The 258307-nt window shown below is 44.3% G+C and overlaps 1 protein-coding gene and 1 pseudogene across 1 annotated transcript; both read left to right on the top strand.

Moving 5' to 3' along the window:
* The first annotated feature begins 39023 nt into the window (after positions 1–39023).
* pde10a (phosphodiesterase 10A) lies at positions 39024–254120 on the top strand. Its single transcript, XM_033026353.1, has 21 exons — positions 39024–39051; positions 39982–40110; positions 96069–96097; positions 107162–107282; positions 110677–110726; positions 139616–139756; positions 151526–151681; positions 152283–152333; positions 161910–161968; positions 162832–162883; positions 179372–179514; positions 183396–183488; positions 189059–189245; positions 204591–204733; positions 209805–209888; positions 210171–210321; positions 213014–213169; positions 236464–236636; positions 238222–238333; positions 250123–250203; positions 254028–254120. Exons 1-21 carry the CDS (start codon positions 39024–39026, stop codon positions 254118–254120), a joined length of 2232 nt encoding a protein of 743 aa, XP_032882244.1.
* Positions 42994–53462, top strand: LOC116975804 (annotated as a pseudogene).
* Positions 254121–258307: the final 4187 nt, after the last annotated feature.

The raw sequence follows: 258307 nt of genomic DNA, 5'->3' as shown, positions 1-258307 counted from the left end.
TAAGTAGGGACTGGTGGAAGAGGGACAGAGGGGTAGGGGAAAGGGGGCGGGCGGGGAGAGAGGGAAGGGGGGGGTAGAGAGGGAAGGGGGGGGGGGGAGAGAGTGATGGGTGGGGGAGGGAGACGGTTGAGGAGAGGGAAAAATAGAAATTAAGTGCAGGAGTAGGCCTTCGGCCCTTCTAGCCTGCACCACCATTCAATATGATCATGGCTGATCATCCAACTCAGTATCCTGTACCTGCCTTCTCTCCATACCCCCTGATCCCTTTAGCCACAAGGGCCACATCTAACTCCCTCTTAAATATAGCCAAAGAACTGACCTCAACTACCTTCTGTGGCCGAGAATTCCAGAGATTCACCACTCTCTGTGTGAATTTTTTTTTCTCATCTCTGTCCTAAAGGATTTCCCCCTTATCCTTAAAGTGTGACCCCTTGTTCTGATCTTCCCCAACATCCGGAACAATCTTCCTGCATCTAGCCTGTCCAACCCCTTAAGAATGTTATACGTTTCTATAAGATATCCCCTCAATCTTCTAAAATCTAGCGAGTACAAGGCGAGTCTATCCAGTCTTTCTTCATATGAAAGTCCTGACATTCCAGAAATCAGTCTGGTGAACCTTCTCTGTACTCCCTCTATGGCAACAATGTATTTGAGCATTGGGCATTGTGACATCACACGATGGAACGTTCACCATGGGCTGGGGCTCCTGCAAAGGCATATGTAAATGGATCCATTCCGATTGGACATATGTGAACATTGGGCATTGTGACATCACACGTTGGAACGTTCATCAGGGGCTGGGGCTGGTGCTGCTTCTATGGGTGAGAAGCCAGTTTATTTTTGAAATATTGGGGGGGGGGGGGGGGGGAAGGATTTGATTAAAAACGTGTACTTAAACACGACGAAATGTAATGAGGAGTGGACACTTTGAAAGAAAAGTGAAATCTCTACCGAAATGGAAAAGATGTTTGCGATTCTGCGTCTGGTTTCGGAGTTGCAGGGAATCAAAGGAAGAAATGCAGCCGGAAGCCGTACATGTAAATGGATCCATTCCGATTGGACATCTGCGAGCATCGGGCATTGCGATTGGGCATCTGCGAGCATTGGGCATTGTGACATCACACGATGGGAACGAATCGAAAGGCAGACAGGCAGCCGGACGGACGGCAGGCGACAGGCACACAGTTTTAATATATAACTAGACCAAGTGCAGACCCGTTGGGTCTGTTTCCCCAACGGCGTTTGCGGGGGGGGTGAGAAGAGGGGAGGGAGGGGAGAGGAGGAGGAGGAAATGGGTTAGATTTGGGAGGGAAAGGAGAGCAGGGTAGGGGGTGAGAGATGGGGAGAGAGATGTGGGGGAGGGGGCATGGGGAGGGAGGGGAGGAGGGAGGGATGGGGAGAGAGGGGAAAGAGTGGGGAGGGAGAGTGGAGGGGAAGGGGGAGAGAAGTGGTAGAGTGGGGAGGGAGGAGGAGAGGGGTAGCGGGAGTGATGGAAGAGGGACAGAGGGATAGGGGGAAGGGGTGGGGGGAGAGAGGGAAGGGGGTGGGGTAGAGAGGGAAGGGGGGTGGGGGAGAGAGGGATTGGAGAGGGAGAGGGAGAGGGGAGGAGAGAAGGTGGAGAGAAGTGGAAGAGTGGGGAGGGAGGGAGGGGTAGCGGGAGTGGAGGAAGAGAGACAGGGGAGTGGTGGAAGAGGGACAGAGGGGAAGGGGTGGGGGAGAGGGGAAGGGAGGGAGGGTGGGTGAGGGAGAGGGGTGGGGTAAGGGAAGAGAAGTGGGAGAGGGGTAGGGGGAGTGGTGGAAGAGGGACAGAGAAGAAGGGGGCGGGGGAGAGGGAAGGGGGTGGGGTAGAGAGGGGAGGGGTGGGGGAGAGAGGGATGGAAGAGGTGTGAGAGGGAGAGGGGGAGGAGAGAAGGGGGAGAGAAGTGGAAGAGTGGGGAGGGAGGGAAGGGTAGCGGGAGTGGTGGAAGAGGGACGGGGGAGTGGTGGAAGAGGGACAGAGGGGTAGGGGAAGAGGTGGGACAGGGAGGGGAAGAGAGAGGGGTGAGGGAGGGAGAGGGGTGGGGTAAGGGGAGAGAAGTGGAAGAGTGGGGAGGGAGGGTAGAGGGACTGGTGGAAGAGGGACAGAGGGGTAGGGGAAGGGGGCGGGGGGGAGAGAGGGAAGGGGGTGGGGTAGAGAGGGAAGGGGGGTGGGGGAGAGAGTGATGGGTGGGAGAGGGAGAGGGGTGAGGAGAGGGAGACATAGAAACATAGAAATTAAGTGCAGGAGTAGGCCATTCGGCCCTTCGAGCCTGCACCACCATTCAATATGATCATGGCTGATCATCCAACTCAGTATCCTGTACCTGCCTTCTCTCCATACTCGCTGATCCCTTTAGCCACAAGGACCACATCTAACTCCCTCTTAAATATAGCCAATGAACTGACCTCAACTACCTTCTGTGGCAGAGAATTCCAGAGATTCACCACTCTCTGTGTGAAAAATGTTTTTCTGATCTCTGTCCTAAAGGATTACCCCCTTATCCTTAAAGTGTGACCCCTTGTTCTGGTCTTCCCCAACATCCGGACAATCTTCCTGCATCTAGCCTGTCCAACCCCTTAAGAATTTTATACGTTTCTATAAGATAATAATAATAATAATGGATGGGATTTATATAGCGCCTTTCTAATACTCAAGGCGCTTTACAGCGGGATTCGAACCGGCTACCTTCCGTTTGCCAGCCGAACACTTAGGCCATTGCGCCATCTGTCGTCCCAATGATACCCCCTCAATCTTCTAAAATCTAGCGAGTACAAGGCGAGTCTATCCAGTCTTTCTCCATATGAAAATCCTGACATTCCAGGAATCAGTCTGGTGAACCTTGTCTGTACTGTCACTATGGCAACGATGTATTTGAGCATTGGGCATTGTGACATCACACGATGGAACGTTCACCAGGGCTGGGGCTCCTGCAAAGGCATATGTAAATGTATCCATTCCGATTGGACATATGTGAACATCGGGCATTGTGACATCACACGATGGAACGTTCACCATGGGCTGGGGCTGGTGCTGCTTCTATGGGTGCGAAGCCAATTTATTTTTGAAATATTGGGGGGGGGGGGGGGGAAGAAGGATTTGATTAAAAACGTATACTTAAACACGACGAAATGTAATGAGGAGCGGATACTTAGAAAGAAAAGTGAAATCTCTACCGAAATGGAAAAGATGTCGGCGATTCTGCGTCTGGTTTCGGAGTTGCAGTGAATCAAAGGAAGAAATGCAGCCAGCAGCCGTCCATGTAAATGGATCCATTCCGATTGGACATCTGCGAGCATCGGGCATTGTGATTGGACATCTGCGAGCATTGGGCATTGTGACATCACACGATGGAAACGAATCAAAAGGCAGAAAGGCAGCCGGACGGACGGCAGGCGACAGGTACAGACTTTTATATAATAGATAGATAGATAGATAGATAGATAGATAGATAGATAGATAGATAGATAGATAGATAGATAGATAGATAGATGGACAGTGATCTCTATTATTCTGGGGGTTCTTTGAGTGTTCCATAGGCTCTTGGAGTATTATTTATTCATACGATAGGATATATTCTCCAAAGGCAGTTAGTGCCATAAGAGACTGCGTGGGGTCTAACAGACGTCAGCAAAACGTAAATTGCACATCTACAATAGTTATAGGCAGCATGGAGTAAATGAGGTGCTTGAGGAGTATAAAGAATGTAAAAAGAATCTTAAGAAAGAAATTAGAAAAGCTAAAAGAAGATATGAGGTTGCTTTGGCAAGTAAGGTAAAAGTAAATCCGAAGGGTTTCTACCGCTATATTAATAGCAAAAGGATAACGAGGGATAAAATTGGTCCATTAGAGAGTCAGAGTGGCCAACTATCTGCAGAGCCAAAAGAGATGGGGGAGATATTGAACAGTTTCTTTTCTTCGGTATTCACCAAGGAGAAGGATATTGAATTATGTGAGGTAAGGGAAACAAGTAGAGTAGCTATGGAAACTATGAGGATCAAAGAAGAGGAAGTACTGACACTTTTGAGAAATATAAAAGTGGATAAGTCTCCAGGTCCGGACAGGATATTCCCTAGGACATTGAGGGAAGTTAGTGTAGAAATAGCAGGGGCTATGGCAGAAATATTTCAAATGTCATTAGAAACGGGAATAGTGCCGGAGGATTGGCGTACTGCGCATGTTGTTCCATTGTTTAAAAAGGGGTCTAAGAGTAAACCTAGCAATTATAGACCTATTAGTTTGACGTCAGTGGTGGGCAAATTAATGGAAAGAATACTTAGAGATAATATATATAAGCATCTGGATAAACAGGGTCTGATTAGGAACAGTCAACATGGATTTGTGCCTGGAAGGTCATGTTTAACTAATCTTCTTGAATTTTTTGAAGATGTTACTCGGGAAATTGATGAGGGTAAAGCAGTGGATGTTGTGTATATGGACTTCAGTAAGGCCTTTGACAAGGTTCCTCATGGAAGGTTGGTTAAGAAGGTTCAATGGTTGGGTATTAATGGTGGAGTAGCAAGATGGATTCAACAGTGGCTGAATGGGAGATGCCAGAGAGTAATGGTGGATGGTTGTTTGTCAGGTTGGAGGCCAGTGACGAGTGGGGTGCCACAGGGATCTGTGTTGGGTCCACTGTTGTTTGTCATGTACATCAATGATCTAGACGATGGTGTGGTAAATTGGATTAGTAAGTATGCAGATGATACTAAGATAGGTGGGGTTGCGGGTAATGAAGAAGAGTTTCAAAGTCTACAGAGAGATTTATGCCAGTTGGAAGAGTGGGCTGAAAGATGGCAGATGGAGTTTAATGCTGATAAGTGTGAGGTGCTACATCTTGGCAGGACAAATCAAAATAGGACGTACATGGTAAATGGTAGGGAATTGAAGAATGTAGGTGAACAGAGGGATCTGGGAATAACTGTGCACAGTTCCATGAAAGTGGAATCTCATGTAGATAGGGTGGTAAAGAAAGCTTTTGGTGTGCTGGCCTTTATAAATCAGAGCATTGAGTATAGAAGTTGGGATGTAATGTTAAAATTGTACAAGGCATTGGTGAGGCCAATTCTGGAGTATGGTGTACAATTTTGGTCGCCTAATTATAGGAAGGATGTCAACAAAATAGAGAGAGTACAGAGGAGATTTACTAGAATGTTGCCTGGGTTTCAGCAACTAAGTTACAGAGAAAGGTTGAACAAGTTAGGGCTTTATTCTTTGGAGCGCAGAAGGTTAAGGGGGGACTTGATAGAGGTTTTTTAAATGATGAGAGGGATAGACAGAGTTGACGTGGAAAAGCTTTTCCCACTGAGAGTAGGGAAGATTCAAACAAGGGGACATGACTTGAGAATTAAGGGACTGAAGTTTAGGGGTAACATGAGGGGGAACTTCTTTACTCAGAGAGTGGTAGCTGTGTGGAATGAGCTTCCAGTGAAGGTGGTGGAGGCAGGTTCGTTTTTATCATTTAAAAATAAATTGGATAGTTATATGGATGGGAAAGGAATGGAGGGTTATGGTCTGAGCGCAGGTATATGGGACTAGGGGAGATTATGTGTTCGGCACGGACTAGAGGGGTCGAGATGGCCTGTTTCCGTGCTGTAATTGTTATATGTTATATGTTATATGTTATATACAGGAAATCCTTTAGACAGCCTCTCCCCACACAAAATTGAAATCTACGGTTTCTTTTGTCACAGTAAAAAGAATTACGCAGAAACAAGTTTTGAACTAAAACAGTATATCCTAAGCGTTAGTAATCCAGTATCCTACTGTAAAGTTATCTCCCCCCCTAAAACTGGGAGACAGGGTATTATGTGTAAATTATATCCTTTGGGATTTGTTTATCATGGAGATGAGGCAAAAACCTGGGATCAGGCAGGCAGGCAGCCGGACGGACGGCAGGCGACAGGCACACAGTTTTAATATATAACTAGACCAAGTGCAGACCCGTTGGGTCTGTTTCCCCGACGGCGTTTTGCGGGGGGGGGGGAGGGGGGAGGGGGGGCTGCGGCATCAAACTCACATTAACCACCCCCCAAACACACAGGTGGGGGGAGGGGGGATGTGAAGAGGGGAGGGAGGGGAGAGGATGTGGAGGAAACGGGACAGATTTGGGAGGGAAAGGAGAGCAGGGTAGGGGGTGAGAGAGGGGGATGGGGAGAGAGATGTGGGGGAGGGGGAGGATGGGGAGGAGGGAGGTAGGGGAGGAGGGAGGGAGGGGGAGAGGGGAAAGATGGGGAGGGAGAGTGGAGGGGGAAGGGGGAGAGGTGGAAGAGTGGGGAGGGAGGTGGAGATGGGTAGGGGGAGTGATGGAAGAGGGACAGAGGGGTAGGAGGAAGGGGGCGGGTGGAGAGAGGGAAGGGGTGGCATAGAGACGGAAGGGGGGTGGGGGAGAGAGGGATGGGTGAGAGAGGGAGAGGGAGACATAGAACCCTTGAAATTAAGTGCAGGAGTAGGCCATTCGGCCCTTCGAGCCTGCACCACCATTCAATATGATCGTGGCTGATCATCCAACTCAGTATCCTGTGCCTGCCTTCTCTCCATACCCCCTGATCCCTTTAGCCACAAGGGCCACATCTAACTCCCTCTTAAATACAGCCAATGAACAGGCCTCAACTACCTTCTGTGCCAGTGAATTCCAGAGATTCACCACTCTCTGTGTGAAAAATGTTTTTCTCATCTCGGTCCTAAAAGATTTACCCCTTATCCTTAAACTGTGACCCCTTGTTCTGGACTTCCCCAACATCTGGAACAATCTTCCTGCATCTAGCCCATCCAACCCCTTAAGAATTTTATACGTTTCTATAAGATACCCCCTTAATCTTCTAAAATCTAGCGAGTACAAGGCGAGTCTATCCAGTCTTTCTTCATATGAAAATCCTGACATCCCAGGAATCAGTCTGGTGAACCTTCTCTGTACTCCCTCTCTATGGCAACGATGTCTTTGAGCGTTGGGCATTGTGACATCACACGATGGAACGTTCACCATTGGCTGGGGCTCCTGCATAGGCATATGTAAATTAATCCATTCCGATTGGACATATGTGAACATTGGGCATTGTGACATCACACGATGGAACGTTCAGCAGGGGCTGGGGCTGGTGCTGGTGTTGATTCTATGGGTGAGAAGCCAGTTTAGTTTTGAAATATTGGGGGGGGGGGTGGGGTGGGGGAAGGATTTGTTTAAAAACGTGTACTTAAACACGACGAAATGTAATGAGGTGTGGATACTTAGAAAGAAAAGTGAAATATCTACCGAAATGGAAAAGATTTCGGCGATTCTGCGTCTGGTTTCGGAGTTGCAGGGAATCAAAGGAAGAAATGCGGCCGGAAGCCGTCCATGTAAATGGATCCATTCCGATTGGACGTCTGCGAGCGTCGGGCATTGCGATTGGACATCTGCGAGCATCGGGCATTGTGACATCGCACGGCGGGAACGAATCGAAAGGCAGGAAGGGATCCGGACGCCAGCCGGACGGATGGGGCGAGAGTTTTATATATTAACTAGACCAAGTGCAGACCCGTTGGGTCTGTTTCCCCAACGGCGTTTGCGGGGGGGGGGGGGGCTGCGGCATCACACTCACATTAACCACCCCCCAAACACACCGGTGGGGGGAGGGGGGGGGGGGGTGAGAAGAAGGGAGGGAGGGGGGAGGAGGAGGAGGAAACGGGACAGACTTAGGAGGGAAAGGAGAGCGGGGTAGGGGGTGAGAGAGGGGGATGGGGAGAGAGATATGGGGAGTGAGGGGAGGAGGGAGGGAGGGGCAGAGGGGTGGGGGAGAGAGGGGAAAGAGTGGGGAGGGAGAGTGGAGGGGGAAGGGGGAGAGGTGGAAAAGTGGGGAGGGAGGAGGAGAGGGGTAGGGGGAGTGATGGAAGAGGGACAGAGGGGTAGGAGGGGGAAACATAGAAATTAAGTGCAGTAGTAGGCCATTTGGCCCTTCGAGCCTGCACCACCATTCATTATGATCATTGCTGATCATCCAACTCAGTATCCTGTACCTGCCTTCTCTCCATACACCCTGATCCCTTTAGCCACAAGGGCCACATCTAACTCCTTCTTAAATATAGCCAATGAACTGGCCTCAACTACCTTCTGTTGCAGAGAATTCCAGAGATTCACCACTCTCTGTGTGAAAAATGTTTTTCTCATCTCTGTTCTAAAGGATTTCCCCTTATCTTTAAACTGTGACCCCTTGTTCTGGACTTCCCCAACATCGGTTTCTATAATCAATCAATCAATCAATCAATCAATCAATCAATCAATCAATCAATCAATCAATCAATCAATCAATCAATCAATCAATCAATCAATCAATCAATCAATCAATCAATCAATCAATCAATCAATCAATCAATCAATCAATCAATCAATCAATCAATCAATCAACCAACCAATCAATCAATCAACCTTTATTGTCATCTTGCAAGCAACAGTTGTACAGTGCAAAATGAAAAGACGTTTCCCAGGGAATAGCGGAGCATCGCACATGAAATTTAAAACGTTTCACACATAATAACACTAAAAACAATCCAGTCCCTGATGGAACAGTATAAATAAATAGTTAAAAGCAGGTAAAACACAACGTTAAAATACAATAAACCAATCATAAAAATGTCCGGGGCAGCTGATTTGAGTGGCCAGTACCAGTTATTAAAGTGGCCAGTGCCAGTTATTAAAGTGTCCGTGCCAGCCGCAGAATCAAGTGACTGTGAGTACAGAGTGACTGTTCAGCAGCCTCACAGCCTGTGGCAGGAAGCTGTTTAGCAGTCTTGTATTCGGGCATTGATGCTTCGATATCTCTTGCCTGATGGCAGGAGATCCAGGTGTATGTGGAGGGGGTGCAGTTTGTCCTTAGCAATTCTCTGAGCTTTTTTCAGACAGCGGCTCTGGAACAGTTCTTGTACCGAGGGTAGGGAGACGCCAATGATCCTCTCTGCTCCCCTCACTACCCTCTGCAGAGCCTTCCTGTCCGAGCAGTTGCAGGTGGAGTACCACGTATTTATGCAGTACGCGAGTACAGACTCCACCGTACCTCTGTAGAAAGTCCTGAGGATGTTGGTGGGGAGTGAGGCCTGTTTTAGTTTCCTCAGGAAGTGCAGTCGCTGATGGGCCCGTTTGACGGTCCCAGTGGTGTTCCTGGACCAGGTGAGGCTGTCTGTAATTTGCACAACGAGGAATTTTATGCTCCCCATCTCTCCACTGCAGTGCCACTGATGTTGAGGGGTGTATGCTTTGGCTGCGCCCTCCTGAAGTCGACAACCATCTCCTTCATTTTGTCGACATTTAATTCTAGATTATTTTTGCCGCACCAGTCCACTAGTTGTTCCACTTCCTCCCTGTACATTGACTCGTCATCTCCGCTGATGAGTCCCACCACTGTTGTGTCATCCGCAAATTTTATGATCTTATTGTCCCTGAATCTGGCAGCACAGTCATGTGTGAGCAATGTGAACAACAGCGGGCTGAGCACACAGCCTTGAGGGGAGCCGGTGCTCAGCGTGATCGAGCCTGAAGTGTTCTTGCCAACACGGACTGACTGCGGTCTCTCTGTCAGAAAGTCCAAGATCCAGTGACACAGGGTGGTGTTGAGGCCCAGCAGGGTTAGTTTCTCCACAAGTCTCTGTGGGATGATGGTGTTAAACGCTGAGCTGAAGTCAATGTACAGGATTCTGGCGTATGTGTTATTGTTTTCCAGATGCGTGAGTACTGTGTGCAGTGTGGTAGAGATGGCATCCTCTGTAGAACGGTTGGGGCGATAGGCAAACTGGAGGAGGTCTAACGATGAGGGGAGGCTGGCAGTAATGTGGGGTTTCACCAGGCGTTCAAAACACTTCATTATTATTGGGGTCAGGGCGACACGGCGGTAGTCATTTAGGCAGGCAACCACTGGTTTCTTCGCTATGGGGATTATCGTGGAAGTTTTGAGGCATGTGGGGACAATCGCTTGACTAAGGGAGATGTTAAAGATGTCTGTTAGCACATCTGCTAACTCCTCAGCACATTCCTTGAGCACACGTCCTGGGATGTTGTCGGGTCCGACTGCTTTCCACGGGTTGATCTTAGACAGGATTCTCCGTGTGTCCATTGAGTCTATGGTCAGGACTGGCTGGTCGGTTTGTAAGCAGGGGCTGGCTCTCCCCTTGGGTGTGGTGTTTGCTGCATCAAAACGTGCAAAGAAGTTGTTCAGTTCATCTGGGAGAGAAATGTCCGTGTCGGTTACCTGCTGCCTTGCCTTGTACCCCGTCAGTGTTTGGATTCCCTTCCACATCCTCCTGGTGTCTCCTGTGTCAGAGGTGTCCCTGGATTTTCCCCACGTAGGCACGTTTCGCTGCCCTGATTCCTTTTTCCAGTGCAGTCCTGGTAGATCGAAGAGCGGCTGTGTTACCGGCTCTGTAGGCTGCATCACGAGCCCTCAGCAGCGAGCGCACCTCTGTTGTCATCCATGGCTTTTCGTTTCCATGTGCAGTGAAGGTTTTCATGATAGTGACATAAGATCCCCCCTCAATCTTCTAAAATCTAGCGAGTACAAGCCGAGTCTATCCAGTCTTTCTTCATATGAAAGTCCTGACATCTCAGGAATCAGTCTGGTGAACCTTCTCTGTACTCCCTCTATGGCAAGAATGTCTTTGAGCATTGGGCATTGTGACATCACACAATGGAACGTTCACCATGGGCTGGGGCTGGGGCTGATTCTATGGGTGAGATGCCAGTATTTTTTGAAATGTTGGGGGGGGGGGGGGGGATCACACTCACATTAACCACCCCCCAAACACACAGGTGGGGGGAGGGGGGTGAGAAGAGGGGAGGGAGGGGAGAGGAGGAGGAAACGGGACAGATTTGGGAGAGAAAGGAGAGCGGGGTAGGGGGTGAGAAAGGGGGATGGGGAGAGAGATGTGGGGGAGGGGGGGATGGGGAGGGAGGGGGAGAGGGGTGGGGGAGAGAGGGGAGAGAGGGGAAAGAGTGGGGAGGGAGAGCGGAGGGGGTGGGGGGAGAGAAGTGGAAGAGGGAGAGGGGGAGAGAGGGAAGGGGGTGGGGTAGAGAGGGAAGGGAGAGGGAGAGGGGTGAGGAGAGAGAGGGGTGAGGAGAGGGAGGGGGAGGAGAGAAGGGGGAGGAGAGAAGGGGGAGAGAAGTGGAAGAGTGGGGAGGGAGGGAGGGAGGGGTAGAGGGAGTGGTGGAAGAGGGACGGGGGAGTGGTGGAAGAGGGACGGGGGAGTGGTGGAAGAGGAACAGAGGGGTAAGAGGAAGGGGTGGGGGAGAGAGGGAAAGAGAGAGGGGTGGGGGAGGGAGAGGGGTGGGGTAAGGGGAGAGGTGGAAGAGTGGGGAGGGAGGGGTAGGGGGAGTGGTGGAAGAGGGACAGAGGGGTAGGGGAAGGGGGCGGTGGGGAGAGAGGGAAGGGGGTGGGGTAGAGAGGGAAGGGGGTGGGGGAGAGAGGGATGGGTGGGAGAGGGGTGAGGAGAGGGGAACATAGAAACATAGAAATTAAGTGCAGGAGTAGGCCATTCGGTCCTTTGAGCCTGCACCACTATTCAATATGATCATGGCTGATCATCCAACTCAGTATCCTGTACCTGCCTTCTCTCCATACACCCTGATCCCTTTAGCCACAAGGGCCACATCTAACTCCCTCTTAAGTTCCGATTGGACATGTGTGAACATTGGGCATTGTGACATCACACAATGGAACGTTCACCATTGGCTGGGGCTCCTGCAAAGGCATATGTAAATGAATCCATTCCGATTGGACATATGTGAACATTGGGCATTGTGACATCACACGATGGAACGTTCACCATTGGCTGGGGCTCCTGCAAAGGCATATGTAAATGAATCCATTCCGATTGGACATCTGTGAGCATTGTGACATCACACGATGGAACGTTCATCAGGGGCTGGTGCTGGTGCTGCTTCTATGGGTGAGAAGCCAGTTTATTTTTGAAATATTTGGGGTGGGGGGAAGGATTTGATTTAAAAACGTATACTTAAACACGACGAAATGTAATGAGGAGCGGATACTTAGAAAGAAAAGTGAAATCTCTACCGAAATGGAAAAGATGTCGGCGATTCTGCATCTGGTTTCGGAGTTGCAGTGAATCAAAGGAAGAAATGCAGCCAGCAGCCGTCCATGTAAATGGATCCATTCCGATTGGACATCTGCGAGCATCGGGCATTTTGATTGGACATCTGCGAGCATTGGGCATTCTGACATCACACGATGGAAACGAATCAAAAGGCAGAAAGGCAGCCGGACGGACGGCAGGCACAGACTTTTAGATAGATAGATAGATAGACAGACAGACAGACAGTGATCTCTATTATTCTGGGGGTTCTTTGAGTGTTCCATAGGCTCTTGGAGTATTATTTATTCATACGATAGGATATATTCTCCAAAGGCAGTTAGTGCCATAAGAGACTGCGTGGGGTCTAACAGACGTCAGCAAAACGTAAATTGCACATCTACAGGAAATCCTTTAGACAGCCTCTCCCCACACAAAATTGAAATCTACTGTTTCTTTTGTCACAGCAAAAAGAATTACGCAGAAACAAGTTTTGAACTAAAACAGTATATCCTTAGCGTTAGTAATCCAGTATCCTACTGTAAAGTTATCTCCCCCCCCTAAAACTGGGAGACAGGGTATTATGTGTAAATTATATCCTTTGGGATTTGTTTATCATGGAGATGAGGCAAAAACCTGGGATCAGGAACACATATCAGTGCTGGGTTAAATGACTAAATCCTGAGCTGTAGCTACAACTTCTCGAAATAACTCGGTTTATTTAAAGCGAACACTTTATCTTACATCTGCTGGGCCGGCGCATTAAATAAACGACTTCATACTACAAACTTGTAAAGGATTGGAATTTATACAATTTTTAAAGAAAGAAAGGATTTTTTTCAGGAAAATTTGTAAGCACCCAATTTCAACTCGGTATAATGTTTGAGTGAACGCATTTAGCGACGTGCTTATCAAAGTCATGGTGTTTATCTGTAGACGGTCACTGCTATTTATTCTTCACCCTTTCCGTTCATAAAGGAGATGAGCATTTAAATAAACACATTTGTATTTACTGACTATCCAATGAGATGCCGCATTCGGTATATTAAATAATCTAATCACCGTTTCAGAAAAAGACATTCCTTTGCGAATGATTGAACGGACGTAACTAGAGCAGTCGTAAATAAAAAAAATCTCGTGCTTCTTTGGTTAAATGACACCGATTCATTCGTTGCAGCAACGGAGTCCTTATAATATGGTTTTGATATTGCCAGCAGGCATCACTCTTTCAATCTATAAATCGACGCTGAAATCGAAAACATAAACCGTCCAGTGTTTTCTCCCGCGTTAAGTAACTTTGTTGGAGCATTTTTTTTTTAAAGGGTAAAAAATAATGAACCATAGCCTTCCCACGCAATGACACATCTGGCTTTAGTTAACCCGTCGGTGGGAGACAGGGGGGACTTGATAGAGGTCTTTAAAATGATGAGAGGGATAGACAGAGTTGATGTGATCAAGCTTTTCCCTTTGAGAATAGGGAAGATTCAAACAAGAGGACATGACTTCAGAATTAAGGGACAGAAGTTTAGGGGTAACATGAGGGGGAACTTCTTTACTCAGAGAGTGGTAGCGGTGTGGAATGAGCTTCCAGTGGAAGTGGTGGAGGCAGGTTCGTTGGTATCATTTAAAAATAAATTGGATAGGCATATGGATGAGAAGGGAATGGAGGGTTATGGTATGAGTGCAGGCAGGTGGGACCGAGATGGCCTGTTTCCGTGCTGTAATTGTTATATGGTTAAACATGTTTTAAAGAGTTGAGGAAGGAAGACGAGGCAGTTAGAACTTAAATTTGGCGAAAGGTCGTCGACGATTCCTCTTTCCGTCGACGTTGCCTGAGCTGTGAAGTAATTCGAGCATTTCTGTTGTCACTTCACAGACTTGCATCAAATGTGAAACTCCCTCCAGGTTGGCGCGGGGCCGAGGCCGTTGCTGGGGAGGCTCCTCGGAGACTCGCCTCGTCCGTCAGCCGCTCCCGCCCATTCTCGTCCCTCCCTCCCTGCCGGGCGGCGGCGGCGCCCACACGGCCGGCGAGCACAAGTTGTCCGCCCCTCAGGTGCTCGGGCAGCAACCGCCCTTCCAGCACGTTCCTCCTCCTGCCGGCTTCCTTCCGAGGAGGGAGCGGCTTCAGGGCAACGGCACAAGGCGACGGCGGCGACGGTCGGGCATGGAAGGACACTCCGTTTCCAGGTTTCGGAGATTCGCCCGCTGGTTGTACACCTGCTGTACGTCCTCCGCCTGCTTTTACCTCAGCTTTTGCTCCTTAGTGTGGCCTAATGGCGGCGGGCGGACGGGAGCGTCGGGTGGACCTGGCCCGGCGGCGCTGGGTGGGCCGGGCCAGGCCGGGGGTTAGTAGTTGCGGCCGGGGAAGTGAATTGCCCAGCGTGTAGAGAGAAGGAGGGAGAGACTGGGCCTGGGTGGGAGTGAGGAGGGGCTGTGTGATGGACTGGGCCTCAGTGGCATAGAGGGATGGGGCAGGCTGAGGCCCGATGGTGGTGGTTGTTGTTTGGGGTTTCTTGTGGGAGAATGTATAGCTTGTGTTTTCTCCACAACTGGGGCTTAAGATGATTGTGGGACCCAGATCACGAAGAGCAAGGTGGAAGTGTGGCGAGGTTGTCGAAAAGGGTTGAGCTAGTGGGATGTGGAGGGGGTTCGACCGATCAAATAAGATCAAATTGAACAAGTTGTCCAACAACTTTACGCAAGAAGAAGAAGAAGGCCGATGAGATGTTTGAAGCCAGAAGGGGGTGGAATAGGAGTTATAGACCCATACATCATGGAAACAGGCCATTCGGCCCAACCTGTCCATGCCCACCAAGACGCCCCATCTACGCTAGTGCCATTTTACCCCATATCCCTCTAAAGTCATAGAGTCATTGAGCCCGGAAGGTGTTGGTGTGGAAAGATGGTGGGGAGCAGGGATTTGAGTGATTGGGTAAGTCGAAGTGGAGGGGGGACAAGGCTGGAAGGTGAGACAGAGATGAGGATAAAGCTGGAAGAATGTGGGAGATGGTAGTAGTTAGAAGTTTGAACCTGGAATAAAATGTCTGGGGAATTGGAGGGAGTGGGATCAGAAGGAAGGAAATGGGAGCATAGAACTAGAGGTAAGGGGATAGTGGTTGGTGGGTGTGGAGCCTGGAGAGGGAAAAGGTAGGAGTCAAGTTGAAAGAGTGTCTGAAAGAAACGGGGAGAGCGTAGCAAGTGCAGAAGGTGGGGTCAGTATTGCTATCAAGTGGGGGTTGGAGTCAAGTCTGGGGTGAATGAGGTACTGCCTAGAGGAAGGGTGGCTCAGGCGAGATATCAAACCCAGAGGCTGGCTAGATGTGGATGTGAACCTGGAGGGATAATGCTGTCAGATGAGACGGGATAGCGTGGATGATCTTGGGCAGGGTGGGATGCGTGTGCCTGTTTTTACGGCGGAGATGAATGTGGTGGGCTGGGATCATGGAGGTAAACCTGGAAGTGAATGAAGATTACAGTGTCAGAGAAAGTTGCGGGGAAGTTGTGGAATTTGCCTGGGTTGGATCTGACGCCCAGGGTAGTTTTGGTAGCAGAATGAGCGCCTGTGGTTGGAATGATGTGTTGCGCTGAGGTGGCTACTAAGGCGAAATAGTGGGAAGGTGTTGCGATGACCGTGGGTCTTGTCTTCGGGATGGGTAACGCGCCTGGGCTTGGAGCAGGGGGAAAGAGCCGAAGTTGGTAGTGGGGGAAGTAGTAAACGTCAGGGTGGGTGGTTTAGTACTGGTGTGGAGGTAGGGACTTTGTGTTGGTGGTTGGTGTGGAGGAAGCGGCAGCTTGATGAGATGACGAGATGGGCTTTGTGACAGTGATCTCCCTCAGCGGCACAGTTCCGGCACGGCTGCCCCCGAGTCTTTGTTCGTTGACTGGCTGGGGTTCTCGCTGCTCCCATTCTGCTTTTAATGGGCTCAAAACGGTGCCTCCCCTCGTCACTATCGCTTCATGGAAGATAACAAATCCACTTTGAAATTCTTGTATAAGCGTAAAGGTGTGTTCGTAAATTTATATTCTTACCAATGCTCACGGAGTAGCGCCCTTTTTTCATCATAACCGAGCAAGGAGAGCTATCCACGACTGTAGTCATCGCGCCTAGAACTGGGGTGTCTCAAAGTAGTACTTCCAGGTCCCGGGGCCCGTTGCATTGACCCGGCGATTCCAATTATAGTCAGTTATAACCGACGCTGAAGCTCCCCTAAACCAGTCGGTGGGCTGTAGGGCTACGGAGTCATGGGAGGGGCGTGTACTGTATTGTACATTCAGTCTTTATCACATGGTGATAGTGTAAGGTCGGAGATAAATTTCACACTTTATAAACTCGAATTTCAAATAGCGGGGTAGGGCCCCAGAGCTGTTCGCGTGGATGATTTTGCTGGTGTTTTTAAAGGACTCGCTTCAGTTCAATGTTTTTAAGAAGATGTAATTTACTGAGTTTGTAATCTGGGGGTGAAGGAGATTAGAAGTGAAAGCTTTGCCTTTTAAAAGAGGACATTGAAGTGTCCTAAGTGTAACGGTCAATTTTTTAGTTTATGAGTTTTCTTAAAATTACTTTCCATATTTCAGTGTTTCATGTTTTGATGGATGTCTTTTTGGCAGCTCTATAATCCAGAAATGTGGTTCATAGAATCATAGAATCATAGAAAGTAGGTGCGAGAGTAGACCATCAGGTCCGTCGAGCCCGCACCGCCATTCACTCATGGCTGAACACTAAACAGACACACTTACCCACAAACAGTAGACACAAGACACAGAACACAAGACACTACCCTCCCCTCTATACCGCTATCACCCCTCTCCACCCCAAGAACCGCGTGATCTCCTGGGGGAGGCAAAAAACCGGATAAAAACCCAGGTCCAATTCGGGAAAAAAATCCGGGAAATTCCTCTCCGACCCCAATCCAGGCGATCGACACTTGTCCAGGAGATCACTCAGGTCTACTATACTAACCATACCTAGGCCCATATCCCTGCCCTCTCCCCGTAGCCCCTTATCCCCTTGGCAGCTAAAAAACCATCTATTTTTGACTTAAATAAATTTAACGTTTCTGCTTCCACTGCTCCCTGGGGCAGTGAACTCCACAAACTAACCACCCTCTGGGTGAAGAAGTTCTTCCTCATCTCAGTTTTAAAAGAGCCCCCCCTCACTCTGCAACTATGTCCCCTAGTTCTAGCCTCCCCGATCATTGGGAACATCCTCGGTGCATCCACCCGATCAAGGCCCCTCACGATCTTATACGTTTCAATGAGATCGCCTCTCATTCTTCTAAACTCCAAAGAGTAGAGTCCCAGCTTACTTAACCTTTCCTCATATGTCAATCCCCTCATTGCAGGAATTAATCTTGTTGATATTGGCCCAGTTTTCCTCAGATGCTTTGTATTTACAGTGATTTAATTTGCAAGGAAAGTTTAATTAAACATAGATATCTTTGGATTAATAATTGCTTTACCTGTCGTTCTGGTTTTCATAAAGAGTACTTTTTTAATGCAAAAAAACCCGGAAGAACTCAGTGGGCCATGCAGTATATGTGGGGCAGAAGGTGTACATTGGCATTTTGGAGTAGAGGCCATGAATCAGGATTGAGAAGGAAGAGGGAAAATTGCCAATATACGGCTCTGTGAGCTGGGTGAGGCTGGCAGGAGATGGGGATAGGGGAAGTGAACAAGGGGAAAGAACACTAAGTGGACGGGTGAGTGAATGGGGCATGAGAACACTGAGGGTGTGGTTTACCTGAAAAATATTTTGTACGTTTTCTTTACATTTAATAATAATGGATGGGATTTATATAGCGCCTTTCTAGAATACTCAAGGCGCTTTACATCGCATTATTCATACACTCCTCAGTCACACTCGGTGGTGGTGAGCTACTTCTGTAGCCACAGCTGCCCTGGGGCAGACTGATGGAAGCGTGGCTGCTAATCTGCGCCTACGGCCCCTCCGACCACCACCAATCACTCACACACATTCAAACACAGGCAAAGGTGGGTGAAGTGTCTTGCCCAAGGAAACAACGACAGTATGCACTCCAAGCGGGATTCGAACCGGCTACCTTCCGGTCGCCAGCCGAACACTTAGCCCATTGTGCCATCTGTCGCACTACAACAAAAATATTATTTGAAGAAAAGTTACATTCTTAAAAGTTATCAGAAACATTAGAATTTTACTTCAGGAATGGAGAGTGAATGAAGTACCCAAGGCAGCAAAGATCATCTGGTTGATCTTAAAAGTTTTCTCCTCTTTTGAAAATTTGATCAAATTATAAAATTATTCGGTGCAAACATTAGCCACAAATTTATGTTATGGTTGGCTGATTTTCCTGTATTATTTTGATAGTTTAATAATAACTAGGTTCATTTTTCCATTTAAATATCCCATGATTTAATTGCATGTTATAGTTTGTCAAAGGACAAAAATACTTTTTTCTCAAGGTTATATAATGCGCATCATATCAGCAATACTTAATCTTAACAGAAATTTAAGTGGTGCACTAAAGATTTAAAAAAAAATCATGGTGGATGATAGCTCCCAATAGGCACAACATTTTAATTCAAGTGAGTGGAACAACAAATTTAAGATGTGATTGTGTTTTTTTTCGAGAAAACTCGGTGAAGACTTTGTCCTGAAAGGGAAATGGAATTTTGTTCACTGTAATGCTATAGTCTGAAATTTGTGACTTGATTGTGTATTTCAATATGTTTTTTGTCGAGGAAAATAATAGCTGTTAGTAAAGTATTTTACATATGGTGGAGTTTGATCATACATTTGTAATGAAAACCCCCTACATTTATGAAATAACGCATACCGCAATATAATTGTAACATTTTCTCTTTAAGGTAGTTTAACAAACCCTCATTAATTTTGTTCTGTACTTTTTCACTGCATGAGGAAGAATTGAATGATAACTTTTCATATGATTCTCAGCAACCTATGTAGGAATTTGTTTAGCTTGCAGATGCTTATGAATGTGTGGAAAGGAACTGCAGATGCTGGTTTATACCGAAGATGGACACAAAGTGCTGAGCGACTCAGCGGGTCTGGCAGCATCTCTGGAGAAAAAGTATGGGTGACATTTCGGGTTGGGATCTTTCTTCAGAAAGCTCATTTCAGTTTGAAGAAGGGTCCCGACCCGAAACGTCACCCATCTTTTTTTTCTCCAGAGATGCTGCCTGACCTGCTGAATTACTCCAGCACTTTGTGTCTATCTTGGGTGCTAATGAATACATTGCCTGAGTTAGTTGCTAGCCTACCCACAAAATGTACGCCTTTGGTTGAGATAACATTATTTAAATCATAAACTTTGGTATATTTGATATTTATTTGGGCGGACATCTGATTTAGTAGCATCATATTTAGCACCATGTTTAAGTTATAGAAACATAGAAAATAGGTGCAGGAGTAGGCCATTCGGCCCTTCGAGCTTGCACTGCCATTCAATATGATCATGGCTGATCATCCAACTCAGTATCCTGTACCTGCCTTCTCTCCATACCCCCTGATCCCTTTAGCCACAAGGGCCACATCTAACTCCCTCTTAAATATAGCCAATGAACTGGCCTCAACTACCTTCTGCGGGAGAGAATTCCACAGATTCACCACTCTCTGTGTGAAAAAAGTTTTCCTCATCTCGGTCCTAAAAGATTTCCCCTTTATCCTTAAACTGTGACCCCTTGTTCTGGAATTCCCCAACATCGGGAACAATCTTCCTGCATCTAGCCTGTCCAACCCCTTAAGAATTTTGTAAGTTTCTATAAGATCCCCCCTCAATCTTCTAAATTCTAGCGAGTACAAACCGAGTCTATCCAGTCTTTCTTCCTATGAAAGTCCTGACATCCCAGGAATCAGTCTGGGATTTTTATGAAGAATACAAATCGTTTTTTTTAAGAAGCCAGGTATGACACATTTTCTTTATGGCTGGCCATTGCTTTATTTTGGCTGTTCTTTGCCTTGTTATGTTGGTCAGTATTTTGATATGTAGTCATTTAGCATGGGGTGAAACTTCATCTTTATATTCAGTAAACAATGTACTTGATATATAAGTGGAGTCATATGATTGCAGTGGAGAAATATGCCTTCACTAGCACATACACAGTGCCATCCATAATGTTTGGGACAAAGACCCATCATTTTTATTTGCCTCTACTCCACTATTTGAGATTTGTAATAGAAAAAAATCACATGTGGTTAAAGTGCACATTGTTAGATTTTAATAAAGGCCATTTTTATACATTTTGGTTTCACCATGTAGAAATTACAGCAGTGCTTATACATAGTCCCCCCATTTCAAGGCACCATAATGTTTGGAACACAACAATGTCATGTAAATGAAAGTAGTCATGTTTAGTATTTTGTTGCATATCCTTTGCATGTAATGACTGCTTGAAGTCTGCGATTCATAGGCATCACCAGTTGCTGGGTGTCTTCTCTGGTGATGCTCTGCCAGGCCAGTATTGCAGCCATCTTTAGCTTATGCTTGTTTTGGGGGCTTAATCCCCTTCAGTTTTCTCTTCAGCATATAAAAGGCATGCTCAATAAGCGAGTTCGATATTCCCTAAAACACAAGGAATCATGGGATTTGTCAAAGGTCACTCGCTGGACACCCGCCGGAGCAGTGGCAGCCCAGGCTTACAGCAAGCGCGGAGAAGAAGCACTAACTCCACTTCACCGGGCTGGTGTCCCGTCAGTCCAGGGCTGGTGGTTAAACCGGCAAGACAGGCAGAGTTGAGCTGGAGTGAGCACTTCTTCTTCACGCTGACTGTAAGCCTGGGCCACCACCGCTCCGGGCCAGTGTCCTGTCAGTCCAGGGTCACCGCAGACATCTCCGGCCGCCCCCAGACAGGAGTGGGACACTCGGGAGGGGACAGGGGTACGGTGCAGTAGCAATTGAACAGCGCTTGCAGTGACAGAGACCCGGGTTCGATCCTGACTACAGATGAAACGCAAGTCTGTATACGTGCAGCAGCACAGTTGCCGAGAATGTTTATTGCAAGTGTCCTAGGAATACCGAACTCACTTATTGGGTTCAGATCGGGTGATTGACTTGGCCACTCAATAATTGATCATTTTTTGGCTTTGAAAAACTCCTTTGTTGCTTTAGCAGTATGTTTGGGATCATTGTCTTGCTGTAGAATGAACCACTGACCAATGAGTTTTGAGGTATTTGTTTGAAATTGAGCAGATGTGTTTATACACTTCAGAATTCATTATGTTACTCACATCAGCAGTTGTATCATCAATGACGATAAGTGAGCCAGTACCTTCAGCAGCCATACATGCCCAGGACATAACATCCCCACCACCGTGTTTCACAGATGATGTTGGCTGTTGGGCAGTTCCTTCTCCATACTTTGCTCTTGCCATCACTCTGATATAAGTTAACCTTCGTCCTATCTGTCCACAAGACCTTTTTCCAGAACTGTGGTTGCTCTTTTAAGTACTTCTTGGCCAACTGTAACCTGGACATCCTATTTTTGTTGCTAACCAGTGGTTTGCATCTTGCAGTGTAGCCTCTGTATTTCTGGAAGGGGTAGGATGGGGACCCACAATCCCGTTTACATCAACGGGACGATGGTGGAAAGGGTCAAGAACTGCAAATTCTTGGGCGTGCATATTTCCGAAGATCTTTCCTGGTCCCAGCACACTGATGCAATTATAAAGAAAGCACATCAGCGCCTCAACTTCCTGAGAAGACTATGGAGAGTCGGTATGTCAAAGAGGACTCTCTCGAACTTCTACAGGTGCACAGTAGAGAGAATGCTGACCGGTTGCATCGTGGCTTGTTTCGGCAACCTGAGGGTCCAGAGGCGGAAAAGGATGCAGAAAGTTGTAAACACTGCCCAGTCCGTCATCGGCTCTGACCTCCCCACCATTGAAGGGATCTATCACAGTCGCTGCCTCAAAAAGTCAGCCAACATCATCAAGGACCACACCATCCTTGCCACACACTCATCTCTCCGCTACCATCGGGCAGAAGGTACAGGAGCCTGAAATCTGTTACATCCAGGTTCAGGAACAGTTGCTTCCCCACAGACTTCCAGTGGCGCTGGTGCCAGCAGCCTCCACCTACAGCCCGGTATCTTTTTGTTTTTTTGTTTATTTAGTTATGTAAAAGTGTGTTTTTTTGTGGTTTTTTTTGTGTTTTGATGTGGGGGAAGAGGGTACGGTGCGGGGGATACTGTCCTTCAGTCGCTTCCTGGTGAAGACGCGACTATTATTCGATTCGCTTCCTGGCCCCCCCCCCCCCCCCAGCGGCCTACCTACTGGACTGGCGTGGCCGGGGATCGCCGTCTGGAGCCCGGAGTGCTGGACCTGAGGCACCGACATCATGGAGCTGCGGTTTGCGGAGCTCCCAACGCGGGCGGCGCTGATAGACAGCGCGGGGTCCTGCGACTCTGCCCGGCTCGGCCGATGCGGACACGAGAGCTGCGGGCACGGGAGCTGCGGGCACGGGAGCTGCGGGCACGGGAGCTGCGGGCACGGGAGCAGCGGACTCCGGCTGCGGGAGGTGGCTGATCAGGAGGTCCGGGCCGCTGAGGTGGAGGATGTTCACCGTCGGGGTTCGGCGTCGGTGTTCCACCAGCCCGGCGTGAGGGCCTGAACATCGGGCCACCCGGGTCGGCGACTGCGGGTGCTAGGAAGGCCTCGACCACGAGTGAACATCTTGGAAGAACGGAGGGGAGGCTGGCTGGACTATGGTGCCTTCCTCACCTTGGTGCCACTGTGTTATGTTGTGTCGTGGACTTTCAGTGTTTGTGCTTTTAAAAAAAATTCTATTTTACTTTTAATATGTTTTATTATTTATTTATTTTTATTTTTATTTTTATGATACTGCCTGTAAGGGAAATTCATTTCTTTGTCTCTAACTGAGACAATGACAATAAATTTGAATACAATACAATACAATACAATCAGGCTATTATAACCATATAACCATATAACAATTACAGCACGGAAACAGGCCATCTCGACCCCTCTAGTCCGTGCCGAACACATAATCTCCCCTAGTCCCATATACCTGCGCTCAGACCATAACCCTCCATTCCTTTCCCATCCATATAACTATCCAATTTATTTTTAAATGATAAAAACCTGCCTCCACCACCTTCACTGGAAGCTCATTCCACACAGCTACCACTCTCTGAGTAAAGAAGTTCCCCCTCATGTTACCCCTAAACTTCAGTCCCTTAATTCTCAAGTCTATTAAACTCACCAACAAACAGACTCTGAACTGTAACAGCCTATTGCACTTTATCTGCTTATTTATGTGTATAGTGAACTGAACTGTTTTGTATTTTAGCTTACAATATTCTGTTGTGCTGCAGCAAGCAAGAATTTCATTGTCTTATCTGGGGGACATGACAATAAACTCTCTTGACTTGACTTGTCATTGGAAAAAGGCTAGGAATGTCTGGGACAACATGGTACTGTGTTAATACTGATTGACAAAATATAGGAACTAGCTTTCCATATCTGCCAAAATATCCAAGATTTTGTATCATTCTAGTATTTCTTTCTGTTTCATAGATAGACCAATAAGTTAATATTGTTGTAAATTAGACCTGACATGAGTCTTCACCTTTCCCTTAAAGCTTTTACTTTCCATTCAAATGAAAGGACTGCTGTTCAAGCAGATTCCTCATGTGGGAAATTTACGCTTTGTTCATGCATGTTTGCCAGGAAGCCTGTCATGGAATTATCAACAAAAGTTCATGTCCAATACCAAGTTAAGGACTTTTTATTACTCAAGAATGTTCTCTTTGCAAAGGTATAAAATAAATGTGTATTGGCATTTCTAACAATGGATTAGAACTTCAAATCTGTAGACCTTGTAGCCCATTAGATCTATGCTGGCATCCATTACTTCTATCCCCCTCTGTTTATTTTCCTCAACCATATTCTCTCTCATGCCCATCAACTTCTCTTTTGATTGTTTTTGCCATTAACCTGTAGTAAGGGATAATTTATGGTTGTCTTTAACCTGCCATTGTGCCCTTTGAATGTGAGTGGATGCCACTGCATGGTTTGCCATAATGCTAATGTCCCAATAGAAAGAAACAAACTAGAGCTGTCTCACTCCATTCTTTTCTCCGCAGCTAGTGGTTTGAAATATTCTAGTATTTGAGATTAGTTTAACCTGGTATCACGTCTGCCACGGACATTGTGAGCTGAAGGGCCTGTTCCTGCGCTGTGTACTGTTCTATGATCCATATATCTGTAAAATCGCAGTTTAAATAGCTTATTGACTAAGAACAGTAAACATCTTTGGCATTTCTTGTTCAGGAGTTTGGTAGCAGTTATGTTGGATACATGATTATATAGTATAGGAGCTGGGAGGTTCTACTGCAGTTGTACAGGGTCTTGGTGAGACAACACCTGGAGTGTTGCGTACAGTTTTGGTCTCCTAATCTGAGGAAGGACATTCTTGCCATCGAGGGAGTACAGAGAAGGTTCACCAGACTGATTCCTGAGATGTCAGGAATTTCATATGAAGAAAGACTGGATAGACTCGGCTTGTACTCGCTAGAATTTAGAAGATTGAGGGGGGATCTTATAGAAACTTACAAAATTCTTAAGGGGTTGGACAGGCTAGACGCAGGAAGATTGTTCCCGATGTTGGGGAGTCCAGAACAAGGGGTCACAGTTTAAGGATAAAGGGGAAATCTTTTAGGACTGAGATGAGAAAAACATTTTTTACGCAGAGTGGTGAATCTGTGGAATTCTCTGCCACAGAATGTAGTTGAGGCCAGTTCATTGGCTATATTTAAGAGTGAGTTAGATATGGCCCTTGTGGCCAAAGGGATCAGGAGGTATGGAGAGAAGGCAGGTACAGGATACTGAGTTGGATGATCAGCCATGATCATATCGAATGGCGGTGCAGGCTCGAAGGGCCGAATGGCCTACTCCTGCACCTATTTTCTATGTTTCTATAGTGATAGAAGTAAAATTATCTATTTCAAGTGTGTAACATATAAAGGACATTTGTAGATAATTAGCGGTAATTAGCTGTATAGATAACCCCTGTGTATCAACATTTTGAGATACGGAATAAAATTTGGTTTCATGAAGTTTGTGTTGCAGGAAAAAATAAAATACAATTTTAAAAGTAAACGATAATAAAAAGTAAACTATTTTTTCAACTTTTGACGAACATGCAAGTGACTCGGCCTCAGATTATAAAAAATTGCGATTGGGACCTATTTCCAGAAAATTCCCTCCGTAATGAGAGTGACATTGATTCAGATTCAGATTCAACTTTAATTGTCATTGTCAGTGTATAGTACAGAGACAACGAAATGCAGTTAGCATCTCCCTGGAAGAGCGACATAGAATAATGATTTCAATAAATAAAACTATTTACATGCATACAGTCATAGTGTTTTTCCTGTGGGAGGAGTGTCCGGGGGGGGGGGGGGGTGTGATTGGCAGTCACCGAGGTACATTGTTGAGTAGTGTGACAGCCGCAGGGAAGAAGCTGTTCCTGGACCTGCTGGTCCGGCAATGGAGAGACCTGTAGCGCCTCCCGGATGGTAGGAGGGTAAACAGTCCATGGTAGGAGGGTAGACATTGAGCATGTTGCTTTGAGATTTGTAACAACTCATTAACCTCATTATCTCTTATTTGGTTTACAGAATATTTAACTCAAAAGAAAAGAGAATATACAAGAAAAGTTGGTTGATGGGAAAAGAAGTGATCAGTGGAAATATGTTAAAGTATGTAGATAGATCCAGTGCAAGAGCCAAAGGGACGGAGGAGGCAAGTCAGAAATGAGGGTTTTGTCAGGAAGAAAAGGGGTTATGAAGTCGAGCACAATTTGAGGTAGGCTGAGATAAATTTGTGGAAGGAAATACAATGATTTAATTTTTCATTATACGTAGGAGTGGATGAAATTCATTACAGCTTGCATTGGGAACTGAACATGGAGAGTTCACGATCCTTGATGAAGAGGTGAAGATTTTAAAAGGAAAATTGACATTAGACAACTGTAGAAGCACAGTGTTTAATCAAAGGGTCAAGAATGGTAGCAACAGTGATCTGAGTCAGTACTGCCCAGGTGGATAACATCAAAGGAAAACATACAGAAATTTGCCCATCGTTAAGGGGGAGGGGTGGGAGGAGGGAGGGAGAGGGGGGTGAAGAGAAATTAAGCATTTATTGGATATGACCTTAATGAAACATTAAGTTTGGAGAGCATTTGACGAAGTAGATATTCAAGGTAGATAAGTTTTACTTCATGGGGTAACCAATAGGCATTGTTTTAAAACAATGACACAACAATGGACAGAACTTTGATCTAAAGTGGAGTCAAGGGTTAAGGGTACAGGCTGAAAATTGGAATTGAGGCCAAGATCTGATCGATGATGATCTTGTTAAATATCAGAGTATGCTTCAGGCTCCGCATATCTCAGCGTTCTCTGACGATTTTCAGTTCATTTGGCAGTTACTGCAGAGGTTTAATTTCAAAAGTGAACAATGTACATGCATGATGCTTTATCATGCTTTACAAAAATATCTTCAGTGTTTACATCATTGTTTCATCATCTCTGCTGAGAGAAACTCATAGCTAATGAATATTATGAGGTGAGGGAAATTTTGGTAACCTGACCTGATGCTGACTATCAGTGATGTGTGGATTCTACTGGATGTTCAGAAACAGCGAGTATTATTAATCAGGAAAAAAAAGACTACAGCTTAATATTTAGTCTGTTTGCTCAAAATTAAGCTACACTTTTTGATTTTGTACATATCAAGTCACACAGAAAATGCTAAGACGATTGGGTGTTTTTAACTTATTAAATCCACTCTGGTTTTTAGGTAGGTCAGGGTTAGAATATTCAATGCATTTGCCAAATTTATTATAATGAGAAAGTTCTACACTTGCATTGTATTTATATTTTGTCTTGTGCAGAATCCATAATATTTTTGTTTTACTGAGTTAATATATCATTATGCTAGAAACAATAAATCAGATTGTTTTGAGAATATTCCTAAATGCATATCCCGTAGTAGCTTGATGAATGTTCTCCTTTAGACAGTGTTTTATGACAACGCCAAGAACGCAACACTAAAACAAAAGCTCTTTATTTATTTGATAAGCAGATTGGTTAGTTTCTTGGTTGAAAACCCTGTAAACTTGTGTTAATCTGAGTTTTATTTTCTCATTTTTTTCCAATCCTTTGAAATGTATTTTTATCCTTTCCATTAAAATTTTGTGGGCATTGAATTCTAGTTTAGTTTTATGGAACCTTGCCTCAGAACAGTGACATTTCATGTTCCCTTTTTGTGTTTTTGTTTATCAAGAGTCTAAAATTGTGCCTATTTTTGTCAATATCACTTTTAAGGAGTATTTCGCACATACCAAAGAAAGGTTTGTAAATAGGAACTCCTATCATGTTTCATTTTAATATCTTGGTTACATTGATAAAAAAAGGCGCAGAAAACATTATAATGTTTCATATTACTCCATCTAACATTTAACTGAGCTCATTCAGTATTTGCAGAGCACTTTTCCTCATTCCTCTCTTGCCTGAAACAACCACCTGCCTTCCCTCCATCCTCCTGCACACCAATCTAAAGAAAGCCTGTACATTCTATTGTGATTAAATGCTGGTAAATGAATTTTGCTTAAATTTACTGGCTGTTTTCTTTCACTGTTTGTCGCATTGCAATTATCTGCCATTTCGGGAATATTTCTGTGGAGAAGCAAGCGGCATTCTAGAATTGGTAGACACTTGTATGGCAAGGTGGTGAGCTATTTCAATCAAAGACGCTAAATTAAATCGAAGGGGAAACATATTTGAAATGCTTTTACATCATAAACTTTAAAGTTTATTTGCCACAATCTTTGTGTTGATACTTAATATAACTTGAATTTTTTTTAATTGGCTTTCTTGAAATATCCTCTCAGTGCAAATACCTTTAGTTGGCCTGGGTACTGTGACAAACAACCTGAGATGTTGAAGTGCCAGTTCTTCCTAGAAGTGACGTGAATAATTTGATAACATTCCTCTTGTATCTGCTGATTCACATTCATTGAAAGATGGACTTTTTTTTTGTTTGTAATCTTACCCAGTCTGTAATGAATGTGGATTATTAATGTTATTCCATTCCACAGGCTACAGAATGAGTGGTAGAATATGTAGTTTGATTGAAACATTTAGCTGAGAGTGTCCCGTACAAGTGTGTTGTAACTGTTTAGTTTTGAAGTTACAGGCAGGTTGTTTTAATTCTTGATTATGTCCAGGGGAAATGGTATGGCAATATTGATTGGTTGATAACCATGAAGGATAATATTAACAAGCTGAAGGACATTGCTCTGTAACTCATTGACCTGACCTGCAGAGCATTTCTAACATTTTGCATTTTAGAAACATAGATAGAAACATAGAAAATAGGTGCAGGAGGCCATTCGGCCCTTCGAGATAGCACCGCCATTCATTGTGATCATGGCTGATCGTCCCCTATCAATAACCCGTGCCTGCCTTCTCCCGATATCCCTTGACTCCACTGGCCCCTAGAGCTCTATTTAACTCACTCTTAAATCCATCCAGTGATTTGGCCTCCACTGCCCTCTGTGGCAGGGAATTCCATAAATTCTCTGGGTGAAAAGGTTTTTCTCACCTCAGTCTTAAATGACCTCCCCTTTATTCGAAGACTGTGGCCCCTGGTTCTGGACTCGCCCAACATTGGGAACATTTTTCCTGCATCCAGTCCTTTTATAATTTTATGTTTCTATAAGAACCCCCTCATCCTTCTAAATTCCAGTGAATACAAGCCTAGTCTTTTCAATCTTTCCTCATATGACAGTCCCGTCATCCCAGGGATCAATCTCGTGAACCTACGCTGCACTGCCTCAATCACAAGGATGTCCTTCCTCAAATTAAGAGACCAAAACTGTACACAATACTCCAGATGTGGTCTCACCAGAGCCCTATGCAACTGCAGAAGAAATTCTTTACTCCTATACTGAAATGCTCTTGTTATGAAGGTCAACATTCCATTAGCTTTCTTCACTGCCTGATGTACCTGTAAGCCAACTTTCAGTGACCGGAGTACAAGGACGCCCAGGTCTCGCTGCACCTCCCCCTTACCTAACCTAACCCCATTGAGATAATAATCTGCCCCCTTGTTTTTGCCGCCAAAGTGGATAACCTCACATTTATCTATATTATACTGCATCTGCCACACATCTGCCCACACACTCAACCTGTCCAGGTCACACTGCAACCTCCTAACATCCTCTTCACAGTTCACACTGCCACCCAGCTTTGTGTCATCCGCAAACTTGCTAGTGTTGCTCCTAATTCCCTCTTCCAAATCATTAATATATATGGTAAGCAGTTGCGGCCCCAACACCGAGCCTTGCGGCACTCCACTCGCCACTGCCTGCCATTCTGAAAATGACCCGTTCACTCCTACTCTTTGCTTCCGGTCTGCCAACCAATTTTCTATCCATGTCAACACCCTACCCCCAATACCATGTGCTCTAATTTTAGTCACCAGTCTCTCGTGCGGGACCTTATCAAAGGTTTTCTGAAAGTCTAGATACACTACACCCACTGGCACCCCTTCATCCATTTTACTTGTCACATCCTCAAAAAATTCCAGAAGATTAGTCAAGCATGATTTCCCTTTCATAAATCCATGTTGACTTGGACTAATCCTTTTACTGCTATCCAAATGCCCCATTATTACCTCTTTAATAATTGACTCCAGCATCTTTCCCACCACCGAAGTCAGGCTAACTGGTCTGTAATTCCCCATTTTCTCTCTCGCTCCTTTCTTGAAAAGTGGGATAACATTAGCTTTCCTCCAATCCACAGAAACTGATCCTGAATCTATTGAACATTGGAAAATGATCACCAATGCATCCACTATTTCTAGAGCCACCTACCTGAGGACCCTGGGATGCAGACCATCAGGCCCAGGGGATTTATCATCCTTCAGTCTCATTAGCCTACCCAATACTATTTCTCGCCTAATGAAAATTTCTTTCAGTTCCTCTACCCCCTTAGATCCTCTGTCCTCCAGTACATCTGGGAGATTGTTTATGTCTTCCTTAGTGAAGACGGATCCGAAGTACCTATTCAACTCTTTTGCCATTTCCTTGTTGCCAATAATAATTTCACCCGTGCCTGCCTTCAAGGGACCCACATTTGACTTTGCTACGCTTTTTCCCTTAACATGTCTAAAGAAGCTTTTACTGTCCTTCTTTATATTCCTGGCCAGCTTCCTCTCATACTTGTGTTCAAAAGGGAACTGCAGATGCTGGAATATCGAAGGTACACAAAATTGCTGGGGAAACTCAGCGGGTGCAGCAGCATCTATGGAGCGAAGGAAATAGGCGACGTTTCGGGTCGAAACACTTCTTCAGACTGATGGGGGGTGGGGAAAGAAAGAAGGAAAAGGGGAGGAGGAGGAGGAGCCCGAGGGCGGGCGGATGGGAGGGTGGGAGGAGACAGCTAGAGGGTTAAGGAAGGGGAGGAGACAGCACGGGCTAGCCAAATTGGGAGAATTCAATGTTAATGCCATAAGGACGCAAGGACCCCAGACGGAATATGAGGTGCTGTTCCTCCAATTTCCGCTGTTGCTCACTTTGGCAATGGAGGAGACCCAGGGCAGAGAGGTCGGATTGGGAATGGGAGGGGGAGTTTGAAGTGCTGAGCCACCGGGAGGTCAGGTAGGTTATTGCGGACTGAGCGGAGGTGTTCGGCGAAACGATCGCCCAACCTACGCTTGGTCTCACCGATGTAAATCAGCTGACATCTAGAGCAGCGGATGCAGTAGATGAGGTTGGAGGAGATACAGGTGAACCTTTGTCGCACCTGGAACGACTGCTTGGGACCTTGAATGGAGTCAAGGGGGGAGGTGAAGGGACAGGTGTTGCATTTCTTGCGGTTGCAACGGAAAGTGCCCGGGGAGGGGGTGGTGCGGGAGGGAAGGGAAGAATTGACGAGGGAGTTGCGGAGGGAGCGGCCTTTGTCTGCCTTCCGCAAAGACCGCTCCCTCCGCAACTCCCTCGTCAATTCTTCCCTTCCCTCCCGCACCACCCCCTCCCCGGGCACTTTCCGTTGCAGTTCTCTTATCATATCTCGTTCATTGGACAACACTAAATCCAGAATTGCCTTTTCTCTGGTCGGTTTTGTTTTATTATGGATAATAAACTTTGCTGTTAAAACAATGCTTGCTAATACTGATTCAAATCTGGCACTAACAAATAAATGGAATGCAAATGTGACTTGATACTTTGCATCAACTATAAAACCTTCAACATTCTTAAGGTGCTTTCCTTATTAGGGTCAAAGATAATTAACTTGAATTTGCATAAAGTATGTAATATCCATTAAAATTCCAAAATAGCAATGAGATACTTTTGATGTGAAGCTACTAATGTAACACTCAAAAAATGGAATACAGGTGCACAACCTTTTATCCGAAAGCCTTGGGACCAGACATTTTTCGTAATTCAGAATTTTTCGGCTTTCGGAATGGAAGATTTTTAGCGTAGATTTTAACGGCTGGCTCAGTGGTAGAGTGCTCGGCTCATATCCGCAAGGTCGCGAGTTTGCGCCTCGATCCCGGCAGTTACTCGATCGCGAGTTTGAGTCTTCAATGTAGTTTTTTCTTGCAGAATAGGAGAGAATAGGGAGGGTTAGGCTGGGATCATTCTCTGCGAGATGATCTTAGTGCGGGAGACAAGTGTAGGAGAGGTGTACTGACTGTGGGCAGAACCTTGGAAGTGATTGCCCACCATTCCAAAAGCCGCTGTGTCTCCCTGTCCCTGGGATAGCAGGGGGCGATCAAACAGCACAATACCCCCCTTCCCCTCCGACTCCAGAGGAATCCGCTCCCCGATGGGCCGCTACGGCGACAAGTGGCAGTTCGCCCACAGCCCGAGCTGCGCCCCCTCATCCGCCACCCCAAGAACAAGACGTACCTTGCACACCATCAGCTTCTGCCCCTACGGGGAGCGTGTTCCTCTGGAGTTGGAGCGGGGCTGGGCTGGAGTTGCTGATCTGGGATCTCCGTGCTTGCAGTGGGCCTGGGGGTCGGTGTCCCGATGAGGGGGCGCAGCTCGGGCTGTGGGCGAACTGCCACTTGTCGCCGTAGCGGCCCATCGGGGAGCGGCTTCTGGTGGTCCTGACGTCTCCGGCCACGCCCCTGTACAGGAGCTGAGACTGGGAACTGTACCGCCCTTGCAGGTGAGCAGGAGAGTCGGGTTGTTTGCAGTTGCAGAGGGAGGGGGCAAGGGCGGTACAGTTCCCAGTCTCAGCTCCTGTCCAGGGGGGTGGCTGGAGACGTCAGGACCAACAGGAACCCGCTCCTCGATGGGCCGCTACAGCGACAAGTGGCAGTTCGCCCACAGCCCGAGCTGCGCCCCCTCATCCGCAACCCGGGTTCCTCTGGAGTTGGAACGGGGCTGGGCTAGAGTTGCTGCTGGCTGTGAGTCTCTGGGATCTCCGTGCTTGCAGTCGGTGTCCCGTTGGTCCTGACGTCTCCGGCCACCCCCCTGGACAGGAGCTGAGACTGGGAACTGTACCGCCCTTGCACCCTCCATCTGCAACTACAAACAACCCCACTCTCCTGCTCACCTGCAAGGGCGGTACAGTTCCCAGTCACAGCCCGAGCTGCGCCCCCTCATCCGCAACCCCAAGAACAAGACGTACCTTGCACACCATCAGCTTCTGTCCCTACGGGGAGCATGTTCCTCTGGAGTTGGAACGGGGCTGGGCTGCTGCTGGCTGTGGGTCTCTGGGATCTCCGTGCTTGCAGTGGGCCTGGGGGTCGGTGTCCCGTTGGTCCTGACGTCTCCGGTGACTGGCAGTGACCTGCTGACATCGCTGACGTGAAGACAGTGCAAAGCCCCCATGCCGGTGCAATGGGCGGTGAGCAGGAGAGGGGAGGGAAGGGGTCACACACATGGCCGGGAAGCAGAGGGGTGTAGGTGGGGTGAAACTGAAGGTAGTGACAATCTGCTGCTGCCTGCCCGCTGAGTTAAAAAGTTCCCACGCAAGACTCACGATACATTGTGTATCGTGAGTCTACCGTGGGAACTTTTTAACTTGGCGGGCAGGCAGCAGCAGATTGTCAATTATTAACCCTCCCGTGCAATATACCCTCACCTTCTCTTTTATGAATGGGGATTTAGTTCCCCTTTCTTCGAGGACTGACTGGAGGTTCCGCTGTCACCTCTGAGGGCCGCCCTCGGTGAACGTCTTCAAGGACCTTTCTTCAAGGACTGAAAAAATGTCCACTATTCGGAGCTTTTCGTTATTTGGAATTTCGGATAAAAGGTTGTGCACCTGTATTGATAAATATGCCTGCAATGTAAAGAACTCAATGATATTGATTAATTGCATGCATGTTTTATTGATCTCGTAATGAGGCCATTTCCCACAGGTAACAGAAATGCATCCGAACAAAATTCACTAATGACTACCCAGAAATCTGAGATACCAAATAAAATTAATTCTTGTGGATTTTATTTTGGGGATAATAAAGTAAATGAACACACAATTCTTTTTTTTCTACTCCTGTTTTTCGATGGTTGCTGAGATGATGTGGCTTTGCGTTATGAAAATTTGCGTTGTGGACCCTTTTCTACCTTTTCTAGGATCACTTATAATTGTGAAAAATAAAGAACATTCTGCCTTTAGTTTTATCAAGCGGATAGAACCTAAAATTGAACATTAATGAATAAAAAATAAAACTGAAAGACCATGCATGGCTGTGCTATTTCAACACTGAAATAATTTTGCTAGCTGGTCCTTCTTAATATTAGAACAATATATTGTAGAGTATTAATCATAAATGTTGAAGATGAAGCCATAGATGTTGACAAATGATTTGACCGGGGATGCAATGTATTGGTTAATGATGGAGAGTAAGAAATTAAGAAAATTGAACTAACAGTAATCCTTAATCCTGAACAGTAATTCAGATTCTGCTGTCAGATCGATGTGGACCATGTTGCAATACAGTTGCAACACTTGTAATCAGAGAGTCATACAGCACAGAAACAGGTCCTTTGGCCAATCAAGCCCATACTGAGCATCAACTGAGCATTTAATCTAATTTTGCTTTAATCTGACATTCTCATCTCCAGCCCCACAGATTCTACCACTCACCTACATAGTAGGGACAATTTGCAATGGCCAGTTAACCTATTGACCTGCACATATTTGGACAGTAGGAAGAAACCAGAGCACTTGAAATAACCCCATATGGTCACAGAGAAACTGTGCAGACTTTACAAAGGCAGCACCTGAAGTCATGATTGAAGCCAGTTCTCTGGCATTGTGAGGCAGCAGCTGTACGAGCTGTTGAACAGTGAAGGATCAAAAGGACCTATTGGTCCATTTTAGTATTTTCTACCGAAATACAGCACCAAGTTTAAGTCCTGTTATCTTAAACAGGCAAACAAATAAATTTAGAAAGTTAGGCAGCATCTGGGGAGAAAATGGACAAGTGACATTTTGGATCCAGCATCTGCAGTTTCTGGTGTTTTCATATTTGGGGAGATTCTCTTTGACCTCCCAATAAAATTTGGATTAGACTTCAACTTTAATAGAATCAAACAACAGTTTATAGCATAGGAGGCAGTTTGAATCCATGCAGCTTCCAGTAGACCAGTCTCATTAATCCCATTCCTTGCTTTTTCCTCATGGCTTCATAAATGAGTCGCAAGTGCCTTAATAGATGTCATGTCCATTAAATGCTTAATTCCAGGAAGAACAGCCTCAGCTTTACCATCCCAATATTATAGCTAAAATCCCTCCTCTCAAAAATTGTTCGTAAATCTGCATATTTTCTTTCATCTCTTTGCTAAATTATGCAACCATATTGCTAAAACTTGGTGTCTTATTTTCTTTCATGCCAACATATTTACCACTGCTCTGGAATATGCTTTTTCTAAATTTAAATGGGGACTGTGATCGGGTGTGATGAAATCTGAACAGAGCTGATCATCAATCATCGTGGTAATTAAGTGATGCTTCATAATGCTGTTGTTGACGCCTTTGATCAATTTTTAATATTGAGAGTACACAAGTAATTAACAGAAGATAGACAAAAATGCTGGAGTAACAGTGAGACAGGCAGCATCTCTGGAGAAAAGGAATGGGTGAAGTTTCGGGCCGAGACCCTTCTTCAGACGGGTTGGATTCTTTCTTTGATGGATAGGAGGCAGTTGACAATCTTCCACATTGTCAGGTGGTGATCCCAGTGCTGTAACAATATTAGAAGAGGTTGATCAGAGGCACAGCTTATTCCGAGCACAGTTCTTCAGCATCAGGGGGGCGTTGACTGGTCCTATAGCATTTGCTGCTTTTTGGCTTATTATTTCTGTTACTACATCATAATAATCTGCTATATAGTGACATCTGCAATGGATAATCTAATTGGCACTTCCACCTGAAGATTGCTGCAAGTGTTTACATGATTGTTGTCTTTAGGTACATATTCTGAGTTCTGACATTATTTCATGAGGTGTTCAAGCAATTGCCTTCCTCAGTTGTTGTACAGTTGAAGTCCTCACTGCATTGCTGATCTGGCTGTTGAATGCAAACTGCTTTTTCGTATTTCGTGTTGTGTGTTGATAGTCTTGTGTTACAACGGCTTGTTTGGCACCTCATTTCTTGGTCTTGCTTGATGGTACGCCAGAAATCCTCCTCTGCACCAATTACAGCAGGCATGGTCCCCTGTCTTGATGGTAAAGGTAAATGCTAGATGATGCTTTATTCAAGTTAATTTTGAAATTTTGAGACACTGGATGAAATCCTGGCACTTATCAATGATGATCAATTTTGGGAGTCTGTCACTTGGCATATAACCATATAACTATATAACAATTACAGCACGGAAATGAATGAATGAATGAATGAATGAATACGTTTATTGTCATTGCACAATACTGTGCAACGAAATTCCATTACATCTCCTCCGGTTAAAAACAATACAAACACGACAAACATTGACACATATGTACACTTATTAGTAAAAATAAATAGGTGTTTTAAAAGAATTTAAAAGAATTTAAAAGAATTTGGCGGCATTTCTTAGAATTACATTTTGCTTCCCCAGCATTCTCTGTTGGAATTTAGCTCTTTTATCGCACATGGGTAGAAACTATTCTTTAGTCTACCGGTGCGAGCCTTCATAGTCCTGAATCGCCTCCCAGAGGGTAGCAGAGTAAAAAGGTGGTTGGCAGGGTGGGATGTGTCCTGCTTGATATTTGTGGCCCGGCGCAAGCATCGGGCCCTATATATGTCATCCAAGGAGGGCAGTTGGGCGTTTGTAATGTTCTGCGCAGTTTTTATAATTCCCTGCAACGCCCTCCTCTCAGCCACAGTACAGCTGGCAAACCACACCAGGATTCCATAGGAGAGGATACTCTCCACGGCGCATCGGTAGAAGGACAACAGCAGCGGCTGTGAGACGTTTGCTCTCCGCAGAGACCTCAGGAAATACAGCCGCTGATGTGACTTCTTCACGAGAGTGACGGTGTTCATTTGCCACTTAAGGTCCTGGGAGATGTTTATTCCCAGGAACTTAAAGCCAGTGACTCTCTCCACCATGTCTCCTTTGATGGAGGCCATCTCGACCTTTCTAGTCCGTGCCGAACACGTATTCTCCCCTAGTCCCATATACCTGCGCTCAGACCATAACCCTCCATTCCTTTCCCATCCATATAACTATCCAATTTATTTTTAAATGATAAAAACAAACCTGCCTCCACCACCTTCACTGGAAGCTCATTCCACACAGCCACCACTCTCTGAGTAAAGAAGTTCCCCCTCGTGTTACCCCTAAACTTCTGTCCCTTAATTCTCAAGTCATGTCCCCTTGTTTGAATCTTCCCTACTCTCAGTGGGAAAAGCTTATCCACGTCAACTCTGTCTATTCCTCTCATCATTTTAAAGACCTCTATCAAGTCCCCCCCTTAACCTTCTGCGCTCCAAAGAATAAAGCCCTAACTTGTTCAACCTTTCTCTGTAACTTAGTTGCTGAAACCCAGGCAACATTCTAGTAAATCTCCTCTGTACTCTCTCTATTTTGTTGACATCCTTCCTATAATTAGGCGACCAAAATGGTACCCCATACTCCAGAATTGGCCTCACCAATGCCTTGTACAATTTTAACATTACATCCCAACTTCTATACTCAATGCTCTGATTTATAAAGGCCAGCACACCAAAAGCTTTCTTTACCACCCTATCTACATGAGATTCCACTTTCAGGGAACTGTGCACAGTTATTCCCAGATCCCTCTGTTCACCTGCATTCTTCAATTCCCTACCATTTACCATGTACGTCCTATTTTGATTTGTCCTGCCAAGATGTAGCACCTCACACTTATCAACATTAAACTCCATCTGCCATCTTTCAGTCCACTCTTCCAACTGGCATAAATCTCTCTGTAGACTTTGAAAATCTACTTCATTATCCACAACCCCATCTATCTTAGTATCATCTGCATACTTACTAATCCAATTTACCACACCATCATCCAGATCATTGATGTACATGACAAACAACAGTGGACCCAACACAGATCCCTGTGGCATCCCACTAGTCACTGGCCTCCAACCTGACAAACAACCATCCACCATTACTCTCTGGCATCTCCCATTCAGCCACTGTTGAATCCATCTTGCTACTCCACCATTAATACCCAACCATTGAACCTTCTTAACCAACCTTCCATGAGGAACCTTGTCAAAGGCCTTACTGAAGTGCATATATACAACATCTACTGCTTTACCCTCATCAATTTCCCGAGTAACCTCTTCAAAAAATTCAAGAAGATTAGTCAAACATGACCTTCCAGGCACAAATCCATGTTGACTGTTCCTAATCAGACCCTGTTTATCCAGATGCTTATATATATTATCTCTAAGTATCCTTTCCATTAATTTGCCCACCACTGACGTCAAACTAACAGGTCTATAATTGCTAGGTTTACTCTTAGACCCCTTATTAAACAATGGAACAACATGCGCAGTACGCCAATCCTCCGGCACTATTCCCGTTTCTAATGACATTTGAAATATTTCTGTCATAGCCCCTGCTATTTCTACACTAACTTCCCTCAATGTCCTAGGGAATATCCTGTCCGGACCTGGAGACTTATCCACTTTTATATTTCTCAAAAGTGTCAGTACTTCCTCTTCTTTGAATCTCATAGTTTCCATAGCTACTCTACTTGTTTCCCTTACCTCACATAATTCAATATCATTCTCCTTGGTGAATACCGAAGAAAATAAATTGTTTAATATCTCCCCCATCTCTTTTGGCTCTGCAGATAGCTGTCCACTCTGACTCTCTAATGGACCAATTTTATCCCTCGTAATCCTTTTGCTATTAATATAGCTGTAGAAACCCTTTGGGTTTACTTTCACCTTACTTGCCAAAGCAACCTCATATCTTCTTTTAGCTTTTCTAATTTCTTTCTTAAGATTCTTTTTACATTCTTTATACTCCTCAAGCACCTCATTTACTCCATGCTGCCTATAATTATTGTAGATCTCCCTCTTTTTCCGAACCAAGTGTCCAATTTCCCTTGAAATCCATGGCTCTTTCCAATTTTTACTATTTCCTTTCAACCGAACAGGGATATAAAGATTCTGTACTCTTAAAATTTCACCTTTAAGTGTACTCCATTTCTCTTCCACATCTTTCCCATAAAACAAAATGTCCCAATTTACTCCTTTAAATCCTTTCGCATCTCCTCAAAGTTAGCCTTTCTCCAAACAAAAATCTCAACCCTAGGTCCAGTTCTGACCCTCTCCATAATTATATTGAAACTAATGGTATTGTGATCACTGGTCCCGAACTGTTCCGCAACGCATACCTCTGCCACCTGACCCGTCTCATTTCCTAACAGGAGGTCCAGCACCGCCCCTTCTCTAGTATGCCAAATAAAGCTCACTGAGTGTAGTTAGGGCCTCTACAATGGGGGAGGTTAGCCTGGCCGAGGACAGTGATGTTGGTTCACTTATCTTTTCAGGGAATTTGAAAGAGTTTGTGAATGCAGAATACGTTTTTTTTTGGTCCTGTGCTCAGAGAGACCTGCTGTAAGTTGTCCAGGAATCGAGACCCTGCAGGAGAGTAGAGTTCACTGTTATCCAGTAGCTCCTACATTTTGTGCCAGTCTGATGTCAAGTACCCCTTTCCTCAATGGATCAAAGACTGACATATTGATGGCAATAGTGAATTTCATGATTGCAAAATAGGAGCAGGTTGGTAGAGGAGACCTCTGCCTTGCAGATGTGTGTCTGACCCTTGTATTTACCTTGCACTAACGTTATTCCCTTGTCATGTATCTATGCATTTTAAATGGATTGATTGTAATCATGTATTGTCTTTCTGATGACTGGTTAGCACACAACAAAAAGCTTTTAACTGTACCTCGGTACATGTGACAATAAACTAAACTGAACCCATTCTCTGGTATGTTTTAGTGAACAAGCCAGCAAAGCCAGCATCATATTCCAGGCACGATCCTGTGAATCTGTTTGGGAAGCAGCAAGAATTCGAGACGCAACAAGATGGCTTGACTTAATATGTCTTTTACCCTTTTTTCCCTTAATTATGCCAAAACTTTGAACTCGTGATTTTCAAAATAATTCCAAACTTTTAGATTTCTTAATGATGCAAATCTAGAATTCGGTAGAGAACAACAAAATACAATACACATGTGTTTATCTGATAACTTTGGAGAATGATGCTGCTTCTTTTGATTGCCATTAAATTAAGGTTCCACTTTATGATTGCAACTGACCAATTACAAATCTTTGAAGTTGGTTTGCAGCAGCACAATAATGATCCTTAGGGCAACTAATTCAGATGTTAAGCAATAATTCATTCAATTCTTGCACACTTTCACTTTTTATATGTTGTATCTTTCCAGGTCTGACAGATGATAAAGTAAAGGCATACCTTTCCCATCATGCACATGTGCTGGAAGAATATGTGGCAGAAAGTGTTGATGTCGGAACAGTAGAAAAATGGCTAATGAAGAAACACAACAGAACAGAAGGTAAACTTTACTGCTCCATTAGTTATCAAAGAGCAATATTTGTGGACAACTTAAGTTCATATCACAGAATGTCTTCATATACACTAATCTTAACCAGATTACTTCTGCCAAATGTGCTCATATTTGCTAGCATCAGTTAAGGTAGCCTGACATAGGTTTGGGGGAAGGAGGGGGCGAGCTCATTTCATAATTGCAAGAAAAGGCAATACATTTTGTCATTTACGTTCTGGCACACCATAGTTCAGAATCAATATATTACAAATGCTCTCCACCATTCGGTTTAAATTGTCTATACAGGCAAACTTGCTTTATGGTGGCACCCATTCTTAGAAAACTGTAAGTATTGGAACTTTCCCTACTTCCTATTGAATCCCATGGTCAAGTCAAGTTTATTCGTCACATACACATATGAGATGTGCAGTGAAATGAAAAGTGGCAATGCTTGCGGATTGTGTATAAAAAAAAAACCACAAAACAGAATGGAACAGAATCACATATTCACATATTACATATTTGCGGGAGGAAAAAAACAGTAATTTAAAAAAGACACCACACAACAGTAAATGGTACAGTAAAGTTAGTCCCTGGTGAGATAGGAGTTTACAGTCCTAATGGCATCTGGGAAGAAACTCCTTCTCAACCACTCCGTTTTCACAGCATGGCAACGGAGGCGCTTGCCTAACCGTAGCAGCTGGAACAGTCCGTTGCTGGGGTGGAAGGGGTTTCCCATGATCTTGTTGGCTCTGGAGTTGCACCTTCTATAGTTCCTGCAGGGGGGCGAGTGTAGTTCCCATAGTGCGTTCGGCCAAACGCACTACTCTCTGCAGAGCCATCTTGTCCAGGGCAGAGCAGTTCCCAAACCAAATCGTGATATTTCCGGACAAGATGCTTTCCACAGCCGCTGAGTAGAAGCACTGTAGGATCCTCAGAGACACTGAATTTCCTCAATTGCCTGAGGTGGTAAAGGCACTGCCTTGCCTTACTCACCAGTGCTGCAGCGTGTGATGTCCTTGTCAGATCCTCTGAGACGTGGACTCCCAGGTATTTAAAGCAGCTCACCCTATCGACAGTATCCCCATTTATCTTCAATGGTGTGGGAGGCATTTTTAGGTACAGGTACAATGATGGATCTTTTGAAGCAGGCAGAGACCACGGACTTGGCCAGGGAGATGTTGAATATTGTAGTGAGCACCGGAGCTAGCTGTGTAGCACAAGACTTAAGTACCCGCCCCGAGATGCCATCTGGGCCTACAGCTTTCCTCGTGTTCACCCGTGTCAGAGCCCTCCTCACATCGTGCTCGGACAACGAGAATGTGTGTACATCCCTAGCGATGGACCTCCCTTCTGCTTCGATAGCCAGCATGCTGGCGGTGTTGTCGTTAGTCGGCAGACCTGGTGTGATGTTGCCCGTCTCGAAACAAGCGTAGAAGGAGTTCATGTCATCAGCTAGGGAGGTGCCGGCACTTCCGGTTCGGGGGGGGGGGTGGAGCTCCGGTAGTTGGTTGCAGTCCGTAGCCCCTGCCACAGGCGTCTGGTGTCCTGCTGCTCCATCTGTGACTCCATCTTGTCTCTGTACCTCCTTTTTGCGTCCTTCACCGCCCTTTGCAGTCGGTAGGACTCTACCTTGTAGACGTCCATATTTCCGGATGCCAGGCCCGAGTTGTAGGCAGCGGTGCGAGCATTCAAGGCAACACGAATGGGGACCTGTCCACCCAGAGTTTTTGATTCGGAACGGTGCTAACCCTTACCGTGGGGACGATGTTGTCGGCTATTGTTGCGATGAAGCCCGTGACTGCTTCCGCGAACTCACTGACGTCATTGGAACTTGCTTGGAACATATTCGAGTCAACATCTGTCAGTGCATCTTGCAGCATGGCCTCTGACTGTTCGGACCACCGCTTTACGTCCCTCATCACTGCGGCTTCCCGAACTATCCTTTGTTTATACTCCGGCAGCAGGAAAATGGCAGCGTAGTCAGATTTTCCTAAGGGAGGGAGTGAAACGGCCTTGTAGACCTTCGGGAACGGCGTATAGCAGTGGTCCAATGTTCTCTCCCCCCTGGTGGCACACGTGATGTGTTGGTAGAAGTTCGGCATGACCTTCTTGAGATTTGATTTATTAAAATCTCCAGCCACCACCATAGCCGCATCCGGGTTCTTGTTTTGATGTCGACATAGCACATCGTGTAAGGCCTATAGTGCCACGTCGGTGTCCGCATGCGGTAGAATGTAGACGGCTGTGACGATCACCGAGCCGAACTCCCGGGGAAGGGAGAATGGGCGGTATGAGATCGTCAGGTGCTCCAGGTCCGGTGAGCAGGAACGGGAAAGCATCTTGATATTTCCAGGATTGCACCAGTTGTTATTGGTTATGAAGCAGACTCCTATATGGAGACGCCTCCTATGGGATGTTTTTCTCTCAACAGTAATGATGACAACCACTGCTGCTGATTCATGGCAGGAAGCTACATAAGAGATTGCCTTGGCAATTTCCAAAGCAAATCTCAAGTGGCCAGCAGCTACGTTTGGAGATACAAGCAACAGTAAATGCTTATCACCTTCTAGCATTTGGTTTGAACGGCAACATCTATATAATTAAAACTCAAATCTTGACCACTTCCTGTTTGCTCTGCATATTGATTTTAGAAAAAACGCTACCACTTACGGCTGTGATTTTTGGCCATCTTACTCAGATTCCCACTCCGCTGCGCAGGACGAGGATTTTTCCCATTGATGAAAAATAAAAGACTTATTAATGTTTTAAAAATGTTGAGATTCTCTCTCCTGTCAATCACACCATGAAGGCCACGCCCCTTCCTGTGGGAGGGAAGAGGGACCATAAAACCCAGAAGTGTGGACTGCCTCAGTCTCTGCAAGATGAGGGAGCGAGAGGTCACGACTCTCAGTCTGAGCTGTGAATAACACTGAACACATGTCTACTAAACTGTGAGTGGTTTTACTGACCTGTGAGTTCCCTTAATGTGGTTTGAAAAAGCAAATGTGGTGGTGGTGGTTGGTTGGTTTGAAAAAGCAAAGCAAATGTAGTGGTTGGTTGGTTTGAAAAAGCAAAGCAAATGTGGTTGGTTTGAAAAACTAAGCAAATGCGGTGGTGGTTGTTTGGTTTGAAAAAGCTAAGCAAATGTGATGGTGGTGGTTGGTTTGAAAACGCTTATAAATAAAAGTCTAAACTTGACCACTTCCTGTTTGCACTGTATATTGATTTTAGAAAAACGCTACCACTTATGGCTGTGATTTTTGGCCATCTTACTCGGAGTCCCTCTCCGCTCACCAGGTGCAGAGGATTTTTCCCATCGATTAAAAATAAAATAATTATTAGTGTTTAAAAAATGTTGAGATTCTCGCTCCTGTTAATCAAGCCATGAAGGCCACGCCCCTTCTGGTGGGAGGGGGAGGGACTATAAAGCCCGGAAGTGTGGGCGTGGCTCAATCTCTGCAATATGGGGGAGAGAGAGGTCATGACTCTGAGCTGTGAACCAACTGAACACGCTGAATGTCTACTGAATTGAGTGTGGTTTTTATGTGGTGTTTTATAATAATAATAATATTTTTTATTGTCATTGCACGTCAGTGCTACGAGATTTAGTATGCAGCTCCAACAGATGAAAAAGAAAGTAAAATAAATAAATAAGCTGTGTGTCGTGACCATCCGAGGGAGACAGTCCAGAGGGGGTGGGGGGCACTCAGCAGGGCCGGTTCAGAGCCGCTATAGCTCTTGGAATAAAGCTGTTTCTGAGTCTGGAGGTTCGGGCGTAGAAGGCCTTGCAACGTCTGCCGGAGGGAAGTAGTTCAAACAGTCCGTTACAGGGATGTGATGAGTCTTTATGGATGCTGACGGCCTTCCTGAGGCACCGTGTGTGGTAGATGCCCTCCAAGGCTGGTAGCTCTGTCCCAATGATCCTCTGTGCTCTGTGGACGACGAGCTGAAGAGCTCTCCTCTCCGCCTCCGTGCAGCTGAGATACCACACAGAGATGCCATACGTTAATATGCTCTCTGTGGTGCAGCGGTAGAATTGTGTGGTTTTGTGGTGGTTTCACCCTGCTTGAAATGGTATGAAACACATTTGAATTTGGTAGCCTTGCACGCTGTTTGAAATGGTATGAAACTGCATTTGAATTTGGTGGCCTTTGTACCCTGCTTGAAATGGTATGAAACTGCATTTGAATTTGGTGGCCTTGCACCCTGCTTTAAATGGCATGAAACTGCATTTGAATTTGGTGGCCTTGCACCCTACTTGAAGTGGTATGAAACTCCACTTGAATTTGGTGGCCTTGCACCCTGCTTGAAATGGCATGAAACTGCATTTGAATTTGGTGGCCTTGCACCCTGCTTGAAATGGCATGAAACTGTATTTGAATTTGGTGGCCTTGCACCCTGCTTGAAATGGCATGAAACTGCATTTGAATTTGGTGGCCTTGCACCCTGCTTGAAATGGTAGGAAACTGCTTATTTGAATCTGGTGGCCTTGCTCCCTGCTTGAAATGGAATTTCAAGGAATAGCCGTGAGTCAACTACCAGCCCAACAGCCGTGAGTGAGTCAACTGCCAGCACGCCAGGCTTGAGTGACTGAGCTGCCAGCCCAAGTGCCCATTCAGCCCACAATGTCGACACTAGCCCTCTGGAAACCAGTCCCTTCAGTCCACAACACACATACTAGCGCTCCAGAAACCCCCCCGCCCCCCCCCCCCCCTTCCCCCTCCCACTTTTGGAATTGTTGGAGAGGTGGAATATTGTGTTGGGGGACCAGCCCTCCCGTGTGAACATTGGACCCAACGGGTCTCACCTTAGTCTGGTAGACTTTTAAATGCACATCAAACTTGGGCAAGACAGGGTCTAGACCCGATATGTCATCTGTCCATGTCGTCCACAGAGTCCCTCCAGCATTGTGTGTTTGGCTCAAGCATTTGCATTTTCTTGTGTCAACAAAAGTAACAGTAGTTATCTCGATTTATAAATTCCACTTAAACTTGCCCTTTAGGATATCTTGAGGTTAAATAATATGAAAAACATTTGAGTGGAAAGTTGCTAGGCAGTAAAATGATCTTACTGAGTTGACTTTAGTTTATTGTCACGTGTACGTGAAAAGTTTTTGTTGCGTGCTAGATAGTCTGCGGGAAGACAGTACATTATTACAAGCGAGCCGTCCACAGTGCACAGATACATGATAAAGGGAATAACCTGAATAACGTTTAGTGAAGCTAAAGTCCAGTAAAGTTCGATCAAAGATCGTGCAAGGGTCTCCAAAGAGGTAAATAGTAGCTCAGGACTGCTCTCTAGTTGTTGGTAGGAAGCTTAAGTTGCCTCGTAATGGCTGGGAAGAAACTGTCCCTGAATCCTCATCCCTGAAAGGCGTAGACTATTTTCTAAATGGGTAGATCCAGAGGTGAAAAGGAACTTGGGAATGCTGTTGCAGGATCCCAAAAAGTTCATTTGCAAGTCAAGTCGGTAGTAAGGAAGGCAAACATAATGACGGCATTTATTTCAAGAGGACTAGAATACAAAACTGGGGATGTAATGCTGAGGCTCTATAAGGCGCTGGTCAGGCTGCATTTGGATTATTGTGAGCAATTTTGGGCACCATGTCTGAGGAAGGATGTGCTGGCTCTGGAGAGGATCCCGAGGAGGTATACAAGAATTATCCCAGGAATGAGTGGGTTAACATATGATGAGCGTTTGACGGCACTGAGCCTGTACTTGCTGGAGTTTGGAAGAATGAGGGAGGACCTCATTGAAACTTACCGAATAGTGAAACACTTCGAGTGGATGTGGAGAGGATGTTTCCACTAGTGGGAGAGTCCAGACCAGTCATAGCCTCAGAATTAAAGGACGTTCCTTTAGGAAGGAGATGAGTAGGAATTTATTTTGTCAGAGGGTGGTGAATCTGTGGAATGCTTTGCCACAGAAGGCTATGGAGGCCTGGCCAATGGATATTTTTAAGGCAGAGATAGATAGTTTCTTGATTAGTACGGGTGTTGGGGGTTATGGGGAGAAGGCAGGAGAATGGGGTTAGTAGGGAGAGATAAATCAGCCATTCCGCCCATCAGAGTAGACTTGATGGGCGGAATAGCTTAATTTGGCTCCTATCACTTATGACCTTATGCCAATCTGTAGGTGTGAATTTTCATACATATTCCTTTTGCCCGAAGTGAGAGGGGAGACGAAGGAGTGGCTGAGGTGTGGCTCATCCTTGATTATGCTGGTCACCTTGCCGATGCAGCATGAGGTGTAAATGGAGTCAATGCAATTGACGTTGGTTTGCATGATGGTCTGGGCCGCATCCACAACACTCTGCAATTTCTTGTGGTCTTGGATGGAGCTGTTCCCAAACCAGGCTGTGATGCATCCTGGTAAAATGCTTTCTACGGCACATCCGTGTGAGTTGATGAGAATTGTTGGGTATATTCCAAACTTTCTAAGCATTCTAAGAAAATTGAAGCATTGGTGTACTTTTTTGGCCATTGCTGCAATATGGGTGGTCCAGGAAAAGTTGTTGGTGATATTTACTCCTAGGAATTTGAAGCTTTCAGCTATCTCGGCAAAGTCGATTATTATCTCCTTTGTCTTGCTGACATTGAGAGAATAGTTGTTGTCTCGACATCAGGTCACAAGGATTTCAATCTCCTTCCTGTACTCCATCTCATTATTTGATATCTGGCCCACAATGGTGGTGTCGGCTGCGAATTTGTGAATTTAATTAGATTTTGTGTTTATGTAATTTTTTTTCCTCCCCACATACTTTCCGTGAGGCCATAGGGCATTCAATAGTAAATTAGCAGTAGTTTAGTCATCTGAGAGATCCCCTGTGGATATCTGATTTGGAACTGAAATATCGAGTTCTGGAAGAAGTCATACATTTCATTGATTCCCTATTCCTCTCTCTCCATTTCTGCTTCCTCTCTCCAGGATATAATACAGATCTAGTCCTTAACTTCATATTATCACTTTTTCTTGGTGCTTACTTGTCTTTTTGTGTTAATGCGATTTCTCATTCCTTACCAATTCCGTGTATCTCTGCTTTTTTGGTAACGCACTTCACGCCTAAGATTTTTGTCAATTAGCTGCATTTCCATTATAACCTCAATGTGCATTTTAATACTTGATCTCACTGGAACTTGGCAACTCTTTGCGTAAAAGGATCCACTGTCACCCGATACAATTGCCCTACTCATTTAAATCTCTTTTCTACTTGTGAGTATAGCCCATTTGCTCTCTCTATTGTACGTGAGATTGACAATTGACGATGGATGGTATTATCTGATCTGTTGCAAAACACAGCTTTTCACTGTACATGAACCCTTGTTTCTCTATATGTATTATTCCATGTCATTTAGCATGGTTTGTAAATCCTACTATTCTAGACACATACAGCACACCTCTTCCGCAATGTCCATTCTAACACACTATACTAATCCATATATACAAGCATTTGGCCCATAATGCCTGGATGGTTCAAGTGCTCATTCAGATACTAAATAAATACGGAGAATAAATTAGTACAACTCGATCAGGTTCCCAACTCGGCCTCCTCTGTTACAAGAACAATAAACTCAGCATGACCAGTCTTCTCCATAACTGAAACATTCCATCCCAAGTCACATCCGGGTAAGTCAGCGACACGAGACATCAGATGGTGGAATCTTGAGCAAATAACAAAATCCTGGAAAAATCCAGTGAGCCAGGTAGCATCCGCGATGGGAAATGAACAGATGACATGTTGGGCTTTTTATTTGCTCTTGGTAAATCACCTCTGCGTTTTATCAAGTGCATTTATGATCCTCCGAATTTGTGCAAACAGAACTTTACACAATACTCCAGTTACTGCCCAATCCTACGACCTGTGCTGCAAGGGTTAGGAAGCCTTGGACTTGTACACTGAGGTCTTTTTTGTTCCTCAAATCCCCACGGGGGTTACCTTAGAGGACCTCTCTTTTCCATAGCGATTGTTTCTCCTTTGTGCCAGTTGCTTTGCTTTTCTTATTTGAGCTAACTAATTTCAACTGTTTTGCTTCCTTCTTGAGATGGTGGGAACAACAGAATGACTAAAACCACCAGAATTTATGTGTGATAATTTCCAAAGCTCAGAAATAGCATAAAAATGCTTGAAAACTTAGTTCACATAAAATCAATTTTTTAAAAAGCAATCTGCACATTGTGGCAGATCTTCCCGGCTGATACTTTCAATGGCTAACTCGATGGATATTTTTATGGCAGAGAGATAGATTCTTGATTAGTACGGGTGTCAGAGGCAGGAGAATGGGGTTAGAAGGGAGAGATGGATCAGCCATGATTGAATGACAAAGTTGACGATGGGCTGAATGGCCTAATTCTGCTCCTATCACTTATGACCTTATGATCTTTCATCATTTGTTCCTTTCTTATTTTCAAAACTTAACTTGGTATGAGGAATTTGCTGGAATCTGATTTTGGTTAGATTTAGGCTAGTATCAACATGCAAGTAAAACGTTGAAGACCTTGAAGGGATATTTTTAGTTTAGTTTGTCAAAATGTTTGAAATTCCAAGTAATTTGCAAGGAGCATGTCTGTATTTCAGGTTTGGTTCCAATGGGCCTGACGTTACCTGTTGCCTGTTTCATAACAGTAATGAAATTCTGGAGATCAATTTGCCTGTATCCACCCTCTGGCAATGGTGATGGCCAAAGACAAAAGGTCGGTATGGGAATGGGACTGGGATTTAAAATGATTACCAAGGGGAAATCCTGCATTTAGAGCGCAAGTGCCTTCTCCATTGCCAGAGTGGTCCATGCATGGACTGCAGGATAACCTTGTATTTCGCTTGGGTGGCTTGCAGCCCAGCGTAATGAGCATTGATTTTTTTGTTTTGTGTGTTCATCATGCTCCTTTCCCTTCTGTCATGCCCTTTTAGCCCTTGCTTTACATTTAACTCCTCCTTCTCTGGTGCCCTTTTGTCTATTTTTTGCTTTATGTTTAGTCACGTCTCCAGAACGCTGCCAGGATTAGAGGTTAATCGCTATAAAGAGAAGTTGGACAAATTTGGGATTATTTTCATCTGAGGTTCAGAGGCTGAGGGGAGATCTGCTAGAAGCTTCTAAAATTGTGAGAGACGTAGATAGAGTAGACAGTTAAAACCCTTCTCCCAAATATGTGAACATGCACAATATGAAGAAATATGGAGGCAGAATTTGTATAAGTAGGCATCATGTTCGGCACAGACATTGGAGGCTGGAACGGCCTGTCCCTCTGCTGTACTCTTCTATATTTTATTAAGTGAGTGAGTGAGCAAAGAATCTTTGTTTTGCTTGCTATACCATATTTGATATACCAGACATAGTTACAATCAGTTCAAAAACAAGTGCAACAGATAAAGCAAAAGGGAAGTTACAGACTGCAGAATGTTGTTCTCAGCATTAAGGGCCTGTCCCACTTAGGCTATTTTTAGGTGACTGCCGGTGACTGTCATCGTTGAAGCAGGTCGATGAAAAACCGGCAACTGGAGCCCCCTTCGACATAAAATTTAAAATAGAATCATTACTTTAACAACAGAAAAACAAAGTCAGCACCGGGGACAACCTACTTTAACCTGGCGACAACTACGACAGCATCTACGTCAGAAGAAGTCAAGCTACGCTCATTGGTGTCAAACCCATTGTCGCCGACTGTCTCCAAAAAATTTGATGAAAATCCAGTGGCGACCTGAAACTCTTTGGCCGACTGAGGAGACCACTCACGACCATAAAGGCGACACCCCGGCAACCATGTGGTGACAGCCTAACCGACTAAAAAAAACTGCCTAATGAGACAGGCCGTTCGATCTCTAATACCCTCAATGGGGTAGTTGTAAATCGAAGCGTATCCCATCTTGTGGAAGGAATGTTCAGAAGCCTGATAATGGAGGGGAAGAATGTTCCCGAGTCTGGTGGTGCATGCTTTCAAACTTCTGTACGTTCTGCTGGATGGAAACAGGCAGAAGTAGGAATGACCAAAGTGGGACAAGTCTTTAATTATCTTGAAGATAGGCACAAAATGCTGGGGTAACTAAGCGGGTCAGGCAGCATTTCTGGAGAAAATGGATAGGTGTCTTTTCGTTCTGGGATTCTTCTTCACACTGATTGCAGGGGGGAGCGAGAAAAAATAACCGGAAGCAAGAAAGGGCCGGATAAATCATGGCCAGTAACAGATGATCTTGGGTGAGCAGGTTCCCAGATAGGCAGATTGTTGGCCAAAGGTTAGATATAGAAGCAGGTGTGAACCCAAAAGGGATACATCATTGCGAACTGTGAAGGTAGTTAAAGGACATGGTTTGGCTGGGGAAACTGCCGCAAGGTCACAGTCATGGTTTGCGGGGAGGAGGAGGGAAGGGGGAGGTGTTTGTAGAAGTAACCTAAAATTGGAGAATTTGGTTTCACAACATTGGGTTGTATGCTGCCCAAGCAGACTATAAAGAGGTGTTCCTCCATTTTGTGTATGGCCTCGCTTTGGTAATGGAGGAGGTCCAAGATTGAAAGCTCAGTATGGGAAGGGGAGTTTAAATGGTTAGCAAACTGGGAGATCCAGTAGGCCTTTGCGGACCGAGCGCAAGTATTAGGCAAAGAGGTCACCAAGTCTATGTACAGGAGCTCGCATCGGAAACACGGGATGCAGTAGATGAGGTTAGAGGAGGCGCATGCAAACATCTGTCTTACCTGGAAGGAATACTGAGGTCTCCTGATGGAGTTGACGGAGGAGGTATGTGGACAGGTGTTACATTTCCTGAGGTTGCCAGGGAATATAGCAGGGAAGTGGTTGGTTTGGGTGGGAAGGGATGAATGTACCAAGGAGTTGCGGAGGGAGAGGTCTCCGCAGAAGGTGGGAAGAGGTGGAGATGGGAAGATGTGACTAGTGTGACTTTGATTTTGTTGGCTGGTTTTCCAAGGCAGCGTGAAATAGACATGGAATCAAATCCACAACTGCAATTTCTTGCGATCTTGGGCGGACCTGTTCCCATACCATGCTGTGATGCAACCCAACTATGCTTTCTATGGTGCAACAGTACTTTCTATGGTGCGTCTGCAGAAGTTTGTAAGAGACTGGAGACATGCCAAATTTCCTCGGTCTCCGCTGGAAGTAGAGGTGTTGGTGTGCCGCCTTGGCTGTCGCATCAGTGTGGTTGGTCCACGACAGATCATTGGCAATATTAACACTAAGAAACTTGAAGCTCTCACCCATTTTCACATCTGCACCATTGGTGCTGGCTGGGGCATATACTCCACCATGCTTCCTGAAGTCGATAACTAGCTGCTTTGTCTTGCTGACATTGAGAGAGAGGTTATTGTCACCATGTCACCAAGTTCTCTATCTTCTTCCAGTATTATATCTCGTCATTATTCATGATTTGGTCTGCCACAGTTGTGTCGTCTGCAAACTTGCAGATGGATTTAGAGCCAAATTTGCTGTACAGTCATGAATGTAAACAGAGTATAGTCAAGGACTGTGAACGTGACCTTGTGGGACACTGGTGCTGAGAGTTATTCTGGAGGCAGTGTTGTCACCTATCCTCACTGAGGTCAGTGGGTCAGAAAGTCGAGGATCCAGTGGCAGAGGGGGTAGCAGATTCCTAGGGCCAGGGAGATGACGTCTGCTGTGCATATATTACGAGGTAAGCAAATTGCAGTTGATCAAGCCTGGCTAAGTGGCTGGAGTTAATTACTAAGAGTAATTCACTTCGTGATGGTAGATGTCAGAGCCAATGGACAGCTATCTTACTTTTCTTCAGCACCAGGATAGCATTAAGGCATGCTGTCTTACTTTGGTACCAGGATGGTAGAAGTCTTCTTGAAGCAGGTGGGGATCCCAGAACGGAGTAGTGAGAGGTTAAATATATCTGTGAATAGCTGTGCCAGATAATCAGAACAGGTCCTGAGGACATGGCCAGGGACTCCATCTGGACCAGTTGCTTTCTGTGGATTCACTCTCAGGAAAGAATGGATAGAGGAAGCGTACAGTTATTTGGCAAGACACTAAACAGCATTGATGTGCAGAGGGATCAAGATCTCAGTCCAAGTTCTCAGCTCACTAAAGGTGGCAGCACGAGTAGATAGGGTGATAAAGATGGTGTGTGATATGCTTGCCTTCATTGCTAGGGGCATTGAGTGTAAGAGTCAGGAAGTCATGATACAGTTGTATAGGACTTTGTTGAGACTGCATTTGGAGTATTGCGTGCAGTTCTGGCCACCCCATTACAGGAAAGATGTGGAAGCTTTGGAGAGGGTGTGGAGGATGTTTACCAGAATGCTGCAGGATTAGAGGGTTTCAGTTCCAATGAGAGGTTCGATAGTCTTGGATTATTTTCTCTGGAGTGTTGGGGGTTGATATAAAATTATGTGGCATAGATGTAGACAGTAAGAAACTTTTTCTCATGGTAGAAATGCTCTACAATAGCGGCGGGAAGATGGTGGACCGCGGATACAGCTTCTCGCTCACCACCTTCAGTCCTTCAGGCAAACTTGTCCAGATTGAGTATGCTTTGGCAGCTGTAGCCGCAGGAGCTCCAGCGGTTGAAATTAAAGGTGTACAATGGTGTAGTTTTGGCAACGGAGAAGAAACAGAAATCTATTCTTTATGATGAACAGAGTGTGCACAAAGTGGAGCCAATCACAAAGCACATAGGAATGGTGTATAGTGGAATTGTGCCCTGACTACAGGGTATTGATTCATTGGGCTCGTATGTTGGCACAACAGTACTACCAATATATCAAGAGCCCATCCCCATGGCTCAGTTAGTACAGAGGGCGGCTTCTGTTATGCAGGAATACACACAGTCTGATGGAGTCCGTCCATTTGGAATGTCACTCTTAATTACTGGTTGGGATGAGAGAAGGCCATATTTGTTTCAGTCGGGTCCATCTGGTGCTTACATTGCATGGAAGGCGACAGCCATGGGAAGGAATTGCGTCAATGGAGAAACCTTCCTGGAAAAGAGATACAAGGAAGATCTCGAACTTGAAGATGCCATTCATACAGCAATCTTAACACTAAAGGAGAGCTTTGAAGGCCAGATGACGGAAGATAATATAGAAGTTGGAATTTGCGATGAGGCAGGATGTCGCAGGCTCGCTCCAGCAGAAGTCAAAGACTATTTAGCCACAATAGTTTAACATACAATACATTTTTTTAATTTGGAAAAAATTTGGTCAGCTACTAATTACAATTTAAGTTTTTATTCAACTCATCTGATTTGGCAATGGTCAAACAGTCGGTGCCGTGTAAAACTGTTGCACGGGCAACTGATAGATCTCATTTTAGAAATGAAAGCAGATTTGCCATGGTCTGTTCATTTTTTTCGTTATGTGTATAAACAAAGCAATTTATAAATTTTATTGTCTATATTTCCACAATTGAAATATTTTTCTTAGGAAGGAAAATATTTCAATCGGACACGTTCTGGTAACAGGGTTTCATTAACACCATTTTTTGTAGGACTTTTTTTTTAATATGTTAATGAACACACATTGTTGTGCAAGATCAAAGGGGTGTGTGGATTCATCACTTGACTGCATAGTATATTCTTGCACCGAAATAGCTTTAACTGTTTTGATCCAAGGGAATGTTTGGCAATGGTCAGTAATCACCTATATAATTTTTCATTCATGTTGAACAATGACCATGTAAATTTCCTCTTCATTATATATTGACATCTGAATTATATTTTAAAAAAAAGAGAGCATAGCTATGTGAGGGGAGGGGGGGTGGAGTTTAATGGAGAAGTGCGGGGCAATTTTCATTACACAGAGGGTGGTGGGAGCCTGTAATGCATTGCCTGGGATGGTGGGGGAGGCAGATATGATAGTGGCTTTTGAGAGGCTTTCAGATAGGCACATGGAACTGCAGGGAATATAGGGATATGGATCATGTGCAGGCAGGTGAGATCAGTTCGGCTAGGCATCACGTTCAGCACAAACATTGTCGGCCAAAGGGCCCGTTCTTGTGCTGTACTGTTGTGTGTTCTATTTTCTAAAGATCTTACGTCTGCTTCAGTGACCGTTGGTACAGACGCATCAGAGACTGGCGGGGCAGGTGGCATTCCATCACTGATCTTCTGTTCAAAGCGGACATAGAATGCATTGAGATCTTAATGGATCTGCCAAGGTTGTAGATGGATTTATTTTGCCGCTCAGGATCGGTGACTTGAATACTGCAGACTTGGATTTCACCTAGGAGTGGACCTCACAGTTCATCTGTACTTTCCAGTTGGGGAATGCATGTATTGTATCGTCTTCTTTGATACACTGTCCTCCACACATTTGCTGATAAAGTATGTGACAGCAGATATCTAATTTCTCTTATTAATAATAATAATAATACATTTTATTTATGGGCGCCTTTCAAGAGTCTCAAGGACACCTTACAAAAATTGAGCATGTATAGGAAAAACATGTAAGGGGAATGAAATAAATAGTAGAGACATGACTAGTACACAAAGTAAAGACAGAATTCAATACAAAACACAGCATGAGGCAATTAATGCACAGATGAAAAGGGACGGGGACGTGGGGCTAAGGATAGGCAGAGGTGAAGAGATGGGTCTTGAGGCGGGACTGGAAGATGGGGAGGGACACGGAATTGCGGATCAGTTGGGGGAGGGAGTTCCAGAGCCTGGGAGCTGCCCTGGAGAAGGCTCTGTCCCCAAAACTGCGGAGGTTGGACTTGTGGATGGAGAGGAGACCGGCTGATGTGGATCTGAGGGACCGTGAGGGTTGGTAGGGGGAGAGGAGGTCAATGAGATATGTGGGGGCCAGATGGTGGAGGGCTTTGTAGGTGAGGACCAGGATTTTGTAGGTGATCCGGTGGGAGATGGGAAGCCAGTGAAGTTTTTTGAGGACTGGAGTGATGTGATGCCAGGATTTGGTGTGGGTGATGAGTCGGGCGGCTGCGTTCTGGACCAGTTGGAGTCGGTTGATGTAGGTGGAGCTGATGCCAAGGAGAAGTGAGTTGCAATAGTCCAGTCGGGAGGAGATGAAGGCATGGATGAGTCTTTCAGCAGCAGGAGGTGTGAGAGAGGGTCTGAGTTTGGCGATGTTGCGGAGATGAAAGAAGGAGGTTTTAATGACATGGCGGATGTGAGGCTCAAGGGAGAGGGTGGAATCAAAGATCACGCCAAGGTTGCGGGCCTGGGGAGATGGGGAGACAGTGGTGCCGTCGATGGTGAGAGTGGGGTTATTGATTTTGCTGAGTGTGGCTTTGGAGCCTATGAGGAGGAATTCTGTCTTATCGCTGTTGAGTTTGAGGAAATTATGTTGCATCCAGGTTTTTATAGCTGACAAACTGGAGTTGATATGGGAGAGGGGGGGGTTGTGGGGGGATTTGGTGCCAAGGTAAATCTGGGTGTCATCAGCGTAACAGTGGATTAACCACAATTGTGCCACCTTCCTGTCTCATTTTGGTGCCAGACAGGAATTTATCCAAGCACTTAAACGTTTACCATGGTTGACGTACCATCAATCCCCTCAGATGACACTTCCCAGTCCATTTTAAAATGTTCACCTCCACCATTGCGGTTTCCTTTATTTAGAACCTGAACTCTGGTCTCAGATTCAGCTCTGTTATTCTCTATCTCAAGGAAGAATTCAACCACTAAATGGTCACTCCACCCAGAGGGTCTTCACTCAATAAGATAGCTAATTACAATAGAACTCCGATTGAGCTTTAGAACCAGCAGATTTTGCAGACAGGTAAATGTTACTATATTAATGCCCAAACATATGTTAGTTGTATAATACATTTTCCAGAGAACCCAGTGAGCTTGAAGAAAGTGGGAAATACACAAGTAGCTCCAGCTGCAACCCTGCCCACCTTCCTGACCTGTAGCGTTCCTGACTAAAATCCTTGATCTGACTGCACACTAATGCTGTTCTGTCTCCAATTCTGGCCACACAACCGTTTACACTCTGGATCTCATCAGGTTTTGCAAGAACCATCAGACGGCAAATTATCAGAGTTTTACCTTAAACTGTGCACAATACCCTGTCCTGTTCTCTAGCTGGTTCCTCAACATACTGGTCCAGAAAACTATGTGTACGCACTCATATTATATATTAAAAATATATCTGGTGAAACTATATGTAGCCGAGTCTATGCATACATTAGTTACCCGCGACTGCAGTTGTACCTTTATTGCACATATTTCTAATTTCCTTTTCAATGCTATCCCCAGCATTTCCATTACAATATTGCAGTCTGAATATCTCCCACTAATATTTCTTACCCCTAAGAATTTTTTTGCTCTACCTATACAGATTGTACATAATCCGAGCCAATTACATTGCATCCTTTCCGACCATTCCATTAATCTCCTCTTCAACCAGGAACAGTACCTGGGATGACTACCTCATCTTCCTTTTTATCTGTCCTTCCTGAATATTGAATATTTGGATGTAGTGATGTTAGATCAGTGAATCAAGTATATTATATTGAAAGTTGCTGTTGATACAGAGATGGGTGTCGGGGTAGGCTGTGAGGAGGATGTTGAATGGATGGCTACAAAGCGGATGTACATTGTTAAATGCTTGAGGACATTGTAGATGTAATGTAACATGGAAAAATGCAAGTTGATTTGCTTGGGTAGAAAAAAGGAATTGTTGGAATATTTTTTTAAATGGTGAGATATTGAAAGCTCTTGTTATACAAGTGTCCTTGCACGTGTCATTAAAAGTAAGTATGTTGGTACTGCAGACAGCATTGCTGGAGAACATGCATAAGTGACCATTTGGTTCGGATCCCTTCAGACTGAATCAGTCTGCACCATCAGGCCCTCCACCAGCTGCCGCACTGTCAGGCTGACGCGATGGTTGTTGCGGCTCACATTGTCGGCCCCGGCCAACGCATTTCGGGTCGCTGCCACCGACGGGATGTTCTCGGTCACCGCGGGGCACCCTCCCCTCTCACCAGCTTTTCATGTCAGCCGTTGCTTTGTCCGCTCCTCCCTCCACCGCCGCCACCTCCTCCTTCTCTCCCAGGGTCTGACTGTCGGGGACTCCAGGAGAAAAGTTGGAAGGGGTAGTGGCGTAGTGGACAAAGCGATGAGAGAAAGAAGAGGAGGGAGACCCATGGTGACTGACCACATCCTGCGGTAGCGACGGCCTAAAGAATGCGCTGCCGGCCAGGGGCTACACCGTGAGCCGCAACACCAGCCATATCAATCGACGGTGCGGCAGCTGGTGAAGAAGGGCTCACTGGTGCACCTTGTGGAAGATGTCGGCGACTCGGCCAGGAGATGCTCTCCACCTTGCTCTCACTTGCCATCCCAGTGTCTCACGGACTGGCGGAAACTGGAAGAGCAGAGAGCTCGGCCGACGCTTTTATATCTATGAAGCGGACGGGAAGCCTTCGCCATGCTCCCATTGCAATACCACAGGTCATTCCGGAAACGGGATCTCCTATTGTGAATTGTTTCCATAAGTGAGTTTACACAAGTCACCTACTACCACGCAAGTTGGGGACTGCCTGTATATCTATTTATTACACGTTTATTTGACTTGCTTCTTGCATTGCAATAAATTAGTTTTTACTTTGATCTTTTACAATTTTTCCCTGCTTAAACCCTTTCACTGAATTTAAGTCAGGACTCTGCTCCATACACTTTTATTTTTATTTTTAAAGTTTGCCAAATCATCAACTTCCCCACTTTCCCCTCTGCTCTCCTAATCACTTTTGAATCTTTTTTTCAACTGTTCTCATTGTTAAATTTTTCAGCACAGTACTTCCAGGCAGGTTTATTTGAAGTTTGTTCCAATTGGACAGTTTATGCTTTCCCTGATATTAGTGCCATTGCCTCAATAAGTGAAACAATGATTCCCTCATCACTCAGTCATGTATTCAATATTCTGGTCTTTTTATCCATATGCCAATTGCCTATGGTTATGGGTAAAATTACAAAGATTATTAGCGTTAACATTCTGCTTTTTATTTTGAACCCCACCTCCTCAAACACTCTATGCAGCAGCTCATTTTTGGTGCTGTATATATCTTTGGACCAAGGTGCTACATCCCCTCTCTCCCAAATCTTCTACCTGCAAAGAAATATACTTAACCATGGCATCATAGATACATAGAAAATAGGTGCAGGAGTAGGCCATTCTGCCCTTTGGGCCAGCACCACCATTCAATATGATCATGACTGATCATCCAAAATCGGTGTTCAAGAAGGAACTGCAGATGCTGGAAAATCGAAGGTACACAAAAATGCTGGAGAAACTCAGCAGCATCTATGGAGCGTAGTACAGAGACAACGACATGCAGTTAGCATCTCCCTGGAAGAGCGACATAGAGTATGATTTCAATAAATAAATCTATTTACATGCATACAGTCATAGTGTTTTTCCTGTGGGAGGAGTGTCCGGTGGGGGGTGGGGGGAGTGATTGGCAGTCACCGAGGTACATTGTTGAGTAGTGTGACAGCCGTAGGGAAGAAGCTGTTCCTGCACCTGCTGGTCTGGCAACGGAGAGACCAGTTGCTGGTGTCTTCTCTGGTGATGCTCTGCCAGGCCTGTATTGCAGCCATCTTTAGCTTATGCTTGTTTTGGGGGCAAGTCCCCTTCAATTTTCACTCAGCATATGAAAGGCATGCTCAATTGGGTTCAGATCGGGTGATTAACTTGGCCACTCAAGAATTGAGCATTTTTTAGCTCTGAAAAACCCCTTTGTTGCTTTACAGTATGTTTGGGATCATTGGCTTACTGTAGAATGAACCGCTGGCCAATGAGTTTTGATGCCTTTGTTTGAACTTGAGCAGATAGGATGTGTCTATACACTTCAGGATTTATTATGCTACTACCATCAGCAGTTGTATCATCAATGAAGATAAGTGAGCCAGTACCTTCAGCAGCCATACATGCCCAGGCCATAACACCCCCACCACCATGTTTCACAGATGAGGTGGTATGCTTTGGATCTTGAGTAGTTCCTTCTCTCGTCCATACTTTGCTCTTGCCATCACTCTGATATGGTAATCTTTGTCTCATCTGTCCACAAGACATTTTTCCAGAACTGGATGCTCTTTTAAGTACTTTTTGACAAACTGTAAACGGACCATCCTATTTTTGCGACTAACCAGTGGTTTGCATCTTGCAGTGTAGCCTCTGTATTTCTGTTCTTGAAATCTTCTGCGGACAGTGGTCATTGACAAATCCACACCTGACTCCTGAAGAGTGTTTCTGATCTGTCGGACAGGTGTTTGGGGATTTTTCTTTATTATAGAGAGAATTCTTCTGTCGTCAGCTGTGGAGGTCTTCCTTGGCCTGCCAGTCCCTTTGTGATAAGTAAGCTCACCAGTGCTCTCTTTCTTCTTAATGATGTTCCAAACAGTTGATTTTGGTAAGCCTGAGGTTTGGCTGATGTCTCTAACTGTTTTATTCTTGTTTCTCAGTCTCATAATGGTTTATTTGACTTTCATTGGCACAACTTTGGTCCTCGTGTTGATAAACAGCGTAAAGGTTTCCAAAGGTGATTGAAAGACTAAGTGTTGAGAGCTCTCTTATACCTGCACATAAGGTGGTATTTAAACACACCTGAGCAATTACAAACACCTGTGAAGCTATGTGTCCCAAACATTATGGTGTCCTAAAATCATCATCGCAGCTCACACTGCCACCCAGCTTTGTGTCATCTGCAAACTTGGAGATGTCACATTTAATTAGTTACTATACATTGTAAATAATGGGTCCCAGCACTGAGCCATGCGGCACGCCACTAGTCACTGCCTGCCATTCTGAAAATGACCTGTTTAGTCCTACTCTTTGCTTCCTGTCTGCCAACCAGTACTCTATCCATGTCAATACCCTACCCCCAATACCATGTGCTCTAATTTTGCACACCAATTTCTTGTGTGGGACCTTGTCAAAGGCTTTTTGAAAGTCTAGATTCACCACATCCACAGGCTCTTCCTTATCCATTCTACTTGTCACATCCTCAACAATTTCCAGAAGATTAGTCAAACATGATTTGCCCTTCGTAAATCCATGCTGACTTTGACCACTGCTTTCCAAATGCGCTGCTATAATATTATTAATAATCGACTGAAGCATCTTCCCCATTACCGATAAAGGGCTAACTGGTCTATAATTCCCCGTTTTCTCTCTCCCTCCTTCCTTTAAAAAGTGGTGTTACATTGGCTACCCTCCAGTCCACAGGAACTGATCCAGAGACGAGAGAACATTGGAAAATGATCACCAATGCATCCACGATTTTTAGGCCCACCTTCTTGAGTACTCTGGGATGCAGACCATCAAGCCCTGGAGATTTATCTGCCTTCAGTCCCAACTGTTTACCTAACACCATTTCCTGACTAATGTGGATTCCCTTCAGTTCCTCCCGCCCGCTAGATCCTCGGTACCCTCGTATCTCTGGTAGATTGTTTGTGTCTTCCTTGGTGGAGACAGAACCAAAATATTTGTTTATCTGTTCTGCCATTTATTTGTTTCCCATTATAAATTCACCTGTCTCTGATTGTAAGGGACCTACATTTGTCTTCACTAATCTTTTCCTTTTTATATATCTAAAAAAGCTTTCAGTCAGTTTTTATATTCCCCTAAAGCTTTCTTTCATGCTCTTTCTCCCCCCACCACCATCTTAATTAACCCCTTCGTCCTCCTCTGTTGAGTTTCTCCCAGTCCTCTGGTTTGCTGCTTCCTCTGGCCAATTTATATGCCTTTTCCTTGGATTTAACACTATCCTTGATTTTCCTCGTTAGCCACGGTTGAGCCGCCTTTCCCATTTTATTTTTCTGCCAGACAGGGATGAACAATTTTTGGAGTTCATCCATGCGGTCTTTAGATCTTTGCCATTCTATCCTAGCCAATTCCCGTCTCATACCTTCAAAGTCTCCTTTCTTTAAATTAAGGACCCTAGTTTTTGATTTAACCGTGTCGGTCTCCATCCTAATGCAGAATTCCACCTATTATGGTCCGTTGCCAAGGGGCTTTGCACAACAAGATCGCTAACTAATTCTTCCTCATTACACAATAACCAGTCTAGGATTACCTGCCCTCTAGTCGGTTCTTCTACATATTGGTTTAATAAACCGTCCCGTATACATTCCAGGAATTCCTCCTCAGCGCTGCTACCAATTTGGTTGGCCCAATCTATATGTAGATTAAAATCACGCACGATAACTGCTGTACCATGCTACACGCATCCCTAATTTCCTGCTTGATGCTATCCCCAACCTCCCTTCTGCTGCTTGGTGGTCTGTACACAACTCCAACAAACGTTTTCTGCCCTTGGCTATTTTGCAGTTCTACCCAAACTGATTCTACAGCATCCAAACTAATGTCTCTCCTTGCTATTGACTTAATCTCCTCTTTAACCAGCAATGCCACTCCACCTCCTCTTCCTTTCTGTCTATCCTTCCTGAATATCAAATACCCCTGCATGTTTATCTCCCAACCTTGGTCACCCTGGAGCCATGTCTCCGTAATTCCAACTATATCACATTCCTTAACTACTAACTGCACATTCAATTCATCCACCTTATTTCAAATGCTCCTTGCATGAAAGCACAAAGCTTTTTCAGGTTTGTTTTTCTTATCTCCCTTCAACCTTTTGCTTCTGTCCTCCTTTACATACCATCATTCTACTTCCCATCGTGGTCCAATGTTTGACTCCTTGATGGAGTCTCAGGACAGCACAAACTTGCGTACTCAGGAAAACTGCCCACTGAGCTGAAAAGGGCAAGGTCAACCATTAGTTGCTTTAAGTTCATAAATATCAGAATAACTGTTGAAATTTTATCTGTTATTGTTCTTGTTTTTTAATTCTAAATACATTTTGGATAATTTGAGAAATGGTAGTCAGATTTTCTGTGTACTTGTTGGTTAGGCCAGTTCTGTTTTCCTCTTCAATCACCACCACTACATCTCCACGTTCCCTGCTCCCCGTCTCACGAATCCCAGCATATTCAGGATACACAATTTTCTTTCGTGTCCATCTTCCACGTTTCAAATGTTGACATCGTTGTCATTGTCCATCCTGAAAAGGATGCAAGCTTCCGGCAACAATCAGTGGGAGACATCACTTGTTGCAATAGATGATGGTGGTAGCAGAATTAGCTCAGGATACTTTCAGTTTCCGGCCCCGCTACGTGGACGCTTCTGCAATGGGGCAAGAAAACACAATACCATTATGCCATTAGCTCAAACAAGGCCCTCCTTGCCATTGTGGAGGGCTTAGCTATTTAACTTTGGGACTGCTGTTAGCAAATTACACTTTTGCTGCTTAATAAAAAAATTGTTGGCACCATTGTGAATGTCATGATCTTCCCAAATATTGGAAGTACAAAACAGTAGCTGCTTCCCCTTTGCAATGAGTTCCTCCACTGACCAAATTCTCAATTACACCACTCCTTTAGACAGCCTTTAAAGTTCGACCTCTTTGAAGTAGAATATTCTTTGCAGATGAAGCAACTTATAAATGATAGTTTGAGCTTTTAGTGCATCAATGTCTATTTTCCAATCTCATTGGAACTCTTCCCTGTACGAGAAGAGTTTTGGAAAATTAAAGTCAATATAATCCAATAGAATCCAGAAGTCATTTATCAGTTTGTTCAGTACAATTTTCTTGCTAATTGTCAGTTTTTTAAGTCACTTCCTCCCTTCGTTACCAATTTACAGCTGTTTCTGGCTTGCTAAATGTATCTTATAATTGATGCAAAATACTTGATTATTTATATTATTAATTCCCCTACCACAATTACATGCAATGTACATTCATTTTATTAATATTATGTTGAAATTCTTGCATTTTTTATATTTCTGGCTAGCTTTACTTCGTTCTCTATTTTTTTAATTTACTTTATTAATTTTCTCTTGTCTTTTATATTCTGTACAGTCCTAAAACCTGCCATCCAAGTTTGTACAAATATATGCGTTTAACATTGGTGCTATCTTTAACTTTTTAAGTTCATCACTGATGGTGGGTCTTTCCTCCCTTTGGAAATGGTCCAAATGTTGACTGGTTAACTGGTCTAAAATTCACTGTTTTCTCTCTTCTGATCAGTGAGATTGTATTAGACTGTTGGAAAATATCCACCATTGCTCTATTACTTGTAAACTAATTTGGAGGAAGATTAGGAAAAATTCTCATTTAGTGAACAGAATCAATGATCATTCTTTGGATGATGTGGGATATTGAAAATATTCCTTAATTGGAGTTCACACTGTTGAAAATTGAAAACAAATTCATTTAAATTGACAAAACTTCATCTTGAATTTAATAATAATAATAATTCAAAGATCATTTTAACTGCAAGAAGTTGTACAGTATCGATGTCTAAAAATATGGCCATATAACTACTAACTCATTTTATTTATAAACTTCGAGCATACTGCAACCTCAACATTCAGAGAACCATTTCAATCAGACATTTATTTCTAACAGCTCTGAATTGCACACCGTGCAGAAGGATTTAAGGTTTCACATTTTGTAAAGGTGACATTTCATGTCTTCATTAGCTTCTACTAACTAATTTATAGTTTATAGCTGAGAATATAGTTGCCATGTATAACTGTTCCAGGTTTCTTAGTTTTTCTTTTAATCAACAAGCACGCAACAGTATGCAAATAATGAAAATGTGGGTATATTTTTTAAAGTATTTTAACAACTGAAATTAAATTATCTTTGTTAAACAGGACTTCTTGTATAATTTTAACAGTTCATGGAATTTTGTCCATGTAGGTGATATTTTGCTGAAGTTAGCGAGCCCCACTGCTGAAACACCAGGATCAGAATTAACTGGGGGTGAGTTCATTGAATAAGGAAGTTTTAAGTTGTAATCATTTAATTCAATAGTTTTAAGAAAAGGGGAATATGCATTTGTTGCACATGAATAACTAAATACATATGATTTGATCACATGTTCATATTTGATAGATTCAGAATAGAGCATTGGTAAATTACCTGAATTAATTGTTAATCAAACTGGAATGAAACTTTATTCTCATTTTATGCCTACCTTCCTTTACATATTCTATTTGCTGTATTCATTTGAGCCTCTTTCTCTATTCCTCATCTTGTGTTCTATACTTCTGCTCTCTTCCACTCTCTCTCGCACAACCACTCTCTTTCACAACTTCCCCTCTCCAGTGGTCCGGCTTAATCAAAGATCTCCCATGCTCCCCTCCCCACTAACTTGCCCACCCAATTAAATTTGGCATAAGCTAGCCTCTTTCAGAGGGCACTAATGCCCACTCCTCCCACAGCATTACAACCCCCTCAACCCCACTTACTTTGATGGAAACATGACTGTCTCCCTCCCTGCTCTATTTCATATTGCATTCCCTCGTTGCTTTTCAATTTACATTTAATTTAATTATTATCTCTTTATTTGCAGTATTTTATCTGTTGGGCCGCTTATTGCTGCCTTCCCATTTCTTCCTCAATATTTTTGCTCCTTTGATCTTTGTTTTATTGGTCTGTCTTTAGCAGTGATGATCAATCAATTGCATTGTAAAAAGTTAGAATCTGATGACTTTACAGGAGCACAGTAACCTGCTGTGCTTTTCTAGTTTTCATTTCTCCTATTTATTTGTTTGTAGCGTAATTGTTACAGTTGAATTCCAATGGTGATTTGCATATTACAAAAGTAAAATAGTGAAGAAATTGTCTAAATTTTAAATTTGATGTATAGTAGCCATCTGTCAGCATATGTGAATTGTTTAATTAAAATGTATATCTTTATTAATCTGTTTTGTGTATTTAAAAAAACATGGTACCCATTAAATTTGTGCAACAAAATAAAATGGTGCAGGTTAGACACCGATTCTCTCTGCACCCTTGGTTCAAGACCTTTTCTGGATTATCAGTTTTTCCAGACCAACTGACATCACGTGATAACGACAATACACCCCTGGCCCGCTAATGACACCCCTCCTGTGTCACTAAAGCACCATGGAGTGTCAAACACTTTAAAAAAAAAACAAATATGAAATATAACCTGAATGTGAATGGAATGACCTGCGGACACATCCCTGCTCACACAGTCTCCCCGGCCGTTTAAAGCTCCGGCTTCCGACCTCACTCCCGACTCACAAGGTGCACCAGCGAGCCCCTCCTACCCGCTGCTGTTTCTTGCTGTCGGCGGTGGCTTTATCCGCTCCTCACTCAATTAATCATCATCTGCAGTCATCGCCATTCCCTCTTTTATTCTTTATAACGAAGGTTGACTGTAAATGGACCAAAGCAGATGGGAGTGGTATCCATTATTGCCAATGACTGCAGATGATGGTTAATAGACAAAAGTGCTGGAGTGATTCGGGGGGGGGGGGGGGGGGGGGGGTGGTGCAGGCCATCAGTTGCCAGAAAATTGTTTTTTCAACTGTACTGTTGTGGGGACTAAAAACAATTTGTATTGTAACTTTCTATTAACATATAAAAATATGTGGAACTAAGAGACACTGGCTGAAGGCAAAGCCATATCTCCATAAGGAGAGAAAACACCGAATAACCACAACTGGTGACATTGTGCAACTTGGAGACCATTATTCTAAAGAGCACGTTACATGCTCTATTTAACTATGGCAGCCATTCCACAAATACTCATTGAAACACTTGCACTCGTGTTCTTCGCTCTCTGTTGCCCAAAATGTGTGTTCTTAATTGCTGGTTGCACTAGAATTTTGATGTGGCTAGTTGGAAGAGAGAGTGGTGGTAATTATGGGCCTTACTGCCACAGCTCATTCCTGCCAGTGAACAGAGGCAAAGTTATACAACAGGGAAACGGGCCCAATGGGCCCCACTCATCCATGCTAACTAAAATGTCTATCTAAGCTAGTGTCCCTTATGACACTTTGCCTATGTTTGGCTCATATCCCTTTAAATCTTTTCTATCCATCTATCTGTCTAAATGTCTTAAATGTTGTACCTGCCTCCACATCTTCTTCTGGAAGCCTATTTCATATATCCACCACCTTCTGTATGGAAATAAATGCCCTTCATGTCCCTTTTAAATGTTTCCTTTCTCAACTTAAATCTATGCCCTCTAGTGTTAAGTTACTATCCTGGTGAAATAAAACTGGCCATCCACCTTATCTGCACTCCTCATGATAAGCCCTCCACTGACTTAAGAAGGCATATGTGCCAATGGTTAAACAGTGCCCCTATTGTCATCTGTGCAAAGTGCCAACACAGTGAAATTCTCAATCTTCAAACAGTCCAGAGAATTGCCATACCCCTGATCTCCGATTAGCAAGGGTACATAAATAGTCTACTGAGCCTGCCAGCAAGAGGTGCCATTTTCAAAGTTCCTGTTCTTGTGAGCAGTGCCTGTTGCAGGCAAGTCATAGGCTGTTGCCTCCAGTCATCTCCTTCCTTGGATGCCACGTGCCCCTCCTTGCCCATCCATCTTTGTGCCCCGAGGGAGCCTCCCGCAGCCAACCACGAGGACGCAATAAGCAAGACCCAGGTTCCCTCTCCTGTCCTACTGGCCTTCTTGTCTGACGTCGCTGGCTCCATCCTCCTGGTCTCTGGTCTTCGAGGGACGAACAGGGACTGGCACGAAGGCCTCCACCTTCCTGCCTCGAAAAGGCAGCCGGCATCATCAGAGACCCATACCATCCTGGCCACTCATTTCACTCCTGGTTTAGGAATAACGACTTCCCTACAACCATCAGGCCATTAAACGCGACAAACTCCATATAAGCTCTGAACAACATAAACTTGGGAGCTTTGGTTTTGTCTCTTTGCACGATTATTGTTTGTTAGTTATTCAGTACACGCGCACACACACACACACACACACACACACACACTTTTTTTTTCATTTATTCTGTTATTTACAGTGTACTATGTTTACATATTCTGTTGTGCTGCTGCAAGTAAGAATGTAATTGTTCTGTCTGGGACATGTGACAATAAAACACTGTTCACTCTTCAGTATTTTTACCATTTATATCAACAAGCAGGTGACAATGTTGTTAAAATGAGTAGAAAGTTTGTGGATGACACCAAAATCAGTGGTGTCATGGACAGTGATGAAGGTTATCTAAGATTCCAACAGGATCTACTGGGAAGGTGGACCAAAAAATGGAAAATGGAATTTAATTGTAACAAATGCGAGGTATTTCATTTTGGAAAGGCAAACCAGGGCAGCACTTGCACGGTAAATGGTAATGCCCTGGAGTGTTGTAGGACAGAAAAACCAAGAGATTTGGGTACATCATTCCAGGTAAATAGGGTGGAGCAGGCGTTTGTGTGGCCACATCCTGGAAATGGAGAAGGTCCAGGACCGAAACAAGGCCGCGCGCGCCTGATGCTCCCAGGAAGCCGCGGCCCTTGCTCAGCCAAGTAGAAGACCCAGTAGATTGCAGCTTCGGGGGGAGGCGTCGAACGTGTCCCCTGCGGATTGCGGCCTGCAGGACGAAGTCGCCAAGCCGGCATGTTGTACCTGGTGGACTGCCAGTCTGGAAGGAGGCAGTGACTCCTGTAAATCCCTTCAATGGTGGGGAGGTCAGTACCTGTGATGTGTCCAGCATTGATCCCTGTGGCACACCACTGGTCGCAGGCCTCCAATCTGAATAACAAGCCTCCACTATCACCTTCTGATTCCTTCCACCAGGCTAACTTGGCATTCAGTTGGCCAGCTCTCTCTGGATCCCATGTGATTTAATCTTTCATAGTAGCCGATCTCAGGGAACTTTGTCAAAAGCTGTTCTAAAATCCATGTACACAAAGTCTATTGCCCAGCCCTCATCAATCCTCTTGGTCATGTCTTCAAAAAACTCAATCAAATTCATGAAATACAACTTCCCAAATCAGTCCTTACCTATTCGAATGCAGGCAGACTCTATTACTCAGACTCCCCTCCAATAACTTTCTACCACTGATATTAGGCTTACCTGTTTGTAGTTCCTTGCCTTGCTCATAAATAAAGGCATGTTAGCCACCCTTCATTCTTCCAGTACCACATCCATGGCTCAAGATAATGCAGATTTTACTGTTGGGGCTTCTGCAATTTCTTCCCCAGCATCCCAACATCCTAGGACACATTTGCTCTGGCCCTATGGATTAACTACCACCAGACTCAGTTTAGCTTATTCTCATGTATATAGGGCACCATGACATTCATTGTTCACTTGAAACTCATGGAGTATACATTGTAATATAACAATAAACACAACTGCAGAATGGTGCAAAGGTACAGTGCAATCTGAATTGAATGAAAAAAGGTACTCAAGTACAGAATGTAGAGTTAAGAGTTAGAGTGTATGGCAGCACCTCCGGAAAGGGGTGATTGGTTCTGGAGTCTGACAGCAGTGGGGAAGAAGCTGTTCTCGCCTGCACGTCCGTACTTTCAAGCTCCTGAACCTTCTGCCAGAAGGGAGAAAGCGAATGGCCAGGGTGGTGGACATTTCTGGAACTTGAAACTGATGACTATCCTTAGTCTTTCTCCTGCTGACTAACTCTTTGCCTTGCTGACAAAAAGAGATAGGTTGTTGTTCTGACAACATGACACACGGTTCTACATCTCTTTCCCTATACTGTGTGTGATTTATCGATGTTGTTGACTCAGCTGACAACTGCTGTATCGTCGGCAAACTTAAAGACCAATTTGGTGTTGTACTTAGCCACACATTCATGGGGGTACAGAGGTTATAGAGCAGGGAACTGAGCACCAGTGCTCAGGGTCTGGATGGAGAAAATGTAATGTTCAATTCCAACTGAGGTCTGCCAGTCAGGAAGTCCACAGTCTTGTTACAGATACAATATACAATATTTATTACATGTCATTTGAACCTCAGTGAGGCTCAAACGAAACTCCGTTTCCACAGCCATACAAAGACAATTTCCTACAGACATACACACAATTCAATTTACAGAAACATCCGTCACAGTGAACCCACTGTGATGGAAGGCAAAGTCTTTTCTCTCCCCTGTTCTCCATTTCTCTTCCGATGTCGAAGCCCCAGGCGGGCGATGATAAGTCCCACGTTCATTTTCGGCCGCGCCGGGCGATGTACGGCCCCGCTCCCGGTCTAAATGTCACAAAGTTGGGGCACCCGGCAGGCGCTGGAATGTCCCATGGCCATTAAGCCGCGCCGGGCAATGTACGGCCCCGTTCCGGGTCGTTCCAAACCCGCGACACGGGCTGGAGAAGTTGCGTTGCGGGAGCTCCGGAAAGCTGTCTCTCACCTGGACCAGCGAGCTCCCGATGTCCCAGTCCACTGAGCTACGTGGTTGGGCCGCAGCAGCGAGTCACCACCGCTCCCCACGCTCCGATGCCGGCCAGCCCCACGATGGTAAGTCCGCAGCTCCGCAGGCTCCGGGACTGGAGCCCTCAGGTCGTTCAGGCTGGAGGCCGCTCCACGGTGCTAGGCCCCAACGACAACGGAGACCCGACAGGGAAAAGGTCGTGTCTCCCGTACAGGGAAGATATTTTTTATAAGTTTCCCCCTCCCCCCCCCCGCCCCCCACATATACACAGTTAAAAACATTATTAAAAAACACAAACAACTACATTTAACTAGACAAAAAAAAAAAAAAAAAAAAAAGAGACGGGCTGCTGCAACACAGAGTCGCGCCGTCACCGCTTCAGATGGAGGCCCCCCAAACACACGGTCTAGAAGTCTATGATATTGAAGGCAGAGCTGCATTCAATGAGTAACATAGGTAGTGTTCGTAGTGGCAAAGTGATTGGTCACATGTTAAAAAAAAAAACATGGTGATCTAAAGCTGAATGTAGTGCAAGGAAGATGATGTCCTATATAGACCTATTTTTTTCCTGTATGTAAATCGATAGTGGTCTAGATTGACCATAAGACTGGTGCAGATTTGGGCCATATCCAGACTTTCAGAGCACTTCATTGTTGTTAGATTTACTGGATTTATTGAGACAGGTCACTTTACTTTTCTTTGTGTCTGGATTAATGTAGGTTTTCCTGAAGCAGATAGGGACGGTGGACTATTGAAGATAACAGCCAAGTCTGTGGCCAGTTGATTGATGCATGATTTCAGGCTAGCCATTTGCTGAGAGTTTACCCTTCTACCACTCAGCTGTGTGAGACAGAGCCAGTGGGGAATAGAGAGATGCCCCTTGGTGGAATTTTGTTTGCTTGTTCAAAACGAGCATAAAATGCATTAAGGTCATCTGGTAGAGGTGTTTTGTTGTCAGAGAGCACCTACGACTTTGGATTTGTAGCCCACGTCGCCTGTCATCAATTTAAGTCTTTAATTTGTGGTCCAGTCCTATAATTTGCAAATTATTTAAAAAAAACTAAAGCTGATGGTCAGTGATTCCAAAGTGTTCCCCCACAGATATTTCAGTCACTTGCCTTGTCTCATTTTCTAATAGGTCCAGCGTTGCCCATCTCTAGCAGGGCCATCTGCAGATTGTTTGACAAAGGTTTCTGAACACACATTTAACAAATTCCACCCCATCCAAGCCCTTAGCATTGTGGCAGTGCCAGCTGATATAAAGGAAATTGAAATCACCTTTTCTTACATCCCATCTCCCTACATATCTACACCTGTAATTTCTGCTGCCTAGTTAGAGATGGTGGGACGGGTATAAAATACAATCCCATCAATGTAACCATCCCCTTCTTATTTCTGAGTTCCACCCATACATCCTCACTGGATGATCCAGAAGAATGTCCTTCCTAAATACTAGCGTGATGTTCTCCCTAATCCAAAATGCTACTTCCTTCCATTCTTACCCCCACTTCTATCATATCTATTGTAACTGTACCCTGGAATATTGATTTGCCAGACCCACCCCTCCCTCAACTGTGTTACTGTTGTTGCCATTATATCCTAGTCCCATGTAATAGTCCACGCCTTTCTGTCAAGTTCTTACATACAATATATGTAGTTTAGTCTATCAGACATTCCTTGCTTCCTGTCTTTCCCTTGCCTGTCCTGTATACTGAACTTGCTCCCTTTAACATTTATATGTGCTTCAATCCCAACAACACAGTATTGCTTTGGGTCCTACTCCACTGCAAATCTTGTTTAAACCTCCAATGTACCACCAGCAAATCTGGCCACTGCATTATTCCTGAAGTGGCGGTGCTGCCTTGCAGCTGCGGCTTGTCTGCAGTCCGTTTGTCTTTTTTTTTGTTTTCTTTTGTCCCGTTGTTACAGTTTAGGTTTATTTTAGTTGTGTATGTGTGGGGGGGGGTGGGAGAAACATGTTTTTTTGACTTCCTACGGGGGGGATGCGACCTTTCTTGCCGTTTCCCCCGTCTCCGTCTGCGCTGAGGCCTATCGCGGAGCTGGCGACCTCCAACAGAGACCAACCTCGAGGCTCCGGAGGCAGAGCCAGGACTTACCAACGCGAGGCTAGCCGACTTCGGAGCTGTGGTGGCGTTGCGACCCGTCTTCGGAGCCTCGGAGGCTCGGCCGCGGGCCAGTGGACGACATCGTCGAGAGCTCGCAGGTCACAGGTTGATGACCTGTTTTTCCAGAGCTCCTGCAACAACAGCTTCGTCTGCTGGACTGGAGGGCGGCAACTTCGGCAGCTTCAACCGCCCCGGGCCGCGGAGTTTGAACCGGCCGTTTGCGGAGCTCGGATTCAGCCGCGGGAATTGCTTACCATCACTCGGCGGGGTCACAACATCGGAGGCCTGGATCGCCACAGCGCAGAGGGAGAGCAAGTAGGGAAGAGACAAGGACTTTGGGACTTTTTGCCTTCCATCACAGTGAGGAGGTGCCTGGTGGACTCACTGTGGTGGATGTTAAACTGTGTTGAGTGTGTGTTTTGTTATTTATTCTATGTAATGACTGACTGCAGGCTAAACCATTTTGTTGCACTGAAAAGTGCAATGACAATAAAATTGAATCTGAATCTGAATTGGATCCCCACAACTTAAACTGCTCCTAAACATGTCCCACATTTGATAACACTATTAACTGACGGTATTAACCCTTTAACAACTAGCAGACTTAGGGAGGAAAAAGGAAGAAACCCCTATTTTGCCCTTGCCTTGTTGCGACTTGCTCTGTTTAACAGAGTTTTGTGTTTACCACAGCCCAGACTTCAACCTGCCAGCAGTACCTTAACATCAAAGCAGCTCTTCTCAAAGTAGTTTCTTCAAAATGGCAGTTCCACTGGAGAGTGCCTCCCTTTTATTTGCTACCGGAGTTGCCATTAGTGAAACTAACAACTACTGAATGGGAAGAAGGGTCTCGACCCGAAACGTCGCCTATTCCTTCTCTCCATAGATGCTGCCTCACCCGCTGAGTGTCTCCACATTTTTTTATCTACTACTGAATCGGAGATCATTGAGCTGGTATATTCAAACCTCTCACTTATCTCCCAACCTTCTTTGTGTGATCACATACTGATGATTATGACAGGACCCTTTTGACTAACGTCATTATTAGAGCCAGGATTTTGCCATAGATGCCATGTGCTTTTTCATGCTTTTTAAAAATATTTCACCAAGATAATGCCTTTTTCACGATCGAGTGCCTAAATCAGCCTTTTTTTGCCATTTTGCTAAAAGGTAGTGCTATTTTCTCGAGTTGTACTGTGATTACAATGACGTTTTTTATGATAATGTTATTATTAACGTGTTAACATAGTATAAATAACAAGAAATTCTCCACCACCGGGGTGAAACCGGGGGCTCCATCGTCCATTCGTTCGTGCCGTTGCCCGCTGGTTCAGTCTTCTCTAAGATCTATTTAAGAACGAACTGCAGATGCTGGAAAAATCGAAGGTAGACAAAAAATGCGGGTGAGGCAGCATCTATTGATAGAAGGAATAGGCGACGTTTCAGGTTGAGACCCTTCTTCAGACTGATGTGGGGGGGGGGTGCTGGAAAAATAAAGGAAGAGACGGAGACAGTAGGACTAGAAGGAGAGCTGGGAAGGGAAGGGGGAGGAGAGAGAAGACGTGGGCTATCTAAAATTAGACAAGTCAATGTTGATACTGCTGGGGTGTGGACTACCCAAGCGAAATACCCAAGCTTGTCTCCTCACTACATTTACTGCTGGCTCCAGTCACAAATCTGAGTTTTCGAGTGATCTGTGCAAGGCATTCATTGAAGCGGGCATTCCACTGTGGAAATGAAAACAAATCTCTCAGAGGGTTTTTAAGTGAAATACACAGAGGACGGGACAAATACACCAAGCGAGTCATCATTACGGAAAAATTATGTTGACAGCAATTTCAACATTGTTATGCAGAAAATTAGAGATGACATTGCATGCAACAAAATATGGATCTCAATAAACGAGACAACCGATGCTGTGGGGAGATATGTTGCCAATTTGGTCATCGGTACACTGGGCAGTGCAATCATATTTGTTGACATCAGAAGTATTGGAGAAGTCAAACAGCTCAACTATTGCTCAGTTGTTTACATCTTCACTTGCCGTACTTTGGCCAGAAGGTATAAAACACGAGAATGTTCTTCTGTTTGTGACTGATATAGCTCCGTACATGAAAAAAAGCTGCTCGTGCTCTTAAAGTTTTTTTCCCAAAATTTCCCCAACACATATTTTCCAACATGGGAAAGATGGCAACTATTTGTCAACGCACATGGACGTAGGAATAAATCAATATCCTGTGGCAGAGAAAGTAACTCCCATTAAAGCGAATGTCACCAAACATTTGAAAGTTGCAGTTGGCACTGAGAAAGAACACTGTTAAAAATGTTGCCTTACCGTTAACCAAGCTGAGATTTAAGGCTGACTTGGCATGTGTGTAATCAAGACTCCAACAGATTAGTAGTCCAGATGATACCCTGCTCGAGGAGTTAGTTAATCTGCAGAGTATTAATTCTTCTCTCAAGATTACTGCAATTTTTGCAGCCAACAGGTCGTCTGATGGCCTACTAGCCAGTTAGCCCAGAATGCTGCTGCTGCTGCTTAATGCAAGATAATGCCAACAAACAGGACATGTATGTCTAGAGTCTGCAGACAAGAGAGACCTCCATTCCAAGGAAGCAGACAGAAATCAGGTTGGCTGCAGCTACAGCGAGAAAATCACATGAATATGTAGACACATGCAAAGCCACATGGAAAACGTGTTTATAGAATGCAAAGTAAGTGTAATTCGTCAGAAATAAAAACAGAAAATGCAAGAAATTCCAGGCGGGTTAAGCAGAAACGAAAGAGAGAAAATTGTTACAATTTGAGGTCAGTGGCAGTATTGCACGGGTCAGTGATAGTGACAGAATTTGTGTTACTTGCACTCTATGAACATTGATAATTTTAAGCTTAGTATTTTTAAAGAGACCTTCACCACCTCCTTCACCACCACCTCCTTCACCACCTCATTTTCGGTCCAGCTGGTATTACATTTTCCTTTTTATTTATCTTCAATCCTTTTCAAATGTTTAAACTGACAAATTTATTAATAACTCAATGTTAATCGAGCAAATCTAACGCAGCCCATCTCCTCAGTGATAATGGATGACAATAGCATGTATTATTGCCAAATCAGAACTAGCTGATGATATTTTCACCATCTCCTTTGTCTGCTAGCTAAAGGACATGAAAATAATTCAGACATTCACAATCCGGTTTCTTGTGAGATTTATTTGACAGTCCAAAATTCTACCAGACTTAGCCAAAAATTGAGGTCTTGCTCAATTTTGTAAAATTCTGTAGTAACTCTTGGATATTGTGTTTTACTGTAAAAACTTGCAATTCTCATGGTTTCATTTCTAAAATATTTTAATTTTCCAAAAACAATCCATATGTAATTTGTAAAATGTGGTCTGGGGGGAGGTGAGGGGGATTGTGTGACGAAGAGATTGTTTACTTGGAAACATTTTATCTTGATTGATTTATCCAAAAGTAATTGGAAGTCCGAGTATGTTCTTTGTCTATAATTAGTGAATTAGACAATAGACAATAGGTGCAGGAGTAGGCCATACGGCCCTTCAAGCCAGCACCGCCATTAAATGTGATCATGGCTGATCATCCATAATCAGTACCCCGTTCCTGCCTTCTCCCCATATCCCCTGACTCCACTATCTTCAAGAGTCCTATCCAGCTCTCTCTTGAAAGTTTCCAGAGAACCAGCCTCCACCTGAGGTAGAGAATTCCACACTCACAACTCTCTGTGTGAAAATGTGTTTCTTCATCTCCGTTCTAAACGACTTACCCCTTATTCCTAAGCTGTGGCCCCTGGTTCTTGACTGCCCCAACATCGGGAACATGTTTCCTGCCTCTAGCGTGTCCAAACCCTTAATAATCTTATATGTTTCAATAAGATAGCCTCTCATCCTTCTAAATTCCAGAGTATACAAGCCCAACCGTTCCATTCTCTCAGCATATGATAGTCCCGCCATCCTGGGAATTAACCTTGTGAACCTACGCTGCACTCCCTCAATAGCAAGAATGTCCTTCCTCAAATTTGGATGACCAAAACTACACACAATACTCCAGGTGTGGTCTCACTAGGGCCATGTACAACTGCAGAAGGACCTGTTTGCTCCTATACTCAACTCCTCTTATTATGAAGGCCAACATGCCATTTGCTTTCTGCACCGCCTGCTGTACCTGCATGCTTACTTTCATTGACTGATGAACAAGGACCCCCAGATCCCGTTGTACTTCCACTTTTCCCAACGACACCATTTAGATAATAATCTTCCTTCCTATTTTTGCTACCAAAGTGGATAACCTCACATTTATCCACATCAAACTGCATCTGCCATGCATTTGCCCACTCATCCAACCTGTCCAAGTCACCCTGCATTCTCATAGCATCCTCCTCACAGTTCACACTACCACCCAGCTTTGTGTCATCTGCAAATTTGCTAATGTTACTTGTAATCCCTTCATCTAAATCATTAATATATATTGTAAATAGTTGCGGTCCCAGCACCGAGCCTTGCGGTACCCGACTGTTCTGTGGTACATCTTTGGAGTTAATGTGCACTCATGAGTTAATATGTTTATAATGCAATAGCTGATTTGGAACAGTGGGACAAATATGTGCACGTGGATAAAAGATTTTTAATAAGGAAAGCCCTGGGCTATCAGATTATCATATGTAAAAATTAATGCACTATAATTTCATAATCTAATTTGGAATATGTGTTGAATTAATGTTTATGCATCTGCTCAAATTACACTTTTTTTCTTAACATGTGCATAATTTCTGTTCAGCTTGTCTCTGATTTCTGCATCTGCACAATAATTACCAGGGGCGCCACACGATTGGCAGCCTGCCAACAGTTTTTTTTGTCTTTTAATTTTTTTTAGTGTGTGTTAAAAGTTTGTGTAAATGTTCTCCGGTTTGTTTCATGTGGGTGGGGGTGGGGGGTGGGGGGGGGGGGGTGGGGGGGGATCGGGAGAAACATTTTTATAGTTTCTTACCTTGCCGGAGATGCGTTTATTTTATGGATTACATCTCCGGTCGCATCGATGCATACTATCGATGGAGCTGGAGGCCTCCTCGGACTGACTTTGAGCTCCACTGCCTGGGATCGCTTCAACCATGGCCTGCGGTCTTACCATCAAGAGCTCTCGGGAGAGACTAGCTGGGAGCTCCAACGATGCAGAGGTTTGACCAGCCTCGACACGGGGTTCGATCGCCCGGATGCGTAGGGCCCAAACGCCGCCGGCTACGGGAGTCAAGATCGTCCCGTCAACAGAGGGCTCGAGGACCCCGACCGCAGGAGAGCAAAGGGAAGAGATTTTAACTTTTTTTTGCCTTCTATCACAGTGAGGAACATGGAGCAGTCACTGTGGTGGATGTTTATGTTAAAATGTGTTTTGTGTGTTCCGTTGCTTTTTATTTGTATGACTGACTGGGCAAATGAAATTCCTCGTATGTTGCAAATTTTTTTTTCATGTTTCCATACAGCGTGTGCTATCTTTAAACAGTCTCCCACAGCACGTCGTTTCAACCCTTGACACCCACAGCACTGATTTACACACTGCGTCTTCGCCCTGCATCTGCACTGACCTGCATACCGTTCCATTCATGCATGCATCTAGTCTGGAAGCTGAGCGTTGAAACACTGATTCCTGAAAGCTTTTCAAAGCATTTTTGCTAATCATCATAGCATCCATTTGATCCACAAATCTTCACTTTCACCGCTGCCACTATGTTTTGATAAGTGTCTGCTTACGATATAGGTAAAACTAGCACATATTAGACGGAGAAAGATGGCTCCACACACACTCGTGTTGGGATCAAAAGTAAGAATGATTTATTTTCAAGTTAAAGGTCACTGACTGATTTACATGATTATATGCGCTGACCTGAGCATGTGTGAGAATGAGTACAGCTCGTATGCAGAAATTACATGGATATTGTCACACAAAGCCCGCCCGCTCATGTTGAAGATACCGGCTGCTCACTCCAGACACCTGAGGCCGAAAGTACGGAGCAGCAGCACCTTGAGGCCGTTATATTTATTGGCTGCCGGTGGATTCCGCACGTAAGGAATTACTCAACCGGCTGTTTCTTGGCTCCGACGTGCACCCTCCAGGGGTGGCCGGGAGCCCTGCAGCAAGCCGTGAAATCTTGACCCTTGAGCCACGGAGGATCACCTTGTAGTGCGTGGACCTGGTAATATGCGATGGGTAGCAGTGCCGAGGGAAGAGGGGGTGTTGTGCTTACCAAGAGAATGTGGGTGTGTTTTCCCCAGTACATGGCGACGAGTGACACGATATGCTGGAGGTCTGCGTGCTCATGAAGGAGTGTGACCCATATCAGGACATTATCATCCGCTCGGTATGATGCCTCCATTTCCAGATGAATGAACAGTCCGGCACCGAATACCAGTGAGACACACAGACCCAAGTACTTTATGACGGATATCAGGTCTATCACTATTGTCTCCAATGGTGTGGATGTCGGAAAGGGCATAGGTGAATTATTAAGTTTGTATACTGTGGTCTGCTTTGCTTGCCTGCTTGCAATGTTTGGAAGAAATGTGGGTATCTCAGCCTTTATTAACGTATCTCGTTTGAAACTCGTTCCTTGCACTCAGCTATATATTCGCCCAAAGGCTAAATGTGTATCCACATCCCATATCACAGTGGGATGATCCCACTGTTGGCAGTCCCTTTAAACGATACCGAACAGTTGTCCGCGTGGTCCTTTTCTAATGCGACCAAAGGTAGTGCGGCCAGGTACTGCCAATGTCACTATTTTAACGGGTGGTATATCCGGCCATTCTCCCAGAACAGGGAGGAAAGGAGGCCCCACTCCGTCTTAACCAGGGTTGAAGAGTCCAGTAGCAGTACCGGTCATTGTAACTTTGAGGGGTCTGGCCCTTTCTTGGGTAACAATACCTGTGCGTTATACACCATGGCAGATCCCCCATTCCCTGTTAATGGAACCTACTGGGTATGTGGCCTGCGGGTCTACCCCTGGCTCCCAGGACTGGCAGCAGGGGACTTTGAGGCTTGGCAAAGACCAATGTTATCGAGAGAATGCCTTTGCCGAATTATAAGCGGAGATAATGGACATTTGCGCTGTCGCCCTGCAGAACCGTATGTCTCTGGATTTCATCCTGTCTGAGAAAGGGGCCACTTGTGCTTTGATCGGACGGGAATGTTGTACTTGTATCCCCGATAATTCAGAAAATATCACCAACCTCGCCGACCACATCCCGGCAGCCATGAGGAAGATTCGAAGGGTCAGAGAGCAATATAACCATATAACAATTACAGCACGGAAACAGGCCATCTCGACCCTTCTAGTCCGTGCCGAACACGTATTCTCCCCTAGTCCCATATACCTGCGCTCAGACCATAACCCTCCATTCCTTTCACGTCCATATAACTATCCAATTTATTTTTAAATGATAAAAACGAACCTGCCTCCACCACCTTCCCTGGAAGCTCATTCCACACAGCCACCACTCTCTGAGTAAAGAAGTTCCCCCTCATGTTACCCCTAAACTTCTGTCCCTTAATTCTCAAGTCATGTCCCCTTGTTTGAATCTTCCCTACTCTCAGTGGGAAAAGCTTATCCACGTCAACTCTGTGTATCTTTCTCATCATTTTAAAGACCTCTATCAAGTCCCCCCTTAACCTTCTGCGCTCCAAAGAATAAAGCCCTAACTTGTTCAACCTTTTGTCAGAACTGAACGAGGAGGAGGACACAAATGCAGGCTCAGACACAGGGCAGATCAGTCTTCGGCGTTTAATCGGTCCAAGTCAGTACACAGGTAGGCAAAACAGAGGCAACAGTACCATATAGGAGCAGGCAAGAACCAGTGGTCGAAAATACAGGCAAAGGTCGAGATCACAAGGTCACAAGATTTCGAGAGCTGGAACGAGGTGATACCAAGTAGCATACACCACGAACTGGCAATGGGAACTAAAACACAAAAGGCTTAAATACAGACTAGCAGGGGATAACGAGACACAGGTGAAACACATCAGGGCGTGGCCAACAGACTAGCAGGGGATAACGAGACACAGGTAAAACACATCAGGGCGTGGCCAACAATCACATGAGGGTAAACGACCTGACAGGAAATGGGACCTGAAACAAGAGGAGATGCGAGACACCAAAATAAAACAAGAATGCAAACTCTAATACTAAAAACCAATAAGAAACAGAAACTAGATCAAACGCGAGACCTGACAGTACCCCCGTACCCCCCCCCCCCCCCCCCCCCCTCCACGGCCGGCTCCTGACGGCCCAGGATCTTCAGGATGTTGGCGCCGATAGTCCCTGATAAGTCCCGGGTCGCATATGTTGCGAGCTGGCACCCAAGACCGCTCCTCAGGTCCATACCCCTCCCAATCCACAAGATACTGACAACCACGACCACGCCGGCGCATCCCCAGCAACCGGCTGACCGTAAACACTGGACCCCCATCAAGGAACCGGGGGGGCGGAGGGGGTGTGGAGGCAGGGACCAGAGGACTCTCCTTAAATGGCTTCAGACGGGAGACATGGAAAGTAGGGTGGACCCTCATGGCACGGGGGAGTTTGAGACGAACCGCCACAGGATTGATGACCTTCGATATGGGGAAAGGACCAACAAAACGAGGAGCCAGCTTCCGGGATTCCACCCTCAGCGGTAAGTCTCGAGTGGAGAGCCACACCCTTTGACCAGGCGAGTATACTGGAGCCGGCGTTCTTCCACGGTCAGCCATCCTCTTGTAACGCGCCGAACTGCGCAACAGCATCTGACGAGCCCCATTCCAAACCTTGCGACAGCGACGGACGAGAGCCTGAGCGGAGGGCACACTGGACTCCTTCTCCACAGCAGGGAACAATGGCGGTTGATAACCATAGGCACACTGGAATGGAGAGAGACCAGAGGATGAGCAAGGAAGTGTGTTGTGTGCATACTCCACCCAAATAAGGTGTTTGCTCCAAGTTGAAGGGTTCTGTGCCACCAAGCACCGCAGTCCTGTCTCCAATTCCTGGTTAAGGCGTTCAGTCTGTCCCTTGGATTCCGGGTGATAACCAGATGTAAGGCTGACCGTGGCGTCCAACAGAGAACAAAACTCCTTCCAAAACCTGGACACGAACTGAGGCCCCCAGTCAGACACAATGTCTCTGGGAAATCCATGAATGCGAAAAACATGAGACAGCATGACCTCTGCCGTCTTCTTGGCGGAGGGAAGCTTGTGCAACGCAATGAAATGGACCATCTTAGAAAATCTGTCCACTACAGTCATGACTGAGGTGTTACCTTCAGAAGAGGGCAAGCCCGTGACAAAGTCCATGGAGATGTCTGACCAGGGGCGTGAGGGGACAGGCAGCGGATTCAGGAGGCCAAAGGCGGCCCGACGGGAGGTCTTGTTCTGAGCACAAATACTGCAGGCGGCGACGTACTCCTTAATCCCCCTCTCCATGGAAGGCCACCAAAACCGCTGTTTGGCCACAAACAGGGTTCGGCGGACACCGGGATGACAGGAGATCCGAGACGTATGAGCCCAGTGAATCACCTGTGAACGAAGAGACTCGGGAACAAACAGACGATTAGAAGGACACCCTAGCGGAGACTGAACACCAACAGTTGCCTCGGAAACTCTCTTCTCAATCTCCCAAGTAACCGCCCCAACAAAACAGGAAGCAGGCAGAATGGGAGTTGAAACCTTAGGGGATGGGTCAGGATCAAACTGTCTGGAGAGAGCATCAGGTTTGCCATTCTTGGCACCAGGGCGGTAAGACAGTACAAAATCAAATCGATTAAAGAAGAGAGCCCACCTTGCTTGGCGCGAGTTGAGGCGTTTGGCTGACTTGATGTATTCCAGGTTTTTGTGGTCTGTCCAAACTAGAAACGGCTGCTTGGTACCCTCCAACCAATGTCTCCATTCCTCCAAGGCTGTTTTAACCGCTAACAGTTCATGGTTACCCACATCGTAATTTCTCTCAGCAGGAGAAAGCTTCTTTGAGAGGAAAGCGCAGGGATGTAATCGACCATCTGTGGGGGATTTCTGTGAGAGTACGGCCCCGATGCCCACACCCGAGGCGTCCACCTCAACCACGAACTGGAGTGACGGGTCAGGGTGAACCAGGATGGGGGCTGAGGAGAAGATCCTCTTGAGTCTCATAAATGCAGTTTCTGCTTGAGAGGACCAAGAGAAAGGCACGTGGGGTGAGGTAAGAGCATGGAGTGGTGCAGCAGTGACACTAAAGTTCCGGATAAATTTCCTATAAAAATTAGCAAACCCAAGGAACCCCTGAAGTCGCTTACGACTGGAGGGTGTAGGCCAGGTGGCCACAGCACTGACCTTGCTCGGGTCCATCTGTATACCAGCAGGTGATACAACAAAACCAAGGAATTGAACAGTGTTAACATGAAATTCACATTTCTCAGCTTTCACAAACAGATCATTCAGGAGCAAACGTTCTAGCACCTGGTGTACATGCTGCACATGGGAAGTTTCGTCTGGAGAAAAAATCAAAATGTCATCAAGGTACACAAACACAAATCGGTTCAGCATGTCCCGTAATACATCATTAACCATGCCTTGAAAAACTGCTGGAGCATTAGTAAGACCAAACGGCATGACCAGATATTCATAATGACCACTGGGTGTGTTAAACGCAGTTTTCCATTCATCCCCGTCCCTTATCCTCACCAGATGATACGCATTTCTAAGATCTAACTTAGTGAATACTGCAGCGTCTTTTAACAGTTCAAATGCAGAGGAGATAAGAGGAAGAGGGTATCTGTTCTTAACAGTAATGTCATTGAGTCCTCTGTAGTCAATGCAGGGCCGAAGTGTTCCATCCTTCTTATCCACAAAGAAGAATCCAGCTCCTGCAGGTGAAGAAGAAGGTCTGATGATCCCAGCAGCAAGGGCATCGTCAATGTACTTTTCCATGGCGAGCCGCTCAGGTGAAGACAAGGAGTAGAGATGGCCCTTAGGAGGCGCTGTACCTGGCAGAAGGTCGATGCAGCAGTCGTACGGTCTATGCGGCGGAAGAGATGTGGCCTTGGCCTTGTTGAACACCTCCTTTAGGTCTAGATAATATGAGGGAACCTTGGTGAGATCTGGAAAATCCTCCTCCCTTGAACGGGGAGGCTGCTGGAGGGTGGTCCTGGAAGATCCCAGCAAACTGCTACTTGACGGATCCTTCATAGACTCAGGAGAAGAATCATGCAGATAGATGAGTTTACAGTTATTCCCCCAAGAAATTACTTCCCCAGTACCCCTGTTCATGTGAGGATTATGGTAAGACAGCCAAGGGAGCCCCAAAACCAGAGGATGAAGAGGACAGTCGAGGAGATGAAAACTGATGGTCTCAAGGTGATTACCTGCCACGATGAGTTGAACAGGTTGAGTTCGGTGAATTACCCTGTACAGTAGGCGCCCATCCAGTGCACTAGCCTCCATAGGATCTTGAAGCTGTTCACGTTCCAGCTTCAATTCATCAGCCAAGCGAATGTCCATGAAGTTCTCATCTGCCCCAGAATCAACCAAAGCCTGCAGGGAGTGCCACTGGGAATGCACCAACAATTGTACCGTCGACAATGGACGAGAGGAACGGCTCATAGGAGCGGTACAACTCACCAATGTCCTCTCTTTCATTGGTGAGCTTTGTCTTTTACTGAACAGCTGTTCAACAAATGTCCCAGTTCACCACAGTAAAAACACCTCCCCTCCCTTAGGCGGTGCTGCCGTTCCTCCGGACTGAGTTTGGCTCGTCCCACCTGCATGGGCTCCTCCGAAGATGCAGGTGGCGCTGTAGGCTGACTGGACCGGCCGAGAGGGAAGAAGTCCCGACTGGAAGGTGAAGGGCGACGCTGCCGCCACTGCTGGGAGGAGGAGCGAACTGCCGCCGATCTCCTCTCTCGCTCTCTTTCTCTGAGCCTAGCGTCAATTTGGATAGCCAGGGAAATCATAGACTCGACGTCGGAAGGCAGGGTTAGAGGAGCCAATTGATCTTTGATAGCTTCAGACAATCCATTGCGAAAAGCATCCAACAAAGCAGCCTCATTCCATCCACCCTTAGCAGCAACAGTTCGAAAGTCAATAGCAAAATCCATAACAGAGCGATTACCTTGTTTCATGGAGACCAGGTTCTGTGAAGCCTCTCGGCCAGGATTGGAGTGATCAAACGTGCGGGACAGAGCTTCCATGAACAGGACCGATGTCTGGCAAACAGGAGAATTCCGAGACCACTCCGCCGTGGCCCAAGCCTCCGCCCTACCCGACAGGTGCGTGATGATAAAGGCTACCCTTGAGCGTTCTGATGAAAAGGAAGCCGCTTGAAGTTCGAAATGCAGTCCACACTGAATCAAAAAAGGTCTACATTTCTCCGATTCCCCCGAAAAGTGTTCCGGTCTTGCCAGGTGGACGAATGGAGATGCTGCAGCAGCCGCGGCCATTGGAGCTCCTGGAGACACAGACAAGGAAACAGACTCGGCAGGCACGGGAGCCGCAGCAGGAAACAAAGAATTCAGCCGAGTAACCAGGTCTTCAAACCGAGAACTTAAAGTGTTCACCTGTGAACCGATGTCTGCCTGGAACCCCTGCTGACGCTCGCCGAGATCCCGGAACCCGGCGACGATCAAGGAGAGTTGACCCTCGTAATGCGAGATGCGCTCCTCTTGCTTCTGGAGCGCTGCACGAAAAGGATCAGAGCCCGCTGAGTCCATTGTTGGCCAGTTCGTAATGTCAGAACTGAACGAGGAGGAGGACACAAATGCAGGCTCAGACACAGGGCAGATCAGTCTTCGGCGTTTAATCGGTCCAAGTCAGTACACAGGTAGGCAAAACAGAGGCAACAGTCCCATATAGGAGCAGGCAAGAACCAGTGGTCGAAAATACAGGCAAAGGTCGAGATCACAAGGTCACAAGATTTCGAGAGCTGGAACGAGGTGATACCAAGTAGCATACACCACGAACTGGCAATGGGAACTAAAACACAAAAGGCTTAAATACAGACTAGCAGGGGATAACGAGACACAGGTGAAACACATCAGGGCGTGGCCAACAATCACATGAGGGTAAACGACCTGACAGGAAATGGGACCTGAAACAAGAGGAGATGTGAGACACCAAAATAAAACAAGAATGCAAACTCTAATACTAAAAACCAATAAGAAACAGAAACTAGATCAAACGCGAGACCTGACACCTTTCCCTGTAACTTAGTTGTTGAAACCCAGGTAACATTCTAGTAAATCTCCTCTGTACTCTCTCTATTTTGTTGACATCCTTCCTATAATTAGGCGACCAAAATTGTACCCCATACTCCAGAATTGGCCTCACCAATGCCTTGTACAATTTTAACATTACATCCCAGCTTCTATACTCAATGCTCTGATTTATAAAGGCCAGCACACCAAAAGCTTTCTTTACCACCCTATCTACATGATATTCCACTTTCAGGGAACTGTGCACAGTTATTCCCAGATCCCTCTGTTCACCTGCATTCTTCAATTCCCTACCATTTACCATGTACGTCCTATTTTGATTTGTCCTGCCAAGATGTAGCACCTCACACTTATCAGCATTAAACTCCATCTGCCATCTTTCAGTCCACTCTTCCAACTGGCATAAATCTCTCTGTAGACTTTGAAAATCTACTTCATTATCCACAACCCCACCTATCTTAGTATCATCTGCATACTTACTAATCCAATTTACCACACCATCATCCAGATCATTGATGTACATGACAAACAACAGTGGACCCAACACAGATCCCTGAGGCACCCCACTATTCACCTGCCTCCAACCCGACAAACAGCCATCCACCATTACCCTCTGGCGTCTCCCATTCAGCCACTGTTGAATCCATCTTGCTACTCCTGCATTTATACCCAACAGTTGAACCTTCTTAACCAACCTACCATGAGGAACCTTGTCAAAGGCCTTACTAAAGTCCATATATACAACATCCACTGCTTTACCCTCATCAATTTCCCGAGTAACCTCTTCAAAAAATTCAAGAAGATTAGTCAAACATGACCTTCCAGGTACAAATCCATGTTGACTGTTCCTAATCAGACCCTGTTTATCCATATCACAACTACCATCCCCTGGGAAGATGGTGGCTTTTCGAGACGTTTGGAGGTCTGTGGACAACAGTGGTAGACTGGGGACTGACCATTGGGGCGGTTCTGTTGGGACTAATATTACTGCGTTTTATGTGCGGTTTAGCAATTACTGCCTGCCTGCATTAAGCCTGCGGGCCGAAATGTGACGGGGATCAGACAATTGAAGGGTGGAATGTTGGGAGAGAGCCTAGCATGCGAATGGTCTGTTGTTGACAAATACAGTGGTTAATAGTGCATTGCCTGGTAACCAGTGTTACAGCGCTAATTTTTTAGGTGCCGGAGCTGTCAAACAGGGGCGTCATTTCAGGTTTAGCTTGGGGGAGGGGGAGCTGGTCTCCCAAGAAGGTCAAACAAGATTATAGCCTATCATTACATCCCAATTGATAACTGTTACAGTAAAACATATAATACTTAATTAAATAATATGACAAAATATTTCACGGTTGCACTCACTAATTATTACGAAATATAATTATCAAGCAAGTAAAGAAAAATACGGTAATCATTTATTTTTACAGAATTGCTGGCCCGGCAGCAACTCGCCCTGATTCCTGCGCAGCTCTGGGCCTTCACACACGTGCACCTACTCACTCACTCACTCACTCGCTCACTCACTCATGCAATGGACCAGAACTCTACTTCATTCGATGCCAGATCCATACCCTCAACAAATGCTTCCTCGCCTACCTGGACACAAGCTTGCCCGCCTCCAGACCGGTCCCACCATCGACACTCCTCAACTCGACCGCCCACCCGCACGCAGGCCCGGAGCTCCACAGCTGGACCGCAGCGCCACTGACCCGTATCTCCGCTCCAGCCCCCCCCACGGGCCTCCACCAGCGACTCGCCTCTCCACCACCCACCAGCGGGCCGGAGGCGTCACCTCACCAGAGTTCCAGGCTCAGCACCAGGCCCACAACCTCCACGATGCAGACAACATGTGGTCTGACTCTGCTGGGTCCTAGTGCTCTTCCCCGCCAACAAGGGAACCTCAGTAGTGATGGGTCTTCCCATTCCCACTCTTTCAACCAGGTTACTCCGACCACACACCCGCTAGGTTTTTTTTTACAGAGGTGCCGCAGCGGCGCTCCGGTGAGCTCCAGCAGCACTGCACCGTGGCTGGTAACAAGGGAAGGCAGAAAAGGCTGTGGGCCCCTGCTATTGGAGGCCTATTGACACCTGTTGCAACACTATTGTCTTGAAGATGTGCTATGGCGGCCTATTGCTTCAGTTGGTATAAATTTGTTCTCTAAAGGGCCTCACCGACGGGCTGAGTTCGCTACCGGTGCATCGGACTGGGCATAGAGAGACGGATGAGTGCAGCTGTAGAAGGGGACCTGCACAAACCTAGAAAAGTAGATGTTTACTCTCTATTGCTAATAAACTTGATTTATAACCCCGGTTCACCCCTCTACCGACCCGTGCTCTCCACGCCCGTTTTCCCCAGCGACTCTTTTCCGGTATTTCATCACCGACGAGCTTTCGAGAAGTTTTACGTCCATTGCCCCTGATGTATGATAGGTGGTAGGGGTTCCAAGTTCTTGTTGAGGTAGCTCAAAGCACTTCATAGCCGTGGATGTCAATGCTACCGGTCGATAGTCATTGAGGCATGTCACCTTACTCTTCTTGGGCACCACTATTATTGATGTCCTTTTAAACCAGATAGGAGCCTCAGACCTCAGAAATAAGGGGTTGAAAATGTCCGCAAAACCTCCAGCCAGTTGAGCCGCACAGGTTTTAAGAACCTGACAAGATATACTATCAGGTCCGGACACTTTTCGAGGATCTTCTGACATTGGCCTCTGTGGTAATTGTAATACCATCGGCGGTTATGAGGGAAGGCATATCAATGTTCTCCCAATCAAAGTGTGCATAGAATGCATTGAGTTTGTCTGGGAGTGATGCTACGCTGTTGCTGGAGCTGCGCCCCGGTTCACCTTGTAGGAAGTGATGGTGTCCAAGCTCTACCAAGGGTGGGCGGCGCGACTCACGTCGCAGTGGCCTCTGCAGTCCGTCTGTCTTTTTTTATTTTTTGTCTCGTTTTGAATGTAGTTATGAATGAAATCCTTTCCCTGTACGGAGAACCCGACCTTTTCTTTGTCGGGTCTCCGTTGTCCTTGGGGCCTAGCACCGTGGGCGGCCTCCAACCGGAACGACCTGGGGCTCCAGTAGCGGAGCTGCGGACTTACTTACCATCGCGGAACTGGCCGAGTTCGGAGCGGGAGGAGCTGTGGTGGCGAGCTGCTGCGGCCCGACCCCGGAGATTCGGAGGCTCCAACCGCAGGTCTGGTGGACAGTGATACCGGGAGCTCGCGGGTCCATGGTGGGAGACTGCTTTTCGGGGCTTCCGCAAAGGCGACTTCTCCCGCCCGAATTGCGGGGTTGAAAAGTACCTGGAGCAGGGCCTTACATCGCCCGACGCGGCTTTAATGGCCGCGGGACAATTACTATCGCCCACCGGGGGCTTTGACTCTGACATCGGGAGGAGAATGAGGAGTGCAGGGGAGAGATAAGACTTTACCTTCCATCACAGTGCGGAGGAGATTCACTGTGATGGATGTTTGTGTAAATTGTGTTGTGTCTTGGTTCTTTTTCTTGTGTGTATGACTGCAGAAACCAGATTTCGTTTGAACCTCAATGAGGTTCAAATGATAACAAATAAATAGTATCATTGTATCATTGTTGTATCTACCACAGACAAACGTCCATCCCATTCTCCAGTTTAGAGCAAAAGCCCCTTTTACCCTTTTTGATACCTTGACAAATGTCATATCTGGACTTGTATTATTCTGCATCGCTACTCTTGAATGCTCGAGATCTGGTTCTCAGTTGAAAGCGGACCTCCTGGTTCATCCCAAGGTTTCTGGTTGGGGAATACAAGGATGGTGTTTGTGGGAACACATTCCTTCTACATCTCCTTATGAAGTTGGTAATAACTTTTGTCGTGTTCATACTGGGCTGTTACTGAGTCCTTGAACATTGCCCAGTCTACTGACTCCAAGCAGTCCCAGAGTTGTTCCTCTGCCTCGCCTGATCAGATTTGTGCAGTCCACACCACTGGGGATGTGTTGTTCAGTCACCGCCTAAATGCAGGAAGGAGCACAGCCAAGTAGATCGATTTCCCAAAGTGAGGGGGTGGGATGGACCATCTCCGATGCAGGTATAGCAGTGGTCGAAGATGTTTGACCCTCTGATTCTGCAGGATATGTGTTGGTAGGGAATTATATTTTTCAGGCTGCCTCTGTGGAAGTCCACAGCATGATGGGAAAGAATTTGTGAGACGTCCTCTGGTGTTTGATGACCACATCTTTGCAGCTCCTCCAGTATTACATGAACGTCTGCCTGGAGTGGGATGTAGTCTGTGGTCATGATGTTGAAGGTGAATTCCCTCGGGAGGTAGAAGGAGTGGCACTTCACCGGTAGGTGCTTCAGGTGCAGAGAGCAGGAGGTAGACGGGACTGCTACATCTGAGCACCAAGAATGATTTTCCCGATGACTCCTTTCTATCCATGTGATGGGTGGAGAATGGATGGCAGAATCAGGGGAGCTGGGGGTGAGCCATGTCTCTGTGGAACTGAGCACACAGCATTCTCTCATCTCCCTTTGAAAAATTAGCCTAGCCCTTAATCCTGCACTTTATTTTCTAATAACCGAACATTGGCCAGTTTAATGGAAGTAATCTGGGTTGTAGTCCAATGTGATTTAGTCTAAAGGGCCTGTCCCACTTGGGCATCATTTGCGCATCACGCAGGTAGAGCACGAGGATTTTGAGAATCTACCGCGCGTCACTGCCTACGCCACCACGCCTCACCACGCGCCATGCGCACGTCGTGCGTTGTGACACGTAAATATTGTCACGCCCAATGACACACAAATATAATGACGCCCAAGTGGGACAGGCCCTTTACTTGCAAGCCCGCCCGTCAGTCACGTTTCCGGACACAGTGGAGGGCCCCCCCGATGTTTCTTTGGACGGTACTGATGGTGTTGCTATACAGGGCCCTCCATAAGGTTTGGGACAAAGACCCATCATTTATTTATTTGCCTCTGTACTCCACAATTTGGCCATTTTTATACATTTTGTTTTCAACATGTAGAAATTACAGTGGGGTTTGTACATAGTCCCCCCATTTCAGGGTATCATAATGTTCGGGACACATGGCTTCCCTGGTGTTTACAATTGCTCAGGTGTGTTTAAATGCCTCCTGCAAGTATAAGGGAGCTCTCAGCACCTAGTCTTCCCTCCAGTTTTCCATCACCTTTGGAAACTTGTATTGCTGTTTATCAACACGAGGACCAAAGTTGTGCCAATGAAAGTCAAAGAAGCCATTGTGATACTGAGAAACAAGAATAAAACTGTTAGAGACATCAGCCAGACCTTAGGCTTACCAAAATCAACTATTTGCAACATCATTAAGAAGAAAGAGAGCACTGGTGAGCTTACTAATCGCAAAGGGACTGGCAGGCCAAGGAAGACCTCCACAGCGGATGACAGAAGAATTCTCTCTATAATAAAGAAAAATCCCCAAACACCTGTCCGACAGATCAGAAACACTTTTGAGAAGTCAGGTGTGGATTTGTCAATGACCACTGTCTGCAGAAGCATTCATGAACAGAAATACAGAGGCTATGCTGCAAGATACAAACCACCGGTTAGCCACAAAAATAGGATGGCCGGCTTACAGTTTTTGCCAAGAAGTACTTAAAAGAGCAACCACAGTTCTGGAAAAAGGTCTTGTGGACAGATGAGACGAAGATTAACTTATATTAGCGTGATGGCAAGAGCAAAGTATGGGGGAGAGAAGGAACTGCCCAAGATCCAAAGCATACCACCTCATCCGTGAAACGTATCCGTGGGCATGTATGGCTGCTGAAGGTACTGATTCACTTATCTTCATTGAAGATACAAATGCTGATGGTAGTAGCATAATGAATTCTGAAGTGTATGGACACATCCTATCTGCTCAAGTTCAAATATATGCCTCAAAACTCATTGGCTGGCGGTTCATTCTACAGCAAGACAATGATTCCAAACATACTGCTAAAGCAACAAAGGAGTTTTTCAAAGCTATAAAATGGTCAATTCTTCAGCGGCCAAGTCAATCACCCGATCTGAACCCAAATGAGCATGCCTTTTATATGCTGAGGAGTAAACTGAAGGGGACTACCCACCAAAACAAGCATAAGCTAAAGATGGCTGCAATACAGGCCTGGCAGAGCATCACCAGAGAAGACACCCAGCAGCTGGTGATGTCCATGAAGCGCAGACTTCAAGCCATTCTTCTCCTCTCTCCTATCAGGCAAAAGGTATAGAAGTGTGAAAATGTACATCGCCAGATTCAAGGACAGTTTCTTCCCAGCTGTTATCAGGCAACTAAACCATTCTACTGTAACCAGAGAGCAGTCCTGAACCAATATCTACCTTATCGGGGACTCTTTAACTATCTTTGTTTGAACTTTCGAAGGTACACAAAAATGCTGGAGAAACTCAGCGGGTGCAGCAGCATCTATGGAGCGAAGGAAATAGGTAACGTTTCGGGCCGAAACCCTTCTTCAGACTTTGGACTTTGCTGGCTTTACCTTGCACTAAATGTTATTCCTTTTTCATGAATAGCTCGATTGTAATCATGTATTGTCTTTCCCCTGCACGCAGCAAAAACTTCACTGTACCTCAGTACACATGACAATAAACTGAATTGAACTGAAGCTGGAATAGCAGTAGCCGACAGAGTAAATGAAAGATATGATCTACACGAGTCTCTGACAGGCTGCACTGTGGAGAATGGTTCCATATATAATCGAGACGAAAGATGTAGGAATTAATAGTAAGAATGTATACATTTTAAATTGATGAAGACTAAAGAGAGGCCACTGTTTTAGAAGTGTGATTTTTATGACTACTTTCATTTGGTCGGCATTATAACATGGTCACCTTTGTCTTTTTCTTTAGCTTCCACCTGTTGAAAGTTCAGCTGGAGAAGAGAATAGAATAACTAGTACAGTTAGCATTCTTTTTTAAATTGCAATAACAATTCCTCACTCCCCCTACTTGTCTTGCACTGTGAATGGCTTTCCCTGCCCTGCTGCTTTATCCATCTTCACCTTGATTTTCATCACTGACTTTCTACATTACTAACAGGTACATTCCTGTGCATCCCAGCATTTTCACATGTACCATTGCTATTTATTCATGAACACTATGATATTGTGAAAAGATGATTAGAAGATTATTACTTGGACTTAATTTCTTTTATCGCTAATAACTTGACCACTTCCAATCGCCACCTACTTAAGAAAAAGTTCTGATTTTATTTTTTACAAGTAGCCAGAGTTCTTTTTTGAAGACGTTATCAACCGTATATTTATCTTCAATGAAGTGGCTTTAAAAATGAGCATATTGTGCATAGACCAATGAACAGTTGTAGTTGTTGATGGAACAGTGGAATACCAAATTTAGTGAAAATGCAGCAACAGTGGACAGTTGGTGGATTTGCCACAAGTTCTTCAACAATCAAGAAAAGCCAAATTTGGCAAATTTCATTATAACTGAGAAGAACAGCAAAGGGAACCAAAAGTTCAAGCTAAAAGATTCAAGCTCCAATTATTTCCTCTAAACTTTTTCAAAATAGCTCAATAATCCATGGATCGAAACAAGATTTAAATTCTGACTTCATAGATTACTGAAAAATATCAATGAGTTACAAAATACATTCCTATTTGATACACCCTGTGTATAACTTGGTGGTTTATTTAACAGGCATGCCAGTAATTCTGCTTTAGTGTTCTCTCTAGGAATCTCATCATCATCATTATCAGTGCCTTACAATGCTATGTACGACAGTGATTGCAACTTCTACTGAAGTGTGGATAGCCGTTTGCTCACTAGGAGCTCATCCGCCCTTTGACAGGTCTTGTTTTTGGTCCTGATGTGGGTCCACAGCCCCCCTCACCTGGCAAAGCAGGTCTGGGAGACTGTTTAGTCGCCGACTAGCCAACCATGGAGCAGGTAGCACGGGATTACATGGTACCTGTGGCGTGGGAACTCCCCCCGACCTGACCTTTTAGGAATCTACTAAAATATATACTCTGCCTTTTCGTTTTGTACAAAGCTGCTATCTTCCATATCGTTGTGAAGGTTGATAATTTTACATTTACAGGTTTTAAACAGTATTTTCCTTTGAGTGGTGGTCAGTATTGAGTTTGTTACACCGTTACAATGTTTCAATATCTGTGATAATCAAGTTTAGTAACGGTAGAAAAATCCACTTCCCTTGTGTGCAGTCCTCCATGATTGCACAACAGGTCAATTCTTCCTCATTCCATGTGAACGCTGCATTTTAGTTTAGTTTGGAGATACAGCAGAGAAAAAGGCCCTTCGGACTACCAACTCTATGCTGATCATTAATAACCCGTTCACACTAGCTTTCCCACTACCCACTTGCAGCAATTTACAGAGGCCAATTAACCGACTAACCCGCTTGTCTTTGGGATGTCGCAGGAAACCGGAGACCCAGAAGAAACCCACGTTGCCACAGGGCGAACGTGCAAACTGCACACAGACAGCACCCAAGGTCAGGATCGAACCCAAGTCTCAGGCGCTGTGAGGCAGCAGCTCTACCGTTGTGCCAATGTGCCACCCATTTAAGGAGGAAAATGCACACGTTTTTAATACCTTTCTTACTGCTGTTAACCCTGTAAATTCCCATTCAAGCTATGACCACTGTTCTTCTCTACAGAAACAAAAAGTAGTAGGCTTGAATCTGTTTACAATAAAACTAACAATTGGGCACCCTTGAAACTTTGTTTTACAGATGATTGGGTTTGACAAATTAATACCCTGAGACCCTATTCCATTTTTTAATGTTGCAATGTCCCTTAAATATGGTACATTTAAAGGGAGTTGGAAATAGGATCCAGGTGTGTTTAAAGGAAGTACAGGAACAGGGGGCTTGTTGTCTTTAAACAAAGCATGGTAAACAGAACCTGTATTTCTAAACAATGGGATACCAGATTATCAGAGTTTTTCCTGTACAATTTTTGTGTTCAACAAAGTTTTGGGGTAAAATCTAACCACTGCCTCATGGAATGAAAATATCCCCTTTTCATTTATATTGTGCCCAGTTATATTGGGTTTTTTTTTTGTGTGGAAAATCTGTGACTTTGATGTGGTGGAAAATAGCTAAATTAGACTAATGCACAGAGGTACTTTAAAAAAAAATGATTTCAAAAATGTATATTTTTATTAGAAGCAATTGTACATGGATAAGACGATCGGCATAACAATGATACAATTATTGTACAGCTTCATTTTTAACCTTATAACCTAAATTTAAAAAAAAGGAAAAAAAGGAAAATAATGAAAGAAGAAAGAAAAGAATGAAGAAAAAAGAAATAAAATATAAAAGAGCAGGAAAAAGACCCCTAAGCTACCAATGCAGTGCAGAAGAAAATAAAATAAATAAGAAAAGAAGAAATTTAGATATACCTCCCCCCCCCCCCTCCCCTAAAACCTAAAACCTAATGTTTTCCAAATGTAGTGTCTCGAACATATCTGTAATCCACATATTCACTGTGGGGACTGTTGTCTGTTTTCAAAATTTGAGCATTAATTTTTTCACCGTTATTAGGCCGTAATTGAGGAAATTGAGGTCTTTGAAATATTTTTTAGCTAACAGCAGGCCTCTGACATACCTAATATGATCAGTTTTATATCTGGGTCCAATTTAATTTTAACTATTTTGGAGAAGGAATCAAATATTCCCCTCCAGAAGTTTTGTAACTTTATACAGGAAGCGAAAGAATGGGTTGTTGTCGCTTCTTGGAGGAGACATTTATCACAAATAGGAGAGACATTTGGGAAGATCTTGTTCAATTTGGACTTTGAATAGTAGCGTGCAGTATTTTTAATTGTATCAGGGAGTGCCTAACATTAAGAGAGCAGTAATGTATGTATAAAAGGCTTTCCGCCCAACTATCCTTTGAGATTAATAAATCCAATTCATCTTACTCTGCTCGGCTAAGCATTTCTGAAGATGGGATGTGTGCAGTAATGTAGGATATTAACTTCCTGACTATTCATGAATTCATCTAATATATCTGGGCCCATAGTCTCGGATTTGAAAATATCTAAAAAAATTACTTGCTTTCAAATGATATTTCTCCTGTAATTCTTGAAACGATTCTTGAAATCCCCTTCTCGTAAAGATCTCCCAGCATTTTGATTCCTGAGTTTTTCCATTGTGCAAACGCCTATCTAAAGTAGACGGTTTAAACTAGGGATTGCTAGCGATTGGTAAAAGGGGAGAGAAATTTCTCAATTTGAGGCTTGATTTCAACTGTTTCCAAATTCGTAGGGTGCTATGTATTATCGAATTTTGCTCATACGTTGATTTATTCAGATGTAATGGAGAAAGAAGAATCGCATCTATATTAAAAGGCAAACAGTCTTCCCTCTCCAGTTTACCTGTTGACATGTATCATCCATCCAGTAGATTACATTTTTAATATTAATTGCCCAGTAATAGAAAAGAAAATTGGGGAGTGCTAATCCACCATTTTCTTTAGATTTACATAAATGTTGTTTGTGAATTCTATGGGTTTTATAATCCCAAATAAAATTTGTAATAACAGTCAAGTTTAAAAAAAAAAAATGTAGGGAGATAAATCGGTATTGATTGAAATAGTTATTGGAGTTGTGGAAGGAAAATCATCTTTATGGCATTTACTCTACCTATAAAGGAAATAGGGAGTGTTTTCCAAAATTGAACAAGGGCATTTAATTTAGTAATTAATGGTGGAAAATTTGCTTGGAATAGAGAGGTATATTTTCTAGTCACATAGACTTCAAGGTATTTAAAATGTTCAGTGACAATTCTAAAGGGAAATTTTTGGAGATGTGAAGGGTCTTGAGCTTTTATTGGTATAATTTCACTTTTATTCCAGTTTATTCTATACCCTGAGAAGGAAACAAATTGTTTTATAAGGTTTAGTATATTTGGATTACTGACTTGAGAGTTGGTAATATATAAAAGTACATAGTCTGCATATAACAAAATCTTGTTATTGGTATGTTTAGTATTATAGCCGTGAATGCGCGGATGTACTCATACTTTCTGCTAAGGTTTCTATGGCTAGGGCAAATAGCATTGGTGAAAGAGCACATCCTTGTCTATTACCCCTGGATAATTGAAATTTAGGTGACAGAATTTGATTAGTCAATATTCTGGCAATCGGATTGTTATATAACAACTTTATCCATGAGATAAAATTTTCTACTAGTTGGAATTTTTCCAACACTGTAAAGAGATAGGCACTCTATTTGATCAAATGCTTTTTCTGCATCTAAAGAAATAATTGTTAAGTCTTCATTTATCGTTCTGTGTGAGTACATTATATTAAACAGGCGTCTTTCTAAAAGAATGATTAACAAAATATTGGCAGTGTCTGATAAATTTTTTTCAGGAACAAATGCCGGCATTATTTGCACCATTTAAAAAAAATGCCTTTTGCTGCCTAATAATTTCTTCTGTTTCCCCACAGATGACAGTGTGGCTAAGGAAGCTAAAAGGGTAAGTGTGTGTAATGATATAGCCTGTAATTGTTTGATCACATCACGTTTTAGAGTATCTGAGCAAATTAAAATAGGAAGAACATTTGCTGAGGTTTTGTATTCCTCTGCACTGCAGAAAATTTAGCAGAAAAATACTGTTTTACCTGATAAAATTACTGGGGACATTTCTTACCAAATGCCTAGTTTAATAGATTGGTAGTATATTTTAATGAATGAAAGATTCTTTATGATCACGAGAAATGCCTTGTTTGCATACCCAGGTACTCAAAGAGTCGCCACTGACAAAGTTACAAAGTATCCCATTTAGTACCCAATGGTTCCCCTTTGTTCTTGGCGGTCCCCGGTCCCCCGTCCCCCCCCCCCGGGTCCCCCTTTGTTCTCCTGCACAGAATCTACTTTCTCAGATCAATTATTTTCTACTTACCCTACTGCGCAGTCTTCTCGTGTAATCCTCTGGCTCTCCTCTTAAAATAATTTAGTGACAGATTATTTGGGTCGGAGAGGCCCTCCGACTGCCTAGACGCTTCTGTGTCCCCAGTGGCTTCCCGTTTTCAACAGGTTATTAGTCCAAATGAAGCGGAAAACCGCCTATCTTTTTGCAGGTGACTACCCTTGTCCTGTTGTCTCTAGGAGCCACTCGGGCTGGGAAGCATCCTTGGCTGTTTGTCTTTTATTGAACTGGCCTCTTTCCGACCCTGCTCGTAGCGTTAATTTTGTTGTGGTTACTGGTACTCAAAATTAACTCAGGCGACGCGGAGAATTCTTCAAGAAGGTCAAACCTTTATTTGCAAATTAAGGCTGGAACACTCAAAGAGCAAATCACTTGAGAGTTCACTCCAAACCAAGAGCTGCCCCTCTTAATGGCATGTTTAACTCTGTATGTCCCATCCCCGGTGCATTTCCATACCCAATCACTTGCAGACATTCCCTTATCAATAACCAATCGCATTTATTTTTCTCCTCCTTCCCAGTTATTTTCCATTCTGTAATCCTCCCTTATTTAAACCACATGTCTTCCCCTTCTTGGGCCCCTTATTTCTCTTAGCTAGGGCTTGATCCAGAGTTACAAAGGTCATGTAACTGTCACAACTAATTTACGCTAAGTGTTGAGCTAGCTTCGAGGGGAGAACCCAAACACCTTCCCCCTCAATTTATATAAACGAATCACACAAAGGCGAATATCTCAACATAAACAAGCTAATACAAACATGCAGTGCAAAGCTAAATCCAAACATGCAGAGTAAAGACAAATCCAAACATGCAGAGCAAAGCTAATACAAAGGATAATAGATAAAGGATAATATTTAAGTGTCTCAATCTCAAGTATTACAAACACCAAGAATATAAAATATAAAGATAACTAGACTAAGTGGGACCCGTTGGGCCCCAGCTAGCGGGAGGGCTGGTCACCCAACGGTGGAGAGGTCATTCCACCTCTCCACCAATTCCAATTTGCTCGCCACTGGGGGGGGGGGGGGCTTTCTGTTGCCCTAGTATGGGTGTTGTGGGCCGAAGGTACTGGTTTCTAGAGGGCTAGTATAGACATAGTGTGTCGAATGCTTGGGCTGGCAGCTCAGTCACTGAGGCCTGGCAGTACAGTCACTCGGACCTGGCGGGCTGGCAGCTGAGAAACTGGCAGAAATTCTGACAGACTGTGAGAGAGAAGGGGGAGAGGGTGGACTCTGTATGCATTATTGTGGTGGAAGTTCAGTGACTTACAACTGGCGGGCTGGGAGTTAACGGACTCACGGCTTGTGGAACACAGACACAGACACAGACACACACACCTACCTGTAGAGGCTGCTGGTGCTGTAGAGGCTGAAGCAAAAACGGGGTTTCAACTACATCCAACAAACACATTCACCATAAGTGCACACGGCGCCATCTTTACGTCCCCCTCTGGGTGAGCCACCACACTTCCAGGTTTTATAGTCCCTCCCCCCTGCCGCCAGCAGAGGGAATGGCGAGATTTTTTAGAACATTAATATCTCTCTGATTTTTCATCGATGGGAAAAATCCTCCAGTCCAGTCCAGCGGAGGGGGACTCTGAGCGAGGTGGCCAAAAATGACGTCCGTAAGTGGCGGCGTTCTCTCGGAAATCACATCGCAGTCAAAAGCGGTCAAGATCTTACTTTTAGTAATATAGATATACTCCTATATTATCTCCCAATATCCCTTGATTCTGTTAGCCCTTAAAGGTACATTTAACTCTCTCTTGAAAATATCCAGTGAATTTGCCTCCACTACCTTCTGTGGCAGAGAATTCCACAGATTCACAGCTCTCTGGGTGAAAAGGTTTTTCCTCATCTCAATCATTAATGGCATTCCCCTTATTCTTGCACTGTGACCCCTGGTTCTGGACTCCACCAACATCGGGAACATTTTTCCTGCATCTAGCCTGTCCAATCCTTTAAGAATTTTAGATGTTTCTATAAGATATCCTCTCATCCTTCGAAGTTCCAGTGAATATAAACGCAATCGATTCTTTCATCATATGTCAGTCCCTCCATCCCGGGAATTAACCTGGTGAACTACGTTGCACTCCCTCAATAGCAAGAATGTCCTTCCTCAAATTAGGAGACCTAAACTGCACACAATACTCCAGGTGAGGGGTAATCATATTGTGTATAAAATCATGAGAGGAATAAATTGGGTAGATGCACAGTCTCTTCCCCAGAGTAGGTGAATCGAGGACCAAAGGACAAAGGTTTATGGTGAAGGGGAAAAGATTTAATAGGAATATGAGGGGGGTAGCTTTTTCACACAAAGGGTGGTGGGTGTATGGAACAAGCTGCCAGAGGAGGTAGACGAGGCAGGGACTATCCCAACATTTAAGAAACAGTTAGACAGGTACATGGGTAGGACAGGTTTGGAGGGATATGGACCAAACTTAGGCAGGTGGGATTTTAGTGTAGCTGGGACATATTGGTTGGTGTGGGCAAGTTTGGCCAAATGACCTGTTTCCATACTATCACTCAATAACTCTTATTTTAAAGCTAATAGAACGGTGGTCGCTAATACAAAAGGCGTGCACTTACATATCAGTCACTCACCCTTCCCAATTCCCTAAGAGTAGATCAAACTTTTGCTCTCTTCCATGTAGGGTATGTGCATATTGTCTGAGGAGACCTTCCTTAACTATTAACAAATTCCACCCTGCCCAAGGGTTTGGCACTATGTTAGTCCCAGTCTATATCAGGAATGTTTAAATCCCCTCTTATGACAACACTATCGATCTAGCAGCAGCCTGCAATTTCCTGGCATATGTTTTTCTAATTCCCGTTGATTATTTGGAGGTCAAAAGTAAACTCCTGACAAGGTGATCATCCCCTTTTTATTTCTCAGCTCCACCCATATAGCCTTACTGGATGTACCATCAGTAATATCATCTCAAACTACTGCCATGATGTTCTCCTTAGTTAATAAAGCAACACCCCCTCCTTTTTCTTTACTCATGCCTCTGTCTTGCCTGCAGCACCTGTACACTGGAATATTAAGCTGTCAGTTCTCTTCCCCTCTTAGCCATGTTTCCGTAATGGCTACAACGGCCCAGTTGCATGTAGCTATTCATGCCCCAAGTTCATCCGCGTTACTCGTCAGGCCTCTTGCATGAATATAAATGCAATTGATTACTTGGTTCCTGCCATGTTCCTGTCTATAATGTCCACTGAACTTGTTTTCATCAATTTTCATGCTGAATTGCAACCTCTCACTGACCTCAGTCCTGCATTAGAACTCGCTAATATAACCATATAACAATTACAGCACGGAAACAGGCCATCTCGACCCTTCTAGTCCGTGCCGAACACGTATTCTCCCCTAGTCCCATATACCTGCGCTCAGACCATAACCCTCCATTCCTTTCCTGTCCATATAACTATCCAATTTATTTTTAAATGATAAAAACGAACCTGCCTCCACCACCTTCACTGGAAGCTCATTCCACACAGCCACCACTCTCTGAGTAAAGAAGTTCCCCCTCATATTACCCCTAAACTTCTGTCCCTTAATTCTTAAGTCATGTCCCCTTGTTTGAATCTTCCCTACTCTCAGTGGGAAAAGCTTATCCACGTCAACTCTGTCTATCCCTCACATCATTTTAAAGACCTCTATCAAGTCCCCCCTTAACCTTCTGCGCTCCAAAGAATAAAGCCCTAACTTGTTCAACCTTTCTATGTAACTTAGTTGCTGAAACCCAGGCAACATTCTAGTAAATCTCCTCTGTACTCTCTGTGCTGTAATCTAATTTAAAACCAACCGAGTAGCACTTGCAAACCTGCCCGCCAGGATATTGGTTTCCGTCTGGTTCATGTACAACCCATCCCTCTTGTACAGGTCACATCTGCCTCAAGAGATCCTATTGGTCCAAAATCTGAATCCTAAACCTCTGCACCAACTTCTCAGCCACAAGTTATTCTGCCCCCTTCCTTTTCTTACCTGCATCAAAGTCAAAGTCAATTTTATTCGTCACATGCACCCAAAGGTGCAGTGAAATGAATTTGCCAGCAGCGATACACTTAAAAAGAACACACAATACACAATAAGATTTAAGCATTCTTCACTGTGGTGGAAGGCAACAAAGTTCAGCCAGCTCTTTTATTCACCCATGGTCGGGGCCATAAACCCTCCATGGTCGTCGCTACAGATGGCCCGATGTACAGGCCCTCTTGTCGGGATGATCAAAACTCCGACGTCGGGACGGTCAAACACACTCCGCGGCTTGGAGGTCCCGAATTGGCACTTTCCTACCGGAGACTGCTGCTTCAGGATGTTATAGGCCGCAGGCCGGCAGTCGGAGCTCATCTCTGGCGATCCCAGGCAAGGGATCTCAGACTCCGGTTGGTAAGTCCACACCCTGCCCGCTGCTAGAAGCTCCGCAGACCACAGCCCCATTATGCCAGTCACCAGGCCACCGATCGGAGCACTCCTCTCTGGCGACCCCTGGAAAGGGTTCGCCCACTCCCCAATGGAAAAGGCCAGGCTGCGCCCGCTGCTGATGCTCCGCGCCCGACTCCAGGAAGGGCCGGTCCAATCCATGCTGTTAAGCCGCGAGGGAGGCGACATAGAAAGTCACATCTCCGTCGAGGAGGCGACTGAAAGCGGTTCCCCCCTTTTCCCCCCCATCACCCCGCACACATATGTCCTTTGTGCCAACATGCACAATGACTACTGGCAATTCGTCCTCCCCCTGGAACTGTCGTGCAGCCACTTGGAGCCATCCTGGACCGTAACATCAAGGAGGCAACACATCCTGCAGTCTTGATTGGTGCCACAGAAACCACTGTATGTCCCAATAACTAAGGACTCTCCTATCACTATGGCTCTGCCTGACTTTACCCTTCCCCATTGTTCTTCAGAGGCAGGCTGGTGCCACTGACGTGAATGTTGCTGCTGCTCACCCCTATCAGGTCATCCTCCTCACCAGTGTCCAAAAGGCTCTACCTGTTTGAAGGAGAATGGCCACAGGAGTCACCAGTACTCTATGCCCACTCCATTTCCTCGTGGTCAACCATTTGGTCTCTGCCTGTCCCTTAATTATACAATGCCCTCCATAATGTTTGGGAGAAAGACCCATCATTTATTTATTTGGCTCTCTATTTCATAATTTGAGATTTGTAATAGATAAAAATCACATGTGGTTAAATTGCACATTGTCAGATTTTAATAAAGGCCATTTTTATACATTTGGGTTTCACCATGTAGAACTAACAGCAGTGTTTATACATAATCCCCCATTTCAGGGCTCCATAATGTTTGGGACACAGCAATGTCAGTTAAATGTCAGTATTCATGTTTAGTATTTTGATGCATATCCTTTGCATGCAATGACTGCTTGAGGTCTGCCATTCATGGACATCACCAGTTGCTGGGTGTCTTATCTGATGATGCTCTGCCAGGCCTATATTGCAGCCATCTTTAGCTTATGCTTGTTTTCAGAATCAGAATCAGGATCACACTTTATTCGCCAAGTATGTTTTGCAACATATGAGGAATTTCATTGGCCAGGTCAGTCATACAATTAAAAGCAACAGATCACTCAAAAAACACATTTTAACATGAACATCCACCACAGTGACTGCTACACATTCCTCACTGTGATGGAAGGCGAAATAAAGTTTGTCCTTCTTTAGTCCTTCCTCGGTAGTGGGCCTCGAGCCCCCGTTGACGTGATGATCTTAACTCCTGTAGCTGGCGGTGTTTGGGCCCTCCGCGTCGAGGCGCTTTGCTCCTGCATCGGGGCATGTCAGCTCCCTCGCGCTGGACAATCGAACCTCGCGTCGGGGTTGGTCGAACCTTCCGCGACGTAGGGGCTCTCGACTCGGCCTCACCGAGACTGCGAGCCCTTGGTGTTGGTTCCGCGGTGGGAGTGACCCAGGCAAGGGATCAGCTCCGAGGAGGCCTCCAGCTCCATTGATGGTAGGCCGCAGAACCCGGAGAATGTGATCCGAAAATTGATCACATCTCAGGGAAGGTAAGAATCTGAAAAAAAACTTTACCCCGATCCCCTCCCCCCTCCCCCCTCCCCCCACATAAAACAAACCGGAGAACATTAAAATAAACTTTTAACGCACTAAAAAATAAGAGAAAGAAAAAAAATACGGACAGACTGCCAGTAGGGCAGCCAACTCCCCGGCGCACCTGGTGGTCATTGTGGGGGCTAGTCCCCTTCAGTTTTCTCTTCAACATGTAAAAGGCATGCTCAGTTGGGTTGATTGACTTGGCCACTCAAGAATTGAACATTTTTTAGCTTTGAAAAACTCCTTTGTTGCTTTAGCAGTATGTTTGGGATCATTGTCTTGCTGTAGAATGAACCGCCGGCCAATGAGTTTTGAGGCATTTGTTTGAACTTGAGCAGATAGGATGTGTCTATACACTTCAGAATTAATTATGCTACTACAATCAGCAGTTGTATCATCAATGAAGATAAGTGAGCCAGTAACTTCAGCAGCCATACATGCCCAGGCCATAACACCCCCACCACCGTGTTTCACAGATGATGTGGTATGCTTTGGATCTTGGGCAGTTCCTTCTCTCCTCCATATTTTGCTCATGCCATCACTCTGATATAAGTTCATCTTCATCTCATCTGTCCACAAGATCTTTTTCCAGAACAGTGGTTGCTCTTTTAAGCACCTTGGCAAACCGTAAGCTGGCTACCCTATTTTTGCAGCTAACCAATGGTTTGCATCTTGCAGTGTAGCTTCTGTATTTCTGTTTATTAGGTCTTCTATGGACAGTGGTCACTGACAAATCCACACCAGACTCATGAAGAGTATTTCTGATCTGTCTGACATGTGTTTGGGGATTTTTCATTATTATAGAGAGAATTCTTCTGTCATCAGCTGTGGAGGTCTTTGTTGGCCTGCCAGTCCCTTTGCGATTAGTAAGCTTACCAGTGCTCTCTTTCTTCATAATGATGTTCCAAACAGTTGATTTTGGTGAGCCTAAGGTTTTGCTGATGTCTCTAACAGTTTTATTCTTGTTTCACTGTCTCACAATGGCTTCTTTGACTTTCATTGTCACAACTTTGTTGCTCATGTTGATAAACAGCAGTAAAAGTTTCCAAAGGTGATAGAAAGACTGGAGGAAGACTAGGTGCTGAGAGCTCTCTTATACCTGCATTAAGGAGGCAATTAAACACACCTGAGCAATTACAAACACCTGTGAAGCCATGTGTCCCAAACATTATGGTGCCCTGAAATGGGGGGACTATGTATAAACACAGCTGTAATTTCTACATGGTGCAACCAAAATGTATAACATTGGCCTTTAATAAAATCTGACAATGTGCACTTCAACCACATGTGATTTTTTTTTTCTGTTACAAATCTCAAATTGTGGAGGCAAATAAATAAATGATGGGAGGTACACAAAAATGCTGGAGAAACTCAGCGGGTGCAGCAGCATCTATGGAGCGAAGGAAATAGGCAACGTTTCGGGCCGAAACCCTTCTTCAGACTGAGATCAGTCTGAAGAAGGGTTTCGGCCCGAAATGTTGCCTATTACATCAGTCTGAAGAAGGATTTCGGCCCGAAACGTTGCCTATTTCCTTCGCTCCATAGATGCTGCTGCACCCGCAGAGTTTCTCCAGCATTTTTGTGTACCATCGATTTTCTAGCATCTGTAGTTCCTTCTTAAACAAATAAATGATGGGTCTTTCTCCCAAACATTATGGAGGGTACTGTAATGCGGTGGTCATACTTATCTATGAAACTCTAATTCCTGAGGACAATCCTGAGGCCGTCCAGCAACAGATCTAACACACTCTGTAAGGAGCTGCACCTGGGCACACATCCCAGAGGTGTAGTCATCAGTGACACCAACAGTTTCCATGATACTGCAGGAAGAGCATTCCACCATTGTACCTGCCATCACTAATGCACTTAAACCCTGAGGTAAAAAAGCACAACAATCACACACCAGAAACAGTAGATCATACCGTTACTTCCTGACACCCTCTACTCAGCCTTTTTTTGGGCCTCCTCACTGAAGTCTCTTAAGCCAAAGCTTCATATTTGTCCTCAACACAGCCACTCTCCCAACATAGACATTCCACTACACCTTGCCTTTTATTAGCTACTCAATAAGCTAATCAGTCCGCCTAAACCTACCTGTTATACCAGTTGCTAACACCCTCCCATTCCCACACTAACCTTTCTGTCCTGGGCCGCCTCCGTTGTTAGAGTGAGGCCCAGCGCAAATGGGAGGAACAGCACCCTATTTCGCTTGGGCAGCTTGCACCCCAGAGGTATGCACATTAACTTCAAGTAACCCTTGATTTCCCTCTCTCTCCATCCCTCCTCTTTCCCAGTTCTCCGACCAGTCTTACTGTCTCCGACTGCATTTTATCTGTTTGTTTTGTTGTTGACTTCTCCCAGCTAACAATGGTCTATTCTACATTTTCCTTGATTTCCATTCCCTTTGTCCGGTTTTCACAATTTACACTTCCTTATCTATGTATCTCCCTCTCCCCTGACATCAGTCTGAAGAAGGGTTTCGACCCGAAAGGTCACCCATTCCTTCTATACAGAGCTGCTGCTTGTCCCGCTGAGTTTCTCCGACATTTTGTGTATACCTTCTAGCTAATTAATCTGCAGCCTTTTGAAATCTGCTGCTGCTGCCCCAACACTGAAATACACTAACTTAACCAATCCAATGGCTTTTGAAATTTCCTGCTACTGCTCCAATACAGAAATACACTGACTCCGCCAATCCAATGGCTACCTATATCAGCTAAATCAAAATATAAAATCCATGTTACTTTGTTATGCAATTGCTCGCCCCTACCCCCCCCAAAAAAAAATTTGCCTCAGAAATATGAAACAAATTTTAAGGCCCGTGAAATTCTAAATGACACAATCAGCTTGTGCCCATAAGATGTCCAGAAAATTAATGTTTTTAAAAAAAGACAGTGCTAGAGTAACTCAGCAGGTCACTTTACTGAAAATTAGTGTGAACATATAACCAGATTTTACTTCACACTTCTCTAAAGTATTCTTTTTATTCTTTTGTATTGACTAAATCTTAGTCAATTCAAGCCTTAAAAATATATCACATAACCAATAAAGTTTAGAAGTGAATGCTAAAAAAAATCAAAATGAATTACAATAGATACTTCAAGTAAAATTCTCAATATAGTACACAATAGGATATAAAAGTTTGTGATCCAAATAGTGGACATTTACATTTTCGAAGCATTTTTTTTCACCATTTTCCAATTAACCCAAATCTTAAAATGATTTTCAGTTGATTAAAAATCTTGAATTATATATACTATATAATTACAATATCTATATATATATAATACTAAAAGTCTCATCTTGTTTGACTGTGAGAACAAGGAAACTACGCCAAAACGGTACACAATAGCGGGAAAATGTTTGCAGAATCTTACTCAGCTTTTTCCCGTGGTCGTTAGTATCGGGTTTCTTCACAGTTGATGTTATATTTCACGTTATTGATATTTAAAGTTTAAAAAAAGGCAACTTTGAAAATAATAATTGCCTGTGAGAGGGAGACTTTTCTAGCAGCTTCCAGTGATGTTGTCACAATGCCATCTCACAGTCATCTAATCACAATGGTATCTCATTTACACAAGCTGCCGTGAAGATCCTGTAAACCGAAAATGACATCACAATAGCATCTCAGGCACATGCTGCAGTGAACATTCCAAAAACCGAAAATGACATCACAATGTGATCTCTGATGCTGATCTCTGTTGTAAGGAGAGGGATGTAGTGGGGGAGAATTGAAAGTTTTAAAGTGACATTTAAAAGTTGGATTTCTTCAAATCTGCACTGGCAGTTAGGCAGTTGTGACATCACAATGCCCTACCGGCTACAATGTTTCTATCCCAAAACACTGAGTCCTGCCCAGCAAAGTTTAATGATTAGATTTGGATAACAAAAGATGACCTTGTTGGTGGCACCTACATCACATTAAATCTTAGTGCAATTGCATTTTTTTTAAAAAGTTTAAAATGAACTGCATAGTTGGTGGATATGGGTGAACGGTGCAATATTGCATTGGGGGAACGGCTTGCATTGGGGGAATGGGTGAGTGGTGGAATCTTACGTTGGGGAACGGGTTGCGTTGAGGGACCAGGCCTCCGTGTGACAGGGACCAACGGGTAAGTGGTGGAATCTTACGTTGGGGAACGGATTGCATTGGGGGACCAGGCCTCCTGTGGCGGCTATGGGTGAGTGGTGGATTATTGCATTGGGGAACGGGTGCGTGGTGGAAATGGGTTGCGTTGGGGGAACGTATGAGTGGTGGATTATTGCGTTGGGAGATGGGGCCCAACAAGTCCCACTTGGTCTAGTAATCTATAAAGCACTGACAAGTACTTGGCTTTGACATTCTTCATTACAAACTAATATTAGATTTTTAGGCATAACAATTAGTACTCTGCAAGACTTAATTGCTACTGCATATTTAAGTACAATTTTATCATCAATTAAATGTTTTGCATACTTAGCTATGGCTTTGATTTTTTTATGATTATAAGTATTGAAAAGACTAATTTTCAAAAGCAATGCATTATTTTCTCTAATTTACATAGTACTTGGACAGCAACATGCAGTCAGTGGTTCAAGAGTTAAATACCCACGTAGAAAAGTATGATGATCTTGCCGCTGATAATAAACTAGTTATCTATGAATTATCCAACATCATAAAAACAGGTAAGGAATTAAATCCTACATGTGGATAGTTATATGGGATTTCAATTAGTCTTTTTAAAAAAATCGAACAATAATGTCATTTATTTTTTCATTTCCCTTCCTATTCCTATGGACTACTTTTTTCTCTATCCTTGTTGTTTGAGAGGTCTATATTTATACACAGCAACAACCATGTTCAGAAATTAGTGACATTGCAAGGTGTGCAGAAAATGTGCAGTTTGTTCAGTCCACATTTATTTCAATTTTTTAAATTTCCGTCATACCACCATAAAACTATACAGTATGATTCTCTTCTATCAGATTTGCATAATGTATCTATCTTTATTTTAATAGAGGGTGTTTAATATGTCAGTAAAATATTTATTGGAATTTGAATTTATATTAGAACAGTTCAATTGAATGGTTGGAACTGCTTATCTGCTTGAATGGATCAATAGTGAAATAAAATTAACATTATGGAGAAAGAATTTGGGAAAATTGGATGGGGGAGGAGGACGGGGAGAAGGATTAGTGACGATAGTTGCGAAAAAACATAAGAAATCAATTACTCTAATAGGGATTCCAAGGGATGGAAAAACAAATATGTTGACAGTCATATAAAATATATGATAGAGATAGAATAATCATGAAATGTGTCAGTCAGCCATTCTACACCAGAATTCTGTCTCTTTCCTCCTCCTCCATTTAAGTAAACTGTCGTGAAGAGTTAATGAAAAGTTAAAGGAGGTGTAGTTTTGGCAGCATGTACAAAGTAGTATGCAAGAACTCCACTGGGAAAAATATATTGCTGAAACAGAGAAACAGAGAAACAAAGGAAATGCAGATGCTACATCTCTTTTAACTTTTCATTAAAAATAATGAAAAAAAGACAGTGCTGGAGTAACTCCATGGGTCAGGCAGCTTCTCTGGAGATTGATTACAGTAGGGGGAGGGAGTAAGCTGGAAGAGCGGGATGGGCAGGAGAAAGCCTGGCAAGTGATAGGGGGGTACAGGTGAGGGAGTTTTTTGATCGGCAGATGGTTGGGCAATTGCCAGAGATGAAAAGGTTAGATAAATTTCCCATTGTTTAAGAAGGAACTGCAGATGCGGGAAAATCGAAGGTACACAAAAATGCTGGAGAAACTCAGCGGATGCAGCAGCATCTATGGAGCGAAGGAAATAGGCAACATTTCGGGCCGAAACCCGTCAAATTTTCCAGACTGATCAGATATATCGAAGGACACTTTGGGAAGTTTGAGAAGAAATTGGAGGATTGGCTGAGATATATAATCATCGTGTTATGTGGGTGAGGTGGCGGAAGAATGGAAGGTGGCTAATGATGTGTCATTTAAGAAGGGCAGCAAAGAAAAACCTGAGAATAATAGATCAGTAAGCCAAATGGGCGACAGGAAAGTTACTGAAGAGGATTCCGAGGAATAAGATATATGTACAGATAGACACAAAGTGCTGGAGTAACTCAAATGGACAGGCAGCATCTCTTGAGAGAAGGAATGGGTGACGTTTCGGGTTGAGATATGGGTTTCGGCCCGAAATGTTACCCATTCCTTCTCTCCAGAGATGCTGCCTGTCCCTTTGAGTTACTCCAGCATTTTGTGTCCATCTTCGGTTTAAACCAGCATCTGCAGTTCCTTCCAACACAAGATATACATACATTTCTTTAAAGGCAGGAGTTGATTAGGGATAGTCGCATGTTTTGTGCCTGAAAGATCATATACATAGAGCATCATTCCAGGGCAAGACTTGCTTAGTAAACAATGGGACTGTGGGGAAACTGCTAGAATCAGTTATTAAAGATGGGATAGCAGCACATTTGGAAAGTGGTGAAATCATTGGACAAAGTCAGCATGGATTTATGAAAGGTAAATCATGTCTGACGAAACTGGTCTGTAATTCCCCGTTTTCTCTCTCCCTCCCTTTTTAAAAAGTGGGGTTACATTAGCTACCCTCCAATCCTCAGGAACTACTCCAGAATCTAAAGAGCATACTATTGAAGGGTCAATAATACCGTTCCATCAGAATAATCATTCTTGTTGTTTCTGGTTCCTGCCCGCAGCCTCACTTGGAAATGCACCAGAAATCTTCTCTTGCAGCACTATTGCTAATTCCTCCCACATCATAAAGGCACCCCCCCTCTCCCCCCCCCCTCCCCCCTGCCACCTCTCCTTTACCTCTACCCGTATTACTCCTGTAGCATCTGTACCCTAGGAGATTTATGTCCAGCCCCTCGCACAGTCATATTTTTGTTATGCCTATAATATCCCAGTCTCCTGAACCAATCATGCCCTCAGTCCCGCCGCCTCATCAAGCCTTTTGCATTGAAATAATTGAAATTAACCACTGGTCTCTGCTTTCTCTATGCTGTACTCCTGGCTGTCCAGTCTACTAAACCTGTTCTCTTTGAGTATAATATTGGCCCCAACTTCTCATCTGCCTTTTTTACCTTTTTTTATCTGCTTCTTTTCTGCTCTTGTGCCCATACCATCACCCAGGACAATGGTCCCCCTCTAGTTCACGTCAATCCATCTCTATGATCTGAAGAAGAGATCCCAATGATCCAAGATCTTCTTCAGCTATGTATTAATCTGGTTTATCTTTTATTTCTGCCTTCACTACCACATGGCATTGGCAGTGATACAGAGATTACCACCTTTATTCCTTATTTTTAACATCTTTCCTCACTCCCTACATTCATCTTGCAAGACCTTGTCCCTTTTTCTACCTATGTCCTAAGCACCACAACCTATGGCTGCTTACCCTTTCTCCTGAGAATGTGCTGCAAGCACTCGGAGACATCCCTGACCTTGGCACTCGGGAGGCGACACGCCATCGGGGCGTTTCATTTGCAGCCACAGGATATATTGAGTTTCTTATCGCTGTGGCTCTGTCTGACTCCACAATTCCATGCTGAGCCTCAGCCACTCATGGTGACACAGATCTTACTGCTGTTTTGAAATGTCATTCCCTCAACAGTTTCTAAAAATATATACCTGTTAGTGTAGGAAGGCAAAAGAGAGAACCCTGCACGGTGTCTCTACATCCTTTACCTTTCCTAGTGATGAGCCAACTATCAGCAACCTGTACCATAGGTATGGCCCTCACTAATATTCCCATATGGTTCTCTCGGTATCCTAAATGATCTTGAATATGTCCAGCTCCAATTCCTTAACCCTGTCAGTGAGGAGCTACAGCTGGGTACTCTTCCTACAGGTGTAGTCACTAAAGGCAGCTTCCTCCCACATTTCACATGTTTAGAAATTGTTCAATAACATTGAAATTCAAAAATAAAATTCAATCTTATCTACAAAACATTGTTAAAGTCAACGTGGCAACTATCTATCATAATTATTTACATGTTTCTGCAATGCAATAACAATATCTCTGTTGCTCTTCACAGCTACCAGTGCGGACTCATTTGCGCTTTATTTCATGGGAGAATGTACCAATGTGAGTACAACTCAACACATGACCATCTAAAAATGAGAACATAGAGGATACAGTAGTATTTTAAAGCCAATGGCTACATTCTCTTCCCATGGCAATATGACAGCAGCTAATTTTCTAATTGATGCTACCTTGCACGTTGGAGTTGAAGAATAGAAGTAAATGCAATCCTAAATCTCCTTTGGTCAGGAAGCATCTGAGGAGGGAATGGACAGGAATGGACAGATGACGTTTCAGGTCAGCACTCTTCAGACTAAAGGTGTCCCAACCTGAAACATTGTCTGTCTACTCCCTCTACAGATGCTACCTGACCCACTGAGTCCCTCCAGCACTTTCTGTTTAGTTCAGGATTCCAGCATCTGCAGTTTCTTGTGTCTCTTAAATCTTCTTGGATGTTTGTCATATGAATTGTTTACATGTTAGCCTGCATAAGTTAATGATCCTTATTATTCTGTAACCATTTTACAAAGTAATTGTACTAATATAACTTTCATCTTTATTGATTTTAAGAAGTGCTTTCAAATTTGGATAGCTATTTTTAGTTTGGATTTAACGGGGAGAAACCTTTCTAAAAAAAACCCTCCACAACAAGGCAGATGTGATAGAATTACTGCTGTTGTTCATGAATTGCAGATTTAAGCTATTACATAATTTTGACAGAAATTTAGCTGCATATGTATGCAAAATAGATATTGGTAATTTAAGGTACGTTTATATGAAACAACTTTGATGCCAAGTCATAGTCCACCGAGTCATAGTCCACCGATGCCACGTCTACCGAGACATGGAGATCAGGTATGACTAAGTGCATGGCGCATCACCTCGTCAACGTGGAGAGATCCTGTAAACATCTCTGTTCAGGGAGGAGTGGGTCTGCTATTGAGTCGGAGATCAAGGAGCGCACTACAGGGTGTCCACTCTGTCAGTCCTCGAGTCCTTATTGCTGAGTTTAGTGGTATCCCTGGCACCACTATCGTAATATGCTACTCCCCTCACAACAGCAGCCCTGAGGCCGAAGTGGACCAATTCTACTCTGTCCTCCAAGTTGCGATGGACGAGTACCTGCGCAGAATTTTCTGGCTGTGCTCGAGGAAGGGAAGGGGGGGGGGAGTGGGGGGCGAAGATGTGACTGGGAGAAAAGACTCATCTCCGTCCTGGTAAGTGACTGGGAAATGGTTTTCCCCTATTCTCCCCCACCACCCCACATAAAAAAGACTAAGAAACCTTTAGAACATACTTTTAGACACACTAAAAATAACAAAAAGGGTGAAAGGACCAACAGCTGCTGGCAAGGCTGTCACTACGATGGCGCCACCCGAGAGGAACATGGATAAATCGTTGCCGAAGAATCATTGATGAGGTGAAGAATAACAACCTGCTGGCCGTCCTAACCTTCATAACTTCAAGAAGGCGTTTGACTCGATTCATCGATGCGAAATGATGAGGATTTTGAACGTGTGCAGGTAGGACATCGAAGGACGACAAGCCGAAGCCAAGAAGCCGAATCTACATCACCCCGAAAGGACACGAACCCGAACGGACACAACGCCGAAAGGATCCGAAGCCAAACGGACACCACGCCGAAAGGACAATACGCAGAACGGACATGACGTCAAAAAGCCACCGAACGGACATGACCTCTCCGGGGACGAGATTTGTCCGAGACCTTGTCTGCTATTGGTCCAGACCCCTGCATCCATCACATCACTGGCCGGGGGAGACGGGAGGTGGGGCGGGGAGCTTGAGTTTGCGTTTGTAAAATGGTGGCAGTGACTCCAAGCTGCTGCTATTGCCACAGAGGCAGAGATGTGCATCACTGGCCAGGTGGAGACAGGAGGGTGGGGGAGAGGGGAGCTTGTGCTTGCATGGTGGGGGAGGGGGGAACTTGAGCTTGCATTTGTAAAATTGTGGCAGTGACTCCAAGCTGCTGCAATTACCACAGAGGCTTTTCAACGTAACGTTTGTTCCCCGTCAGAAGCCGAAAAACAATCTGACGGCGAACGGACATGACGTCAAAAAGCTGAAAAAAAATCTTATCGAAAAGAAAACAAATATAAATCTCTTCGATAATTGAAAAGCTGAAAAACAACTTTACATATCGAAAAGGAAACATATATAATTTTGTTTAATCCCTCAGGTAGAGGTAAATAGTAATCTTATTTAGACTTATTTACTTTTAGTCCCTCAGGTAGGGGGACAATAGTAATCGACTTTTACTTTCTGATAAACCTTTCAGTTTGACAATACATTTTGTTAAAGCAGCACTTGGTGGCAGAAAGCTCCTTCTCAGTGGTTACACGTACGTTGTGGACAAAAAGGTTAATGAAACCACATACTGGAGGTGTGAGAAATGTAAAGAGTGTAATGACAGAATTAAAACTATAAACGATACCGAGCAGGGTAATGCTTCTAATCATTCACACACTCCTGATGGTGCTCATAATTGTGTTTTGAAAGTTTTGGACAGTCTGAAAACTCGAGCTGAGCATACTGAAGAGGTTGTAATTAGCAGTGTAATTAATAATATCACAGAAGGATTACAACTTAGTGTTGCTGGAGCCCTGCCTAAGAGAGAAACACGAGGAAGAATGGTAAGACAAGCAAGAAATGTAGATGTAGTGGCCATTTGGCCTGTTTTGCATGTCATTGTGGATGGCATGTTCCTTTAAATTTTAGACTGCCCATTATAATGTGGGTGGGATTTATGACGTGTCTTTGGGCGTGTTTATGCAGCCTAACTGCTTGCGTGGTAGTTTAGTTGGTTTGATTCGTTTTGGAGTGAAGAGGGAGAAGGTTAATCCTTCGACCATGTCAAGCCACATGTCGAGCATGTCAAGCCACATGTCAAGACCATGTGAAGCATGGAGACACGAGGAGTTTTCTAGTATCTGAAGTAATGAGCTGGAGTTCGAAGAAGATTGCCTGAACAAGTCCGAAAAACCTTGGATGTATCTTACTGTTTTATATCTACAATAAAGAAAATATTCATTAAAAGACTGTGTGCTGAAGCTTTATGAAAGGAGAAGCTCTGAAGGTCTCTTGAGGCAGCTTGCATGCGTACCGAAGATATTCCCCTTATCCCGTCTCACCCAATTAGTGGCTAGGGAGTTAATTTCCTGAAAGATTTGAAAAATCTGCCGCTACATTAAGTCGAAGGCTACCTCCGGCAGGGGGGTAATTGCCAGTCCCAGAGAGTGGGACAGAAGAAGATAAGTAGAAGCGAACCTCCGGCGGGGGTAAATACCAGTCCCTGAGATAACGACAGAAGATCGAAGTGCGAAGGCTAAGACCTCGGAGAGGCGCAGCCAGAGCAGGACGACCAGGCTAAGACCTCGGAGAGGCGCAGCCAAAGAAGATTGGTTCCAGTCGTGGAACTGAAGAAGAAATACCAGTCCCAGAGAGTGGGACAGAAGATTTAATTGAAGACGGCAGGGCTAAGACCTCGGAGAGGAATAGCCAAAGAAAGAAGATTGGTTCCAGTTGTGGAACTGAAGAAGATCTCGGCCAGGAAGAGCCTTGAGGTCTATCATCAGCATCGGAACGTATCTGAAGACGTATCACTGGATTTGTGAGTACGAATCGATTATTACCTTTTGAATTAAAATCACGGTTTTAATTAAAAGAATTCTGTTACAGAGCTCAAGAAGCTGTTTTCTCCAGCGTGTCTGGGAAAGGCAGACCGACCTTGGATTGTTTTGAATCTCTTATGATAAAGCGCATTCCATTTGAATTAGCATCATTTATTTTGCACCTGGAATTAGAGAGAGGTTCTCTACATTATCGGTATGTTTTAGTTTTGGAAGAAATTGTTGATAATAACAAAGTCACTTAGAAGCAGAGACTTTTTCGACTAATTTAAAGACTTGGCAATTTGCCAAGACCTCTTTTAAATCATGAATAAAGATGAAGATGAGGGCAGAGCTATGCCAGAAGAGCCACTTGGTGGTGAAGAAAGACCCAGACAACTTGAAGAAACAGATATTTCACTTGCTGCCTGTCTGAGGGAAACCGAGAAATAGAGAAATGAATTATGGTTGCAGGTTACCAGAGTCATTGATACACAGAAAAAACTAATGGAATCAGAACAGAACGTGATCGAGGTGAAATCGTATATGAGCCAACTATGGAACCTCTACCAGGAGGTTGGCAAGAAACAGAATGTACTGCTGTGTTCAGTGCTGTCTTGGGAAGAACACAGAAGACATACTCAGTGGGATGAATACACGAAGAAGATATTTAATGGGTTCAAGAAAAATGCAGAGAAGTGGTTATCTGAAATTATGTCACAAGTGACGAGCTTAATAGCTGAAGATACTAAGCATGAAGAAGAAGGTGATGAAATAGAACCGGGAGATAGTATCTCAAATGTATCTTCACGAAGATCAGGCTGTAAATCTGGTAGCTCAGCCAGTTCGGTTTCGGGGGCTTCTGCTCGTTTGGGAGCCAAGGCTGAGTTAGCAGCGCTCTCAATAGAAGCGGATGCTATGAAGAAAAAACATGAGATGGCCCGACGGCAAGAAGAGATGGCGCGATGTCAGGAACAACTGGAATTAGATACAAAGTTGAAGGTGGCTAAGGCCAGAAAGGACATACTGGAAAGTGAAGGGTCTAGATGCAGCTCTAGATCGTCAAAGACGATGAGCTCTAGACAGAAAGCCAAAACTGCTCAGAGTGAATTGGCAGTTGGATCGATTCCACGGTCAAAGTCCACAGGATACCTTGGATTGGAAAATCTAAATAGGTTGAGTGAACCTTCAGCTCAGCAAATTGGTGCTAGACCGAAACTAGCTACTATGGGAACATCCGTACAAACTCGAGATGGACCAGTGGACCAAGGAGAAGGGAATCGGGTTGGTCTATTGGCACTGTTGAATAAGCAATCTGAATTCAACGAGATTATAGCTCGACAAAATACCTCTTTTATTCTGCCACCAGTTGAAATTCCTACGTATGGTGGAGATCCTTTGGTGTATGAAACTTTCGTATGAGCCATAGAAGAGGTATTAGAGACGAAAGTTAAGGATGAAAAGGAGCGCTTACGATTTCTGGTGAAGTACACAAAAGGAAGTGTGAAGGTGCTTGTGGAAAGTTGTCAGATGGAGCCAGGCAACCAGGGCTATAATAAGGCGAGAAGATTACTAAAGGAACGTTTTGGTGATGAATAGAGGATTGCGAATGCATACATTGAAAAGGCCCATGCTTGGAAAGAAATCAAGCCAGAAGATGTGGATAAATTGAGTGAATATGCAATATTTCTGAGAAGATGTTGCAGCTCGATGAAAAATAGTAAGATTAAACGAGAACTTACCAGTTTGAAGTTTGATCTGTATTTTATGAGGAGTTACGATGAGGGATTACGTGAAGAACCCCGCCAGGACGCATGCGTGTCATTCTTCAAAACAGCGGTGTGAAATCACAGATAACTGTAATGACTAAACATAGTAAGATTAGAGAAGAGATACCAGTTAAGTATATGATCAAGGGTGGGAGCGGAGGGCACATAATCCCTCATCGTAACTCCTCATAAAATACAGATCAAACTTCAAACTGGTAAGTTCTCGTTTAATCTTACTATTTTACTTCGGAGTCACGTGAGTGACCACGTGAAGATTTTAAAGCTCTGATTTCATGCCGTGGAAACGTGTCCATGCATCACGTCTGCCTTGACTGTAGGAGGAATAGTGTTAACATAATTTGGATATGAATTCAACATTGAAATCATAAAATTTATTGACACAAAATTATAACACTTTTATGGGTTTGAATTAATTTACAGAACTTAAATTTTTTTCTGCAAACGTTCCAGGTTTCATTACTGGTTTATTGTAAAATGATTGGAATGTTCTTTCCCCTGACCATCCTGCTGCTTCGAGGACTTGGTCCATGGGCACATCCAATTGTATTGCTGCCGATGTAGCTGCAGCCCTGGTGGAATGAGATTTAAAAATGTTAGTATCCACCCCAGCCTGTGTAAGCACCTGTTTCAGCCATCTCGAGATGGTCTGGACCGTCACTCTTTTGTGTGGTTGCTTGTGGCAGACCAGAAGTCCCTTCTCATTGTCTCTTAGGATTTTTATTTTCTCTATGTATAATGACAGGTGTCTAACTATACAGAGGCGGTCATCTGTAGGGTATGACCTAAATTGTATATTGAGGCCTGCTGATCCCTGTCTGTTCTGCTTTACTAGCTCGTAGATGTGGAACGTAATATTGTCAGGTGAGGAAGTCATGTTGTCCAGTCTAAGTTTATGCAGTGACTGCACCCTCTGTGCCGTGGCCAATGCCATTAGCATGACTGTTTTTAAAGTCAGTCTGTGTAGGGACAGAGCTGATGCTGGAGACCAGTTTCTGAGCGTCTTCAGGACAATGCTTACATCCCAAATTTGGAAGTACCTGGTTTTTGGGCGATTAGTATTAAAAATTCCCCTCATGAGCTTAGTTACCAGTGGGTGAGTCCCTACAGAGTAACGCTCTGTCCCTTGCCATAGGTAAGTCAACAGGGCACTTCTGGCGCTGTTGATGGCACTGTAACTGAGCCCCTCATCATAGTGGAGGCCTGCCAGATATTCCAGAACAGACGAGATGTTCATGTTTCTGTTGGTGATGTTGTTTTTATGGCAGTACATTTCCCACTTCCTGATATAGACCAGATATTGTTTTTTAGTCGATTGTCTTTGGGCTGCCGAGATCATGTTCGCTGTTCGGTCCGTTAGTCCCAATTGTTGTTGTGGTGTTTTTAAACTCTACAAATTAATAAGTTCAAATATTTATGTCATGGGTGGCTATCACCTGTTACGGGATGTAGCAATAAGTCTGGTCTATGTGGGATGGTAATACATGGTTCTAATACCATGTTTTGTACCACTGGGAACCATGGTTGAGTAGGCCATTCGGATACTACCAAAATACCAGACGCAGAGTCTTGTTGTATTTTCCTTAATACCCGACTGATGAGGCAGAAAGGAGGGAATGCGTGAATAAACAACTTCCCCCAATGCAGCGAAAATGCATCTGTCGCTGCTGCCCCAGGATCTGGTTCCCATGAAACATAGTTTGGTATCTGGTGGTTTAGTCTGGATGCGAATAGATCGATATCTGGTGTTCCATATTTTGCTGTAATATCAGCAAATACTTTTTTGTTCAACATCCATTCGGTGTTTTCATGAAATTTGCGTGACCTGGTGTCTGCCACTAAATTTAGTCTTCCTGGTAGGTAAGTGGCTGATATCCAAATATCTCTCTGGATGCACCATTGCCAAATTGAATTAGCCAGATTGTCACATGATATTGATTTGTTTCCACCCATGCGGTTAATGTATGCTACCACGGTGGTATTGTCTATTTGTAGTCTAACATGCTGGTGATATAACCCAGTACAATATGACTTTAGGCCATGGAATGCACTCAACATTTCCAAGTAGTTTATGCCCAGTGTGAGTAAGAAAGATGCCTCCTGTGCAGTCCATCTACCTCCACAGCTGGTGATGGTATTGGTGGCTCCCCACCCAAGTGCACTGGCATCAGTTTGTAGTACCATGGAAGGGTTACTGACAATGATTGGGTTGGAACAAAGTCAGATGTTATTTATCCACCATATTAGTTCAGTTTTGGCTTGGATTGGTAGTTTCATAGGTCTGTCAAAGTGACCTGCATTAATTTTGAGCGATTGTATTTTTGCTCTCTGTAAGTTTTGGTAATGTAGAGGTCCAAATTGTGTGGCTGGGAAAGCAGCCACGATTTTACCAATTACTTTTGCTACCAATCTGATGGATGGTTTTCTGATGTCAATGAGGTTATTGCAAGCCTCTATTAAATCTCTATTAGGTAGTGTCACCATCATGTGAACTGAGTCAATGGTGAATCCCAAATAGTCCATAGTAGTGGAAGGCGTTAGTTTAGATTTAACTGGATGGATGATAAATCCCAGTTTTTCAAATAACTGTTTTGTGGCTGTTACAGTTTGTATGGCCAATTCCAAAGTTTTGCCCACAATGAGTATGTCATCTAAATATGCCATAACCATGTGTTTACGTTTCCGTAGAAATGCTAGGGCTGGTTTTAAAATGTTTGTGAACAGCCTGGGGGCTGATGATAGCCCATTTGGCAGTGCTTTATATTGTCAGAGAAGTCCCATCCTGTTGAATTTTAAGTAACATCTGTGGTCACCTCGTATAGGCACTGTATAGTAAGCATATTTTAAATCGATGCTGGCCATGAAGTAACCTTTGGAAATTAATTGTTTAGCAGTAACAAAGGTTTCCATTTTAAAGTGAATATATTATACAAATGTATTCAATTTTGTCAGATCGATGATGATGCGACAACCACCATCTTTTTGGATTTTGGATTGGACACAAATTCTAATGGTTCGTGTTGAGTTTTCTCAATTACACCTTTTATGTAAAGCCACTCCAGTTCAGCTTGTGCCTCTGATTTTTCTTTATCAGAGAGCACGAACACTCGGTTCGGTATATGTTGAACTGGAGGGCTGTACTTGTGAATAAACTCTATTGTATATCCCTGGATACTGCTTAAGATGTAAGTATTGGTTGTTAACATGCTCCATGCATTCAAAAACCAGTGTAGTCTCCCCCCAACTTCCATGCTCTCCATATTTTGTAGGGATCCAGACCCACCTACCTCCATTGTTACCAGTGGCAGGTTTACTTCTTTTTGTAGTTTATTCGCTGTTGTTGTTGCGCTGGTGTCTGGATTTTCGGTTTGGCTGGCGTTGGAGGTCCCCGCATGTTCCAAGAAGGCCGGCTTGGGCCATTGCCTAAAAAAGACTCATGTTTAGAATACCGTGCCTTCGAGCTTTCACCAGTTCTGCTGGTGGGTGCGTAGGGGTGCTGTCTTTGGCTGTAGTGGGTTTTTGTTGGTGTTCCTTTTATTAATCCCAAGGTTTTGGCTTCCTCATCGAGCTCTTTTACCTGCTTCGACAGGTTGCCTCCGAACAAGAGTATGGGTGGTTTTGTGGTCCCAGGTTTGCACAGTCCCGCGAATTTTGGGTTCAGTGTGGGTTGAATGGCACTTTTCCTGATGTTATTTATTTCATGCTGGGTATTGCAGAATAGTGCCAGTGCATCTTGTTGGTCCTGGGACATGTCTCTGTCGTCCACTGTACGGGCAAATGCTGTTATCCCTGCGGTCAGTAATTTCAGTACTTTTTGCAATTTTACGTCCATACTCCTGACTCCTGTTCCAATGTGTTTCCATATACAGTTGTTAACTATTGGAACGTTCAGAGATATGCAATTGCCCGGTGCCAGGTGTCTTCCTGTGGTGTCCAGTACAGCCTGCTCTTGTAACTGGTTTAAAGACATATAGTCTATACTGGCAGCAAGCTTTGGCTCCAGATTTTGTCAAGTCTGGTCTGGCTGTATAAAATTGGCCACCATGTCCAGTAGGTTCTCTTTTTCCCGCACCCCATGCACACTTGTCTTTTCTTCTGCGGACCCCTCTTCCAGGTCAGCCCAGAACTGACCCGCAGTGCTCCCCTCCGATGAGGTAGAAGCACTGTGCAGCCCTTGAAAAGGTACTGCTATGGGTTTATCATAGGGCCCACAGTGACCCGACTCCATCTCCCGGAGTCTGTCACGTTGGAGCAAATGCTCCATACACCGCTCCATTCGGCTCCAGCGCTCTCGGTTGCTGGCCGCCCGCGGTGGTTCAAAGTCGGACTCCTCTGAGTCCATGACCTTGTTTGTTTTGTGTCTAGCCTTGCCGCCCGGCCGCATGGATTTGGCCGGTGCGGAGGCGACATCGGGCACAGCTGATCCCACTACGGGTGATCCAAGTGCCGTCGGCTGCTATTGTTGGCTGCCCGCTGCTCCGCGGTCCTCCCTCCCCAGCTTTGTCGCAGCCCTTCTCTTCTTAGTTTTATCCATGTTCCTACCTGTAGTTGGAAATGGAAACAAAAAAGACCGCACAGTAAACGCTTACCTGCAATTAGCGGCTTTTAAACTGCCGCCGCGGGGGAACGTCTTTCCACCGCGTCTGACGTTTCGCAATGCGTGTAGCGATATGTTACGCATGCGTCCTGGCGGGGTTCTTCACGTAGTCACTCACGTGACTCCAAAGTAAAATCTTGGCTACATGGAGGATATTAATCTTTCAAGTAATATGAAAATCATCATTAACAAGTTGCCCAGAAGAATGAGAGAAAAGTGGAGAGATAGGGCTGGTAAATTACAAGATAAGAGCAAACAAGTAGCCAGACTACCAGACCTGGTGGAATTTTTAGAAAGAGAAGTACGGTACATGTCAGACTCGTGCAACGAGATTATTGAAGATCGCAAACTACTTGCAACTTATAAAGGTTCTACTTTTACCAAAACCGAAGAAAGATCTCAACCTAAGAAAAGTAATTTTGCTATCACGACCGTGTCTGTGGAAAAGACAGATGAAAGAAAAAGAAAGGTGTCTACTAGCAAGCAAATAGTATTTTGTTTGTTATGTGATGAAGTTGGTCACACCATAAGATGGTGTCGTAGATTCAAGATGAAAGAATATGAAGACAAGATGGATTTCTTGAAAAGGAATGGAATCTGCTATGGATGTTTAAAGAAGGGGCACATGGTAAAAGTAAGCAGAAGCATCCTGATGTGCTTCATACTGTAAAGAAAGAGCCAGATCTTACTGAGCAGAAAAAGGAGTTAGCGGATGTTAATGCTATCACCTCGCCTCAAGTAACTGCACATATTGGGGCCGGAGAGAAAGCATGCATTTTCTCTATTTTACCAGTACAAGTGAGAAATAGGGAAACTAATGTAGTGTTGCAAACATATGCATTTCTGGATCATGGAAGTTCAGATACCTTTTGCACAGAGAATTTGATGAGAAGGTTGGACATTACTGGAGAGAAAGTTAAAATTTAAATGCGTACCATGAATAAAGAAAAGGATTACCATAGTTATTATATAACAAATATGGAGATATCCAGTTTGGATGAAGATAATTTTATTCCAATTTCAGAGGTTTTCACACATGAAACAATGCCTGTTGGTCGTCAAAATGTACCCAGATGTGAAGACTTACAGCAATGGCCTTACCTGAAAGATGTCAAAATACCAAAGATAAATTCTGATATTGACTTACTTATTGGAACGAATGCTCTGAGAGCATTAGAACCTGTACAGATAATTAGGAGCCAAGGGGATGGACCATATGCTATGAAGACCCTACTAGGATGGGTTATCTATGGCTCCTTGTGTAAGAATAAGGAAAGCACCAGCAAAATGAACTGCCGTGCTGTTGCTGTTAACCAAATATCTACAGGTAAATTGGAAAAGCTGTTAATGAAGCAATATAACCATGACTTCAATGAAAGTACCAGCCAGGAATATGAAGAAATGTCTAGAGAAGAATTAAAATTCTTAGGTATTATGAACCATTCAGTTAAGATGAAAAATGGACTGTTTGGATTTACCTTTCAAGCAAGAAAGTGTTAATTTACCGAATAATCGTTATATGGCTGAACAGCGTATTCAAGGTTTGAAACGTAAGTTTGTTAAGAACACGAAATTTCAAGAGGAATATACATCCTTCTTACAGAATATGATTAATAATGATTATGCCGAAAGGATACCAACGAATCAACTATATCGAGATGATGGAGAGATCTGGTATATTCCGCACCATGGGGTGTACCACTCGAAGAAAGGGACATTGGGGGTGGTCTTTGACTGTGCGGCAGTCTTTAAAGGGACATCGCTTAACAGTGAACTACTGCAAGGTCCAGACCTTACTAACTCGCTCATTGGAGTTCTCATCAAATTTAGGCAAGAACCGATAGCTTTGATGGCTGATATCAGATCAATGTTTCATCAAGTGAAAGTAACTGGTAAACATATTGATTATCTGCGATTCTTATGGTGGCCTGAAGGGGATGTGCAACAAGACCTTGTTGATTACCGAATGAAAGTACATCTTTTCGGAGCAGTGTCATCTCCAAGTTGTGCGAATTTCGCTTTGAGAAAAACCGCAGAGGATAATAAAGATTATTTCCCAGAGGAGGTAATTTCCACTTTGATAAATAATTTTTACGTGGACGATTGCCTAAAATCCATATCTACTGAGTTAGAGGCAATTCAAATGGTGAAACACCTAACCTCTCTCTGCAATAAGGGAGGATTTGTACTTACCAAGTGGGTCAGCAACAGTCGTGCTGTTTTGGAAAGCATTCCACCAGATGACAGAGCGGAAGAAACCAAGGAGTTGGATTTAGACAAAGACAACTTGCCAATGGAAAGGGCACTGGGACTGCACTGGTGCGTGGAAACGGATGTGTTTAAGTTTAAATTGTTGATTCAGGAACGACCATGCACAAGAAGGGGTATCTTATCTGTGATTGGTCCAGTATACGATCCTTTGGGATTTCTTGCACCATTTACACTGCTAGCCAAGTTAATTTTACAGAATCTGTGTAGAGAAAAACTTGGTTGGGATGAGAGTATAACTCAAACATCCTCGCACAGTTGGACAGAATGGTTAAAAGACCTCCACAAAATGTAAAAGTTTAAGGTATATCGGTGTATAAAGCCTAAAACCTTTGGTAAAATCGGAAATGCACAACTGCATCACTTTTCGGATGCCAGCGAAAATGGTTATGGGACTGTTTCATACTTAAGACTACAAAATGTAAACGAAAGAGTGCATGTTGCATTCTTAATGGGAAAAGCCAGAGTTGCACCATTGAAGCAAATGACGTTTCCCAGAATGGAACTTACAGCAGCAGTCTTAGCTGTTAAAATTGACATAATGCTGAGAAAGGAACTGCAATTTCAACTGGAAAATCTATCTTCTGGACCGATAGCACTACGGTTTTGAAATACATTAACAATGAAAACAAACGTTTTATGACATTTGTTGCAAATAGGGTTTCCTTTGTACTAGGAGCTACTAATGTTTCTCAATGGAGATATATTAATACAAAGGAAAATCCTGCGGATGAAGCCTCTACGGGACAAACAGCAAATTGCTTTCTTAATAACAAGAGATGGATCAATGGGCCAAAGTTTCTTAGTAAGCCAAGTAGAGAATGGCCAAAGCTTGAACTCGGATTTGAAATCTCTATAAAAGATCTGGAAATTAAACAAAACATTTTGGTGAATGTGATTGAAAAAAACTCATGTGACACCATGAATAATTTAATTACTCACTTTTCATCATGGAATAAATTGATAACATCGGTAGCCTGGTTTCTTAAAATAAAAACAAGGTTGTTGATGAAGATTCGGGAAAAGAAACAAATAACAGAAAGTATCGGAGGAGAATCCTGAGGAAAGGGAAAAGGAGATCAAAGTCGTTTTTTTTTTTTTTTTTTTTTTTTTTTTTTTTAAATTTATTTATTAGAAGTAGACATATTATACAATGTAGTTGCATATTATAGTAGAAAAAAAAAACTTTTCATATACATCAGTCATACATTATTAAAATTTTCCATTATCAATTACTTCTGCTTCTAGTATTTTTATTTTTTATAGAAAGCGAGAAAAAGAGAGAGTAGAAAGTTACAAATAAAAAAGAAAGCAAAAAAAAAAAAACACAACAGAAAAACAAGGGAGGTGGAATGGGTTACCTGTGATACATCAATGGAGATAGGTTCGTAGGTTATAAAGTCTAGAGTATAGTTTTTCATCTGTTCCTGAGTTCAAGTTTCAGCTGGGTCCTCGTGCTGTGCCAGTCTATCCCTTCAGATAGTTAATGAATGGAGCCCAAATTTTATGGAAAAGATCTTGTTTGTCCATTAAGACAAGTCTAATTCTTTCTAAGTATAGGGTCTCCGACATTTCCGTAATCCACATTTTGATTGTGGGGGTTGTAGGGCCTTTCCAAAATTTTAATATTAATTTTTTTCCGGTTATTATACTGTAATTGAGGAAGTTTCTTTGGTTTGTTGTGAGTGTTAAGCTTTGTTCTGATATTCCAAGTATTATTAATTTTGTGTCTGGGTCCAGTTTTGTATTAATAACTTTTGAAGTTATTTCAAAAATATCTGTCCAGAAATGTCAAAGTCCAGTTTTTGAAGCTTCACATAGCTGATGATTCTCTGATGATCTCCTCAAAGCAGAAAATGCGATAATTTCTTTCCGTCAAAGACAGAAATACAAAGAAGAGACATTAACATTCAAAGCTGGAGGAGAGGGGGTAAAAAGAAGTAGTCAATTGTATAAGCTCGACCCAATCTGGGAAGGAGATCTTCTGCGGATGGGTGGGCGCCTAAACAGATTGGCAATGCCTGAAGAAATGAAACGTCCTATCATTCTCGCTAAGGACTTTTACATAACGACATTATTATTACGGCATATTCATGAACAAATTGGGCATGGAGGAAGAAATTACATGCTATCCCAACTTCGTAAAAAATATTGGGTTACCAAGGCTGACTCTACAGCATCTCGAGGTTCTTGGTTAATGGGAAGAATACTAGAAATCATGCCTGATGTTCAGGGTTTGGTGCGTATGGTGCGACTGAAAACAAAAAACAATGTTTTAATAAGACCAATAAAAAGTTGTGCTTGCTTCTAGAAGGCGAAAGCGAAGATGGAAGAGTCGATAAAGAATTGTGATTGCAGATATATAGTGCATGCTATTTTTTCCTCGTTAGTATAGTGGTTAGTATCCACGCCTAGCACGCGGGAGATCGGGGTTTGATTTCCCGACGAGGAGCTACAGGGTTCTATTCCCTGATATTTTGATTTTAATGTATGTTAAGCCTTTATGGCCACTTTGTTGATGTTTATTGGTAATTGCCTCATTATGTATTTGGAACAATTAGGGGCCGGTATGGAGTGGCCATTTGGTCTGTTTTGCATGTCATTGTGGATGGCATGTTCCTTTAAATTTTAGACTGCCCGTTATAATGTGGGTGGGATTTATGGCGTGTCTTTGGGCGTGTTTATGCAGCCTAACTGCTTGCGTGGTAGTTTAGTTAGTTAGATTCGTTTTGGAGTGAAGAGGGAGAAGGTTAATCCTTCGACCATGTCAAGCCACATGTCGAGCATGTCAAGCCACATGTCGAGCATGTCAAGCCACATGTCAAGATCATGTGAAGCATGGAGACACGAGGAGTTTCCTAGTATCTGAAGTAATGAGCTGGAGTTCGAAGAAGATTGCCTGAACAAGTCGGAAAAACCTTGGATGTATCTTACTGTTTTATATCTACAATAAAGAAAATATTAATTAAAAGACTGCTGAAGCTTTATGAAAGGAGAAGCTCTGAAGGTCTCTGAGGCAGCTTGCATGCGTACCGAAGATATTCCCCTTATCCCGTCTCACCCAATTAGTGGCTAGGGAGTTAATTTCCTGAAAGATTTGAAAAATCTGCCGCTACAGTAGACACGAGTAAAGATTTGAGTACAACAACACGAGAAAACTTTCGAATGCCTGAAAATACCACTGTCTATTGTTTTATCGACAGAGAAGAATTGGAACTTTTATCCAAAAAAAACCATGGTTTGGCGACGGCACATTTGACTCTTCCTCCCTAGGAAAGCAACTCTATACTATACATGCTATTATTTCACAAAGCAAAACCTTGCCGTTAGTGTATTGTGTAACATGCAACAAGGAAGAGAGAACATATGACGACTTTTTGAAGGAAAAAGGAGTTTAGGTTCCAACTTCGATAACAATTGGCTTTGAAAAAGCAACAATTAATAGTATAAAAAAATAATTTCCCAAACACGTCAATTTTTGGTTGCTCTTTCATTTTGGCCAATGTCTATGGCGAAATATTCACTCGTGGATTGCAACAATGGTATGCCAAGCCTGACAACGCACTTCTCATTAAGCAATTACAAGCTCTTGCTTTTGTCCCCCCTGAAGATGTTCAAGAGATATTTGATGAATTGGTGCACTCCTTAAATGCCGAAACTGAAGAAATGTAAAGTGATTTTTTTTAGTTTATTTCGAAAGTACATGGTTAGGAATAGTTCAAAGAGGGAGGCGAGGGGACCACTTTACGATTGTGAATTATGGTCAGTCTACACTCGAATTCAGGATAATTTGCCAAGAACAAACAGTTCTCTAGAAGGTTGGCATCAGGCCTTTAAAAAGAGACTAAAGGGCCTGTCCTACTTGGAGATTTTTTCAGCGACTGCCTGCGTCGTATCAGTGTCGCCAAAAGATTTTGAACATTTCAAAATTCAGTGGCAACACCAAAAATGGTGCGACGCTTGAAAAAACACCGCACGTCATACGTCATCACGCTGCGTCATACGTCATAACGTCGCATATTTTTTGGTGACTTGATACGTCAGTCAATGATGCCGGCAGTTGCCGAAAAAATCGCCAAGGGGGACAGGCCCTTTAGTGTAACTCATCCCACAGTGGCCAAATTACTTAAAACGATCAGAAGTGACAGGCATCAAATGAAATGTTAATTGAGCAGGCATCTACAAGGATTGACATTTCAAAGCTTAACAAAAAATATGCTACCATTAACGAAATAATAAAATCTTTTTTTTTTTTTTCTTGGTTCTTGGTTTCTTGGTCCTCCAAAATATTCCAAATGGAATTTAAACTGGAGGTGGTGAAGGGAGAGATTATTTGCAATTCTTATAATAAAGAAGAAGGATTGGCTTTCCTAAGAGCCTTAGCTTACAATTTTTTTAATTGATTTTTATTCCTATTCCTATAATTTTGTTGCACCTTGTTACATTTTAAAATAGTTTAATTGTTGTACCTTGTTACATTTTGAAATAGTTAAATAATAGATTTGTTTGTGTATTCTTGCAGCAAATATAGATTTTTTTTAAAGTGTTTCAGTGTTCCTATTCATCATTTTGGCTTCATGTGCGTTGGGCGTCAGATTGTTTTTCGGCTTAAAATCTGACGGGGAATGGACATGACGTCGAAAAGCCTCTGTGGCAGTCGCAGCAGCTTGGAGTCACAGCCACCATTTTACAACCGCAAGCTCAAGCTCCCCCCCCCACCCTCCCGTCATCCTCTGGCCAGTGATGTGATGGACGCTGGGGTCTGGACCAATCGCTGACAAAGTCTCGGACAAATCCCATCCTCGGAGACGTCATGCCCGTTTGGCGGCTTTTCGACATCATGTCCGTTCTGCGTATTGTCCTATCGGCGTGGTGTCCATTTGGCTTTGGATCCTTTCGGTGTGATGTCCGTTCAGGTTCGTATCCTTTCGGCGCGGTGTCCGTTCGGGTTCGTATCCTTTCGGCTTCGTATCTGTTCAGTATCTTGGCTTTCGGCATTGTGTCCATTTGGTATCTTGGCTTCCACTTCTTTGCTTCGACTTCTTGTCCTTCGTCGTCCCGTCCGGGTACCGATTTTGAAGGCTTATGGTATCCCTCCTCGTCCCCTGAGAGCCATTGAGGATATGCACTTGGGCACCACGGCCAATGTTGTCACCCCAGATGGCGAGAGCAAAGTGTTCGAGATCCTCGCGGGGGTCTTACATGGAGACACGCTGGCACCCTTTCTCTTCTTCATTGTCCTCGGTTATACCATGAGGCACGCGGTCAAGGAACATGAGGACCGTGGCTTCACAATCACCTCAAGGCGTTTGAGAAGAATCGGACCATTCAACTTGTCAGACCTCGACTTCTCTGATGACATCGTCATGCTGTCAGACTAGATTATGGAGGCACAGGAGCTGCTTGGCAGGGTCGAGACGGAGTGTGGGAAAGTGGGCCTCCACCTCAATGCCAAGAAGACTGAGTACGGTGATGACCATGAGCCTCTCAAGACCGGTGACGGAGCATCTCTCAAGAAAGTGGAAGACTTCAAGTACCTGGGAGCGAGGATGCAGAGCTCGGATAATTACATCAAGGTCTGGAAAGAGCTCGCATGGAAAGCCCTCAATAACATGGGGGATATCTGGACGTCTCTGATGTCTAAGGGTCTCAAACTGAGATTCTTCCATGCAACTGTGGAGATCATATTATTGTACCGGTGTGAGGCATGGACTCTCACTCGAGCACTTTCCAAGTCTCACCCAAAATGCTCAGAAATGTTCAAAATGTCAGTTGGAGGGACGGCATCACCAACGCCCAGCTCTAGGGGGAGATTCCACCTCTGACCGAGAAGATCAGGTGGAGAAGGATGAGGCTCGCTGGTCACTGCCACCGCCGCCAAGAAATGCCAGCAAACATGGTTGTGCTGTGGGAACCCACCCATGGACGACGCGATCCGGGACGGCCAATCAAGACGATGCTGAAGACGTTGATGGAAGACGCATGTGTAGAGCCAAAAGATGTGTGATGCGTCCGTCACCCTGCCCATCTGAAACCAGCACCACTGCGTTGTTAATGTTTTTAACGATGATGATGAATATAGTTTACAACATATTTGACTTTTGCAGAAAAGTAGCACTGAGACGCTAAGACTATGTAACATTTAAAATGTCAAAAAAGCAAAGTATGTCAGTCAGTGTGATGCTGATCTTTGTCGTGGAGACAATTTCTTTACTGCTCTCAAGCACTGCTTCATGACACAATTTACTTCTGCTGCATTTGGCTATAATTACAATTTGAAACTAGTTTGACAGACTGCCAGGAAGTGATATTTTTACAATATATCTTAATATCCATCGACAATTGAGTACAGACATTCCCCGACTTTTGTAATAGACGTGTTACGTAAACTCGCACTTACGTAAACAATTCACAATTGATGGTCCCGTTTCCTGAATGACCTGTGTCATAGCAGGATTGCGAGGGCTTCCCGTTCGCTTCAAAGATATAAAAGCGTCGCCCGGACTCGCTGCTCTTCCAGTTTTGTCCACTGTGGTTGCTACACTGGGTTGCCAAGCGAGAACGAGGGAGGCAGTGGAGAGCACTAGTCACTGACCTCTTCCACAAGGTGCATCAGGGAGCCCTTGTTCACCAGCCGCCGCACCGTCAGGTTGATGAGGCTGTTGTTACGGCTCACATTGTGGTTCCTGGTAAACGGTGATTTCTTCAGGCCACCGACAGAAAGCACTGTCACCACGGGGCACCCACCACTCTCACCAGCTGTGCTTCTACCTGTCGTCCATCGCTTTGTCCACTCTGCCCCCCCACACAGTGCTGAAATATTCCAATGTAGAAGATGTCAGCGACTCTGGGGAGAAGAAAGAGGAGGGGGCAAAGTGACAGGCGACAGGAAGAAGCTGCAACTGGTGAGATGGGAGGGAGCCCCACAACTACTGAGTGTATCCTGTCAGCGGCAGCCTGAAGAAAGCTCTGTCAGCTACAACATTAGCCGCAACAGCAGCTGCCTCAACTGGACGGTTCGACAGCTGGTGAAGGAGAGCTCGCTGGTGCAGACCAGCGGCATCCGCTCCTTGTTTTAAGCACAGAGGCGGCCGGACCTCAAACGTACATCCCCACGCAAAGGTTTTCTTTTCCGTAAGGACAAATTAGGTGGGACCCGAGACGGCGGATGCCATCAATGGCGAGGCTAGGCCACCTGGACTGGCCGCTCAGGTCCAAATGGGCCGGCTTCAAGCGAGCCACTGACACGGTCATCTGCCGACCCCCAATGTCCTAGACAAAAGTTGTGGGCCTGTGCCGTAGCACCCAAAAAAGACGTTCGTAGGGACTCTGTAAGGGCGACCTGTGGGTGTAGCGGCGGACGAAGACATACTGACGGTTCGCAAGAGCAGGCGGCACATGAGATGGAGCGACACCATGCCGAGACGTTGGAACAGGAGACAGGGCGCCTACTCGCTCCCACAGATGCACCAACATGGATGACGGCGACTCCTGGGGTCCGCCAGCGGTTGGGATAAACTCCCCTGGCACGATTAGTGGAACGTCGTAAACCAACTCGGCCGATGAAGCCTGCAAGTCCTCCTTAAGGGCGGTGTGAATCCCTAGCAGGACCCAAGGCACCTTGTCCATCCAACCGGGACCGGTAAGTCGAGCCTTCAAAGCGTCCTTAAGCCGGAAGTGGTAACATTCCACCAACCCATTCGACTGGGGTAAGAGGCCGTTGAGTGGTGGAGCTGAGCCCCAATAGGCGAGCCATTACGGACCACAGCTCCGACGTGAATTGGGCACCCCGGTCGGACGAGATGTCCAGCGGTACCCCGAAACGTGCAACCCAATAGGCCAACACACGCGTAGGACTGGGCCGAGGTGTCGACAAGCAGGATGGCCTCTGGCCACCGGGTGAAATGGTCCACTATCGTAAGGAAGTGTGAAATGCCGCGGGACGGAGGCAGCGGCCCCACGAAATCCACGTGGACGTGGTTGAAATTCCGGCGAGGCTCTGCAAAAGTCTAGAACTGGTGCCCGGACGTGCCGCTGAACCTTCGATGTTTGACAGGGAATGCACGTGCGGGACCAATGACCGACCTGCTTCTGCAACCCACGCCACATGAATCTTGCAGCAACCAACGCCACTGTCGCCCGGATGGATGGGTGGGCCAAACCAAGGCGAAGGTGAGGGGCTTACGGTCAGTAAATGCAACAAAGTCCCAGCCCTCCAGTAAATAACGGAAATGCCTAACTGCCAAGTATAAAGCGAGCAGCTCCCAGTCAAACTTGCTGCCGGGCTGAGTTGGTGGCTGAAAAAGGTGTTGGTGGCTCAACAAACTGTTCCACCACCAACCGCAGAGTCTATGCCGGCGTCGACCCGCGGATGTACCAGCATCATCGCCCGAGCCAACACCTCTTTCGTCCCCTCGAAGGCCGCCACGCCGACGTTGGTCCACTGCACGTCCCGCTGCTTGCCCGACAACAGGCGAAATAGAGGCTGGAGTATACTCCTCGCCGCCGCCGGCACATATCGGTGGTAGAACTGTATCATCCCGACATGTTCCTGCAGGCCCCGCACTGTGGAAGGCCGTGGAAACTGGCGAATGGCATCCACCCTGCCTGGTAGAGGCACCGCACTGTGCTGTGTCACACGATGGCCCAGGAAGTCGATGGCCCGAAGGCCAAAATGACACTTATCCTGGTTTATTACCAACCCGACCTCGTACAGGAGCTGGCACAACAACCGGAGGTGAGCGCAATGTTCCTGCCGCAAAAGACTCGCCACCATGATGTCATCCAAATAAATTATGACAAAATCAAGCCCCCGCAACACTGTGTCTATCAGGCGTTGGAATATGTAGCATTCTTAAGGCCAAAGGGCATACGCACAAAATCGAAGAGCCCAAAGGGGGTGATGATAGCGGTCTTGGGCACATCCTCCGGTTGCACGGGGATCTGATTGTAACCCCTGTCCAGGTTGATTTTGGAGAAGAATTTATCTCCATCCAGATGGACAGAGAAGTCCTGAATGTGTGGGACGGGGTACCGGTCTGCAATCGTGGCGTCATTCAGGCGGCGGTAGTCGCCACAAGGCCTCCAGCCACAGGAGACCTTGGGCACCATGTGCAAAGGGGAGGCTCATGGGCTGTTTGATCGCCGAACATTTCCCATTGCTTCCATCTCTTGAAACTCCACCTTCGCAAGCCGGAGTTTGTCGAGGCCAGTCTGCGGGCGCATGCGTGAAGCAGTGGTCCCGAAATGAGAATGTGATGCTGGACCCCATTCTTTGGGTTGATCAAGTCGAACTGAGGGATCAGGATAGCTGGGTCTTCTGCCAAAATTTGTGCGTAGATATTGTCCACCACCGCCACCGGGTTGCGAACTGGCACGGTAGATGCAGCAGGGCGCTAGGAGATTGCTACGAGCATAGAAGCGTGGACAAGGCGCTGTCCCCTCACGTCCACTAACAGAGATCGTGCTCTGATAAAATCTGCGCCCAACAATGCGCGGGACACGTCTGCCGCAGTAAATGGCCAGGAAAAATGGCAAGCGCCAAATATCAAAGGCATGGTGCGTCCGTATGGGGCTGCCATTTGCAGCAGTCACCCAGGGCCCCCGCATACCGGCATGCGTGTCCATCCCGGACGGGGGCACCACACTGACCTCGGCCCCCGTGTCAACCAGAAATCTTCGGCCCGAACGCCGGTCCCAGGCATAAAAGCGATTAATCTTGCCGACCGCCACGGTGATTACCGGCGACTGGCCCATGCATTTCCCAGAAACGCAAAGGGCAGGCGGCATTGGCGGGCCTCCGAGCCCCAATTCTGGTGGTAAAAGCACCATTCCTCTTTAGGACTTTCCCTTTAATGGCAGGCTCCAGATGCTCCGCGGACTCCCTGGTGGGCCTGGCTCTAGGCCGCTGCGCCTTCCTGGGCATTGTGGACACCCGATCCAGCGCGCCAACTCCTTGCCACCTGGCCAGCCACAGCGCGTCAGCATGCACCGCTAGAGCCCGAGGGTTTTCAAAACTTACCCCTGCATGGAGCGGGCGGATGTCGTCTGGAAGCTGTTGTAAGAAGGCATATTCAAAAAGCATGCAGGGCTGGTGGCCAGCCATGAACGAGAGCATCTCACTCATTTGCAGCAGGTTGCCAAGTCCGCCCATGTTGAAGATACGGGCCATGCGACTGAGGCTGAAGGTACGGTGCAGCAGTGCCTTGAGGCCGCCATAATTATCGACCGCCGGTGGATCCTGCAGTGAAGGGATTATTTGCCCGGCCGTTTCCTGGTCGAGCACGCCGACCACGTAGTGGTAGCAGGTCTCTCGTTAGTTACCCCGCGAACGTAAAATTGCGACTCGGCCTGTGCCTGCTGGAACCAGACCTGCAGCTGGACGGTCCAGAAGGTCGGCAGCTTCAGGGCGACGGCGCTGAGTTGGGCCTGGTCGGTGGTGGCGGGTTGGGCGCTGGCGGGGCTCTTTGTTTTCTCCAGAATATCGATTCTGGACGTCGGGGTCACCAAATGTAGCGGACGTGGAGTTGTCCATTAAAAAACGAGGCAGACACGAAGTTTGTTTGAAAATATGTTTATTTATTACTACATTAATTCTCCTCACCAATCCCGTGCGCGTGCGATTAACACCTTAACTACCTTAACTACACCTTAACTACCCAGGGGCACCCGTGACCCCTACCTCTTGACACCTGGACACGTGACCCCCCCTCCCCCAGAGCTGAATGTTATGTATAGTGCGTGGCCCACCAACAGGTGCCGCCACACTTTCTTCATAAAAATAATTCAAAGGATCGTCCACCTGAGGCTTATCCATCGCTTGTGCACTGTTCTGCTTGTAGAATAGCCACAAAAGCAAAGCCTGGACGACATTTAGATATGTGGGGCCAGTAAAGGTAAATGCTGCCTGAGCAGTTCGTGCAGACAGTGCATCAGATTAACCATATTTTATTGCAATCCAATGATTTTGCATGAATTCAGATCAGACATAACATTTATAATAATTTGTCGCCGATTGAAAGTCAGATATGCAGCAATAAGACCTGGTGAAATAATATTTTGGGCAGAGTTTTTGTTTTGTGTAAATCACATGCCTAATTGCATCATTGGATTTGCAATTCAAACTCTCATGAAAATATATTTGTATAATTTGTATTAAAAGAGCAAAAAAAGAGTTCATCAGAGAAAATAAAAAAAATAAGGTTGTATTGCCCATTATTTGTAAGTAACCCAATTTAAAAATCACTGAAAAATAAGTTCTCAACAAAAGCTACTCGACCATATACAAATTTTATTGAAGTACGCAAGTTAAATTCTGCTGATCGGTGACCATTAAAAACAGATCAGCAGATCCACCTGAGGCTTCTTTGGCACTTGCAGATTGCTCCACTTTGTCAGATGAGAACACGCATTGGACCTGATCAGGCATGACCCGTCAGTTTTGAATTGAAAGTAGACATGCTGCCGAATCCTTGTGTCTTTGGTTCTACGTACTAAATTATTTTGGAAGGCTGCATTACCTCTACTTCTAGTGTGAAATATTATCTTTAATTCAGGCTGATTGTCTTCTGTTTTAAAACATATTTCAATCCTTGATTTGTATAATCATGCACCATGCCTTGTGATAGGACATGAATGGAACATCTATTATTTGTTATTTCCATAGCTGTTTCAATTATTTGTTAGTCCAATCAAGCAAGATCTTTTATAGAAGTTGTTCACATTTTTATGTTAAAACATGCAGGTACTTTTCGGTTCACATCTTTGAGCGAAAATGTTACCATCCTACGTACCATCAATATTAAATTAATTGGTCCATAGGTTCTTAGCTTTGTCTTTATCTTCCTTTTTAAATACAGGAATGGCATTAGCTGTCTCTTGCTCTTTCTGCAAATTATAGGTTGCTATCTCTTTGTTAATTTCTTTGAACACGTTTGGATATTTTCTATTTCGAATAATGGATTTACCCTCTCTTTTTATCAGTTTCACCCCAGTTTCTGTCATAAATGTCTTGATAAATTTTGATATTGTCATGTCATCCATGTTAATACTCACACTCATAAATGCCAGAAACACTCATCCCATTTAAGAAGTACTTAGATGAGCACTCAGTGTGTCCCAACTTTTATGGCAATGGACTGAAAGTTGGGAAGTGTAATTACTCTTTATAATTTGTCCTTGGCCTAAATAAACATAATTGACTGAATGTCATCTTCAGGTTGGAGATCCTTGATCAGAACCCCTTTCTGATGAAGGGTCTCTGACTTGAAACATTAATTCTATTTCTCTTTCCATAGATTCTGCCTGACCTACTGATTTTTTAATTCCACCTTTCTCTGTTTTTATTTGTATTTCATTTTGTTTCGCCTTGCTCTCTGCCTCAGTCAATAAATGATAATATATCAAATAAAGGCACAAAGTGCTGGAGCAACTCAGCTGGTCAGGCAGCATCTCTGATGAACTTGGATAGGTGATAGGTTTCTGGTCGGGACCCTTCTTCAGATAATATATCAAATGCTTTCTTAACTATACTTTTTTCCTATCACATTTTGCTCAGAGACATGGAGGACCTGGAACACAAGGAAATAGGAGCAGGAACAAGCCACTAGCTTCTTCAAGCCTGCACCTCTATTTAATACGATCAAGACAGATATATGCTGCCTTCAGCTCCTTTCTGTGCCATTTCTCCATATCCCTCTAGTCCTCGATCTGTCAAATATTTATCCACCTCCATTTTAAATATTTCAAATGATCCCGTTTACAACACGTGCCAGTGCAGAGAATTCCAGAGATTCTCCATTCTCTGCAAGAAAAATGTTTTATGTAGCTCAACATAAAATGATCGGCATCTTTGTTATGAATTCATAAGTGATAGGAGCAGAATTAGGCCATTTGGCCTATCAATTCAACTATGCAATTCAAACATGGCTGATCAAACTGTGCCCCTCAAACCTGTTCTCCCTAGAAACCCTGACACCCCTACAAATCAAGAATCTATCTCTGCCTTAAAAATATCCATTGACATGGCCTTCACAAACTTCTGTGGCAAAGAATTCCTCAGATTTTAACCTTTTAACTAAAGAAATTCCACCTCATCTCCTTCCTAAAGAAACGTCCTTTTTATTTTGCGGCTATGACCACTGATCCTGGACTCTCCCACAAGTGGAAAATCCTCCCCACATCCACTCTATGCAAGCCATTCATTATTCAGTAAGTTTCAATGTCCCCCTCATTCTTCTAAACTCTAGCGAGTACGTGCCCTCAAATGCTCATAAACCCACTCATTCTTGGGATCATTCTCATAAACCTTCTCTGGCACCAGCACATCTTTCCTCCGATATGGGACCCACAGTTGGTCACAATACTCCAATGCGGTCTGACCGGCATCTTATAAACCCTCAACATTACATCCCTCTTTTTGTATTCTAGTCCTCTCAAAATAAATGCTAGTATTGCGATTGCCTTCCTTACTATCAATTTGACTTGCAAATTCATTTTTTGGGAATCCTGCATCAGCACACCCAAGTCCCTTTGCACCTCTGATTTCTGAATTCTCTCCCCATTTAGAAAACAAGCTACGCCTTTAGTCCGACTACCAAAACGCATGACTCCACACTTTGCTACGCTGTATTCCATCTGCCACTTCCCTGCCCACTCTCCCAACCTGCGTAAATTCTCTGCAGAGTCCCTGCTTTCTCTACATGACCTGCTCCTCCACCTATCTTCGTTATGTACTCTCGTTCGGGGCATCCCAACATCTACCCTGTATAACCCTTTTAGGATCGCACATGTTTGAACAAGGTCACCTCCCATTTAACTAAACTCCAAGGAATGCAGGCCCAAACTGTTTAGTTCTCTGGGAAAGACAATCCTTCCATCTCAGAAATTGGGCTCGTAAATCTCCTTTGGACTCTTCCTATGTATTTTCTTGGTACGTTTTAATGGTATTCCAGTGAAACTTCAGCAACACTTGTACAACTGCAAAAAATTCCTCCATGCTTTAAAATTTTAACTCCTTTGTAATGAAGGCCGAAGTTCTGTTTGCGTTCTTAATTACTTGTTGGGCCTTCCTTTTTGTGATTCATTCAGAGGAACACAGTCTGAAGAAGGGTCTCGAACCGAAACGTCACCGTTTCCTTCTCTCCAGACATGCTGCCTAGCCCGCTGAGTTTCTCCAACATTTTGTGTCTGCCTTCGATTTAAACCAGCATCTGCAGTTCTTTCCTACACATAGACCACACTACATTTTATTCCCATTCAGGCTATCTCCTACTTTTTAATTTTCATGCATTAAACTCAATTTGGCAGTCTTTTGCCCATGAACTCAATCTAATATGTTGCAGATTGGCAGTATCCTTATCACAATATGCACTTCCACCTATTTTTATATACTGTTTCTTCCTCCAGGTTATTCATGTAAATAGTGAATAATTATGGGCTAAGAACGGATTCTTGCTTCATTACACCAGTTACTTCTTCCAGTCTAAAAATGGCCCATTTATTCCACTCACTGTTTAGTGAGGCAGCCAATTATCAATGCATTCTAGCACAAATTCCCTGGGGCCATGGGCTTTCAATTTACATACCAGCCTCTTAAGTGGCACATGGTCAAATGCTTTTTGGAAATCTAGATACACTACAATAACAGGTTGTCCTCTCTTGTTATATCTTCAAAGAATGTAAGCATTTTTCTCAGATATGTTTTATCTTTCATAAAACCACATTGATGGAGTTTAATGCCATTCCTGGGTTACGAACAGGTTCTGTTCGTACAGACGTCCGCAAGTAAATTCTGTCCATAACTCTGAAAATACATGAAATCACTTTATACGGTAACCAAACCTCCACAGTATTGTAATGAATAGTGTCAATGAAGGCCAATTGTATGAGCATTTTTTAATTGACTTCCCCTACCCAGTTACATTAGTACAGACTCAGGATGTTGCACGCAAAGTGGCTAGATTTTGATGACTTTGAAGTATCAGTGGATGTTCCGTTGTTTAATAGTTTTAGTTTACTTCAGAGATACAGCACGGAAACAGGCCCTTCATTGCCCACTGAGTGCACGTGACCAGCAATCCCCGCACACTAGCACTATTGTACACACGCTAGAGACAATTTACAATTTTACCAGGCCAATTAGCCTACAAACCTGTACGTCTTTGGAGTGTGGGAGGAAAAAGGAGCTCCTGAAGAAAACCTTGTAGGTCACGGGGAGAACGTGCAAACTCTGTACAGACAAGCACCTGTAGTGAGGATCTAACCCGGGTCTCTGGCGCTGTAAGGGAGCAACTTTACCGCTGCACCACCATGCTACGATAGAATATCCTTTAACAAGTATTAATAGAAATTATTGCTTGTCAGTTTCCTAAACCTATCTCTTAAGTGTCCAACTCAAGAGAGACAAGAGTTAAGAATATTTAATTGTATGTGCTCGAATGGAATAATTACATTTTTACTTGCTGCAGCTTTACAAGTTCCTTTACCACAATAACAGGACAAATAAATATACTGTACAATAATTAATAATCGATAATAAGAGGTAACCAGAACTTAATAGTGCAAAACCAAAATATGTAATGCAACCAAGAACAAGAAGGAAATGGTGTGGCATACACATTCCAGTCAGTATCACTGGTGCCTGGGCAGACATGGTTGACGGCTTCACGTTCCTAGAAGTAAATATCACCAACAATCTGTCCTGGACCAGACACATTGATGCTACGGCCAGGAAAGCACACCAGCGCCTCTACTTGAGGGCGGCATGATGGTGTAGCAGTGAAGTTGATGCCTTGCAGTGCCGGAGATCCGGGTTCAATCCTGACTATGGGTGCTATCAGTAAGGAATTTGTACGTTCTCCCTGTGACTACATGACTGTCTCCAGGTGATGTAAGTGTAATGTTATTATAACATTATAACACTGGTATTTTTCTCTTTGCATTACCTGTCTTTGTGTGTGGCTTGATTGTACTCATGTCTGGTGTGATGAACTAGGTAGTACGCAAACAGAGCTTTCAACTGTATCTCTGTACATGTGACAAAAATAAACCAATGCCAAATACTAATACCAACTTTGTACAGGAAAATAAAGACAAATTTATGGAATCCCTTCAACAACTTTGCAATATCCCAAATTGTCTTCTAGCCAACAATGAATAATATTCTTAATGATCAAAATTTACGATCAATTGATTTAACATTCTAAAGGTAGCTCATGTCTGACAGGTGTGTTAAAAAGGATAAAAATCCAAAAGCTACCCTCAAAAACCAACCCAACCAAACCAACACTACCTGCCCATAATCCCAATCTCTGTCATCATAAACTAATGTCAATGGGGCTGCTGTAAACTAGAACTTGTTATCAACCTCTATGTCACTGTGGTCCTTAAGGTTAGCTTTCTTTTGATATAGTTTGTTTCCACTGTTACTATTAGTACAATTATATTGCAAAAGAATGGATAAAACACAGTTGAAATAGTATTACAAGACGTGAGTGACTGCAAGTCTGACAGTTCTAAATCAGCCATGGACTGTGAATTATAAAAAAAAGGAGGTTTGCAGGCTACATTCCCCCACCAAAGGTGATCAATACTCAGAAAAATTGAAATACTGTTTAAAAAAAAAAGTGAAGTATAACAGGAGGATCTGATTTATTTTGTTTTTGTTAATTCCAGGAATCACTATGCTTGTATACTCCTGTGGGATTTAAAGATAAACAGCGACTCATTCCTGCTGGACACATTGGATATGGCACCACTACAGCATCGTATGTTGCTAAGTTCAGGAAAACCCTATTGGTAGAAGACATTGCTGACGTAAGAATGAACATTTTGTTAATATGTGTATGCCATATTTTAACGTTGGTAAATACCAGAAAGTCAGAATAAGAAACAATGCTAAGTTCATGATTGCGTCAATTATATCAAATCTATAGCAAGGAATATCTATAAAGGAATGAAAAGCTAGGAATACATTGAACCAAATATATACAGATAATTTACAGAGGAAGTCATTCAATTCAAGCACTTCTGCTGAAAAGTCTGTTTAATACCGCATCTGTGTACTTTCTGAAGGCACTTTCAAACGTGCATTTTTGGAAGATTGTTACGAATTCTCTTTACCTAGTGGGAATTCTATGGCCTAACATGTTTTCTTCTTAATCATTCCTTTGGGATTCAGGATGACTGATTTCCATTGCATTTGTGTGGCTTCTGAGGTGGCTGATGCTCCCAATTTGTGATTCTTCTGCTGTCAGAGTGGGCAGGTGTGTAGTTGATTTGGGCAGGTGTGGTCTGCTCCTATTCCCCTTCATGAAAGTCTGTGTGTGCATCTAATGCGTAAGTTTCTCAACACCTCCTGAATGCTTTTTTTACTTTGAGCGGTCATGGGCCAGATTATCATGCAAAACCATATAACCATATAACCATATAACAATTACAGCACGGAAACAGGCCATCTCAGCCCTACAAGTCCGTGCCGAACAACTTTTTTTCCTTAGTCCCACCTGCCTGCACTCATACCATAACCCTCCATTCCCTTCTCATCCATATGCCTATCCAATTTATTTTTAAATGATACCAACGAACCAGCCTCCACCACTTCCACTGGAAGCTCATTCCACACCGCTACCACTCTCTGAGTAAAGAAGTTCCCCCTCATGTTACCCCTAAACTTCTGTCCCTTAATTCTGAAGTCATGTCCTCTTGTTTGAATCTTCCCTATTCTCAAAGGGAAAAGCTGATCCACATCAACTCTGTCTATCCCTCTCATCATTTTAAAGACCTCTATCAAGTCCCCCCTTAACCTTCTGCGCTCCAGAGAATAAAGACCCAACTTATTCAACCTTTCTCTGTAACTTAGTTGTTGAAACCCAGGCAACAGGTATCTTGGTATCATCTGCATACTTACTAATCCAATTTACCACACCTTCATCCAGATCATTGATGTACATGACAAACAACAAAGGACCCAACACCGATCCCTGAGGCACCCCACTAGTCACCTGCCTCCAACCCGACAAACAACCATCCACCATTACCCTCTGGCTTCTCCCATTCAGCCACTGTTGAATCCATCTTGCAACTCCTGCATTTATACCCAACAGTTGAAACTTCTTAACCAACCTTCCATGAGGAACCTTGTCAAAGGCCTTACTAAAGTCCATATAGACAACATCCACTGCTTTACCCTCGTCAATTTCCCTAATAACCTCTTCAAAAAATTCAAGACGATTAGTCAAACATGGCCTTCCAGGCACAAATCCATGCTGACTGTTCCTAATCAGACCCTGTTTATCCAGATGCTTATATATATTATCTCTAAGTATCTTTTCCATTAATTTGCCCACCACTGAAGTCAAACTAACAGGCCTATAATTGCTAGGTTTACTCTTAGAACCCTTTTTAAACAATGGAACAACATGCGCAGTACGCCAATCCTCGGGGACTATTCCCGTTTCTAATGACATTTGAAATATTTCTGTCATAGCCCCGGCTATTTCTACACTAACTTCCCTCAATGTCCTAGGGAATATCCTGTCAGGACCTGGAGACTTATCCACTTTTATATTTTTCAAAAGTGTCAGTACTTCTTTTACTTTGAAACTCATAGTATCCATAGCTACTCTACTAGTTTCCCTTACCTCACATAATTCAATATCCTTCTCCTTGGTGAATACCGAAGAAAAGAAATTGTTCAATATCTCCCCCATCTCTTTTGGCTCTGCAGATAGCTGTCCACTCTGTCTCTCCAATGGACCAATTTTATCCCTCGTTATCCTTTTGCTATTAATATAGCTGTAGAAACCCTTTGGATTTACTTTCACCTTACTTGCCAAAGCAACCTCATGTCTTCTTTTAGCTTTTCTAATTTCTTTCTTAAGATTCTTTTTACATTCCTTATACTCCTCAAGCACCTCATTTACTTCATGCTGCCTATAATTATTGTAGATCTCCCTCTTTTTCCGAACAAGATGTCCAATTTCCCTTGAAAACCAGGGCTCTTTCCAATTTTTACTGTTTCCTTTCAACCGAACAGGAACATAAAGATTCTGTACTCTTAAAATTTCCCCTTTAAATGTCCTCCATTTCTCTTCTACATCCTTCCCATAAAACAAACTGTCCCAGTTCACTCCTTTTAAATCATTTCGCATCTCATCAAAGTTAGCCTTTCTCCAATCAAAAATTTCAACCCTAGGTCCAGTTCTGACCCTCTCCATAATTATATTGAAACTAATGGTATTGTGATCACTGGATCCGAAGTGCTCCCCAACGCATACCTCCGCCACCTGTCCCGTCTCATTTCCTAATAGGAGGTCCAACACTGCCCCTCCTCTAGTAGGTACCTCTATGTATTGCTGCAAAAAACTATCCTGCACACATTTTACAAACTCCAAACCATCCAGCCCATTTACCGAATGTGTTTCCCAGTCTATGTGTGGAAAGTTGAAATCTCCCACAATCACTACTTTGTGCTTACTACTAATACAGGTGCACAACCTTTTATCCGAAGATCCAAATAACGAAAACCTCCGAATAGCGGCCATTTTTTCGGTCCTTGAAGAAAGGTCCTTGAAAACGTTCACCGAGGGCGGCCCGCAGAGGTGACAGCGGAACCTCCGGTCGGTCCTCGAAGAAAGGGGAACTAAATCCCCATTCATAAAAGAGAAGATGAGGGTATATTGCGCGGGAGGGTTAATAATTGACAATATGCTGCTGCCTGCCCGCTGAATTAAAAAGTTCCCACGGTAGACTCACGATATACAGTGTTTCGTGAGTCTTGCGTGGGAACTTTTTAACTCAGCGGGGCAGGCAGCAGCAGATTGTCGCTCGCTTCAGTATCACCCCACCTACACCCCTCTGCTTCCCGGCCATGTGTGTGACCCCTTCCCTCCCCTCTCCAGCTCCCCGCCCATTGCACCGGCGCGGGGGCTTTGCACTGTCTTCATGTCGGCGATTGCAGCAGGACCGTGTCAGTCACCGGAGACGTCAGGACCAATTGGACACCGACCACCAGGCCTACCGCAAGCACGGAGATCCCAGAGACCCACAGCCAACAGCAGCCCAGCCCAGCCCCACTCCAACTACAGAGGAACATGGGTTGCGGATGACGGGGCGCAGCTCGGGGCGTCGTAGGGGCCCATCGGGGAGCGGCCACTCAAAGCCACGCCGGGAGATGTAGGGCCCTGCCCCGGTCTTGATGTTGGAGCCCCCGGCGGGCGCTAGCAAGTCCGCGGCAATTTACAGCCGCGCCGGGCGTTGTAAGGCACCCCTCCAGGTCACTCTCAACCTCTATGATGTTTGCTCTCAACCCCGTAATTCGGGCGGGAGAAGTCGCAGCTGCCGGTGCCCCGCAAAACAGCCTCCCACCGGAGACCCGCGAGCTCCCGGTGTCACCATCCACCGGAGTCGGGTCGCAGCAGCTCGCCCCCGCAACTCTCCACGCCTCGAAGCTGGCTAGCTCCACGGAGGTAGGTCCGTAGGTCCACAGCTCCCACCGCCGCCCACCGACCCCCAGGCCCACTGCAAGCACGGAGATCCCAGAGACCCACAGCCAGCAGCAACTCCAGCCCAGCCCCGCTCCAACTCCAGAGGAACACGTAGGGGCAGAAGCTGTTGGTGTGCAAGGTACGTCTTGTTCTTGGGGTGGCGGATGAGGGGGCGCAGCTCGGGCTGTGGGCGAACTGCCACTTGTCGCCGTAGCGGCCCATCGGGGAGCGGATTCCTCTGGAGTTGGAGGGGGAGGGGGGCATTGTGCTGTTTGATCGCCCCCTGCTATCCCAGGGACAGGGAGACACAGCGGCTTTTTAGACTGGTGGGCAATCACTTCCAAAGTTCTGCCCACACAGTCAGTACACTTCTCCTACACTGTATTTCATACAAACATTTATTCTGCAAGAAAAAACGACATTGAAGACTCAAACTCGCGATCGAGTAACTGCCAGGATCAAGGCGCAAACTCGCGACCTTGCGGATATGAGCCGAGCACTCTACCACTGAGCCAGCCATTAATATCTACGCTAAAAAATTTCCATTCCGAAGACCGACAAATTCTGAATTACGAAAAGTATCTGGTCCCAAGGCTTTCGGATAAAAGGTTGTGCACCTGTATCTGCTATCTCCTTACATATTTGCTCTTCCAATTCTCGATCCCCATTTGGCGCTATAATACACCCCTATAAGTGTTGCTACCCCTTTCCCACTTCTCAGTTCCACCCAAATAGCCTCTCTAGATGAGCCCTCTAATCTATCCTGCCAAAGCACTGCTGTAATATCTTCCCTGACTAGTAATGCAACACCTCCACCTCTTGCCCCTCCAATTCTATCACACCTGAAGCAACGAAATCCTGGAATATTTAGTTTCCAATCACAGCCCTCCTGCAACCATGTTTCACTGATCGCCACAACATCATACTTCCAGGTGTCTATCCAGACTCTAAGCTCATCCACCTTTCTTACAATGCTCCTAGCATTAAAATATGCACATTTAAGAAACCCCCCGCCTCTTATTCTCTGTTTATTTCCTTTTTTTTCTTTCTCCTCTTGTGCCCGAGTGCTTCCCTTTTCTGCTTCCTGCCTCCCATTCTGTCTACTAGCTTTCTCTATTTGAGTCCCTCGCCCCAACCATTCTAGTTTAAAGTCTCCCCAGTAGCCTTTGCAAATTTCCCCGCCAGGATAAAAACATTGCTTTTCTGCAAGGAGACTATAACCACATCATTGACTTTCTTGCTCTATCTGCATGATAATCTTTGTCCATGATAGAGCCTGGAATAGATATCTGTTTGGGAATTCTGGTATTGGGGCCTTAAGGGTCTGTCCCACTTTCCCAAGTTAATCACGAATTAATCACGAATTCTCCCAAGTTTTCCCTTTGATTCAAACTCGGAGAATGTCCGTAGGAGTCCGTAGATATATCGTAGTGGCTCGTTATGCCAGCCGTAGGTACTCGGGGCATCAGGTAAGTCGGGACTTTTTTCCAGCATGACAAAAAAGTCCACGAGTAAAAGGATAGTCGGGAGGAGGAGTTCGTAGATCACAAAAATCTTGATTTTTTTTTTTTTTTAAGGTCCTTTCAACTCGGCAGAGGAGTCGGGAAAGTGGGACAGACCCTTTAGTGTTGGGATATTGATGAGAAGCTTAGGTTGCAGAAAGAGACTCTTGCCACAGTGAATTTCTGCTGTACACGCACCATGATTTTAATTGCTTTTTAAGCTAATGTATTCAAATTTCATCCAAGATTCAGACTGTTTTCTGAGATTTGCTGTTTTCCTTCGCCATTTATTCAAAATAATGTTTACTTTATGAAAGACCATTTTATTTCGAAAACCTCGGATTTCTACTTTTGTACTCTGTCGCATTTGCACTAAAGGGCAGCTTTCATTTGCTTTCCTAATTAAATACATACTAAATTTCTGTGTTTCATATGCAGGGAAATCTCACATTTTCCCAGATTTTATTACAAATCTTTGCTAACTCACTTAATTTGTCTATATTTTGCAGATTCTTTACACCCTCCTCACAATATATTTTTCCACTGTGTATCATTCAAATGTTTTTTCTACAATGCACATGAATATAGTTTGTAACTAGACTAAGTGGGTCCCAGCATCACACGCATATTGCTGGTCCCCCAACGCAATATCCCACCTCTCCACCAATTCCAATATTGGAGGGGGAGGGGGGAGGGGGGGGCTTTCTGGAGTGCTAGTATGGGTGTTGTGGGCTGAAGGGACTGGTTTCCAGAGGGCTAGTATGGACATTGTGGGCCAAATGGATTCTTGGGCTGGCGGCTCAGTCACTCAAGCCTGTTGTGCTGGCAGCTCACTCATTCACGGCTGGTGGGCTAGCAGTTGACTCACGGCTATTCCTTGAAATTCCATTTCCAGCAGGGTGCAAGGCCACTAAAGATAGCGAGTCGTGACCTCTCCCTCCTCCATCCTGCAGAGACTGAGCCACCCCCACACGTCTGGGTTTTATAGTCCCTCCCACCAGAAGGGGCGTGATTGACAGGAGAGAGACCTCAACTTTTTAAAACACTAATAACTCTTTTATTTTTTATCGATGGGAAAAATCCTCGGCACCTGATGAGCGGAGGGGGACTCTGAGTAAGATGACCAAAAATCACAGTCGTACGTATTAGCGTTCTTTCTAAAATCAATATAAAGCGCAAACAGGAAGTGGTCAAGATTAGACTTTTAATTATATAGAAGGCAAGGCAACTTTAATTAGGCAAGGCAACTTCAATTAGGCAAGGCAACTTTAATTAGGCAACACAGCTTTAGCATTTCCAAACCAAAGGCAACACAGCTTTAGCATTTCCAAACCAAAGGCAACAAAGCTTTAGCATTTCCAAACCAAAGGCAACAAAGCTTTAGCATTTCCAAACCAAAGGCAACACAGCTTTAGCATTTGCAAACCAGGCAACACAGCTTTAGCATTTCCAAACCAAAGGCAATACAGCTTTAGCATTTCCAAACCAAAGGCAACACAGCTTTAGCATTTCCAAACCAAAGGAATCACAGCTTTAGCATTTCCAAACTATATTTTCAAACCACATTAAGCGCACTGACAGTTCAGTAAAACCACTCACAGTTTAGTAGCCATGTGTTCAGTGGTATTCACAGCTCAGACTGAGAGACATGACCTCCTCGCTACCCCATCTTGCAGAGACTGGCTGAGGCACTGAACACTTCCGGGTTTTATAGTCCCACCGGAAGGGGCGTGGCCTTCTGGAGAGAGAATCTCAACATTTTTTAACACTAAAAATTATTTTATTTTTCATTGATTGGACGTCCCGTCCCCCCCATGTTTTGATCTCTCTCCCTCTCCCTCTCCCTCTCCCTCTCCCTCTCCCTCTCCCTCACTCTCTCCCTCTCTCCCTCCCTCTCTCCCTCTCTCTCCCTCCCTCTCCCCCCCCCTCCCGCCCCCCCGCCCCCCTCCCCTCTCCCCCCCCCCCCCCCCCCCTCCCCCCCCCCCCCCCTCCCCCCCCCCCTCTCCCCCCCCCCCCCCCCCCCCCCCTCCCTCTCCCCCCCCCCCCCCCCTCCCCCCCCCCCCCTCTCCCCCCCTCTCTCTCTCTCTCTCTCTCCCCCTCTTCTCCCTCTTCTCCCCCTCCCCCCCCTCTCTCCCTCCCTCCCTCTCTCTCTCCCCCCCCCCCCCCCCCCCAAGGTTAGTTCCCATGGCATTCAGGAGAGATAGCTGTATGGATAGAAAATTGGCTTCATGGAAGGAAGCCGACGGTGATGGTGGAAAGTTGTTTTTCAGACTGGATGCCTATGACTAGTGGTGTGCCTCAGAGTTCATTGCTGGGCCCATTTGCTGGTTGTCATCTATATCTATTATTTGGATTAGAACGTATATGGCATGTCACAGGTGCGGAAATCGCTATCAAAACATGGGGGGGGGGGACAATTTCTTGGCTTCGGCTGTGGGCCCTGTGGACGGTAACATCTGAAGCTGACCTGGTTGGTGACCGACTCCGAACAGTCTGCCCCGAATCGTGGGGCTTGAATCGGCCCGTTTGCGGCTTAGAATTCGCTGCGAGATCTTCTATTGCCCCGCGGTCAGGCAGTCAGACTACTGCGTCGAGGTGATCGAGGCTCCCGGGCGATGGAAAAACCCGCGGACGATCTTAAGCCTCGCCGGGCGATGAACTGCCCCGCAAACGGGCCAATTCAAGCCCACTCCCACGTACAAAACCATGTTGACTATCCCTAATCAGCCCTCAGCCATCTAAGTGCATATATATCCTATCCCTCAGAATACTCTCAAGTAACTTTCCGACCACAGATGTTAAGCTCATTGGCCTGTAGTTCCCACCCTTTTCCCTACAGCCCTTTTTGTATAAAGGCACAACAGTTACCTCCCTCCAGTCTTCCAGCTCCACGCCTGTATTTAACGACGACTCATAAATATCCGCAAGGGCTCCTGTTATTTCCTCTCTAGCTTCCCACAGTGTCCCCAGATACATCCGATCAGGCCCATGAGATTTGTCTATCTTCATACGCATCAGCACCTCTGTGACCGTAATACTGACTGCTCTCATGACACTTGCAGTGACAAACTCAAGATTCCCCCGTTCTCCTGTCTTTCTCCACAGTAAATACAGAGGAGAAATAGTTATTGAGGACCTTGCCTGTCTCCTGTGGCTCCACACAGATTTGACCGCCTTGATTCCTGAGGGGTCCCACTCTCTCTCTGGTTTACCTTTTTCCTTTACGTTATCTCTTGGGATTATCCTGTTCTGTTTATCATCCAATCCTCTATCCATTTATCTTCCCTTTCCTAATAACTTGTCAAATACCTGGAAATCCCATTATGTTATATCATCTAGCCTCTCTTAATCTACTCTGCTCAAACCATATGAAAGAACTATGGTACACAAAAATGCTGGGGAAACTCAGCGGGTGCAGCAGCATCTATGGAGCGAAGGAAATAGGTGACATTTCGGGCCAAAACCCTTCTTCAGACTGATGGGTGGGGGGGGAGAAGGAAGGAAAAAGGGAGGAGGAGGAGCCCGAGGGCGGGGGGATGGGAGGAGACAGCTCGGGGGTTAAGGAAGGGGAGGAGACAGCAAGGGCTAGCAAAATTGGGAGAATTCAATGTTCATGCTATCCGGACGCAAGCTATCCAGGCGGAATATGAGGTGCTGTTCCTCCAATTTCCGGTGTTGCTCACTCTGGCAATGGAGGAGACCCAGGACAGAGAGGTCGGATTGGGAATGGGAGGGGGAGTTGAAGTGCTGAACCACCGGGAGTTCAGGTAGGTTATTGCGGACTGAGCGGAGGTGTTCGGCGAAACGAAATGGGGGTGTGCGTGCCGCCCCTAGACTTCCTGAAGTCTACAATGAGCTCCTTGTTCTTCTTGGAGTTAAGGGCCAGGTTGTTGTCAGCGCACCATGCTGCTAGGAGCTGGACCTCCTCCCTATAGGCCGACTCATCGTTGTTGCTGATGAGGCCAATCACCGTTGTATCATCTGCATACTTGATGATGGTGTTAGTACCATGTACAGGTGTGCAGTCGTAGGTGAAGAGGGAGTAGAGGAGGGGGCTCAGCACACAGCCCTGTGGAACGCCGGTGTTCAGGGTGAGGGTTGAAGAGGTGTGCTTGTCTAACATAACAGACTGGGGTCTGTTGGTTAGAAAGTCCAGTATCCAGTTGCAGAGGGAGGGGTCGATGCCCAGGTTACCGAGTTTGGTGATCAGTTTAGAGGGTATAATGGTGTTGAATGCTGAGCTGTAATCGATGAACAGCATCCTTACGTAAGTGTCTCTGTATTCGAGGTGGGAGAGGGCGGAGTGAAGTGCCGTTGAGATGGCATCCTCCGTACTCCTGTTCTTGCGGTAGGCAAACTGATAGGGATCCAATGTGGGGGGTAGGCAGCCTTTGAGGTGTGCCAGGACCAGCCTCTCGAAGCACTTGGTAATGATGGGAGTAAGTGCAACTGGGCGGAAGTCGTTGAGGCTTGCCGCAGTGGAGTGTTCTGGCACCGGCACGATGTAGGTGGTTTTAAGGCACGTGGGGACAACTGCTTGGGCAAGTGACAGGTTGAAGATGTCAGTCCAGACGTCTGTCAGCTGCGCAGCACAGGCCCTGAGGACGCGCCCGGGGATGCCGTCTGGGCCAGCTGCCTTACGTGCATTAGTCCTACTCAGTGCCACGTACACGTCGTAGGGGGTGAGTGTGAGGGGTTGGTGATCGGCAGGGAGCACAGCCTTGATGGCTGTCTCTAGATTGTCCCTGTCGAAGCAGCCATAGAAGTGGTTAAGCTCTTCAAGGAAGGAGGCGTCGCTGGATGTGGGGGTGGTGTTGGTGGGTCTATAGTCCGTGATGGCCTGGATGCCTTGCCACATGCGTCGGGGGTCGGAGTTGTTGTTGAAGTGCTCCTCAATCCTGAGCTTATGGCAATGCTTGGCCTTCTTGATGCCCCTCTTCAGGTTAGCCCTGGATGAACTGTAGGCTCGGACATCGCCTGATCTGAAAGCGGTGTCCCGTGCTTTCAGTAGTAGCCTGACCTCGCTGTTCATCCATGGCTTCTGATTCGGGAATATGGTCACCCGTTTGAGGGAGGTGACAATATTGATGGTGGAGTTTATAAAGTCCAGAACAGAGGATGTGTAGGAATCAATGTCCGTGTGGGAGTCAAGGGTGGCCTGGGCTGCAAACGCCTTCCAGTCAGTGTTTCCAAAACACTGCTGAAGTGTGGAGTCCGCTTCCTCTGACCAGACTTTAACTGTCCTCACAGTGGGTTTAACCCGTCTGATGAGTGGGGAGTACTTAGGGAGCAGGAACAATGAGAGGTGATCAGACTGACCAAGGTGGGGGAGGGGGACGGCTTTGTAAGCTTCAGCCACGTTAGTGTAGACTTTTTCCAGTGTCTTGTCTACCCTACCTTTTCCTCGCCAGTGAGCGCACGTTGGCGAGGAAAAGGCTAGGAATCACTAGCCTGTGTGGGGCTAGCTCTAACCTGGCCTTTAACCCGCCTCTGCGTCCCCGGCGGTGCTTTCGTATGCGTCGCCGTCTGTTGGTGCTTCCGTTCGGCCGAGCTGGTGTTCTGTCGCTCCGTTGCTCCGCGCCTCCGTGGCTCCGGTGGCGGTCTCCATCCCCGCGGTTCCGCTGGCGTTCTCCAGCCCCGCGGCTCCGCTGGCGTTCTCCTGCCCCAGGGCTCCGCTGGCGGGAGGGGGAGTTGAAGTGCTGAGCCACCGGGAGATCAGGTTGGTTCTTGAGAACCGAGCGGAGGTGTTGGGCGAAGCGATGGCCAAGCTTACGCTTGCTCTCACCAATGTAGAGCAGCTGACACCTAGAGCAGCGGATGCAATAGATGAGGTTGGAGGAGGTGCAGGTAAGCCTCTGCCGCACCTGGAAGGTCCTTGGATGGAGTCAAGGGGGGAGGTAAAGCGACATGTGTAGCATTTCCTGCGGTTGCAAGGGAAAGTACCAGGAGAGGGGGTGGTTTGGGTGGGAGGGGACGAATTGATCAGAGAGTTACGGAGGGAGCAGTCTCTGCGGAAACCCGTTAGGGAAGGAGATGGGAAGATGTGGCCAGTGGTGGGATCCCGTTGGAGGTGGCGAAAATGTCGGAGGATCATCTGTTGTATGTGACAGCTGGCAGGGTGGAAGGTGAGGACAAGGGGGACTCTGCCCTTGTTACGAGTGGGGGGGATGGGGAGTGAGAGCAAAGTTATATCTCTGTCAGTAAATATCAGGGTATATTTAACCAAAATATACAGTGGACCAGAGGGCACCATTGTTTACACCCATCTATTCTAAGGAATAACTCACTGTATTTTCTATGCATTAGAAAGTATAAATAAGAGATGAAGCAACCGATACCTGTGTGCAGCAAAAGCTGGAACAATTCAGGATTGAACTATTAAGTGTCAAGTAATATTCAGTCCCTTCAGACATCCAAGGTATTTTCATAGCTGATAGATAGCTATTCTAATGTCATCTCTGAAACCCACAATCTCTACTACAATGTAAGGAGGCCTGTAGGAGCATCACCACTTACAGGTTCCCCTCCAGTTCAGAAACATTTCATATTTGGAAATATAACATTTTATATGAACATTCTCTTTTCCTTCTTTTTAGGATAAACGATTTCCAAAAGGGACAGGACTGGACACAGGAACTGCGGTCCAATCTGTTCTCAGTTTACCAATAATCACCGCTTCAGATGAATTATTAGGCGTTTTAGAATTGCATCGAGATTTTGGCCACGATCCTTTTGATATCAATCAACAAAAGGTTTGTTTCAACTGTAGATATTGTCCAATTAGCACTTTTAGCCAAACTTCAAATAAGGCAGCACTCCAAATATATTTAGGGAGGTATATATGAACCTATGATTGATTGAACACTGATGATTGATTATGATGCACGTTTACCACTACAGGAGAAAGTAAAACTTATTATAGGGTCTGTGAGATTGACTGACTGAGTGAGTATATATATAAATATATATATAGTCCATTTGTAACAGGGCAGTAAACTGGAAGCTGATCTCAGCAGAAGTTATTTGAAAAAAAACAATTGATCAGAATCCATAGTGTTGGAAGTGCAGAAATTCAGTCTGATTTCTGTTTCTAATTAGTATCCAATAGCATCCAAAGTATTGATAGACGTTGGCTTACATCAGAATTAAGTTAGTTATTGCCCCAGAGGTCAAATAGCCTTGACAACACATTCTCAAGGCTAATATATGAAAATTGAGTATTTACTGGGGTGATAGTAAGCTGACCATCCAAAAACTGAACGAGCAGAATGAAAGTTACAAAAGAGAACAAAAATGTTATCCTAATTTAGTTGGACAATATTGGTTGACCTTCTGTGATACTTTTTGCTTCAGGTTGCCACTGCAAATTTAGTGTGGGCTTTGGTAGCATTTAATCAAGTCCAGGTAAGAAAGATTTCCCTGTTTTCTGATTTTATATCATTTTGTTTAGCAACGAAAATACGTCAATTATTTTAAGGTAATTGCAGCAATTACCAAAGTAGATTGTTGGAAGTGATGGAACAAACTATGGAAGTTAGAGGGTATCATGTGTATTTGTTTGCATGCCTAGAATATTGCATGGAATTGCAGCCCAAATAAAATATTCAGAGCAATAATGTTAATATAAATGTTTTCTTCTTTTGTGTTGTATAATTTTCCATATCTATCACAGTTCCTCACGCATCTGACAGCACTCAGAATGCTATAATTAATATTTTGCATAACCCTAATGGGCCTGTCCCACTTAGGCGATTCTTTCGGCGACTGCCAGCGACTGTCATAGTCGTAGCAGGTCGCCGATAAACCGTCGACTGAACCCCCTTACGACAATGTCTACGACAATGTCTACAACAACCTACCACCTAGTCGACGTCAAGTTACGGCAAGCTACCGACAACCGGCGACCTATAGGACGTCCACCTGCGATCACACCTACGACAACCTAAGTCCACAAGCTACGACAAGGTAAGACAATTCAGTCGCAGGTTGACGTAGATAGTCGCCAATGGAATTCACCAAAGTCAGCACCGGTGACAACCTACGTCATCCTGGCAACAACCTACCATAGCACGTACCTCAGGAGAAGTCAAGCTACGACAAGCCCACGGTCGCCGACTGTCGCCGAAAAGTTTTGAGCATTTCAAAATCCAGCGGCGACCAGAAAAACGCTACGATTCTTTGGGCGACTGAGGAGACCATATAGGCAACACCCCGGCGACCATGTGGCGACAGCCTAATCACCTGTATTCGCCTAAAAAATTGCCTAAGTGGGACAGGGGCAAAAAGCTTCCCATTGCTCCTGGTCACCATGCAAAATCTGCAAGCTCCACTCGAGAATGCCCTACTACTCTGTTCATTGGCAAAGCTACACTGATGAACAGTTTACAGCTGAGGCATATACTGATGTATTTACAGATACATATACTATTACATTTATCTCATTCATTCTCTGGTGTAATGCAGATTATCTATGAATATAGGAAAGAAGTAAGCTTTAGGTCCTTGAGCCGTGCGTGTGTGCATATATATATCTATACATATATATATATGTGTGCACGTGTGTGTATGTGTATGCATGTATATATGTAAGAAAGAACTGCTGATGCTGGTTTAAATTAAAGGTAGACACAAAATGCTGGAGTAACTCAGCGGGACAGGCAGCATCTCTGGAGAGAAGGAATGGGTGATGTTTCGGGTCAAGACCCATCTTCAGACTGAAGAACGGTCTCGACCCGAAATGTCACCCATTCCTTCTCCCCAGAGATGCTGCCTGTCCAGCTGTCCACTTGAATTCGAGTTACTCCAGCAATTTGTGTCTACCTTCTATGTATACTGTATATATGTGTGTGTATATATACACACACTGAACTTTTTCTTTATCGTTTATTATATTGTTACAGTGACCTATGTTTACATATTGTGGTGTGCTGCTGCTGAGTAATGCGGCTTTTTCACGGGGCGACTTGACGCAAGATGTAACCAGAGTGAAGTGGTCGTGGTCTAGCACGATATCACACGATATAACGGGGGGTAGATAAAGAGTTCCCACGGTACTCGGCATTTCTGTTATTTGTGCGAGTGACTTGTCCGTCTCCCGAGCTTTCCCGTTATATCTTGAATGAACATTGTGAAGTGTTGTTAAATCATCACGTGGCACAAATGATGTCACTTTTTTTTCACACACTATAAATATCCTCCCTTGGTTGAATTGGCTCATTTGGAGACATGTTTTACTGTGTATGTGGGAGACACAGATGGACTGAGCACAGTACCTCGGTCTTACTGTGTGTGGGAGAGGGGGAGAAAGAGATGTACACTCACAGAGGCAGAGTCTCTCAGCCTGTGTAAGAGGGAGGGAGGGAGAGAGAGAGAGAGAGAGGCACACACAAGGTGGATGTGAAATCTCACCTGCCTGTTTCAGTGACAGACACCCGCCGCCAGTAAATGAAGACTGTAAAACTGGGACCCTGGTTCTGGACTCCCCCAACATCGGGAACATTCTTCCTGCATCTAGCCTGTCCAATCCCGTAGATACTGATTAGACCGGTATCTATTTATTTACTTTATTAATGATTTCAATTAAATATTGGGAATATCAGGCCGCAAACGTTATTTCTTGAGTGTTAGTGCTGGACTTTGACTCGACCTTCCTAGTTAGCCGGCGCCTGAGACTGAGCCAAGCAATGTCCAGACCTGACTTCAACACAAAGTGATGGAGGAACTCAAAGGGTCAGGCTCGTCCAACGCTCTGTGTTTTGCTCGTGATTCCTGCATCTGCAGTTCCTCGTGTCTACAGACCAGAGTTGCCACTTGACTCCGAGATGACCATCACAGAGCATACGGAAGATAGACACGAAATGCTGGAGTAACACAGCGGGACGGGCAGCATCTCTGGAGAGAAGGAATGTGTGACGTTTCGGTTCGAGACCCTTCTTCAGAGTCTCGTCCCGAAACGTCACCCATTCCTTTAATCCAGATGCTGCCCGTCCAGTATTTTCAATCAATTCAATTTCAATTTATTGTCATTTGGACCCCTTGAGGTCCAAACGAAATGCCGTTTCTGCAGCCATACATTACAAACAAATAGACCCAAGACACAACATAATTTACATAAACATCCATCACATTGCTGTGATGGAAGGCCAAAAAAACTTCTCTCTCCACTGCACTCTCCCCCCCATGTCAGAGTCAAAGCCCCCGGCGGGCGATGGCGAATTGTCCCGTGGCCATTAAGCCACGCCGGGTGATGCAAGGTCGCACACCGGGTCTTGGTGTTAGAGCCCCCGGCGCGCGCTCGCAGAGACCCGCCGCCATTCCAAGCCGCGCGGGGCGGTGATGTAAGGCCCCGCTCCAGGAACTCTTCAACCCCGCAACTCGGGCGGGAGAAGTCGCCGTTGCGGGAGCCCTGAAAAGCGGTCTCCCTCCAGGTACCCGCGGGCTCCCGGTGCCGTCCGCCAAACCCGCAGTTGCAGCCACCGAATCTCCGGGGGTCGGGCCGCAGCAGTGTCCACCACAGCTCCACCCGCTCTGGACTCGGCCAGCTCCGCGACGGTGAGGTGAGTAGTCGGTACCAGAGTCCCCGGTCTTCCTGTTGGAGGCCGCTCCTCGTTGCAGCCCCAACGACAACAGAGACCCGACAAAGAAAAGGTCGGGTCTCCCGTGCAGGGAGAGATTTAAAAGTTACCCCCAACCCCCCCCACCCCCCCACACACATAGCCCAACAAAAATAACAAAAGCTACATTAAAACATAGACATAAAATAATAAAAACGCAGACGGACTGCAGAGGCCGCTGCTGGCGAGAGCCGCGCCGCCTACTGTCTCCAGTATTACTGTGTCTATCATCGGCGCAAATCAACATCTACAGTTCTTCCCGACACATTAGAGGATACCGTCTCGCCATCACTCGGATTACCCGCTTCATTTCCATAACGTTGCCATCTATCTTTACTTTGCTTACTGAAGCCTGATCCTTGTCACACTCAGTGCTCTATCGCCCAGCCTCTCATCTTTCAATCGGGTTCGGCCAGGAAGGAACTGCAGATGCTGGATTAAAACGAAGATAGACACAACATGTAGCTCAGCGGGACAAGCAGCATATCAGAAGGGTCTCGACCCGAAATGTCACCCATTCATTCTCCCCAGAGATGCTGCCTGCCGTCGAGTTACTCCAGCATTCTCTTTAAACCGGCATCTGCTGTTCCTTCCGACACATGCACAAGAAATAGGCAACTTTTCGGGCCGAAACGTTGCCTATTTCCTTCGTTCCATAGATGCTGCTGCACTCGCTGAGTTTCTCCAGCATTTGTGTGTGTGGGTGGGAGTTGGGGGGGGGATTCGAATCGGAACCCTTCTTCAGACATCCTAATCGGAATTGAGTCTGAAGATGTGTCTCGTCCCGAAACATCACCTATTTTTCTCCAGAGATGCTGCTTGACTCGCTGAGTTACTCCAGCTTTTTGTGTCTGTCTTCGATTTAAACCAGCATGTTAAACCAGCAGTTCACTCCTTACACGGGTCTCTGGAGAGCATTGATTGGTAGCGTTCCGGACCCTGCTTCGGAAAGGCATCGATCACTAGTCGGCGAGGCTGTATCTCTCAAAGAAGTACATGTGAAAAATTTCTCACGGACCCTAAAAATGCGGGACCTTTCAGTAAAGTCCCTTTTAAAGATTCTTGAATCTCATTAACATAACTCATGAATAAGTTGATGTCCATATGCGGATGCAAATCTTTATTTTTTAAATTCAATCCCACAGAAGACAATTTTTACTCACCTTCTGTCCCCTCTGTCCAGCTTCCGGGTTCACCGTTCGCAGGAGTTCCCACGGTAACCGCAAGAGTTATTACGGATATCGCACGGATATCGCACTGGCCACTATGTTCATACAATGTTGCAATGCTCAACCACAAGTGTACAAGTCACTCTTGGAGAAATTCAAACTTGCTTGAATTTTCTCCCGTCACCAAGTTACACGATTACCTGCCGTTAGCGCCACGGTGGTCCACGGTGGTCCACGAATGCCGTACTGTTACCGCACGAGGTTCCCACGATGTTAAACTCTGGTTAACTCTTGCGTCAAGTCGCCCCGTGAAAAAGCCCCATAAGAATGTCATTGTTCTATGTGGGACATATGACAATAAAACATTGATTCTCTTGCCTCTCTCTATTCTGCCATGCAACAGCTGATTTATAATAATTGATCTGTGCCTTTTTCTCAGCCCTCAACAGCCATCAATTTAAATAATCCAATGAATGGTTGACCTTGCATTAATTCGCAGAGCGTTTAAATATATAGAATCTCTTAAATGTAAGAAACTTAATTCCTAAAAGGCCCTGATCTACTTTTTTAGATTTGCCCCATTAGTTCAGGTGGCTCTTTGGCTGCTCTTACGTTCCTTACAGTATCTCAAAATCCTTCATCAAACCACACTTTCATCTTCTAATCGCAGAAACAGCAGATCTAGTTTCTGTAATCACGCTCTGTAATTTAGACCTTGAGAATCCAGGTATCAGTCTGGTTAAACTTCTCTGATCTTCCTCCAAGCCATGATTTCTTTCCAAAGATATAATACCTCTAATTGTTCATGGCACTTCAGGTATCTAATCAGGCATTTGTGCAGTTGCTGTATAACTTCTATCTTTTGTATATTCATCTCAACATATGAAGGCCTTTCCAATTTTCTTTGTAACTGAATCATAACATTTTAATGTTATATACATGAACACCTCCCCTCGACCCCCTCCAAAATAATTCTTGCAACTTCTACTGCTTATAACTACTCTTCCATGATCTTCAGCTTTTTCCACACTATTTTGTGGAACTTTATCAAATACTTTATGAAAATCTATATAAATAATATCATAGACATTTCTATGTGTTCTACTTTAGTTGTTTAGAAGTATTCAATGAGACTTGCTAGCCATAAATTATCCTTCACATTGTTTTCAAGTATCAAAGTGACCTGATCAATTTTCCAAAGTATAGAAGCAGTTCTTTTCACCGATCTTCTGTCATTTCATTTGTGTCTGATCACGTTGAAGTTGCAGTTACCAAAATCAAGAATTTTTGTAGTTGGATGTACCAGGAGGACCGGAATCTTCTGAGGACCTGATCCCGGGTATTCAAGTCTGGTGATGCAGATTCTTGCAAGAAGTCTGGGTACGACCTTGATAAAGCCATCTAAAAGACTAAAAGGGACTTTCACTCGAAATTGGAGGATGAGACAGACGTTCGGCAGCTGTGGCAGAGCTTGCAAGCCATCACTTCCTGCAAGGCAAAACCAAGTGACAACTCAAGTGACAGTGACGCATAACTTAATGCATTCTACACACGCTTTCAATGGGGAGAACACCTATTAGACTTTAGAAATACAGTGTGGAAATAGGCCTTTCGGCCTACCGAGTCGGCGCCAACCACTGATCACCCCATACAGTAACACTATCCTACAACCACTCGGGACAATTTGCTATTTTACTTTAAGCAAATTAACTTACAAACCAAAAGTAGACGCAAAGTGCTGGAGTAACTCAGTGGCTCAGGCAGCATCTCTGGAGAAAAAAGATGGATGACATTTCTGGCCGGAACCCCTCTTCAGACTGAAAGTAGAGGGGGAAAGGAGGGGAACTAGAGGTAGGAAAAGGCCAGAACAAATCACGGCTGGCAGCAGATGACCAAGGAAGGGTGGAGCCCATAAAGGCCCATTGTTGGCTGGGGAAGAGGGATTGATACAGGGATGCAAACAGTGGAACTGGTAGGATGACAAGTGTGAGGGGGGGGGGGGGGGGGGAGAGATGCAGGGGTTACTTGAAATTAGAGAAATTAATATTTGTACCGCTGAGCTGTAAGCTGCCCAAGCGAAATATGAGGTGCTGTTCCTCTAATTTGCGTGTGGCCTCACTGACAGTGGAGGAGGCCCAAGAAAGAAAGCTCAGTATGGGAATGGGAAGGGGAGATTAAATGTTTAGCAACCAGGAATCTCTTCGGCTAAGGATCACTGAGAGTAAGTGTTCAGCAAAACGACCACCCAGTCTGCGCTTGGTCTCACTGATATATAGGTCCCAAACACCGAAGAAAACGATGCATTAGATCAGGTTGGAGGAGGTGCAGGTGAACCTCTGCCTTACCTGAAAGGACTGTCAGGGTCCCTGGATGGAGTCAAGGTATAGGGGCACGTGTTGCATCTCCTGTGCTTGCACAAGAAAGTTCCTGGGTAGGCGGCTGGTTTGGGTTGGAAGGGACGAGTGAACCAGTGAGTGTGGAGGGAACGGTCTCTACGGAAAGCAGAAAGGGGTGAAGATGGGAAGATGTGACTAGAGGTGGGATCCCATTGGTGGTGGCGGAAATGTCGGAGGATCATGTGTTGTATGCCACAGCTGATGGGGTATAAGGTGAGGGGGGAGAACTATCCCTGTTGCTACTGGGGGGAGGGAGAGCAAGAGCAGAACTATGGGATACATAAGAAACTCATGTGACGTCCTCGTCTGTGAGAGAAGACGGAAACTCCCGTTCCCTAAAGAATGAGGACATCTCGAATATCCTGGTATGGAACACCTCATCATCGGAGCAGATGCGGCGGAGATGCAAGAATTGGAGTAAAGGATGTAGTTTTTGCAGGAGGCCGGGTAGGAAGAGGTGAAGCCCAGTGAAGACCTACACACCTGTATGGCTTTGGAGCTTGGGCAGTGACAGGAGCACCTGGAGAAAACCCACACGGTCACAGGGAGAACGTACAAACTCCGTACAGACATCACACGTAGTCAGGATCGAACCTGGGTCTCTGGTGCTGTAAGGCAGCAACACAACCACTGTGACACTGTACCGCCCACCTATGTGCCTTCTTGGGCCCCCATAGCCCCTGACGGAATTGTAATCTTAGTCAAAGAGGCCAATGTTAGCAGATCCTTTGCAACTCGATGCTAGACTTCCTCATCAATCGACCACAATCGGCACAAATTGGCAACGACGGTCCCTCCTCGATAACCATCAGCACAGTGGCATCTCAAGGCTGTGTGCTCAGTTCCCTGCTATACCTATGACTGTGCAGCTGGACACAGTTCCAACTCCATCTTTAAATTTGCCAATGACACCACCGTTGTTGGACGAATTATGGGAATTGATGAGTCAAAGTATAGGAGGGAGATAATTGTCTGTGTGAATGTTGCCAGAACAACAAACTTGCCTTTAGTGTCAGTAAGACCAAGGAGCTGATTATTGACTTTAGAAGAGGAAGGTCGAGGATCCATGAACCTGTCTTCATCGATAGGAGAGATTCAACAACTTCAAGTTCATGGGCATGCAATTCTCTGAAGATCTCTCCTGAACACAGCACATTGATGCAATTTATAAGGAATGCTCATCTACAGGTCTACTTCCTTACAAGATTGAGGAGATTCAGTGTGTCGATGTATACTCTCTTGAACTTGTATGGTCGAGCGCATATTAACTGGTTGCATCACAGTCTGGTTCTTCAACTCAAACACCTAGGAACAAAGGAGATTACAAAAGTTGTCGACTCTACCCAGTCCATCACAGGTACTGACCTTCACAGCAATGAAGAGATCAATAACAGGTGCTGCCTCGCCCTGGCCACGCACTCGTTTCATTCCTGCTTTTGGGAAGAAGTTATAGGAATCTGAAAACTGATCTCCGGGTTCTTTCCCAACAGCTATCAGGCGATTAAACAATCCAAACACTAACTAAACTTCAAACCACGATCTGTCCAGGTTGTACTTGGGACTTCAGGCTTCTGTTTTGTTTTGCACTAATATTGGTGTTTTTAATATTATTTATTTAATTAGTCTAAACACCCTGAACCTTTTCTTACATTTTCTTCCTCTTTATGTCGATATCCAGTATCATTCTGCAAGTTCCAATCACATTTACCTCTTCTACCAATATACTTGCTGAATTTTAAAAAATTATTTCCTGTCTATTTTTTACCTCAATTACTTTTTTTTTTCCTCTGGTTATTCGCATTCCTGCTCTAAAAAAACAAACTCCTTTCCTTTTAGTTTTCTCTCAATGAAACTTACTCAATTAGGCTAATCATCTGACCATGTACTAGTCCATGGTGCACTTTGGATGAAGCATAGAAAAGGGCCCTTTAGCCCACCATGGTGAACATCATGCCTATCTCTACAACTCTCACCTCCCTTTTGGAGGTAGCTTTTAGATCTTCAATGGCAAGTCACAAACCCGGAAAAGGCAAGGATCGAAAGTGTTTGAGACCGTTGTCAACTCTAAGTTTACCTCCAAGGACTCATTTAGTAGTACAAAATGATACGGCATAGAAACGGGCCCTTTAGCTAACCACGTTCATGGTGACCACCATGTCTTTCTCTACTACTCCCACCTGCCTGCATGGACTCCATACTTCTCTGTGCCCTGCTCATTCAAGTAGCTGTCTCGGTAGCTCCTTAAATATTTTTACTTGGCCTGACTCCATCACCTCCACAGGCAGCTCATTACAGTTACCAACTATTTTTTGTGTGAAATATTTAACCCTCAGATCCCCTTTAAACCTCCCCCCTCTCATTTTAAACCTATGCTCTAATTTTGGACACCACTACCATGGAAACAGCCAATGGCTATCTACCCTATCTGTTGCTCTTATAAATCAAGCACAATGTTAATGTGAACTGATTTCAATATTGCTTTAACATTCCTGGGTCAGAATCCTGGAATGCTTTATCTAATATTGTGGAATCACCCTCTTCTGATGGACAACAGTGATTCAAAAAGGCAGTCGACTGCAGCATTTTCGGGGTCAATTAAGTTTGTGTAATAAAAAACACCTTTGGTTGTATTACCTATCATATTAAGAATTAATTCAAAATACCCTGTTTCACTAACACGCTCTCTTGTAAAATGTAGGCATTCAAATGGTCGTTCATTGCATGCACAGTTGCACGCACACTGAACAAAATACACTGGAATACTTTTTAGATATTGTCCTGATGTGCAAACTTAAATTTCAGATAGCCAAAGGCCTTACCAAACAGACTGAAATGAATGATTTTCTACTAGATGTGTCCAAGTAAGTGATTAATATCTTTGACTTGACAAATGTTATTTAAGGTAATTTACGGCTGTTGGTTATAGTTTTGCAGTCAATGCAGTTTAATTTGAAAAGATAGGAAATCTGAAATAGGGGACAGAAATCCAAGATCAAACTGATGGTTTTAGCAGAGTATAAACCTGACAAATCCCATTTGCATCTTTGAGAGATTTCCTCAAATCAGTGTCCAGACTCCCAACTGTGCTGAAAGAGCCTGAATTACCTTTTCAATGGAGTGTTGTGCCTTTTCACAACAGTATATTGGCATCCAATATAAACTTCCACTGAGAATGGCATCAGTAAATTTGTGACATTTAATTCCTTACCATGCTGTGCCACAACAATGGCCTCTCTATCGAGTGTAAATTATGATTCCACCAAATTAAATGCATTGTCTAAGAATTAGGAAAGCTGGAAGTATCATCAAACATGTCTGTCATGCAGCTCATTCCCTTCTGTCTCTTCCACCTTCTGGAAGAAGATACTGGATCTTGAAAGCCTGGACATCCAGACTTAAGAATAACTTCTTCCCACTACTTATCCAATTCCTGAATTACTTATCCCTTTCACACCCTATTCACAGAAGTGCTTCCAAGTACTCAAACTCTGAACTTTACCTCATTCAGTTATTCTACTATTTTACTTTAATACTCTTTTGGAATACTTGGATTTTTGTACTATCCCATTGCACCATTCTGTTCTTTCACAATCATTATATTTATTGTTGTATTTATCGTTATTATATGTCTGTGAGCTTCATGTGAACAAGAGATCAGCGCAAAATACCTGAAAATCAATCAATGGTGTAAATAATCTTCTACTGATCTTTTTTTCTCTTACAGAACCTACTTTGATAACATATTGGCAATAGATTCACTGCTTGAACACATTATGGTGAGTACCTGTCTATGCTGTTGAATTAATCCAGATTTCAACAAGACATGTTGGAATTAAAGAAGCCGATGGAATGTAAGTATAATTTGCCATATTCCACTTCTTTAATTCGTTTGCTCTGCGATCAGATTGACAGAAGAGTATTTCTCATCTGCCACTCTGTTCCTGATGTACTTGCTCATGTCAATCATTCATGAAATGGAATGCACAATTCCACAGTAACCTGAAGATTCACATAAATATTATAATATTCAGAATTGGATGTGGAATTGAAAAATAATTGTAGCTGGAAATCAGTGCCAGTTATAGTTTATAACAAAAGAAACTGAAGGGCAATGCATTTTTTTAAATGTCTGATTTTTATGATAAATCTTGATGCTCGTTGAAATATGAATATTATGGAACAGAATATTGATTCTGTAATTGGTATCAGCATGAAATATTGGAAAATTAGTTTTAAACACTGAAAGTTAAATTCCCTTTACTGTGATGTTATATCTATACCAAAGAACTGAAGAAACAAGCAGACTTGATCAGTTACATTAGTATAAACTTGATTTTGTTAAGAATAGTTACAAACTATTTGTTATAAGACAGAAATAAACCGTTTATGTTGATGATAGCCAAGGTATGCTAATGGCAGTCAACGACACTAAGAAGGCAGTCTAAGTAATCCCTGCAAAGATTTTATGGACACAGGATCACGCAATGTGGTGCAGCTACATGATGTTGGAGCTGGTGGACCCCTTGGTGAATCATGGTGACCACGTCTGCAGCATGTGTTGTCTGATTGAAGAGCTCAGATTGAAAGTTGCCAACCTGGAGTGAGCTTCAAATTCTGCGGCACATCAGGGATGGGGAGAATTACCTGCACACTGTATTTTCTGGAGGCAGTTACACCCGCGAGGGTAACTGCTTCCAATGTGGTCCGTGATCACGAGGAGAGTGTGACTGCTAGTGAGTCAGGCAGGGGAACAGGTAAGGACCGTGTTAGAGCAGTCTCAGCCCTTGAGGTTGTCAAGTGGGTCTGAGATTCTTGCTTCCTGTGCAGACAAGTGTGGGGGCTGCAGGAAGCATGAGCAAACTGACCAGGGCGCAGTGGATCAGGGGGGCATTCAAAAGGGGAGAGGGAAGAAAAACGTTGTTGTCATTGGGAATAGTATATTTAGGTATTGAAACTATTCTCAGTGACGAGGATCGAGAGTCCCAAAGGTAGTGTTGCCTGCCTGGTGCCCGGGTTTGGGACATCTCCTCTGACCTGCAGAGGAACTTGGAGTGGGAGGAGAAAGATCCAATCGTCATGGTCCATGTGGGTACCAATGACGTAGGTAGAACGAGGAAAGATGTTTTGCTAAGGAAATTTAAACAGCTTGGTACCAGATTGAAAAGCAGAACCAAAAAGGTTGCTACCTGAGCCACATGCAAATTCGCTTAGGGTTGAGAAGACTAAGGATATGAACGAGTGGCTCAAAGACTGGTGTGGAAGAAGTGGATTTGTGGGACATTGGCACCGGTACTGGGGAAGAAGGGAGCTGTTCCGATGGGACGGACGGACTTCACTTGAACCCGGCTGGAGTCCTGGCAAATCATATGACTAGGGCCGTAGATAGAGCTTTAAATTAATTAGTGGAGGGGGTGGGGTCAACAAGTTGGAAGTGTATAGGTGGAGTGAAAGAGAGTGCAGGAGAGGCTACAGATGTCTCCAGAAGTAATAGGACGGACATTTTAAGAAGGGACTAGACTAAGTGGGACCCGTTGGGTCCCTGTCACAAAGGAGGCTTGGTCCCCCAACGCAATATTCCACCACTCACCCATAGCCCCCAACTGCACAGGCGCAGCTCATTTCCCCTCATCCCTTGCACTCTCTCCCCCCCCTCTTCACCATCCCTCTTCTTTCCCCTCTCTTCCTCCCTTCCCCAATCCCTCCCTCACCTCTCTCTTCCTCTCCTTTCATAATCACATTGAATGGCGGTGCAGGCTCGAAGGGCCGAATGGCCTACTCCTGCACCTATTTTCTATGTTTCCCTTATCCTCAGTCACTCCCTCCCTCCCTCCCTCCATAACTCCTCTCCCCTCCCTAACCCCCTCCTATCCCTCTATCCCGCTCCACCTCCCCTATCCCCCCCACTCTCCCACCTCACCTCCCCCACTGCCTTCCTCTCCCTCTATTCCCCACTCCCTACCCCCACTCTCCCCTCCTCTACTCCCCCCCTCCTCTCCCTCTATTCCCCCTCCTCCCCCACTCTCCCTCCCCACCTCCTCCCTCTTCTTTTCCTTCTCCTCCTACCCTCCCCCAGTCCCTCCCTCACATCTCCTTTCCCCTACACTCAGTCCCTCCCTCCATAACTCCTCTCCCCTCCCTACTCCCCTCCTCTCCGTCTATCCCCTCTCCTCCCCCACTCTCCCTCCCCAGGATCTCAAGGTTGCCGCTCCGCTCCCTTCTTGCGTGCCCCGGAGGAGCATCAGCCGTCGGCGCCCTTAGAGCCAGGCCTCGGATCGGCCTGGGAGCACCAGCAGCTATGGCCGCGCCAGCGTGTGGGCGGGAGGGGGGGGCAGGAGCGCTCGGGGAAAAGATGGGGAAAGTGCTATAGAGGAGAGGGGGGGGGGGGGGTGGTTATTACGGGGGAGGGGACAGGAGCTTGCGAGGGGGACCAGAGGGGAAGGGGCTGAAGCTGCGGGGAATTGCGATGGCGGTGCGTTTGAGATTCACAGCAGGCGCTGGATGATCTCCTTCGCCGGGGTCAGATTCACCGCTTTCCGTTTGGCGACATCGCCGCGCTACTTCCGGTCCCTCTGAAAATTGTAGTCGGTTGGAGACTTCCGCCAGCCACCCATAGCGTCCCTCAGCTCCAGTAAAGACGCGATGGCCCAGGAAGGGGCAGACCGTCCCGGGGAGTGACAGGAGAAGAGACCAATCCGCTCGGCGCTGATTGGCAGGAGAGGAGAACGATCTACCCACACGCGTTTTTAACGATTTTTAAACCTCGCTAACTATTACAATATACCACCAATCGGAACGAAACTTGTTGCACTCGCTGCACAGGAGAACGGTGGGTAGGCTGGCGAGAAATCGTAGCGTTATCACGTACCGTTTTTGCGCAAATAGAAAAAGAGCACAAACCGGAAGAGCACAAGATCAGAGCTTTAGTTATGTATTGATAGATAAGACAGTAAGGTCAGTTAAAATCGGGACCGACGTGAGAGGTGGGATGGTGAATACCGAATTAAAGGTGTTATATTTGAATGCACATATTATAGAAACAAAGTGGATGAGCTTGTAGCACAGTTAGAAATTGGTAGGTACGATGTGGGCATTACCGAGACGTGGCTGCAAGAGGATTAGAGCTGGGAGCTGAATATTCAAGTTTATACCCCTATCTGAAAGACAGATGGGTGGTCAGAGGGGGGGGGGGGGGGGGGGGGGGGGGGGTAGCTATGCTGGTAAAGAATGAAATGTGGTCCTTAGCAAGAGTGACATAGGATCAGAAGATGTAGGGTCCTTGTGGTAGAGCTGAGAAACTGCAAGGGTAAAAATACCCTAATGGGAGTTATTTGCAGACCCCAAACAGTAGCCAGGATATAGGGTACAAATTACATTAATTAGGTACAATCGGCATGTAAGTAAGGCAATGCTGTTACAGTGGTCATGGGGATTTCAATGTGCAGGTAGACTGGGAAAATCAGGTTGGTACTGGACCCCGAGAGAGGGAATTTGTACAGTGCATCCGAGGGTTACTTAGAGCAACTTGTGGTGGAGCCTACCAGGGAAACGGTAATTCTGGATTTAATGTTGTGTAATCAACCGGATTTGATAAGGGAACTCAAGGAGGTAGCGACCATAATATGATAAGATTCAACCTGCAATTTGAGAAGGAAAAGCCAAAATCAGATGTGTCAGTATCACAGCTGAGGAAAGGGGACTACAGAGGCATGAGGGTGGAGCTGGCCAAAGTTGACTGGAAAGGGATCCCAGCAGGAATGACAGTGGAACAACAATGGCAGTATTTCTGGGAATAATTCAGAAGATGCAGGATTTTTTCATTCCAAAGAGGAAGAAAAATTCTAATGGGAGAATCATAATCATCCTTTATTAATCAAATATGTTTTCCAACGTACGAGGAATTTGATTTGCCATAGTCCTTTCAATAAAAAGCAACAAAACACAGAAAATACATTTTAACATAAACATCCACCACAGTGATTCCTTCACATTCCTCACTGTGATGGAAGGCGAAAAATGAGTTCAATCTCTTCCCTTCTTTGTCCTCCCACAGTCGGGGGGCCTCAAGCCTTCCGTTGACGGGACGATCTTGGATTCCGTAGCCAAATGAGGGAAGCTGAAAGGTTTGAAGGCGGAAACGTCACCTGGAACGGATGGACTATACCCTAGGGTTCTGAAAGAGGTGACTTTAGAGATTGTGGAGGCATTAGTAGTCATCTTGCACTAGGATCACTAGAGTCAGGAGTGGTTTCAGACGATTGGAAAATTGCAAATATCCCGCTGTTCAAGAAGGGAGCAAAACAGAAGAGTGGGAACTATAGGCCGGTTAGCCTGACTTCAGTGGTTGGTAAGATTTTAGAGTTCATTATAAAGGATGTGGTTTCTGAGTACTTGGAAATTCATGATAAAATAGGCCAAAGTCAGTATGGTTTTGTGAAGGGGAGATTTTGCCTGACAAATCTGTTAGAATTATTTGAGGAAGTAAATAGCAGGACAGACAAAGGAGAGTCAGTGGATTTTATTTACCTAGATTTTCAGAAAACCTTTGATAAGGTGCCAAACATGAAGCTGCTAAAGAAGATGACAGCCCAAGGGAAGCTGCTAGCATGGATAACAGGTTGGCAGGATGGCAGAAGGCAAAGAGTGCTTTTTCTGGTTGGCTGCCAGTGACTAACGGATTTTCACAGGGGGATCCGTTGCTCCACGTTGTATATTAATGTATTTGGACGAGGCTTTGTCGCCAAGTATGCAGATGATACGAAGATAGGTGGAGGGACAGGTAGTGTAGAGAAAGCAGGGACTCTGCAGAAGCATTTGGACAAGTTGGGAGAGGTGGCAGATGGATGACAGCGTAGCAAAGTGTGGAGTCATGCATTTTGGTAGTAGGAAGAAAGGCATAGCCTATTTTCTAAAAGGTGGGAGAATTCAGAAATCGGAGGAGCAAAGGGACTTGGGTGTATCCTTTAGGAAGGAGATGAAGAGGAATATCTTTAGTCAGAGGGTGGTGAATTTGTGGAATTCATTGCCATATAAGACTGTGGAGGCCGTCAATGGATATTTTTAATGCAGAGATAGGTAGATTCTTGATTAGTAATGGTGTCGGGGTTATGGGGAGGAGGCAGGAGAATGGGGTTAAGAGAGAAAGATAGATCAGCCATGAATGAATGGCGGAGTAGACATGATGGGCCGAATGGCCTAATTGTGCTCAATCACATGAATTTATGAAGATTAAACTCATAGGACACAAGGGCGAAATTACAGTAATATTGATCAATTACTTTGTTGTAAGCATTTACTTTAAAATAATATCTTTTGGTCTCAATTTTAAAAATACTATAAAGGCATTAATGATGTGCATCAACGATTTATGCAAATTTAAAAATCACTTTGGTTATAGTCATCAGAAAAATAAGAATAGACGTAGCATGCATTTTGTCAAAAAAAAGATTACTGTGTGCTGCTCTGGTTACCACATGACAAGCAGGATGTGGTAGAAATAAATAGAGTGCAGAAGAGATTCATCAGGATGTTGCCTGGAATGGATGTAGTTATATGGAGAGATTGGATAGGCTTCTTCTTCTTGCGTTTTGGCATGCACAACCTAAAGTTGTAGGACAACTTGTTCTATTTGATCTTATTTGATTGTGCATGCCGGGTTGATTGCATTCGTCGAAACCAGGAAGGTTGCAATCTTCCACCCCATTGGATAGGCTGTAGAAGTGAATAGGAGTCAGAATCTTTTTCCTCAGTTTGGGATAACTAGGACTAGAGGGGACAGTTCTTAGGTGAGAGGGGAAACATTTAAAGGAGATCTGATAGGTAGGTTTATCACATGGAGGGTGATGAATATCTGGAGCAAGCTGTCAGATAATGAGATGGAGTCTGTTACAATTTCAAAGGTTGAAAGTGCCTGTAGAGCTATTAACAAATACTACAAATAACGATCCAACAAATTGATTAGCAGAAAATAAAGTGACACTGCATGTTGACACCACTGTGACTACATCTCGACTAACAGCTAGTGTCTGGAAGCGTTAGTAATAAATGGTGACTGTATGGTAAAACCCGGACTGGATTATAGATCCGAGTGGTGTGTAACATATGTGTGTTAGTATAAGGTAGAGCAGATCTACATCTTTCCTCTTCAGGAAATAACGTAACTATGAATATATATGTGAGTACAACTAATCAAGTTTAACCGGCGTCTATAAGAAAAGGCAGTCGCTTCAGCACTGGAGCAGGTTAAGCATAGTCCCCGTATCTAAGGGTAGGTTTGCAAATGCGACGCGTACGGTACAAGCTTGCATCTCCATCCTTCACTGGTGAGAACTGTGAGACCTGGGGCTCTTGGAGCACCGGAGATCCGAGAAACGGGTGAGGTGAGACTGGAGACTAGGACACTGACCGTGGTGACGTGAAGGCAGGATACATGCCGGGCGCAGACTCCACAAACGGAAGAGAGAATATCAGTCGTGCTGTGACACAGTCCAGGAACATCGATACGGGGTCATGGGTTGCGATTCCTTCACTGGTAGAAGGTGTTGATGGTTTCGCCGGTGAGTCTCTCCATTTGAATCGACTATGTACGAACGTGGTTCTGGTGCAGAGCTGCGGATTAAACCAAGGCGTACATGACCCTTTTCAGTTTGAAGTCGTACAACTTGACCACTTGCCAGCAGCTCGAGTGGCCTGTTTGTTTTGTCGTACGAGTGTTTGTGGATCTCGCACTAATACTGAAGTTGTGCTTGAATTACCGATGGCTTGCGAACCTGTGGCTGTAGTAGTTGCTTGGGTACGGGCAGCGTGGTACGGGTCGGCCTTGACATGAGGCTTTGGGCAGGAAAACCTAGCACTGGGCCGCGGGCAATGTTTCTCAAGCTGAGCAAGTCCAGGTAAACATCAGATTTTGCCAAATGAGATCTTTCCATCACCTCCGGACTGCCCGCTCGGACAGCCCGTTTATTGAGGGAATTCAGGACTGCTGGTAATGTGACAAAAATCCCATCGTTGGGCAAAATTCTTGAAGCACTGGCTGGTGAACTGGCTTCCAATGTCAGACAGGAGTTTCACGGACGCCTCGTGACTTGAAAAGTATCGCTCTAGTTTTTGAACCACCACTGCTGAAGTGCGGCTGGGAAGCAGATCGATCTCAAACCAGCTCGAGTACGAGTCGACCAGAACCAGGTATTGTTTACCACACCATTCAAAAATGTCTGTTGCCAGAGTGGACCATGATAGGGCAGGGACTGGGTGAGGGAGAAGCGGTTGCTTGGGTTGATGGGGCACCAGGCTGTTGCAGGCTTTCACCTTCTCCCATATAAACTAGGTCATTCCGAGCCAGAAAAACATGCTCTTGGCTCGAAGAATGGTTGCCTCGATGCCGGGAGGTCCCCCGTGTACAGAGTCTAAATATTTGTCTCGTAAAGCAGTTGGAATGACCGCCTTGTGTCCCTTGACAATCACATCGTCACACAATCACACAAGCTCATCATGGACCGGGAGGTACGGGTGAATGACAACAGGTACCTTGTGCTGTTTATCTGGCCAGCCATGCCGGATGATCGAGGACAGGGACTGTCGGGTGTCATCGGCTGCTGCCTGGGCAGCCAAGTCATCCAGGCCCTCTGTGGGAAGGTAAGACCCATCATCACAATGTAGGTGTCATTGTCTGACGGTTGTTGCTCGCAGGTCTTGAGTGGGGCTGTGGATAGAATGTTGGCTAGGTGCATGTCTTTGCCTGGTTTGTAAACAAGTTTCATATCGACCTTTGAAGCTGCATCATCATCCGCTGCAGCCGGGCAGGAGCAACATGGATTGGCTTGTTCAAAATGCTGATCAGGGGCTGGTGGTCTGTTTCAACAGTCACAGTCTTTCCAAAAAGAAAGTCTTTGAATTTCACACAGGCGAAAACCACTGCCAGTAGTTCCTTTTCGATTTGAGCATAGCATTGCTCAGTCTCAGACATCGTGCGAGAGGCATATGCCACGGGTCTGTTGTCACCTTCACTGGTGCTCTGAAGGCAGGCAGCACCCAATCCAACTGGGAGGCATCACAGGTTAGCGTTACAGGCAGTATTACATCAAAGTAAGCCTGAGTCGGGGCACAGCACAACTGCTGTTTTAGGGTATCGAAGGCCCAGTCCATCATCGGCTCTGACCTCCCCACCATCGAAGGGATCTATCGCAATCGCTGCCTCAAAAAGGCTGCCAACATCATCAAGGATTCACACCATCCTGGCCACACACTCATCTCCCCGCTACCTTCAGGTAGAAGGTACAGGAGCCTGAAATCTGGTACATCCAGGTTCAGGAACAGCTTCTTCCCCACAGCCATCAGGCTATTAAACTCGCCATCAAACAAACTCTGAACTATAACAGCCTATTGCCCTTTATCTGTTTATTTATGTGTATATATATGGTCTATGCTATATAGACACACTGAACTGTTCTGTATTTAACCATATAACCATATAACAATTACAGCACGGAAACAGGCCATCTCGGCCCTACAAGACCGTGCCGAACAACTTTTTTCCCTTAGTCCCACCTGCCTGCACTCATACCATAACCCTCCATTCCCTTCTCATCCATATGCCTATCCAATTTATTTTTAAATGATACCAACGAACCTGCCGCCACCACTTCCACTGGAAGCTCATTCCACACCGCTACCACTCTCTGAGTAAAGAAGTTCCCCCTCATGTTACCCCTAAACTTCTGTCCCTTAATTCTGAAGTCATGTCCTCTTGTTTGAATCTTCCCTATTCTCAAAGGGAAAAGCTTGATCACATCAACTCTGTCTATCCCTCTCATCATTTTAAAGACCTCTATCAAGTCCCCCCTTAACCTTCTGCGCTCCAGAGAATAAAGACCTAACTGTATTTATGCTTACAATATTCTGTTGTGCTGCAGCAAGCAAGAATTTCATTGTCCTATCTGGGTCACATGACAATAAACTCTCTTAACTTGACTTGACTTGACTCTGGTGTGTGTACCAGGACCAGGTTGTGTCCTTGTCTGTTAGCTGCCACAGTGGTGCTGGCAGTTCACTGAAGTTCGAACAGGTAATTCACCATGCCTAGGAATCTTTGTAAACTGGTTACATCTGTGGGAACTGGCAATTCGTTGATGGCAATGGCCTTGGAAGGATCTGGTTGGAGTCCATCACTATTAAAAACGTGTCCCACATACTTCACTTCTCTGACGCAAAATCTGCATTTTAGGGGGTTGAGCTTGAGGCTGATGTCCTTGGCACGATCCAATACTTTCTTTAAATTGGCACCGTGTTCTGACATGTCGCGGCCAGCAACGAGGATGTCATCGGCGATAATGGCACAAGGGTGTCCTGCGAACAGCTGTTCCATCGTGCGCTGGAAGACTTCACTGGCGAAGTTGATGCCAAAGGGCATTCGCAGAAACTTGTAGCGGCCAAAAGATGTGCCAAAAGTGGTCAGTTCAGACGATTTGTGGTCTAATGGGATTTGCCTGAAAGAACTTTTGGCATCTAAAACAGAGAACACAGTCGCTTTGCCCAAGTGTGCTGCTATCTCTTCTACTGTGCGCATGGGATAATGCGGGCGCTTGATCGCAGTATTAAGATCTCTGGGGTTGATACAGATTTGTATTTGTTTTTCTTGGCGGCCATGGTTGAGACACAGTCTGACGGGTCGTTAGACTGCAGCGATGACACCTAGGGATTCCATTCTTTGAAGTTCATTCTGTACGCGATCACGCATGGCATGCGGAATTCTATGAGGGGCTCGAACAACGGGCATCATGTCAGGGTCAGTTACAATAGAGTTCTTGAGGGCTAGTTTGCCAAGTTTGTTATCAAAGAGTTCCTTGTACTGAAAGAGAATCTGTTCGGTAGTATCTTAGGCAGGGGAAAGTTGGTGCACCTCTTCTGCAAAGTTTACCAATCACAGATCCTGACAGGCATCAATACCAAGTAATAATAATAATAATACATTTTATTTATGGGCGCCTTTCAAGAGTCTCAAGGACACCTTACAAAAATTTAGCAGGTAGAGGAAAAACATGTAAGGGGAATGAAATAAATAGTAGAGACATGACTAGTACACAAAGTAAAGACAGAATTCAATACAAAACACAATATGTGATTGGGAACATGAGCTAATGATAAAGATCTCGAAGGATAGATGGGAAAAGTATTTGATGAATACACATAACTGTTCTATTAATACAAGACATAATTTAATTCAATTCAAATTATTACATAGACTATATTATTCAAAAACGAGGTTGAATAAATTTTATCCAAACGTCTCTCCCAGATGCGATAAATGTTTGTTTCAAAACGCTAATATAACACATTCATTTGTAGGATGTACAAAGTTGAATAAATTTTGGAGTGATATATTTGATATATTTACAAAGCTCTTCAAGTCAAGAATAGAACCCAAAATGGAATGGATTATATTTGGAATAATAGGAGAAGATACCAATTTAAATAAAGACCAAAATGTTTTTTTTAATTATGGGTTAATAATTGGAAAGAAATTGATACTTAAATTTTGGAAAAATACAACCATACCAACTGTTAAAATGTGGATTAGGAATATGATGGACATAGCACGCCTTGAAGAAATGAGACTCCGACTAATAGATAAATATGACCAATTCTTAAGGAGTTTGTCTCCTTTCATAGACTTTTTGGAATCATGTGATGCAACGGTACCATAAGGATTGCTGATTTCAGTTCATGACGTGGATAGATCTACATCTCCGAATATAGATTTGAAAAATTCTCTTTTAAGGGGCCTTCTCTTCTATTTCTACTTTCCACCTTTTCTTTTTATTTTTATTTTTTATTTTTTATCTCCACACTTCACATTTTTCTACTCTCTACCATCTATTTTTCCACTCTTTCCCCTTTCTATTGTTTTCTTTTTCTTGTCTTGCTTACTTCCTTCTCATAACATAAAACTAGAGGTTGTACATAGAATGGATTACGGTATGACATAGTTGGCACCTAAAATTAGGTGCCACTGTATTGTTTTGTATTGTATTAACTTCTAATAAAATAAACAAAAACAAAAAAAAACAAAAAAAACAAAACAAAAAAAAAACACAATATGAGGCAATTAATGCACAGATGAAAAGGGAGGGGGACGTGGGGCTAAGGATAGGCAGAGGTGAAGAGATGGGTCTTGAGGCGGGACTGGAAGATGGTGAGGGACACGGAATTGCGGATCAGTTGGGGGAGGGAGTTCCAGAGCTTGGGAGCTGTCCTGGAGAAGGCTCTGTCCCCAAAACTGCGGAGGTTGGACTTGTGGATGGAGAGGAGACCGGCTGATGTGGATCTGAGGGACCGTGAGGGTTGGTAGGGGGAGAGGAGGTCAGTGAGATATGGGGGGGCCAGATGGTGGAGGGCTTTGTAGGTGAGGATCAGGATTTTGTAGTTGATCCGGTGGGAGATGGGAAGCCAGTGAAGTTGTTTGAGGACTGGAGTGATGTGATGCCAGGATTTGGTGTGGGTGATGAGTCGGGCGGCTGCGTTCTGGACCAGTTGGAGTCGGTTGATGTAGGTGGAGCTGATGCCAAGGAGAAGTGAGTTGCAGTAGTCCAGTCGGGAGGAGATGAAGGCATGGATGAGTCTTTCAGCAGCGGGAGGTGTGAGAGAGGGTCTGAGTTTGGCGATGTTGCGGAGATGAAAGAAGGAGGTTTTAATGACATGGCGGATGTGAGGCTCAAGGGAGAGGGTGAAATCAAAGATCACGCCAAGGTTGCGGGCCTGGGGAGATGGGGAGACAGTGGTGCCGTCAGTGGTGAGAGTGGGGTTATTGATTTTGCTGAGTGTGGCTTTGGAGCCTATGAGGAGGAATTCTGTCTTATCGCTGTTGACGTTGAGGAAATTATGTTGCATCCAGGTTTTTATAGCTGACAAACAGTAGTTGATATGGGAGAGGGGGGGGGGTTGTGGGGGATTTGGTGCCGAGGTAGATCTGGGTGTCGTCAGCGTAACAGTGGAAGTCCAGGTTGAAGTGGCGGAGTATCTGACCAAGGGGGAGGATGTAGATGATGAAGAGGAGGGGGCCGAGTACGGAGCCTTGGGGAACGCCTTTAGTGACTGTGGCTGTAGCAGAGGTGTGGTTGTGGAGAGAGATGAAGTGGGATCTGTTGGAAAGGTAGGAACGGAGCCAGCTGAGTGCAGAGCCTTCAATGCCGACGTCTTTGAGTCTGGTGAGCAGGATGTTATGGTTCACTGTATCGAAGGCTGCGCTCAGGTCGAGGAGGACGAGGATGTTGAGGGAACCAGTGTCAGCAGAGGTGAGGAGGTCGTTGAGGACTTTGAGGAGAGCAGTTTCTGTGCTATGGAGGGGGCGAAAGCCAGATTGGAGGGGTTCAAGTAGGTTATACGCAAGGAGGTGGGAATGAAGTTGTGACGCAACGATACGCTCCAGGGTTTTTGAAAGAAAGGGGAGGTTTGAGATTGGGCGGTAGTTAATGAGAGAGGAGGGATCAAGACCAGGTTTCTTTAAGATTGGTGTAACAGCAGCAGTTTTGAAAGCGGAGGGGACAATTCCTTGGGACAATGAGGAGTTGAAGAGATTAGTGAGGCAGGGGCAGAGAACGGGGAGGCAGGACTTCAGCAGGGGAGTGGAGAGAGGGTCGAGGGAGCAGGTAGTGGGTTTGGAAGAGCTGATGAGTTTGGAGATTTCAATAGGGGTGACCAGGTCAAACTGGGAGAGGAAGCAGTGTGGAGGAGGGGTAAGGAGGTCAGTGGAGATGTTGAAAGGAGGGGCCTTGGTAGGTGGTGGAGTAGATGCTGGGGAGTCGGGTACAGGGGATAAAGATTGATAGATGGTGCTGATTTTATCAGCGAAAAAGTGGAGGAATGAGTTGCAGAGATCCGGAGTAGAGGTAGGGAGAGTGTTGGCGCGAGGCTTGAGGAGGTTGCCCACTGTGGGGAAGAGGGCTCAGATTCAGATTCAGATTCAATTTTAATTGTCATTGTCAGTGTACAGTACAGAGACAACGAAATGCATTTAGCATCTCCCTGGAAGAGCGACATAGCAAATGATTTAAATAAATAATAATAAGTGATAATAAGTGTCCGGGGGGTGGGGGGGTGATTGGCAGTCACCGAGGTACGTTGTTGAGTAGAGTGACAGCCGCCGGGAAGAAGCTGTTCCTGGACCTGCTGGTTCGGCAACGGAGAGACCTGTAGCGCCTCCCGGATGGTAGGAGGGTAAACAGTCCATGGTTGGGGTGAGAGCAGTCCTTGGCGATGCTGAGCGCCCTCCGCAGATAACGCTTGCTTTGGACAGACTCAATGGAGGGGAGCGAGGAACCGGTGATGCGTTGGGCAATTTTCACCACCCTCTGCAATGCCTTCCGGTCGGAGACAGAGCAGTTGCCATACCATACTGTGATGCAGTTGGTAAGGATGCTCTCGATGGTGCAGCGGTAGAAGTTCACCAGGATCTGAGGAGACAGATGGACCTTCTTCAGTCTCCTCAGGAAGAAGAGACGCTGGTGAGCCTTCTTGATCAGAGTTGAGGTATTGTGGGTCCAAGAGAGGTCATCGGAGATGTTGACTCCCAGGAACCTGAAGCTAGAAACACGTTCCACCTCCGTCCCGTTAATGTGGATGGGGGTGTGCGTGCCGCCCCTGGACTTCCTGAAGTCTACAATGAGCTCCTTGGTCTTCTTGGAGTTAAGGGCCAGGTTGTTGTCAGCGCACCATGCTGCTAAGTGCTGGACCTCCTCCCTGTAGGCCGACTCATCGTTGTTGCTGATGAGGCCAATCACCGTTGTATCATCTGCATACTCTGTGGTTTAGGCAGGGATCGGTGAATATGGAGGAGAGGTAGGCAGATTTTGCAGCAATGAGGGCATCTTTGTAGTCAGTGAGGTGGAGTTTGTAAGCTTCAAGGTGGACTGTGAGAGATGATTTATTTGTGAGTCGTTCAAGTCGGCGACCAGTCTGTTTCAGTTTACGAAGTGCAGGTGTGTACCAGGGTGAAGATGTGTTGAAAGTTATGGTTCTTGTTTGAGGGGGGCCATAGTGTTAAGGGAGGTAGACAAGGTGGAGTTGAGATGGTTTGTGAGATCATCAGGTGAGATGGGGGTTGAGTCCAGGGGGAGAGTGGTGGAGAGCAAGTCAGAGAGATGGTGGGGATCAATGGATTTTAGATTACGGAAGGTGATTTCTCGGAGGAAGCGGGGGCGAGGTGTCGGAGAAGGGATGGTGAACCATATAAGCTTATGATCAGAGAGGGGGAAGAGGCAAGGATGGAGGTCGAGTACCGGTTGATTTGTGGAGCAGACCAGGTCAAGAATGTGACCTTTGTCATGGGTGGGAAAGGTGACGTGCTGAGTGAGAGAGAAGTTCTCAAGTAAAAAGGCGAATTCAGATGCGAGCTTGCAGGTGGGGGAGTCCATGTGAATATTTAAGTCACCAAGTAGCAGCAGGCGTGGGGAGAGGGATGAGGCAAGTGTGAGGAGTTCAGTGAAGTCAGATAGGAAGGAGGGGTTTGGTTTAGGTGGCCGGTAAATGAGGATGACTGTCATAGAGGAAAGGGCTTTGAAGGCGAGGAATTCAAATGATGCTACTGGGGGGAAGGTGAGTTCAGTGATACGAAAATTCTGGTTGAAAATAACAGCGAGGCCACCTCCATGGCGGGAGGGGCGGGGTTTGGAAATGTAATTAAATCCAGGTGGGGATGTTTGATTGAGGGAGAAGAAGACATTGGGTTGTTGCCAGGTCTCAGTGAGCAGAATGAAGTCCAGAGTGTTGTCAAGGATTAGGAGTAGGGTTGTTACTTTTCATGGGACAATGAAAAAGTTCAGCTTGTGTACACGTGTCGCTAGGTGGCACTGCAGGTCAACCCTACCAACTGGGTGAACCACTCCCCCTCCGAAAGGAATTAACGAGGCCATCTCTAAATCCACCTTTATAACATAGAGCAGTGCTAGTAGATATTAATTTTAGCATCTAACAAACTTTCAATGCTGTTCAAATTGAAACAGCTATAATATTTTAATTCAATTCAGTAGTTAGTCCAGACAAGAAAATGTCTACCCTATCATTGTACCTACTGCACGTCTCTGGTGCATGGCTGCTTCCTGTGCTATTAATGTCAATGCTTCACTGATTTTAAAAGCAGTTGGCACAGAATACAGTGCTGAGAAATCACAAAAGCTGTACAATTTGTTTCTTGTACCATGTTCGGAGTGGCGGCGCGGCTCTGGCTGCAGCGGCTCACCGGCGGTCCCGTTTGTTTGTGTTTTTTGTGTTGTTTATTTTGTTTTGGTTAGTCTAGTTTTTGGTTTTTAGTTTGTGTTTTGGGGGGGTGGGGGGTTGAAACGGGGTTTGCAGTCTCTCCCTGCGGGGGAATGCGACTTTTTTGTCGTATTCCCCTTCTCTGTCTCCGTCTGCGCTGAGGCCTAATGGAGCTGATGACCTCGAGGCTCCGGAGGCAGAGCCCGTCAGGACTCGCCCTGAGCTTGCTCCCGTGAGGGTGGTCCGGCTCAGGGCTGGAACAGTGCTCCCGTGAGAGGCTGTGGCGCTCTCGTGAGGGCGGCCAGCCCAAGGGTGGAACGAGGCTCCCGTCGGAGCGGCCGAGCTCGGGGAGGTGCGGCGCTCGCAGCCCAAGGGAGGTTCGGCGCCCATGTCGGGCGGCCCGGCCCGAGGGAGAAGCGACGCCCAAGTCGGGGCGGCCCGGCCGGAGGGAGAAGCGACGCCCAAGTCGGGGCGGCCCGGCCCGGGGAAGAAGCGACGCCCATGTCGGGGCGGCCCGGCCCGGGGGAGGTTCGGCGCCCATGTCGGGGGCGGCCCAGCCCGAGGCTGAAGACGGCACGATACTCACGTGAGGGTGGCTGGGACGGTGTTCTGGCGGTGGTGGCCTGAGTCCGGGGTTCGGCCACGGGCCAGCGGCTGCGTCTGCAGGACTGGTGGGCGGCAGCTTCGACCACCCCGGGCCGCGGTGTTTGAGCCGCGGGACTGATTTATAACATCGCCCGGGGGGTATCGCCTCAGCGCAGAGGGAGAAGAGGAGGGAAGAGACTGCAGACCTAAGACTTTTGCCTCCATCACAGTGAGAAGATGCTGGGTGAACTCACTGTGGTGGATGTTAATATGTGTTTATTGTTGTTTTTATTGTATTAAATGTATGACTGCTGCAATTTCGTTCAGACTTCGGTCTGAATGACAATAAAGGCATATCTATATCTATTTTTGTTTTTTTCAACCAATTTTAGGATTAAAATCACTATTGAATCTTTGATTTTTTTTTCTCCCAGATAAATGCAAAAAACTTAGTGAACGCAGATCGCTGTGCGCTCTTTCAGGTTGACCACGTCAAGAAAGAGTTGTTTTCAGACTTGTTTGACATCGGTGAAATGAAGGAAGGAAAACCAGTCTTCAAGAAAACCAAAGAGATCAGGTACCGTATAACAGCTTTAACAACATTGAGTAACAAATATAAGATTGAAAATTAAATCTAGAAGTGTTTTTGCTGTTAAGTTTCTTTTTCTGAGAAATAAAGACATTTCTCTTTCCGTACTAGAAGTTCATTTTATGGTTCTAAACATTCTATAAATCAGAATATTGCTTTACAAATGTGCCCTGATGTATTAGATTAACAAAACAATTATTAAAGCAGTGAAGATAATTTTATGTATTTACATATTACTATCACACAACTGGAGACCAATCAAAAGTTGTTATCTTTTTTCAGTTTAGTGATATGCATGAATGATCAGGAACTGGTGTCAAAGAAAAAATCCTGAAGCATAGGGTAGTTACAGATGAGTCAGATTCCGAATTTTCTCCTTTGGATCGTAAATTGGTTCACTGAGCCAAAAAGCTTCTCATTGCTCAAAATCTATTGCATTATTAGAAGAGTAAATATCTGCTGATTAATAGCTACTTTACTTCAATAAAGCAGATATTCTGGCCAACCACCTGAGCTCACCAGACTCCCTCTTTAGGCCATATTGCTACTATCTGGGATATCATAATCCCTTAGAGCCTCGCACAATAGAACACCGACGTAGAACAGAACAGCACAAGAAAAGTCCTTTTAGCCCACAATGTCTCTGCCGAACAAAATTAATATCCCTCCATTCCGTGCATAACCATGTGCCTATCCAAATGTTTCTTAAATGCCACTATCGTATCTGCCTCAGATATTTACCACCCCCAGCAGCACAATCCGGGCACTCGCCATCCTCTGTGTAAAACAAAAATTGCCCCACACATCTCCTTTAAACTTTGCCCCTTCACCTTAAAGCTCTGCCCATCCCGGGAAAATTGTTCTGTCTACCTTATCTGTGCAGCTCATAATTTTATAAACTTTTATCAGGTCTCCCTGCAACCTCCGGTTTTCCTGAGAAAACAATCCATATCTGTCCAACCTCTCCCTGTAGTTGCGTACAGTTTTTTCTCCTAATCTGAGGACAGACATTCTTGCCATAGAGGAAGTACAGAGAAGGTTCACCAGACTGATTCCTGAGATGGCAGGACTTTCATATGAATAAAGACTGGGTAGACTCGGCTTGTACTCGCTAGAATTTAGAAGATTGAGGGGGGATCTTATAGAAACTTACAAAATTCTTAAGGGGTTGGACAGGCTAGATGCAGGAAGATTGTTCCCAATGTTGGATAAGTCCAGAACAAGGGGTCACAGTTTAAGGATAAGGGGGAAGTCTTTTAGGACCGAGATGAGGAAAAAAAAATTCACACTGTAGAATTCTCTGCCACAGAAAGTAGTTGAGGCCTGTTCATTGGCTATATTTAAGAGGGAGTTAGATGTGGCCCTTGTGGCTAAAGGGATCAGGGGGTATGGAGAGAAGGCAGGTACAGGATACTAAGTTGGATGATCAACCATGATCATATTGAATGTCGGTGCAGGCTCGAAGGGCCGAATGGCTTACTCCTACACCTATTTTCTATGTTTCTATGTAGCTAATACCACCAAATCCAGGCATAATTCAGGTAAGCATCCTCTGCACCCTTTCCAAAGCTTTCACATCCTTCCTGTAATGGGAGACCAGAACAGCAAGCAATAATCCAAATGTGCCCTAACCAAAGTCCTATAAAGTTGCAGCATTGACCTCTGGACTTTTATATTCCATCCTCCACCTATGAAAGCAAGCATACCATATGCCTTCTTTACCACGTTATCTACTTGTGTTGCCACTTTCAGGGAGTTATGGACCCCACAATCTCTCTGTACATCAAAGCTATTAAGGGTCATGTCATTAATTGTATATTTTCCCATTACATTTCACCTTCCACAGTGCAACACCTAATATTACAGTGTACTATGTTTTCTTATTCTGTTGTGCTGCAGCAAGTAATAATTTCATTGTTCTATCTGGGACATCTGACAATAAAACACTCCTGACTCTTGACTCGATTAAATTCAATTTGCCATTTCTACAGCCATTTCTGTAGCTGATCTATATCCTGTTGTATCCCTTGACAGTCTTTCCCACAGTCCGCAACCACAGCAATCTTGGTGTCATCTGCAAACCTACTAACCAATCCAAGTCATTTATATATATATCACACACAGCAGAGGCCCCAGCACAGATCTCTGCAGGACTCCACTAGTCACAGATATCCAGTCTCGATATTGTCCTTCCACCTCAATCCTCTGTCTTCTATCAGTTAGCCAGGTCTGAATCCATACTGTTAATTCCATGTATCTTAATCTTCTAGATCAACCTACTATGTGGGACTTCATCAAACACCTGACTATAATGCATGTAGACAAAATCCACCACCCTACCCACTGTGATCATATTTGTCACCTTCACAAAAAACTAAATCAGGTTGGGAAAAAGTTAGTAAGAAACAATCTGCCAAGTACAAAGCCATGTTGATTCCCCCTAATTAACCCATTCTCTTCCAAATAGGAGTAAATCTTATCCCAACGAATACTTTCCAATAGGTTCCCTACCAGTGACGTGAGGCTCGCCAGTTTATAATTTCATGGATTCTTCTTCCCTTCCTAAATAACGGAGCAACATTAACTATTCCCGCCTCTGGGAGCTCACCTATGGCTGGAGAAGTGCCAAGATCTTCGTCAAGGCAACCACAATCTTCCCTCTTGCCTTTCTCAATAACCTGGGATAAATCCCATCAGACCCTGAGGATTTATCCACCTTAAAGCATTTCAAGAGACCTCGCATCACCCCTTTGATCTCAAACAGACTTTGCATATTAGTATACCCCCCACCACTCCTACTACCTTCCATATCCTTTTCCTTGGTGAATATAAATGCAAACAACTCATTTAGCACCTTGATTACATCCTCTGTCTCCAAGCATAAATTCCTTCCTTTATCTTTGAGTGGTCCAACGCCTCCTCCTTAATCTCAAACTGCTTTTGCATGTTAATATTCTCCACACTGATCTCACTGTCCTCCATGTCCTTCTCCTTGGTGAAAACAGATGCAAAGTACTCGTTTAGTACCTCGCCTATATCCCCAGATGCCAAGCATGGTCCCTACTTAATCCCTGCAGTGTCATTCAGATTGTATGTGGCCAGTTTACCTTAACAGCTGATGAGAGTCTGTACCACAGTTAACACTGTCAAAGTACAGAATGCTCATGTCATTTACTACTGCTGCTGCTGAGGGAAAAAAACAAAGTTAATGTTAGATGCCTTGCATCAAAATGGTCAGTAACCTGAGGGCCTATTCCGCTGTTCACAGGATGACCCTGGCCTGCTGTGGGTTTGCAGTATTTCCATTTTATTATTCAGGTCTCCAGTGTGCATGGGATTTGTTTCTGTGTATCTGATCACCAGGAATGGGTAGGTTAACCTATGATGACCGTTTGTCGGCACTGGGCCTGTACTCACTGGAGCTTAGAGACCATACAGAAAGGCTTGGATAGAGTGGATGTGAAGAGGATGTTTCCACTAGTGGGAGAGTCTAAGATTAGAGGTCATAGCCTCAGAATTAAAGGACATTCTTTTAGGATGGAGATGAGGAGAAATTTCTTTAGAGGGTGGCGAATCTGTGGAATTATCTGCCACAGAAGGCTGTGGAGGCCAAGTCAGTGAATATTTTTATAAGAATAGCCAGTGATTGCTGCCAAGCCATTGGAAGATCTGCCCCACACTGCCCCAGGGCAGCTGTGGCTACAGAAGTAGCTCACCACCACCGAGTGTGACTGAGGAGTGAATGAATAATGCGGTGTAAAGCGCCTTGAGTATTAGAAAGGCGCTATATAAATCCCATCCATTATTATTATTATTTATCAACTGCAAAATAAAAATGCCAAACCAACCAATTATTTTCTATTGATAAGGTTTTCTATCGAGAAAGGAATTGCTGGACAAGTGGCACGGACTGGAGAAGTTCTAAACATTCCTGATGCCTATGCAGACCCCCGCTTCAACAGGTAATTTATTTGTAAATTACTTTGAATAATTATGTTTAACATAAACTGATTTCTGAGACCAGAGCAAAACATGGGTATTTTGACACTACACAAGTTATGTTTAATGGAGTACTTAAAGAAGAATAGGAATATAATGGAAGAGAAGTTCAAGAAGCAAATAGAGGGGCCAGAGACCTGAAGCTGTGGCTGACTGTGGTGTGGCAAAGGGAATTAGTGATGCTTATGGCTTTAATTGGAGGGATGCGGACTAAACTAGATTATAGAGATAGTGATCATAGAGAAGCACGAGGATAAGAATTTTTAGTTTTGCATGTACAGCTGCTCCTCAACCTACGATGAGGTTACGTTCCGATAAACCCATAGTAAATCGAAAATACCTTAAGTCGAAAACGCATTTAATACAATTTGATCATGTGGCCGGAAGTGAGGTGCGGCTCACTGATGTTGCCCAGTGTTTGCACCATCGTAAAGTCAAAATATCGTAAAGTCGAAGTATCGTAAATCGAGGAGCATCTGTACAGTACAATGTAAATTCAGGACTGGTAAGTAAATCCATGCAAAAGAGATTGTAGAGTTATCTCCCTTAATGATCCAGATTTCCACCTATTGAGAGAGTAAAGGAAATCAACAATCTAGTTGTTGTAGGCCATGTCAGGAAGAGAGAAATGGGATGAAACCATAGAACAGTTCAGCACAGGAACACACCCTTCATCTCAAAATGTCTGTGCCGAATATGATGCCACATTAGTCTCCTCTGCCTGCACGTGATTCATATCCTCCATTCCTTACGTATCAATGTGCCTATCAAAAAGCCTCTTCAATGCCATTATTGTATATGCTTCTGTCATCACTCCTGTCAGTACGTTCCAGGCATCCACCACTCACTGTGTAAAACATCTTGTCCCACATATCTTCTTTAAACTTTCCCCCTCTGACTTTAAAGTTATGCCTTCTAGGCTATGATATTTCCACACTGGGAAAACTATTCCGATGTCTACCCTATTTATTCTTCTCATAATTTTTTACACCTCTATCAGGTCTCCCCTCTACTTCCAGCGCTTCGGAGAAAACAATCCCGTTTTTCCAGTCTCTCTTTATAGCTAATACCATCTAATCCAGGCACCATTCCGGTAAACCTCTTTGCACCATCTCCAAACCCCCCACAACCTTCCTATAATGGATAGACTAGAACTGCAGACAATACTCCAAATAATAATCATGGAGGATTTCCTCCTGAGGAAATGCCAACAGGTGCCGAAACAGGAATTAAAAAGCATGACCTTGAGGTTAACAGTCTTGAGGTTATGTACAGAATAGGAATGTTAATAGGTTACTGAAGGATTGAGGTAGGAAAGAGATTTTTTTCATCGAACATTATGAGACCGTGAACGTTGTAATGGGCTTTGTTTGAACCAGGTTGAGGCCAGATTTAAGGATGAAGTAGGGATGGTAAAGGGACTTCAAACCAGTAATGTGATGAGGGAATGGTTCTTGCACTATCAAAAATACAGGCACTCCCCAACTTGCATAATAGGCGACTAACGTAAGCTCGCACTTACGTAAGCAGTTCTTTAAGGCAACGGCTTTATTTCCGAGTTGTGCATTTTGGTTGTTCCGGTAGCAGTGCCCGTGCAGCCGTTTCTGTAAACCAGTCAGCTGTTCTCGTGGGAGCTCCCCCATGGTCTCCATCTGGGCGCCCCCAAGGAGCAGAATTAGGCCATTTGGCCCATCAAGTCTACTCCGCCATTCATTCGTGGCTGATCTATCTCTCCCTCCTAACCCCATTCTCCCCATAACCTCTGACACCCGTACTATTCAAAAATTTATCTATGTCTGCCTTCAAAATATCCACTGATATATTCACGTCGGAGCTCCCACGTGGTATCCGTGTCGAATAGACTTGGGTAACGTCTGACTAACGCAAGGGTCCGCGGGAAGTAACCCTTACATAAGCCAGGGAGCCTGCAGTTGGAAGATTAAAGAAGGAAAGAGAACAAAGACCAGGTTATTAAAAGTGTAAAATGCAATTTAAATACTAAAGGGTCAGGAATAAATAATAGTAACAACAGAATGAAAATTTGAGTATGTATTTAAAATATCAGCAGAAAAGGAAGTCTGTCCTGCAGTCAAGTCTATGTGGTATAAAGTATGTGGTATAAGAAAAAAAGTGAAAAGCAAAAAAAAAAGAAATGGAAATGAAAAGTTAGATTAAGGTGGAAGATGACTGGAGTCTGATTACATTGGGAAATAAATAGTCCAAGTTATAAAATTTGCAAAGGGTGAGTGAGGAGTATTGAAATAGAATACAGACACTCCCACAAGGGGGTACGGTGGTGTAGCGGTAGAGTTGCTGCCTCACAGCGCCAAAGACCCGGGTTACTACGGGTACTGTCTATGGGTACTGTCTGTATGGAGTTTACAAGTTCTTCCCATGACCTGCGTGGGTTTTCTCCGGGATCTCCGGTTTCCCCCCACACTCCAAAGATGTACAGTTGTGTAGGGGCTAATTTTCTTGGTATAATTGTAAATTGTCCCTAATGTGTGTAGGACAGTGTTAGTGTGTGGGGATCGCTGATCGACGCAGACTTTGTGGGCTGAAGGGCCTGTTTCCGCGCTGTATCTCTAAACTAAACAACTTTAAAAGCTCCCTGTAAACGCGTACGCAAGTCAGAATTTACACGTCAAAGCAGATGCTAGTTAATACACAAAACGATACATAGTGCTGGAGTAACTCAGCAGGTCAGGCAGCATCTCCGGAGCACATGGATAAGTGACATTTTGGGTGAGTAACTGCAGCACTTTGTATCGCTTCACCTAAACACTAGATGGCACTGGTCTGCACTACCCAGCCCTTCACCAGTTACCTCAGGGTCTGGTTGACAAGGCTGTTGTTACGACTCATGTTGTAGTACTTGACCAACAGCGCTTTCTTCAGGCCGCCCCCAACGACAGGGCGCCCGTGCTCCCGTTACCGTGCTCCCAACCTCTCACCAACTGGCGCTTCTTCCTGTCGGCCTGTGCTCCCAACCTCCACCACTGCTACCTCCTCCTTCTTCCTGGAGTCAAGGTGGAAGGTGTCTGCGACTGCGGGGAGGGAGGAGGCGGTGGGGGAGTGGACAAAGCTTTGGGAGCAGGAGGAAGAGGTGGCGGTGGGGGGGGTAGGATAGATCGACGGGAAGAAGCGGCAGATGGTGGGAGGGGAGGGAGCCCCACAGTGAATCAGTGCGTCCTCTCTGTGGCGGCACAAAGAAAACACTGTCGGCCGGGGGCTACAATGTGAGCAGCAACAGCAGCCGTGTCAGCTAGAAAAGAAGAGTTCGCTGGTGCAAGTTGGGGGAAATGTCCGCGACTTGTCTGGGAATTGCTCTCCTCCACATCCCTCGTTGTCACTCGCCTTCCCAGTGTGGCACCAACATTGGCCAAAACTGGAAGAGCTTTGAGCCCAGGCGATGCCTTTATATCTTTGAAGCTGACCTCGTCACCCTCCTGTTGCTATAACACGGGTCATTCAGGAAATGGGACCACCTATTGTGAACTGTTTAAGTAAGTGCAAGTTTATGTAACAGGCGTACCATGTAAGTCGGGGACTGCCTGCACTGTGTTAGTATTTGAAATCAGGAATATGAGAAATTTGAATAGACTGGAATTAGTTAAAAAAAAGATGCAAGATTGTTATTTATACAGTGTATAATGTATGGAACAAAGAACATTTATTTATTTGCCTCTGTACTTCACAATTTGAGATTTGTAACAGAAAAAATCACACGTGGTTAAAGTGCACATTGTCAGATTTTATTAAAGGGTAATTTTATACATTTTGGTTTCACCATGTTAAAAATACAGCTGTGTTTGTACATTGTCCCCCCATTTCAGGGCGCCATAATGTTTGAGACACATGGCTTCCCAGGTGTTTGTAATTGCTCAGGTGTGTTTAATTGCCTCCTTAATGCAGGTATAAGAGAACTCTCAGCACCTAGTCATTCCTCCAGTCTTTCCATCACCTTTAGAAAGTTTTATTGCTATTTATCAACATGAGGACCAAAGTTGTGCCAATGCAAGTCAAAGAAGCCATTATGAGACTGAGAAACAAGAATAAAACTGTTAGAGACATCAGCCTAACCTTAGGCTTACAAAAATCAACTGTTTGGAACATCATTAAGAAGAAAGAGAGCGCTGGTGAGCTTACTAATCGCAAAGGAGCTGGCAGGCCAAGGAAGACCTCCACAGCTGATGATAGAAGAATTCTCTCTATAATAAAGAAAAATCCCCAAACACCTGTCCGACAGATCAGAAACACTTCAGGAGTCAAGTGTGGATTTGTCAATGACACAGGCTACACTGCAAGATCCAAACCACTGGTTAGCTGCAAAAATAGGATGGCCAGGTTACAGTTTGCCAAGAAGTACTTAAAAGAGCATCCACAGTTCAGGTAAAATGTCTTGTGGACAGATGAGACATAGATTAACATATCAGAGTGATGGCAAGAGCAAATTATGGAGGAGAGAAGGAACAGCCCAAGACCCAAAGCATACCACCTCATCTGTGAAACACGGTGGTGGGGGTGTTATGGCCTGGGCATGTTTGGCTGCTGAAGGTACTGGCTCACTTATCTTCATTGATGATACAACTGCTGATGGTAGTTACAGAATCAATTCTGAAGTGTATAGACACATCCTATCTGCTCAAGTTCAAACAAATGCCTCAAAACTCATTGGTCGGCAGTTCATTCTACAGCAAGACAATGATCCTAAACATACTGCTAAAGCAACAAAGGAGTTTTTCAAAGCTAAAGAATGATCAATTCTTGAGTGGCTGTCAATCACCCGATCTGAACCCAATTGTGCATATCTTTTATACGCTGAAGAGAAAACTGAAGGGGACTAGCCCCCAAAACAAGCATAAGCAAAAGATGGCTGCAATACAGGCCTGGCAGAGCATCACCAGAGAAGACATGCAGCAGCTGGTGATATCAATGGATCGCAGACTTCAAGCAGTCATTGCATGCATAGGATATGCAACAAAATACTAAACATGACTACTTTCATTTACATGACATTGCTGTGTCCCGAACATTATGGTGCCCTGAAATGGGGGGACTATGTATAAACACTGCTGTAATTTCTACATGGTGAAACCAAAATGTATAAAAATGGCCTTTATTAAAATCTGACAATATGCACTTTAACCACATGTGATTTTTTCTATTCCAAAACTCAAAATTGTGAAGTACAGAGGCAAATAAATAAATGATGGTTCTTTGTCCCAAACATTATGGAGGTCACGGTATATGTACTTGGTAATAGATGTTGAATCAGATTGGTTTGAAAAATATGCTTCTAGATACATAAGTTGATATTCATGGAAATGAATCCAGTGACAAATGAAATTATAAATGGTGGTGATATTTTGTCTTGATTCTAATTGTTAAATTGTGTAAAATGATACTGTGCAATGAAAACTGCATGGTTTTAGTGTTTCCAAGAACAAATCCTCATAAATAGTTTTTAAATGTTTAATGTCATTTAATTTCAAACTCTAAAAGTTGTGTGTTTTTCTTCCTATATCAATAGAGAAATAGACCTGTACACAGGGTATACCACACGTAGCATCCTCTGTATGCCTATCGTCAGCCGAGGGATTGTCATTGGTGTTGTACAAATGGTGAACAAAATGAGTGGACATGCCTTTACTCAAACAGACGAGAAAAACTTTAAACTGTTTGCAGTTTTCTGTGCTTTGGCTTTACACTGTGCAAATGTAAGTAACTTAAGTAATGTCTACATTATAATGTTCAAAAACTAAACCATTGCAATTATTTATCTTTTAATTTTGTTTAGTATCAGTATGTAATATGTGTATGTAAAATACTGTGTAAATTGCTTGGATTTCTAATTATGAATTCTGGCATCCTGGTTTCATAGCTCCTAAATTACTTGAGGCTGAAGGAACAATTTTACTATAACAAGCCTTTCCCACTGTTATCCATCAAGAGCATCTTTTGAGTTGTGAACTCATCTTACTTTTCCAACCATTAATTTCAACGATATGAAAAAATTATGCTTCAGCCTGAGGTCCTAACATGTACAACAATGTGGTTTAACATGTCAGCTTACACATTTGTATTGTTATTTTCAAATGGTCTTCCAGTATGCAATTTGGAATTCATTCCACTCTGCAAAGGCATTAGGTTAATAATTGTTAAGTATGCTGTAGATTTGAACCATCTTCCATGTTTGTAAGTATCCTATTTTGGAGTTGTTTCAAACTATCCACATTATTAGAAACAACAAAAGAAAAATCTGAAATTAAAAGAGATAATTCAAAAAACACTTGTGTAGATCAGAGGTAGATAAAAATGCTGGAGAAATTCAGCGGGTGAGGCAGCATCTATGGAGAAAAGGGAATAGGCGACGGTTCGGGTCGAGACCCTTCTTCAGATTGATGTGAGGGGGGGGAGCGGGAAAAAGAAAGGAAGAGGCGGAGACAGTAGGCTTTTGGGAGAGCTGGGAAGGGGGAGGGGAAGGAGGGAGAAAGCAAGGACTATCTAAAATTGGAGAAGTAAATGTTCATACCGCTGGGGTATAAACTACTCAAGCGAAATATGAGGTGCTGTTCCTCCAATTTGCGCTGGGCCTCACTCTGGCAATGGAGGAGGCCCAGGACAGAAAGGTCGGATTTGGAATGGGAGGGAGAGTTGAAATGCTGAGCCACCAGGAGAATCAGGTTGGTTAGTGCGAACTGAGTGGAGGTGTTGGGCGAAGCAATCGCCAAGCCTGTGCTTGGTCTCACCGATGTAGAGAAGCTGGCACCTAGAGCAGCGGAGGCAATAGATGAGGTTGGAGGAGGTGCAGGTGAACCTCTGCCGCACCTGGAAAGACTACTTGGGTCCTTGGATAGCGTCGAGGGGGGAGGTAAAGCAACAAGTGCAGCATTTCCTGTGGTTGCAAGGGAAAGTACCAGGGGAGGGGGTGGTTTGGGTGGGAAGGGACGAATTGACCAGGGAGTTACGGAGGGAACGGTCTCTGCGGAAAGCAGAAAGGGGAGGAGATGGGAAGATATGGGCAGTGGTGGGATCCCGTTGCAGGTGGCGAAAATGTCTGAGGATTATTTGTTGTATGCGACGGCTGGTAGGGTGGAAGGTGAGGACAAGGGGGACTCTGCCCTTGTTGGATGGGGAGAGAGAGCAGTGTTACGGGGTATGGAAGAAACCCTGGTGAGAGCCTCATCTATAATAAAAGATTGGATCCCTGTTCCCTAAAGAATGAGGACATCTCTGATGCCCTGGTCTGGAACATCTCATCCTGGGTGCAGATGCGGCATAGACGGAGGAATTGGGAGTAGGGGATAGAGTCCTTACAGGAAGCAGTGTAGTCCAGATAGCCATGGGAGTTTATCTTACTTAGTAGTCTGTTACCTGCGATGGAGATGGTGAGGTCTAGAAATGGTAGGGAGATGTCTGAAATGGTCCAGGTGAATTTGAGCGCCGAATGGAAATTAGTGGTGAAATGGATGAATTCGGTGGGTTCTGCATGGGTGCAGTCGTCAATGTAGTGGAGGGCCACGGTACACCTCGAACAAAGATTGTTCGACGTACCCTACAAAGAGGCAGGCTTAGCTGGGGCCCATGCGTGTGCCCATAGCTACGCCTTGGATTTGGAGGAAATGGGTCAAAGGAAAGGTGGTTTGAGGGTAAGCACTAGGCGGAGGAGAGTATTAGTAGACGGGGATTGGTTGATTCTACGGTCGAGGAAGAAACGGAGGGCTTTAAGACCCTCCTGGTGGGGGATGGAGGTGTAGAGTGACTGGACATCCATAGTGAAGATGAGCGAGTGGGGGGTGTGTGAATGTTATGACTACTTTCATTTGGTCGGCATGGTCACCTTTGTCTTTTTCCTTAACTTCTATCTGTTGAAAGTTCAGTTGGAGAAAAAAATAGAATAACTATTTCAGTTAACATTCTTTTTTAAATTGCAACAATTCCTCACTCCCCCTACTTGTCTTGCACTGTGAATGCCGTTCCCTGCTCTGCTGCTTTATCCATCTTCACCTTGATTTCTACACCCTCAGTGTATTCGGTATTTACATTGCTGGTTGCCTTACTCTATCAATAGCTGACCAATCCCCTATGTCCTTAATCTCAGTATCACTGCCGAATTGGAGAAATATCCAGATTTTGCATTGCACCTGCACAAATGAATCAAGCAGACAGACGCCTGTTGCTTTTCTGCAGTGGTCAAGAATCTCACTTTGTGCACTGCAACCAGTCAGAATGAGGATGTGCGTGGGTTGTTGCACTGACTGCTAACTGTAGCCACATTGTGTCCATGTCAGTATCACAGCTGTCTTTCCTCTATGTCCCTGCCTACTATTCCCTGCTATGAATGAGGTGCTAGTTTCGTTAGTGCAGATCACAAGGCACTGATGACTGAGACTGGACTATCACCTATCCTAATGAGGGTGGCAGTCATACACTTGGGTGATTTTTGCAATTTCTGCTTCATGAAGGTAGCCGCTCTTTTTGCTGCACGCCTCTGGCGATGAAAGGTAGTGCTTATCAACAGAAAGGACTTAATTCCGTCAACTTGCAGATGTTGTTAAATCATTATTATTTATAAGTACAGTAAATCCTCGTTTTAACAGAGCCCTTTATAACAGATTTTGGTTACAGTGGACGAACCTGCCTACGCCACCCCAGCTCACACTGCCAACCGACGCTACACCCCCCCCCCCGGCTCGCAAGGTGTACCAGCGAGCTCTTACACCTAGCACACAATCTGTTTGACGCAGCCAGTGTAGGCCCAGGGAACAGCACTTTCTTCAGGACGCTACCGCTAACGGGGCGCACGAGGTCACAGTGGGGCTCCCTCCCCTCCCACTTACTGCTGCTTCTTTCTGTTGGACCTCCATTTCCACCACCTCCTCCTTCTCCCGTTGCTTTGTCCACTCGGCCACTTCCTCCTTCTCCCCCGGTGTCGCTGTAAATACTCCACCTTGGAAGATTGCGGCTACTGCAGGGGCAATGGAGGAGTAGGAGGAGTCGGTGGTGGAGCAGAGAACAAACAAAGCAATGGGTGGGAGGGGAAGAAGCCCCGCAGCGGCGGTCTGAAGAAAGTGTGTCCTATTGGGCGGCAACAACACTCAATGACTGAGGCTAGTCTATCGCCTATCATATCAATGGTAGTAATTAGTGTGCATGCCCTTAAAGAGGAGGTGTGTGATTGTGACTTTTAATGCTTTATGTAGTGGCAATTCGTTTTGTGGATGAAGACACCGTTGCAGAGGAGTGTAACATCAAACCTCATTAGTTTGAGAAGGAAATCCCCAAACTCTGCAAGCATGCTTACTATGGTTCAAGTGCCCACAAGTGCAGTGCACATTCACTGTTGCTGCTTCAGGTGTTTGTCTGTCTGTGGCCCATCTGGTACATTGTCGACCTCCAGCTGAGCAGAGTTTGAAGCATTGTGTGTACTCCAATAAGAACTTGCAGTTACTGCCCTTTCATCACATCAGCTTGTGCTCACATGATGTGCGAGTCACCGGATGAATAGATTAATCGATCCACTGAAGTGCAGATAACTACGGTGGCATAGGACAGGCGTAGGTCATGTGGCAGTACATCTTCAGCATGGGTCACTTTCTCTTTTGAGGAGGAGTCTTTGTCCGGCTGCAAGTCCTGTAGGATGGATGAAGGCCCTGTGGGAGACTAAAATCAAGAAATAGAACTGTTGAGGATAGACAATTTAAGAATACCATTATGCAAATAATCTTTTTAATGTAACACCAGTCTGCTGGAGTCTGCAGAAAATAAGATGTAGTTGAGATTCTGTGTGGGCTACAAATTGATAAGAGGAGACACTGGAAAGACTGGTGGTGCACATATTAATTAAATCACTTGGTATAAATGGTCTAGATCATAAGGAAATATGAGAGGTAATTACAGAATTGGTTGTTTAATCAGCAAAAATTTTAGCTGGTTTCCAACGGGAACGGTGACGGATGCACCACACATCTCTGTCCTCCAGTTCCTGCAGACTTCCGCCGCTGGAAGCATAGGATTTTGGTGTATGTGCTTTATCACCATTCCTTACAATGCTATGTACGACAGTGATCGCAACTTCCACTGAAGTGTGGATGGCCGTTGGCTCGCTAGGAGCTCATCCGCCCTTTGACAGATCTTGTTTTAGGTCCTGCTGGGGGTCCACAGCCCCCTCCTCACCTGGCAAACCAGGTGGGGGAGACGGTTTAGTCGCCGACTATCCGACCATGGAGCAGGTAGCACGGGATTACATGGTATCCGTGGCGGGGGAAACTCCCCTAGACCTGACCTGGATTCAGGTCGGGCCAATTACAGAAGCCCTGGACATAATCTTGCAAATAACTATCGATCCAGGAGTGGTTTACCCATAACTTTAACCCTCTGTGGTCAGGTAAGTTAGTGGAACAATAAACTGGGATAGAATTAGCAGTCATTCCAACACAGATTTGTTAAAGTTAAATCATATCAACTAGCTTGATAGAATTTGTAAATTAAATTACAGAGAGGAATAAAGTATACATGAGAGAAATAAAGTATACATGGACTTTCAAGAGATATTTGATATGACGCCATACGGCTTGTTGTCGACATGAATGCGCTTGGAATAAAAAGGCCTGTAATAGCACAAACAAAGTAAAATAAGGAGCATTAGTGGTTGAGTAGATTTTGGTTGTGAGAGGAACATGTTTGGCAGTTCAACGTTGTAGGTGTTTTGATGTTTCAGATGTGATAAAGAAAGAGGGAAAATACAAGGAGCAGTTACTTTAATCAGGGAGAATGTTATGATAGATAGATAGATCCTTTCGGTCTGAACGAAATTATGGCAAACGTCAATGATTAAAGAGGACATACTCGAGGGTCATCCACTGAGGCGATAGGAGTAGAGCTCAACATAAGCAAGGGGCACGAACTCTAATAGAATTGTACCGTAGACCCCCCCCCCCCCCCCCAATAGCCAGTGGGTCTGAAGAAGGGTCTCGACCAGAAATATCACCCATTCCGTCTCTCCAGAGATGCTGCCTGTCCCGCTGAGTTACTCCAGCTTTTTGTGGCTATCTGAGGAACAGATTTGTTGTTGCATGATGCCAAAGTAACATGGTTGTCTTAGAGGGTGACTTTAACTTCCCCAATTTCACTGGAACTTGCTCGGTTCTGAAAACCTAGATAGGGATGAATTTGTGAGGTGTATCCAAGTGGATTTCCTGAAACAGTACGTGGATAGTCCGACCCAAGAAGAGAACATACTGGATGTTGTGTTGAGAAACTAGCCTGGCCAGGTGACTGGAGTTTCAATGGAAGGGCATTTTATGAATTGTAATCGTAACTCCATAAGTTTTAAGATTGGTTTGTTGTTTTGGGTAAACCTGGACCTTGCGAGAAGGTACTAAAATGGAGTAAGGCACATTACAACGTTAATAGGCAGGAGCTTGAGAGGGTGCATTGGGACCAATTATTATTTTTGGGTAAGTCAGCATCTGATATGTGCGTTTAAAGGCCAGTTGATTGAAGTCCCTGAAAGAGGCAACACAAGCAGATAGAGTGGTAAAGCAGGCATATGGTATGCTTGCCATCATTGGTCGGGGCATTGAGTATAAGAGTCTGAAAGTCATGATGCAGCTTTATAGGACTTGGGTTTGGCCACATTTGCAGAATTGCGTGCAGTTCTTGTTGTCCCATTAGAGGAAGGTGGAGGCTTTGGAAAGGGTGCAAAGGAGGTTTACCAGAATAATGCCTTGATTGGAGGAGATATTGGACAGACTTGGATTGTTTTTTCTGGAATGCCGAAAGTTGCGGGGAGACCTGGGTAGGTGCAGGAGTAGGCCATTCGGCCCTTCGAGCCTGCACCGCCATTCAATATGATCATGGCTGATCATCCAACTCAGTATCCTGTACCTGCCTTCTCTCCATACCCCCTGATCCCTTTAGCCACAAGGGCCACATCTAACTCCCTCTTAAATATAGCCAATGAACTGGCCTCAACTACCTTCTGTGGCAGAGAGTTCCAGAGATTCACCAATCTCTGTGTGAAAAATGCTTTTCTCATCTCGGTCCCAAAGGATTTCCCCTTTATCCTTAAACTGTGACCCCTTGTCCTGGACTTCCCCAACATCGGGAACAATCTCCCTGCATCTAGCCTATCCAACCCCTTAAGAATTTTGTAAATTTCTATAAGATCCCCCCTCAATCTCCTAAATTCTAGCGAGTACAAGCCAGGTCTATCCAGTCTTTCTCCATATGAAAGTCCTGACATCCCAGGAATCAGTCTGGTGAACCTTCTCTGTACTCCCTCTATGGCAAGAATGTCTTTCCTCAGATTTGGAGACCAAAACTGTATGCAATACTCCAGGTGTGGTCTCGCCAAGACCCTGTACAACTGCACGATCAGAACCCATTTGCCAAGGTGCAACTATCACCTACTAAAGGACATAGCTTTAAGATGAAAAGAGCAAAGTTTAAAGGAGTGTGTGGGGCGTTTTTTACACAGAGGCTGAAGGGTGCCTGTAACATGCTGCCCGGGGTCCTGGCGGGGTCCTGCCCGGGGTCCTGGCATCATGTTTGGCACAATCATAGTTGGCCGAAGTGCCTGTTCTTGTGCTGTAAAGTTCTATGAGCAGGTGTAGGCCCTCAAGCCATCTCCACCATTTAGTATGATCGTGGCTGAGCTATGCTAACCTCAACTTCCCTTCGCGACAGTTCCCCATGAGCCTCAATTCCTCAATCTTTTAAGTATTTACCTATCTTTGCCTAAATGTTTCTATTGATCCAGCCTCCACCAACCTCAGGAGCAGAGATTTCCAGATGGTCACTACACTCTGAGAGAGGATCCTACGCACCTCAGTTTTAAATCACTATCCCTTACTTTGGAGCTGTGTTGACATATTTGTGACTCACCCGCTGGTGAAAAAATCTCCACATTCACCCTGCTCTCCCCCCCCTCACCTCCTCTCCCCACCCCATAGGATTTTATATGTTCAACCAAGATGGACATTCAATCCTCTCAAATCCAACGGATACATTCAATCTGTCGAGCCTCACTTATATCACGCTGAGAGAATGGAGCGGCTAGGCTTGTACACTCTGGAGTTTAGAAAATGAGACTGGATATTATTGAAACATATAAGATTGTTAAGGGTTTGGACTTGCGAGAGGCAGGAAACATGTTCCCAATGTTGGGGGAATCCAGAACCAGGGGCCACAGTTTAAGAATAAGGGGTAAGCCATTTAGAACGGAGACGAGGAAACACTTTTTCTCACAGAGAGTTGTGAGTTTGTGGAATTCTCTGCCTCAGAGGGCGGTGGAGGCAGGTTCTCTGGATACTTTCAAGGGAGAGCTAGATAGGGCTCATAAAAATAGCGGAGTCAGGGGATATGGGGAGAAGGCAGGAATGGGGCACTGATTGGGGATGATCAGCCATGATCATATTGAATGGCTGGCTCGAAGGACCGAATGGCCTACTCCTGCACCTATTGTCTATTGTCTATTATGATCCTCCCATCTCTAGGAATTTAGCTTGGCAAAGATAATGTGATACATACATTAATGACGTGCACCTCGGTGTACCTATTATACAGAACGTGACTGCTTAGTGAAATGTAGCAAGGTTGGAAGATCTGTGATCAGTATTCTGCAGTGGTTTGTTGTTTGTGATATATATATGACTTGGATATAATGTAGACGGGTTGGTTAGTAAGTTTGAACTGTGAGGAAGGCTGTCACAGCGGGATACATATCGGCTGCAGAAATAGGCTGACAAATGGCAGAAGGAGTTTAATGCGAGCAAGTGTGAGGTGTTGCGCTTTGGAAAATGGAATGTATGGGGAAAATATACAATTAACGACATGACTCTTAACAACGTTGCTGTACAGAGCGATCCTCTGGGGTTCAAGTCAACAACTTGAAAGTGACTACATCTATATTACTAAAAGTCTGATCTTGACCACTTCCTGTTGTTCTGTATATTGATTTTAGAAAACACGCTGCCACTTACGGCTGTGATTTTTGGCCATCTTACTCAGAGTCCCCCTCCGCTGCGCAGGACAAAATGATTTTTCCCATTGATTAAAAATAAAAGAGTTATTAGTGTTTAAATAATGTTGAGATTCTCTCTCCTGAAGGCCTCGCCCCATCTGGAGCGACTATAAAACCCGGAAATGTTGAGTGCCTCAGTCAGTCTCTGCAAGATGGGGGAAGCGAGAGGTCACGTCTCTCAGTCTGATCTGTGAATAACACTGAACACATGTCTACTAAACTGTGAGTGTGGTTTTACTGACCTTGAGTGCCCTTAATGTGGTTTGAAAATGAAAATGCGGTTGGTTTGAAATAAAGCACAGCAAATGGTTGGTGTTGGTTGGTTTGTAATAAAGCACAGCAAATGGTTGGTGGTGGTTGGTTTGAAATAAAGCACAGTAAATGGTTGGCGGTAGTTGGTTTGAAATGGCAAATGATTGAAAGTCTAAACTTGCCAACTTCCTGTTTGCACTGTATATTGATTTTAGATAAAACGCCACCACTTACGGCTGTGATTTTTGGCCATCTTACTCAGTCCCCCTCCACTCATCAGGTGCAGAGGATTCTTCCCATCAATGAAAAATAAAAGTGTTATTGGTGTTTAAAAAATGTTGAGAATCTCTCTCCTGTCAATCACACCATGAAGGCCATGTCCCTTCCGGTGGGAGGTGGGAGGGATTATAAAACCCGGAAGTGTGGGTGTGGCTCAGTCTCTGCAAGATGGGGGAGGAGTCATGAATCTGTCTGAGCTGTGAACAACTGAACACACTGAATATCTACTGAACTGTGAGTGTGGTGTTTATGTGGTGTTTGTGTGGTTTTATGGTGGTTTCACTGCATTAGAATGTGGTGGCCTTGCACCCTGCATGAAATGGTATGAAACTGCATTTGAATTTGGTGGCCTTGCACCCTACATGAAGTGGTACAAAACTGCACTTGAATTTGTTGGCCTTGCACCCTGCATGAAGTGGTATGAAACTGCACCTGAATTTGGTGGCCTTGCACCCTGCTTGAAATGACATGAAACTGCACTTGAGTTTGGTGGCCTTGCACCCTGCTTGAAGTGGTATGAAACTGCACTTGAATTTGGTGGCCTTGCACCCTGCTTGAAGCGGTATGAAACTGCACTTGAATTTGATGGCCTTGCACCCTGCTTGAAGGGGTACGAAACTGCACCTGAATTTGGTGACCTTGCACCCTGCTTGAAGTGATATGAAACTGCATTTGAATTTGGTGCCCTTGCACCCTGCATGAAATCGAATTTCAAGGAATAGCCGTGAGTCAACTGCCAGCCCACCAGTCGTGAGTGAGCTGCCAGCACATCAGGCTTGAGTCACTGAGCTGCCACCGCAAGAATCCATTTGGCCCGCAATGTCCATACTAGCCCTCTGGAAACCAGTCCTTTCAGCCCACAACACCCATACTAGCGCTCCAGAAAGCCCCCCCCCCCCCCACCACCCACTGGCCACCAATATTGGAATTGGTGGAGAGATGGAATATTGCGTTGGGGGACCAGCCCTCCCGTCTGATTCTGGGACCCAATGGGTCCCACTTAATCTAGTAAGTGGATAGAATTCTAAAGCAGACATATGGTATGCTTGCCATCATTGATTGGGGCATTAAGTATAAGAGTCAGAAAGTCAATGATTCAACTTTGTAGGACTTTCGTTAGGCCGCATTTGGAGTATTGTGTGTAATTCTGGTCACCGAATTATAGGAATGATCCGGAGGCTTTGGCAAAGGCGCAGAGGACGTTTACCAGAATCTTCTTCTTCTTGTGTATGGCGTGCACAGCCTAAAGTTGTAGGACAACTTGTTTTATTTGATCTTACTTGATTGTGCACACCAGGTTGATTGCATTCGTCGAAACAGGTTGTGTTGGTTGCGTGAAGGTTGCAATCTCCCACCCCTACCAGAATAATCCGTTCGATAGCCATACCAGGGCATCGGAAATGTCCTCGTTCTTCAGGGAACGGGGATTCCCCTCCGCCACCATAGATGAGGCTCACACCAGGGTCTCATCCATACCCCGTAACACTGCTCTCTCTCCCCATCCCCGCACTCGCAACAAGGGCAGAGTCCCTCTGGTCCTCACCTTTCACCCCACCAGCCGGCAAATACAACACATAATCCTCCGCCATTTCTGCCACCTCCAACGTGACCCCACCACTCGCCACATCTTCCCATCTCCCCCCATGTCTGCCTTCCGCAAAGACCGCTCCCTCCGCAACTCCCTCGTCAATTCTTCCCTTCCCTCCCACACCACCCCCTCCCCGGGCACTTTCCGTTGCAACCGCAAGAAATGCAACACCTGTCCCTTCACCTCCCCCCTCGACTCCATTCAAGGACCCAAGCAGTCGTTCCAGGTGCGACAAAGGTTCACCTGTATCTCCTCCAACCTCATCTACTGCATCCGCTGCTCTAGATGTCAGCTGATTTACATCGTGGAGACCAAGCGTAGGTTGGGCGATCGTTTCGCCAAACACCTCCGCTCAGTCCGCAATAACCTACCTGAACTCCCGGTGGCTCAGCACTTCAACTCCCCCTCCCATTCCCAATCCGACCTCTCTGTCCTGGGTCTCCTCCATTGCCAGAGTGAGCAACAGCGGAAATTGGAGGAACAGCACCTCATATTCCGTCTGGGGACTTTGCGTCCGTATGGCATTAACATTGAATTCTCCCAATTTTGCTAGCCCTTGCTGTCTCCTCCCCTTCCTTAACCCTCTAGCTGTCTCCTCCCACCCTCCCATCCACCCGCCCTCGGGCTCCTCCTCCTCCTCCCCTTTTCCTTCTTTCTTTCCCCCCCCCCCCCCATCAGTCTGAAGAAGGGTTTCGGCCCGAAACGTCGCCTATTTCCTTCGCTCCATAGATGCTGCTGCACCCGCTGAGTTTCCCCAGCAATTTTGTGTACCTACCAGAATAATGTCTGGATTAGAAGATGTTAGCAACAGAGAAATTTTGGACAGACGCTGAAACACCAGATTATGGGAATACCTGATACAAGTATATAAAATTATGATAAATAGGTAGGGTAGACAGTCACAACCTATTTGCGTAAAGTTTTGGTCTCCTAATCTGAGGAAAGACATTCTTGCCATAGAGGAAGTACAGAGAAGGTTCACCAGACTGATTCCTGAGATGGCAGAACTTTCATATGAATAAAGACTGGATAGACGGCTTGTACTCGCTAGAATTTAGAAGATTGAGGGGGGATCTTATAGAAACTTACAAAATTCTTAAGTGGTTGGACAAGCTAGATGCAGGAAGATTGTTCCCAATGTTGGGGAAGTCCAGAACAAGGGGTCACAGTTTAAGGATAAGGGGGAAGTCTTTTAGGACCGAGATGAGGAAAAAAAAATTCACACTGTAGAATTCTCTGCCACAGAAAGTAGTTGAAGCCTGTTCATTGGCTATATTTAAGAGGGAGTTAGATGTGGCCCTTGTGGCTAAAGGGATCAGGGGGTATGGAGAGAAGGCAGGTACAGGATACTAAGTTGGATGATCAGCCATGATCATATTGAATGTCGGTGCAGGCTCGAAGGGCAGAATGGCTTACTCCTACACCTATTTTCTATGTTTCTATGTAGCTAATACCACCAAATCCAGGCATAATTCAGGTAAGCATCCTCTGCACCCTTTCCAAAGCTTTCACATCCTTCCTGTAATGGGAGACCAGAACGGCAAGCAATAATCCAAATGTGCCCTAACCAAAGTCCTATAAAGTTGCAGCATTGACCTCTGGACTTTTATATTCCATCCTCCACCTATGAAAGCAAGCATACCATATGCCTTCTTTACCACGTTATCTACTTGTGTTGCCACTTTCAGGGAGTTATGGACCCCACAATCTCTCTGTACATCAAAGCTATTAAGGGTCATGTCATTAATTGTATATTTTCCCATTACATTTCACCTTCCACAGTGCAACACCTAATATTACAGTGTACTATGTTTTCTTATTCTGTTGTGCTGCAGCAAGTAATAATTTCATTGCTCTATCTGGGACATCTGACAATAAAACACTCCTGACTCTTGACTCGATTAGGGGTCACAGTTTAAGGATAAGGGGGAAATCTTTTAGGACCGAGATGAGAAAAACATTTTTTACACAGAGTTGTGAATCTCTGGAATTCTCTGCCACAGAAGGTAGTTGAGGCCAGTTCATTGACTATATTTAAGAGGGAGTTAGATGTGGCCCTTGTGGCTAAAGGGAGAGAAGGTAGGTACAGGATACTGAGTTAGATGATCAGCCATGATCATATTGAATGGCTGTGCAGGCACAAAGGACTGAATGGCCTACTCCTGCACCTATTGTCTATGTTTCTATTTCCTAGGATGAAAATATCAAATACTAGAGGGTGTACTTTTAAGGTGAGAGGCACAAAGTTTAAAGGAGATTTGCAAGGCAAGTTTTTTTTTTTACACAGTGGATGGCGAGTGCCTGGAACATGCTGCTGGGTGGTGTTGCTGGAGGAAGATCTGATAGTGACATTTAAGAGACTTTTGGATAAGCACATGGATATGCATGGAATGGAGGGGTATGGAATGTGTGATGGCAGATAAGGGTTGGTCTTGGCATTATGTTTGGTACAGACATTGTGGACCAAACAGCCTGTTCCTGTGCTGTGCTGTTCTCTGTTCTATGTCGTCTGTTCATTGCCTTTTGAACTGAGTCACTTGAGAGGCTGAATCTTGTTGATATAGAAGTATTTATTTGTCAAGAGAAACAGATAGTTTCTCTGGTTATAATTAATCTATTAAGCTTTAACATTTTGAGTGCAGACAAGTAACTTTGCAAAATAATATATTTACAATAGGAGCATATTGTAACGGCCAAGACACCTTTGAATATTCAAATGCTGGGACAGAAATTTATAGATATGGTGAATGCAAAGACTCCTCTGCCCAAGATCGGGGAATCGATAACCAGAGGACATTGCTTTAAGGTGATAGGGGAAAAATTGAATAGGAACCTGAGGGGTGAACATTTTCATTCAGAGGGTGGTGGTATATAACTATATAACTGGGTTTTACAATTATTCTGGTAAACCGTCTCTGCACCCTATCCAAAGCATCCACGTCCTTCCTCTAATTGTACTTCAAATGAACATAATATTCCAAATGTGGCCAAAGATTAGTGGTGGTTATGTACTATAACAGCATTTAAAATACACTTGGACAGGTACATGAATATAAAATGTTTAGAGGGTTATGGGTTAAGTTAAGCCTGTTTCTGTGGTGTGTGACTCTATGTTAGCATTTGACTTCAAGGAGATACAGACAGCTTGGAAGTCATAATGAATCTTTATAAAACCTTGGCCACATTATGTTCATTTATGGGTGCACGGTTTGAAAAGGATGTAATCTCTTTGGAGGATGAAGAAGAAGTTTACAAAATGTTTTTAGGCATGAGGGACGTCATTTATGTGCTCAGGCTGGAAATGCTGTTGTTGTCCCCCTTTGGAACATGTGACTTGGCCAAATAAAAAATAGTGACTTGCAGCAAATCTTTTTAACCCAAAGTGTTTTGCGTTTGGAATGCACGTGCAGGATTAGTGGTGAAGGCATAGATACATGTTGTGTTCAAAAGGGAGCTGGCTTAGTATCTGAAGGGAAATAATTTGCAGGATTATGGAGAGTGAGAAGGGGAAAATGTGTCATGGGATTTGTGCTATGATGGAATGAGATGACTTACATCCTCTACTGCAATAACATAGCAGCATAGAGCTATATTCTCTGCTGATTCCATGAAGTCATCCTGTCAGATTGTTGTATGGAATAGATTTCAGTCATGGGTTTTAGGCTCCCTTTTCCGATTGCTATGTATTTCTTGCCAGCTATTCCCATAATTGCGTCCTCTCCCAAGTGTGACAGGAAGTAGGCTACCTCTGATATTTTGCCTTTCTCTGGCATTTTATGCTTTCTTCTCCTGTAACCTCAAATTCCAAGCTTGCAACCATTGTCGCAACCATTGTCTCAACCATTGTTAGCCTCTTGTTGGCCAGTTGACACATTGACACCGGATGTTCTGATATTTGCCAGTTGATATGCACGGAACCTGAAGAAAAGGCCTTTAAAAGTGTAATTACCTTTAAATGTCTTTGACACTCTTTGACAAATGTCTTTGACATTCGAACCTCCAGATTCAGGGTTACTTGATTAGAGATTCATGTGTTTAATTCATCTGTATTGATTTCCTATACACTGATTCATTACAACCTTTACAACCACCATTCACTTGCCAGGCAGTCAGCACATATCCCTTTAATCCAGGGGTTGGCAGCTCACGTTCCTCCAAAATCATCCAGCCCGCAGGCGTATTTATTTTCCAATTCGTTTTCGCCAGACATGGGGTGATCTGGGAACTGCAGCTCGTCCCAGGGGACGCGAGCTGATCTGGGAACTGCAGTTCGTCCCGGGGCGCGCGAGCGACCTGTGCGCTACAGCCAGTCCCGGGACACGTAAGAGATCTGGGAACTGCAGAAAACTAATTGAAAAACATGTGAAAACTACTGCGAAAAACATCAAGTGTCACACTATGGCGATAGATGTGGCCCGCCATCCGCTCACAGACGTGGGTCCTGGCCCCTATGCAGAACAAAGTTGCCGACTCCTGCTTTAATCAGATGCAATAATTAGCAAAAAAAACCTATACATAAACATCCTTTAGTCATTTTTAATCCTCTTAAATCATCAGCATACAATTGATAAAAGCTATGTTTTGAATGTTAGAATTTTTGGTAAGTAATGTTTTTATTATTTAATTTGTTGCCAATTTATTCTCATGAATTTTCATTTTATTCAGCATATTTGATTATTTGAGTGACAATAGTTAGAAACCATGTAAAGCACAAACTAGATTGAGGTTAAGAGAATTTTTTGTGCAAAAGCACGGATCTGCAATTGTATTAATCTTTGAGTACGTTGGAAAAACAAAATGGATCATTTTTGTAAGTTCAAGAGAAACATATGGCTTGAATAATTTGACCATCATAGCATAAAGAAATTGTGTGTGAATTTAGTTTTGCTCATCATTCCCACTTCAATTGTTGATTAGATGTACCACAAAATACAACAGTCAGAGTGTATTTATCGAGTCACAATGGAGAAGCTGGCTTATCATAGTGTGTGTTCAAATGAAGAATGGCAGACCCTCATGAAATCCACACTTCCGAAAGCTCTTTGCAAAGAAATCGAACAGTAAGTGAATTTTCATTCAATTTCTGGGTTCAGCAGATTGTTTTTCTGAGTATAACAGTGTTTCCAAGTTAGAACAAGGGAACAACATTTTTGCTTGTGTAATTGTTTTTTTAAAGTTTTAAACTGCAACATGGAAACTTGTTCCCTTGCTGCCAGTGTATGGGAGAGACAAAGTCTTCTCTCAAATCAGGTCAGGACTGCATTAAAGACCTATGCACTCATTCAAGCAAATGGTGCGGATAGTAAATTGCAATTTGCCTCTAGTCCTTGATAGTAAATTAACCATATAACCATATAACAATTACAGCACGGAAACAGGCCATCTCGACCCCTCTAGTCCGTGCCGAACACATAATCTCCCCTAGTCCCATATACCTGCGCTCAGACCATAACCCTCCATTCCTTTCCCATCCATATAACTATCCAATTTATTTTTAAATGATAAAAACGAACCTGCCTCCACCACCTTCACTGGAAGCTCATTCCACACAGCTACCACTCTCTGAGTAAAGAAGTTCCCCCTCATGTTACCCCTAAACTTCAGTCCCTTAATTCTCAAGTCAAATTGTTAGCAATTGTTTCCTGTCTCACCCGTGGAAGAGTCTGCAGTTCTCAAATTAGCAGTAACACCTCAGAACCTGCACAAGCCAGAATAAAAGTAAGTCATTCTCATACCCAATGGACTACCCATGAAAGTGAAGTCATGAGCTGTTGTGGATTGCTGCAGTCGTTCTTGTGAATCACTCATACAGTGCTGCTAAATTCAGAGTTATTCCTGCAATGATGAAGTACTTGTATAATATAGCAGGACAGTGTGTGACCTGAATGCAAACTTGCTATTGTTGATGTTCCGACATGTTTGCCGCCCTGTTCTTCTTGGTTTGGAGCTGCTGTTGGAGTAACCCAGGTAAGTAACAGCAGTGCATTTTGTGGATGGTGCACACTGCATTCTTGATGTCGCCACAATGCGCCATTGAAGCCGGGAGTGAATTTTTAGGTTGGTGAATGGGGTACCAATGAAGTGGGCAGTTTTATTTTTGATGGTGAGTCTCCTTTATTATTGGGGCTGCACTCATTCAACCAACGAGAGAGCAGGCTATTTTAGACTGGGTATTGAGTAATGAGGAAGGGTTAGTTAGCAGTCTTGTTGTACGTGCCCCCTTGGGCAAGAGTGACCATAATATGGTTGAGTTCTTCATTAGGATGGAGAGTGACATTGTTAATTCAGAAACAATGGTTCTGAACTTAAAGAAAGGCAACTTTGAGGGTATGAGACGTGAATTGGCCAAGATTGACTGGCAATTAATTCTAAAAGGGTTGACGGTGGATATGCAATGGATTACATTTAAAGACTGCATGGATGAACTACAAACATTGTTCATCCCAGTTTGGCAAAAGAATAAATCAGGGAAGGTAGTACATCCGTGGATAACAAGGGAAATCAGGGATAGTATCAAAGCGAAGGATGATGCGTACAAATTAGCCAGAAAAAGCAGCATACCGGAGGACTGGGAGAAATTCAGAGACCAGCAGAGGAGGACAAAGGGCTTAATTAGGAAAGGAAAAATAGATGATGAAAGAAAACTGGCAGGGAACATAAAAACTGACTGCAAAAGTTTTTATAGATATGTGAAAAGAAAGAGATTAATTAGAACAAATGTAGGTCCCTTGCAGTCAGAAACAGGTGAGTTGATCATGGGGAACAAGGATATGGCGGACCAATTGAATAACTACTTTGGTTCCGTCTTCACTAAGGAAGACATAAATAATCTGCCGGAAATAGCAGGGGTTGGAGGAATTGAGTGAAATCCAGGTTAGCCGGGAAGTGGTGTTGGGTAAATTGAATGGCTTAAAGGCCGATAAATCCCCAGGGCCAGATAGGCTGCGTCCCAGAGTACTTAAGGAAGTAGCTCCAGAAATAGTGGATGCATTAGTAATAATCTTTCAAAACTCTTTAGATTCTGGAGTAGTTCCTAAGGATTGGCGGGTAGCAAACGTAACCCCACTTTTTAAGAAGGGAGGGAGAGAAAACGGGGAATTACAGACCAGTTAGTCTAACATCGGTAGTGGGGAAACTACTAGAGTCAGTTATTAAAGATGGGATAGCAGCACATTTGGAAAGTGGTGAAATCATTGGACAAAGTCAGCATGGATTTACAAAAGGTAAATCATGTCTGACGAATCTCATAGAATTTTTCGAGGATGTAACTAGTAGCGTGGATAGGGGAGAACCAGTGGATGTGGTATATCTGGACTTCCAGAAGGCTTTCGACAAGGTCCCACATAAGAGATTAGTATACAAACTTAAAGCATACGGCATTGGGGGTTCAGTATTGATGTGGATAGAGAACTGGCTGGCAAACAGGAAGCAAAGAGTAGGAGTAAACGGGTCCTTTTCACAATGGCAGGCAGTGACTAGTGGGGTACCACAAGGCTCAGTGCTGGGACCCCAGCTATTTACAATATATATTAATGATCTGGATGAGGGAATTGAAGGCAATATCTCCAAGTTTGCGGATGACACTAAGCTGGGGGGCAGTGTTAGCTGTGAGGAGGATGCTAGGAGACTGCAAGGTGACTTGGATAGGCTGGGTGAGTGGGCAAATGTTTGGCAGATGCAGTATAATGTGGATAAATGTGAGGTTATCCATTTTGGTGGCAAAAACAGGAAAGCAGACTATTATCTAAATGGTGGCCGACTAGGAAAAGGGGAGATGCAGCGAGACCTGGGTGTCATGGTACACCAGTCATTGAAAGTAGGCATGCAGGTGCAGCAGGCAGTGAAGAAAGCGAATGGTATGTTAGCTTTCATAGCAAAAGGATTTGAGTATAGGAGCAGGGAGGTTCTACTGCAGTTGTACAGGGTCTTGGTGAGACCACACCTGGAGTATTGCGTAGTTTTGGTCTCCAAATCTGAGGAAGGACATTATTGCCCTAGAGGGAGTGCAGAGAAGGTTCACCAGACTGATTCCTGGGATGTCAGGACTGTCATGAAGAAAGACTGGATAGACTTGGTTTATACTCTCTAGAATTTAGGAGATTGAGAGGGGATCTTATAGAAACTTATAAAATTCTTAAGGGGTTGGACAGGCTAGATGCAGGAAGATTGCTCCCGATGTTGGGGAAGTCCAGGACAAGGGGTCACAGCTTAAGGATAAGGGGGAAATCCTTTAAAACCGAGATGAGAAGAACTTTTTTCACACAGAGAGTGGTGAATCTCTGGAACACTCTGCCACAGAGGGTAGTCGAGGCCAGTTCATTGACTATATTTAAGAGGGAGTTAGATGTGGCCCTTGTGGCTATGGGGATCAGAGGGTATGGAGAGAAGGCAGGTACGGGATACTGAGTTGGATGATCAGCCATGATCATATTGAATGGCGGTGCAGGCTCGAAGGGCCAAATGGCCTACTCCTGCACCTAATTTCTATGTTTCTATGTAAAAGGAGGGCTTTTCCATTATGAATGGTGGAAAAGGTTTAAGGTGTCAGGAAAGGAGACAGTCATCCTGGGTTACCCAATGGGAAAAACAACGTCAAAATAATGTGAAACGCAAAGCACGGGGATAAGCCCAGCAGAACACCTTATCAAAGACACGAAAGAAAAAAATGTTTGAGTCCATTGTGATGCCCAGTTTTGCCTATCTTTGGGGTTTGCTAAAATAGTGTGCATTAATGTTATGAAGCCTTCTACCAGATGGTATGAATTTGGTTATGATGATATGTGTATACTCATTGGATTTTAATAGTTTAGTAATAAAACAGGTTTTGTAATTAAGCCATTGGCAATCCCCATTTATTCCAGAGAACACCACCTGATTGTGTTCGCAGAAGCATGGCCCAATCTCAAAATAGAAATGAACATTGATACATCTTCATTTTAGAAAAAGATGAATGCAGGGCTTCAACTTTAATGAAAATATGGGGATTTATTTTAGGGGTAACATGAGGGGGAACTTCTTTACTCAGAGAGTGGTAGCGGTGTGGAATGAGCTTCCAGTGGAAGTGGTGGCGGCAGGTTCGTTGGTATAATTTAAGAATAAATTGGATAGGCATATGGATGAGAAGGGAATGGAGGGTTATGGTATGAGTGCAGGCAGGTGGGACTAAGGGAAAAAATTGTTCGGCACGGACTTGTAGGGCCGAGATGGCCTGTTTCCGTGCTGTAATTGTTATATGGTTATATGGTTATAGAACAAGTCAGTACAGGTTAAGTTACTAATGAAGCAGGCAGAGTTCTGGACTCATTGCCAGGTATTTGAAAACCTGCCATGGCTTTGAGAAAGATAAATTCACATAACTTATTTAAATCTAGATTTTCAACAAAAAAATCCAACAGTAATTGTGCAAACTGCTGATTGTCTTTAAACCCCATCAAGTTCAGTAGCGTCCTACATTGCAAAGATTAGTGGGAAGCTAATGCAGAATGGTTCATTGTTGTCTGAGGGGGAGGTGACAACGAAGGCATACAAACAGTAAAATTAATCTGGACAGTGAAACTAGTTGGAGAACTAGATTGGGGGGGGGGGGTGGAGGGAGAGGGAAAGCAAGGTTTATGAAGTTGGTGAAATCAAAATTCATACTGCTTGGTTGGAACTGGCCTCATTCTGACAGAGTAACCCTTGCTTTCCCTCTCTCTCCCCGTCCCTACCCCACCCTAGTTCTCCGACTAGTTTCACTGTCCTCCGGATTCATTTTACTCGACCTTGGGGGAAGGTACTAAATTGGAGTAAGGCAAATGGCAGTGTTATTCTGCAGGAGCTCGGGAAGGCACATTGAGAGCAGTTGTTAATAGGTAAGTCAGCATCTGACATGTGAGCATCGTTCAAACAGCATTCGTAGTCAAGATCAAATCCAGGTTTCTGGCACTGTAGGGCAGCAGCTCGACCACTACGCCACTGCGTCTGTTACTGTTACTGGGTCATGAAACTTTGCAACTTTCTTCCCCAAAGGCTTTGGAATACATTGGAACATTCACGGTGTATAATGGGTTAAATATGTAAACAGAGATGTATGCTTAAAGTTGATTACTGTCTAAGTTGATTAATTGTATTGACTTCTGTCTTGAATGCCAGATTCCACTTTGATATCAGCCCCTATGAGGACCTCTGGCCAACCTTTTATGTCTATATGATTCATAGTAGCTGTGGAAAAAACAGGTATGAATGATAAAATCACTTTTTTAAATTAGAGCTGAATGGTGGAAATATGTATTCCATTTTGGTAACCTTTTTTACACGTTACAAAATTTCAGTAAGTTTCTTCAGGTTTGCAGAGCATAGCATATGTGCTTTAGAAGATTTGCCACCTTTACAATTAAAAACTTCCCGAGTTTAGTAATGCTGATAAATTCCAGTAGGAATAATGTTACAGTTTGTATTTTGAACAACTGTATTTTCAGGTTTTTAAATTGCTGTCGTTCTCTCAAATTTTCTGTCTAGCATGGACCTGGAGAAACTATGTCGATTCACAATGTCCGTGAGGAAAAATTACCGCCGTGTGCCTTATCACAACTGGAAGCATGCAATCAGTGTGGCTCATTGCATGTACGCCATCCTGCAGAGCGTCCAGGGAACATTTACGGAACTGGAGGTAGGTAAACTCATTCCAGGTCACAGATAAGAATTCCTCCATACATGCAGACAGTGAAAACACCTGTTACTATACATTCATCTTAAAAGCACTTTAAAGCCCAGCCAAACAATAATGTCATCTAGTGTCGGAAAGAACTGCAGATGCTAGTTTAAATCGAAGATAGACACAAAATGCTGGAGTAACTCAGTGAGACAGGCAGCATCACTGGAGAGAAGGAATGGGTGAGGTTTTGAGTAATGTCATCTCGGCCGACTCCCATGACGTTCTCCTTAATCAATAAAGCAACATCTCTTCCTCTTTTACCCCCACCTCTATCTCTCCTGTAGCAACTAATTCATGGAATATTAAGCTGTCAATCCTGTCCCTCTTTTAGCCAGGTTTGTTACCACATCCCCATTGTACGTACTAATCCATGCCCTGAGTTCATCTGCTTTAGCCATCAGACCTCTCGTATTAAAATTAGTGCAATTCAATAAAAAGTCCTTCTTCATTCCCTGTCATGCTCCTGCCTACACTGTCCACTGAACTTTCAATCCACGATCCATACCAACTTCCAGCCTCTCACCTTTTTCAGTCCTGCAATGAATCCCATCTTCCAGCCAATTTATTTAAACCGATCCGTGTAGCACCAGCTTTGGTTTATATTTAGACCAGACTAAGGCTGAGATGACGTCTGAAGTTTCGTGGTCTTGGTGAAACCACAACTTTGCATTGGTGAATTGGTTATCAACGAGTAAGTGCTGCCTGACAGTTCTGTCGATGACAGCTCCTGTTAGTTTTCTAGTGATTGAGAGTAGATTGGTTGTTAGTTAGCCATATTGAAATTACCTTGCTTTTCGTAAACAGGGCATATCTGGTTATTTTTCAGGGATATGTCTGGTCTTGCATGGTTGAGCAAGTTCCAGGGTGCTACAGCGCTTACTGTTGTCATAGAAAGTATCATTTTAGTTTAGTTTATTGTCACGTGTACCAAGGTACAGTTGCTAACCAGTCATCAGAAAGACAAAACAAAGATGCATGCTGGATTATAAAACGAGCCTAGCCCTGAATGATAACAATTACAATATCTCTAAATTCATTAAATTATATTGTGATATCATTTTGAATTTCAGCTTGGCCAGCAAGTTCAGGTCAAGTTGAGTTCATTGCACAATGCATAACTACGGTGACGTACAAGTACAGTGAAAATCTTGTTACAGCGTTTCAAACACATAGGCTCTTTCAACAAGTCTATGGTAGTGCAATTGATGATCCATGGTGTTCCGTTACCGAGGTAGATTAGGTTGTGCCGGTCAGTTCCAGAAACTGATGGTTGTAGGAAAGTAGCTGCTCCTGAATCTAGTGATGTAGGATCAAGCTTCTGAGTCTCCTCTTGAGGCAACGCTTCAAGTAAACGTAGAAACATAGAAAATAGGTGCAGTCACGGTGGCACAGCGGTAGAGTTGCTGCCTTACAGCAAAATGCAGCGCCGGAGACCCGGGTTCGATCCGTACAGACTACAGGCGTTGTCTGTACGGAGTTTGTACGTTCTCCCCATGACCTACGTGGGTTTTCTCCGAGATCTTCGGTTTCCTCCCACATTCCAAAGACGTACAGGTTTGTAGGTTAATTGGCTTGATAAAAATGTGAAAATTGGCCAGTATAAAATTGTCCAACTTCCAGTATATGGACTCTTCGGAAGGTGGACTCTTCGGAAGGTAGAGTTCAATATAAATCAGTACTGCTTTTTTCCCCATATCTCTTGATTCTGTTAGCCCTAAGAGCGACTCTCATGTAAATGCTGGCGATGGTGGACTGGGCAGCCTCCACTACTCTTCACAATCTCTTATGCTTCTGTGTGTTTCAATTGCCATACTATATCATGTTAAGCCCTGTCCCACTTTCACAACCTAATTTGCAACCTCTGCCGAGTTTGCCCTGGACTCATACTCGCAGCATGGTCGCCACGAGGCCGTAGGAGGTCTTCGTAACTCTTCCTCATGCTCGTGAGTGGTCTCCGCGTACTCGTGGCCTCAAGTAGGTCGCGTTGTTTTTTTCCAGCATGATAAAAAATGTCCACGAGTTTTAAAAAAACGTCGGCATGGAAAAAATTGATACTTTTTACTCGTAGGCAGGTCGTAGGTAGGTTGTAGTAGGTCGTGATGGTAGTCGTAGGTCGGTAACTGGCCCGAGGGAAAAAAAATGCAAACATAACCATTTTATCATGTGATCATTTCCACTCGTAGCTAGTCGTAGTTGGTCTGAGGTGTGGAAGACTGAGGTCGAGGGGGGTCGTTGGAGGCCGTAGACATAGTCGTAGGGAGTCGTAGACATAGTCGTAGGAGGTCGTAGACATAGTCAAAGGAAATTTGCGGGATAAGTTTCTTTACACAGAGAGCGGAGGGTGACGAGAACGTGGTCTCGAGGGTGATGGTGGAGGCAGATATGATGGTGGCATTTAAGATGTTTTTAGATAGGCAGATGGATATGGAGGGATATGTATCACATACAGGAAGAGGATCATGTTTGACTTATACATTGTAGATTATGTTTGACTCAGACATTGTGGGCAAATGTGCCTGTTCCTGTGCTGTATTGTTTAATGTTCTATATTAAAAAAATAAGATTCATGTTATATTCAAACCACCAGTATTGGTAAGAATGCATTGGTAACCATTTCTTTTTCTCTCCCTTTTATTGTTATGAAAAGAAAAAAGGTCTCCTTGTGGCTTGTTTGTGCCATGACCTCGACCATAGAGGGTATACCAATACCTATCTACATAAGTTTGACCACCCGCTGGCTGCTTTATATTCCACCTCCACAATGGAGCAGCATCACTTTTCCCAGACAGTTGCTATCTTACAGGTAGGATTACCATGGATGTTCTGTATTCTGCTTTACCGTCAGACTACACAAAAACAAGGAGTCTTTGCACGTGATTTTTGTGTGATGTGCTACATTGATTATTTTTATATGTTCTCAACCCGAATGCACATATTTATGCCTCATTCTTACATTATCCATGTTTTAATATTGAAACTGAAAACCAGCTAACCACAATTTACTTTCTGCTGTCCACTTGTTTTTTTCCAATTGGGAAGATATCTTGCATTTTGGGCTTTCTATAATCTTCACTTCCTTTTTTTACTTTAATAAGTGAACTGGGTTCAGTCATGTTAATATCATGCGGTTGGTGCAAAATTATATTCAAAGTAAGGTAGACAAAAGTGCTGGAGAAACTCAGCGGGTGCGGCAGCATCTATGGAGCGAAGGAAATAAGCAACGTTTCGGGCCGAAACCCTTCTTCAGACCTTCTTCAAAGTAATATAGTTTGGTCTGAAAGCAAAACACTACAATGCTGGTAATTTAAAATAGTCGAAAATATTTAAATATTCAGCAGACCAGGCAGCTGCTGTGGAGGGGTCAAGGACTTTTCATCAGATGCACTGCAGTGTGTGATTGCTTTATAATAATAAATGAAGCAACGCATGTTACAAGACCCTATGATCTATAACCAATATATTACTCGTATTACATAGCTCCAAAAGTTCAGAAGTCAGTATATAGAATTATACTGCTAGATGGTTTACAAAGTTCAACTTGATGTATGCAATATTGATATATTACATATGCAACATCGCATATGTGACTATCCGAGAAAAAACACATATCCTGTACAATGCTTCCAGTCAAGAAAAATAAATATGCATCAAACTGAAGTCATACTGGCAGGAATCTCATTTCCCTGGAGTGACAATCATCAGCCCTTAGTCAGACTTAAAGCAGAAAATCTCTAAACAAAAAATGCTGGAATAACTCAGCAGGTTAGATAGCATCTTAATAAGATAAATTATTAAAGTTTGAGATTCTACTGTGAAGTAATATTCCCTTTATTCTGTACATAAGTTTATCTTTAATGGATCAACATAACCCTTTGCTATATTTTCAATGAGTTTTCTTTTAAACATTTTTTTTTAAATTGCTGTTTTTCTCATATTTCTGTTTGTATACTATTTTTGTTTAGATCCATTTTTGATTGTATAATCCAAACCACCCGCTGAATTCCTTTGTATCAATTTCTCCTTGAACTTGTTACCCACATGTTACCTCATTTATTGATGTTCTTCGGCCTTTATTATTTATGGATTTGTAATTGTTTTGTAGTTTACCATGTATTTTCATACTATTCAGTTTATTCAAAGATTTGCTGTGTAATAATTCTGCCCAGTTTATGATAGTTAACTGAATTTTAATGAAAATTAAGACTACCTTTCTCTCAATTTTAATACAAAATTCAGTCATATAATTGATAATCATTCCTTTATTATTCCATTTATTCACACTGTTTTGTAAATAGAGAGCAAGATATTCTGTGAACTATGAGTAGGAGGCATAAATTTGAAAATGAGGCTATTGGTGATATATTTGAGGCATATGGCATGGATACATGCTCTTCAGACCAACTTGCCTGCGCTGATCAAACTGCCCTATCTACACTCGTCCCACCTATCTGCATTTGGCCCGTATCAATAGACAATAGGTGCAGGAGTAGGCCATTTGGCCCTTCGAGCCAGCACTGCCATTCAATGTGATCATGGCTGATCATCCCCAATCAGTACCCCTTTCCTGCCTTCTCCCCATATCCCCTGACTCTGCTATTTTTAAGAGCCCTATCTAGCTCTCTCTTTTTCTCTCTGAGAAAAAGTGTTTCCTCGTCTCTGTTCTAAATGGCTTACTCCTTATTCTTAAACTGTGGCCCCTGGTTCTGGACTCCCCCAACATCGGGAACATGTTTCCTGCCTCTAGTGTGTCCAAGCCCTTAACAATCTTATATGTCTCAATGAGATACCCTCTCATCCTTCTAAACTCCAGAGTGTACAAGCCCAGCTGCTCCATTCTCTCAGCATATGACGGTCCTGCCATCCCGGGAATTAACCTTGTAAACCTACGCTGCACTCCCTCAATAGCAAGAATGTCCTTCCTCAAATTAGGGGACCAAAACTGCACAATACTCCAGGTGTGGTCTCACTTGGGCTCTGTACAACTGCAGAAGGACCTCTTTGCTCCTATATTCGATTCCTCTTGTTATAAAGGCCAACATGCCATTCGCTTTCTTCACTGCCTGCTGTACCTACATGCTTATTTTCATAGATTGATGTACAAGGACCCCCAGATCCCATTGTATTTCCCCTTTTCCCAACTTGACGCCATTTAGATAGTAATCTGCCTTCCTGTTTTTGCTACCAAAGTGGATAACCTCACATTTATCCGCATTAAACTTCATCTGCCATGCATCTGCCCACTCCCTCAACCTGTCCAAGTCACACTGCAATCTCATAGCATCCTCCTCACAGTTCACACTGCCACCAAGCTTTGTGTCATCTGCAAATTAGCTATCCTTCTAAACATTTTCTGTCCATGTACCTGTCCAAATATATTTAAAATATTGTGATCATACTTGCTTTATGTACCTCCTCTGGCAGCTAATTCCATATATCCATCACCCTTTGTGTGAAAAGGTTGCCCCTCAGGTTCCTGCTAAATCTTTCCCCTCTCACCTTAACCTATGTCCTCTGGTTCTTGATTCCCTTACTCTGGGTAAAAAACCTTGTTCATTTTCACTATCTATATCCCTTATACACCTCTAGAAGATCTCCCCTCATGCACATGCGCTCCAAGGAATAAAGTGCTAGCCTGCTCAAACTCTCCCGATAGCTCAGGCCCTCATGTCCTAGCAGCATCTTTGTAAATCTTCTGTCACCCTTTCCAGCTTAATGACAACTTTCCTATAACAGAGTGACCAAAACTGAATACAATAGTCCAAATGTGGCCTCGCCAGTGTCTTGTATGGTACACGGACGTGGTGCCGACGGACGAGAAGCCGAAGCAAAGAAGTCGAAGCCAAAGAACCAAATGGGAACGAGGCCGAAGCGCCAAAAAACCGAAAGAGTACGAAGACGAAACGCCAACTAACCGAAAGGATGGGACGCCTAAATGCAAACTAACCGAAAGGGCGGGACGCCTAAAAGCCAACTAACCAAAAAGCTGCGTCGCCTAAAAGCAAACTCACCGAATGGCCGCTCTGTCGAAACGCCACCTACCCGAAAGACAGCGTCGCCTACAAGCCAACAAACCGACTGCCGCTCAACTGAAAAGTCCAATAACGGTCATGACGTTGCCGGGGGGCGGGACTTGACAGCAATTGGTCCAGACGCCCGCGTCCATCACATCACTGTGGAGGGATGAACATTGTCCCACACTTCCGCTCCACCTGACCCACAGGTGGCCGTGGGAGAGTGGGGGCTGTCCCAAGGGATGCGCACCTCCAGCCGCTTATAACTTGGTGCTTGAGTTCAGATTGCCCAGTCACCTATGGCTTGTGTGTAAAAATAACCCCCACGCTACCGTCTCCCTCTTATCTCTCCCATCCCCTCTCTCTCCCTTCTCTCTCCCTCTCCATCCCCTCTCTCTCCCCCTCTCTCTCCCTTTCTCTCCCCCTCTCTCTCCCCCTCCCTCTCTCTCCCTCTCTCCCCCTCTCTCTCCCTCTCTCTCCCTTTCTTTTTCTCTCTCCCTTTCTTTCTCTCTCTCCCATTCTTTCTCTCTCTCCCTTTCTTTCTCTCTCTCCCTTTCTTTCTTTCTCTCTTTCTCTCTCTCCCCCTCTCTCTCTCCCTCTCTCTCCCTTTTCTCTCTCTCCCTTTTCTCTCTCTTCCCTTTCTCTCTCTCCCTTTTCTCTCTCTCCCTTCTCTCTCTCTCCCTTTTCTCACTCTCCATTCTCTCTATCTCCCTTTCTCCCTTCTCTCTCTCTCTCTCTCTCTTCTCTCTCTCTCATCTCTCTCTCTCTCTCATCTCTCTCTCTCTCTCTCTCTCTCTCTCTCTTCGTCTTTCTCTTTCTCTCTCTCTCTCCTCTGTCTCTCACTTCTCTCTCTCCTCTCCTCCCTCCTCTGTCCATCCTCGTCCTCCCGTCTCTCTCTCTCTCTTCGTCTCTCTCGTCTCATCTCTCTCTCTCTTCCTCTCCTCGCTTCTCTCTCGTCTTCTCTTCGGTCTCTCGTCGTCCTCGTCTCATCTCGTCTTCTCCTGTCTCTCTCGTCTCTTCTCTTTCTCCTCTCTCGGTTTTCCTGGGGGCTCTAAGATCTCCCCATCTCTCGAGGTGGCACTTGGCCTCAGGTTTTCGTCTCTCTCTCCGTTCTCCTCCTGTCTCTCTCCCCCCCCTCTCCCCCCTCGTCCCCCCCTCTCCGCCCCTCCCCCCCGCTCGTCTGCTCCCCCCTCCTCTCTCCCCCTCCCCCTCCTCCCCTCTCTCCCCACCTGTTTTGTGCGTGAGAGCTTGTGTGCGTTCCGCAAGCAACGAGACGGTAATAAATAAAACGTGATTCTTGGTGTAGGGGGGGGGGTGGGGTGGGGGTGGAGGGAAGTGGGAGGAGATAAAATTGTTCGTTGTCATGCAGACTTGTCATCGACCCGCCAGAGAATGTGTGTGTCCCATGTTTTCAAAGCAATTTACTCTGCCCCATCTGTCCCCGCGGCCGGGGTCGGGGTGACTCAGCCGGTGTGGGTGTCAGGGTCCGGGGGTTGGAGGTGGGGGGAGGGAATCACCCTGGTGTGGGGGTTGGGGTCCGATGGCGGTGCATCGTGGTCAGTGACTCTGGATGGGCGGACGCTCCCATCGATGGAGACGAGAGAAGGAGAGAGAGAGGAGAAGAGAGACAAGGGGAGAGAGAGGAGGGTAGAGAGAGAGAAGAGGAGGGAATGAAAAGGGGAGAGAAAGGAGGAGAGAGAGAAGGGGGGAGAGAGAGAGGGGGGGAGAGAGAGAAGGGGGAGACGGAAGCGTGGCGGTCATTTTTCCACAAGCCATAGGTGACCGAGCAATCTGAACCCAAGCACAAAGTTGAAAGCGCCGAAGGTGCGCATCCCTCGGGACAGCCCCCACTCTCCCACGGTCACCCTCCGCAGGCTGCGGGTCGGTTGGAGCGGAGGTGTGGGAGAATGTTCAACCCTCCACAGTGATATGATGGACGCGGGGGTCTGGACCAATCGTTGACAAGTCCCGCCCCCCCAGCAACGTCATGTCCGTTATTGGACTTTTCTGTACGCAACACTGCCTTTCGGGTAGGTGGCGTTTCGACAGAGCGGTCATTCTGTGAGTTTGCTTTTAGGCGACGCAGCTTTTCGGTTAGTTGGCCTTTAGGCGTCCCGCCTTTTCGGTTAGTTTGAATTTAGGTGCCCCATCCTTTCGGTTAGTTGCCGTTTCGTCTTCGTACTCTTTCGGTTTTTTGGCGTTTCGGCCTTGTTTCCTTTCGGTTCTTTGGCTTCGACTTCTTTGCTTTGGCCTCTCGTCCGTCGGCGCCATGTCCGCACACGGTCTTGTATAACTGTAACATGACATCAGAACTACAATACTCAATACTCTGACAAATGAAGGCCAGTGTGCCTAAAACATTCTCGATCACTCTATCTACCTGTGACGCACTTTCAAGAAACTATGTGCCCGCACCCCTAAATCCCTCTGCTCTACAACACTCCCCAGAGCCCTGCCTAGCTTTGAGGTCCTGCCCTGGTTTGACTTCCCAAAATGTAACACTTTTCTGTATTTAATTCCATTAACCATAACCAGCCCACCTGCCCAATTATTCAAGATCTTGCTGCTATTTTTGAGAAACATCCTCGCTATTTAAGATGCCACCCACTTTCGCATCATCTTACTACAAACTTATTAATCATGCCTTGTAGATTCTCATTCAAATTGTTGATATAAACCCCAAACAGAAATGGGTTCAGCACCTATCCTTCTTCTTGCATATGGTGAGCACAACCTAAAGTTGTAGGTCAACTTGCTCTGATCTATTTGTTTGTGCACGTCGGGTTCATTACATTAGTCGAAACAGGGTGGACCACGTGAAAGTTGCAATTCCCCACCCCACCTATCCTTGTGAAACACCACTAGTCACAGGCCTCCAGTCCAAAAAACAACCTTCCACCATTACTCTGCTTCCTTCCATGAAGCCAATTTTTTATTCAGTTAGCTATCTCTCCTCGGATCCTATGCGATCAGAGCAGCTTACCATGTGGAACCAGGAGAAATATTGCACCATTCTACCAGCCATCTCTATTGCACTGAAACAAGAAACAAAAAGCACAAGAAACACACACAACAGGTGTCTGTACCTTTACCTCCTAAAATCCCCTCCTCGGATTCCTCATCGAAGACTCTTGAGCTAAAGACCATTCTTCATTTATATCTGACTTGATTGCAGCCCTGCTATACTGGGCCTGGTGTTGCAGCTAATATCATGTTGAATTGGAAATTTGATATTCTAGCTGCCACCTATGGCCCTTAAAGAGTTATAGGTTCATTTGTGATTAGTTTGAGTTGAGTTCATTGGCTGGAACTTTAGTTATTTTTTCTACATTCTGTCCACAAATTAGAGTGTGTTTTCTTCTCTAGCCTTTGTCCGTCCATATGTCAATTAAAAAAATATGCTACTCACATGTATCCACCTATCGCTTGCCTGGCTTTGTCCCTCTCCCACCTCTGTTCTGTACTTGGGTTATGGCCTTCTATGCCTTGGCAATTCAAATGCTTATTAAATGTTGGAAAAGTCTCTACTTCCACCAACCTTCCAAGGCAGTGCATTTGAGATTTTAATCTCTGTCCTGTCTCTCATCAAAAGTATTCCATCCTAGGCAACATCCTATTGAATCTCATGTGCACCCTCTCCATTGCAAATATATTCTTACTATAATATGGTGACCAGAACTGCACTCCATCTGTGGCCTAACTAACGTTTCACTTGGTACTACAACTTTCTTGCTCATATACTGCCTGGCTAACAAAGTCAAGTATCCTTTGTGACTATTTGTCTTCAGAGTTTTGTGGACTTGCACAACATGTTTTGTCTCTTCTTCAATACTCCCCAAGCTCTACCATTTATTGTGTGTGTCCTAGTCTTGTCCATCCTTCCAAAATGCATTGCCTCATTTATCAGGATTAGATTGCATCAGTCATTGCTCTTCCCAGTTTACCATCTAATATCCTTTGCCAGGAACAAAAAGTGCTGGAGTAACTCAGCAGATCGAGCAGCATTCCCAGAGTCAACGTTTTGGGTCGGGATCCTTCTTCAGACTGATTGTAGTGGGGGAGGGTGTAGATGGTTTATGCATGCAACCAATAATGTAGCTACCTCAGTACCACTAACCATGCTTTAGTTATCAAGTATAATAACACTCTCTCTTCCTATCTCTCACTCTCTCCAGCACGGTGACAGACTGCGTGCAGTTAGTGCTGGATCATGTTTAATCTGTGTGCTTATTAAAGAGTTAAGTAAAGTTACAAGTGTGTGAGATTCACTTCTTTACATGGTGTCGGCAAGTTAATCCTCGCGCCTCCTGTTTATCGGGTTTTATTTCTTGAGTTTGTTTCTTTGTCGGAGTTTTACTCTCCTTGTGTCACCATGGCATCCTCATGCCGCAAACCCGCGCCCCTGGTCTTTGATGCAGACATAGCGGAGCGCTGGGCGACTTTTGAGATGGATTTTACCCACTACATGAACATTGCTCATCGCAACGATCCTGATGCCGTTAAAGCTTCCCTTTTTCTAAATCTTGCTGGTCCTGATGCCGTGAGGAGAGCACAAGCCTTCACCTTCAGTCCCGCGGTTCGGGATGAACATGATCAGGTCCAAGTACCTGCAGAGTCTGCCGACGACCCGGTATGTCTGTTGCGAAAATTCGCTGAGCTTTGTGACCTGCCCTCTAACCGCATTTTAGAGAGAGCCAAGTTTTTTACGAGAAAGCAGCAGCATGATGAGCCTGTTGAATGTTTTATTGCTCATCTGTGTTACCTCGCTCAGAGGTGCCGATTTGATAATATGACTGAACAGCTTACTAGAGACATTCTAGTGACAGGGATGCTCGATCAGAAATTACGATCGGAGCTACTAAGGAAACCTGATCTTACTCTAACCGAAGCCATGCACGCATGCTGGTTAGCCAAAGTCGTTGACCCTCTGTTCGGACAGCGGGGGACTGATAATAAATCGATTAATTTAACTGGTCTCAACAGGTCTCAACGTCCTAACACAGTTAACACCAGACCCATGTCGCGGGCCATCTACGTCCCTGGCGGCCAAGGCGTTAAAAAATGCCTTAATTGCGGTTATGTGCATTCAATGCAATCACAGTGCCCAGCTTACGGAAAATCCTGCAATTTCTGCAAGAAATTGAACCATTTCTCGGCTGTCTGCCGCTCCCGTGGGAAACTTCCCCCAGCTTCTAGACAAGTCCTAAACAACTTGGTGCAAGTTGATAGCGAGTTTGATTCCCAGTCCTCTCTCGACACTGCCCACGACTCTGAGCCAATTAGTTCTCAAGGGGATGCTAGTGTTTTCACACTCCTACACGCACCTGCTCGACTCACGGATCCTTCGGTCCTCGTTACTGTCAACAATTCGACCTTCTCTGCTAAGCTCGACACGGGGACGAAGGTCAATGTTATGTCAACAAGCCTGTTCAGAAAGATTAGGCACAATGAGCAACAATGAGCGAGGTGCTGAAACCAGTGGGCAAGGCCATTTTCAATTGTGTTCTGCAGAGGTCATCGCGGGCTCTCACGTTCTATGTTCTCGACTCTGATTGTGTGACTTTGTTGGGCAACCAGGCATGCCAGGACCTGGGACTAGTCTCGTTCGACCGCACGGTCCATGAGGTGAGGGTGATGTTGGATCCGATATCTGAGGACCCGGACCTGTTTGATAATGAGCTGGGCAAACTGCCTTTCACCTACAAGATCGCCACCGACCCAAAGGTGGCGCCTGTGGTCCGTGCACCACACAGAGTATCCCTCGCTATGAAGGACAAGGTTGAATCGATGCTGAAGAGCATGGTCACGATGGGAGTGCTAGAGGCAGTTAGCGAGCCCACCGAGTGGGTCTCCACCATGGTTGCCACGCTAAAAAAGGACAAGAACGAGATAAGAGTGTGCATCAACCCAAAGGACCTGAACCTCGCAATTAGGCGACCACACTACCCCATGAGAACCATGGAAGATGTTGCGGCTCAAGTCGGCCAGGCCACGGTTTTCTCCGTCCTCGATGCCAAAAGTTCCATCTGGCAAATACCACTCGACAAACGCTCCTCCGATCTTACAACGTTTGCTACTCCCTATGGCAGATTCAAATTCCTGCGGGTGCCATTCGGAATCAACTGCCAGCGAGGTGTTCCAGAGGTCCATGGAACAGCTGTTCGCTGGCATGCCATATAACCATATAACAATTACAGCACGGAAACAGGCCATCTGAAACCCAGGCAACATTCTAGTAAATCTCCTCTGTACTCTCTCTATTTTGTTGACATCCTTCCTATAATTAGGCGACCAAAATTGTACCCCATACTCCAGAATTGGCCTCACCAATGCCTTGTACAATTTTAACATTACATCCCAACTTCTATACTCAATGCTCTGATTTATAAAGGCCAGCACACCAAAAGCTTTCTTTACCACCCTATCTACATGAGATTCCACTTTCAGGGAACTGTGCACAGTTATTCCCAGATCCCTCTGTTCACCTGCATTCTTCAATTACCTACCATTTACCATGTACGTCCTATTTTGATTTGTCCTGCCAAGATGTAGCACCTCACACTTATCAACATTAAACTCCATCTGCCATCTTTCAGTCCACTCTTCCAACTGGCATAAATCTTTCTGTAGACTTTGAAAACTACTTCATTATCCACAACCCCACCTATCTTAGTATCATCTGCATACTTACTAATCCAATTTAACACACCATCATCCAGATCATTGATGTACATGACAAACAACAGTGGACCCAACACAGATCCCTGTGGCACCCCACTAGTCACTGGCCTCCAACCTGACAAACAACCATCCACCATTACTCTCTGGCATCTCCCATTCAGCCACTGTTGAATCCATCTTGCTACTCCACCATTAATACCCAACCATTGAACCTTCTTAACCAACCTTCCATGAGGAACCTTGTCAAAGGCCTTACTGAAGTCCATATATACAACATCCACTGCTTTACCCTCATCAATTTCCCGAGTAACCTCTTCAAGAAATTCAAGAAGATTAGTCAAACATGACCTTCCAGGCACAAATCCATGTTGACTGTTCCTAATCAGACCCTGTTTATCCAGATGCTTATATATATTATCTCTAAGTATCCTTTCCATTAATTTGCCCACCACTGACGTCAAACTAACAGGTCTATAATTGCTAGGTTTACTCTTAGACCCCTTTTTAAACAATGGAACAACATGCGCAGTACGCCAATCCTCCGGCACTATTCCCGTTTCTAATGACATTTGAAATATTTCTGTCATAGCCCCTGCTATTTCTACACTAACTTCCCTCAATGTCCTAGGGAATATCCTGTCCGGACCTGGAGACAGTGTCAGTACTTCCTCTTCTTTGAATCTCATAGTTTCCATAGCTACTCTACTTGTTTCCCATACCTCACATAATTCAATATCCTTCTCCTTGGTGAATACCGAAGAAAAGAAATTGTTCAATATCTCCCCCATCTCTTTTGGCTCTGCAGATAGCTGTCCACTCTGACTCTCTAATGGACCAATTTTCTCCCTCGTTATCCTTTTGCTATTAATATAGCTGTAGAAACCCTTTGGGTTTACTTTCACCTTACTTGCCAAAGCAACCTCATATCTTCTTTCAGCTTTTCTAATTTCTTTCTTATTCTTTTTACATTCTTTATACTCCTCAAGCACCTAATTTTCTCCATGCTGCCTATAATTATTGTGGATCTCCCTCTTTTTCCGAACCAAGTGTCCAATTTCCCTTGAAAACCATGGCTCTTTCCGATTTTTCCTATTTCCTTTCAACCGAACAGGAACATAAAGATTCTGTACTCTTAAAATTTCACCGTTAAATGTACTCCATTTCTCTTCCACATCTTTCCCATAAAACAAAATGTCCCAATTTACTCCTTTTAAATCCTTTCGCATCTCCTCAAAGTTAGCCTTTCTCCAATCAAAAATCTCAACCCTAGGTCCAGTTCTGACCCTCTCCATAATTATATTGAAACTAATGGTATTGTGATCACTGGTCCCAAACTGTTCCCCAACACATACCTCTGCCACCTGACCCGTCTCATTTCCTAACAGGAGGTCCAGCACCGCCCCTTCTCTAGTAGGTACTTCTATGTATTGCTGCAAAAAACTATCCTGCACACATTTTACAAACTCCAACCCATCCAGCCCATTTACAGAATGTGTTTCCCAGTCTATGTGTGGAAAATTGAAATCACCCACAATCACTACCTTGTGCTTACTACTAATATCTGCAATCTCCTTACATATTTGCTCTTCCAATTCTCGCTCCCCATTTGGCGGTCTATAATACACCCCTATAAGTGTTGCTACCCCTTTCCCATTTCTCAGTTCCACCCAAATAGCCTCCCTAGACGAGCCCTCTAATCTATCCTGCCAAAGCACTGCTGTAATATCTTCCCTGATAAGCAATGCAACACCTCCACCTCTTGCCCCTCCAATTCTATCACACCTGAAGCAACGAAATCCTGGAATATTTAGTTTCCAATCACAGCCCTCCTGCAACCATGTTTCACTGATCGCCACAACATCATACTTCCAGGTGTCAATCCTGGCTCTAAGTTCATCCACTTTTCTTACAATGCTCCTAGCATTAAAATATACACATTTAAGAAACCCCTCCCTCTCTTATTCTGTTTATTGTCTTTTTCTTCTCTCTCCCCTACATTTTGGGTCAGAGTGCTACCATTCTCTGCCTCCTGCCTCACACACTGACTGCTAGCTTTCCCAATTTGAGTCCCTCCCCCCAACCATACTAGTTTAAAGTCTCCCCAGTAGCCTTTGCAAATCTCCCCGCCAGGATATTGGTCCCCCTCGAGTTCAAGTGCAACCCGTCCTTTCTGTACAGGTCGCACCTTCCCCAAAAGAGGTCCCAATGATCCAGAAACTTGAATCCATACCCACTGCACCAGTCCCTCATCCACTCATTTATCCTCCACCTCGCTCCATTCCTACTCTCACTGTCGCGTGGCACAGGCAGTAATCCTGAGATTGTTACCTTTGCAGTCCTTCTCCTTAACTCTCTACCTAACTCCCTAAATTCTTCTTTCAGGACCTCTTCTCTTTTTTTACCTATGTCGTTGGTACCTATATGTACCACAACTTCAGGCTCCTCTCCCTCCCATTTCAGGATTTCTTGGACCCGTTCAGACACATCCCTGACCCTGGCACCAGGGAGGCAAACTACCATCCGGGACTCCTGTCTGCGTCCACTGAATCGCCTATCCGACCCCCTGACTATAGAGTCCCCTATTACAATTGCCCTCCTCTTCTTTTCCTTACCCTTCTCAGCAACAGGACCGTTCTTTATGCCAGAGGCCCGGCCGCTGTCGCTGCCCCCCGGTAGGCTGTCTCTCCCACCCTTACTCAAACATGAGTACTTATTTTCAAGGTGTACAGCCTTGTACAGGTGTACTCACCAGTCCCTGCCTCTGCCTGTTGCCCTTCCTAACTGTGACCCAGTTTTCTGTCTCCCGTGGTCTTGGAGTGACCACCTCCCTGTAACTCCTATCTATGACCTCCTCGCTCTCCCTGAGCAGACAGAGGTCATCGAGTTGCTGTTCCAGGTTCCTAACACGGTCCCTTAGGAGCCCCATCTCGACGCACCTGGCGCAGATGTGGACGTCTGGAGGGCACTCAGACTCCATGACCTCCCACATCTGACATCCAGAACAGTAAACTGCCCTGGCCCTCATTCTCCCCCTTAACCGAATACAATAAAGCCTTACCCGGGATACAAGCCATCCAGCTGCTTCCTCTAGTCCTGTAACGGCCGTGCGCCATCATCGTGGATGATATCCTAGTCTACGGGGAGAATGCCGCCGAACATGACAAAAACCTGCGCCAGGTCCTGGACCGGGCTCGACAGATCAATTTAAAACTGAACATAAAAAAGTGAAGATTTTGCGTCTCTGAAGTGCCTTACTTCGGACACATCTTCACTTCTGATGGACTAAAGCCTGACCAACAAAAGACTGCTGCAATTTCCGAGATGCCAGCCCCAACCGATGTCCTCGGTCTGCAATGTTTCCTGGGCATGGTCAATTACCTCGGTAAGTTTATTCCTAATCTCAGCGAGCTGAGCTCGCCCCTGAGGCAGCTAACTAAAAAAACACTGCCTGGTCCTGGTTCCCACAACACCAACAGGCTTTAGAATTTCTGAAATCTAAGCTGACCAGCACCCCGACACTTAAATTCTTTGACCTGCGCCGTCCCATTGTTGTTACCTGTGATGCCTCCCGTTTTGGACTCGGTGCTGCCTGCCTGCAGCTCTTTGATGACGGATCGCTGTTACCTATTTCGTATGCCTCGCGAACCATGACCGACACGGAGCAACGGTATGCTCAAATCGAGAAGGAGCTTGTTCCAAGTTTAAAGATTTCCTTTTCGGCAGCAGATTTACGATCGAGACCGACCACCAGCCACTAGTGACAATTCTTAGCAAGCCCATACATGTTGCCCCTGCCAGACTGCAGCGCATGATGCTGCAGCTCCAACGTTTTGATTTCCATCTGGTTTACAAAAAGGGCACTGAAATGCATGTGGCCGATACTCTATCTCGCGCCCCACGGGCCACCTGTGACCTCCACCCTTACGAGCAAGAAAACCTCTTGGTGCTGAACGTCAACATCGTCCCAACCAGGCAACTTCAGTGCCTGATCGAACACACCGCCGCTGACACTGCGTTGCAGCAGCTCGCAGCTGTCATCAAGCGTGGCTGGCCCGACAAACGGACAACTTTGCCATCGGGTGCCAACCGTTCTTTCTGGTCCGCGATGAGCTGGTGCTCCAAGATGGTGTTATCGTCAAAGGCCACAAGGTCGTGGTTCCGGCCTCTCTGTATGATCTCTACTACAATGCAGCCCATAGCGGTCATCCTGGAGTCGATGCCACTATTTCTCACGCTCGGGGACAATTCTACTGGCCTGGTGTAGATGATATGTGCATGTACCTTTAACATAGTGACCTCACCACTACTTTTTTTTTTTTTTTTTTTGTTTATTTTATTAGAAGTTAATACAATACAAAACAATACAGTGGCACCTAATTTTAGGTGCCAACTATGTCATACCGTAATCCATTCTATGTACAACCTCTAGTTTTATGTTATGAGTAGGCAAGACAAGAAAAAGAAAACAATAGAAAGGAGAAAGAGTGGAAAAATAGATGGTAGAGAGTAGAAAAATGTGAAGTGTGGATATAAAAAATAAAAATAAAAAAATAAAATAAAAAAGAAAAGGTGGAAAGTAGAAATAGAAGAAAAGGCCCCTTAAAAGAGAATTTTTCAAATCTATATTCGGAGATGTAGATCTATCCACGTCATGAACTGAAATCAGCAATCCTTATGGTACCGCTGCATCACATGATTCCAAAAAGTCGATGAAAGGAGACCAACTCCTTAAGAATTGGTCATATTTATCTATTAGTCGGAGTCTCATTTCTTCAAGGCGTGCTATGTCCATCATATTCCTAATCCACATTTTAACAGTTGGTATGGTTGTATTTTTCCAAAATTTAAGTATCAATTTCTTTCCAATTATTAACCCATAATTAAAAAAAACATTTTGGTCTTTATTTAAATTGGTATCTTCTCCTATTATTCCAAATATAATCCATTCCATTTTGGGTTCTATTCTTGACTTGAAGAGCTTTGTAAATATATCAAATATATCACTCCAAAATTTATTCAACTTTGTACATCCTACAAATGAATGTGTTAAATTAGCGTTTTGAAACAAACATTTATCGCATGTGGGAGAGACGTTTGGATAAAATTTATTCAACCTCGTTTTTGAATAATATAGTCTATGTAATAATTTGAATTGAATTAAATTATGTCTTGTATTAATAGAACAGTTATGTGTATTCATCAAATACTTTTCCCATCTATCCTTCGAGATCTTTATCATTAGCTCATGTTCCCAACCTTCCCTTAGTGCTTCTGTTGAGGGTGATTCTCTATCTAATATATTATTATAAAAGTATGAAATTAATTTTTGTGAATCAGCCTTAATATTCATTGCTTCTTCTAAAGGGTCTAAATATATAGTTTGAAATCTATGTATATATTTCTTCATAAAGTCACATACCTGTATATATTTAAAATATTGATTATCCTTCAATTTGAATTTTAATTTTAATTGTTGAAATGATAACAGTTTACCCAATTCATACATATCCCCTACTTTCCTAATCCCCAGTCTATCCCATTGTTGATATGTGTTGTCGTTGATATGTGACCTCACCACTACTAACCACTCCCCATATCACAAGTATAATTACAACCTCCCCACCCACTGATCTCTCTCTAGTTCCCGTGACAGACCACGTACAGCTAGTGCAGTAATGTATGTACAGTATGAATAAACTGTAGTAAAGCCACAGAGTGGAAATGACTGGTCTTTACACCTGGTATGGCCAAATATATCAAGGACCGAGTTTCCTCCTGCTCCACCTGCAACAACCTCGCCCCGCACCAGCAGCGACAGCCCCTTTTGCAGCAGCCGGCGCCCGCCATGCCCTGGACATCGCTGGCTGCCGACATATTCGAATGGCGGGGCAAGCAGTTTCTTGTCCTGGTGGACTCGTACTCCAACTGGTTCGAGGTGGACCTGCTTCCTTCAATCACCTCCGAGATGGTCATCAGCAGACTGCGCAGGCAATTCGCCACCTTCGGTGCCCCTGTCCGTTTACAAACTGACAATGGCCGACAATTCACCAGCGCTGAATTCAAATCTTTCGCTGCTAAGTGGAACTTTCATCATTACACTAACAGCCCGGAGTATCCACAAAGCAACGGCCTTGCCGAGCGAGCCGTGCGAAGTGCTAAGGGTCTGCTTGAGCAGTCCCGCCTGTCTAACTCCGACTTCTACCTGGGCTTACTTAACCTCCGTAATATCTCCCGTGACCCGACCATGGGTTCCCCTGCCCAGCGTCTGATGTCGAGGACAACCAGGCCACCTATGCTGATTGCTCAACAGACCCTGCTACCCAAGGTATTCGAGCCTGCCGTTGTCCAGCAGCGGATTGAACAGAAGCATGAGGTTCAACGGCGTTCCCACGACAGGTCCTGCCGCCCGCTGACGTCCCTACTGCCCGGGCAAGTCGTTCGGTTGCAAACTAGCACCGCTATTCCCGTCTCGCGACCGTAGTTGGTGTGGCTGATTCGCCTCGTTCTTACCTGGTGGACTATGAAGGGACTGTCTATCGTCGGAGCCGTCAACACCTGTTGGCTGTGAACAAGCCGAAGCCTCCACCTCTGCGGTCCCAGCCTGCCCCTGCCGGCTTTCCTGCTGATCCCTGCATGCCCCAGACCCCTCACTTGTTGCGTTCTCCTCCACCGCTACCGCCAGGTTCTGGCCGGTTTGCCTCCCCTCCTGCACGTTCACCCTCCCCTCCTGTGTCTCCTGCTCCGGCTGCGTCTCCTCCTGCTTTAACTGCTGCTACGGATGCGTCTCCTCCTGGTTTAACTTTCTCGCCTACTTCTGATGCGCCTTCTCTTCTTTCCGATGGGGGGGGGGGGGAGGTGTTGTATGCACGCGTTCGGGTCGCATTGTTAAACCGCCTGTCCGCTATGGTGACTTTGTTTAGATTCGTATATTTTATATAATCACACTGCCATGGCTCTATCTCAATTCTGATTTCTAAGGAGAAGGATGTAGATGGTTTATGCATGCAACCAATAATGTAGCTACCTCAGTACCACTAACCACGCCTTAGTTATCAAGTATAATAACACTCTCTTCCTATCTCTCACTCTCTCCAGCACGGTGACAGACTGCGTGCAGTTAGTGCTGGATCATGTTTAATCTGTGTGTTTATTAAAGTTAAGTAAAGTTACAAGTGTGTGAGATTCACTTCTTTACAGAGGGAAAGCTGGAAAAAGGAGGGGGCAGGACAAAGCATGGTGTAACTGATAGTTCGATACAGGTGAGGGGGGGATCTTGATTGTCAGATGGGTGGACAAAGGCTAGAGATGGAAAGGGTGACAAAAGGGGACTGAAGGAGACAAAAAAGACATAAGGAGACAAAAGGGTATTGTCAATGAGAGAAGAGGTTTGAAAGAGCAGTGAAATATAAAGCCTGGGGGAGGGATATGGGTGAAAAGGGAGTGGGATAGTGGAAATATGCATGTACACTTACTATTCATACTCCTATGTTCACAACCAAGTTGTTAATGTATATTACGAGCAGGAAGGGTCTTAGCACCAAACCCTATGGTACACCAGTGGTCCAAAGCTTCCAATCATAAAAGCAATCTACCTCTATTACCCTCTGTCTCCTATTATCAAGTTAGTTGTGGATCCAACTTGCCCTAGATCTCATGGGGTCTTTCCTTGTGGATCCTTGTCAAAGGCCTTGCTTAAATCCCTTGTAGACAACATCAGCAGCACCACCTCATCAATACACTTTTTACCTATTTGAAAAATTACATTGACCCAGTCAGAAATGAAGCAAGCTGACTTTCTTTGTTTGAACTATTCCTTTGCAAATGCAGATTAATTCTACCCCGCAACATTTTTTCCAATAATATCCCAATCAATGTTGTTAGATTCACTGACCTGCCATTACCTGGCTTATTGATGCTGCCCTTCTTGAATAAATATACCATATTTGATCTGTCAGTGAGTGTTTAACATGTAGACAGACATATTATTAGCAGCTATGACTGAGGGTGAGCAGATGTGCAACTTGAGCAGCAGTTGGGAGATGGGATTTTACAACATATTGAATTACAGCAACCATATGTATCATATTATTAAATATCTTGCACCATGTAGCAAAAGCAACGTGTATTATGTTAGATTTCAGATTTCGCCCTCAATATTCTGGAAAATTAATTGTGAATGGGTTCTGAAAATGTATTATCTCTGGCATCTGACCTATTCTACTTCTATTTCCAGTTAATGTAAAAATTAAGGTCTTAAGTGATAGGAGCAGAATTAGGCCATTCGGCCCATCAAGTCTACTCCGCCATTCAATCATGGCTGATCTTTCTCTCCCTCCTAACCCCATTCTCCCACCTTCTCCCCATAACCCCTGACACTCGTAGTAATCAATAATCTATCTATCTCTGCCATAAAAATATCAACTGACATGACCGCCACAGCCTTCTGTGGCAAAGAATTCCACAGATTCACCCCCCTCTGACTAAAGAAATTCTTCATCCTTTAATTCTGAGGCTATGACCTCTAGTCCTAGACTCTCCCAATTTCTTACAACTACCCATGGATTTGCCTGATAATTATTACTGAAATCCCTAAAAGGATTAATTTTTTTCATAGTAACAAATACATACACACTTATTATATGTGCAACATCTGCATTTATGTTCCTTGCTTTAAAGGCTTTTAACATTACTTATTATTAACAATAGTAATACTGTAAAACTAGATACTGTATCTTGAAATGCATTAATTTGAAACCACTAAATACATCTGAAAACTTAAGTTATTCTTATGAAGGAAATGTTGATTTTTTTTTTGATTTTTTAAGTTGAAGGATTTCACTTGCCTCCCAAGAAAGATTTGACTCCTACCAGAAGCAATGCTCTTGGTGCCCTTCACAAGGGGCCATTCGTCATGCATGAGCCTACAATGAATGTTACAAATCCAGTGGAGTAAGATATAATTTCCTATTGCCTCACTCCCTTCTGTGCGTCATAGATTAAACCTGAAACAAAAGCAAAATGCTCTAAGAATTTAATAGGTTAATCAATATCTCTGAAGGCAAAGGGTATAAGTTGACATTTTGGGTCAAGACCCTGCATCAGGATTTAAACCTGAATTTGCTGTAGCTGTCAACAAATTTCAGCACACTTATTATCAGCACATTTATCCAAAATACATAAATGAACTGGCTTGGATTTAATTGGTACATAAGAAGATTCATTGGAGTATTGTAAATCAAAAGAACTGCAAATGCTGGAAATCCAAAATAAAAACAGAATACTGGAAATGGTAGATCATGCCACATCTGTGGAAAGGGAAACTAGGTTACGTTTAGGGTTGAAAACCCTTCAATGGAACTGGAAAGGAGAAAAATAGAGGAAGAACTAGTTCCCGATGTTGGGGAAGTCCAGAACAATGGGTCACAGTTTAAGGATAAGGGGGAAATCTTTTAGGACTGAGATGAGAAAAACATTTTTCACACAGAGAGTGGTAAATCTCTGGAATTCTCTGCCACAGAAGGTAGTTGAGGCCAGTTCATTGGCTATATTTAAGAGGGAGTTAGATGTGGCCCTTGTGGCTAAAGGGATCAGGGGGTATGGAGAGAAGGCAGGTACAGGATACTGAGTTGGATGATCAGCCATGATCATATTGAATGGCGGTGCAGGCTCGAAAGGCCGAATGGCCTACTCCTGCACCTAATTTCTATGTAGAAGAGATAAATGAAGCTTGTTATTTTGCATGCAGGGAGGCACATAAAACTGGAGTAACTTATCGCATTTAGTGTTTGCAATCTCTGTATTGGAAAACCAAATGCACATTGAGTGATTGCTTTGTGGAGCACCTGTGTTCTGTCCTCAGGGACAACCCAGAGCTTCCTGTTACCTGCCCCTTTTAAATTCTCCATCCTGCTCCCATTTTGATCTTTCGGACTGTGACCTCCTGCTGTCATGGCTATCCCTCGAGGATGATGGTGTACATTCCGTTGTTTTTATGGACTCTCGGGTGGCTTATGAGTCCAATCCTGGCTTTGAAAGGTCTTCAGAATTCAGGACAGGTAATTCCAGATAGCAGATCGGGCTTTGGTTGTTGCTGCCTCTCTTTCCGTTTCTTTTTTCTTCTAATTCTGCGCATCTTCTTTTTTCCTCTAATTCTGCATTAGGGGCGCCGTCCAGTTGGGTATGGCTGCCCTGCCTGCAGCTGTCCATCTTTTCACTTCTTTTTTTAATTTTTAGTATGTTAAAATAGTGTTTTGTTTTGGAGGTCTAGTCTTTTAATGTGGGGGGGGGGGGGGCACTGCTTTTCTTATTCCCTACCTGGTCAGAGAGGCGGCTTTCCTCCGAGCAGCAACTTCGACCCGTCCTCACGGCCTTCCATCGGGTCTGGAGCGGCTTTTCCTGAGGGGACTGGCCTGAACCACAGCTTTGGCGGCGGCACAGCGCTGTAACGCTATCGCGGAGCGGGCGATGCCTTGCCTGGGTCGCCGCGCTGGAGCTCCGGTGTGCTGAGTCCGCTGATTGAACATTGAGCTCTGAGTCTGTGGAGCGGCCAGCCGCGGGCAACGACACTGACTTTGACATCGCGGAGCCTGGGATCTCTCGCCGAGATCGCCAGTGTTGGAGCTCCATCCAGCTTGGCTGTTGGCTTCTGAAGCCGCGGTCTCCGGTAAGGATGTGGCCGTTCCAGGCATCCCAAGCCGCTGTGAGGGTTCTCCCGACGCAGGAGCACCATCACCCGGCGAGAAGGGCCTGAAACATCGGGTCGCCATAGTGGCGACTGCGGAGGCCTCAATATGTCCGACTATGGGTGGACAAGCGGATGGGTACTGGATTTTGTACCTTCCCTTACAGTGGGAACCATTGTGGGGGGATGTTTTTTATGTTTAATGTTAAATTCCTTTATAATGTTATGTTGTATTCTTATTAATGTGCTGCAATGACAACTCAAATTTCACTACACCAATTGGTGTATGTGACAATAAATGAACCTTTGAACCTTTGAATCTCTTGGCTTCGAAGGTCACTGTTCCATCTTGGATGATGGTTCGCCAGAGTTTCCTGTCCTTGGCATTGGTTTCCCAATTGTTGATTTCACATTTCTTCATGCTGGCTTTGAAGGCATCTTTGAATCTCTTCTTTTGTCTGTCTCTTTTACGTTTGCCTTTTTTAAGCTGGGAATTGAAGGTTTGCTTTGGTAGATGCTCATCTTCCATCCGAACAACATGACCAACCCATCTTAGTTGGTTCATAATGACGAAGGCTTCGATACTAGATGTTTTTACTTCATTCAGCACGCTGACGTTGGTTCTTCTGTCTTCCCAGCTGATATTTAAGCTGCTTCGAAGACATCGTTGATGGAACTTTTTAAGTGTTTTCGGATGGCGTCGGTATGTTGTCCAGGTTTCTGATGCATACAGGAGCGTCGGAATCACCACTGCCTTGTACACTAATATTTTGGTGTCTGTTCGGATGTCACGATTTTGAAAGACACTTGTTCGAAAATGTCCAAAAGCTGTTCCAGCCCACTTAAAACGATGATGGATCTCATCATCAAGTTCGACATTGGAGGAGAGGTGACTTCCAAGGTACAGAAAGTGATCCACATTTTCCAGGGTTGTTTCACCAAGTTGAATCGATGGCTCTTTCCGATTTGTCTCTGTTGGTGACGATTGGTAGATAACCTGAGTCTTCTTGGAGTTGATGGTAAGTCCAAGTTTCGTGTATGCTCTGTTGAAGGCAGTCAGGATCTGTTGGAGATGATTTTCTGAGAGAACTGCAACACAGTTGTCATCTGCGTATTGGAACTCGACAAGGGAGCTCATAGATGTCTTAGATTTGGATTTGAGATGGGCAAGATTGAAAAGTCTACCATCTGTTCTGTTGACGATTTTGATTCCTGGGGGTTAGGTCGTCTTTGATGATGTGGATGGTTGGCACAATGAAGATGGTGAACAGTGTTGGGGCAATCGCACATCCCTGTTTCACCCCTGATCTGACTTGAAATGGCTCACAGTTGCTGTTGCTGGCCATGACTATGGCAAGCATGTCATTGTGGAGGAGTCTCAGGATTCGAATGTACTGTTCAGGATATCCATAGGTGGATAGGACGTCCCATAAGAGTTCCCTTGATACCGAGTCGAAGGCCTTAGTGAGGTTGATGAATTCCATGTACAAAGGTTGAAGTTGTTCACAACATTTTTCTTGGAGTTGACGCATTGTGAAGATCATGTCGGCTGTTCCATGTGATGGTCTAAAATCGGCTTGTGTCTCCGGAAGGATCTTCTCGGCTAACGGCTTGAGTCGGTTGTTCATGATGCAGGCGAGGACCTTGATGCTGTGGCTAAATGGGAAATTCCACAATGGTTTCCGCAGTCAGATCGATCGCCTTTCCTTTTGTAGATGGTAACGATTGCTGAGTCTTTAAAGCCTCCTGATACGTCTTCATTTATCCAGATCTTGATGAGAGGTTTATGCAGTTGGTAATGGAGCAGGCTACTTCCAATTTTGTAGACCTCGGCTGGTATTCCGTCAAGTCCAGCTGCCTTGTTGTTTTACAATATTTTGATGGCTTCCTTGACTTCTTCAAGTAATGATATTCTACTTAGGGAGTTGTCAACGGGCTGCTTTGGAATGTTGTTGATCACATTCCTGTCAAATGAGGCGGTTTGATTTAGAAGCTCTTCAAAGTGCTCCCTCCACCTAGAATTGATGTCAGCATTGCTATCTCACTGCCCCCATTCATTTATTGACCAGATAGCATTACTTGCAACTCACCCCATGGTCACCTGGTCTTGCCCTTTCAGAGATATCCACCCACTCTACCCATCCCCACCCTCCCCGCAGTTTAACATGCTGCTTTCCAGTTCTGACAAAGGATCTTTCACTAAATCGTTAACTCTTTCCTTAAATCGTCAAATCGTTATCTGTGGATGTTTCTATTCCCACAGACACTGGCCTGGCATGATATTTCCAGCGTTTTCTGTTTTTATTTTCATTAAAGTATTTACAGTTTCCTTTATAGTTGGATTGTTTATAGTCCTTTCTAGGACTATATACTTTCTAGGACTATAACTCCTTTATAATTGGAACCCGGTCATCCTTGTTTGTTCTCTGGGTCTGTTGTAAATATTTCATCTTTCTATGATCTTTTGTGAAAAAATATTTAAGATAGATGACATTCATGACCTCGATTGCATTTTATTCCCAGACTATCAACTATTTCATTATGAATATTAATTGCAGGAATTCTGACTGCACTTAACCAACATTTTCTTCCAGGAACATTTAAGTCATAGCAACCTATCCCAGCTGAGATACACTCAACTGCATGAATGGAAATATTTGTAATTAAAACTGAAAACTTAAACTAGTTTCTGTACTGTTTATTTAATTTTCTCTTCACCCCCAGATGGAAGGGCATAATATTTTCGCCAATCTAACAGGGGATGACTACGAGCATTTGCTCGAGATTATTCGGAAGGCCATTATTGCCACTGATCTCGCTCTATATTTTGGAAACCGAAAACAGTTAAGTGACCTAATGCAAGCAGGAGCATTGAACATCAACAATCAAGCACACAGGTAAATGTATTCTATATTCAAACAAAAATCCTTGGGTATTGATTCATTATGAAAGCAAATCTCCATAACGTGACAGTTGAGATAATGCAGACCTGCGGTAAGATTTGAGGATTCTTCTCTGGTTGCAGGTGTGATGCCAGAGGACTTGAAGGCTATTAACATAGTACCACTAAATTAGAACGGTTGACCCAAGATAGACAAAGTATTTATAGGCCAACCAACCTAACATCAGTAGTGGACAAATTGTTGAATAAATGGAATTGGCAATATAGATCATTATTTAGACAGACACAGATAAATTTAAGACAGTCGCCGTGGGTTTGTTATGGGAAGGTCGGATCTCGTTGTTTTTGGAGAGTCAATGAGATTAATGCATTTGCTGGACTTCCACAAGGTGTTTAACAAAGCTTAATTTGACCAACTAAATCAGCAAAGAAGAATACCCACAATAACCAAAGGATTGATCCCACAGAGGCAGAAAGTCAAAATCGATGTTTAAGAGTCAAAAAGTAAAAATCACTGGGTTTTGGTGACTGGAAGCCTATATACAGTATTCAGTGCTAGGTCCCTTGCTTTACACTGATGACTTTAAACTCAAGTATAAATAGATTTTCAGACTAATGAAAATATGGAAGACTCCAGGAAAAAATCAAGGGAGCAGTGAGGTGGGTGGAGAAATGACAAGCAATTCAAACCGGCAAAGTTAAAGGTAAGGTGTTGTGGGAGAGGAAACAAGGCAATGGATCCTAAAACATGTGGAACAGGGTAGAAATCTTGGTGCGCACATCCATGAATGACTGGTGGTAGCAGGACAAGCACACGGGATGTTTTCCTGTATTGTGCGAGGTGGTTGTGGGGGAAGGGTGATAAGGGGAGCAACAGGGTTGGGACAGGTAGGAACAATGAAAAACATGTTCATTTATAGCTGGAACACTGTTATGGTATTTCAGAGGATGTAGAGGAAATTTGCAAGGATTACACGATTGAAAAAAGTTAATTATGGATAAAATATGGCTAGGTTTAGGTTCAACAGTTTTTTTTTCAGTTGGCCTGAACATGAGGGGAAAAATAGATTGGAACAGCTAACAATGGCCTGTTTCCTTTATCACCGTTGCTTCTTTTGCAGATCTTTCATTCATTTGTTCTGTATCGCTCTACATCACCGTCTATATCTCTTGTTTTCCTTTCCCCTGACTCTAGTCTGAAGAGGGTCTTGATACAAAATGTTACCCATTCCATCTCTCCATAGATGCTGCCTGTCCTGTTGAGTTACTCCAACATTGTGTGTCTATCCGGTTTAAACCAGCATCTTCAGTTCCTTCCTACACATTCCTCCTTTGGAAATTTGTTTTTTTCAATTCCCTTATTTGTTTTGAAAGATGATAATGGTGGGGGTGGGTTGGGGAGGGGAGGAGGTAAAATTACAAGATTGAACTTGGTCAGTAAATGGTATTGTGCAAAAAAATGTAAATCAAAAATAGTTCTTAAAGGGAAGATAACTTAGTGGCATCAAACAAGTAATGAATTCAACTTAATGTATTAATCTTATTCGTATTTTGTAAAATTTTGTCTTTCTCTCCAACAGAGACAGGGTGATTGGTCTAATGATGACAGCTTGTGATCTCTGCTCCGTCACCAAGTTATGGCCAGTTACCAGGGCAACAACCAATGATATATATTCTGAATTCTGGGGAGAGGTATTTGCCTAATCTGATTTACTAGTACGATGAAGACATCAACTAGATCCTGTCAGAGTATATTGAAAATGAGATAATGTAATGCCTCTATATCTTACTCGTGATTCATGAAACTCAAGTAATACATGAATAATTACCATAAAAACAGTTGATGCCTCCAGATTAGCAAGGAGTGGCCTATGAAGAGTTCCATGGCAAAGCCCATCTCCTGATGCCCCATTCGCACTTGCATCCTGTGCTCTCTAGATTTGCTTGTCAGAAGGCCAGCGCCTCCAGTGTGATGCCTTTCTTTCAATCCACCAGATATCAATAATGGGCCTGAATGTCCAACTTGTCATTCAACGGCACTTTAGTGTGTGGTAATGGCCACATGACACACTACTCATCCACCCTGTTGAATTTCTCCATGCCTCCCTTCAGTGAATCCCATGCTGCACTGGTGTATGGTATATTAATTGGTGTATGTGACCAGCCCTCACATGTACTGATGAGACCAATACCCAGAACTCTTCAACTTTACAGGCAACACCTAATATCTAGAATCTTTTATTGACGAACGTGGGAATAAAATTATAATGTGAGTTGAATGAACTTTAATTGATTGGGGTTTTAGAATCTAAGCCATATCCAGGGTGGATAAAATCAAATGATTAAGATATTTTGTACGATTTCTGCAATTGTTATAAAGAAATAGTAATGACCAACACAAGAAATGTCAGCGATCATGAGCACTTGGCACATGCTTCTTCTGTGCAAATCTGTTGAATTGTCAGAAGCTGCAGCTCCTTGAGGAAAGATCCAATTTAGTTTGAAAATTCTGTTTACCCCAGGTAAAACCAGCCAGAACATCAATGTCTATATGCTGCCCATTCCACCCATGGTTGTTGAAGTAAAGCATTACAGTACATCCCTACAGCACACAGCTAGTTCTAGATTAAGGTTAGACATTGTGTTTGGGTTTTGACTGGAGTAGACTATGCTGAGTTATTGAAAAAACATTGCCAAAATTAACAATTTATAAAGCTGTGCTTTAAAAACAATTCCCAGGTGTTTTGCTGATGCTTCTGTCAGCAATTTGGTCAAATTTGATGATTCAAACATCAGACTTGGACCATTGCCCCATAATTCAAAATCCATTGGGATGTGGCTTTAAGACTCAGTATTAATTTATACAAGTCCAAATCATACGAGCACCTATGGAGCAAATACTACTTAAACTGACTGCAAATCTCCATCAATATTGTTTGAAATCAATACAGATAATCAATTTCTCAGAGATAATGTTTTGCTAAGTGTTAGTAATTGACAGAACATCACTGTCAGACTGGTAAACTGTTTATTTAATGTGACTCAATAAAACTTTTAAGTGATTTTATCGACCCCTCAGATGAGTAAGAGCGCTATTCAGTGTGGTCCAAAGCCAAACAAACTAGAAATGTCCATGTTTAATTCTCAGTCCATCATTCTTCAGACCTAGCACCAGAAAGAATTATATGATTGCATTTAGCATTCTTGGGCTTGAGGAATGAAGAATCAGCCTGAGCACTTCACTTTAATCGCTATTTAATACTAGGAATTTTCAGCAAGGAGATTACTTGGTGAACCATGTAAGTATACTTCCTGGGCTTTGATATATGTGGATTACCAGAGACCTGGAAAAAAATTGTATCCTAGAAGTGTAACAATCCAATGATTGAAATTCAAGACACTTCGTGGCAGCTGTGGAATTTAAATTCAGTTAATAATATGAGATTGTTTTGAAAGAAATAAAGCATTAGGTGACCATGAACCTACTGGATTTTCCTTTTTAAAAAAAAAAAAAAAAAATCAATTTGCTTCGCCCTTTGAAGATATCAGCTACCCTTACCTGCTACACTGGCCTATATGCGATTCTAGACCTTTCTTAAATGTACCCAGTTAAAGAAGGAAAATAATACAACTAAATGAGCCACCTCGGATCAACTGAGACACTGAATTCGAACATGCCAAAGGACCTTGCAAAGTCCTTCTTGCAAACATCTGTTGCCTGCTTTCAAAATTGGAGGAGCTAATCACAGATTTATCAAACAATGGTCTGACTTAATTGTTCGTGCAAAATCAAATCTTAGAGACAAGTAGCAGAATCTTCCACCACAACCTTGTGGATATGCACTGACAATACTGACTCACCGGAGTTGGTCGGACTGTTAAACTGACAGGAAGCAGCAGCCCTGGGAATTGACTTTGGATCCCATGGCATCTCAGGGTGTCAGGTCAGGAAATCACCAATTACCACTTACAGTGCTCCCTCTCCTTTTGAATCAATGATCTTTTCTGTTGAACAGAATTGGAAGTAGCATTTAAAGTGGGAAAGTTATCAAATGTTCATTAAAAGTCAACATTTCCGTCACTGAAGGACACTGAAACTTTCACAGACAGGTTTGTGTCCGAGAGTGATAAACCTATTTGCCTTCATCTTTCACTATTTACTGGTGATCGATGGGAAATGTTATGAGACGAAGGGCACACTTTTAAAAAGTAATAAATAAATACATACAATTGACTCACCACTTAAATCTTGTCAGTTAAAAATTGTCCAAGTGTGTCTTCACAAAAGCAGGACAAATCCAGTGCAGCGAATTTTCACCTAATTCATTTTTCTCAATCATTTAAAAGGTGATCATAGATAGTGCTGCCATGCAGCACTTCACCACGAATAATCTGATCACCATTGTTAAGCTTGCGTTTGACCTGGACCACCGGTGCAGTGCCAGAGCTTGTCAGTCTGATTTAAACATAGACTAAAGAGCTGAATTCCAGCATTTGATCATGAATGAGATCAAGGTATTTGACTAAATGTGAAATTCATGGGTATCTAGAGGAGAAGCATCGAATGATTGGAATTGTACATCACACAAGAAGTTGGTAATGATTGTTAAAAATTATCACACCCTCAGGACATCACTGTAGGAGTTTTTTCTTGGCCAGCAACCCATTTTATTAATAGTCTTCCATCAATCATAGAATCAGAAGTGGGAACGGAACATTCCTTGATGAGTGCACCATGTTCGCGATTCCTCAGGAAATGAAGCAATTTGTTCGTGCGTGCAGCTAGTCCTAGATGGCTTCTAGACAAAGGTGGATATGGGTGAAATATGTGTAAATGCTGCCACAAAAGTACTCAGGCCATCATCATCTCCAGCAAAAGTTTAACTATCTACCTTTGACATTCACCAAGTCCCTCATTGTCAATGCCATTGAAATACCAGTGACTAGAAATTTACCTGGACAAGCAGCAAAGGCTGGGTCTGCTGTGGTGAAATCTCACCATCTGAGACTCCAAAGCTATCCATTACCTACAAGGTACAACACAGAAGTGAGGTGGACTATTCTCCATTTGCCTTGTTGAATTAACAGGTCCAATAGCATTCAAGAAGCAGGATAGCATTCAAGATGAAGCAACCTGGTTTGTTAATACCCTTTGCATTGCTCTGTACACTCACTCTGCCATTAGTGCAATTTGGCTTTGGGGTATTACATCAACATACAACACTGCAGTCACTCATCTGCCAGCACCCCTAAAAGATGTAATATCTATCATCACAAAGGCAGAGGTTAGCAGGTGCACTGGAATATTTGCACCTGCATTTTTCACTCAAATTGCACATCATTCTGACTTGGAAATATACTTTTTTTTAAAAATCAGATTTCGATCCATCAAGGCCAGACCCCTCTGTAACAACATTTTGGGTGTACCTTCAGAAGTACCGTAGAAGACGGTTCAGCCGGAGCAATTAGGTTGGGCAATAATTTCTGGCTACATGCAGAAGAATATGAATAAATAGGGCTTTATTCTTTGGAACGCAGAAGGTTAAGGGGGGACTTGATAGAGGTCTTTAAAATGATGAGAGGGATAGACAGAGTTGACGTGGATAAGCTTTTCCCACTGAGAGTAGGGAAGATTCAAACAAGGGGACATGACTTGAGAATTAAGGGACAGAAGTTTAGGGGTAACATGAGGGGGAACTTCTTTACTCAGAGAGTGGTGGCTGTGTGGAATGAGCTTCCAGTGAAGGTGGTGGAGGCAGGTTTGTTTTTATCATTTAAAAATTAATTGGATAGTTATATGGACGGGAAAGGAATGGAGGGTTATGGTCTGAGCGCAGGTATATGGGACTAGGGGAGAATACGTGTTCGGCACGGACTAGAAGGGTCGAGATGGCCTGTTTCCGTGCTGTAATTGTTATATGGTTTATATGGTTATATGAATGGAACATTCAGGAAAGGACATAGGAGGTGGGTGGAATTGGTAAATTTTGGAGACACTGTTGTTAAATATCCGAGCGAAAGATGTACATGGAGAAAAAATATGGATAAGGCCAACAATGTGACTGAGTTGTGGACAGACATACAATTGCAGTAAAGTATATATTTTTTCGTGAATAGCAGTGATTTGCAAATCAAATACTGCAGATGCTGAAAATCTTAGATAAAAGCAGAAATGCTGGAGCCATCCAGCAGTTCAGGCTGCATCTGAGGAAAGGCAAATGGAGTTCATGTTTTGGGTTAAAATCCCACCCACCCCCTTTCCTCATGCCCCCCTCTCTCTTACTAGATTAATTTATCAACCAGATGGCTTCATCAGCAGAAATTACCACAAAAATCCTGGCCTTTCCCTGTCACAGATGTTACCGTTGTTCTATGCGACCCTCCTCTACTGCAACTTAAAACCAAGTTTTATCAGTCCCAGTCTACTGAAGGATCTTCAACTAAAAACATTAGCTTTGTTTCTCTTTCCTCAGAAGCTGCCCAGACCAGCATTTTCTGTTATTGGTAATTTGCAACAGTCATTTGTCATACTCATTTTGTTGTTCTTCTTCTTATCGAGTCCACACACAAGATTAGAAGTTGTTCAGCCAGAGCTGAACACACTTCTCGGCATCTGCACAATGGTGTCTGTCTTGCGCTTCTTGTGCTTCTTGTGCGTGGTGGTGGAAAGATTGGTTGAAACAGGGCCGCGACGTGAACGCTCTTTCCTTGGCCCCATTTTGTTGTTGTGTTAGTGGGACGGATTATATCAAAGGCTTATTAAACTTTTAACAAATACTAGTTGCTCCTCCCTGCCAGGCCAGGCCAACTCCACAAAACTCTTCAGGCATGCCACCACAGCTACCACCCCCCCCCCCCCCCCCCCCCCCCCCCTGTTATTGTGTCCAGGCACATCAATCTCTTAACAAGTCACATACCTGTATATAATCAATATTTTAAATATATACAGGTATGTGACTTTATGAAGAAATATATACATAGATTTCAAACTATATTTTTAGACCCTTTAGAAGAAGCAATGAATATTAAGGTTGATTCACAAAAATTAATATCATACTTTTATAATAATATATTATATAGAGAATCACCCTCAACAGAAGCACTAAGGGAAGATTGGGAACATGAGCTAATGATAAAGATCTCGAAGGATAGATGGGAAAAGTATTTGATGAATACACATAACTGTTCTATTAATGCAAGACATAATTTAATTCAATTCAAATTATTACATAGACTATATTATTCAAAAACGAGGTTGAATAAATTTTATCCAAACGTCTCTCCCAGATGCGATAAATGTTTGTTTCAAAACGCTAATATAACACATTCATTTGTAGGATGTACAAAGTTGAATAAATTTTGGAGTGATATATTTGATATATTTACAAAGCTCTTCAAGTCAAGAATAGAACCCAAAATGGAATGGATTATATTTGGAATAATAGGAGAAGATACCAATTTAAATAAAGACCAAAATGTTTTTTTTAAATTATGGGTTAATAATTGGAAAGAAATTGATACTTAAATTTTGGAAAAATACAACCATACGAACTGTTAAAATGTGGATTAGGAATATGATGGACATAGCACGCCTTGAAGAAATGAGACTCCGACTAATAGATAAATACGACCAATTCTTAAGGAGTTGGTCTCCTTTCATCGACTTTTTGGAATCATGTGATGCAGCGGTACCATAAGGATTGCTGATTTCAGTTCATGACGTGGATAGATTTACATCTCCGAATATAGATTTGAAAAATTATCTTTTAAGGGGCCTTCTCTTCTATTTCTACTTTCCACTTTTTATTTATTTATTTATTTATTTAAAAAAAATTTAAATTCTTTTTTATATACACACTTCACGTTTTTCTACTCTCTACCATCTATTTTTCCACTTTTTCCCCTTTCTATTGTTTTCTTTTTCTTGTCTTGCTTACTTCCTTCTCATAACATAAAACTAGAGGTTGTACATAGAATGGATTACGGTATGACATAGTTGGCACCTAAAATTAGGTGCCACTGTATTGTTTTGTACTGTATTAACTTCTAATAAAATAAACAAACAAAAAAAAAAACAAGTTCGCCTCTCAAGCTGCTGCTGGATCTCGGTCATCTCTGGATATCCGAGGAGATTTACTGTGAATAGAAGAGAGTGAGTGAGTCAGTTTACGGAGAGAGCTGGGCAGTACTTGATACAAATGGCTTTTGCTGAATTAGTATGGTAGTAGGCCAGTGTTGCAAAATATTAGAATTGCTGGATCTTGACTTGGCTTAGAGTCTGGAGGACCTGCATTGACTGCATTTGAGGATGAAGTGGCTGTGAGATCAGGGTTGAGATGGAGCCAAAGTATATGTGGAGAGCGGATCCACATAGTCATGCAGAGGACAGTACATTCAAAGAGAATGATACAGAAATATGACACATTTTGCGATTGCCTAACGTAGCTGTGACAGGTTCTGACACCTGTAAAACCCCTGAAAGTAGTTATGATGGAATATCATTGGTTAAGGCATCAGTAGAAGTGAGAGAAGTTGGGGAACATGCTAAAAGAGGGACACTCAAACAGAAAGTTGAATAGCACAAGCCAAAGCGCACCATCATTCTTGCCTGGGACCAGATTAATAGTACCATGGTTTCCCTATGTGCAAGCTTTAATGACACATTTCAGAATGTTGTTGGCAAGGAGGTGAGGATGAGAACATAAAGTGTACAGTTGGAAAACGACAGGAATGAACACAGTAATGTGAGCAGTACTTTTGACTTAGAACTGGAAATAAGTTTGCACTCTGAAGCCACAAGCAAGAACAACTAATGACTCAGTCTGGTGCAAATGAGCAGAGGAAGAGAAAAGAAAGAAAATTGAAAGAGAATGTGGACCAGGACTTCGATCATTCAGGTTGCTCACCGCATAAGTCGGAGAATTGGTGCTCTGGAAACTTCATGTTGAGAATATGTAATCCACAATTTAGCAAAATTAAGGACCAGCAGTAATTTAGACAATGGGAGGTCATGCTCTGGGCAACCAGTGGATCATGAGTTCTCTCTGTGTTATAGCCCAACACACTGAACAGTGGGTGAAGTGTGATGTTGGTAGCAGGCTCAAGGTTGCATACCTCAATGCAGTGGATGGAACCACTGCAAAAGCTAAAAAGGGGAGAAGCAATTGAATGAAAAGAAGTCAGGATATAAAATAGAAAGAGAACAGATAGAGTGTACGAAAAGTCAACCAAAGTAGACACATTGTAATCATGAATGTTAAAGATGTGCCAAATTAATTATTTAATTATGTTGTCGATAATAACTGGAGTTATTGGTTTGTGTTATATTTCACGTAATAATTGTCAGAAATTTTAAGTATAGAGCATAATGACGAGTTTTTCAGAAACAACTAAGAAATTGATTAATATTTGGTTAAATATATAAGCACAGAAAAGAAAGACAGAACGGAAGACATTTGGTCCATTATTCATCTGGATCATCATTGATCTACTTCAATGCCATTTTCTGTACCACTGCAGCCCTTGATTCTTACGATTTTTGTTTTTAAGAAATATAAGACCGAGCCCCTGCAACTCTGTACAATGTTGAATATCAAAAGTTCACTGCTCTCTGCATGAAAAACAAATGTTGCCCTTTCTCTGTATTAAATGGTCAATCCTGTGTTCATAGAATCATAGAAAGTAGGTGTGAGAGTAGACCACCAGGTCCGTCGAGCCCGCACCGCCATTCACTCATGGCTGAACACTAAACAGACACACTTACCCACAAACAGTAGACACAAGACACAGAACACAAGACACTACCCTCCCCTTTATACCGCTATCACCCCTCTCCACCCCAAGAACCGCGTGATCTCCTAGGGGAGGCAAAAAACCGGATAAAAACCCAGGTCCAATTCGGGAAAAAAATCCGGGAAATTCCTCTCCGACCCCAATCCAGGCGATCGACACTTGTCCAGGAGATCACTCAGGTCTACTATACTAACCATACCTAGGTCCATATCCCTGCCCTCTCCCCGTAGCCCCTTATCCCCTTGGCAGCTAAAAAACCATCTATTTTTGACTTAAATATATTTAACGTTTCTGCTTCCACTGCTCCCTGGGGCAGTGAATTCCACAAACTAACCACCCTCTGGGTGAAGAAGTTCTTCCTCATCTCAGTTTTAAAAGAGCCCCCCCTCACTCTGCAACTATGTCCCCTAGTTCTAGCCTCCCCGATCATTGGGAACATCCTCGGTGCATCCACCCGATCAAGGCCCCTCACGATCTTATACATTTCAATGAGATCGCCTCTCATTCTTCTAAACTCCAAAGAGTAGAGTCCCAGCTTACTTAACCTTTCCTCATATGTCAATCCCCTCATTGCAGGAATTAATCTTGTAAACCTTCGCTGCACTGCCTCCAGGGCTAGTACATCCTTTCTTAAGTATGGACCCCAGAACTGTACACAGTATTCCAAATGTGGTCTCACTAATACCGTGTACAGCTGCAGCAAGACCTCCGTGTTTTTATACTCAATCCCCCTAGCAATAAAGGCCAAAACTCCATTGGCCTTCCTGATTGCTTGCTGCACCTGCATACTGACTTTTAGTGATTCATGTACTAATACCCCTAGATCCCTTTGCGTTGCATTACAACGCAGCTCCTCCTCATTTAGAAAATAACTTGCCCTATCATTTTTTTCCCCAAAGTGAATGACTTCACATTTATTAGTATTAAATTTCATCTGCCAAGTTGTTGCCCACTCACCTAGCTTATCTATATCCTTTTGCAGACTCTTCCTATCCTCCTCATCCCCTACTTTCCCTCCCATTTTCGTATCGTCCGCAAATTTTGATATATTACACTTGGTTCCCTCCTCCAAATCATTTATATAAATTGTGAACAACTGGGGTCCCAGCACCGACCCTTGCGGAACCCCGCTAGTTACTGGTTGCCATCCCGAGTATGAACCATTTATCCCCACTCTCTGCTTCCTATTCGTTAGCCAATCCTCTACCCATGCTAATATATTACCCCCAATCCCACAATTTTTTATTTTTAGCAATAGTCTCTTATGTGGCACCTTGTCAAAAGCCTTTTGGAAGTCCAAGTATACCACATCCACCGGTTCCCCTTTATCCACCCGGGTTGTTACTTCCTCAAAGAATTCGAGCAGATTCGTTAAACACGATTTCCCCTTCACAAAACCATGCTGGTTCTGTCTGATGAAGTCATGTTTATCCAAGTGGCCCGTTAGTGATTCTTTAATAATTGTCTCCAACATTTTACCCACCACCGATGTTAGACTAACCGGTCTATAGTTACCCGCCTTCTGTTTACTTCCTTTTTTAAATATAGGTGTTACATTGGCCATTTTCCAATCCACTGGGACCGTTCCTGCCTCCAGGGAGTTTTGGAAAATTATCACCAATGCATCCACAATCCCCACTGCTATCTCCCTCAAGACCCTTGGATGTAATCCATCAGGCCCAGGGGATTTATCCTCCTTCAGTCTCATTAATTTCCCTAATACCACCTCCTTGGTGATCTTAATAGTATTTAGCTCCTCCATTCCTACCGCCTCCTGTTTATCCAGCGTTGGAATATTTTTTGTGTCTTCTATGGTGAAGACTGATACAAAATACTCGTTTAATGCCTTTGCCATTTCCATGTTCCCCACCAACAACTCTCCAGTCTCACCCTCCAATGGACCAACGTTCACCTTAGCCACCCTTTTTCTTCTGTGACAGTGACTTCTTGTTCTGGACTCCTTAAGGGCCTGTCCTCCTATCTGATTTTTTCGGCGACTGACGGCAGTCACCGCTGGATTTTGAACATTTTAAAATCCAGCGGCGACAAAAAAAATGTTGCGACACCTGAGGAAACACAGCGCGTCAATACGTCATCACGCCGATACATCAGACAATGATGCTGGCAGTTGCCGAAAAAATCGGCAAATGGGACAGTCCCTTTAGTCAGGGTAAATATCTTCCTGCAACCAGCCAGTAAAGACCTGCAAGAATTTCTAATGTCCAAATTTTTAATTTCTGAATTCAAATTTGTAATAATTAACTGGCAAGATTTAAGTGGTGAGTTAATTGTATGTATTTATTTATTACTTTTTAAAGTGTGCCCTTCGTCTCATAACATTTTTTACGCTGCTTACGAACACAACTAATAAAGACATTTGCACTCTGGAAGATACCTTTAAGAATTGAATGCACTGTATCTACATTATGCATGTATATTTTACATTGCTGTAATCAATGCATCTCCCATTATCCACTCTGGCGAAGCTGGCAGCTTGGTTATCAACATAACATTGGGGCTATCAGTAAAATCTAATGTGTTACTGAAATGAAGTGTGAGATGACTTGTAAGATGCTTTGAGGTGTCTCTTTTCCCATCCTCAGACTCAAAACAATTCTGTGTTTATTAGCACCAATCTAATAAAAAAATTCCAGAGTTTCATCTCTGATTTCTATCCACAGATTCCTACTGAAATGTAAAACTGCAAATCTTTAGTGAGAAAAACATTGATGTAAATTTTAATGGTTTATTGATATCCAACAGACGTTCAGATGAATCTTAACCCAAATTCATGATTATAATATCTCACTCATCTTAACAGGCTTAGTGAGATATGATATTCATGAAAATCTCAGTCCTTGCAACAACCAACCCACAAAGCAAGAAGGTACTGTAAACTAATGTCGAGGTTGAGGAGCAGCTTTGCCCTTATAACCATTAGGTTATTGAAAGCTACAACCTCCAAATAGGCTCTGAACTATATAGACTTGGGGACATTGTTTATTTATTCGCTTTGCACAATTACTGTTTACTTATTTGTAAAAATGTCTTGTTCCGTTTCGGGACATATGACAATAAAACACTCTTGACTCGACCTTTGGCAGGCAATTTATACTCGGGAAGTGACTTGACCAATTAAGTATTCGAATGAGGCTGTGTGACTTGGATTTAATTTATTTTATCATTTTCACTGAGACAGCTGGGTTTTGCAGGCATTGGGAGCTCAGCAGCAGAAGAGAAGTCAAAAGAGCTTTGAGAGGAAGTCCTCCCCCAGCACCACTTCCCCCTCTCTGCAGACAAGTATCAGACCTCAATTCTTCCACTGCCAGGCAACAAGTTGCATGTTTTGTGGAGTGCACCTTCCCCAACTGTAAGCTTGTCAGTCGGGTGGGATCTGCCAAACCAGCAAGTGCTTTCAAAGTCAAAGTTCAGCAGCATGCATATAAAATCTAATTTCCCCCAGAACTATTGCATTCTTCCCCCGTGGCCATTTACCTCACTCCTTGTCCCAATTACTTAAGTGTCTTTGCCAATAGAGAGGCAGTTATAACAATGTTTTACTTCCATAGGTTCAATAATAATTCTGTACAAAATTATTTTTTATACTTTCAGTTTTTAGAAAAGTAGAATGGTTATGAGATATAAATCCAATTTATGTCAATTTAATCTGAATAATATTCTATATACAGGGTGACGAGATGAAAAAAGGAGGAATACAGCCCATACCCATGATGGACAGGGAGAAAATTGATGAAATTCCTGACGGCCAGGTAAATTATAACCTACTAAATTTGAGAAAGCAACAGCTTCGGAGTAGATTGCTCATTATGTGGGAAATCCACATGGAAATTTTAAAGATTTAGGTCTTTATTAACCATCCTAGCTGGCATTTTACCTGAACATCCTTGATAATAATTTAATATTGTATTAATATGATTGTTCCAAGTTGATTTGCTTGCTGTACATGAGCTGGATACTTTAGATCACATCAAATTCTTGATTTTCTCGTGTGAAAAGAAGTTGTGTTTCTTTTTTACACATCAAATCTGGGAATCATATATATCACAAAGGTAAGATATTCAATACTGCATCCTACTTCAGGTGGAATCTTTGCAATACAAGTTGATAGTAGTTATATCGAGGCAGCTTAAATTACAACATCTAGGTTTTATAATCAAGAAATCTATTAGCTCAATAACTATTCTTTAGCCTAAGAATATATGTGACAGAAGCAGGAATAGATTGTATGGCCCTTGACCTGGTTGTACCATCCAATCTTTCATGTAGAAATGTTCAAAGATTTACAATTCTTCAAGTAAATACATTTCTCACATCTGCATAAGGTATCCATCAAAATAATTGAAGACTGGATCAATACTTTCCCCCTGTAAATGAGTTATAAGAAATACTGAGTAGCACAGGATCAGATAATCTGGATAGGGGGCTTGGGATATCTATCAAATTAATTGAGGACTGGCTTCTGGATCTGTTCGCGATCTCAAGAGGAAAATCCACCCCAGTATCCATTTAGTATCACCCTCTTGTCCAAGATAGTCAGATCCAGAAAGGCATAGCTGTCTGTACCAGAAGTCATGATGTAGCTCTATAAGACTTCGGTTGGGCTGTGTTTGGAGTGTTGCGTGCAATTCTGGTCACCACATTACAGGAAAGACATGGAATCTTTGGAGAGAGTGCAGAAGAGATTTACCAAAATGCTGCCTGGGTTAGGGGGTGTTACCTACAAGGAGAGATTGGATAAACCTGGATTGCTTTCTCTAGAATGCTCTGGAATCATTCCCTGAATAGAGGGAGACCTGTTGGAAGTATATAAAATTATAAGAGGCATACATAGGGTGGACAGTCTGAATCTATTTCCCAGAATGTAAATGACAAAGACTAGATTGTTTAGATTTAAAGTTAGATGGGTAAAGTTTAAGGGAGAGGTGTGGAGCATCCATTTTACCCAGAGAGTGGTGGGTGCCTGTAAATCGCTGCCAATGGTGGCAATGGACCATTTAAGAGGCTGTTAGATATGGTTTTGCCGCAAACAAAGGGATATGGGTCATGTGCGGGCAGAGGGGATTTATTTCACTTGACATCATGCTCGGCACAGACAATGTGGGCTGAAGCACCTGTTCCTGCGCTGTATAGTGTTTTGTGGTCAATGAGAAACTATGTAAAATTGCCAAGGCAGGTACCATCTACAAAGAAAGGACAGCTCAATGCAATCTGTCTACTCTCAATTATCAACAGTGCAATGAAAGGTACTGAGGGTATTATCATGTAACACTTATTCCACAGAAAGTCGTACATCAATGTTCAATGTGAGTTTCAGCATAATCATACAGTGACACAGCAGTGGTGCTGGATTCAATTCTAACCTCAAGTGTGGTGTTTGCAGTGTTGCACATTCCTCTTTGAATGTGATGGCACATTCCTCTTTGCCAGAGTATCCTCTTTGTGATCTGGTTTCATCCCACGTCCCAATGGCATTCTAGTAGGGTAACTGGATACTGTAAATTACCCCTTAGTGTGTGTTATCACTGAAAGAATCAAAAGGGTTTGTTAGATTCATGGTCAGGTCGGGGGGAGTTCCCCCTGCCACGGGTACCGTGTAATCTCGTGCTACGGACAAGTTCGGCACGGACTTGTAGGGCCGAGATGGCCTGTTTCCGTGCTGTAATTGTTATATGTTATATACCTGTTCCATGGTCGGATAGTGGGCGACTAAACTGTCTCCCCCACCTGGTTTGCCAGGAGAGGAGGGGGCTGTGGACCCCCAGCAGGACCAGAAACAAGACGTCAAAGGGCGGATGAGCTCCTAGCCATCCACACTTCAGTAGAAGTTGCGATCACTGTCGTATATAGCATTGTAAGGCACCGTGCCCGCTGATGTTTTCAACAATGAGGATGATGATTGTTAGATTGACCTATATGTGACAGAATAAGTTTCAAGGATACACGAAAATAAGGAGAGTGGAAATGGGGCCTGGAAGTCAGCATAGATCTAGTGAGCCAAATGGCCTCCTTTTATTGTATAGGCACTCTGCTCCTGATCGAATCACAGCCTTGGTTTAAACATGGGCCAAAGACCTAAAATCCAAAGAAAAAATAAGAGTGGGTGCTGTTAGCACCAAAGTAGCATTTGACCGAGTATACCATCTAAGGAGTCCTGATAAAACAAGGTCAGAGCATCAAAGGAAAAATATTCTGATGGTCAGGAAAGTGTGTGATTGTTGTTCACCCCAGTCCATTACCGTCATATTTTTTTGTCATTTGAAATACTATAACCATATAACAATTACAGCACAGAAACAGGCCATCTCGGCCCTACAAGTCCGTGCCGAACAATTATTTTCCCTTAGTCCCACCTGCCTGCACTCATACCATAACCCTCCATTCCCTTCTCATCCATATGCCTATCCAATTTATTTTTAAATGATACCAACGAACCTGCCTCCACCACTTCCACTGGAAGCTCATTCCACACCGCTACCACTCTCTGAGTAAAGAAGTTCCCCCTCATGTTACCCCTAAACTTCTGTCCCTTAATTCTGAAGTCATGTCCTCTTGTCCAATACTATGCCATATTACCTGTGAATTCAACCAATCCAGTATCCAAAACTTGAAATCAAGTGACCAAGATTACTAAATATGGTGAACATGCAGCTTATAATGGTGCTAAATACAAATTATATATAGTATTTAACCTTACAAAATGATTTATCCATACTTAACATAGATGATGAAGCTTTCAAAAATGGTTTGCACTGTAGTTTGGAGAGTACTTTCATCATTGCATGAATGAGTCCCCTGGTAGCTACCTTATAATAACATTTCCTGATGCCGTATGAATCACTTACCTCATTCAGATGTATTGATCCTGGAGGAGGTGCAGCATAGAATGGCATAAAAGTTACAAATAATAAACTAATAGGACAGGTTGCAAAGACAATCCTTGTGTTCAAAGGAAATCCTGAGGTGATTTAATCGAGGTGTGTTACTATGATCAAAAAAAGTTGACAGGCAGAATAAAGAAAATATATTTCCTTTGGTGTGAGCGCCAATAGAATGTAGGGCATAACCTCAAACTTTGAGCTCAGCCATTCAAGAATGATGTCAAACAAACGGCTGTTGAGGACATTAATGGGACATTTTAAATCAAGTTTTGTTAAGCAGGTTGAGGAATACACAACCTAGACTATCATGAGACAAGTTGATTTTACCCAACTGATGATGTGTTGTTGCAAAAGTAATCCTGTTCAGTACAAGAGGAGCCACAGGTTCAGATGTTTGTTGTATATGCTTGGCGGAGAAGCCAGTAGTGCGAAGCAACCATCCAAGTCAGAATCCCACGTAATTCTACAAGAATCTACAAAGCAAATTCTTTAATTTGCCATTTTTCTCCGGTATTTTGTTCAATGATTCTTTTTCAAAAATATTCTGAAAGGTCATTTCAATGAGTTCTGCCTGAGTATGATAAATATTGACCATCATCTAATTGAATGAAGCAACAAGCGTGAGGGTGTAGCTTTTATTCTATTTTTGATTTATGATAATTTAAAAAAGACGTCTCCATTTTCCCTTTGCACAGGTTGGTTTCTACAATGCTGTAGCCTTGCCTTGCTATCGTACACTTGCAGAGGTCTTTCCAGCAAGCACTCAGCTGCTAAAAGCTTGCAGGTAGGAGTATCCATCGTAGAAAAATAGAAACAGGCTTTCCATTTCTAAATTAGATATTCCAATTCATGCAACCCTTTTCTTTCAAATAAATATACAGGTACTTAAATGCAGAAAAAGATTAAAATCAAAAAAATATTTGGTAAGGTTTCTTGTTGTTCTGCTTAAAAGGCCCAGGAAGGCATATCAATTGTGCTTTCTTAAATATAAGAAATTAATACCAAAAGTCCTATTGTGGAATAGAAAATGAATAGAAGCAATGAAATGAAGCAAACTTAAAGGATAGTCTTACAACCACCATTCTTTATTGTTATCCAATAAGCTAAACCATTGCAATTGTGGAAGATTCTATACAATTAACACTTTTTTAATTGCAATTATGTGCTCTCCATATTCATTTGAAGCTATTACTAGAATTAATTTGTTATCTTTCAAGTATTCATACATGTCAACAGTGGGAATGATAAAGACGCTGCACTTTATCCACCCCTGCTAAATATTTGAATGTCACATGATTTTAGCATCAAATCATATTCATCGTCATAGCATCGTACTTAAGCCTGTAGCCTGCAGGGGTTTTTTTAAATAAAGTAAGTCCTGCTTCAAAATCTCTGTCGTTTGCTGATTCCATAATCATACAATCACAGTGCTTTTCCGTTTATTCAGAAATTTGGTATCTGTGAGATTTTATCAAGTTTTTAAGAGTTTGGAGTATATGTTCCTTAATCAGTTTTTCAGCATGTTGAAGTAAATCTTGTAAGATGAATAAAGTAGAAATATGGGAAAAAATCTCAGGCTTTTTTTTACATAAAACAAAATAATGTGGTTTTGCTGTGATACCAAACTTCAAACTCTGAAGAAGGGTCTCGACCCGAAACGTCACATATTCCTTTTCTCCAGAGATGCTGCCTAACCCGCTGCGTTACTCCAGCCTTTTGTGTCTATCTTTGATTTAAACCAGCATCTGCAGTTCCTCCCTACATATTCAGACCCAGTTAGTTCATCTCAGATGGGAACTTCAGCAAGATACCGAAAAGACTTTGTAGATGAAGTTGGCTCATTACCATTCCACAAGCAAAGACTTGGAGAGAAGTTTATTAAGTTCATCACTACCTTGACAGCAAATTGAAGGAGTCATTATAATACAGCCAGCCTGCTTTCTTTTGATACTTTGAGGAATTTTAACCTCCAAAGCCAGAAAAAAAATGCAGCATTATCTATCCATTTCAGTAAAGGTAAGATTTTATTCAATGATTATAATGCAGTCATTTAATATATTTATGGTGGCAGTCTTTCAGTACAACTCTGAAGGTATTACAACAAATTCTCCAAGACAATGGATGGCTAGATCAATTATGCTTTTTTTGGAGGAATATAGAATGTTTTGCAAAGTATTATAAATGAAACATAAAAGTTTCATGGGTTTTCTCTGATATCTTCGGTTTCCTCCCACACTCCAAAGACGTACAGGTTTGTAGATTAATTGGCTTGGGTTTGTATACTTGGTATAAGTGTAAACTTGTCCCTAGTGTATGTAGGCTTGTGTTAATGTGCGGGTGCGGACTCAGTGGGCCGAAGGGCCTGTTTCCGCGCTGTATCTCTAAACTAAACTAAACTAATAATTCCAGTTCCTTAAATAAAGCTGGTTACATTTTTTTATATCCTGTTTAAATGAGCATGGTTCCATAGTCAAGAGCAATGGAATTAAATGTTGCAGATAATATGCCTAATGTCAAAGTACGTGTGAATCCAGAGAAAAAATGCAGAATCCTGTCATTCTGGTGTTTGCCCTTAATGAAGCAAAAATACACTCCTATTACATTGTGGGCTCGGTTCCTTCCTTTGTCTTTCCAAGATAATCTCGTTATCTCCGTCCCGGCCTTTCCTGTTCTCACCATTCGCATAATCATGTGGCTGCCCAGGCCCACAGACAGGCTTTAAACTTGTTCTTCTGTGATTCCTTTTTCAGCCAGCATGTCCGTTTTAAAAATGTCCAGGTCCTTATCCCCGAGTTCTTCCATAATTTTGGAGAATTTGCCCCAATAACTTACACATCATGTTTTTACATGGTAATGACAAATCATATCAAGTAGTAGAAAGCTACCTCACTTCTTTGCAGAACCATCATTGGTTGGTTTTAATATGGCCCGTTTATTGTTGATACATTTACACCTCAAGTTGTTTTCAGCATTTTTGTACGATATTTAATAATGTATAGATATCTGTATTAATGGATAATTTCCATTTATGTATTAACTATGTGCACTATGTTCTTTTTGCAGAGACCCCTTTGTGTTATCTGACTGATGTCAAAAGGAATAACAAAGTAGTGGATCACGTAATCAGAACCAGAATGTACTGTATGATGATTCTAGTGGTCTCAAGCTCTTGAGTGGCCTTTCTCAAATACTTAGAGATATGGACCACATAGAGACAGCTTCCACTTGGAACGCATTGCAACAGTTGCTCACTGTTGGAATTATTAGTTTCCCTAGATTGGAAAACGCCCCAGATAGTTTTGAGGATATTAAATATGCCTGCCATCTTTCCTGGCATAATTTACCTTGCACTTCCCTTTGGGATAATCCAATCTGTGTGGCTCAATGACTCAGTGAAGCAGATTAAAGTTGCAGCGAGAACCTACCTCATGAATGCCCTTGCTGCTATTTACAGATGCTTTGGGATTTGTCTATGAAGAAAATGGCATAGCTGATGTTAACTCTCCAGATTTGGTTTGCAATTTTGGAGTGTTTCAGAGATTCATAAATGCCTGCATGATTGTTATGATGACCACACTACAATGAGAAATACTACACACACCACTTATGGAAACAAAATATATTTTCAGAGTTTCTTATTATTATTTTGCAGACAATCATATTTCCCAGAATGCACATTAATATGGGAATATTAATAAATAGATGGTATACATTAATATTTGATAACCTAAGGCTCAACAAAGTCCAGAATTGGAGTTGTTTGGATATGTTGTTATATCATTGTTCATTATGAACCAGTTAATATACAACCAGATTAGACCATTTAGCTAACTGGAAATCCTAAAGCTAATTGAATTTCTGATTCATAAATTAAGTAAATTTAGGTGTCTCTGAATGGACTTCAATTTTATATGCATTTATTGGTAAAAATGTGAGATTGAAAAAAAAAGTGGCCTTCATCATTGCGAGAGCTTTAAGCCTCTGTCCCACTTTCCCGAGTTACTAACAAATTCTCCCGAGTTTTCCCCTTGATTCAAACTCGGAGATGCCAGCCGTAGGTATCGGGGCTATTTTTTTTACTCGTGGACATTTTTCAACATGCTGAAAAAACGTCCTGACTTACCTGATGCCCCAAGTACCTACGGCTGGCATTACGAGCCACTACGAAATATCTACAGGCTCCTACGGCCTCCTACTGACTTGCTACGGACATTCTCCAAGTTTGAATCAAGAGGAAAACTCGGGAGAATTTGTGAGTATCTTGGGAAAGTGGGACAGAGCCTTTACTTTCTCCATTATGAAATACTGGGAGATCTTTCTTGATACTTTAATCTTTTAGGTATTAGGTGGTTTCTGTTAACATTTGTCATGTGCTAAAACTACCAATTGCAAAAAAATAGAGCCACACTGGATTAGACAAAGCAATGATAATTCATGATGAAATTTACAGATTTATACAAAATGTATTAACTTTATCCAATGGCTGCTCAATATCTAAACAGAAATTACTAAATAATTACTAAGCAAAAGAGTTCATATTGATCATGTACAAGCAATAATTTTATAAAGTAGGTTTTGTGATTCAGGCAGTGTGTAACGGCAATTTCTAAACTTTTCAATGTCCAACTTTTACTACTCGGGGATGTGGTGGATATATAGATAGCAAAAACTAATCAATTAATTGTTTTTTTTATTGAAGTAATACAAAACAAAGAAATAATTCATAACTTTTCGTTCTTACTAACTGTTTCTTCCTTCTCGTGAACATGAACGTGATCGTGTCATGGTTAAAAATTGTTGCCCTCACCATTCCTCGAGGCAAACTAGAAACCCAACCTCTGAGTCTGCGCTATCCTCCTAAAAATGTAGACACCTCCTTCTATGTATATAATCCCACCCACAAGCTAGGAAAAAAGTACAGAAATACTAACAATAACTAACTTAAGCACAAATGGCTCCTACACAATGGCCCCTA

This window comes from Amblyraja radiata, chromosome 8 (genome assembly GCF_010909765.2).
Source record: "Amblyraja radiata isolate CabotCenter1 chromosome 8, sAmbRad1.1.pri, whole genome shotgun sequence".
Classification (NCBI taxonomy): Eukaryota; Metazoa; Chordata; class Chondrichthyes; order Rajiformes; family Rajidae; genus Amblyraja; species Amblyraja radiata.
This window is presented reverse-complemented; position numbering and strand designations above follow the sequence as displayed.

Bases quoted from the DNA above. Each gene is read 5' to 3' on its own strand.
- pde10a (XM_033026353.1), top strand. From the start codon at position 39,024: ATGGGGGAGGTTAGCCTGGCCGAGGACA. The intron at 110,727-139,615 runs GTGAGTACAACT...TGTTAATTCCAG, and splicing joins TCATGGGAGAATGTACCAAT to GAATCACTATGCTTGTATAC. The intron at 204,734-209,804 runs GTAAGTGAATTT...CTTGAATGCCAG, and splicing joins CTTTGCAAAGAAATCGAACA to ATTCCACTTTGATATCAGCC.